This window comes from Melanotaenia boesemani, chromosome 10 (genome assembly GCF_017639745.1).
Source record: "Melanotaenia boesemani isolate fMelBoe1 chromosome 10, fMelBoe1.pri, whole genome shotgun sequence".
NCBI classification, from domain to species: Eukaryota; Metazoa; Chordata; class Actinopteri; order Atheriniformes; family Melanotaeniidae; genus Melanotaenia; species Melanotaenia boesemani.
The window spans coordinates 14,267,896-14,556,253 of NC_055691.1; the positions used below are offsets into that span (position 1 = coordinate 14,267,896).

Here is a 288,358-nt window from a genome sequence, read left to right on the forward strand (position 1 = left end):
ATATGTTTTTTAAGCAGTGTAGAATGACAAATCCAGTTTACTTTTAAAATGGAGGCCCATTTCTGCCTTTTGGACTAAGAGGGCGGTGTAAAAGGCACAAAATTCTGACACACACTACCCATCCACTTTATCAGGTCCTCCTATTCAACTGCTTGTTGAGAAAAATGTCTCGTCAGCCAGTCACGTGGCAGCAGCTCAGTGTAGAAACGGTCAACTTGCTGAAGTTCAAACTGAGCAGAAGAAAGAATAATAAAGTTAACTTTGAACGTGGCATGGTTGTTGGTCTGGGTATTTCAGAAACTGCTGATCTACTGGGATTTTCACACACAACCATCCAGTGGATCATCATGGATCTGGCCATCAAATCTGCAGCAACTGTGATGCTGTCATGTCAATAAGGAGCAAAATGTCAGAGGAGCGTTTCCAACACCTTGTTGAATCTGTGCCATGAAGATTTAAGGCCTGACATTAAGTCTTGAAGGAAAAAGGGGGTCCAACCTGTTACAAGGTGGACCTGATAAAGTGGCTGGTGTGTGTCTGTTAATGTAATCTGAAAATGAGACTCATTACTTTGATAGAATAAACCACCATCAGTCATTTTTACTTCATAGGGACACATTTTAGCCACAGTCTAGGATGTTATTTGATTTGCATCTCAAGTATCTGCTCAAATAGTAACTTTTCCCTTCTGACTTATACAAAAGGTAAAACTAGTGAGCAGGTTACTATGTTGAAATCTTGTTTCTGTAACAGACACCATAGCAGCTGCTGAAAAAACAGTCATGTTTAATGTGCTGAAGAGAGCACAGAGCACTCTAAATGTCCTTGTTGTTTTATGGTTTTCTTCCACGGGGATCATGGGAGAAATCCAATTTGCCCATTAATCTCTCCTGGCCAGGGTCTCCAGATACACCAGATCAAAGATGGAGGAAATGTCATGTGACAGTGCTACAGAGTTCCCCAAGGGACTTCAAAAAGATTACCATAGATGAGCCAACTGAAATGGACACATCACCTTTAGGTGCTGCTTTGAGAGAACCTGTCCACCCCACCAGCACCCACCCCTCCTTGAACCATCATTCCTGAGTTATGAGCGATGGTTTGTATAAGGTTGTAAAATAACAGTGTGTCATGCTTTGGGAATCGGGAATATTTTACACCTGTACGCCATGTCGTTACGGCGGTGCGCTCTCACCAAAAAGTTGTCTTTTATCAAAACGATTCACGCCAACAGTCTATTTTTAGAGCTGCAGTAGAAATGGTCTTTCTGTGATGCGTCTGATGAGCGTGCAGCACGTCAGATGTCAGTCTATTGCTTCTACAGTCTCCCTCTGCAGCCTTTACAGTTTCATTTCAGGACTCTGCTCTTTTAGTGTCACATCAGCCCTGATCCACATCAGTTTGCCTCATTTAGTCTGTAAAGCCTGAGTTGTTTTTCTTTTCATTGGAGCTGAGTGAGTGGCTCTTCTCCTGCACGCCCGCGCGCTGCTTGGGGCACATCTCCGCGCTGCGGAGCTCCAGTCTGGATCCGAGCCAAGCCTGTCTGGTGTCAAACCAGCCTGAACAGATACTCTCAGACATCTCATTTCTTCACCTCATTCCTGAAACGGCACTCTGCCCATCCTTCGTGTAAAGCAATTTGAACCTGATAGCACATCATCTGCCTATCCCCTCTAAGAATCTCTGCTGGACTATTAAGACCATCTCCGCGCGCTTCTTCCTCATAAGCGCTTTGCAACCAGAACCTGAGCCAGTCATGGCTTTTACGCGCAAATCGTTCGCCCTCCGACTCTTCTGCATACTTTACAGCTTGACTCGTTGATTCTGAGATCTGAAACTCTTTGTTTTATAACTTTAAACTATAAAAATGCTCCGCCCAGATCCATAAAGGACCGAAGTCTGGTTAATATGAACTTTTTGCCAAGTGGAATATGTTTTTATTTATCTGTAGCAATCTGCTGGCCGATGGCCAAGGTCCATGCATCCTGGTGGTAAGTAGTACTGTGTTGTATTTATTTTAACAGATGTAAGTGGAAAAGCTCCTGCATAACTTTACCTACTATGAAATATTTGTACCGGTTAAAATGTTATTGAAAATGCAGTATTTAAATATTTTTACTGAAAAAAAGAGAAAGAAAAGAAAGCAGAAGTTGTCTTTCTGTCTTTATTAATGATGAATTTCCCTCATACTAAATTCCCTCCATGACTTTCAGAAGTGTATTTTTGCAGCTTGTTGGAGACAGAATATTTGGATAGATAAGTTTTCAGACTGAAGTCATTTGATCCCGTTTAATATCTCTTTATTTGCTGACTTTCTCTTGAATCTTTAATTAATATTTGCAAAGGTCCCGTTTCAAAATTCCACGCTTCATATCATGATACTGAGGTTTCTATTGGTACAGATGATTTCTTTCTTTTTCTCTCTTTTCTTGTTGAGCTCTTTGCACATTCAGGTGGACTTCAAGTTGATGGGAGTCATATATATATATATATATATATATATATATATATATATATATATATATATATATATATATATATATATATATATATATATATATATGTATATATATATATATATATCCCTGGTTCTAGCCTTGGCCTGTGGGAGGTCCGAAGTGTGGCCTTTCTGTGTGGAGTTTGCTTGTTTTCCCTGTGTATGGGTTCTCTCCGGGTCCTCCAACTTCCTCCCATAGTCCAAAGACATGCATGTTAGGTTAACTGCTCACTTTAAAATCTCCTTAGAAGTGAGTGTGAGTGGTTTGTTTCTTTGTGTTGGCGACCTGTCCAGGCTGTACTCTGCCTCTCACCTGCAAATTGCTGGGATAGGCTCCATCTCCCCCGCAACCTTGAATTTATTTACCATTATATGTTGTCCCTTTACTCCCTCCTAAATAACTGAAAATCATCCCCAAACATTCACCTTCCTGCTTATTTCTCCTCCGTCCTGCAGGTACATGGGAACCCTGGGCTCCCAGGTGATGTGCGACAACATTCCCGGTCTGGTGAACAAGCAGCGCCAACTCTGTCGCCAGCACCCCAAAGTGATGCAGGCCATCGGTGCTGGGATGAAGGACTGGATCTCTGAGTGCCAGCACCAGTTCCGCAACCACCGCTGGAACTGCAACACGACAGCCAGGGACCACAACCTCTTTGGACGCCTGCTGCTCCGCAGTGAGTAAACCAGGATGGATTCACCAGGATGGGAAACACTGACCACGTTTACATGAGCGTTTTAATTCCGCTGTAATTCAAAATAAAATTAAATCGGCTTTAAAATAACCCTGTAAACACCTAATTCCGAAGGTGGGGAACCAGGATGATTTGATGTGCTGAAGTGTCTTTGAGCAAACCACAAATCCCGTGTAGTCAGCCTTGAAAGAGGCTGATAAAGAGTTAATAAACTTAACCCCCAACACGATGATCCATAATGTAAACACAAATAGAGTAAGGGTGTGTACAAGCACTGGTTTATGATAAAGGTACGTCAAAATGGTAGCCTCAGAATACACTAGGTTGTGTTACCAGGGGATTTTGTGCTTCTGGTTTCCTCTGGAAACAAATCGCTGCGTCGTCGTGTCAGTTTGCATCGACAAACATGTGCCTGAACGTAACGTGACAAATCCAAGCAAGTGCTTGGTTTTTCAAGTGTTGGGTAATTTTACTGACACATATAGTTCCGTCGCAGATACGTTGTTTTCTTTCCACAGAGGTTGGATCGCATTCCAGCCCTCTTCTCACTTTACAGCCGCGCATTCATCACGCCGGTGCGGCCGAGTGGTTCCCTGACAGCCCGGTCTGCTGTCGGGTTGCTGTAATTGTCTGACTCGGTAATTTGTTATGGTTGTTATGACGTTGCTGCTAAAACAGTTTTAGTGGTTGGATAAATTTAGATCATTAAGTGATTTATAAAAACAAAAATGATTAATATTTCCAGGTTTTAGATTTTGAATATTTACTAGAACATAGAAAAAAGAAACTTGTTTTGAAAATGGAATAAATAAGTAATATAATCAGTGGCTGAGCTTTAATCAGTGTTCTTTAGATCCACTTCGGCTACCGTCTCAGCTGGTTAATTACTCTCTGCTCAGCTCATTAAAATGAAAGATGGCGGACATTTAGACTTTTTCTAAGCAAAAGTAATCCCAGAACTTTGAAGAGTCGCGTCTGGTGATCAGCAGTGTTTATCTTCTCTAGTGATTTGTTGGAGAAGACACGTGATTTATGGACAGTCTGGAGAGGACAGAGATCTTTTTCTCTCTACCACATGGTGAGAATAAGTGTGTTGATGTGGTGGAGTGTGATCAGCATCATTAGGGGATGAAGGGAGTAATAAATTCCGTCTAACTGTGACAGATGTGATAACCTGTCAGTTTACAGGTGTGACTTCGGTCCGTCTCGCCTGTGGGGGCCCAGTCTTTTTTCTTTTTTCCCTCTCTGCCGCTGGAGGATCATCAGGACCTGGCGACCTGATGTTCCTCTCCCATGCCCTGAGATTTAACCTGCAAGGCAGATCCTTCGACTTAGTCTGTTTCATGTCGGGGGGCCTCTAATAAGCCGTGTGGTATTCGGACCTCCCAGCCCGCCCCCCTGCCGGCCGTGTCACGCTGCATTATCATGGCGCATCGAGGTCCCGGTAGAAGCTTCTTATTGTCAATGTCGGAGGACTAATTTCAAACAATTACACAGGAGTTTTTTTACTCCCTGATGTTCTGTCCTCTCAGCCTCCTCCTCATTAACCTCGTTAGGGGGTTAGCCACTGGACACACACACACCTTTGTTGCCTTGTGTGTGTGCCTTTGCCAGAGCTAAGTGAGATTTTATTTTATTTATTTTTATATTTGATATAAGTGACATGTTTTAAATTTAGTGTTGTATGGACTTTTAAAAACAAATATTTTAATTATTTATAGTTATTTTGCTTTAATTTATTTACTTCTGCATTTATTTATAATTCATATAGATCTTTAAAAAGCCAGTAACAACAGATTTAGAGAAAAATTGAAATAATAAAAGCTGAATGCATGCATGAAACCCTTTTAAAACATGAACTATTATAGATACCAAGGAGTATTGCCCTTTATCTAGAAACGCTCATTTAAAAAATAAAGTTCATCTTTACACAAGGGCTGTATGGATATTCTTGGTCTCAAAAGAAAACTGAGACATGTGAGATTAGTCCATAACTGTCAGAATCAAGATATGTGTTGCTGTGTCAGAGTAAACTCACCTGGGACACAGTAGAAAATGTAAATAGTTACCTCCTCCTAAAAGAAAACCACATTATTTTAATGAGACCTGAGGAGAGCAGTTCAATTCATCTAGGCATTAGTAAAGTCATGTCTAATGAGGAACTGAGCAAAAATAAAAGCTAAAAAAGTGAACCTGAGCATTTTTACTGATGTTTTAATAGAGGTGTTACTCAGGTAAATACAGTATCTCAGAAAGCCATCGGCCACTGGATCAGTGGTCAGAGTCAGCAGGGGGTAGCTCCGAAATTCACCTTAGAAACCCCACAAAGATCCAGAAAGAAGCAAAGCCCAAGATAGTATGTGATAGGAAGAGTGAAACTTCACTATAAAACCCCCTTCATCTTCATGGAAACTACCAGGACCTTCATGTTTCATTTCAAACAAAGGCAGAGTCAGAAGAGATTTCATTGACAGAAGTTTTTAGAGCTGGAATAAAACTATTCTCCACAAAACAGCAAAAATAAAACAAGTTATGATTTGACTGCTAGCTCAGAGATTTTTGTACATCTTTGTAATCATCAGTCTCTAGTGGACAGCACTGTTTTCATGTTTTTGTTACATTCCCATATCATTGCTTGTTGTTTGAACTGTGTTTGGGTTGGATGCCAGTGCTTGGTGGAGTATTTTAGCTGAGTTTCTCCCTGTGGTTTTTTTATGCAACATGTTGGGATTGCTGCTTCCGTGTATAGGGGGATCTTGTGATGAAGATGTTAACACAAAGGTGTCTGGAGTGAGAACATACAGTATATTCTGGTAATAAATTAATTTATCCTGATAAGGCTGTTCTCCTCCAAGATGTTATTATGCTTCACCCAGAGGGTCTGAGGAAACTCAGCCTACTATCTGCGTCATTACATTGAGTGATGAACATTATTATTTGCAGTCAGAAATCAGCCTGTATAAAGTGCTGTACGTGCATGAGCCTTGACTTGTGTCGTAGTTTTGTCTCAGAGGTTAGAAACGCAGGCACTCTTTCTTTTGATCTTACTCTGATCTCTTTGTTGTTGTGCATGTGGAGACGAGGGCTCTGCATCAGGGCATTGCTGGTAAGGTGTTTATTTTGGAGGTAGATGAAACTTCTTTTGTTTGTTTGATGTTTTTCTAATTTCATGCTTTGCAAGAAGCATGAAAGCTTCTGGCAGAAAACAACAAACATGGGTTCCACAGGTTGCAGTGGCAAGTTACTGTTTGTCATGGCTGCATTTTGACGTCAGCAGGCTGGTGTTGGGAAATGTGGAGAGACTTACCCGTAACAGTGCTGACTGTTTAATTTAGTAAATCAGAAGAGCGTGAAGTCCTGGTCAGAGGAAACGGCATCACTAACAGAATTTATAATGTGCTCAAAAAAGATGTTCAAATGTGTACTTCAATCATTTATAAGGATTCTTTCAGGATGAGGCAGGAAAAAAGGAAATCCGATAAGAAGTTTGCAGAGTTTTGTTTGGATTGCACAAACAAGACTGGGATTAAATCATGTGGATCCACCGCATATGGTCTCTGTGTGCAGTTTGTTATAAGGACAGTCTGTGTTTATAATGTTGGACATTAACATCAGCATTTTGCTGCAGGATAGTTGTTTTGCTGAGAGAGTACTGTTTCAGCACCGTAACACAACTTTAACACAAGAAACTGGAAAACTTCAGGACAAAAGTCAAACAGGTACATTTTCTGTGTTTTATATAAATGAACATTTACAGTCAATGTAATGGCTGATACACATGTCTTCTGATACGCGGGTTTATTCCTCAGTGTTTACACCATGTTGCTCTCTCTTTGCTGGTAGTGACTGAAGATGTGTAATTAAAACAAATAAGGTTGAACTGAATTAAAATCATGGTGGTTGGGTTATTTTTCCACAGATGAATAAATCACCTGTTGGTACGAACACTGTAATTCCTGCACCGTTGGCTGAGGTTGTATCCCATTTATGCCAGTGAGGAGGATTTTATTATTGACTGTTCTTCAATTAAAACTTTAATTCTCTAAATACATGCTAGAGGGTCATTCAGAAAAAAATTTAATTATTTTATTCGGATTTATGCACATTAAACTGAACACCATTTCTTCACAAGGACAAACGTCGTCCAAATAAAATGATAAGCTGTACCCATTTTCAAAAGAGAACTATTTACAAGTCAGCAAACATAAAGAAAAAATTAAAATGATCCATGACATTCTGTACATCCACATAAAGGCAGGATTAACCCAGCAGGTAAAAGAGATAAATAAAATACATATGTACATATATGCAAATACATACGTACAGACATGCATATATATATATATATATATATATATATATATATATATATATATATATATATACAGTACATACAATACATATAAAAAATACAACAAAAGATATATAAAAATATATATACAAAATAAAAATTATGTAAAAGGTAATAATTATATAATAATAATAATAATAAATAATAATAATAGTAAAATGATAAACTAAAGGAAAAGTACTATCTCATTCTGATATCCTAAAATAAATAATCACAGGAGCCCATCAGTTTATGAATAAGTCAGTTTTCAAATGAAGTTTTGCTTTTATTCTTTCCATCGAGAACACTGTCAACAGTCTGTCTTTCCACTGATGGAGGATGGATGTGGTTTAAGCCAGGACAAATTTATCATTTTCTGTGCTTCTAACAAAAGGTTGTTTACTAATTTTGCCTTTTTTCTTTCTATGCTTGCAGCTGGGATTGCTCCTAAAACAAGTACAGTGGGTCTAGTGGCAAATCAGTCTTCAGAATAGCAAACATTTCTGTACGAATCCCCTGCCAGTATGGTTTCAGTTTCGGGCAGTCCCAGAAGATGTGTGTGTGGCCTCCGATTCCTTTACAGTTCCTCCAACATAAATTAGTTTTACTTTAGTCAAAATTTCCTAACTGGAATGGAGTTTTTGAAAGTTTTTTAAAGCTAAGCTCCACTGTGTCACATCCTGAACTGGAAATATTTCTTTATGCTTCCTTTTTTATCACAAATGGATTATTGCAATGCACTATACACCTGCCTTAGCAACACCTGCCTTAGCAACACCTGCCTTAGCAACACCTCTCTTAGCAACACCTGCTTTAGCAACACCTGCCTTAGCAACACCTGTCTCAGCAACACCTGCCTTAGCTACACCTGCCTTAGCAACACCTGCCTTAGCTACACCTGCCTTAGCAGCACCTGTCTTAGCAACACCTACCTTAACAACACCTGCCTTAGCAACACTTGCCTTAGCAACACCTGCCTTAGCAGCACCTGTCTTAGCAGCACCTGTCTGAGCAACACCTGTCTTAGCAACACCTTTCTAAGCAACACCTGCCTTAGCAACACCTGCCTTAGCAACACTTGTCTTAGCAACACCTGTCTTAGCAACACCTGCCTTGGAAACACCTGCCTTAGCAACACCTGTCTTAGCAGCACCTGTCTTAGCAACACCTGTCTGAGCAACACCTTTCTAAGCAACACCTGCCTTAGCAACACCTGCCTTAGCAACACCTGCCTTAGCTACACCTGCCTTAGCAGCACCTGCCTTAGCAACACCTACCTTAACAACACCTGTCTTAGCAACACTTGCCTTAGCAACACCTGTCTTAGCAACACCTGTCTAAGCAACACCTGTCTTAGCAACACCTTTCTAAGCAACACCTGCCTTAGCAACACCTGCCTTAGTAACACTTGTCTTAGCAACACCTGTCTTAGCAACACCTGTCTAAGCAACACCTGTCTTAGCAACACCTGCCTTGGAAACACCTGTCTTAGCAACACCTGTCTTAGCAACACCTTTCTAAGCAACACCTGTCTAAGCAACACCTGCCTTAGCAACACCTGCCTTAGCAACACCTGTCTTAGCAACATCTGTCTAAGCAATACCTGTCTTAGCAACACCTGTCTAAGCAACACCTGCCTTAGCAACACCTGCCTTAGCAGCACCTGCCTTAGCAACACCTGTCTTAGCAACACCTTTCTAAGCAACAGCTGCCTTAGCAACACCTGCCTTAGCAACACTTGTCTTAGCAACACCTGTCTTAGCAACACCTGCCTTAGCAACACCTGCCTTAGCAGCACCTGTCTTAACAACACCTGTCTTAGCAACACCTTTCTAAGCAACACCTGCCTTAGCAACACTTGTCTTAGCAGCACCTGTCTTAGCAACACCTGTCTTAGCAACACCTGTCTAAGCAACACCTGCCTTAGCAACACCTTTCTTAGCAACACCTGTCTAAGCTACACCTGCCTTAGCAACACCTGCCTTAGCAACACCTGTCTTAGCAACACCTGTCTAAGCAACACCTGTCTTAACAACACCTGCCTTAGCAACACATGTCTAAGCAACACCTGCCTTAGCAACACCTGTCTAAGCAACACCTGCCTTAGCAACACCTGTCTAAGCAATACCTGCCTTAGCAACACCTGTCTTAGCAACACCTGCCTTAGCAACACCTGTCTTAGCAACACCTGCCTTAGTAATACCTGTCTTAGCAACACCTTCCTTAGCAACACCTGTCTAAGCAATACCTGCCTTAGCAACACCTGTCTTAGCAACACCTGCCTTAGCAACACCTGTCTTAGCAACACCTGTCTAAACAACACCTGCCTTAGCAACACCTGTCTAAGCAACACCTGCCTTAGCAACACCTGCCTTAGCAACACCTGTCTTAGCAACACCTGTCTAAGCAATACCTGCCTTAGCAACACCTGTCTTAGCAACACCTGTCTTAGCAACACCTGTCTAAACAACACCTGCCTTAGCAACACCTGTCTAAACAACACCTGCCTTAGCAACACCTGCCTTAGCAACACCTGCCTTAGCAACACCTGTCTAAGCAACACCTGTCTTAACAACACCTGCCTTAGCAACACATGTCTAAGCAACACCTGCCTTAGCAACACCTGTCTAAGCAACACCTGCCTTAGCAACACCTGTCTAAGCAATACCTGCCTTAGCAACACCTGTCTTAGCAACACCTGCCTTAGCAACACCTGTCTTAGCAACACCTGTCTAAACAACACCTGCCTTAGCAACACCTGTCTTAGCAACACCTGCCTTAGTAACACTTGTCTTAGCAATACCTGCCTTAGCAACACCTGTCTAAGCAACACCTGCCTTAGCAACACCTGTCTAAGCAACACCTGTCTGAGCAACACCTGTCTGAGCAACACCTGTCTGAGCAACACCTGCCTTAAAACGGTTGCATGTTGTTCAAAATGCTGCTACCAGGCTTCTGACGAAATCTGACTCGATGCAACTGCATTGGCTTCTGGTTTATTTTAGATTCTCCTGCTGACCTGGAGATCTCTAGAACGAACTGTTAGCTGGAAATGTGTTAAAGGATTTAGATCTTTATTCTTTCAGCAAGACAACTTGCCTAATTCATGTCGCTGTGATGCCACTGGCAAAGACAGACTTAAAAACTCTTTTCTCTCTGTGACCATTGGGCTTTTAAATAAGGTTGTGTGACTTTTTTTTATATAAATATATTTATTTTGTTAGTCTTGACTGTTTATTGTTGTGTTGTCGTCTGGTTGTCATTTGCTGCTGGCTGTAAAACCAATTGCCCCAAAGGGGATAATAAAGCTAACCTTGAGCCCTTGAACCTTGAAACACATCCAACACTGCAAAAATGTAGGAAAAGATTAGTAATTATTTCTGACCTAACTCCCACTGATGAACCTCAGGGTCAAGCTGGAATCTGCAGTTGCTAAAAAAGAAAACCCCTGCAGACTAAAAGAGCTTGAATTAGTAAAAATTTCATGTAATTCTTTGTTAGGTCCAGACCGATCCAGTCTCCGCATAAGGGAGGGCCAAGTGATGCTCTTTTTACTTGTTCCATGAATATGACTGTGTACAACTTGATCTCTTTAAGGTTGCACATATTCATTCTGTTGTTTTATGATTGTTTGGATGGACTCATGAGTTTGATAACAATATTAAATCAATTCAGTTTGCTGGTATTAATAAAAAATTTGCTATGATTTGATTAGGATCCAGTGATCATTCTGAGACAATACCACAGCTGATTTAACACAAATTCCTTCCATTAGCTCAGTCTGTTTGAAATGTACTTTTACTGATAAAACCAAGTAGTTTAAATAATCTAACTGCTATTTGATAAAAAAAAAAAAACATTACTAAATAAATCCCCTGGGGGAAATCTAAAGATGTCATTCTTTCATCTTAGGCAGCCGAGAAGTAGCCTTTGTCTACGCCATCTCTTCAGCTGGAGTTGTTTACACATTGGCGCGGGCCTGCAGCCAAGGCGAGCTAGACTCATGTTCCTGTGATCCCACCAAAAAGGGCTCATCACGAGACGACAAGGGCTCCTTCGACTGGGGAGGCTGCAGCGACCATGTAGAGCACGCCATGCGCTTCAGCCAAACCTTCGTGGACGCCAAGGAGAGGAAGGAGAGGGACGCCCAGGCACTGATGAACCTGCACAACAACAGAGCTGGCAGGAAGGTACGAACAGCTGAATGCCTGGGAATTACAGGAGAAAATCAGATTTATTCCTTCGGGTTTTTTTTTTTTTTTGTCCTAAATCAATTACATGCTCTCCTATCCAGGCAGTGAGGCGCTTCATGACTCTGGAGTGTAAATGCCACGGCGTCAGTGGGTCGTGCAGCGTCCGGACCTGCTGGCTGGCCATGGCCGACTTCAGACGCACTGGTGACCACCTGAGGAAGAGGTACAACAGCGCTGTCCAGGTTGCAGTAAACCAGTATGGCACTGGTTTCACAGCTGCTCACACACACTTCAAACGCCCCAGCAAGAACGACCTGGTCTACCTTGAAGACTCTCCAGATTACTGCATACGGGACCAGGAGTCAGGTAAACACCTCATCTGTAGCAAATTTAAAGTTTGAGGCATCAACTAAATACAGCGACACTGTGGTGGATTTCTACCTTTCTGCAGCTGAACTGTTCTTTGAAACATCCCATCAACTTATATGGATTATTTTACACATTTACATGTATCGGAGCAACTAGTGCAAAATCTCCTTATGTTTACAGAAGAACACGATTTATCACAAGTTGTTTTGATACTTTACTTCTAGTAACAAACACTAAATGCAAAGATTTTCTAGCAGGAAGTCTGCCAGCTGAACTAAACACTCTGCATGCTGATCTCCATTCTCTTCTTCCTCTTTGGTTTATGATGGAGCATCAGAAGTTGTTTAGATACATATTCACCACATAAGTTGGGATTTCCTTTCATGCACAAGTGGAGGATTTCCTTTATGGAGTCTAATAACTTTCAAATAAGATGAGTTTGTACAAGTAAAAATTGCAAATACAAAGTGTAACTTTATTGTTCTTGTTTATTCGTTATGAATATGGGTCGATATTTGTGATTTTACTGTAAAAAATGTCATATGGTCACATGCGTTAAAGTAGTGCTGGGCAACGATTCAAATTTTAATCTCGATTCATTCCATTAAATGTTACGATTAATCACAATTAATCACACTGTTACATGTAAAATGTGCTTTTCCTTTCAAAGAAGACTTACTGCTATGTGAAGAAAATGCTGTAAATTTTGGTTTATAAACACTAAATCAGGGGTCTGCAACCTTCGGAGCGGCAAGTGGCTCTCTGGTCCTTCCACAATGGCGATTAATTCATGGCTAAAAATGCTAAAGAACTAAGTAATCTTTTTAAATATAGATATAATAACAAATGCAGTCTGGTTTTATTTATTTATTTTAGCTATTTTTTCTTTTTTTATGGAATAATTGCATTGAATTTCCACTACATAATGACACTAAAAGTACCAGTAATATACATTTTTTTAAATCTTTTTTCTTGTCATTAGGTTGGAAACTATGGACTTTTGTTTCTTTCTTTCTTTTTTTTTACATAATTTTTCTACATCCCACAAAAGAAAAATCTGTCTATTATTTTAAAATAGTTCTTCAAAAGTGACAGCAAGTTGTCTTTTTAAAAAAAGTGTCGTAACATTTGAGGCTCTAAACGAGTTTTATTTAGCTGGCTGAGAGAAAAATGGCTCTTTGTAAAGGCTGCACTAAACAAACAGATTCATCAGCAGTTTTCTCTTTAAACAGCAACAGTTAAAATATTTCTTAATATATATAAAATCAAATATTTATGACAAAGAAGGCTGAAATGTTTAGGATTTACTAACTAAAAGGTAAAAACATTAAACAGGTAACATATCTGTATACAAGATTGGTAGTTTATGCAATACTCTGAGCCCTGTGCATACTTGTTTAGGCCAGCATTTACGTTGCACTTGAAAGTGACCATACTCCATATTCCTGACTCGCATTAGTTGACTCAACTCAATTTTTCTTCTCAACCAGAACCAGCAAACTGCTGCAACAAAACCAGTTTCCCAAAGTCTGAGACTTCAGGACGTCCTGATGTCGCTTCGCTCCAGTCAGCTGAGAATCAATCTAAAAGAATCTGATGTTGTACCATGAATGAGTAATCTACTGCTACATTCAGATGATAGGGTTAGCCTCTATCCTAATGGATAGTGAGTTAGCGTAATATTTATTCCATGCAGCTAATTTTTGTAAATCACAGCTGAAAACAGTTTACAATTATTCATTTGAAAATCTAGTTTTTGATTTTTCACATCTCTTGTGGGAAAACGTGTTAAAAGTCACAGCTTCGTAATCTGCGAGGCTCCCTGCTGGCTCACCAAGTACAGGAGTTTTTGGAATAATGTGATGAAGCTTCAAAATTTTAACTTTCTCGAACTGAAAACTGACTGCAGTTTTGGGAGTTGATTATTTATTTATTTGTTTATTTAATTTGTCCATCCCTAACCTACAAAATTAGGTCATCTGTCCATGAATCTAATGTTTTTTCATCTTTCTCTACTTTAGATATAAAACCTGGTCTTGCACAGTTAAATTCACAATAATATTACTTGGAAAATGCTGCTTATGTGGTCTGGAGAAAATGTGATGGAGAACTCTCGTTGAGGAGCTTTTACAAACTTTCTGCTTTTGTTTTCTTGGAGGAATCAAAATGAACATGATTGATGACAAGTGTGTGTGTGAGATTACAACATGAGCGTGAGTGTGAGAAAGAAAATGTTTGTGTATTAAAACCGGGTGAGAGAGCAAGAAGATGAAGAGAAGGGTCTTCCAGAGGAGGTGGATGCCTGTCAGGCAGCAGATGATCCGTGGAGATCGGGTGTCTGCCAGTTAAAGAGCCATTACACACTTCTGTGGGCTGAAACCTAAGAGCGCCACACACCAATATAAATCACCTCCACTAGAAACACACACACACACACTGCCTCAGGGCAACATTGGCCAGCCAAGAGAGGTATATTTCAGGAATTCATTGGCTCATATAAAACACTTATTTATATTTTTATATATTTCCTTCTGTGCTGCATCAACAAACAAAAAGTGGGAAACTGAAATGGTTTGATACTCGTCTGGCTCTCAGCTGCAGAACTGAGTCATATCTTTGCAGAAACTGTATTTCTCAATCACAGAAACATGCAGAGGCAAATCAGACCTGAAAATTGTCTGTTTTGGAACGATGTTTCATGTATGCTGTGGGCAGTCACCGTCACGGCCCTTCAGTTTACGACTTTTAAAGTCTGTTAAAGCTGAACCAACCTTTTATTTGTAGACACATGGTTTTTATTTAGGGACAAGACCCTTTTTTGCTGGAAATGAGAGCAGTAAAGGTTGGTCATCTTCAGATATATGCTGAAATTGTTAGTGCAATAGTGTTTTTATATGGACTAGAAAACTCAAACTGCAAATCATCCTGGAATGTCTAAAAAAAAAGTGGTAAAAATTCCCAGATTATTCCGAAATAATCAGACTATTAATAATATGAGCAAAGAGGTGACCATAAAAGCATATTGCAGGTAAAAAAAAAAAAAAAAAGTGGTGACGGGAAAACTAGAACATGGTAAATAGTTAGACTGGGGAGGAAAATAACTGGTTTTGTTGTTGCTGAACACTCCTGTGGGTGCAGTGTATAATTCACCTGGCAAAGCAGCCCATAAACGCAGCCAGACCACCGCTGTTAGCCGTTATAAACCTCGGTTGAGCTACACTCTCCCTTCTTGTTGCGGATATAGGATACCTGTCAATCAAAAGGACACGCCCCTAATTATGCAGAATTTCAAGATTAAATAACGTTTATTTCTGCTGCGAAGTTGGTCTTTTTAACCATAGACATAATAAAGATCAGAAGATAATAAAGATAAAAAATCTTTATTATGTCTATGTTTTTAACATGGGAGTCTATGGGGATTTGCTCTGTTTGGAGCCGCCCCTAGCGGATGAGGGGGGAACTGCAATTTTTTGCACTTTGCATAGACTTCACATTTTACTGGCGGATGTTGTAGCTCAATTGTGACGTAGAACTGAAATAAGCCAATCAAAGAGCGAGCTGACTTGAGTGCAAGGAAGTCCGTGTTCACGCTGTCTCCAGTCTTGGGCTGTGTCCGAATGTCCACCCTACTCCCTAACCCCTCGTTCACTACATAGGGCTGCACTACACAGCACACTACATAGTGCGCTTCTTATCTTGGTGATTTGGACACGAAGCAGCCTATTCTTTCCTCGCCGCAAACCACGTGACTACCGTCGTCACCATGGCAACCACAGCCTGCGTCAAGATGTCATTAAAAATCCAATCCAAAGTTGTGTGTAAATATTTTTCTTTTTATTCCTTATGTTATATTTTATTTTTGTTTGTTTCCTTATAGGTAATTTGCGCAGCTAAATTTTTTCACCTCCTTGCGGCATGTTGAGCTTCTGCCCGCAATGCATTGTGGTCTATATTGACCCGTCTAGTGACTGTCGTTGCTCACTAGTTTTCAAGATGCATTGTGGGTAATTTTGAGTGCCCTACTTTTTTCTCTCTGGACATTCGGACACTCCGAAAAAATGGCGTAACCCCTATATAGGGCACTATGTAGGGAGTAGGGTGCACTTTCGGACACAGCCATGTTTTTTTTTTTTCAGTTCTGGATTTTTCTGTTAACATTAAACCCAAGACCACTATCATATCTTCGTCACGCATGTCCTCTGCTACGCTGGGTGTTGTGTTTTCCAGTTGTTGCCATTGTTCTTCTTCTTCGTTTCTCCGGTTGTTTCTTCTTCTTTGGTTTTTTTAGATCACGTGTGATCACGCAAGATTTCTGGCCTTTATCTATGAGGTGGAAAAAAGGGATGATAAGGGTCACCAAGTCAGCCTTAACTATAAACTTTATCAAAAAAGGAAGTTTTGATCTTAAAGGTAGAGGATCTCTACTGGGAACTGGTTCCTTAGAGAGGAAATCAGAACTGAGAAAAGTAAATTTAAGCTTTTTTTTTGTTCGTAAACAGTATAAATTAACATCAACAATGTAACAAAAAATAAAATATTTGTTATTCCCTTTAATCACACGATTAAGAAAAATTAGGCCAACAGTGCAAATTAGCTAAACAAAAATAAAAACCTACTATTAGTTGGCTCTCATTCACATTCACAACTGCTCAAAAGCACTCAACACACTGAGAATCCACAACTGCTCTAACAACATTTATTAAGGGACCAAAGCTTCGTAATGATGTTATGACAATACTCAAAACAATAGGTGTGAAATGTAAAAGCAGCATCTATGAAAGAGTTAAAGGCTTTTTAACTTTGTTTCACCAGTGTGTTCTGAAAGTATTTGTACATATTTTATAATTAAATCGATATGTGAACATATCTGTATGCTATTATTTTCGATGTACAGTAAATATCGATTATATAGATTTTAAATATTTGTGAGCATTTGTCTTGTCAGCATTGGTCATGGAATGGATCAGTTTCCTCAGGCTTCTGGAGAAGTACAGATAAGTATCATCTGCATAGCAATGAAATTTTATACCATGCTGTCTAATATTACCTAAAGGAAGCGTGTGCACCATGAAAAGTATTGGTCCAAGTACAGAACCCTGAGGAGCTTCATGACTTACTCTGGTGTCTGAGCAAGACTCATCATTTGCATGAACAAACTGATATCTATCACATAAAAATGACTTAAACCAGCCCGATGCGCTCCTGTAATCCTACTAACATGTTCAAGCCTCTGTAACAGAACATTGTGAACGATGCTATTAAATGCAGCACTGAGACCTAACAGGACCAGTCCAGACAGGAGTCTGTTATCTGAGACCATGAGGAGATCTTTGGGAACTTTTACCACTGCCTTGTGCTTTGATGCATTAACAAGCATTATCTTTATAAATTTAACAAACTCTAGCCATCCTTTAATCTTTTATTAGAAATGAAGAGAGTGGACAGCAGACAGGAGCTGCTGGCCCAAAACATTTGTCAACGGATCATCATCAGCTCTATAAAAGCATATGTTTTGGATGTTTTCAGCCCTGCAGCCTTCAGGTGTGTGTGTGTGGAGTCATATGTGGGTTGTATTTACCTCATTTTAAGACCTGGTCATGATAAACATGAACATTGAAGGGTCTACTTTCTTTCCCACATCACAGTAAGCAGTCTTACAGCGGTTTTCCCTGGGAACTGGATGTGCTGTGATCCTCAGGGACACATGCATGTAAACTCAGTCATGACATGCACTGTAGTTGAATCATCTTCTCTTTGATTTGGACACACAACCATGAACTGCAATCAATCTTGAAAACACACATTTCATTTCAGTTTCCCTCCCATCACACACACACACACACACCACACACACAAAAAAAAACTTTGAGAGACATGCAAACTGGCCTTCAATCACTCTGGAAACTCACTGAATCCATTCTCATAGACGTTTAGAAAACCCACAGGCCCGAGCCCACAGAAACAGCGAGGCGGCCCCTCTGCGCCTCTTCAGAGTGTGAAATCAATTTCCCTCGGCCCCAGCGAGGCTCAGGTGCTAAACTCATCTCTCGGCGCCCCCTCATCTTAATTCAATAAGCAGACGCAGGGAGAGTGAGATCCTTGAGGAAGACTCTGGCCGTGATGTCACCCCTAGCAGTGCAGCATACCGCAGATGAAGGACGGGTGGGCCTGCTGCCAGGGTGGGGGCGGGGCTCGGGTCATGTCCAGACATATTACCTGAAGAGAGGAAGGTGCAGACGGCGAGCACCCAGAGCGAAGCAGAATGTAAACACCAGCAAATTCCACAATAATGTTGGAGACAGAGCTTTTCCAAACCTTAGTACGTACAGGAGGAGCTGAACAAACCTTTCCCTCAGTAACATCCAGCCACACCTGCACCAGCCAGCTCAGCCATGACTTTATTCACTTTATTCAGAGATTCACACGCCTTAATGCCTGTATTTTATTTATTTATTTTTGTCAGACAATAAGCAACTTTTCCCCAGTTTGTTCTTTAATCTTTCATTTTTACGTCTGTGTTCTGTTAATCATCACATCAACATTAACCCCTTAATGTCTGAATTTATTTACAATGAAATATAAATGAAAAAAAGAAACAGAGAAGAAAAACCATTAACATAAAGACTGAATAAAAGTAAAATACAATTAAATATGAAATAAATTAACGATTAATAATGCTAATAATAAATAAAGCATATAAAATAAATACGTACAACTAAATAAAAGCAAATAAATAAATAGATTAAAAGAAGTAAACAAAGGCCAGAAGTGGTTTCTTACAAATTTGCAACAACAGGCATCAACAGGGTTAAATCAACAGATCTGAGCTGTGGACGGTTTAAATGCTGCAAAATCAGAATTAATGTAAAATGTAAAACATGATATTGGCTGCTAATCTGGAAAAAATACAATCAAAGAAGAAGAGAATTTTCTTTCCTTGCTTTATTCCCTCTATAGTGGTGGCAAGTCTGGTTCTTTTAAAAGATTTGGCTTCCAAATGGCTCTTCATTTAGTGTAACTCAGAGCTTCTATTTTAGCCTAATTCATCAATTATGAATTTGTATGTTGGTATAATTTTCTATTTAGTTTCTTTTTATTTTATGCATTAAAAATGGTTACTATTGAATTTTTTTTACCAACCTTTAAATGAAAAACTGAACACAGAATAACAACAATCAAATAAATAAATAAAAGCCAAACTTTAAACATTTATACGCTTAAGAGTCACAGTGTTTTCCACTTTTTCTGTCTCTGCCACTCTGTTAACCTTACCTATACCATACAATCCATCCACGGAGACTGATCCTCCTTTTCTTTTTTCACAGGATGGTACGATCCTAGTCTTTCTTCACATGTGAATGGCTGCATGCTGTGCCCATCAAAATAAAGTCCCACTTCTTCTACAGATTCCCGATGAGATTTGGTTTCTTGTTCACTGCAAAGAATCTTGGAGTGAAGTCAACCCAGGCAACAGAGAGATGTGGGTTGACTTGTCCAGTCCTGATAAGCAGCACTAAAAAGCAAAGAAAATAGCCGACTCTGTTAATTCATAAATTCCAGAGATTTTACAACATTAATTAATCGGACAACATAAATGGACAGCACTCAATTTGACTTTACTTCGGCCCAGACGTTTCTGCAGAGCGCTTCCTTATGTCCTTCATATTTTTCATTTTTCGGTTCTTTTGAGGCTCAGCACCCTTGAGAGTGTTTTATGTTGGAATATTAATTTCTCACTATGACAGCACAAATTGGTTGGCCCATAAGTTGATAGCTCTGCAGTTCTGCCATGTGTGGGCCTTATTAACCTCATTATTTCTGATGCAACCCTTGTGGCGCTAAACAGACTTTGAAATAAGTCAAGAACAAGTACAAAAACATACTTTGCAGCGGGCGGTGACGAGGCTTTATTTCTTCACTCTGTTGGATAAAATCAGCGGAAATTATTTGATGTCGTTTGCAGCCCATCAGTTGACAAAAGTAGCGCAGTCCATCTGATGAAAATCTCTACCTTTCCTATAGGATGTCATCAGCGACATCAAAAGGATTGCAAGTATCCCTAAAAACTCTTTCTCCTAAGCGCTATATATATATATATATATATATATATATATATATATATATATATATATATATATATATATATATAACTGCCTTGCATTGAATCAGCCTATGTTGAGCACAAATCAAGGTCAGATGGGCAAGAAACAAAGAGTGGCTCAGGCGCTAGAGCAGGTCGTCCAATGACCGGAAGGTTGGTGGTTCGATTCTCGCAGTCAGCTGTCGTTGAGTCCTTGGGCAAGACACTTAACCCTCCTCTTCCAGTGTTATCACTGGTGAATGAATGTGGATGAATGTTCGGTGATGGCCGGAGAGGCCAAAGGCACGGATTGGCAGCCATATTTCCATCAGCCTGCCCCAGGGCAGCTGTGGCTACACAAGTAGCTTACCATCACCAGGTATGAGTGAGGAGTGAATGAATAAGCCGTCGGTCCTCGAGAGCCACAATCCTGCAGGTTTTCCAAATTTTCATGCTCCAACACACCTGACTTAATCTACTGAGTCATTCTGCAGGTCCTTATAGGCTTCTGGATCCATTTAATTTGAGTCAGGTGTGCTGAAGCAGGGAAATTTGGAAAACCTGCAGGATTGTGGCTCTCGAGGACTGACGTTGGCCACCCCTGGAATAAGGGATACACAATGTAAAGCTCTTTGGGTGCCTTGAAAAGTGCTATATAAATCTAATTCATTATTATTAAGAGTCCCACTGTATGCTTCAATCTGGAAAACCGAAACAGGTGCTGGTAAGGGAGGGTATTCGTGGAGCTGAGAAGGATAAAAAAATGTCATTGGTGTGCAGATCCTTGACTGATTTTATCCCGGCATTGTGCCAAACAGGGTATGTGGAATCAATAGAAAGTTTAAAGACATAAATTTTACAAATGGAAGTTAAAACAGAAGGTCCAGAAAGGCCTAGATGTTTTCAGATCCAACTAGATCCTAATATCGGTATTGAGACTCACAGCATTAACAGGAGCATATGAAAGCTGCAGGTGGTAAACTGTTAGATTCTGCTTCTTCATCTCCAGACACACCTAACTGTGTGTGTGTGTGTGTGCACATTTGCTTCTGGAGTTTGGAGAATGTGTGTGGGCGATGGACGTATCCTATTAAATGACCAGCTGATGAAGTGTGGGAGAGCGGGCTGATGGCTCCTATCATCAATCTCTCATCTCTGCCTCGTCCAGCCTTCATCATCTTACTCAGCCTCACCATCCTCCCCTGGCTCATCTTCACTGTCCTGGCACTGGAGTTATACTCCGTTCCCATTGGCTGTTGTGAATCTGTAAAACTGTTCTGATTGGCCGCATTGCTCAGTTGTTCTCTTTGATCCTTCAAACCTGAGGCTCCAGAAGTAAAGGTGGTAGGTTTTTAGCAGCTTTGAAATATCCAGAGTCGGGATAGTCGTTGCCTCTCCTCTCCTCAGGCTGGCCCAAGCCTTTTTTGGGCCCAGAGCCAAATTTGATTTGCCCCTAAATATTGAATTAGTGTCATTCCAGGTACAATTTTAACTTTACTGGGGTATAAAATTCAGAAAAACGGTCTAATATTGATGTTTAATATTCAGAATAATGCATGAGTGGGATATTAAATTAGGTTTTTATGTATTACCAAGTTTATTTTTGTTATCAAATATTTATTTATTTGTAATTATCAAGATACAGTATCTTGACATTTCAAGTTCGCTTATACCTCTAGGTGCCTCCATCGCCTCCTAACAGATAAAAAGGTAATAAACCCCGTTCAAGTCCAGAAACAAGAAGTAGATGTTTGACAGACTGTTTGCTTTGTCGCCCGGCAGGGTCGATGGGGACCGGAGGACGTCTCTGCAACCGGATGTCTCGCGGCATCGACGGCTGCGAGGTGATGTGCTGCGGCCGAGGCTACGACACGGCGCGCATCAGCCAGACCACCAAGTGTGAGTGCAAGTTCCACTGGTGCTGTGCCGTCCACTGCCGTGACTGCCACCAGCAGGTGGACGTGCACACCTGTAAAGGCCAGACGTGACCTCACCAGCCCCACCGCCAGTCGCACCACTGCTTCCCTGCTGAGCTATAGAGCTAACATCCTGATAAGACATTAAAATGGACATGTTTAGTGTTTCTGACCAGAGATCAGTTAGAGAGGCGTCTGTGGATGGAGGTTCCCTTAGAGGAGCTTCTAAACTGAACTGTCCATAAATGAGCGACAGTATCGAACTGCATTGGTCTAAATAAATAAAAGAAAATAAATAAAAAATCTGCTGGACCAACATCAGACATGCTGATAAAACTTAGATTTCTAAGGTGACCTTTAGCGTTTGATGAGGTCGAAACAATAACCACACCTAAAGGACTGCACACACATGCACTGAAAATATACACTGCCCATCCAAAAATAAAGTTACCTCCTAAGTTTAACTCAGCACATAGGTTAAAACCTCCCAATGGACAATTACTGCATGCATTATGTTTCAGCTGGCAACAAGTTATTTAACCCCAACTATGCAGTGAGTAGTTTCTCATTTCTTAAACAACCAAGTGGAAAGACACAACCTGTGGTCGTGGCAAAGATGTTGGTCTGTTTTAGAAGGGTCAAATTACTGGCATCACGCAGGGAAACATATAAGGAGATGCTGAAACTCCTAAAACTGGGTTAAGAACTGTCCACTGCATTATTAAATCCTTCCTGGAAGGATAGTGGGGAACCATCATCTTTCAGGAATGATGGTGATCAGTTAAATGTTTGATGAAATCAAATCATAAAACACACCAGTAGAACGCAGGGCTGTTTAAGGGTGAACATAAGAACATTTCCACACAAACTATGTGAAGGGAACTCAAGGGACTGGGACTAAACAGCTGTGTGTAGAAAACCACTTATCAGTGAGGCTAATCAATGGAAGAAGGTCATGTGGTCTGATTAGTCCAGATTCACCCCGTTCCAGAGTGATGGGAGCATGAGGGTAAGAAGAGAGGAAGATGAAGTGATGCAGCCATCATGCCTTGTGTCTACTGTACAAGCCTGTGGGGCCAGTCTATGATCTGGGTTTGCTGCAGCTGGTCAGGTCCAGGTTCAACACCGTTATGTGCCCAAACAATAAGGTCAGATGACACCTGAACATACTGAATGAGCAGGTTATTCCATCTTCCCTGATGGCACATCCATATTCCAACATGACAATGCCAGGATCATAAGGTTTATAATTTGAAAGAGAGAAATGGACATCATTTTTACACATGGATTGGCCACCACAGAGCCCAGACCTGAACCCCACTGAAAGTCTTTGGGATGTACTGGAGGTCCGACTCTCCCATCACAACAAGATCCTGGAGAAAAATTAATGCAACTCTGGTTGGAAATAAATATAACATTGCAGAAGTTTACTGAAACGATACCACAGTGAATGCTTGTCGTATTTAAACCTAAAGGCGGTCCAATTAAATCTTAGTGTGCTTTTTTCATTTGGATGGGCAGTATATATTAAATTATATGTACGATCTGTTACCATGGCGATCCCAGTAAGAAGGATGGAGCTGTTCTGAAAATCTAAAGTTTCAACAATCTGACAAACTTTATTCTGCAAACCTCAGATTTGGTTTAAAGTGCAGATGTGTCACCTTGTTGGCACATGGTGTTCTGACAGTTTTTAAATCAATAAATCTGCATTGCATCACAAAAATACCCGTCAGCTGGTCTCAGACGAGACGCTTTTGAATTTGAGGCGCTTCATTCAGAGCATTCAGCACCGATCCAGTAAAGATCAGGAAATGCTCCAGGTGAACAAGTCAAACATCTGGAGCAAAAATAGATGTTAAAATCTGCCTCTGCATCTTTTAAGATGTTGAATAAAAAATGAGTATTTCAGGTAGTTTTAATCAACCTCATGTTTCAAGCTTTGCAGTTTATCATTTATCATTTCAGCTCACCGTCTTCAGCGGTGCAAATGCTCCTTTTCATGCAGTTTTCTCAGTGGATGGAATTTGGGGAATAAATGACTCACACTGCGTTCAGCCTACGCCACGTTTAAACACTAAAGATGTTTTCTTATATCTAATCTGTTTCTTTGGAGTTTGTTGAAAATTTTGAATGGACTGATATTTCCATTTGTTTGTGGAAAAGTTTTAATGAAGCGGCTTCAAGTCATTCAGCTGTAAAACTGAATTTATCTGTGATGTCATACCAGGATTGTAAACCAGGGTTTACAGAGAATGGTCTGGAAAAGAGAAAACATCCAGTGATCAGCAGTTGCCTGGAGTAAAAGGTTCTGTTGATGTCAGAGGTCAGAGGAGAATGGGCAGACTGGTTGGAGTTGATAGAAAGGCAACAGGAAGTCAAATAACCACTAGCTCCAACCAAAGTATGCAGAATAGCATCTCTGAACACAACATGTCGAGCCTTGAAGCAGATGGGCCACATCAGCAGAAGACCACACCGGGTGTCTCCTGTCAGCTGAGAACAGGAAACAGACTCACCAAGACCGGAGTCACCTGATGATGTTCAGCCTTGTTTAGCTGAATTAAACAGCAGGAAGAAGCTGACTTGCAGCGATACACAAAAAGTCTTTTATTGTTTTCTATCTTTTTTTTTATGATGGCAACTGATCATCTTTTTTTGTACAACAAAAAAAGAAAAAAAAAAAACAAAAAAACGCAAAGATATCAAAGTCAGACATCAGGATGTCACTGTTCTGCCTTTTGTTTGTTCCCACCGTCTTCCTATGCTCTGGTTTGAACTCTGATCTTGGCACGAAGGTGTGTCAGTCTGGCCCAACGCAGCCTTCTGAGTTTCAGTTCAGATGGTTATGTCTGCATGGAGGTCTGCTCTTAGTGCTGGTCCTGGTTCAGGTTCTGGTCCATTTTGTTGGGGATCAGATGCGAGTGAGTTGGTGCCAGAGGCTGGACGGCAGGATGCTCTCCACCTTCTCCATGATGAAGTTCAGAGGCGCAAACAGCGTGCTGAGGAACTAAAGAAAAACAGAAAAACTTTACTAGAAAGTTCTGGATTTTGAGAACGTCTTTTACTCATGCATCAAATCCATCAATTACCAAAATCCACAACATGATTTAAGTGTTAACAGTGTGAGTTTATATGAATTATTTAATATCCCACTGACTCATATAGTGATAAAAATGCAGTTTGATAGGTTCAGTTTAGAAATCCCTGAAATCAGACTCACAGTCACCTTGTTCATGCCTTAAACTTCCACTATTTAACATTTTAGCCCTTCATACTGCTACTTAGTTCTGTTAGCTTCGTCCAGATTGGCAAATCTATCCGTTGTGTTTTTGTATGCAAGTCTTTTTCAGGAATGGGCAAATTTTTTAGCTTTTCAAACAGTAAATGAGACACTTCTTATTTTTTGTTTGCCCATTAGTTTGTTCTATTTAATGTTTTGCTAAAAAGAAGCAGCTTACATCTCTTCCTGTTGAAAGTAGAACTCTGTTAACCAAAGTGCTCTGAATGGACCTCAGTGTCTGACAGGATTCTCTGATAAAGGAAATTCTGCTCCAGACAGCAGGACACAGCGAAAACCTGAACTATTCCTGCAAGAGTGTTGTGTTGCCATTGATGCTGAACTAGAGCTGATAAATAACCTGATGATGTGAGAAACATGGATGAAGTTTCACAATAAAAATGTTGCAATGTGATTGTTTATCCTCACTAATTTAAGAGTTTTTCATGGTGCCCAAGCCAAATGAATGGGCGTCATCATATTCTACCAGTATAGGAGCAGCCTTTTAAGGCTGGATGCTAGTGGGTTTACACCTTGTACGCATGCACAGCACTAAGTTCACACCCACCTACCGGGTGGGCCCCATCTTGGCCTCGAGTATAAACTGGACTGAGACCGGGCAATCATCTCCCAAAAAACGCAGTTTTCTTCAGCCCTATATCCTTGGGAACTGCAGAGAGGGGTGGAGCCGTCCAACTCCTGCCTAGCATATAAAAGTGGATCCAGTGAGTGGGAAAAATGTCTTGGCTGCTACGGTGACGAGCTCCAATCAGCACTGCTTCTCCTCCAGAGGGAGCAGCTCCCAGAACGGGCAGGTTGCCTGAAGAGTCAGCGCCAGTGTGCTGCAGCCGTCAACCTTACCGGGCGGTTCGGAGCCGAGGATGTAGCAGGTCTGGAAGACCAGACACTGGCAGACATCTTCATTCGTGCTGGGTGTAGTTGATGGTCTTCTAGGTGCTGTACAGGCTAAAGAAAAATGGAAACCGATTGTCCGGTCTCAGTCCAATTTATACTCCAGGCCCACCCGATAGGGCTAAAGTTTACCAAGCTGTGCATGAAGGATGAAACCTCTGAGGATGGCCCTGAAGGGTGACGGCTGGAGTTGGATGAATTTTGACCTGTGAGCCCCGCCTGTGACGTCACCTGCACTGATGGAGATCAAGTCTCCTTCAGAAGTTAAGCAGTGAACAAGAAGCCGGAAAAAACAGATGTTGAAAATATTTTAAAAACTCAATGCTACGCAGTTCTAGGAAAGAAAAAAAAAAAAATCTGGTGAAGCATCAGGCGAAAATATACTGGATTACAGTATATTGGCACGTTGGCAGAAAAAGGAAAACCGCCACAATCAAACACACCCCGAGTGTTTGAGCTGGAGAAGATCCATAAAAATAACAATAGATTAACCGCTGTTGACAAAACTACTGATACAAAATAAAGACTAAACAAAAAACAAAAACCTGGATGTTACACCTCCTCAATGCAGCCCAGGTTCGAATCCCAGCCAAGGGCTCTTTAAAATAAAATAATTTGGATATTTTCCTACTAAACTGTTCAAATTTTATAAACCCATCACATGATTAGACACGTTCTCCTGAAAAATTAAGGTCACATTCACAGAGTTCAGGGGGAAAAATAAATCTGGACCAAATGTAAACAGATTTCAGGAAAGATTTTAGACCTTTTTTTCAGAGCGCTGCAGACTCATTTAATGCACGACTTAATGGCAGCACTTCAACACTGCACTTAAAAACCAAATGTTGGGAGATGTTTTAGTCTTTTTAACCAGCAAAAAAAGCAAAAACAGCAGAGGTAGCAGAGTCTAAGTCCAAGGCTAAAACAGAAGTAGAATCCAACATGAAGACCTTAAAGCAGGTCATAAAACTCACATCGCAGGAAGAACTATTATTTAAAGTTATGGAAACACAAACTCTCCATTTCATCTCTGAGCAGCTTGCAACAACCAGTAAGCAGAGGGTGGGGAGGAGGGGCAGCAGAGCGCCGATAGGGGATCCACCCGAGCAACCTGGAGGTCAGAGAGGTTCCAGCATCGTCAGATGGTGGGACCGGGTCGGTGGAGGGGCATGTACCTGCCTGGTAGCTGGCGGCTTGACATCTGTCTCACGCATCATATCACAACTCTGCGCTTCAAAGAGCACTTCAAAGAAAAGGTGTGTGTTCGGTGTTTGAACTGAAAAACCAGCCTGAGCTGCACCTTCATCTTCATCACTGTCTAACATCTACAGATATCAGGTCGCTTTATTTTAAATGATTCACATCATTTCCACTTGTTTAGATATGAGAGAAAAACTACACTGAAAGAAGATAAAAGACCAGACTTCTACTAAACCAGTAACCGGTGGAAAACATCAGAAATCCACCAGAAAGTTACTTTAACATAATGCATTAAAAAAAGGAGCTAATTTCAGCCAAGCATAAACCGCTGCAGATTTTATTAGTTAACTGTCCAGGGGCGGAGCTAGAGGGCTGGCAACATGTGGTTGGACACCTCAGGTGATTGACAAGTTACTGGAAGACCAACACTTCTCAGACCTGAATGGATAACCAGTGACACCACACCAGTTTGAAGTCAGTTTGAAAGTGGTTTCCTGATTAGTCATCCTAGAGATTTTGTCCCTGTGTAAGTACGACTACTAACATCATGAAAGACTACTGACTTCATGATGCTACACTGCATTGCTAATCTAGTTATAAGGTTGCACTAGTTTAGTTTTAGGATAATGTGGGGAAATTTATTTAGTTGTTAGTGGGTGTACTGGGGACTATATCCATCCCTGCTTTTAGGTCATCGGGTCAGATGTTGCCGCTGACCCCATATGTTTAAAACTCGGGTGTTTAAGCTTTCCAAACAGAAGATCCTCCATTTTCTTTACGCTGTACAGATGCCACCGACTTAAAAAAGCATCTGAAGACAATTAATGCTGACAAGCTTTTAACTCACTTATTGTTTCTGTTTTAATTTTTATGACTTGTTATATTTTACTCTGTCTTGCTGTAAAGCACTTTATGATTTTTATCTGTGAAAAGTGCTATACAAATACATTTTACTACATTCAACCGATCTGTAAATTTTACCTCATCAGCTCAAGTTATTAACATTTTCACATTGGAGCTGAAAATAAGCTATAAAGGTGCTCAAAGAGTACCTCAGTATGCACGTTACTTAGCGCTGACTTAGCTAGAGGTACATGATCCAGTTTAATTTAAACAGGGGGCTAGCTGTTGGTTAATGTAGGACAACTTGTTTCGAAAAGGCAAAGCTCATGATTTACAGGTTCCAACCCTCACTTTTGGTCAGAAGATTAAAAGGAGCGACTCAAAGAAACTAAAGAACACACTCATGTTTTGAAGACAAACATGATATCCGGTCGAAGCATTTCTTTATATATTTATAGAAGTTTTATATTCAAATTGCAAAAATCCTTAAACCTTCCAAACCTCACCAGCTTGGAAGAAAAAGCAAACTGCTGGTGCAAGATGATATCTAGCTTTTCTGCCGCAATTAGAGACAGTTCCCAAGCCTCTTCAGAAAATAAAAGGCAGGCATGGTGTGAAGACCTCAACAGTCAAATCTCTGTTGAGGACTGGCAGAGAGCATGCTTAGTAGCTCAGAAACATTCTTATTAACTCTCACTTCAAATTAATCCGATATAAATGGCTAATGAGAACCTATGTAGCACTACCTTGTTGAACAAATTTAATCCTAATAGCCCAGATTTGTGCATTAAATGTGGAGCTACAGGTGCATTAATCCACTATCCATGGAAATGAACCAAAACACAAACCTGTTAGAAGTGCTGAATGCCTTCATTCATAACAGGAGAGAAGATAAAGCGGTGCCTAATTTTTTTTTAAGGTCAGATTGGTAAGATCAAGACTCCAACTGAAGGGTCCCAAAAAGTAGGATGGCTTGGATCGGATACTCTTGCATACCCTTTCCAGTATTTGCCCATGGAAACAAAAAAAACTGTGTACCAGTCCATCCTGTACAGACCCAGACCTCTTGGTGGAAACGGGACTTTAGACCTTTAGTTGTGGATATTTGTGATTGTGTCATGTCTCAAGAAAGATTTTTCCAGTTACTGACCTCATCCTAGCCGAGTACTCTTAACTTGCTTTTTAAAAAATAGATACTGCCTATAAATCGGCATCGCTATAGAATGGCTTAAAAAACGGTCATTAATTTGATCAGCAGCTGTGTAGCGCTCGTTGAGGCATCGGAGAACGCGAATAAAAGCTCCAATATCATCTTCTGGTCATCATTTTAACATTTTCATTTCCTTCAAGTAAAAATACTTTTTGAATATAAAATACACTTCCTGTGTTAAGTTGACTGGACAGTTTATAGAGGTTCTCGGTAGCATCTAGTCCAAGATGATTACCAGCCTTCGTAAAGTGGTAAAGTCTGCCTCTAGTTGCAACCATTAATGTAAAAATGGCCAATTACGTAATTACTTTGGTCATTTAAATGTTTGCACTTAAACAATAAACATCTCTTTGACTTTTTTTATTTCCTAAAGACAATGAGAATCAGTGTTTATTAATGGTTGAGATAAAAATGAATAATGTACTAAAAATCGTTAAAGGATCAAAATTTGAAACTATAATGGCAAAACAAAAAATGTTTGGAAACCCAGTAGTAGCGATGACTCAGGCAGGTTCATTTCCACATTTCATTAAATTCATTAAAGGTCACTGAATACCTATTTTTCATGAGCAAATGGCCCAAAAACTGCAAATTTTTTATTTTTTTTTATTACATCATCTGCTGCAGTTATCACATTTGTAAAGGACTTTTTTTCCATGTTACCCCAGTTAACCAACCAGCAGCATAATAAGTTATTACATTATTGGCAGGTGTGACGGTAATTCTTGCTCCATCTCTGGATGCAGCCGTCTTCAGAGCGTCATTCTGCAGACGGCTGTTTTTGGACTTTGTCCTGCACCGAGACTTAAAACTTCCCTTCAAGCATTCGATGAATTTAGTGGCATTTCTACACTTTTCTTAAAGCTGGCAGGTACGTTCAGGACTGGTAAAAATGAGTGACTCCTCCGCTCTTGCCAGTCTGAAACCAGTCTACTGTGGGAGGGCAGGTGTGTGTGTGTGTGTGTGTGTGTGTGAGAGAGAGACTCCATCCTTTAGAAGGCAGATTTATCTGCTGATAGTACCACATCAGGGAGGAATGAGGAGCTCATACACACCAGGTTTACAGGGAAGCTCAGGAGGAACAGCACCTCCTACTGGAAATTAATGTTTCAAACTTTTAAAACCCAAAGAAAAGTAAGGAAGACTTTACTTACAGCCTTAGCAAACACTCCCATGAGTTCAGGGAACTGGTGTGTGAGCAGAGCCAGCATGGCGGTGAAGGAGCAGAGGCCGGCGGTGAAGAGGATGAAGAAGGGCAGCTCCTTCTTCGGGTAGACTGACACCTCATGAAACACTGCTTCCACGTGGGACACACAAACACACCACGTTAGCGCACAGCACAATGTCTTCATTACTCATCATCGTTTCTCAGCATCACCTCAACAGACACAATGTCCAGGATGATTCAGAGCAGAAGTTATTCTGTTTTTAAATTTCCCTCTTTATACAGAAACAGATCCCCACAATTCATAAAGAAATGTATTTATTCTTATATTTAATGAAAAATAGTCATCCACTACTTGAACTTTAGAGCTTAAATTTACATCAAGTAGATGAAACTAAGGTGTTGCTTTAACCTGTTGAAAGTCTTCATGAGTTCTTAAAGAGCTGATCCTGGGTCTAAGATTATTTCTAGATTGTACAAAAGTCTTCAGGAAGTCAAAATAACAAACACAGCCTTTATAAGGCATAAACAGGAGAAGGAATCCAACTTAAATAACAGAGGATCAGTGGACTAAATACTGAGAATCTCAATGGAAAAGTCAGAATTTAGCTGAAAGCATCTTTCAGGGCTTTAAATTTACCTGCCAAGCACAGCTTTTATTGTGCTTGACACAATAAACAAGATTATTTTCCAGGGAAAATAACCCAGATGTAAATGCAACTGAATGTCTTTAATCATACATTTTTCTTTAAATTTTTAAAGCTAATGTGGCATCCATCTTGCATCCTGTCTCTTCTCTGAGATCCCTCCCGCCAGTAAAAGTCAGTCCCATGTTGACTCTTTTTCACGCTTTCATTTCCTGTTTTCCTCCAATAATGTATTTTTGTGTTTCTTTGCTAAAATAGCCATGATTTGTATTCAAAACAGCCAGTGTGTTGATATCTAATTGATGGCATATAGTGAAATGCTGATGCAGCGACCTGGAAAATAACTGGTGAAGTGTGGTCTCTCAGCTCTGGGATGCTGCAGGACAACGACCGCTCAATGGATGTACATAATGAATGTCAGCGTACCATCAGAAAGAGTCATAAAAAGATATTTATAAGGTCAGAAAGTGACATAGTGCTACTTTAAAGCAACATTAGGTAAGTGTCTTACCTTAAACTGACTAATTTTAATGGTACACACAGCTTGTGACAGCTATGTTTCACTTCACAGCACCATGTCACACGCCAGCAACTGGATATCAACACTGGACATTTTGAAAGCGCAGCATGGCTGATTTATTAAAGAAAAACAAGGGAACGGTTCAGCTGCACTTTATTCAGGCAGCAGCTTGTAAATGTCACTAGCTTAAATAAAGAATCAGTCAATGGAGGTTTGACATGTCACAGAAGAGAATTTGTAGGAAATGTAATGAAATTACTGCCGGAAAAAAAAAAAACTTGGTTTCATTCATCACCTGTCACACTGGCCAGTATTTTTTCCATTTATACCCACCAAAATTAATTTTAATGTTAATCTGTCCAGGAATCACAGATTTCAGGCTTTTCTAGTTGCTAGTGAGACTTTCATTTTTTTCATTTTTGGGTCCATCCAAAAGCACTAACTTTTTAAAGAGATATTTATACAGAAGTAATAATTATATTCACGACAAAAATTTTATTTGGAAACTTTTCTTTGGGTTTTCATAGTCAGCATCTGGAAACAATAGCATAAATACCTGCAGTTAGGAAAGGAATAACAAACAGAGAATTTGTATGAAATGATTTATTAAATCTTTATTATACTTGAAAATAAGGAAGAAAAAGGGAAAATGAAGTTGCCGAATAAAGGAAACTTGTGAAGACAGAAGTGTGAAATAACCAGCTGTCTGATCAGGTTACTGCTAACTAACATCCCTGTACAGTCTGCACAGCAGGACGTCCCATCTACATGTAAATACCTTCATAACTGACTTTGTCACTTTCTTCTCATGAGACGGTTACAGTAAGATAAAACACACCTGTGTGTCTTGTGTGTCAGAAATAACGCTGAGTGTCCTGCTGCTAGTTGTGGCGAGAGGCCAACTTAATCAATTGAAAGCTTGTGCATGAGGACAGACGAGCAGACAGCAGGACGACACACTCCACATCAGCTCACCATCACACACACAGTGAGAATGCGTTTCCAGATTATTGTTTAACTTCTACAAACCAACTAAATGCCCCCCTGTTAAACCTGGAAGTGCATGGTGCTCCTGCTGCTAACATTACTGATTTCATTCAGATTATGGGAGCATCTAAAGCAGGCCTCATTAATATACAGTCTCTTGTGTGTGTATGCGTGTATTACTGTGTGTCAGGGCGTCTCTTACTGGGTAGCAGCTCTCTGTCGGCCGTCTCTGTGCAGATGGGGTAGGGATAAAACAGGTGACCCTTCTCCAGAGGATATGGGATCATTCTGAATGCTGCAAACACGCAAACAATATGATGCTAATTAGGTACAATTAGAAGAAACATACAGAAACAACCTTTCAAGAAAATAAACAAAAATTAGGTCTAGTTTGATCTCTGCAGGCAAAGCTAGCATATCATAAGTCTACCATGTAGGGATGGACCGATATGAAAATTTTGGACGATATCCGATATTAATATTGTTGTTAAGGCCGATAACCGATATTTATCGATGTCGATATATATATTTTGTTTTAAAAGGTTTAAGATTATCACATTCTGTACAAAGTGAAAATAAGGCAAACATAAGGAGCATTAGCTTCCCACCAGCGTTTGTAAAGTTCTGGATGGCAGTTTTTCGGATGACATATCAAATTTGTGGTGCTGAATGAGTTGACACGGCATCCTCCTCGCATTACTTCGACTTTGCAGATATTGCATACAGCTTTTCGAGTACCTTCTTTTTACACCGTGAAAAATTACCACACAGCTGAAATTGCTTCTTGCTTCAGTTACATCCCACAATGTAGTGCTGCATCGCTGTCACATGTCCAAACATGGCTGCATGGCCAAACCTCCCAACACACGTATACAAACAGCAATTTTACAAAAATAAATATCAGCTGTTAATATCGGCCCAGTTTTGCTTATCGGATCGATACCGATATGTTAAAAAACTAACATTGGCTGATACCGATATTAATGCCAATATATCGTGCATCCCTACTACCATGACTACAAACATTGATCTAAGAGCAAAACATCCACCAGACTCAGCAGTCAGTAACGGCTTTATCGCCAGATGAAGGTGGATGTTTTTATTGTTGGATGTGATGACAGCTGAACTTAGCAATTTTGATGGTTTTTGAGTTTTTGAGCTTGAGTTTCCAGCCTGAAGAAACTGTGTGATAATATGTAGGTGAGCCTTTTCATACTCTCAGACAACCAGCATGGTGCTGTAACAGTTTTACACTGAAAAGAAAAAAGTTGCTTCAGAACCTGAAAACTCGTTTTTCAACTGCGACATCTTCAGTGGGCAAAATGCTGAAATCACATCAACACCAGACAGCTGTTTTACTCATTTATAAATGCAGTTTAATAAAAACGAACGCAAAGGTCGGCTACTAAAGGCGAGTATAAATCTGCCTTGAGTGTGTGTGTGTGTGTTAGTGTGTACTTACTGCCCTCCCAGGTGCAGTGCAGCAAGTTGAGTGCACCCTCCACCCTTTTCCAGTGCTGCAGGTGAAAGAAGGCGTAGGCAATGGCTTCGCTGTCGCCTCTCTTCAGAATGTGTTCTGGAGGAAGAATCAGACTCTTCATCTCCAGCAGATACTGATGAAGATGAAGAGAAGAGAGACAAGAATGTGAGAGAGAGCCTCCGTTACTTCCCGATTCCAGTAAAGTCTGAATTATAAATCAGCTGTAAAACATCAGCTGCTTTTTGATAGTGTGGCTAGATTGAATAATTAGATTATCTGTCGTTCAGCAGAACATCCGGAGACGTCTGATCAGTTTTACATTTACTCTGCAGCAGGTCTGATCCGGTCCCACATCAGGGATCAATAAAACAAATCACATTTAATCAAAGTTAACCCAAAAAAATGATCAAAACTCTTCTGAAAACTGATGCCATGGTCATGTTTCACATGTCGCTACCCTGAGTGACAATGTTGGAGGTGTGTTTACAGCATTAGTCACACCAACCAGTCAACGTGTCTCAACTTTAGCTCTGAGTGTGTGGAGTCCATATGGGACTTACTTTGGGGACGTGAGGGTTGAACTCCACCGCTCTGTGGATGGCTTCTACTGCGTTCATCTCTGCTGTGCTCAGCCCTCTCCTGGACGCTGCTTCCGGAGAGAACCTAAACACATCAATAATGTCACTGCACATTTATTTATTTATAGGTTTAATTAAAATGGAAAATGCACATTGATAACATCAAGATGTACATGTGGCAGAATTAGCCAAATGACTATTTTTCATCTATTGTCAATTAACCAATCAGAGAATCCTGCACAGGTTAAAGTAGTACAAAAAAATAAATAAAATAGAGCCCGACCGATTGATCGGCCGGCTGATTAAATCAACTGATAAAAGCCCTTTTCAAAATAACCAGAAATTGGCCGCAGTTTTGCAGATTAAACGCAGATATTTTCTTAATTTTACATAAAACAGAGTCGTGCAGAATGACGTCACTGTGCAGTTTGTCCACAATATAAAGCTCTGACTCCTTTCAATCCTCAGACCTCACCTCCGTCAGTATTTATAGAAGCAGCCAGACGACACGACAGGGGTGGGCATAAACGAGATTGACTACAGATACGTTTATATGTGAAATTAAAATTGACCCAACATGTCTCCAGTTTAACTCTGTTTGCCATGTGTCATGATAGTGACCCGTGCTTCATTGTGTCAGTCATGCTTTTCTTTTATGTTGCAATGCTAACGTTGTGCTAACCTAGCTTAAGTTGCCCGTCTGTTTATGTTAGCAATAACATTGCTGTGGTTATGCCAGCCTAGCATAGCGTTAGCTAACAGCTTAAAAGTCAGTCAGTAACTGCAGAAATAACGCAAGTGTACAAAATATTAGAGAGTATAGAACGAGCGTTTATTACTCCATCAGCTGCATGTTGAGACGCATTTAAAGGAGTCATCACCCGGAAATTTTTCAAGTTAAAACATGTATATTGATGTTGGACCAAAGTGTTAACTTCCCTGAAAGCTTCTTATATACCCTATATATACGAATACTAGAACGTGACTCGAGATGTAACAGCAACTTACTGTGTGTGTTGTAACACAAGTACCAGACTATTTGTTAGCATTTATGTGTTAAAGATGAAACTCTACCGACATGTTTTGACATCTGAGAAAGTCGTGTCTGGTTTATATGTTGGTTTATAGGAGTCGTGGCTTCATGGCCAAGAAAATTATAGAGTAGAAAAAATGTGATCCTTCCGCTGTAGACGGTGGAAGGAAGGAATGTTGGGTTAGTTGGTCACTCTAAATTAAGGGTAAGTGTGAGTGGTTGTTTGTCTCTGTGCCAGTCCTGCAATGGACTGACAACCCGTCCAGGGTGTACCCTGCCTCTGGCCTGTTTGCTGGGATAGGCTCCAGCTTCCCCACAACCCTTAATTGGATTAAGTGGTACAGAAAATGAATGAATGTGTTATTTTTGTTGTTGGTGTTGTTATTTTACACTAAAAGACCTGTACCTGTATATCAAAGTACTGGCTTGGAAGATTTATTTTCATCTTAAAGGGTTCGAAATACATTTTGAATAAAGATGCACTGATGAACATGGCAAAAAAATTACTTGCACAAAAAAATTATTTAGGTGTACCACTCAAATTTGAGAAGTATTAAATTTCACCGTGTAAAATTTTATAATTACTTAGCTTTTTTAGTCTGGTTTGGTCTTTAAAGACTCACTCCATAATTTTCCAATCCTAAAGCTTCCCATTCCGGCACAGTGACATCTATTATGCACATTTCTTTAGCTGTCGCTGCCCAGCGACATCCCGAGGCTGAAAAACTGCACGATACTACTTTTCCATCATGGACGCTGCGTGACGTTGCAGTCGAGTTTCGCTTTATGCACCACGTCACATGCTAGCAAGCAGATATAAACACACTGGCTGATTTGAACATGCACTGTGGCTGTAAATGATATCAGAGAAAGAGAGGGAACAAAAGAGAGCCAGAGGCAGAGCAAGCGATAAGACAAGAGTCAAGATAAGATTGTTTCTACTGTCTGGAGAGAGCTCACAGTACAGGTAGGATGCAAGATGGATGCTGAATTAGCCGTCGATAAGCGGTGTGTCACTGAGAAAATGGAAAAGTTCTATAGTGCATCTTTAATAAAGAGTCTATAACATGTTAAAATAAAGCGTTGTTTATATGTTTTTGTTTGTTTCGGCCCATGACAAAAGCAAACTAAGCGGACGCTGGGGGCCCTCACGCCACCAGGACTCACCTTAGCGCACTTGATATCAGGGCTTGGTTTTAAAAAAAATCAATTCATCGATTTGAATAGATTCAAATTTATTTTTATCTGCTTTTGTTATTATTAACCAACCTGTTCTATCCAAACAGCAACCATGTGACTGTAGAATATATTTATACTCATAAATAATCCTGGATCTACCAGAGAGCTGGACTGAGACAGAAAAACTCTCTTCTCACAATACCAGCCATCTCTCCCTGAGTCAACTCTGAACCCTCGCTTAGTCCTGTTCTCTCATTCATACCGAACACTTCCCTGCACCTATTTCCAGCTCTGTCTTAAACCCTTAAACAGCAGAGTAGGAATGTCACGTCCCCAAACCTGCATGGCCGGCGATGAAAAGTAATACTCACTTGTCCGATACCGCCCTGGCTTTGAGCAAAGCTGCTGTGTAGCATATTGTTGCGGATTTGGGTAAGCTAATATCTGTGGTGGAGACAAAAAGCAGACAGACAGGACAGAAGGGAGGGTAGTGAAAAATAAAAATAAAGTCTGAAATTACATGTTGTAGTTAGAGAATGCAGCAGCCTCCCAGCAGTTTCTGTCAATGAAGATAATTCAGAGTTCAAGTTTCAGGGATTTGAGAGCGTTTCATTATCATATTGTATTTTCAGTTATCTAATAGTTGAGTGTGATCTGCCTCGTTTTACAAATACACCATGTTCACATCAACAGAATCACTTTTACTTAACAGCTTTTATCAACAACTAATGCTGATTAGAAAATAGTCAGCATTACATATGCTGATAATTCTCCTGATTCACTACTTGAGCCTTACAACAAAACAGACAAAACTAAATAAAAGAAAGTTTTGTGTTATCTGACCTAAACTTAAAAAACACATCTGTGTATGTATCTGCTGCTGAGATTTGGTACATCAATCTGAACCAAGTCTAACAAATGAAAACCTTTAAACATGAACTCATCCCAGGTTGCAGCAGATTTTTAAGGCCTAACACACTTTTTGCTACTTTGCTAGTTAATAAAATATGAAACGATAACGTTTCCTAGACAGTGACAAGTCTACAACTTTGAAGCATGGGAGCATAAAGTGAACCTTTGAGGCTCTGGATGCAAAAGTCAAAGACAATCTGTCTCAGTGAGTCTGGTTGGTTAATGTACACTCATCAGCTTCTTTATCAGGTCCACCTGTTTATCTGCTTGTTAACATAATATCTAATCAGCCAATCACATGGCAGCAACTCAGTGCACTTAGTCATGTAGACATGACCAAGACGACTTGCTGAAGTTCGATCCAAGCATCAGAATAAGTAAGAAAGAGGATTTAAGTGACAGACCAAAAAACCATGTTATGTTCAGAGTATTTCAGAAACTGCTGATCTACTGGGATTTTCACACACAAACATCACTAGGCTTTACAGAGAATGGTCTGAAGAAGGGGAAATATCCAGTGAGCAGCAGCTGTCTGGACTAAAATGTCTTATTTATATGTCAGAGGAGAATGGGCAGACTGTTTGGAGATGATAGAAAGGCAACAGTTATTTAAATAAGCACTGGTTCTAACCAAGGTACGCAGAATACCATCTCTGAACACACAACATGTCCACAACACCGTCTCTTCAACATAACAGTGAGTTCACTGGACTCCAACGGACCAGATCTCAATCCTATAGAGCACTTTCAGGACGTGGTGGAACGGGAGATTCTCATCATGGATGCAGCCGATGAATCTGCAGCAACTGTGTGATGCTGTCATTTCAATATGGAGCAAAATCTCTGAGAAACGTTTCCAACACCTTGTTGAATCGATGACACCAAGAATTAAGTCAGATCTGAAGGAAAACGGGGTTCCAACCTGGTACTGGCAAGGTGGACCTGATCAAGTGACTGGTGAGTGTGTTCTGCTGTTCTACTGCACCAGTGTATGTGTTGTGTGTGCAACCATGTCTGTGTGTGTGTGTTCCTCACCGTCGTACTTGGCCAGAACAGCCTGAACGTCGGCGTAGTTCTGGAGCTCTAGTAGTGACTCCAGCAGGTTTTCATGAATGTTGAACATACTGAGGAGAGGGAACTCCTTCATTAACTGGAAAACACACAACTGTTGTTACATGTAATACCGGGCAGGGGGCAACACAGTCAGGAGAGAAAAAACACTGAGTGTCACAGTTCTTAATGATGCAGTCAAACTGAGGCCTTTTCAGAAATGAAAATTCTGTGACTTTCATCTCTGCTGGCAGGTTGCGTACTTACATCTCTCATCATTTTTACTGCTTCTCGTGTTCGGCCAAGCTTTCTGGAGCACATGGCCAATCTCCTCTTTATATACACCAACACATTAGTGTCTCTTCCTGGTGGGCACAAACAAAAACATCCTTTACCACAACCTGGTTGTATAACTTAAAATCCTCGAGCTGCAAACTGGAATTTAAAATATGACTGTTGTTGCCTCAAAAGATGCGTTACAACACAGATCATACTTACTGTGCTGGGCTTCATACTGTGTACCATGATGCTGGAGCTGCTGGCTGCGGCGGTAACAACCCTCACCAGCTTTTAGTGCCTGTTTAAATAATCGCTCAGCTTCCATGATGGTGGTGGCCTCCTCCTCTGCCAGAAGGATGTATGCTGTTGCACAGCTGGAGACAGACAGGAGAGGAGGAAGATGGGGAATTAAATGCCATCACTCTCACATTGTGTCATACAGATTCCTTCTTTTTATTTACCAACTCTGAACACAGAGTTCCTTATTTGTCTGCACAGCGTGACGTCTCTGCACTATTAATAAACTCCTGTGCTTCATTTACGTTAAAGCAGCATCTGAGAGTGTTGATCAAACAACCTTTCCTCTATGTCAGCCTCTAGTTTTGTCCTTGATACGAGTTGAGATTAACATGTTATGCTTCCACTACTCCTCTGTGCCGGCTTTGTTGTCAGAGGCTTCTATAAAGGTCTATGATGAAGAAATCTAAAGAAAAGAATCTAATAAAAATGCAGTTAAGTGTATTTATTTATGCTTATTATTATTGTGATGGAGTGCAGATCAGCAGCAGTGACAGTAAAGAACACATTAAATATGACTTTTTTTTTTAACCAGGCAGAACGAAAGATCCACATGAGCGCCACAAGACTTCTCTCACCCGTCCAGTACCAACACAAATGTGGAATATGTTTACAAACTGTCTTTCTGTCCTGTAGTTATGCTGGTAAATACTGATCAAAAGACGCTCACTCGGTTGGATGAAAACAGGATGAACTGCATGCAGTCACATCAATAAATAGGCATTTATATTTGCAGCGTAAACTGACATCACAAAACTGAATAAATGACGATTATTTTGAATATTCTATTTAAGGCACATTTTTTCTCCTTTAACCCTTAAACAAATATAGCTAAAGTCATCACCTTTTGTTATATTTGCCTGGTTATTTTAATCTAAAAATGTGTGTAGAAGCTCAACTCTTTTATTCTAATTGTTTACCTACTATTCTTACAAATCCAACTCCGCTTGTTTTTGCCACCATGCATCAAAAAACATCTTCATGGCTTTATTCTAGTCAGAGGACTATTATTTTTCTTCTTTTCAGACTAACATAGAACTTTTTGCTTGCTCATAGATCTTTGGCTGCTCCTGATTGGAGATTACTGTGAATTTGAGCTCTCTGATTGGTGCATCTGTTAATCCAAAACACTTTAAACTTGGGCTTGAAGTGGATCTTCACGTTTCTATGACAACTACAGAAAGGAAAAGGACACAACTCACTCCTCCAGCTCCAGAGCTTCATGTGCAGCAGAGATGCGAGCCTGTGGGTTCCTTTCTCTCCACGCCTTCTGCATAACTGAACCCACACAAATACACAGCTGTTTATTAAATACAGCTCTACTGGACCATCTCACCAACTGCACACATGTAAAAAAAATAATAAAATTAGACTTTATGTACTGCACATAGGTTTTCTTACTGGCGTCGGCAGGCCGCAGGTGATCTGAATCGCAGGTAAAGAAGGTTTGATGATCTTGTGCTGACAAGTTCATGTCGTAGTATGTCAGCGGCTCTCGACCTGTTACCCATGTATAACTGGTTCAAAGACAAAATGAGAGGCATTAATTATTCCCAATAAGAAATAAAACAATGGGAGAGTAACAATCATGCATATGCTCTGAGATAATGAAAAGGTTGAGCTAGAGAGACAGACTTGAAGTTTGAAGCTCAGCATGAAGCAGACTGATGGAGAAAGATGGCACAATTAGCAGCTGACTACATAATCAGCATGAAAGATAAGGATGAGTCAACAGGAGGCAGACAAACGAGAGAAGCTCTGACTGATAGCAGCAACCGATGAGAACAAAGACAAGAAAACAAAGAGCAGATGGTGGAGTTTTAAGCAACAGCAAGAAAAATAGACAAAATTCTACTAAGCAGATAAAGACAAATAAGAAGCTGGAGAGTGAACATCAGAGAGAAAGATGGGGAAGCACACAGAGATGTAAAGCAAGTAAGACCAGCTTCGCTGCCAGTACTCACCGATTATATTCAGCTCCACGAAATAAATTCAGCGGATTTCTCCATACTTTACATTCTGCAGCAGGGAGATGGGGAGAGCACAACACTGGTGATGAGTGTCAAGGGCAAAGTCAACCCTGAGCTGCTCTGCTCACTTCAAAGGTTCGACCGTGGTTTCTGCCATCTACCCTGCAGCTCACACTGCAGCTCATCCATCTCTCTGAGCTGAGGGCCAGAAAGCCTTGAAGCTCCTTTATGACCCAACACTTCAGCACAAACTCACTGCTGTCGGTAAACCTTCACAACACTCTGTTTCAGTAACCAACACTGAAGTCCAGGCTCTTTATGATGTAGGTATTTTCATTTAATAATTATTCTCTTAGGATTCAGAGGTTGTCAGGTTTATGGAAGAGTGACTTAATCGCTACAAAATCCTCTAAATTCATGTGAGAAATCAGCAGGATAACAGCTGCGGAAATATGACCTTTGGATGGAGATAGTGCAGATAGCTACAGTGTGTAAGAATTACTGCCATCTAGTGGTAAAGATGGGCATAAATAATTACTTCAAATGCAAAGCAATGTTTTGAATAGTTATCACAATTATTATGCGTAAGTAAATTTCCAATTTAATGTATAAAATCACCTCATATGTCTATTAGTTTTGTTTGTTTATATCTTATCATGCCAAAACAACAACAAAAAACTTATTTAACAACAAAGTAAAGTAACTTAGAAGTCTCATTCCAGCTACATCTTGTCTTCTGTGTAAAGAATAAATAAATTCTACATAATGGCTGGATTTCTCTCAGATGGAAAGACTACAGGACCTCTACCTGGACGTGGGAGGCTTCTTTCTGTAAACCGCAGAATAGCTGCTGTTTGTTTGGGACATAAATAATACAATAGTGAAAAGAAATAAGACGTATATCTGGAATTAGATGCTGTTTATTCTATGGACTATGACTATTGCACACTGACAACTGAAAGCCGTGGACCTCATGCCAGGGCGATTATGTTTGAACAGCGAAACCATGCGTCACAAAAGATGTATTTAGTTTTTTTTTCTTATCTGTATAACATAACGTTCACTGAACGCGTCGCGTTATGCTGTAAGACCAACCCGAGTCGTACAAAATCACAAAATAGCAAATGACACGGTAACATTTCGTTTTATTAAGTTAGATAACCATTAGTGTGATTTAACCAAACTACTGTGCATTTACCTTTACAGCAGCATAAAAAGCTGCTGGTTATCCAGGTGGTGAAACACACTGGATGTCTTTCCTCCTTCTCTGCAACCTTTTACATCCTGCTTTACAGGCTGGTGAGCCGTCCTCCACAATGACACCTTGGCCATCTTTTTTTCTTTTTTAATTTGTTATTATACAAAAACAAAAACAAAATCTGACAAGCATGTCTTAATCTGTTTATTTGGAGGGAAAAACTCTTCCTCTGCCGTGGTGTCCCACTCAGGCTGCCTCTTCTGCAACCCTGACGGAACCAAAACAAAGCAAGACAAGCGGAAACGCGTGGAAGTGGTGGAACGTTTTTTTCGTTCCGTGTGGAACTTGCGCCAATCCGCTGATACAGTTCAAACAAACTATTTTATATAAAGTGACAATTTTAAAGGGTCTTTACGATTAATTAAACATAGCGTTAATTAACGCGATTAAAAGTAAAATTAAATAATTATGACATCCCTGGTTGTAAATGGATGGTGGCCGTCGGTGGCCAAAATTCTGGGTCAAAAGCTCATACTGCAGTTTTAAAGCTCAGAGTTCTCACTTCACACACAAAGTTGTTTGTCCATTCAGAGACACCGTAGTAGCAATGGTGGCACAAATATGGCAGTTGCCATGTATGTTGACCCACAGCAAGTAGATATCCTGTAAATGGCTCCTTCTAAAAGAATAGATAGTGATTAAATATAAACAGAAACACAGTTTTCAATAATATATTCAATTTTTCTGTCACTGACCTTTGATTTCATACACAGTACACCTTTAAAGACCGGATTACTGAGCAGTCAGCAGTAATCTAGGCGTGTCTAAAGTAGAACTATTGTCCACGTGTACACAGCTATTTCAGCAGATGCAAAGTTTACTTTGCTTTTTGTGTCTTAACCACATGCAAACATTGTTTTGTGCACTGAAAATTATCTTTTAGTAAAACACGCCAGAGTGGAGCTTTTTTACCGGCATGGATGTGCAGTTTGTGTGTGGACGGGATAAACAAGGTTTTTGGCTCGTAACATCACAATATGGCAACAGTCACACTGCAGGTCTTAATCATAAATTACGATTTTTTGCTGGGATCGGATTGTTGCTCATGTGGTTGTTATTACATCAATGGAGCCTCCATCACACTCCACTATGAACAGTCCACTGTCCTGAAGTGACCCCCGTGTGCAGATGATGCTGTGTTTACAGAGGTAAATATGGACGCTACACATCAGTGTGTATTTATCCATTCAAAGTTACTGTACTACCACAGCCAAGAACATGATATAATATTGTTCCATCCATGCTTGATGTGGTCACGTTGAGCCTCCTCTGGTGTAAAACTGTGATGTTTATCTCACTTCAGTGACATAACAGTCTAATAAAATGCGACTTGGTCGTTCAGACGGAGATCACTTTGAAGAGTGTCAGCATTGCTGTACAGTAATAGAGTTCATACATTTTCTATACTGTTTATTCCAATTCAGGAGTTATAGTTGTTTTGTAATAATCGAGATTTAAAAGTAAAAAATATTAATTAAAAAAACATTTTAAAAATTAAAAAGAAACTATCATATGAAAAACATTTGATACTATCTCTCAAGAGATAATTTGAACGCTGTCAGGTTTTATGGCTTTAACAGATCAACTGGTTATAACAAGCTAACATACCAACAGTTCTCTGTGACAAAAGGAAAAAAATCAATAAAGCAAAACTTCATTTCATCCTAGCACCTATTCCTTCAAAATAAAACATTTCATCCAAACTTGTCTTCAACGTCTGCTGCAACACACACATTAAACCTGCAAAAATCTCAGACTTAAATGGAGTTTCACACAGAGTTGATTCATTATCAGAAAATTAGAGGATTAGTACATTTGAAAAAATTAAACTGCCTTCCTTCTTTTGACCATGGCTTGTTCATTTTAATTCAGCACAATCTTAATTAAATTTTGTCAGACACACATACATAAAAACAAATAAATAAATAAAAGAAATCAGTGGCAGAATCCTCTGGAGGAAACTAGCAGAGATTAAAGTGAGTGGGTGGAGTTACTCATCACTGCAACTTTAAGCTGCTGCTGCTGCAGCATTCCCAAAACATCCAGTAAAACTTACTACTCCTAAGTCCGGATGAGTCACCTCATATAAACCGCAATTTGGAAAATTATGTAGGATTAATATTTTCTCATGTCATCCAAATTTTTTCCAGTGGAATTATTCATCAGTAAGACATTTATGCTTCTTAAATAACTGAATTCACGAGGAAGAGTGAGAGCATCCATCGGATTAACCACGATCAAAGCGTCACAATGTACAACGGACGCCGAGGTGACCGAAGGACACCAACCAAATTTTTTACAATCCCATCAAGAGTTTGACAGTTAGGTATGACTGCATATCAGGGTTGTCTTTTTTAATAGGAGTTTTCTTTTTATTTCCCTCTTTTAAAATAGAGAGTTTTTGGCGTGCAGTGAGGAGCTCCAGGCCAGGACTTGAACCCAGGCCAGCTGCACTGAGGAGCTAATATTAAGCTAAGATGAGCTAAATATCATTAAAATGATTTGTTCACCCTATTACAATCATTTGGCTCTGTAATGTAATGTTAATTCTTAAGCTAAGGATGATAAAACATTGATGTAAAGGTAACTTAGGAACATTTTTTATATCTGGCAATCATTTTACAAACTTTAACTAATTGTAATTTATTTACCTTACATTTTCTGTATTGCTGAATCCCCCCTTTTAATTTTTTTCTTGTTTTTATACTTAATTTTCCTTTATTATACTTTCATAATAATAATAATAATAATAATATTAAAGTTGCGAGCGACATCCATCGGGTCCGAGCCTCTTGACCCCGACACCCGTCTCATACACCTTTTCGTAGCATGTTAGGTAACCTGCTAACATCGTATGTGACATGGTAAAACGTGCAGCTGGGAATCTGAAATGTTGATATACCTAGTTAGCATTTTTTGCTAGCATGCTAACATGCTATGTTGCCATGGCAACAGGTGTTGTAATGTGTTAGGGACCCAAGAAGTATGAATACTGTCAACTTTCATGGCGAGAAGGCTTTTTTCCGTCGGTTGCCACGGTAACACGCTTTTTCCTATTAGAAAGATTTGAATAGCATTTGGTCCCCAACTTGTCAGGAAGCGTCCCACCAAGTTTGGAGTCACTCGCACGAATCCCCTCAGACTAGTTCGTTCAAATACGATGCGTGTAAACTGAAAAAAATGGAGAAAAAATGGCCGTAAACTCCAAGATGGCGGGTACCCCGTTGCCATGGCAACAGGTCTTCGATTGACTTTTTTGCTCAAGTCGGGGTGTTACACGTATGTGCCAAGTTTCGTCTTCCTACGTCGAAGTAGACGTTCAGGACCCCATTCATTTGGGGTTTTTAGTTTTTTCAAGGTGGCGCTGTTGAGCCATTTTTGCATTGAAGTGTATGCGGACCTTAGAATATTGCAATTTTCGCCGGGCTTGACGTGTGTGCCAAATTTCACAACTTTTCATGGGTGTTTAGGGGGTCATATTTGGCCTCAAAGCACTTAGAAGGAGGAGGAGGAGAATAAACATTTCAACAACAATAGGGTCCTTCCATACTTCCTATGGCTCGGACCCTAAATAATAATAATATTTATGACTTTCACACTTTTTTTCTTTATTGATCTGAGAAAAAAACAAAGAAAAAAATGAGGAACATTTAAACACAACCTGTTATATTAAGTAACTCTGAAAGGTTGTTTGTGACGGAGTCTGTGCTAGAGGCTTATTCTGGGATGTCCAATTCCAGTCCTTGAGGGCCACTATCCTGTAGGTATTAGATATTTTTAACAAACATGATTAAAAAGAAATGGTTCTCCAACATCATGTTGTCAGGCTCCATTAATCTGAATCAGATGTTGAAGCAGGAAAAGTTTAAAACCTGCAGGAAAGCAACAGCTGTTGACACCCAGAATTTGACACATCTGTTCTAGACTTAAGGCCACAAACGTGAGGGAAAATAACGAGTTAAGTAAATCTGATGCATCAGGCAGAGTAATATGTGTCATGTATCAGCTAATTGTGGAGCTGCTCTGCAGGCGTCAAGAATAAAGTGCATTTTATGGTTTGATAGAAGCATCAGTCTAATTTCTGCGCTCAGAAATAAACATGTAAACCAAAATTATTTTAGCAGAAGGTTTGTGCACCCCAACAGTCATGAAATGTGAAGATAGATGGTATAAATGTGTGAGATCTTACCAGACACACTTTGCCGATTAGAGTCAGCCTCCCCATTACTGGTGTTTGAGTTGCTGGGAGAGGTGCTGTCCACTCCACCCAGCAGGGGGCGCAAGTGGCTTACAGACACCTGCTCTATGAAGGAGGTCCCGTACTTCCTGAAATACCACCACTCAAAGATCTGAGAGGGGGAGCAGAGAAAGAAAGAGACTTCACTTTTAAAAACATGCTACTGGACTGAGCTGAGTTCAGTAAATACAGCAGCAGAAAAGATTAGTTTCACTGTTTTCAGAGCTGATTTAACTGGTTTGCAGGACACAAATACAAAGCTAAACACATCTGCAAACCTGTAGGTAACTGAGAAAACACCTCACCAACTTAACACCTTGAGCAGTGTTTAGTGACTCAATTCCTCATTTTCCCATCTTATAAAACACCAGATAAACACCATCTGCATGACCAATCAAGCTTATAATCTGAATACTTGTGTCCATAAACACATGGCTACTGTCTGTTTTCAATTCAGATCTTTGCTGCTGCTGCATTAAATCAGTGTAGATCCATGTATGGTTACACCCCCTAGAGTTTAATAACATTAAAAACAGTGCTGCTCTAAATACCATAAAGTTTTTCTTTGTTTTGTGATAACTGGACAGAAAACATTAAGTATTTACATGTATCTAGTTCTGATGACTGAATATGACACAAACATTGACGTTTATTCATGAGAACTATTTTCCTACAAACACAGGATGCTTTCTGGCCAAGCTTGAGGGAGGAAATTATTTAAAAATTTTCACAGAGTTGTTTAAGAGTCCTTGGGTGAAAATCCACCTAAATTCAGCATAAGCATCTATTCCAATTACAAAACAACGCACATCATCGCCTCAGAGAAACCAACTGGCTTCAACGTTTCTTCATGATTTCACAGAGCTTGTGCAAAGCTCAACACCATTTCCAAGCAACCCACGCAACTTGGCTAATAGCCCGGAGGGAAGAGAGAGAGAGAGAGAGAGAGAGAGAGAGAGTTAATTAAAAGAGGGGCTATTTTAAACTACAGACCAAACACTGCAGCAGAGTTTGTTACTGTGGGGAGACCTGAAAGCGATGTGGTAGTTGGATCCACTAGTGTTTAATGCACAACGATGAAGAGTCCTATTCAGATCTGTACCCCCATCCCACGCAAAACAGACCCAAATGTGTTCTCAGTAGTCTAAAAGGCAAATAAATTATAAAAGGTCTGCTGCATAGTGCAACAGGCTATTAGACAGTGTGAAAGGAGGGGGCGACTTTTTCCAGCTCATCTTATGAAAAACCATGAGTGCCGATTTCTTCTCATTACAAGTTCTGGTGGCCTCTGAACCTGTGATTAAAGTTCTAACAGATTACATCTTACTCTTCTAAAGTCACTGAGGGAGCCAATGGTGTCTAAACGAATTTTCCCTTTAACATGATGAATGAGAATGTCAACTAAATGCACAGTCATGAACCATAAAATGCCATTTTTGTCTCTGGGTATGGAAAGATATACCTCTCTTTTTAGGCAATATTTTTTTCCAAATCAGTAAATTATGGCCAGCTGAGTCATTAAAAGGCTACAAATAGGCAGATCTTACCAATATGAGTCCTGATATGAGGGACGAGGTGCCTGTTAGAGCCACGTAGAACTTGGGCGTCAGAGTGTTGAGAAACATGCTTACTGCAGAAAAGACAAAAAGAATAACGGTTAGTACTTAATATTCAGATAAAGTCTCTTGTCGATGCTAAACAGACACATTTTTGAAGATATACTGGTAGAGTCAAATGCAGAATCTCCATTTAGGAAAGAAATGGGTCAAGTCTGTAGAGAAGACTGTTTGAAAAACATCAAAAAGACCCAAGATTCAAGGACATTTGTGATTCTAGTGCATGAAATGATTCATGCAGAAAGACATCATTCACATGCAGTGTTTGGCATTTCCCAGAGAGCCCTGCTGCTCAGACGTGAAATTACACAACACCAGGGGACCAGGGTAGGCTTTAACTACAGAGTGAGGATGTACTGCAGATACAAAATCAGAGTGCAAACCAATCCTCACTCATCAGAGACCATATTCAAAAATAGATTTCCAAATTCTGCAAAGAAAATGGGACTTACAGCACAAAAAACACCATGCTGCAACATGAATGTTGAAATGATTATTAAAGTTAAATAAATAGTGTGTTTTTCCCAGCCAGGCTATAATTATCAGCTGAGTAAGCATCATTAAACTTTTCCTACAGAAGATTGCACTGACTTGATGTGAAACATCAACTTCTCTAAGCAGTTAGTTTAACTCAAATTTAATACTTTCATCTTTAGATGTGAGTAAGCGATCCTAAATGTAGGGCTATTTCTTGGTAACAACAGCCACAGCGTAATTAAAAACACTTTCTGGACATCCACCATCAGTGTTTCTAAGAAGGGGTGTGGGCAAATAATCAAGTTTCAGCAAACCAAATGAGCAAGATTCTGAGTGGATTTACAAATATGGAAAAACACGTTTTGAAACACAAATGGTTCTCTGAAGCATCTTTGGAGCTAAGATTGTGTCTCCAGTTATAATTTTTAGGTGAACAACATTTTCTGTGAACAGTTGTTTGGTCCAAAGCAAAGTCAGTGTCTGCAGTTAACAGATATGGCTCCTTTTTTCCTGTCATGTTCAACTTAAACATCTGCTACAGATTCACTTTCTCCGTCCATTTTTCACCATTTAACATCTCCAATATGACAGTTGCCCGGCTCGAAACGTGGCCTAGGCTATTTAAACCAGCACTGTGGTACAAAACAAACTCATATCAATACAAAAATAAAAAACAATTTCCAGTATGAACCCCATTTCTTGATTGAAATTCACAGTTGTGGCAGATATGTTTTGTTAGGCCACATCACACTGGGTATGCCTCATGAGCAAAGTCTTTTGTCCTTTATTACAAATAAGGGCGGGTCAACCAGACGGATAAAACTGTGTGTGAGCACAAAAGCAGAAATGTGCTACACATTCTTGTCAGATTTATAACACAGTGCAAACATCACAAGCCATGCTTCCACTCCCACTTTTTAGCCACAAATTGGATGCAGACAGTCCCCTAATTAATCATTTGAATATAAACAGTGTTTGTACTGCAACTATGACACGGAAAGCAACGACAAAGCAGCAGCAAGAAACTAATCAGTGAAATGTTTTATCTGGATGTCTCAGTTTTGAAATAAGAAACAAAACAAAAACTAGTGAAGAGTAACAGAAAGGTTTGGCTCTGTAAAGTCAGAGCAAAAGACCCGCAAAGATAAATAAGAAATGGTGCAATTATAATAAATAAAAACACACAGCTCACATTGAATCTGGGGATGTCATGATGATTTGATTCTACAATTAATCACAATATTAGGCATCATGAATAATTAACTGTAAAGATCCCTCAATGCTGTCACTTTCCAAAGAACAATATACCTCAATCATTGCTTTGTTTTCATTCCATGTGAGTTGCAGAAGAAACGAGCTGGAGTGGGATAGTAGAGGAAGAGTTATTCTCTCCAAAGAAATGGATTAAGTCATCCTTAAAAAACATGACCAAGCTGTCACTGTAGAGGATGCTTCAGCAGCCAGTAAGGCCACATCCTCAAAAAACAAAGCTATTAATTTCTTTTTAAATAAAAGGTTTTCATACAAAATGTTTTCCCAGAAAGGTGTACGTCCACACAATTCCAGGGAAAACGCTGTAGTATTAATGCCAGGCGCTGTGGTGCTGCCACAAATGCTGAGAAGAAGACATGAAGGATGAACACATGCAAAACAAAGGCAATAAAAAAGCAGCAGCAGCAGAAGAGGGAGGTCTGCGCTAGTGCTTTAACACAGACATGGTTCTGGTTCTAGTAACAGTTTTATTCTCAGGTCTCAGAAACTTGATGCTTTCTGGTGAACCAGCATTCGTTCATACCAGTTTAACCAGAACCAAAGTGGGCAGACTTTACTACGCAGGAGTAAACATAAACAGCTTGTAAATATTGTCCTGAAAATTGATGGTTAAGTTGTCAGGCTTCATTACAACCACTGGTTTCCCAAACAACAACACTAGTCTATGTTCAGACGACTGAGTAACTTTCATTAGATGTTAGATGTCAAGAAATCGGTGGAGCGGAGTGGAGTGGTACTTGGTCGGCTTTTTTGGTGGTTGCTGCTGCATCGGTTGTAGCTGGTCTTATTTCTGAAGGTTATTGATTATTTGGTCTGGAGTTCGTTGTTTTTTTAAAACTTTATTATAACAGGACTTGACAGCCAGTGCTGTGAAAGGGTTCTGGGACGATTGTGTCATTGAACCATAAAAATATGAGTCTACGTTGTTCATACAGAAACGAACAGACTGTTGTTTGCATAGCTATGCTCTTTGCGAACCGTTTCAGAATAGAAGCAGTTTCAGACTTCAGAAACGCCGGCTCTGTGTGGACGAAACATCCAAACAATAAACAACTGGAGCAGATTCATCTCAACTTGTCTGTGTTGATAATATTGTTATAAAAATGTTGCAGGAACGTGTTGAGCATGTTTCACCACCTGCAGGATAAGCACCAGCTTTGTAAATGTTCAGTACCGGGGTTAAATGACGTTAATGTTTAGCTAATGTGCTGTTTAAATTAAATATTGTATAATTTGTGATCTTATAATTGTGTACCAAAGTCCACTAGTGTTGCTTTATGCTGGCTCACCTCCTCCTCATTCTCTTCTACCTCCTTTCTTTTCTTTTAACCACTGTCAGACCACTGCCACATTTTTATTTATCTTTCTACACGGCACTTATTTTAATTTTATTTTATTCCTAATTCAGCTGCACTTTGTTCAGGCAGCAGCTTGCAACAACACCATATAAAGTAAGCACAAAGCCAATGGATGTACAGTACGTTATGGAATAGTGTTCATGGGAAATGTAGTGACAGCACTGCATGACAAAACTGAAATGATTTACTTTAGTCGTCACCTGCTTGACTGGACAGTAAGTATCCATTTATACCTGCCAGAATAAATTTTTTCTCATGTTTGGTGGATTGGCAGGTGTTTATTCAGAGCCCTGATTATCAGAATAATTACTAAAAATAATCAGAATTGTGTCAAATCATTGCAATCAGAGTATATTTTTAAAACTAACAAAGAGAAAAGCTAAGTACTACATATTATCTGTTCTTTCAACTGCTCGAAAACTATACTGTATGAAGATCATCTGAGGTTTACACATTCCATCTACACTTTTCTCAAATACCAGTCGTAGTGAAGGAGTCGGTTGCCACCCTTGTGTTTTTCAACTCATCTGCTCTGTAAATGTGAAGTTAACACAAACCAAATCGTAAACTGCATCTTATTAACAAAAGTCTGGTAGTCTGCCAAAGACTGGTCCAATTCTTTGCTGTAGAAAACTATGCTATATTTTAGTGGAGAGGGGGTTATGGTATGTTAATTCCTATTATCAGCCTCATGGAGGCTGGAAGGAGACAAAAGACGCCACACTCAGATGAAGCCCCGCCTCATAGACACACAGAAACACAGACACATGCACAAACTAAGTGCAGCTGGATAGCTATTCATTGCTGTGAAGTGGAGGCTCTCGTCCCAACAGAAAAGGTCTTTCAGATAAGCTTGTAGTGAAGCAGACCTTACAGCTGCCATCGGCCAGCACTCAAGAGGACACTGCTGCCTGGCTCACAATTAATTCTTCAACAAGTCAGTTTATCAGCCACGAATAACGTTTCACATTTGCTCATATTCACATAAACCAATCAGTGAGTCCAACTTGAGCGTCAAATACTTAACTTCCAAACCTCCAGCTGTGTCTGTCTCTTCTAACAGTTTCATTTTTTGCCTTTTATAGCTCTTTTTTTTTTATCAGTATGCAGGGACAGAAATCTAGACGGCCAACTAAATTATGCAAATCTTTAAATACAAGAGCTGTTTTGGTTTCTTCCCTTTTGTCTGACAACAGCGTTATTTGCCGGTGCACATTTAGAAAAAAAAAAACCTGTATAAATGAATAAAATACTGCCACAATACTATTCTGAATTGATTAAGGATCCATCGATTGACACGAGACAATTTCACAGCTGATTTAACACAATCATTTCTATTCATTTCAACTCACAAAAGGCAACTAAAATATCAACATATAAACATATTAACATGAATCTATTCTTTTAACAAAAACAGTAGTACGTCTACACAGGACTGCTGCATGGTTACATTTAATAATTAAGTTCAACTCAAGCTGCGTTTAATGTTTAAAAATGGGGAACACGTACAATTGACCCCAATTTTATATTTAGTTGGCAAAAAAGAACTTCAGGAAACCAAGCTCTTCCCCCCAATATCAATCATGTTCTCTTTTTATCCACACCGGACCAAATATCACTACCTGTTGCAGGTAGGCAACCATCATGTCAGAAAGCAGAACAGTTCTGCAGACTAAAGGCCTGTTTATGCTCGATGCAGAAGACAAATACACATGTAATTTGGTCCTTTTTCAGGGAGCTTAGCTATCCGTCACTTAACACAGAAGATGGAGAAATGCCACAGCAGTGCTGAGCAGAACAGCTGACATGCGAGCAGGGAAAGAAACAAACCAGAGAAGAAGAGGAGGACCAAGAAGGGAACAAAAAAACCAGACGGATGGAGAACAACTGTAGAAATTGAAGAAAGGCTACATGCGATATGTTTAAGGTGTGTTGGGCGCTTGGAAAAAACTTTATAGCGATGCATTACCGTCACCAAACGATGTCTGAAACTGACGCTGGCTCACAGGAGTGAACGTGGCGCTGGCCACTTGTGGAGGATTTGACTTGACAACCATGGCAACATCTGAAATGGACTTTGCCATTTACTCATGTAAGACAGCATAATTAGGCCTTAACAGTGTACTGGTCACCCTTATGGTTTTGTTTTACATACAAATTTGTAGATTTTCTTTAAATTTTCTCATTAATAACATGGCATCATTTTAGGTTATTTTTCTGTGACATAAATAATAAAAATGACTGACTCAGTGTTTTTAACAAACTATATTGAATTGAGGTGTGTATTAAACTGTAAATGTTGTGTACAATGCTCATGTATTTATGTAACATGCAAAGAGAAATGTGAAAAGAAAAAAACAACCCTTTCTCAGGTGACTTAAGCCATGTTTCTAGTTCTGCTCTAATTTTATTGCACAGTCACAAAAGACAAGACATTACTAGTTCAATGAACAAAATATCTGTAGGAATGCTGGGGTTAAATCACCCTTTGTGTATATCACAAGTTAACTTCGGCAACATTTCTTCCATCCATGCTCTGTGTTTCCCTACCATTATATCAGAGGTACCTGCGTCCCGTGCAGCTTGATCTCTTAACCAATTTTTTTTTCCTCCCCATCCACGTAACACCTAACTAAAGACATGTTGTTCCTTTCCCTTCAGTTCACTCTCTGTACCTAGCACAAACTACAGGATCACCACAGGGTTGTTCTCCTGTACTCTTGTCAGGAAATATGTAACCTAATATAAAAAAAATCAGCTCAATTAAAAAAACAAAAACAAAATAATGTGTGTTTAGGATCATTTCCCTTTGGCCTCTTTTGCAGCTGCTACTCCATTGAATTAAAGTATTTAAGCAGTTAAGCAGAAAGGTAGGAGAGCAGCATGATGAATTAAAGGGACAAATTGAATCAGACAGATTGAGGACTAAATGTCACTGGAGACAACAGGAGACATGACCTTTACTGAAAAGGGGACGGTGGGCATACTGCTGACCTGACTGCATTAATAAAGGACACACACTGAGACAACCCCTTGACCATGAACTGGTTCATGGACAAAGTGCAGTGCAGTTAAATCTGCAACACATATTTAGCCAAACTCTGACATGTGTCTCGATTTAATCGGTGTACCAGAACTTATGCACTGACAAACGTTCAGTGTTGTTTGGAAGGCAAACTGCGATGAAATGTGTTAACATTTTTTAACACATTCATTTTTTTTGTAATTATTAATATTAAAAGTCCCACCCCAATATATAAGAATATTTAAAAGATGCCTTTTAAAGATATCTTTATATGTACAGTTTTAACTTGCATCTTCATATTTCAAACTGTAACAAAATCTACAGGTACAAATTAAATCTACAAGCATGGATTAGTTCTGAAAATAATAGAAAATAAAATATTACTAGTCAGAGATTATAAGTATGTAAAAGTTATTTATATAGCACTTCTCACAGATAAACTGCAAAGTGCTTTACAACATATTCGTCGCACGTTTTACATGTTCACTCAAGGAACCAATCAGATTTCTGTAATCACTAACCAGTCACAGACAAGGGGGTTAAGATTCTTTGTCTACAATCAAACTTTACATAATATGGAAAAGTACCGCTAAGACCATCCGACTGATGTCAGCAACTGTTACAGCTCCCTAAAGCTGAATCGGTTTAGGTAAACTCAAAGGTTTCTTTCTGGAGATGAAAAACATGTCTCTATTATCAACTAATTCTTCTAAAGGTGCTTTCGATTTGTACTCAGAAGTCAGATTTTCTGAGTTCCCAGCTGGAAATACAACGCGAACACCCCTTGAAGTTGGATATCCAAGTGAGGGAAAACTCACCAACCCCGACTTCACCTAATAAAGATGGCTGCCCGACAAACCAGCGGTTTATACCTGCATAAATATGATCTACACTAAACATAAACAAGCTGCACACATGAGAAACTACACCAAAACAACCACTGTCCTTTCCATGAAGAAAATCTCGTTCACAATTTCTCTTACAGAATACAATTAATTCCTGGTTTACCTTCGGCGTCTTGTGGTAATTTCTACATACTGCCTCAATAATGTTCTGTAAAGAGAAAACGTGAGCAAAGCGAGCATATTGGTGGCATACATAGTGGTTTAGCTAATTTTCTGCAAGAATACTGTTAGCTAAGATGTGATGTCATTCCCAGATCCGACTTCCCAGTTCAGACAAATCATCAAATCAAAAGGGTTTTGTTTGTTTGTTTTTTTTTTAATCTATAAACCAACTTAACTTTTAGGAGCAGCAGTACTTTTCCACATGATGCAAAGTTTGGCTGTGGACACACAGGACCTCCACCCTCTTTTTGTCCATGATTGGTTTGGTTAGGGATTAGAGAAATCTGACTGGTTCTTGAATAGGAAAGAAAAATGTGGGACAAATGTTTTGTACTTGTAAAACTGACTTGTATTTTCAGTGTCACAGCTTAAACATTTACTTACCAGGTTATCAGAATAAAATTAAATCAGTTATACAAAACAAAAATACTATACACTCAACAAGTAAGTATCTAAAAAATAGGGAAAAAAAGTATTTACAATACACACACACACACACACACAAAAAAAAAAAAAACAGATAAAAATTTTGAAGCAAAATATAGAAAATAAAGGATTTGAGATGTAATGTCCCTACCCTAGCTTCATAAGACTCCAACTGGCAGACTACTGCTCATCAATAAGATTAATCCATTTAAATTATGTGTCCAATTACTTCTGACCAACTGCCAAAATTCTGTTTCTGTAATTTTGAATCAAGAAGAAATTTTTAAAATCAGAAACCCCAAAATCAGAATTAAATCTAAAAGTGTAAAATAAAAAAAAAGGTTCAGTACCCCTTATAACATTAATATTTATCTCAGTGTTTCTAGGCACAGGAGACATAAGCTTCTTTTCCATATTGATTGTGCCTTACAGGCTGGCTCAGAGGTGTATCGGTCGCCAATCAACTTCCACCCACCTCCATACTTTCACATATGACACGATACACAACAAAGGTGCATCAGTTCTGGGATTAAAAGATATACATGAAAGAGGCTCAAACAGAAAAAGACAAAGCTACACAAAAATGGATTAAGACCTGAATGTACGATGTACTGTAACACCAGTATTAAAATATTTAGTAGTTTAAACATACTGTTAATGAAACAGCTGCATTTACCTGCACAGCCATGTGTCTGGACTCCTTTTGAAATATAATGAAAGCAGTGATGCAGTGAAGAGTTTCACACTTCAAAGGAGCCACAGAGATACAGCAAGTCATCACCATGAAGTGTTGTAATACTCAGCAGCGCTGTAAACGCCATATTTATACACTTATGAGACGATTCCACCGTGTTTATGCTGACTTTATGTAAATGTGTTTAGCCTCTTAACAGCCTTTGTGGGTGTTAAGATTAATGAATGCATATTGAATTATACTGAATTATACTTTAATGACTGGAAATTAATCTAAAACATACAGGAGATGCAATCCTCAGGGGTGTGAACAGAAGGGAGACTGAATACTGATCAGATAACACTGCTATAAGAGTTAAATCAAGGTCAACATCAGCGGAAGGAATGTGTGAGTGGACGTGACACAAAGCTAGGAGTTCCTGTGGGCCACATGAGATGAAAGTCACTCCAGCTTTGTCATTCTTGCCTGAAATAGTGGTTGGCAGGGCCGATTAAGAGTGCCTAATAGCTTGGCTCATATGGCAAACTATGAGTGACTAGGCAGCTAGCAGAGCCTGTCTCAGTCTAACTACTGCTGCTGACCTTTAAGCAACAGCAATAGTTGCTAAGCTCATCTGTGTGCACCATAAAAGAACAAAAAGTATGTTTTGGAGCCATCATTTTGACATTTGTGCCCACACATAGTATTTCTTTAAAAAAAACGGAGCAAAAACAACAATTACTAACCCAAAAGTTTTCTTTACACGTCACATTACTGCATTTATTAGCATTAATGCAAAAATTATGTTCTTTAAATTCATCTTGAACACAATATAGTTTGTGTCTGTCAATCAAGGAAAAGGAAGGATAGAAAATCTCTATGGGTAACATTTACGAGGAAAATAAATTCCTGAAAGTCTGTCTGAAACACTTCTACACAAAGTGGTATTTTTGTCCTTAAGTATACAAATGCAAAGTGGTAAACGGTACCAGCTAGATAACACATACAGATAAGGACATATCTGCCCCCCCAAAAAACATAAAATTTCAGATTTTTTTTCATTCCAAACAAATTATTTAATCTATGATTTAATAAATGCTTAAAAACAAATTGCCAGGCTCAGTTATTGTAAACAACTTTACCACAGAATGAGTACAACTACTAGTTACAATGTCCAACTACCAGGGAGCTGGTTTCTAAGCTTTGAGAATAAATCTTTGAACATGTTTGACTTCACACTGCGTTATTTCAACTTAAAACATCAAGAAAAAAACAACACTTTTCCTTTCATAGTATTTGTACAAAAAATTTTTGAAAACACTGCATGACGTGAACATTTTGAACCACAAAAAGTTGGATTTTTCCAGCACAGCCTGTACCTTTAACTACGGGAGAATATTTTCTCCTAAAGCAAATGCTGGCTGTGCTTATTAAAGTAGGAAAAAAATAAATAAACTAAAAAAAAAAAAAAAAAAAATCATAAAAATAAATTGTTACAATGAACAATGAAATCATTTTATCACCCAGGCCTTCATTAAATCTGCAGAAAACTTTACATCTAAACAAATAAAGAAAAATAAGATATTCTCCTTAAGTTTAATTCAAATATTCCAAGACAAGTCCAAGAATTCCTGAATAAAATCCTGACTTAAAGAGGTTTGATTTTATGCCAAGGAAAAAGCAGAATAAAAAAAAAGGTTCCTTTTCCGGTTGTAACAACATTTCTGTCAAAGACGACGAAATGCAAAAGACAAACCTGAACGACTCTGACGATATGTTCACTCTATACCAATGAAGCGCCTGGAAACAGAAAAATAGTTTTTCTTTTCTTGCCAGTCGATGTTTGACAAAATCATGGCTGCAATGCCGAGAAGCGGGAGTTAAAACACTCAAAAGAGACTTGATTTTATTTTTTTCTTTCAACGCTGAATAAAAACCAAACAAAGAAAAACATCTAGGGCATCAACAAAAGATAAATACATGGCTTATTCGAGCTCTGCTCAACAAGCACCTATGTAAACACAGATATCAGTTACAGCTGGCATATCCCTCACACATACACACAAATACACAACTAAGACATTAAGCAGCAGCAACACACACACACAAACACACAGGATCAGCACGCCACTGCCCACGCACTGAGCAAACGGTCTACTTCATGAATATCAATAGAAAACGTACAGAACCACCTGCTGTATGCAGGATAATGGCCATTTTTTTCAGGGTACAAGATCAGAAACACAACTGCTTTACAATTCCTGACTATACACAGCTGCCCAACAAATGAAGCCAAACTACTTACCCTCCATCCCACTGAAACATCCACCAGAGCTACCAACACACTAACGTGGCTTTTCCAGCATGGGAAAAAGAAAAAAAGTCTAAAAAGAAGAGGTTTCCACCAAAAATCAAGACAATGTTTCCCCACCAGCTGCTCAGATCCATACAGAGAACTACACTGAAGCTAGTCGGCTTTCATAGAGCACATTTATTAGTGAGGGCCGCTGGTCTGGGCTCTTTTTCTTAACCGGCTGCTGTATGTGAGTGACAGGAGGCCAATTCAATTGTTAGCTAGCTCTGCCTCTCTCTCTCTTTCTCTCTCTCACTCACTCGCTCGAGTAACCCAGCTGAATATGTACATTGGGGGGGGGCATGTAGATACCAGTCCAGCCAATCAATAGCATGGATTTTAATGAAGTGGGATGGATGTGTGTGTGTCTTAGTCTCCTCCTGAAGAGGTAACCATGACAACTCTTAAATTACACTAAGGGAGAAAAGATGAAGGTGTCAGTACAATTTTGGAGATAAAAAAGACACTTTTTCAGTGCAATGATACCTGTAGTACAATTATTTTTATTTATCCTGAGAACCACATCACTACATTCACCCAGATAGCTTCAACAGAGATTAGGAAGAAAGAAAGAAAGTAAAGAAAGAAGTGATTAAATCTAATGAACTTCTGGAAATACAACACTTCTCTTTCTTGTATGACAATACCACGGAGGACGCCCAGGGAAATTAAAAGGCTGACAAGGTTAGCTGCAGCTCTACATTCGCATTTGAACGCAATGATGATAAATGCGGCTGTTGCCTCTATGAGATGCCACTGAGCCGATTCAATTAGCACTGTGTTTCCTTGCTGATTACTCTTCTTGGTAAATGTTCAAACAGCCTTAACTGACTGCCATGTACTAAACTCCTCTTCTGGAAGACATGAACGGTAATAATACTGAATTCTGAGGATATGAAAAGCACTCAGGAGTTAAAGAAGTCAGAAGTATAAGTCTAGTCATGACTGATTTTACCAAATAAAGCAAATTAAATTCGGATGTCGATGCTCCCAGCTATTCTCCAGCTTAAACATACACAACAATAGTGATGGAGTAAAAATAGCAGTCAAGATTTCCACATAATTTCTGTTATTTCTTTCTCTTTGAAACAAAGAAATGGCTTGTAAAATCTCAAGCTCTGCTTTTGTTGCAACTCTTCTAGGACCACTTTCATCCTCTCCACACAGCCAGGCCAATATCAGCTCGGTATCATAAAAATGGATTACTTATTTATGCTATTCATGTTTTACATGAAAATCATGATTGCCACAGAACCTAATTTTTAAGTAAATAACCTCAAACCAAATAATTTCTATTAAAAACAATTTTGTGAATTTTTTCCACAAAAGGACAGTGGCTGGTCATCCTGGACAATAAAACTTTGTTATTGCAGTGGCTTTCTGGCTTTCTGGCATTCTTTTGAGGTTTCCCTCACGTTTTTTAAAAGCATTTGCCAGTGTTTGTTGTTGCTGCAGTTTGTTGCACTTCTTTTTAAGGAAACAAACTCTTCATACGCTATTACATGATGGTTACCAAAAGGCTTTATAAGATTGCTGGGGTTATATTTGGCAGCATTTGTGCAACCTCTGAAACTTCAGTCCTGCATATTAGGCATATTGCTGTTTTACTAGCATGATCTTTTAACGAGTAATGACACCAAATTGCTAACATAATGCTAATGCTACATGTTAGCACAACAGTGACTAACATGCATTTGCTTCTCTGCCCTACTAACTCAAAACAAGATTGCATAAACCAGTGTGTCTGTGTGTGCGATTCCAATCCCCTTACTTTGGCAGGATTGGTGAGTTTTTTCTATGTTAATATCGGTATTGGCTCAACTCTACTTGAAACTAGTACTGATGGCCGAATCATTTAACAAAAAGCCTTAGATCTGTTTAAAGAATCTGAATACAAGTCTGTGGAGGGGAATACAGACCATTACGGACTACAAACCCCCACCGCAGACCTGTAATGGCAACACCTCGCTGTTGAATGAGCTGAACAACTTCTTTGCTTGCTTTGAGGCACACAACAGCACGCCTGCACACAAGACCCCACCCCCTCCTGTCCTCCCCCCCCTCCTTGGACCCCTTTCAGTTTGCATATCGGCCCAACCTCTCGTCTGATGATGCCATCTCCATTGCCCTGCACTCTACCCTCACTCACCTGGACTCAAAAAACTCATACGCCAGAATGCTGTTTATTGATTTTAGCTCAGCATTCAACACAATCATCCCCCAACAGCTCGTTCCAAAACTGGACAGGCTGGGGCTGAACACCTCGCTGTGCAACTGGGTGTTGGACTTCCTGACCGGGAGACGACAGGCAGTACGGGTCGGCTGCAACACATCCAGGACCATCACTCTGAACACGGGGGCCCCTCAAGGATGTGTGCCGAGCCCCCTCCTCTTCACCCTGCTGACCCACGACTGCACCCCTCTGCACAGCTCAAACCTCTTCATCAAGTTTGCGGACGACAAGACCGTTGTGGGTCTCATCAGTAATGGGGATGAGACAAACTACCAGGGCGAGGTGAACCGCTTGGCCTTGTGGTTCTCACCCAACAATCTCTCTCTGAAAGTTGAGAAGACAAAAGAGATTGTTGTGGACTTCAGGAGAGTCCACTCCCAACATGCTCCTCTGACCATCAACGGTGCTGCTGTGGAGAGGGTGAGCAGCACTAAATTCTTGGGTGTACACATGTCAGAGTACCTCTCCTGGACCAACAACACAACAGCACTGACCAAGAAAGCCCATCAACGCCTCTACTTCCTCCGCAAGCTGAGAAGAGCTAGAGCCCCGGCCCCCATCATGCAGACCTTCTACAGAGGTACTGTGGAGAGCATCCTGTCCAGCTCCATCACAGTGTGGTACGGCTTCTGCACCGCGTCCTGCCACAAGACCTCCAGCGCATTGTGAGAACAGCCAAAAAGATCATCGGTGCCCTTCTCCCCTCCCTCTACGACATCTACTGCACCCGCCTCACCCGCAAAGCTCTCGGCATCGCTGGTGACCCCACCCACCCGTCACACAGCCTCCTCAGTCTGCTGCCTTCAGGGAGGAGAATGCGGAGTCTCAGCGCCAGGACCAGCAGACTGAAGGACAGCTTCTTCCACCAGGCTGTCAGGATGCTAAACTCTCTGCATTATTGTCTGCACCTTGGGTCTGAGTGAAACGCAATTTCGATCCTCTGTATGTCTTGTACATATAGCAGATTTGACAAATAAAGTGACTTTGACTTTGAAATGAATGTCTATGAGAAAAAAAACAGCCTCTTTACACAGGTTATACAGCTGATAGTGAACACATTTCCTAATCTCAGTTTTAATTATTTTTGTTTTAAAATGTGTTGTACTGAACCAATACGGGTCCATGAGTAAAACTCTTAACCCCCAACTGCTCACCATGCGCTGGAATGTGGCAGCCCACTGCTCCTAGCAACTAGGATGGGTTAAATGCAGAGAAACAATTTCCCCACTGTGGGACTAATAAGGGATTATTATTATTATCATTATTACTAGGTACCATGGGTTTATGGTAAAGTCTTTCTGAATCTCCTGTGGATTTAGTATCACAGGTCAAGATCAAATAAATGAGATTAAAGTTTCTTTCATGGGATATGAGGCAACGTGCTTTACTGGAGATGTTTTATCTACAATGAGCCTCATTTTTTGGCTCACTCAAACCTCCAGCTCTATATGAGCTAAAAAGACAAAAATAGCAGAAGTCAGCAGTTACCACAGAAACCTGATCGCCCTGCCGTTTTGCAGTTCTTATGGGGGTTACCACAGCAACAGTGACAGCTGGTTGCCGCCAGAAAGCTTTCATCAAATGGCCATCTTCAGTGAGCACCTTATCCTACTCTTGTGGAGCAAACAAAGCCCATTAGGAGCTTATTGTTGCAAAGATGTGATCTCATCTGGCAAGAGGCTAAATAATATCCATCTTTAAACTTTTAAACTAACCATTATCACCACTGATTGAATAGCACATGATGTTGGAGAGATAATGAATAAGGTATGGCCCAAAGCAATCCTGCAATCACAACCTCCTTCTGTTTGCCAGCAATATTTTCCTGCACTCAGGCTTATCAGGATGCACGCTGTTCAAAGTGCAACCTGCTATATATTTAGTGACGTATGCAGAATGTGTGGATTAAACTATGTGGACCAGCTTCCCTCTTCATTTCACTGGAGGCACCTGTAGAATTTTAAAGGTCCCATATTATGCAAAATTCACTTTTTAATGGTTTTGGAACAGTCATACTGGTCCCCCCGCATGTGTAGGAGACCCGTAAGTGTGAAACTCTTTCAGGCGCTCTCTCTCCCCCCTGCTCCACCTCTAGGGAAGTAAGCGCTGAATTGAGCGAGTTTGAAAGCCTGTACGTTAAGACGTCATAAGGGACAATAACCACTCCCCACAGAGCGATGGACCCGTCTACCGGCTCTCAAAGCCCGCCCTCTAAAAATCACCTAGCGCCCAGTGTTTTTCCCTCTTCGGCAACCCTCGTTAGCGGACATGGCTAAGCGACAGAAGCACTGTTCTGTTTGTGGCTGCATAAATGAACACGAAAACGTTTTTTTACTTCCATCCACTGAACCCACGAGGACTGAGTGGATTAATTTTATTTTTGGAGGAAATGTACCCGGAAAACTTCCAAAGGTTTTGCATGTCTGTGGCCAGCATTTCAAAGAGGACTGTTTCCACAACATGGGGGCATGGAAAGCAGGCTTCGCCAACCGTTTGAAGCTGAAGCCAGGTTCAATACCAACTGTCCGTGACACAGCTGGAGAGGTAAGAGCTGGCAGTTATTTTATCGTTTCGGCCTTATTAGTCTGATAGCTTGAAAATATATTAGCACTGTTGTAAATGTAGCCAAGTCACTGTTTCTACTGTTTGTATCCGGTGCCATTGTGCATCAGATTGATGAGCGTAGCTAGCTGTGTTCTCCGTGCGTCGCGGTTTGGGTCGGTAATGGGGGCTTCAGGAATGGGTTCCGGTGTTCCGGCGTTTGTTTATCCTTCACTACGCTGTAATCAGCGTCTAGTTACCGCTAAGGCCTAACCTGTCAATCACCTCATGACGGGCGATGCGATGGGCGGAGCCAACAGCTGAGCTGCTCCACCAGGGTTCCGCCCACCATAAACGGCACATTTCTGAAGCTGCTAAAAAGAGGGAGGTGAAGAGAAGCCGCTGCACTCAAACTGAGGGTCGATTTGTCCATACCATGGCGGAAATATTTCATTTAGATATTAATGAATGGTCTCAGATTGGGAATAAAGTGTATAATATGGGACCTTTAAGATAAAAAAAAAAAAGAAAAATTACACACATACATATATATATATATATATATATATATATAAAGGGGTGGGACATTAACGTGTTAATTACAATTGATTAATTGATTACAAAAAAATTAATTGCAGTTTGCGTACCAGACAACGCGGAACATTTGTTAGTGTGTGGTTTCCGGTACGTCGATAACAGTGCCGCATAGGACTGGGCAATATGGCCTAAAAATAAAATCTTTTCTTTCTTTTCTTTTACAAAACATAAATAAACTTATTTAAAAGCATTTATTTGTTTATATAGATGAATGCCAGCAAAAGTAAAGTGTATAATGGCATAGCTTTTCCACCATATAAATGACTTCATATCTTACATAGAAATATGAGACACAATGCATCTGTTATCTCTTTCCATCTGGATCCTTATCATACAGGATCCACTGCAGAAATAATTCCCCTGATGAAGGTTGTCTCTTAACTTGGGTTTGTGGGTTAAGATGACTTCTGCATCTCAGAGAGCAGCATTTCACACTGCAGTTATACGCACAGTTAAATCCCAGGCCTGAGTGGTCACTTCACTGTAAATCTGTCAGACAAACACCGTTCTGGTGTGGAGGGAGGGCTAAGTCTGCTGCTAACTAACTAACTATGGAAAAAAATCCAGATTTTCATCACAATAAATCTCCAGAAATGGAAAATTCGATTTATCGATTAATCGCCCAGCCCTAGTGCCGCACCACGGTAGTGAGAACACACACAGACACATACGCACACACACAGTCATTTCCGTCTGAGGACAGAGTGCACATGTCGGAAAACACTTCAACCAAAAAATAGGAGACTTTTCTAAATTCTCTCAGGCGTTATTACGTAATAACGTATTAATTAATGCTATGGCCAGAAATTGAAGAAAACCTTTTATTTAATTTTTGTATTGATTTGATTTTCTCGTCATATTTATTTTAATTAAGGTATATTCAGCTTGTTATATTTTATCTTGTGATGACATGGCAGTGGCGTGGCGTGGCGTAGTGGTACAATGGTCGTCTTGTAACCTGAGGGTTGCCGGTTCGATCTTCAGCCCGGTGAACTCATGTCGAGGTGTCTCTGAGCAAAACATCTAACCCCAAATTGCTTCGGTTGTGTTTGAGCGCCTTGCATGGCAGCTTCTGTCATCAGTGTGTGAATGTGATGTGTATTGTGAAGTGCTTTTGTTAAAAGCGCTAAATAAATACAGACCGTATTTTTTACCACATTACCAGCTAATGCCATTACTGGTGATATCATCTATTTTTCGTTGTGATTGTTTAAAGTCAGAATTTAGTGCCGCAGCAGCAAATGCAGTGGATGCAACAAAGTTTGTTGCAATATATAAATATGTATCTGTTACTGACTTTTGTACAATTACGGCTCAGTTGCATTTCAGTCACAAGATCTTCAAAGGAAAAGGAAAAAAACGCATCCGATTAATTGATTGATTACATTGGCAGATAAATCAATAATTAAAATAATCGATAGCTGCAGCCCTACACTCAACTCACACTCAAACAAATGTCTGATAGAAGAGCAAAGTGGTTCCCAAAAGATCCATGATCAAAAGAAATGAACGAAATGATAATGGAAAGGACTGCTACAGATACCCTGCCCTTTGCAGTGGTGGAGGGTGAGGATTTTGAAAGATTACCAGCCAAGGCAGAAAACCAGTATACTTCTAAAAGCCAAAAGTCTCACTCAGCTGATGCATGAAATGTACTCACAAGTTGCAAGAAGAGTAAAGGAACTTCTGTCTGTGGAAAATGCAGGGAAAAGCATTGCCTTTACCACAGACTGTTGGTCTGGATCAACTGAGATTCTCATGAACTGCACATTTCATCGACAAGAGAGTCCAAATTGTGCTGAATGTAAAGGCCATGTTTGTGTCTTACACAGCGAAACCTTCCTGACCTTACTGAAAGAATGAAACACTGATAGCAGCACATTCACCTGGTGCTGAGGGACAGCGGTGCAAACATGATCAAAGGAATGAAACTTGCAGAGATGCCTGGCCTGAGCTGTACTGCACATACTCTTTAGCTAGTGAAGACTGATGACCTCACCTTCCAGAAGATGGTGGGGGACATACAGTGGTCCCTCGCTATAACGTGGCTCGTCAATTTTGCATGCTTTTTTTTTTTTTATTACAGCGCATTATGTTCTGCGTCCTGCAATTTCATTCTATTGTACTGGACTTATTTTTCTATGAAGGTTAAATCTTTAGGGTGTTTCAACATGAGAGAAAAGTGTGAAAATGTTAAGGTCTGTCTGAGAAAAGTGCATAAAGTGTGTAGTGAGGGGTTTTACAGCCTTTAAACATCTATAATAATTGTAAAAAATAAAGCGGACTACTTCGTGGATTTCGCCTATTGCGGGTTATTTTTAGAACGTAACTCCTGTGATTAACAAGGGACCACTGTACTGGCCAAAACCTTGACCACTCAGATGTAGCACAGCAGCGAATGATGGTTGGTGTTCCTCACCATTCCATCATCCAACCAGGTGGAATTCAACACTTCATATGCTTTCCAGGATAATGGATCAAAAGAGAGCACAAGCAGAGACAATACCAGCAGAAAGTGTTAGTGATAACAATGGTGAGGGAGACCTAAAAAAAAAACCAAGGGTGTAGGAGGACCATAGACTCTATATTAAAGGTGGACGGAGCCTCCATGACGTCAACCGTAGGTTTCTGAAGAGCTGAATTTAAGCTCATTGGGTGGTTCCCACCGTCGCCATCTTGGCAGCGTCACGCATGTTATCATTCCCGGGAAATCCAAAAATGGTGGAGCTGAAGGTGGGGTGGATGATTGACACCCATCAAACTTCACGCTGCCTGTAGCTAAGAGCTGACCAAGCTAACCAGGAGCTAACAGTAGCTAACCAGCTAACAGAGATAGGCGGGCTAAAGCTAAGGCGCACTGTTAGCCAGCTAAAAACCGCTGTTATGATGCACTCTTCCTTCTTGCCGCGGTTATTGGATACGTGTCAATCAAAAGGACACGCCCTAATTATGCCGAGTTTCAAGATTTAGTGTTTATGACACCAAGCTTGCTTCAACAAGCCAAAAAAGGCACATGAGGGGGTCCTTGAAGGGCTGGAGCAGTAGTTGAGGGAGGATATGATAGGAAGAAAAAAAGGAAACCCACTGGAGTGATTGAAGCTTAACGACAGTCGTTTCAATCGATTGTCAGGCCTGGCCAGGAAGTACCTCTGCTCTCCACCTTCCTCTGTGCCGAGTGAGAGGGTGTTCAGCCTTATTGCTAATATTTACAAGGAAAGGCGTAGCTCCCTCAAAGGAGAGAAGTTGTGCTTCTCTGCAATCTGCCTCTGTTGAAGCGGCTGTATTAAGAGTTTTCTCAAGAGTTTTATTTTAGAATTGTTCACATGTTGCTTTCCCCATACAAGTTACCTCGTGTTTACATTTTAAAGTTGTCCTGCTTGCCCTATAATCTATCCATTTGATTTGCAGCAATAAGGGTTAAGGCTAAAGGGCAAATGTTTCAAGATTTTTTTATTAACTTTTATAGATTTACACTTAGGTCAATTAAAAAAAAATAGTTATTTACTTTTTGATCAGAGATTTAATGCAACTTTGTACACAATTTTGTATTTGACAGTTTTTTCTTCTTGAAAATTGCACAAAAATACTACAGTACTAGTATTAAAATACTAATAGTAAAATAAGAATCTTATTTTACTATTGAAAATATGTTGATTTCCTCACACATATTACCTCATGTTTAAAACAAGTTAAAGTTGTTCCACCTGCACTAAAACTGATTGCACTAGGACTGAAAGGCAGATGTGACAAGACAGAGTTCATAATTCATCTATACATTTACATTTTAAATAAAGTTATTTTATTTTGCTGAAAACTACTGCAGATTTGCACATTACTTTGCACTTGAAAGTTGTAGAGAAGAATAAAAAGGCTTGTAAATAGAATGTTACCTTAAAGTGTTTTTGTTGATTTCCTCTTACAATTACCTGTTTAAAACTTTTTTTTTACAACTGTACTTTCACCTACCTCTAATTTGCAACAACAAAAGGTACAAGACTTATTTCACAACTCATTAATAGAATGACTATTGTTTTAAGCTTATATAAGTTTCCAGGTTTAATCATTGTGTTTTTGTACTTGAAAATTCCTCTCCGTTGTAAAGTTAAACAAATACTAAGGACAAAGTATTGTAAAACAGTCACATGTTCTGCCTGTCATTCATATCCTTGAATTATCACTAATTAAACTAATTTGGGTTTGGCTCATATTCAGTAGGGATGAGACTCGATTAAAAACGTTATCTACAAAAGCACAAGCACAAACACTGATGTAAGCGAAGGATAAGCAACCAAACCGTTCTCTAATGGTTTTACCTTTACCAGTTATACCAGTTTGTATAACTTTGAACTAAAAGATTAACCAACGATGATCTTTTAAAGGCCAATACAAAAAAAAAGAGTTCTGAGAAGTTAAAAACTGACAAGTAGTTAATCATCAAACATCAACAATATTCAACTGAAAACTCACGCTCCAATAAAAGTACACAGTTAAAACAAATGGGCTAATTTATTTATGATAAAACTGATACCTTGATGAGACCTCATCAAGTACACTTCCTCTTCTAAAACATGATGATAACATCCAACATGAAGGGGGCTATGGGACACTTTAACTGACCTTTCCATGAATTGAGTGCACTTTCTGTGTTGTGTGTAATTAGATGACTTACACTTCATGCTCTGTAAGTACGATATGGTGTGTGAAGAACAGTGAAAGTCATTCATCAACTAAATGTTTGTGCCAACTGTGCTGTTAGCCACATGAGGGCACAGCTTCATCTCTTCAAGTTGCAGTGACAAAAAGAACCGAGAAAAAGTTCAAGAAGCATTTTATCTGCAGCTGTACACAAAGAAATTCATGACACTGACAGTAAAACTAGCAAAAATGTCTGCATTTGCAAATAAGTGTGTTAAACAGTTGTTTAGGTTAGTAAGCATCCCAGCAAGCAAAGCAATTACAAAGAAACGGCTTATTCCAGAAGCACCAAGCAAATAATATATGAGTTTTTGCTATGGAAAGAAAAACCTTGCCTTTGAGCTTCAAGTAACAAAATTCAAAAGACTTTGGGAGAGGCAGGACATGTATATAGCACCAAGTGTCACTTTGTATATATATATTTTCTCTCTCTCTCTTTGCTTTGGTTGTTTTTGTAATTTCAGTCTTCTTCACCACTAACAGCCCTTGACCGCTCCCTGGTCGGTTCTATTGCAGTAAGCAAGTAAGTCGGTAAGTAAACAAATAAATAAATACTGCAAACAGGAATCACCAAGTTGTACTTGAGGAAAAACATCCTATATAAAATCGCAATGTGATTCTCAATAAATAAATTTATATTAAAAAACTAAACTAAACTTAAAGGGAAAGTACTGTGTGATAGTCCTACAGATCACAGATTTCTGCTCTTCTAAAAGAATTTGGCATCAATTGATCAACAGACCTGAGGCAGCAAAATGGACTGAAGTCAGAGGTGCATTTAATTTATCTGTCAGGCGCTGGTTTGAACCCAGCCAAGTTTCTGTAATAAGCTTTTCCTTCCCCTCTCCCCCACTGTCACTATTTGTTTTGTAGTAATGATAAGCTTTAAATTACTTTAAAAGTAAAAATCAATACACTCTCAAGCAGAAATAGAATGGTGTACCACAAGAAGAAAAACTGTGTTGATCAAATGTAGGATTATTGTGGAACTAGTGAACTGTCACATTCTTCCTCGTAGTCTTCATCAATGTGAGATGCATCACATATATGCATGGCTGGAAAAGAAATGTGAGTAAACAAAGTGTGTGTGTGAATCATTGAGTTTAGCTTTTAACAGAGCACCATCCAGCCTGCGGTAGATGAGTAAGAATGTGAAACAGATCTTCATATAAAAAGTGATGTTAAATATCAGCATGTGATTCAGCATACTGATTTGTAGCCGTATCAGCTCTAACTTCACTTTCATTTTCTCTTCCGGCTGACACAAAACTTCACTGTTCTACTGCAGACAGACAGGACTACCGTCCCTTTCCTCAGTGGCTGCGGAACAGTAGCTGGAACGAACTTATTCATTTAGAGCAACAACAAGGGGAACCAGTACAAATTGAGACTATGCAACAAATTATTTGCATGTGTTTGGTCACTTTACATTTTAGGAAACAGCGAGATGGAGCAAGAATCTCTGCCATATCATGCACATCTTGTGCAAGTGACCAATGGGAGAGTTTATTAGAGCTTTTCTCATATTACGACATGTTCATCATCTATGTTCAGGAAACAGTTTCTGTCATGTTAATTAACCTACGCTGTATTCACCAACACAAATGAGCATGGATAGTTTGCTGACTCAACCACGGATGAAGAGCAGCAGGTCTGATTGGCCTCAATCGGAATAAATTTTCTATCCAATCAAGAGGGGTGGTTTAAACCTTTTGAAGAAAAAGTTCAGCTCATAATCTCTGTCCAGACCTCCATCCGTCTGATCCCCCTTCAGCATGAAGCCGGTGATCTTTTTCATTCCTGACCACACATTCCTCACGTTGTTCCGCTGGAGCTGACTTCTCCTTCCCTGAAGGCTTTTTTTATGTTTAGCAGCTTTTTCAGGTCAATGGTGATCCAGGGTTTGTTGCTGGGGAAGCATCTCACTGTTCTTGTTGGGACGATGCTGTCCACACAGAAGTTGATATAATCTGTCACACACTCAGTCATGGCATTAATGTCATCTCCATGTGGCTCACGGAGGACATTCCAGTCTGTGGCCTCAAAGCACCCAATCAGAACATCCTCAGCTTCTCTAGACGAGGTTTTAATAGTCTGTGTGATGACTTGTAGGTGGAGGTGGCAAGAACCAGATAATGGCCTGATAATCCAAAAGAAGGTGGAGCAGATCACAAAGATGAACGTCACGGTGCCATCAAAACCAGTCAGGACAGAATTTTAAGGCTGGAAGTTTTTGCAGTGTTGTTTTACAGTCAGCCTCAGCACTGTGTCGTCTGCTTTGTGCTAATGCATAAAAAAAAAGTTTCAACTTTCAAAAAGTCAGTCGAGAGCTCCGTTTATTCAAAACATCTCATCCCTGTCAGTCATTTATCCCTCACTGTGTTAAAATGGTATGAGGTGCTTTGCTTGGTATGGAGATGGAAATTCTGGTATTGTGACAATCCCAGTCACAGTAAGAAAACTCAGTAACTCTTGGCTGACAACTTTGCATTAATGAGGTGTTCATCTCCATTTCTGAACTAACCCATTTCCATTTATATAAAAGTTTACTTCTAACCCACCTAAGGATTTAAGAGCAATCTGATCCCCTCATGGCTTCCCACTCACTACTGACTAGCAACCAAGTCATGCTCAGGTTATATCTATATATAAGAACTGTAGTAGAAGTATATGAACGGTCTATATCTTCAGACTACTTTTATGGGTCAGCAATACTTTGTTTTTTCTCTGTATGTACTGTAGAGGACATAAATGTGTTTCCTCTGGCTTTTTACTCCCACTCCCATCTGCCCATTAAGGAAAAAGAGGAATCGAGTCCAGCCAGTTTGGTGCCAGAAAGCAATTCAGAACATTTCAGTACAACCCTAAAAAATGAATCCCAACACAAAGGGGCTGAACTGAGGTGGCAAAAAGCTGCAATTTGTGTCTGCTTGTGCAGTATGGACTGCTAACAATAAGACATCTCAAATCATTATCATAAAATTCTTTTCTGGGTGAAGAAAACTCTTAATACAACTCATCTGTGTCTAGAACTGGGATGAGATAGGACATACATCAAAGTCTAGCATAAAAAATGCCTTCATGATTGCAAATGCACAAAGTTCATGTCAAGATGCAAACCACAACTGACACTACGAAACAAAAAAGCCTGATCAGCCTTTGATAGACCTAAGTTCTGAGACAGGACATTGTGTACACATCAAGTCAAGATTAGCCTTGATTACAGAGATGGGATAGAAGGTCTTTAGGAAGCATAACAATCTGTTAAACATTTTAAAGTCAGTGTTCGTGAACTAGTATCATTACTACACTTAACCAACAGCTGATTGAGGCGCTGAGATGGTAGGAAAATGTCATTCTGCCACAGACGAAGTTTCACGTTAAATATGAAATAACCAGGTCGCTAGTTCATTGCACATGAAGAAAGACTTACACCACCTCTCCCACCCTCCTCCACTCTGTCACCTCTTTTTACGTGAATCACAACATATGTCTCAGTACAATTTTTTGTCAAGTAACCCAAGAGACAGTTCTAATTTACAGCTCTGAGTGCTAACTGCACTTTTATTAAGGCTCAGCAGCACATGTGCATTAAAACAGTTGACTGAAATTAAAGTCGCTGGATATTAAATTAAATGCTTGTAAAACAAAATTAATGAAAAATACTTTTTAATGACCATAACAAAAATACAGTTGTGCAAAACGCAAAATGATACTTTTAACTGAAAACAATATCTTGATATTAGGGCTGCAACTAATGACTATTCTGATAGTCGATTAGTCACCGACTATTAAAACGACTAGTCGACCAATCGGATTATGTATCTCATGATTATTATATATGGATCTTATTTCACTTTCAGCTTTGAAATTTTGCATAAGGTTGCTAAGTCCGACGTGCCTCCTCTTTAAATGTTCGAGCATTGCAGACGTACTTCCGTGGTACACAAGGTTCGCTTTACAAATCTCACATGTATTTAATTTATTTTGTAAGTTTAACATTAAGTTTTCTCAGACTTTTGACGTCCTCTGCTATCGTTTTGTTCCCTGGTCGGTCGCCATATGTTCCTCCTGGCGGACTTTATTGTGCATGTGCAACTCTCAGCAGAGATAAGAAAACAAGACGATGTCACACTCTGTTTTTTTTTTTTGTTTGTTTGTTTTTCGCTGACAATAGTCGACGGGTAAATTCGTTGTCAACTATTTTATTTTAGACTATTTTCGACAATGTCAACTAATCGTTGCAGCCCTAGTTTATACCATATTTTACTAAAAACCAGACAGTCTGATGTTATTTATTCGATTTACATAATGGCATGTCATAGCTGCTCTCTGTGTTTGTGACAGATTTCCGCCTTGAAGCAACATGCATGGACATACAGGTGGTAAGACTTCCGTCAGAAGAGAGCCTGTCGGAAATACGTAACCAGCTAAATACCAGACAATTTACAAAAGGAGTTTTTTAAAGCTCCCAGGGAGGTGAAGATGGAAAAACACTCGCTCCAGCGAGGAGCAGCCGAAGTATTTCTCCTGCTCAGGTGTTAAACTGAAAACCTGATCACTGCAACACAGAGACCCGAACAAGTTGAATATACAATCATTGTATTCATTTTTGAGCCGTATTACGACTTAAAATGGGTCCATTATTCTTTGTAGGTTTTATTATCATCAACACATTATCTGAGATCTGAACTTAAAGAACATTTAGAGTGACTTCACTGAATGAAACAATTTTCATCCGGACATTTAAAAAATTTAACTTTTCTGTTCTGAGTACTTTTAATCACTGCATTTAGGTTATTTATGGAAAACTAGTCTGCTATTATGTTTGAAAATGTGACGTGACTTCACTGCTAAGTGTAGCTGTCCCATGATGTTTAAATTATTTAGTCATTATCACGTGTGTCATATTCACACTGTAATGGGTAGGTTACCTGTTACAGCTAGAGTTCATGAATACATGACTCAGGAGAGCTGACTTTAAGGTTGATATGTACATCCTGTCTATTTACCCTGTATTTAAGTTACACGTATTGAAAGTGATCAAATATTATTAATCTGCTTTGCTTTATCCATCCGTTCATGATAGTCTGATGGACTAAATTAATGGACTTCGTGGACGCGTGGGTTGCCTCCGCGTCGTCCATTAATTTATGATAATGGACACCTCGTCGAGCATTATCCCCAACATAAATGGTCACAAATAGTCTGGCACTTATGTTACTGTTACAGCCCGACTCACGTTCTAGTATTTTGTGACAAAGTAAGACTAGGACAGACAGGACATAATGACAGTTGCTGAAGACAGAGAGTAATGTTCATCATTTTAACTTTTAAGCTGTTAGCTAACGCTATGCTAAGTTGGTATAACCACGGCAATGTTATTACTAACATAGACAGGGGTTACTTAAACTAGGTTAGCACAACTTTAGCAATGCAATGTAAAAGAAAAGCATGACTGACAGAACAAAGCACGGTTCACTATCATACATGGCAAACCGAGTTAAACTGAAACTAAAGGCATGTTGAGTCAATTTCACAACTTTGTTATTAACGTATCTGTCGTCAAGTGCCGCTCTGCCCACAGCGGCATTGAGGATTGAATGGAGTCAGAGCTCCATCTAGTGGACAAATGGTGCAATTACATCATTCTGCACGACTCAAACACTTTAAATTTACTGTTTTATAACAAATTAAGAATATATCGGCGTTTAATCAGCAAAACTCTGGCCGATTATAAATATTTTAAAAGGGCTATAATCAGCCACTTTAATCAGCTGGCTGATCAATCGCTCGGGCTCTAACCACAACTATGAACATTTGAGAGCCAAGCAACCAACAAAAGGTCCATCAGCAAATCATCAGTCAATAGCCACGTTTAAATGGACACAAATATTCAGATTGAAAGCCTGATTACAAATAAAAACACATATGTAAACATACTAATCCAATCAGACTGATTTGGATAAAAAATTAATTCTGATCTAGACAGCTGGATTATGGTTGTTTTGACTAGCTTTGCCACCAAATGAAATAAGTTTGATGTTAGGTGTAAAGAGCAAATATGAGAGATTTAAATCCTATCAAGAAAAAGCATCAGGACAAGACTGAAGAAACTGATGATACTGAAGTATTGAAAAGCTAATCCTCACCACAGATCCATAAACATTGCTTACAAAGTTGTACGTAACTGGTATGTTATTACAAACTCAACTAAATAAAGCACAGAGATGCTCTGCAGATGTGAATGTTTTTATAGTTGTTTTTTTATGAAAATATGATAGGAGCAGTTGGCAGAGAAACAAACTGCTGAAAACTCTGTAAATGTGCTTTCCCATGGCTACTAATACTGACTTTTTTGTTCCAGCATATATATAAAAAAAAAACAATCAGAATTATTAATAAGTTAGTATGTTCAATTACTTTTGGTGTAATTTGTAAACACAATAACAGCTAATATCTACACTTGAGTTACGTTTGTTGTGGTATAAAAAAGCACAATAAAAGTGTCACTGTTCAAATACTCATGGTCCTGGTCATATATAAAACAGTTTACATTTAAGCTAAATGGAAAATTATAATATATAGACTAAACAGAGGCAATAAATAATCTCATGCTTCCATCTACTTGATAACATATTTCTCTTATCAAATTAGTCTAAGTTTAAGAAGTAATACACACCAGACACAGCTGCAGTACAGGTTGTGTGTCCTCCCCGTGGACATGCAATCTGCTCAGTGGTTGATGTCAAAAACCGGTGGACAATTACACAACCAAAAAGCTTTCCCTCAGAAAGCTGTACCAATGAAGCAGCCTATAAAAGAGGCTCCACTTGCATTTCAGTGAATTAAAAGAGGCTTAGAACACCTAGAAGAGCTCCAAGTCACCTAAGATCTTAACATTTATTTTTCATTTAAGGTGCCTTTAAAGATCATAGAATTGGTCCAAAACATGTCCTAAACTGTTGGAGTGATGCACTGTGAGGTTTTCATTGGTCCAACAGCCATGATGCTAACACACACCACAGTTTGTCCTGCTGCCAAGGTGCATGCGAGCTCTGATCTGACATCAAACAGAATAAGTTACTTCTGGCTCTGACTGTTAACCCACGACACAATCAATTACATCAGCCCCAAACTTCTTTAAAACATCAAGTTGGTATTGATCAGAGTCAGAGGGTTTAATGTGAGGCTGGGGTGGAGAGGAATTCAACTGAGGATATCAGCTCCCCTCCAGAGCAACTCTGAATCTTCTGATGGAGGTCAGGGGCTGGATTTACCCCCCCAGTAGACAAATGTGTGCACACATATGCAGCAATAGTGTGCTTTATTTGCTTCAGAGTGGGAATGTGAGGCTCGCGCTCTACAGCAATCTGACTGAGCTGGAAAAAGCGCACAGAAGAAGGCTGATGCTTCTGGAAATGTTGCAAAGCTGCCAAAAGCATCCATCTTCTGCCATGCTCACTATTGTAAACATGCACAAGAACAGAATCGCAAACTAAACACCCAAGCTTTCTGAAATTATTGCATATGCACGCTCAGACACATAATAAGACAGAGAGAGAGAACACAAGGCAGGCGGCAAGCTCAGCATGCCCAGCTAGCTTGTTGTGCCGACCCTCCGTGCTAAAATGGTAGATCCCAGATTTCTCCCAATGCAATCTGCCACCAGCAACCATGGAGGCAAAACAGGAAGAAAAGGCAAGCAGAGGAGAGATGGAGGAACAGAGGAAATCTAGCAATTTCCTTTCCCTCCCCCCCCCCTCTCTCTCCTTCTCTGAGAAAACATACACATTCATTTAAAGGTACACAAACATGTACAAACAGAGAGGAGATGGGAGGATGGTGGTGATACTTACATGAGGACTCTGTGCCGAACATGGCTGGGCCAGGAGCTGTGATGGAGAGAGGAGGAGGAGAAGGAGGAAAGAGAGGAGAGAGAAGGGGTTGGTAGGGGGAGGGAGAAAGAGAGAGAAAGAGAGGGGAGGTTGATGAGCAGGCAGCTACACAGCGGGGGTCATCAAACCAACACAATGCAGCCAGCCGGCCGTCGCTGCCTCCCAGACGGCCAGATGCCCCAGCTCCGTTATCCGTCACTGCTTTGAAAGCTCTCCTCTAAAAACGCTCAGCGAGTCCAGCCGCCAAATACAAGAGGCCTTTTGGAGAACTAGTTCAATAACTAAATAAAAAGCCAGTACAAATCCAGACATGTAGATGTGGTTGTGGCTAGCTACTGCATCTCTCTGCTTTCTGCGGTCTGTATTCTCCTACTCATCCTCTCCGCTCTGTCACTCCCTCACTTCTCATCCCACTGTAGAATTTACTAATGAAAACAGAGAGCGAAGGAGGGGGAGCGAGAGTCTTTACTGGAGACAGGAGAGGAATGGCGGTAGGCGGGGGGGGGGTTTGTGAAAAACCAAAAATCTGATGAGGAGCTACTGCCACTGCAGCCGCTATAAGACAATAGCTATGCAAGCAGTGAGTGACGTAAAGATTTGGGGGGGGGGGACCAGGGGAAAGAAGGGGTTAGAAAAGCAAAAGGCAGGGGACACATGAAGAAAGAGGTAGAGTAAGAGGTCAGAGAATGCCAAGAAGAGTTGGGGAAAAAAAGAGAGAGCAACATAGGGAAGAAGAGAAAGCAAAGGTGATTTAAAAAAAAAAAAAAGATGGTTTGATAGAGGGAGGGAAAACACACATAAATGCCCCTCCTCACCAGAAGAAGCTGTGAGGGGGGCAGGGGGCTGCAGTCTGTCAGTTCGACTGTGTGGAGCAGAGCGCTGGAGACTGCTGTGTTTACATGCTGTTAATACATCACACACATACACATACCTGGCCACCAGTGAGCCCAAAAACAACATGTCTGCCCTAAACACATTATCTTCATCAGAAAACATCACCTGACAATCAAAAATAAGGGGTCACTGTCACATTTACTCATCTAAACTTGTTCTTTTAGTAATGGTTTTACAGTACGCAAAGATTTAAATGTCACAAGAAAACGCATGAAACTGAGGTGTCATTTAAATCTGTTTTTAAAACAAAGGAAAACCGCATGAACATTTCCACCATGGGTTAAAGCTGCGTCATCAGAACGAGCACTACTGATTCAACATATGTATGGACTGCCATTTTATTTATAATTAAATATTTGTGTGATTTTTTATTATCACATTTATCTATTTATTCATTCATTTAACAACACTTAATTTATAATGGTATTTCTATGTATATGAAACTTTTATTTTTTAGTACCACATATTTTATTGGACTTTTATTTTGCAGTCCCATTTTCATTTAGCTTTATTTATTTGGGGTTCTTATATTCAAAGGAAGGGACGTGGCTATCGGTCTGGGTTTGGCTGCAGTGCAGTGAACTGTGAACCTGCACCCAGAGTCCTCAAGCCCGACTGACCAACACAGCAAAGTCTTCCTACAAGTAGACCCTCTTTGGTCCAATCGAGTGTCATCAAGAATCAACTGGGTTCCTGAGGGACGACAAACGATGCGTAAGGATGTAGCGGGCAGTGAGGAGGCCATTGGTAAAATCCAACAAATGGCAGCTGACCCCTTGGCATTTTGTTTGGTTTTAAATTTGTGTTAATTATGTACTTATTTTTGAGTGTTTGTACTTAATTTTCATTTGTCTTGTTATTTCTTATTCAAATAAGTTCTATAAATAAAACTTAAAATGATTAAACCGTCCTCTGCTTGTGGTGAACCCACAACAGTTAAATGAAATACTTGGTATGAAGCCTTAAATGCATTAACCTGTAATGCTGCACCTGTGCACACTTGTGCAAACTGAGCCCATTATGAGCCACCAAATGGAAACAGTCTGTACGACACCCTGTTAACCCAAGTTAAAAAATGGACAGTGCGCAAACAAATGTAACTACAAGTTTCTTATGACTATGTATACATATATGAGGTTGATGATCTTTTTTGTACTTTATATTTTACATCTGAGCTAAATTTCAATGGTTAGAATAGTTTATAACACGTTTATTTAAAAGCCTAACTAATTAACTGGTCATCAACTTCTAGCAAATAAATAAAAACACCAAACCGCACCTTGTATTCCGTTTGAGCTGGAAATTCACAATCTGTGTGTGAAGCTTCAGCCATCACATGCTTCACTGGGGCAGATGAAGAACAACCCAGTGAAAAGGCTGTTTAATCTAATTCATACATCTGAAGACATAAGTGGCAGCACAGCATTTTGATAGAAGTCTTCTTAGAGGTAACCTAATTTAGTAACTGAATAAACTCACTGGACATCTTGTGGCACAAAGTTCCCCATTCATTTTAAACGTTATACTTTGAGTCTATTTTCCAACATTTGAAATGTACAACTAGTACGCAAGTGTCTCCTGAGGACAGAAGATGCAGCTGCTAACGTACTGCCGGAGTGAGTCTTAAACGTAAAGAACATGTAATTAGCTAATTCAGACTCCTTTTTAAGTCAAAGCTTGTTATAGTCGCAAATGGCCGCTTGCTTGCCAAATTCTCTCTGCCACAAAGACAATTAGGATGTAAATCCACGGCCATAACAGCGATGAAGTCCCAAAGAATAGAGGTGTTAATTGAGTCTGATACTCTGAATTGAAACAATGGTGTCTTTCAATTAATGCTTCTCTAAAAACAGTGCTCCTTGTTGCCTTTCTTCTGGACAACTGCATTCAGGAGCAATTTATTCCTGAACAATGGACACCTCACCCCACCCCCGCTTCAATGCAAAGTACCACCCCAAAAAAGCATCTCTTCCTGGTTGCTAAGCAACTGAAAATAAGCAGGAGAGGAGTGTTGCCATCCTTTGGTAGGAAGGAAATAGAGGGACAAGCATAGGGAAGGATGAGGGTTTATCTTGGAAAGCCTAGCTGAGTTACTCCAGGACAGCTTTGAGTCTGGACAGGAGCAAAATATAACACAATCATGAAAAAAAGAAAAACATTTAGATCTGATGGCTGAAAATGTACATTTTTAAATATCTATGTGCCATTTTTAACTCATGTTAAATATTTATGTACACTTCTATGGTTTTGCAGAAATAAAATAAATAAATAAAATAAATCATTGAGTTCTTAAGTCTTCAACAAGGTAAATCCATCTTACGATTAACAATGACTTTCGTACTGCTTCTGCAGGAGTTAAGAGGGTAAGCAAATGTCAGGGGCCTCATTTATAAAGCTGGCGTACGTACAACATCCAGCGTACCCTAAATATAGCCCACTATTGGGATTTATAAAAACAAAACTCGGCCAAAGAATGTCCCTCCCTCCACGGTAACTCTGACCCTGCCGTATACACAAAATCTGGAAAAACGGGAATCTGCTACACCAACAGCACAAGAATAAAACCAAACAGATGATGTGAAATGGAATAGAACTTTATTGTCATTGCAACAAAAAAATACAAATGTGAGACATTGGTGCAAATTCAAATATTAGCTTTAATATACAACATGTAATGTTAAAGGTATTTGCAAAACCTAATAAAGAATCATATGTATATGATATTGATACTCCTAGGAGTCTACGTGCACTGCTCACACACACAAATCAGGATTTGCAAGAGAAACAGAGATGTACGTTATTAATAAAGAACCTCAACCACTAACACGTCATTGTGAAACAAAACTTACACGTTATAAAATCCATTCACACTAAATAATAAGGCAGACAGCAAAGATGTTTACAAGTCCTTTGTTGCAAATCCAAGTCAAGTCTCAAGTCTTTGACCTCAAGTCCAAGTCAAGTCGCAAGTCTTATGGCTCAAGTCCAAGTCACTTTTAGTTGGAACAAGTAATCTGCGATGCAACGCCTGTTGTCTGGTCTGTATACGAGGAGTTTAAAATCCGTACTCACCCTTTCTCTGCCAGCATTCAGTAACAGCACTGATCTGTAGCTTAAACTGACAAATACTCTGTCCCTCTCCTCGGGATGATTTCTTTGCTTTACTGAATTTGGAAAACCTGGAGATAAACATGGAAATTTATTTAGATTAGTAAATATGATCTAATATAACTTATCCAAGAATTATTAACCCATCAAAAATCCATCTGGACCCACAGACATTTGAAATACTAATACTACAATTCATAGCATTTTGTTTTTCCTGAATGTATGGAGGAGGGCCAATATGCTGGACTTTAGTGCAGGATCACCAACTGTCCTGCAGGTTTTAGACGTTTCCTTGCTGCAACACACTTGATCCACGTGACAGCTTGTTGTCAAGTTCTGCACAAACTAATAATAACTCATTAATCGTTTTACTGCAGCAGGTAAAAATGTAAAATCTGCAGAACAGTGACTTAAAAAAAAAAAAAAACATGACATGAGTACAGAAAATATTAATTTTAAACTTTTTAAAACTGAATAAAAATCTCAGTATTTAAAATATTTAGATCCAGTACTTGCTGACCCAATAAGTATTTCTTACATTCGTAAATCAGAAGCTGTGCTTTTCTAAAAAACATACCCAGCAAAAACCTCGTTGTTTACAGTCGGTCTGATCCCAGTTCAATGTGATCATGGTAAAGTCTGCTGTTTATGGAATCTGTTCAGTAAACGGCTCGTTCTTCTGAACACATTCTTCTTCTGACCGAGAGAAAGTGTAGAAATATGATACATATAGGACACATATGCAGTCCTTAGGTAATAAGGTGGTAATAAATTTATAAAATTAATAATAATAATAATAATAATAATAATCTACACCACCCAAGACCATTGGTGGCAGGTGGCAAGCCTGTTGAGTGCTAGTCCAAGTTGAGTCTCAAGTCATTATTCAGAAAATTGACTGATGTTTGGATATAAAAAGACGCACAATGGCTTATCTGGCACTGCTGGACGATATGGCACATGGGTGTCTCTGGAGTGAGTGGATTTTCAGAGACCAGTGAGAGGCTCACGAGGCGTTTCCGACTGCCATGTGCTGTGCTGTACAAAGACACACCAGCAGGAACCACGCCGTGCCAGTCCCTCTGCAAGTGCTGACAATACTGGGTTTTCCAGCAAGTGGCACCTTCCGGAGGAAATGACTGACAAGCCGGGGATATCACAGCCAACCTTCAGCCCTATTATGTCTGATGTGTTAGATGGCATCATTGTTTTGTCACAACGGTGTATTAACTGTCCTACACTGGGGGTAAACAGACAAGCAAAACAATGCAGTTTGTAGCAATGTCCAGTTTCCCCAATGTAATCAGCACGACTGAAAAGAAAATACTTTAGTTCCAGAGGGAAAGTGCAAATTGGAAAATAAATCTGCTGTCCAAAAGTATTTTTATTTTTTAAATGTCCAAATCAAGTGTGAGGCAAACATGTTGCTAACTGATGTAGTGGCTGGTTGGCCTGGGTCCACCCATGACTCATTTATTTTAAGACAGAGTGGGGCACAGACTTGAGGCTGGAGTATCTAGAAGTGATGCAGTTCTTATGAAATACACAAGTTTTTTTCTTTTTATGTTCCAATGTCCCAATTTCTGTCAAGATGGTCTTTTTTTTCCCCCTTCAACTCCATGACCACCTTGTTAACAACGTTGATTGTGTCTCTCTTTGCAGGACTTCCTCCGAGGACACAGCTGCTACGTTGCTGTGGGGTCTCTGCTTTCACCCTGTGCAGCACCGCTGACCCAGCTGGAAAACCCGGGAACTAAAAAGAGATATTATTTAACACTAAATAAATGGGTGCCAATCCCAGTTTTGTCTGTACATGTTCATTTTATAACTTAAAAGGAATGAATTACTTGCATTATCCGGTGCCTCTGACACGGCGTTGACAACATCTGTCACCTGCTGACATCCCTCTGCCTTTCTGGCACTGGTAATGCAGATGCTGTCCCACCAGATAAAACCTTTCAACATTTTGCAACGTGGTCTATCAGGATCTCAGTCTTGCATTCTGAAACAATCAGCTTCTTCACTCTTTTACCCTCCTGAACCATCATGGAAATGACATACAGTAGATGAATATTTATCAGAGGTGTTCACTTGAGCTTTTATAGCCGCCATATGGGCGAGGCATGGCGTTCCCTCACGTGAGCCGACTTCAGAGTTGATTCTGATTTATTAACGGAAACAGTCGTGGGACATGCGTGTGCACTCTTATAAATCTTGAAGTTTTCATGAGCCGCATTTCCTTTTTTCCCTACATAGACCACCTGTAGTCTGCTTTGCTACGCACAGAATTTGGGGTGGGAGGTATGGAATATAGTGGGGGAACAGACTTCACAGGGCTCAATAACAAGTTTGGCTTGATTAAAAGGGCTGACACATAGTTTAAGTTTGAAAAGTTGCATCTAAACAAGGAGCAAAACCTCTGGAATAATGTGTTTAAGACAGATGAAATTTTTGGAGATTTTAGCCATCATCCACAGCATGAGATTTAGAGAGCTACTAAAGCATATCTGCACAAACACCTCATAACAGCTGCGTAGTACGGTGGTGGGGGACTGATGATTTGGGCATGCTCTGCAGCCAAAGGATCTGGGCGTTTTTCAAGCTATAGAATTGTCCAGAAAATCCTCCCTTCACCAAAATATCCATAAGTCACATGCAAGTTATCTGTCCAAAAAATCTTGGCTGAAACTGGGATGTTCGATATGACAGAGATTCCAAGCCCAGCAACACATCTACAACAGAATGAATAAGAACAAGTAAAGTGTTGTAATGGTCCAGATCTTAACACAATTAAAATGCTGTAGTGGGAATCAGGAAAGAAAAGTCTCCATGGGTCGCAATGTCTAACCACTTTTGCAATTAGCCATTGCCTGTCTGAGCCAATCAGAATCCAGGAATAAACTAGAAGCACTCAGAGAGCACAGACCTCCTCCAAGCCATTGTAATGTTGATTTATTTATATTTTGCCAATGATTGTGAGCATTATTTATGAGTTAGAAGCTCTAATGGCAAAATTATCCCTATCTCGCCATAGAAAAGAATCCTTTAAAAAAATACCAGGATCCAGGTGGTGATCTGGATCACCCCTAAAATCTGATAACTTGTTCCTTATTCCATTTCTGAGATTTCCTGAAAATTTAATCAAAATCAGTCCATGACTATTTGAGTTATGTTGCTAACAGACAGACCAATGCCACCGAAAACATGGCTTCCATCTTGGCTGATGTAATAGTTACTGTATTTAAATATGGGCTGCTGGTCCACCAATGCTTCTTCAAGAGTTAAAAAGAAAATCACTGATGACAACCAATCTAAGCACTTAAAGCTAGTTAAATAAAAGATAAAAGAAAATGATTATGCCCTCAATACATTTTTATTAAACACCAACACAGATGGGCAGTCTTTTGACAACTAAACAATCATAATATCACCCCCACCCCCTTTTACAAGCAAATAATACCCTTTCAAAGGAATTAGACCATATCACAAAAGAAAGGATGGCAAGGTTTTGATTAGCGCCAGTGGGTCATGATTCAAAAGACAGGCCATCATTCAGTTAACTGGGACAAGACCATGGTGATTAAAGATGGAGGAATTGTAGTTTCCCAGCCTCCCAGAGCTGCTATTGGGAAACCAGACACACAAAGGATCAATGAGACAGCAATGAAACAAAAGTCTGCTGGACCTGACCATAAACTAAAAAACCTTCAAGTAAATTTTAAAATGACAAAACTGTTACAGACAGGAGGACACAACAGAACTAATCTGAATCCATCCAGACAAACGAAACGCTACAGGAGGGATTACGCACAGCTTCTCTAGAAGCCGTTTCATCATTCAGTGTTTTGATGATAGCGTTGGAACGTGCTGAGGACAACCTCAGCTGTCATATTATGAGGCTAAAATGATGTGAAATGAACATATCAGTAGATACAGCACCAAACAGGGCAACCAAAACAACAAAACATCTCATCTGCATATCATTCTCTCTCAAGTCTTGGTTTTCAGGAGAAAAAATATTGGCATTGAAACAAACAGAAACTATTTACATATTTAAACTTTTTCCATTCAGGTGTTTTTTTTTTTTAATTACTGTTCAGTGTTATTTATACTAATATTTATTGCTAAATTGACTCCAACTCATTATTGTCACTACTGTGGATCCAAAACATGTTCTTGGCATTATTCTAACCATAGAGGACTGTTTGTTTTTTTGCTTTTTGCACACTTGTTGATTTTTTGCTGCTCTTCATTGGACATCAATACCATTTTCAGCTATTCGATTGGAGGGAAGTTTGACAGGAAGTGGCATCATCATAATTTCCGGGACAAAATAGAAATCTATTAGCATAATAATAGCGATAGGGATCTGTTTTTATGACAAAAATGTGATAAATCATTGTTATTTTGGATCACTGATTGGGCACTACATTTTGCAGCTTAATTGCAAATCTCCTGGATGGGATATAAATGCCAAGAAAACTCCTGTAAATCCTTTAAAGAGTAAATTATTGATCACAATTTACCTCACACTTACACACTTTTGTTCCTGGGAAATTGTTGGCAATATAGTGCTCAGAGGAGTCAGCAATCTAGTGGAATTTAAAGGGTTAAAGAAAGAACTGAAACATTACCAACAGTAAAAAAGGACTCTGTGTTTCCCCAGCCATTTTATTAGAAGAGGCACCCCCCCAGCAACGGCAACCCACGCCCTGCCAAGAAGGTCAAGCTAGCTTTATTCTTTCCTCTGTATGTTGTGCATGGGGACTACCTCATCTGACCTCATCTGACAGCAGCCGCCGTGATTCAAGCACATCTTGCAAAACATTGTAGAGAAACAAACAAAAGAACATGATGAATGCTTTAGGACCTGTCGAATTTACACGCTCTTGTTAATTTCATCTCCCAGTTTGCATGGATTCAAATATGTGCAGGCAAATATAAACTGAATTTAAATAGAGGCCAGTGGACATGGCATTCATCAAACTGTGTTTGTATGTAAAGCAGAAAGACAGGATGAGGAAGGCGGGGTGAGGGAATAATTACCTGGCTCATGTAAGCGCTTACTGCAGCACTAAAAAACATTCTGTTAAAGTTACGACACGTTTGCTGATAGCTAGTGGCATATTACGTATGGTTTATTCAGAGATGGGGACTTTACTTTGGGATTTAGACTTAAGTCACACATAAGTCTAGGGCTGGGCGATATGAAAAAATCTTATATCTCAACATTTTTTACCTGAATCACGATATACGATATATATCTCAATATACTTTTTTTTTGTAAAGTAACCAAAGAGACAGTTCTAATTTACAGCCTTCAGGGGTAAATAGTAGGGCTGGGCAATTAATCGAATTTTAATCGCAATTACGATCTGGGTTTTCAACGATCATAAAAATGAAATGGTCCGATTATTCTTTGTCGTTCAATTTGTGCTGTTTTCAAATCGAGCGCAGCTGTCATTGCAGCGCTTTGCTGCAGACTCCTCCCACAGCCCCGACCGCTTTAGTTTCATTCAGAACGAGTTGCAGACACCTGGACACACGGGAGGCGGCGCCTTCTCCATCATTTTCTATGTAAACTTGCGTGAGGAAGCGAAAATCGCTGCCCTCCTCCAGCCAAGAGACAGTCGTGCATGTAAAATGTTGCGTTCGTGCACACAGACGTGCACACAGACGTGCACACAGGGGCTTGCGACACAACACAAAAAAATAGAAAAATGTTCAATTTTTGTGAGTCGCAACTAAATAATCCACCAGCTCCCAGAGTCACAGAGAGACAAACGTTATAAACAAACAGGACTTTTTTCTTAATTAACACAGTGAACAATCCGGGATTTAAGAAACTCATCAACACTTTGGACAAACGGCATCTCTGCCATCTCAACACCATGTTAGTGGACTGTCTCTTTCGTCCCTGTATGATGAGTGTAGTGAGGGTGTTGTGAAAGACGTGGTGACAGTCCGATGTTTCGCCACCGCTACGGACCTGTGGTAAAGCCGCACCAGAGCCGTATAGAAATGTCATTTTATTGACGCGGATTTCAACGTGAAAACGAAATGTCTCCAGACTATTTTTTTCCACATCACACCAGGCGGAACATAGCTGCTGGTCTGAGACAACCAATAGCTATGGGGACCTGGTGGAAAGAAACTAGTAACTTCATCACCACAGTAAACACTTAAAATGTCAAGCGCCCCCCCCAACCTCTTATCTATAATTGTGTTAAATAATCGAGATCTCAGTTTCAATCAAAATAATCGCGATTATCATTTTTCCCCATAATCGAGCAGTCCTAGTAAATATACTTTTATTAAGGATCAGCAGCACATGTGCATTAAAACAGCTGAATTAAATTAAATGCTCCTAAAACAAAATAAATAAAAAAATAAATTTCAATGACCATAAAAAAAATACAGTACACATCATTCTTCATTTGCTTGGAATCGGTGTTTTGGAAGCCCGAAAACACAAGCTTTGAACCATTTCATTAATGAAATATGTCTAAGAAATGCTGCACTGCAGATGATTCGTCCCCATTTTTTGTGGGTGGGGGTGTGTGTGTGAGGGGTTAGAGGGGTGAGCCTATATGTTGGTAATTACCTAACTTGGGTTTTATCAAAGGAAAGGAGCCAGCCAGGACTCATTTATGCTCAGAAGCAGAAAATGAAAGCATAACACCAAGCATGGTTTCAACATGGGGCGAGTAGGGGATCCACAGCCTTTTGTGAGTAGCATGAAGGGAGTCTTCAGAGAAAATAGGTTGGGAACCACTGCATCACGATATATATTTCAATGTTTTAAAATCACCTCTAAAACACGGGCCAGGTCTTTGACAACGTATTTTGTTACTGCAGCCATCGTCTCTTTCCATGTTGGACTTTTCTGTAGTATAGGCCTGATGCGGTTATTCTACAGGTGATGAAACATATTAGACGCATTTCATGCTTTCACTGCAACGTTTTCATTGATTGCATCAGCTGGGGTTAAATAACTTGTTGCCAGCTGAAACATAATCTCCTATGCAATAATTATCCAATAGGATAATACTAATAAGATAATAGGCTTATACTTATTTGTTTAGTTAAATCCAGGTGACAACCTTTTTTTTTTATTTTTTATTTAAATTTTTGGACAGGCAGTGCAGCTTGGTGCACGTACTTCTGCTGTCTTTACACTTCTTTCCTAAATCTTCACATACAACATGCAGGAGATTTTTCAGGATGGGCGGGGAAGAGTGCTGGGCTTAAAACCGAGGTTTGAGAATTTCTGCTTTATGTTTCAGGTACAACTATTTTATACAAAGAACCCAAAATACACTGATTGTATTTGATATACAGTCCACCGCTACTTGAGACGTGACTTGTATTTGCAATAAAAACAAAAAAAATCACTGGGTTTATTTCAAACATTTAAGTTTTGAAACTAAACCTAAAAACAATCTACTTTTTCATGATGGGTTTCAGACTATAATCCAGCTTCAAAAAAAGGAGCTGCTAAACTTCTTCTGATCGTCACAGCTGCTTCAGATCTTATGAGGTTAAAAAAATACTTAATAGTGAATTAAACCAGGATTTGTATAACTTCTTCACCTGCAGAAAGTATTTGGTATTTTGTTCACTCTGGGGGCCTTCACAGCAGCCATAACCTTTCCTTCACACGGCCAAGCGTTCACAGTCATGGTGGGTCAGATATTAAAGAGCCAGCTGTGAGGGCTGTGGAGTGTTTGCCTTAAATAACCTCTCTGGAAGGTGCGAAAGTCTAAAAGGGCTATCACAGGTGGGTGTTCTCAATGAGATTACTAAGTGAAAGCAGACAGAAAGGGGACTAAGCAGGGCAGGGCGGTCTGTTCCTTCAAAGGTAGAGAAAACATTTTTGGATGAGATCATGTTACCAACGCATTGCACATGTTCTAAAAAAAGCTTTCTGACCAGTCTGATCTGGCTTTGTGGTAAGCATGTGCTATGACCGTATGTGTCACGTCACTCAGCTGACTACAGAAGTTTCTTCATATTCTCCTGTTTTCAAAGTTTCCAAAACCAGCCTGTTGCTCTGCAGGTCGACTTTACATTGGACTGTAACCACGTCAGCGTTTGATGCTGTGTGGTGGCAATTATTCACACACTGCACTGGTACGCCATGAAAATGTGCATTTTATTAACCCAAGTCCAGACGATTCATTCATTCATTCATTCATTCATTCAGGCTAAGTTCAATCTTTCATGCAGTGAAATATCTGAACATTTTATTTCTGTTGTATGAATCTATTCTCTGAAGAGTCTGAAGCCTGGGAAAAATTCCCATCATTATGTCTGAAAACATATAATTTATCAAGCTATCAGTCTGCCAGCATTAAAAACAAAACTTCTTTAGCTACAGCATTGCTCCAACAGTCACTGAAGGCTACCAGCAACAGACGGCATGATTATAAATTTTCTTGCTACAATTATTGCCAGAGAAATAATCACGATATTGCGATTATCATGATTATTACGCATTTTAACACACTATAATTATGTAAAATCACATGATCACTCTGTATAGATCTTTAAGTTATTTTCTTTGTCCATCTTTTCATGCCAACAAGACTAAATAACACAAAGCTACAAAAATTCCCTCTGCTCTGTAAACAATAAATAAATAAATACTACATTAGGGCTGCAACAATTAGTGGACGTTGTCGACAATAGTCGACAATAAAAATAGTTGACAACGAATTTACCCGTCAACTATCGTCGGCAAAAAAAAATAAATAAAAAAACTACAGTGTGAGACGTCTTCTTTTCTATCTCTGCTGAGAGTTGCACATGGGCAACAAAGTCCGGGAGGGGAAACATATGCCGACCGACCAGGGAACAAAACGGCGGCAGAGGACGTCAAAAGTCTGAAATAACTTTACGTTAAAAAATGAAATACATGTGAGATTTGTAAAGCGGACCTTGCGTACCACTGAAGTACGTCTGCAATGCCTCGAACATTAAAAGAGGAGGCACGTCGGACTTGCATAACAACCTCATGCAAGATTTCAAAGCTGATAGTGAAATAAGAGCCATTTAATAATTATGAGATGCAGAATCTGATTGGTCGACTAGTCGTTTTAATAGTCGATGACTAATCAGCGATCAGAATAGTCATTAGTTGCAGCCCTATACTACATATTAAGTCTGGATTTCTCTTAGAGAAAACGGATGGAAAAGGCTACAGGACCTCTGCTGAGACTTGGGAGAGACTTGGCTTCTTTCTATAAACTACTTTATAAAAATGGTTTTAAACATTTCTTTCAAACCTGAAATGTTTCAAAATTAAGAAATACAAGAAAAAAACATCCAGCTAGCTTTAGGCCCCCATCTTTCCTTGAAGAATGGTAATAACATAATCCTATCTAATACTAATAATATTGCACACTGACAACTAAAAAAAAAGCGTCATGCTCACGCTGTCCTGTTTAAACAGCAAAACTATTCATCAAAAACACAGACATCTTGTTTTCCACCTTTATAACATAATGTTCAGTAAATGGGGCTTTACTCATATTTTAAAAAAAAAAAGAAAAAAAAAACTTTATGTTGCTCTGCATGCTGGACTATTTCAATGTTAGGTTAGGAAAACATCACCACAGCATTCAACTTACTTACAGTGAATTTAGCTTTACTTTAGCATAGAAAGCCCAGTGCTGGTTCCTACAGGAGGTGAAACAGATGCATTTCATCCTTTCACTGCAACATTTTCATTGCTTTAGGGGCAGGTGTCGCAGGGAGCTTGGTAATTATAAACAACAACAACAAAATAATCCCACACTGATGGCTTCATCTGTTTGTTTGGAGGGAATAATGGCGCGTTCCAGCTGTCCTCGGAACTCAGAATTCCGAGGAATTTTTGCTGAAAATGACGAAGTGATCTCATTGTTCTGAACGGTGAACGTTTCAGAGGACCCAGAGATACCAGATTTAAAGATGGCAACACCCTGTACCACCTGCAGTCCATTGTTGCCTTTAGTAAAATTCTTTATATTACGTTATGTTACGGCGGATTTGTTCGTGAAAAACCGTGTCAGTATGTGTAGTTTAATAATCATTATCAAAACTGGCTGTTTTCATGGTTCACATTTTCCACAATGGCCACGGTTACATGTGTTTCTAATTAAGAGTTAATTTTTCAGAATGAAATAATTCAGAATTTAAGTATTCTCCTTCGTGTTTCCATGCAAATAATAATTTCGAATTGAGTTTTACATAGAAAACACATTTAATCGCTTTTATTTAATTCTGCTTTAGATCTGGGGGCTGGGAAGGGTTGGGATTGGAGAGGGGGCGGATGTGACGTATTTACTTCCACCAGAAGTAAACATAAATACTTGTTTTGATTTGGATTATAGTTTTATAGCAGCAGCTCGACACCAGCATACTACTTCATTTTGGTCAGCTGAGAAGGGAGATAGAGAACCGTACAGGAAAAGAGAACGAGCATGCGCAGAACAAACACAATTAATTTAAAGTTGAATGAACGTATCGAGGAATTACTTAATTCAGATTTAAAACCAGAATAAACCAACCACTTACTTCGGATTTAAGTTTAATTTGGTATGGCCATTTTCATTCAGAATTAGGTGTTTACAAGGCCATCTTAAAGAGGATTTCATTTTTATTCTGAATGAAAGGGAATTAAAACTCATGTAAAAGTGGCCTGTGGGTTTATGATTTTCTAGTTTTATACGGCGTTTGTAGATGCTCTAAAATTGGTTGTTTTGGAGGCGTCCACTTTTTCCAAGTTGATGCAGCTGGAACGCCAACTACCTGGTAATGACATGACATATTCTCGGCCGCTCGGAGCAGACAACTGGAACGCGCCACACCTCTTCCTTTGCTACACTTTGTCATGTCTCTTCTATGCCAACACTGAACATGAACACAGCAACACAAGCGGTAACACGTGGATACCGTTTAACTTATTTCGTTCTGCGCATGAGTTGCACTGATCTGCCTGTATTGTGAAAAACGGCATTATTGAGAGCAGGGCTGCAACTAATGACTATTCTGATGGTCGATTAGTCACCGACTATTAAAACAACTAGTCGACTAATCGGATTATGTATCTCATGATTATTATATATGGATGTTATATCATTTTCAGCTTTGAAATTTTGCATGAGGTTGTTATGTAAGTCCGACGTACCTCCTCTTTAAATGTTCGAGCATTGCAGACATACTTTCGTGGTACACAAGGTCCGGTTTACAAATCTCACATGTATTTAATTTATTTGTATTTATAAGTTTAACGTGAAGTTATCCCAGACTTTTGACGTCCTCTGCCGCCGTTTTGTGCCCTAGTCCGCCACCATATTAATTGTGATACTTAAAATTTAGTAATCTTGACATCAACTCGTAGTACCAACTCGTCATCTGGCACTGTAAAGTGATAGAGTCCAATTTTTTCTCTTATGCTGACATTATCAATTATATAAAGATGCCTACACTGTCTCAGCCAGCTGTATCACAAACATCTTTTTACTGAATTTAGCCCTCTACACAGTAATGAAAGAATCTCTTTACGGATATTATCAAAACTTAAAAGTTCTCTTCATGTGACACAAATGAGGCGCAGATACTTGTGTGAGAAGCAGATATCAGCACTGTAAGCATACAGGATGTAGATGCAGAGTTGTACCCAAGCCATCTTACCAAGTTAGATGCAACAGATAATGCATCTCTTCACAAAGTGAGTTTCAAACTGCTGTTACTCTGGTGCAAATTTATTACAATAAAAAGATATCTGGAGCTTTATTTTTATGATTCTTTGAGTATATTAATATCCTATTAGGTGAGTAGGAATTATGCACATTTTTTTTAAGGCGGTACAGCAGTAACGTATAGTCCTTCAGTATATCTAATATTTTACAGATATTCAAACAAACTCTGGGGGGGTAAAAAAAAAACATTATGGGAGATACAGGGGTTTAAAAAATTAAGGGGAAAAAATGAATAAAAATCAGATTAGATAAGTTAATAAAATTATTTTTTGTTATCAAAATAAATAAAAAGCTTTTTAGGGGAATCCCAAAGGACCAAATTTCTAATCACAAAAAGTGGGGAGGGGAACTAAAGAAAACGGCCATGCTGTGATGTTAATGAGGAAGAGGAAGTGAAAGTATTTTACTAAAATACATTTTGGTTTGGGTCTTTTCTAGACATCAAACTCAACACATATTGTAAATACAGTGGTTAAAGTAAGCTGTGTCTTTAGCTTATGTCTGTTTTTCAGCACCAGATGTTTTCTGTATTCTTTCTTGTGTCTTTATTAAATCATTTCCCAGAGTAATTCTTTGTTTTTATTCTAGTTTAACCTTGCACTTAGTTCTAAGGACTGTAACATCAGGTAAGTCATAGTGCCAACAAACCACTCAACAGCATCATTTTCAGCAGCAGACGGGAACTGCCCAACCGCCATTAGTCAAATCTGATAAGGAGAGGCTGATAATGCAAAAAACAAAAGTCAAAAATCATGTTGCTTTCATGACACCACTAGACACAAAAAGCTTCCAATAAGGTGGTTCTGTAACCCCCTTACCCACAGACACAACAGTTTAGAAAGTGAGAAACTCAGCACATTAGCAGGACTAAAAAAAACCTGTGAAGCTGTTGTGTACACTGTAAACAATGGGGAGTTGGTTCTTAGACCTTTTAAGAAACACACACAAGGTCTACTTGCTTTCTAATTAATTTGCATGGGTTATGTTATACAACAAGCACAATGGAGGGGTTTGGATTTGATGCACTTACAATTCTAGCCAAAAAGTATTCATTTACATAACTCAATGTCAAAACAGACAGGGTAGAAGTTAATGTTTAAGCAAGGTTTATAATAATCTCCCATGGCTCTTCAGGGTTATCAAGAAAGACTGAGCTTTGTAAGACAATTCTAAAGTCAGCATTAACACCTCTCTGCTCTAGAAGTGACAAAGTAAAAGTCAGCAGCAGACACAACCACATTGCACCTCATCCTCCAGTGCCCATGCTTTCAGTCATTACTGTTGAGCTCCAGCACACATACTGGATAACTTTCTCAACCAGCCAATGTGTGCCTACACAACTCTCCAGCCCTCTCTTGCTCCAGACAGCTGGCTTTTTGAAAGACCACATTCTTCCATCTGCTGCTCAGCGCACAGTCACAGGAGACTCATCACTGGCTGCTGTGAGAGCAGGGAGGCTAATAATGCCAACTATACCACTGAGCCGGCGTTGAATGACCAGCACTTCAGATAAACACTGAAGGCTCCACAACACTAACAAGCAGGAGAAAATGTGACATTCAATGCCTAATTTAAATATCCTTTAAAGCCACTAAAATTTTGCTTTTGTGTTTTCTTATAAGAGATGCGTTTGCTTTGGAATAAACAGCAGCTAAATTAAATTACATCAGTATACTTTTGGCACTGAACACACTACAGACACTGCATTGACTCATGATGGAGACCATTTAAAAACAATGCAGCACTCAGCTGCCTCGACTTGGCTTTAAGTGCTTGGCAAGGAAAACTAATTATACAGTTGCAAGAAAAATCTTATTGATGCGCTTAACATATGCCAAGTAAGCTCTCCACTTATACTTGACTACGAGGTAGCCACTCACCCGGCTAGCTAACTGCTAACGAGAGCTGGATACTGTTTGCAAAACTTAAAAACCCCAAAAAGTGGAGGCACGGTGGGCGGCAGCGATAGAGTAGACCTTAACAGACACATGTGTGAGTGCTTACCTTAATTTATAAATGCCGGGAAGCTTATGAAATCTTTTCTCGTAGCTAGCATTTCTTCCAGCGCAACTTCAACGTGTGTCTGGACTGTGTGTATACGTGTCTACAGACTGAGCTAGACAGCTAACGAGAGCTAGCTCAGTCACCAGTTAGCCAACGGGCTCGCTAAGCTGGCTAATTACCCCCCAACTCACCGTCTCGAGGTGTCGCTAATGGTACCTTTTTTTTAAAAGCAGGGTCAACCAACAAACAAAAACAAATATTAGTACACAACAGTTTTACCTCACGATAAAAATGTGTAACTAATAATCAACTAAAACTTCGTTGTTTGGAAAATTCGATTGATTTATTCTTAATTTATTTTTTTTTTTAAAACCTTAATTATTGCTTTTCCATTCAATTAAAATCCCCAGGCATTCATTTGTCTTATTTTCATTTTTAGATAGTTAATATTTTCCATTCAATTTTGAAAATATATTGTTCACAATCTTTGTATAATTTTTTTTTTTAACTTTGGATCTTGTTAACTGGACTCTGCCTGACATTAGATATAGAAAAAATTCTAGGTTTATAAGAATAAACCTGAATTGATTTAGTCACTTAAATTTGACTAAATATTACTGATTTTATTTAAGCCAAAACAGTTTAAGTTTACAGTTCAAAGAGGGATCAGTTTAGTTTTAATAAGTCATGAGATTGAATTTATTAAAATTGTCCATTTACTTTTTCTTAAATGCCAAATAACTAGTTTGAGCACTATGTGTTATGAAATTTTCAGACTGCACAAAAATGTTTGAATGACTTTGAGAGCCTCCCCATTACTGTTTTAGTTTCACTGTTGATGCTTTTCCGTGAAGAGATGGACTGCGTTACATTAAAAGGTGTGCTAAAGATAGTGATTATGTATCCCTTAAAAAATATGCGATCTTTAGGACAAGTGCGCAGTCCAGAAAAGTGCAAAAAACATAATAAAAACGAGCCTGTAAAAGTCCAGTCTTTGAACAAAAAACTCAGTCAGTAAATAGAAAATTTGTCATTTAATGCAACATAATTGTGACTGAATTACAATTAATCTCATGGAAATAAATCACCAAACTGACAGACAGGATGTTTCATACAGGTATATATTACAATGTGCCTTGTTATATAATACAGTCAGGTTCTGTTTTCTTTTTAATAAAAATAAGCACTGGAGGAGAAAGTGATACTTCTTGATTTTATTGTAAATTGGACATTATGCACATTATTTAGCGACTCATGACTTGTTAATCAAGCTTGTTACGTGGTCACAGAACTCACCGCGCTGGAGGAGGGTTCAGACAAAGTCATGTCAATAAAAGGCAATTTTAGCCAGGAGCACTGCGAGCTTGAGATCTTACATACAGGACAGACGGTGAGGGAAGTACCAAAAAAATGAGGGAACAAGAACATTGAGTGGTTGACAGTGGTGGCTGCTTGTGCCAAAGATACCAGTCAATGAACACAAAACCTTCTTTATGTGTTTGGTTTTTTTCTTTTCATAATTGGCTGTATGGGACATTAACCTTGGAGTGGAGGGAGTCATTCGATTTAGTCGTTACATCTGAGCTTTTAGAAATGAAATTAAGACCCCCCTGCACTCCCCAAAAAAAGACAAAAAATCTTTTTTCAATAATTTCCAAATTTAAACCATTTTTCATGAGGACAAACTAAAGGCGTGGTCTCACCGACAAAATAAATATTGCACACATGATCCTGTACTTTATATCGGGTGTTTTTTTTGCATACAAGTGTTCCCCCTCTTTTCCTATGTCTTTCTATGACTCCTCAAGTTATATTTTCCCAAATACAATAACCTTTATCATCATAGATCCAAAATACAGAGGGGTCAACAGTTTGTGTAAGGAAAGGTGGTCATCCAATGTGTGAGGTGATGCCTGGCTGTGAGACCAAACCTTCCTTTGCCCGTTTTCTCTAATTTTTGTACAAAGACGATACAACTATCCAGTCATGCAACATTGTTTGGGAGGGGATGGGGGATCTGTCTATTATCTTCTGTGTTGCTTTTAAGCGTTCTGCATCTCTTTCCCAATCTTGTAGCTCAGGATCTTGTTCCAATCGATCTTGGTGCGTGTCACAGGAAGCTGGCGGCGTAAGGCTTTGAAGGTAGTGTCCGACATGGTCTGGTAATTCTCGCTGATGGCCGTCTGAAAGGAGCAAATGGGGGGGGGGGGAAGGAACAAAACCAAGAGAAGACAGAAGAAGATGTTAAAATTAATGAAAACTTGTACATAATCAGTGTTACAGGACGACAGAAACATGACTGTTTATCACCTAAAGGGAAATTATTTTTCAAAAGCCAAGATAAAAAAAACATTATTCATTTCAGGGTTTTCCACAAGCTTGACTGAGTAGATTTCTCGGTACCACTTCCTAATTCAAGCTTAATAATTATCTGGTAATCCCCTGGTAAAAACCACAACCCAGACTAAATATGTTGTAATTTATTTTCCTGGTGAAAGCTCGGTTTTACACCTCATCCACTGCACTTGATGACAGACCTGATAGTCGTTCTCTGCAGCCTCCATGACCTTAACAAACTCCTTAGCGGTCGAAGCCTCGTTCTGGAAGATGACAAGACATACTTTATTTACTTTAGAACAAGAGGGGAACAGATGAACAAATTCCAGTGTAAGAAATAAATCACTTCTACAATGCAAGGGTCGGAAATTTATCTATAAATGTAATTAATTCTTTACCAATCAAAACAGTCAACACTAGCATGAATCTCAAACACTTTAATAAAAAGGAGCAGAATAAAGAAACACATCACTAACACTTTTGTTCTGAATCTTGGTTGCTGTTTTTTTTTAATCTCACTTCTTTTAAAGTATAATGGATTTGTCTTTTTTTTATTTTAAATTGGTGCAAGGTGAGACTAGATTACAAAGCACAATTATCTTCACTATGTAAAACACAGAGTGAGAATTAATTTGCTTAATATGCAAAATAAGTGCAGCAAGGCCGCTGAGTATTACTTACAGAAATCGACATGGACTCCTGAACCTCTTTGTGGCTCACCAGCTGAACATTTCCATCCTCATAGTAATGAACCTGCAAAGATCAAAGTCCAAGTCGTTCATAAATGAAGCATTAAAAGACTAATTTCCAGCACATGTTATAGTTCAGACTGAGTTATTTGGTAGCAGATGCTGCCGTCTACCATGTGGTCCACATCATAAAACATCATTGCCAACTGTAACTTCTGTAGATGAGTGCAGCTCTACTGCATGGACCTCGTCTCACATAGAAATGATGGGTCTAGTGACCAGTACCAGCTCAGCTTGCTTGCAGACTGAATTTGTTTTTAATCCCCTCCTCCAACTGATATGTATTTCCTCACAGCATGAAAGATCAAAATACCTGGATTTTCATGATTCCTGCCACCTGAGTGGTGGAGGGGGAGATGGTGAATTTCCATTCTGACCTCCAGCGTCCGTTCCTGAATAGATTAAGCAAGAAAACAGACAGAAATCACTTATTACACCTCTTTCTTTTATGATGGGGCAATAAGCCTCCCAGCTTTACTGAGACATTTCATCAAACAAGACCACACTGAACCTGCAAGTGCACCGTCGCCTCTTCAGAGGGCAAAAAGTGTCACAATTAAATACATAAAGACAGTATTGAATGATTAAATGTGTCATTGGTTAAAATTGAAAATACATGAATATACAATTAAAAATTTATTTATTTAAATTTATTTAAAATATCATTTCATTGTATGTAAAAAGATATATACTTTTTTCATCATTTAATTATTTAATGGTCCCCACGGTGTAGTGTATCATGAATTAATTTTATCTGTGAGCCTTTCCCATCAGACCTGCCTGGTGGGGTGAACATTTAAAACAGGGCTGTTCTACCATGTTTTCCATACTGTAACATTACCTGCTGGTTTTAGTGCAAATAGGAAAAGTAAACATTCAGTTTCTGCTTTAAAAACTCTCAATATAGAATTATATACTTTACCTTTACTCACCATGTAGATTCTGAGATTACCCACAGCATTTTTTGATGTGTGCATACTTATTGGTGTAGATGTTAAATTTTATATTTTTGTTGTCAATCTCTTTTCCTTTGAATGCAACGTTTTTAAAAGAAGCTCTTTAACCTTCCACCAACAGCATGAACAGCAGTGCTGCGTAGCAAAATGTCCCAAAGTGGCACACTCACAGCTTAGTCATGGCTATTAAACTATTAACTTACTATTAATGGGTAGACGGGCCGTGAGCCGGTTCATATTGACCAGATTAAAGAATAGTGCTGCTTTAAAGAGTTAGCCGTAGCTTTGATTACTTTGGTATGAAGTAAAAGCTGCTGCTGAAAAGACTTTCTACTTCTTGATTTTTTTTTCTTTTTTAGCATCACAGTAACTAACGGATAAAGCCATCAAACGTATAAATTATGACTGTCTCTGTAGGATCTTTTATTTGGGATCAAACTGCAGTGACTTGCACAGCAGGGTCACCAATCACGTCACAATGTTGATGAAGACACATGAAATAAATAGTGACAATATATGTTTTTACACAAATTATTTAAAATGTATTTAAAATTTTTATTAACCATGAATATATTTACTATGCAATATTTAACTAATCATATATGTATTTATTGCCAATATTACTTAATTATACATTCAAGTAGTTATTAATAAATTTATCTTTCTTATGTGTTCATTTTACAATTTCAATAAAATAACAAATTTCAGTAGATATTGACAAATTAATGTGTTTATCATTTAATATAAGCTAAAATCATGTGATGATCCCAGTAAAAACAGTCAAGTTTAGTTCTGCTCAAATCTTATGGGACGAGTTAAAGAAAAAAAAAAGGTCTCCAGACAGGACAACTTCATACTCATGGGAGATTTTGGACAAACACTTTCACAATCTTCAAAACCACAAATGAAGAACATCCATGAGCCCAGCTTCCCTTTTTTCTTGTTCTACCTAAAGTAACGGAGGTATCATTTTCATTCCAAATAACCCAGCCATTGTTCAAAGACTCTGAAACCAGATGAAAACACTGAAGAGAAAAAACTATTTCATTTTCATAATCCCCCCCCCCCTCAACAGCTTCCTCATTACTGAAAAGAGGGCGGTGGACGGTAGCAGCTGCATACAGGAGATGTGGGATCATTACACCCAACAACTACTAAGCCAAGTAGCAAAGAGGATTGAAGCAGTTCTTATCCAATTAGATTAACCCGATCAGAAACAGCTCAGCGCTGCTCGTGTGGCCCTCCGGATTTCAGTCAGTTAAAGTAATGACAGGTCTTCTATACATATTAGACATTTGTGACTTTTTAAGTTTTACAGGTTTGCTACCAGTGTTTAATTAATTTAAACATTTAAACGTACCAGAAGTTTTTGGGTTGAAACTGATGGCACTCGATGCACACGATGATAGTTTGATGTCCGTCAATGGTTTTCCCGTAAATCTGATGGGAGAAAAGAAACAGTCCGGTTTAAAAATGGGATCATCTTTCATGTGGGAACAAGACAACAGCTCCTGGCTGACAGTTACAACACTACCACCACATGCTAAACTGTCACTGAGACGGTCATACACATTTATTGACAACACTACTGCGTAGATCAGTGAAGTTTGATAACCATTTCTAAAGCTGGCCTGCCATCACTTCCTGTTCTACATTCGGTGGGTTGAAAGACAAACTGGTTGTATTTGGATAAAACCATGTGGAGTATAGAGATGGAATACAGTGAAGCTCAACAGGTGAATGCAACGTTGTGTTTGTAACTGGTTTGACAAGTGTTTCCTGAGTCATCAGGTAATACTGTTTCCTAAAATGGTGTGGGATCATTCACATCTTAAGAGGCTTAGCTTCTCAACAGTGTATAAATATGTGTAGGCCCATAAAAAGGGGTGTCACTAACAACATATTGTACATCACACACAAGCCTCTGTTTTCCAACAATGCAACAATATTAGAATGCTTTCTAATTCCTTCTCTGTTAGAAAGACTGTGGTGGAAACGAGGATATAAAAACCGGTTTTAAGCAGCTAACAGGTCGGAAAACATTAAAATGAGCTTTTGGTGTGAGTAGCTGAAAGGAAACCAGCATGCTTGAGCGTACAGTGCAGACTCCACTGGGATAGTGCTCCTTGACGTATGCCCTCACAGCAGAGTCCACGGCACTCCTCCAACCTTCCAGGGAGCTGTCAACATCATGGGGCCGCGGGTCGCTGGCCTCCTTCCTCAGGTGGTCGAACTTGAAGGAGATCTTATTCTTAGGGTCCAACACCCGGCCGTTCCCGAGGTCACCGTGCTCTGTGATTAAGACCTGTTATGAAGAGTAGGAAGACAGAGTATGAAAAGAAAGGAGAATAAATAAAGAAATAAAGCATGCGAAAAATAAAAAGACCAAACAAGGAGAGAAAGCACAACAGTCTGAACTTTCCATCTACTGTCTACCAGCTCAGCCTGCTGGGTGTCAGACTGGGGAATTTCAGACAGTGATATAGGAACAGAGGGACATGATGACATCTTTACATAAGATACTGCAATCGTTACCAAGACCAACACAGACCCATTCATTTCCCGCTATGTTCAACCTTCTCAGACAGACAGCAAACACACAATTACACAAAGAATAAAACCACATTTATGCTTTTGCTTGAACATTTCATCCAATTCTAGTTAGAAAAACCCAGATCTGATGTCCCTCCTACTGGACAATGATTACTTTAATGACTTAAAAGGGCTTATTTTAATTAATGGGATATATGTGATTATTTAATACATACATATTGGATTTATGGATATTTCTTTCAATTTGTTCTGATGTGTGTCACCTATAGCAACTATGGGATTACCCTACCACTGGCATGACATGTTGGTTGGTATAATAACCACTGATGTAACTGGGAAAACTTGGGAGAAACTTAAATAAATGGACACATTCAGACCCATGTTGTCATTCTCTCCCTGATGTTTAGACTCAATGCTGTTGTGTGTTTAAACGAGTGAAACATGAGCTCACCTGTTCTTCATAGCCCTCGATTTTTACGGGGGTAAACTGGTCCAAGTTGTACTGTGCAAATGCACTGCAGAGAGAGACATGAAGTTACTACACACATTAGCAGTTTGACTGGACTTTGTTCTGATTAGGGTTTCACGGTTACCTGACTTTAAAATTAATGGCAGTATTAAATGCCACAATTATTTTATCATAAAAATCCCTCAATATCGTCACTTTCCAGAAAAGATTGTCTAAACCATTTTGGCAGATCAGTGTGACTCGTACGTGGAACTAAAACAGTCGCACAACATCCGCCACTTACCGCTTGCAGTGGAAGGACACATTACATCGAATATGTTTCACAGGATGACCACCAGCTTTGTCCGACAAAGGTAAAGGTAAATCTACAGCAGGGTTACTCAATCCGGTCCAACAAAAGCCGTAATCCAGCAGGTTTTCACACAAAATAATGAGTCATTGCCCAGAACTTAACAGACTGTTCGATCCATTTAATCTGATTCAGGTGCATTGAAGCAGGAATACACTGAAAACCTGCTGGATTCCAGCTAGTGTAGGACTGGACAGAGTAATGTACAGTAAAGGGGCTTAGTTACATTAACTTAATATAACACTCAAAGTAAACGTTATGTCATTTGTAAATTTGTAATTGTTTGACTTTGGTTGGACACTTTAAGGCCCATTTATGTTGCTCAGAAATCTGCCCTCTGGTGAATGTAACCGTTAACTATACCAACAGAGAGGATGCATGACATAGAGGCTGCATGGGAGCCGAACAGAAGATTCTTCTCATGGGGCCACGAGTGTGAAAGTTGCCACTTCCGTATTTCTGCTGATGTGAGGTTGAACGGATAATTTTAATGAACAGCTTATCGAGATGGTCAGGAAGTACAAAAATGTAAACAAGTGGCATGTAAAGACAGACCACCACATGCACCACCATGGACAAAACTTCTCATGAAGTATGAAATCACAGGGTCAATTGTTCACTGCACATAAAGACACTGACAGGATGTCGGGAATGTGCTGAAAAAAGTCTAAACTGTGGTGGCAGCATGCGAGGACCAACATAAATTCAGCAAAGGTGGTCCCACTGTGTTGGCTCATCAGTGTCTGTCGGCAGTGTTTGAGTCCCAAGATAACGCTGTAAAACTTCCACAATCTTAAAACAGCATGAGAGGAGACTTACTGTGCTGCACCCTCCCTGAGAAGATTGTCATTGTTGAGCAGCAATCGCACATCTGAGGAGAGGAAAAAGAGAAAACATTACTAGAAAGTAAACAGGAGTCAGAAAGAGAGGGAAGAAAATAAAGCCACAACAGATTACCGCAATGACACGATCACAAAAAAAATAAAATAAATAAAAATAAATAAATAAACGTTAACGCCAGGGGTGTAAAGCAGACATGGTAAATTAGCTCAGTGGAAATGGCTGAAAATCACAAAGAGATGAAAGGGGACCAAGCGGCAGGAGGGATTGTGTTTTAATGTGTGTGTGTCTGTCAGGCGGTGATAAGCAGCAGACAGAAATCCCCCCAGCGCTCCTCAGAGGTGACTGCATGTATGGCAGCAGGGCGAAGATTCAATGAAGCCAAAACACATCTATGTAAAGTCTCCTGAGGGGGCGCTGCTTTGACGGTGTGGCGTCAAAACGTCACAGTCTTGTTTTGATTTTTCAGAGGTGACCTTGGTCAAAGGAGCAAAATGTTTTCATCCAGATAAAATGCTCCACAACAGCAAGAAGTCTTTGTTCGTTCTTATGGGCTTATTTTATTTTAGTACAGTCTGAGCCATCCTATGTGTCAACAAATGGAATAATTTTATATATTTTCAAAAAGAAACAGGTTCAGCTTCAGCTCATAGTCAAAGTGGCAGTGGCGCCGCTTCATGCAGAGTGAGCTCACACTACAGAGACTTTCTCCCAGTGAAGAGTACCTGCAGAATCTCATGTTAAAAGAGTCCCGCTGACTCCGTTCTTCGGCTTAAAAACAGATGCTGTAAAAACTTCAGTCACCGTTATTACAGCAAAGACTCAGACTTCAAAACAAAATACAAAAAAGGTACGCAAGGTGGTTTCTTTAAGGCAACCAATAAAAATATAATGGCAATAACTTCCACTGGAATCTCTCTTGATGTGTTTGTTCAGGTAGAAAGCAAACAGCTACTTTACATCCACAGAGATGGGCCAGGAGGTTTGAGTTCATCTAAGGCTACAGCTGGGTTAGTCTTAGCTTATTTCCTGTAAACTGTTTGCTTATATTTGATTTGTAAATGTGCAGTGCAGAAAAATATGTTCATATTTGCTATCCTGACATGACCATAGTGTATTTAAACCCATTGTGGTCATTGTGGGAGGGAAAAAAGAAACATCTGCTTTGAGTCATGCTGACACAAACATGAAGAGCTGTCTGTTTTCTGCTACAAGTGCATAATAACTTAGCTTGTTCTGCATCAGCTGTGTGATGGAACACTTTCTGAAAATTAAAAAGGTTAAAAAAAAAACATAAATTTAGCATGAAAAAAAGGCGTTTATCTGAGTGTCTCATAGAGCTGTTACTCATTCAGTAAACAGTGGATGTCCTGTGTTGATCCTTGAGGATTGCTTTTCTGCAGGTTTCCCTGATCCAACACACTTAAAATGAAATGGATGTCTTAAATAGCTTGTTGACAAGTTCTGCCCAAGCCTGTTTAAGACCCATCAAGCTGAGTCAGGTGTCTGGTGTGAAGCAGGAAATATCTAAAACCAGCAGGACAGTGACCCTCGAGGACCAGAACTGGACATCTCTGTACAAAAAAAGCGTGACGTGATTTCAATTTGGGATGTTATTATGGGATTCCTCATTAAGTCATCCTTGTTGGATTTCTTTAGTGATAGAAAAATGACAGATGTCATTGTGGAGTACAGCTCACCAACCTGTACCGCACGACAAAAAAGTTGCAGTAAAAGGAGAAAAATAGGGCTAGGTTTGAAAAAAATCACTGATGTATCGATTTTAATCGATTCAAATTAAATTAATCCAATATTGATTCATAAAACTTGGAGATCGATTTTCTATTATGTCCTCTTTTTCAGTAACGTGACCCTGCTCTTGCGTGACTTACCGAAACTCGGCGAGATCTTAGCAGATATACACTAACTAAATTTAAAATCAGCTTCTCTTGTCGAGATAATGTCAAGTTCAGATGTTTTCATTCACCAGTGTGGATTACATTCACATCTAAAGTCTTTTGCAGCATATTACCACTCGCTTCAGCAGCCCGGGTCTCTGGACTGCCCTGGTCTGCCTCTGACCTCTGTAGAGGCGTGGGCGCATTTGCACGATCTCACTCAAATTTGTTCAGCACAATACAGCAACCAAATGATCATTTTGCTTGCTATGATGCTGGACAGGACAGGTTATATATATATATATATATATAAACTATAGGTGACGTCACGGAGGCTCTGTCCATCTTTTATATACAGTCTATGGTCAGAAGACAGAGTGCACGCGTCGGAAAACGTCAACCAGATGAAAATCAGACAAAAACATGAGCGTTTTCTAAATTCCTTCAGGCAGGTGAAGATGGAAGCATCTTGCTCCAGTGAAATGCTCAGGAAATTAAAAGACGATACTCAGTCCCAACATCAAGTGCATTTTACCACCTGCAGCATAACCACCAGCTCTGTATGACCAGATAAATAAATGTTCAGTAACTGAGCTGAATGACATTAATCTTTACCTAGCCTAACAATGAAATTTTATTGTGGTATTTGCAAACCATCATAAGATGGTGTACAAATCTGAATTTCCAGTACAAATGTGATGAGTTAAACAGCGTTCACTGAACTTCACATTCACATTATATGTATTTAAAAAATAAATAAATAAATAAAAAGTCTCAGTCTTCGATTGTTTCACTTTTAACGTGAGGCTCGTGTCTTTTTTTTTTTTTTTTTGTAGTCAGTGTGCAATGATCTGTAGAAGAAACCACACCTAATTTCAAATAAAATGTCTTGTTTCTTTATTTTCACTCTTTCAGTGTTATTTATGTCTCAAACAGCAGCTAATTTGCTGAAGGGCAGCTGGTAGTCAAAGCTAGCTAGATGATTATTTCCTGTGTTTCTAAATTTTCTACTCAGGTTCAAAAGAAATGTTCAATACCATTTTTATAGTGTAATTTACAGAGAGAAGGCTCTCAGGTCAGTTCATATGTAGGATTTATTTATTGTTTATAGAGCAGAGGGGATTTAGTTGGAACGATTTTTTTGGTGACTTTACGTTGTTGCTATAGTGTGTTTGTTGGCATCAAAAAACAGAAATAAAGACCTAGTGTTTAAGTGATGTTACACATTAATAGTGTTGTGAAGTTGATGTATACTTCTCATAATTGTGAGGTTGTTATTTCTCAGACAGAAGTCATACCAAGAAAATCTAAAATTGTGACTTCCCTTGTTTTAATGAGGAACACTTCCACTTGTCACCATGTTATCACAAAACACAATTATCTACTGACAAATGTGGGCTTTGTTCCCTTTAGGTTTTCTAGTTAGTTAATGAGCTAGCAGGTTAGCAGTACCAGTTACATCTGTGTTTGAAAGGTCAACCATATGTTCCCCTAATTAACTTGTTCTACTCAGGCTTATGGCTGCTCGACATATGCATGAATTATGTCTTTAACAAAGCTCATTACACCATTTATAAAACATTTAACACATTTTAATAAAAGAAATATTTTGAGTACTCACCATTAAAAACTTCGTTGAACTCTCCTGGTGGGGCATGGATAACGAAGTTAGCTGCTATGCGTACCTGTAAACACCCCAGATACAGGATAAGTTTAGGGTTCACTTAAAAGACGACATTAGTGCAACATTAAAACATGAATGATGTCAACGTCCACTGAGTTTGAGACACCGGGTGTCTCAACAGGTTGAGCAGGCAAGCTCCTTGATGCAGCTTTCAAATGAAGGGTGCTAATGCAAATACAGATAACACTAAATTATAATACTTGTTATTTAATGCTCATAAAGTTTAGAACAACCCAAAGAAATTAAGTTTATGACTTAATATGCACAGTGCCTCCAGTAGGGGGGGTTATGGGACTGAGGGTGGAGTAAGGCTATTCAGTGTCTCGGCCTGAAGAACAAACGAGCAATCATTTTTTTTCCTGTCTTTACTTCTCTTCTGCTGCACCGCACAGCACTTCCTGTTTCCAGGTCACATGTTAAATTGACAGCAAGTCGACAGCACCCCCCTCCCTGCTCAGTTTACAACCATATAAGGACATAAAAATGTGCTGAGGACCCTAGTACACGCTCCTGCCCTACCTCTAGATCGCTCTACCTCTCAGTATCATTGGCAGGGTGCTGTAGCTCAGCTCAGGTCCGTCTGCTCTCACAAGCTGCTGTTTCAGGGCAGGTGTTCGTATGTGTGTGTGTGTGTGTGTGGGCGTCTCATGGGCCCTTATTAGCATTGTGTATATACATGTGCTCTGGCACTCCACAGAGGTGCAGATAGATTCTTGCTAATGAGCAAGGCTAAGACAGAGGAAGGCGCTCACCAAGGAGTTCGTGCTCATGTTGTGTGTGCGTGCATCAAATAAACTGTGTGAATCAAAGTTTATTAGCATTAGTATAATCTCGACATGAAATCATCATGACCCCCTTTTAGTTAGCAATTTAAATTCAAAATAAAACAAAAGGTGTGTGTGCTTGAGTGCATGACTTCCACATTTTACTAAATAGCTGGTGGGTGTTATGACATGAAACCTCCGTGGGAAGAGTCATTTGCATTGTGTTTCTCTCATTACAGCTGACAGCACCTTAAAAATACTTTGCAATCCAGAAGCTTTGTCCACAGTTTGTGTTTGGAGCCTCTTTCAGACATGCAATCCCTTTTTATTAAACTACAGGTCACTTTTTGGTAAAGTCTTTGCTAGTTCAGTCACATTAAAGTAAAATACACACATGTAGGTATGGGTTTTAATTTAGATTATCATCTTTTTTTTTTTTTTTTTTCACCGGCATCCCTCAGATATTATGTGATAAATAAATGCAAGTCCTAACATCCTGGCTCTGTGGTTTTCCCCATTATTTTTCGATATGCTACTAATGCTACTAATATGCCATTTACGCATCTACTCAGCTGCACGGCCTGTTTTTTATCATCATCACCTTTTTTAACCAAAGTGGTAAACTGTGGTTTAAAATTAATCATCATATAAGAAGAGTGATACTTTGCTAAAATAAGTAACACTTATTCATCTCTCAGGTACTTTAAACTAGCTCAAAAAAGGCCCAAACAAAACAGTTTTAAAAGCCTTTGTTTTTTATTTGTCTTCAGGGTTATTTACATATCACATGATCCCCATTAACAGTGATAGCATAAAAATACGGTTGAACACCTCTACTTTTAAAGTCTTTCCTTTCTTGTCATGTATGGTAATGGATTGAGTATTTAAGCATTGTTCTAGTAATATGGAGACTGTAATATGCTGCTAGACAACAAGCCAGCACAAGCAGACAGCTTGATGTGGATAACAACAGCTGGAGTACTTAGACTACATTTAGACTGAATGATGTACAATAAAAACTGTTTTAAAGCCAGCTTAAGCGTGGGAACAACTGAAGAGGAGAAAACTGACTAAGACAAAAGTGACTCTGCAACACCATGCTAAAAGGGTGGTTTTTGTTTAATAATGGATTCATTTTAATGACCATGTTGGCTGTTTTTGCACTATTATACCACTAGAAATATCACTGGATTTGTGCCATAAAATGGCTTCAAGATTGACATATCAAACATATTAACTTCTACTACAATTATTTTTTGGGACTACATATTAGCATGATGCGCTGTGTCCAACCATCTAAAAAACATTTCTGTCTGTAAATATTTTATTTTCAGGCAGTTCCCCTCTAATTTGTGTCTGCATAAACTGCAACAAGCAGAATCTTTTTAGGGCCTTCGTGAGTTCCTTCTTCAGAGTTGGAGCATTAACGACAAAAGAGAAACTAAATTTGAGTCTTCATCTAGCAGATGGCACCACAAAACGTAACCCTTTTTTCGAGGAGGTTATTACAGCAACACTGCGCCTTTGAATGTGGAGCTTCGATGTCAAACGTTCCCTCAAACTGCTGCACTGGGACACGAGACTGCTGGGGCTCTGGAGCTCTGAGACCATTTTTCAGAGTTGAGCACTGCCACTGTGCCATGAAGGGGCTCAGCTTAAGTAAAAGAGTCTCAGCAGGGAGTAACACTTAAATAACTTAGTATTTGGTACAAGATACCATTAATTGTATTAAAACCTCTCACTAAATCATTCAAATTCTAATCTCTTATATTACAAGATTGTTCAAATTTTATTTTCATTGTACAAACACTTAAAACTGGAACTGCTACTAAGAAAGACAGAATAATAATAATAATAAGCTAATTGTAAAAATGTATGATTACAATGCATTTATTATAATAAATTAATTAGGTACCTGTTCCTGCTACCAATCTTAGTTACTTTTAGGCTGATTAAGAGTCTCAATCAGGTACGACAGCACACAAACAAGTATTTTAAAAGGTATTTAAATAACTGCTGTAGTAATGTTTGACACCTCAGTAGCTCTACATGCAGTAAGAAAAGCACAGTTTACTCACGCTGTTCTTTTGCTTTTGTTTTGTTTTTTTAATATCAATGTTGTAAAGAAAAAGTACTACTGTGTACATCTTTCTATAACTTTACATGTTTCTTCAATTATACTAGGATAATGTTTGCACATTGTCACAAACAAATTTTTTATTCACAGCTCGGGGAATGCTGTGTGGTATGTACTCTGGAAATGAAGTGTACAATGGCTCCAAATCCCAACAAACATCAGGATTCTCAATCATGAATATGGGCTGGTCATCCAACACAATGAATTTAATCCCTTCTCTGAAATTTTCATTCTTTTTGTAGTTATAGCAGTCCCTGGGGGGATTTTTCTATCCTCTTTCAAGTTTTCCTCCGCTGTGGGTTGATGATGGTGCAGACGTTCTTAGTTTCGGGTATTTTTCTGCTTTGAACAGTAAACCAGAATCAACATTGTGAGACAACAGATGACTGCAGACAATAAAGCAACACTACATAACTTTCTGACCTTAAAACTCTGACATCTGACTCATTGTAGTGGTACACTTACATTCATTATGCACATTCCTGCAGCTTTTATTGCCTTGCAGCATCCTGAGAATGAGAAACCACACTTCACAGCTTCTTTTTTCTTCCAGCCCGGCGCATCACATGACAGCTGTTTTGCTTTACGGCACCACATCACATGGTAGCAACTGCACTGGCCCTTTTTTGAATGCGTAAAACGGCTGATTCAACATTAGGACGTTAATGGAGGAAGTAAGGAAAATAGAGAAAGTGACAAAGACGAGTCAACATGGAGCTGACTTTTGTGCAATCATGTTGCTCAAAAAACGACTTTGACTGTTTTCATCACAGTTACTGCAAATAGACACCATGGATGATGTAAAACAACAAAGACCGCACTTTAAGCATACTCTTTGGCCCTGATACAAACTGATTAAAAACAAAAAAACACCTTGATGGGAGTTAATCTGAGGTGATTTTACAGCAGTTTGCACCTGCGTAAAACAAAAGAAAACACAACAAAAGATAAAACTGGGTGCAATACACCATCTTCAATGTATTAAGCAGCAGAGAAGATTCCCTTCTGTGCCACAGAAGGATCATTAACATTCCCTTTCCCAGGAGTGAGCTTATTTCCTCTCCCAGGACTGTTCTCTCCCACAGACTACTGCTGAAATCTTTCACGCAGCAGAACTGCAGCCTTTTCTCAAACAACCAGTCTAAACATGGAATGAACATGGGAGGCTGCACAGATGCTCCCACTCTATCCCAATCTGTCAGCAGGAGAGCAGGAAGACTGGTACACTGAGAGAGGATGGGCCAAATGCCCAGTTCCTCTTGATGCAGGATGGGAAGCAGAGGTGGGCCCAGCAGAAAGCACTGAGAGGATTTCTGCATAAGCAAAAAGGTGGTGGTTTCATTTCAGTCCAATCTCACAGCTGGAACAACTGTTATTTGGGTTACTTTTTAAAATCTTCCCACCTAATGATCCCTCTTTTTTTGTCCATCACACATTTCTCTCTGGATGCCTGAAAAAGAAAAATCAGTGTATCCTTGAGCCACTGATTGTGAGCACCACAACTCCAGGCAACAGAGGGTGCTGGCTACTGAGTGCTAAATATGACTCAGTGACTCACAGACACCTCGCCAACAAATCTTGGGACAAAATCTTTCTTTTGTGTGAAACAAGCTCTTTTCTTTCCACTTCAAGTTGCATCATTTTCTTGAGATATAAGAGGTGGGTGGAGTCTCAGTAACCAGAAATGCAGAAAGGAGCTACACAGAGTGCAGGAACAATACCTCTGAGCCATCAGACAAAGACACACAAAGAATAAAGAAGGTGGGACATAAGTCCCCCCCTCACCCCCAGAGCTGTTTTGCCCTAGACACCAGCTGGCCTCTATTCTCTCTACTCGCTCAGTCCTCATATTACCCAACAACCCCACCATTGTAACGTCACCATACACCTTCTTGGGAAGAACTCAGTTTTTAATCCCAAGAGGGCTGCAACGATGCATCCGCACAATCAGTTAAATCAGCTACATAGTTTTGCAGATTTTGTTTGATATTTGTCATCGAATGATTAGCAGTTGCCTAAAAACAACTAAACAAATAAAAACAAAGCTACATCAAGACTTTTCAAGCTACAGATGATTAACTGCATTTTAAAGTTGTCCTCAATCATTACATTTTTTAAGATACTCCGGCTCTCAATAAATGCTCCAATATTACTTTCTATGGAGAATTCAGTCAAGATATGCAGTATCACCTAAATGCCAAACTCACTCTGCCTGGAGTGGATGTTAAATTCTGCTCAAGTCAAATCAATCAAATCAAGTCAATCACTTGAGCTCAAGTGCTCAAGTGAAGGAAAGATAAAGTCTGCAAACAAGCTGTTTAGAATGAATAAAAGCCATAACTAGTTACAAAAACTTTCTTATTAGTAAAGAAGTGGTCCACTGGATCCCTTATAGCTTCTGTGCAGGTCCCTTGAGGCACATTATTAGTTCCAGTCGTCCTGTCTGCAACCACAGACTTTCTGTTTGGATAAAATTTAAAGACTGCAGCCTTAAAAGCCATCTTTGCACCACTTGCATTGGGCTAAATCTATGTTAAAGTAGAAATATGTAACTTTCTGACCTTAAAACTCTGTTTTAAACTCATTTTGAAGGCACAGTGATATTCGTAACTTTTTTTTTTCTCAACCTGAAACATCACGTTATAGCTGAGTTTCATCTTACAGCACCAGCATCACATGCCAGCGAGAGGATATCAACACACTGGTTGTTTTGGATGCGCACTATGGCGGATTCATCAAAGAAACGCAGGATAATAATAACAAAAAACATTAAGTCCAAAAGAAAATGGCAGACAGAAAAAAAGAGATATGAATAACTGTAAAGCTGCCTTAGACTGAATGTTGGAAATAATATTTACCAGGTTACTGCGAAAGCCGCTGTTTTTAGGGGAAACTATTACCTCTGTAAATAATGATGGCACTGAGCTGAACAGAGTAATGACCCTTTGTTCCCCATATTTTATACTCAGCCGGCTGACACAATCGAGCCACATGTTCATCTGTGTTTGCTGAGGGTAGTTATCCTACCAGCCATTCTGCCAGTTTCATCTTACTACTAATCAAAGGAACTGTGAGTGATGAACCGCAATAACAAAATATAAGCGCACAGAAGAATTCAATTCCTTCACGGGCAGTAATTCGTTTTAGTTATTCTCAGAAGGGCACTGTAGCAGCAACTTTCTTAAAAGCTGTTTGGTAATCCATCACAGAGAACATAAATTAAACAATTTCTGCTGGGTTATGCAACTGCAACACCGTCCAAATTCTCCTACAAAAGATTTAGAGTCTTTAATTCTTTAACTGTGTTGTTAGAAATCTCAAATGCATAAAAAGTAAAAAAAAAAAAAAAAAAAAGGACAGAGAAAACAGTTTTGGACTCTTTACAACTTATTAATCTGTCAATGAAAGGTTTATTTTTCATATAACTCACCCATATGAGTTACATTAAGGCTTTAAAATGATGCTTAAAGGAACATAAGGACAGCTCTGAGTTACAGGTGAGTTGTGGGGCTCTTGCATAAAGGATGCACATAATGTCAGGTTCTCAGTCAGATAAATATTTTGTGTGTCGTTTATGACTCCAAAAGCTAGATGAGGATAGCCAAATGAAAAACTTGGTGGATACATCAATTGGTTAATATTCACGCAATGGTTTGCACTGTCGTGAGCATTTTCAATTGTGACGTGGTGTGTTTGTGTCAGTTTGCAGATCAGGTAAAATTCCTTAAACTCTCACTGGCAACATGGTCTTAATGTGACTGTATGACTCAAACAATAGCAGCTGAAAGTAGCTAGACACACACAGACATACACAGAAACTAATCTGTGTATTTAAACCAAACTAACCTTGTCTCATTATAAACATTAGTAGGATGTCACTTCATGCCAGTCTTAACTTCTCCATTGATCTGTGTTCATCAAAAGGGGGGGTTAGATCATGTGCATTCAGTCTGCCATTTAAATGTATGCTTTATTTTTCATTTCAACTTCCCCATAGATGCAAAGTACAACTCAGGAAGATCTGACTGTTTCTTTAAGCCCTTACCACATTAGTAAAAAGCTGCAAGAAGAAGATGCCATAATGGTCGGATATTTATCAATACAGAAGCACTTTTTTGAGACGGTGTGGCTTTTCAGCCATGCCGCCTCATCCACCGCCTGTCACCCAATGCCAAAAACCTAGGGGTAACATTCTTTTCTGTGCCATATATAAAAACTATTATAAAATCTTTTTTATTTTTGGAATTTAATTACTACTTAACTGTCAGATGGATAAAAAAGGTTACAATGCAGACTGAGCAGCTTTAAATTGGGTAAAAAGTTTGAGAAAACTAAGATCATTAATATGTCCTCTTTCATTTCCTGTCAAATGAAAGCCTTTAGAACCAGCTATGTTTACTCTCAGTATGCAGAATATCTGCTGAGCTGAGACACATGAGCAGCAAACGGTCATTTCAGATGCAGAAGAGTGAGAACGTTATACGTTCTGCAGGGCTCCACGCTAACTTTTAGCATTGCTTACACTGGTGCGCTTAACTTTTTCATTTGGGTGTACAAGCAAAAAATTTAGGTGCACCCCAATTTTTACATCATTGGTTCTCAGCAGCTCACTTTATTACATTTTAAGGATTGTCTTTTGATTATTACACATGGACATGGTTGGTTATGTAAGTCACTGAACAATAAGAGTCTCAAGTTTTTACTGTAAAAGATTATCTAATATCTTTTCACTAATGTTAAAAACAAAAAGGTTGACAGGAAAAGTAATTAAAATGCTTGGTATTTGCCACGAGACATGGGCACAGACAAGGGAACCGATAGCAAACAGATTGAGTAATAAGCTTCCTGCAGTACTTGTGTGGCTTCTTTGCTGTAATCAGGAAGCTGACAGGCTGCTACCTAAATGACTCAAAAAGGATTTTTTTTTTTTTGCTATCTACAGCAGCAATAAAGCTCCACTTGGTGTTTAATCATTTAGAAATAGCAGAGCCTCTTTAGTTATTCCCAGTCAAGGAGCTTTTAGGTTTTTTTTTCTTCCTTTAATCTTAAAAAGAGGCTGACAGCTACAGCAACAGAAGACATTAATGAAGTATTTCTAAAAGAAAGTCTCTAACGTTCTGCCTATTTGTCACTGATTCTGTCTCAATATCAAAACGAAATGGCAAAAGTCTCACTGTTACTTCTTTAACATTGCAAATTACTGTTAACATCAGATAATAGAGTCTATATTCAGTGTGGGAAACTACCATCAAGGGGGATGCTGGGAGAATCTCTGCCTCTGCGATCTCAGAGATCTATTTTTAAATCTCCAAATCATTAACCTGAGCAGATGGTTTTGTTCCTACAGCTTTCTATGATTATTTCTGAAAACAAGAGCTACTTCAAAAGTATTGAATAAATAGATCAAACAGGTTATTGGATAAAACATATACCAAACGCATAGATGAATCAAGCAAAACCATATTCGGACCCGGTCAGTCTGGCAGGACAGACGGTCTTCATCGTGATCTAGCTATCTTACTGGGAAAACAAATCATCGGAAAATGAAACAACCTTCATGCCCTCCGCTTGCATTTTTGTACATTTTTCTCAATGAAAAGTGTGAAAAACGATTCTGACACAGCCAAAATTATCACTATTTTTATTTGGTGATCATTCTGGCTGTGTTAGGAATCAGTGCAAGGATTTTTACAAAGACCTCATCTTCTAAGTCTATTTGTTTAAAATTCTGTTTGCAACGTGGTAACCTCCACAGCAAAAATGTACACGCACAAAAAATGTACATAAAATTACACAAATATCTTTTCTGATTTTTTCATACATCTCTTAAAAAATGTATGACTCACTCGAAACTAAATCATTCCATCATTTTCATGATTTTAACCCTTTAAAATTTATTGGAATTATTATTTATTTAAAGGAAAATGTAATAATAAATTTCCATATAATACATATTAGGCTGATGGGGCTCTGATGATTAGCAACAACACTGATTTGATTGCATTAGCATCTATTAAATGGTATCAAACACTTCCTCTGGACTACATAAAGGCCAAAAATGCACCACTGACTTCCACTTTAGGTTTTACACTTGTATTAGGAAGCAATGTGACTAGCGGGAAACTCCAAAAGTGATTTGTTTATTTATGTGTGTGAAAAATAAGGTACAGGTAGTCACAAGGCTCCATAAAATAACTATCAAAAAGTACAATGATTTCATGCATCTGTCTGCAATAGGAAAACAGTTTAATCTGGTGGATTATTGTAAAAATGTCAGATATCAATACTTTTCTTACTATTAAAATGCTGATGTTACAGACTTTAATGGTTTTAAAATGTGATAACAGCAAGATTAAAATATGTAGTTTTGATGGAAGTCAATGAGGAACTTTTGGACCCGAAGTTATCAGGCATTGCATGAAAATACTAAAGCAATCATTTGGTTGATAATCGTTTACATAACTAAGACTCTAATCATGACCAAAGGCCCATCATCCTATTTACTGTGTAGGAAATAATAAATTGTACATATATATATATATATATATATATATCCATCCATCCATCCATTATCTTGACCGCTTATTCCATTTCGGGTCGCGGGTGAGCTGGAGCCTATCCCAGCATTTTAACAGGTATATATATATATATATATTTAATTAATTAAATTGGCATTTATAAAGTTAAAATCCTGAAAAGGATTGAATGTTTGGTAGTTTTGAGCAGGTGTGAAGTTGTTTAGGTGATCTATGAAAAAAGGAGAAAAATGTTGATGCTTGAAGATTTGAGTTTTTTCTGCATGCACATTATTGCCACCAAAGGTGAGAGTAGTAAATTTAAGGAGGCATGAGGGTTAAGATATACAGTTAGTTTAATAATTTCACAATAATCTCTTTAAAATGGTTGATTGCTCTTAAATAGATCTGACAGATTCATTTGAAATAGTAAATCTGCTTTTACAGTAGAACGGTGCATAAAAAAGCCACTTGGTACCACATTGCACATATTCAGAAAAGGAACTTAACAAGCTTCCTCACATTAACGTTGCATACCCCCTATTGTGTCTGATCCTCTGTTTTAGAAAAGCGTTGCACTTTAAATGTTGTAGTGAGGTCTTCACTATAAAATAATAAATAAAAAATAAAATTTTCTGAATTTCAGCACTTGCTCTGAACACCGGTGCAGTGGGTCTGGTTTCCTACATGTCAGCCTTAAAGAGGCCCAACAAGCGTCCTATGAGGTCAAAGAAATGAAACAGATGCAGTCGAAGTGGCTCAATGGTGGCTGAAACTAATGCAAATGAAACCATATTCTTTGCAACATCAATGTATAAAGTTGCTGACGATTCTACCTGCAGATTCATCAGTGCATGCATTTAAAATCCATTAAAAAAACTATTACAACTGACTTCATGCAACAAAAACAAAGTGCTTAGCTAACAGCTGATGCCTGTGTTGACGGGAATGACACAGCCACACAAGCTGGTCGACGAGCTGCCTGTGCTGCAAAAAACTTCTGACTCAGACTGATGTGGGGCAGAGAACAATAAAACGAAGCATTATGTTTACCCCAAATGGTGTATTACAGAACCTGCAGATGACCATAACTTACTAACAGGACAGCTCATGACTTTTTACACTGGAAGGGAATCAGGCATATATGGAGACATGCCTCCATATATTTAAACCTGAGAACAGTAATCCTTACATTTCATCAATAACCTTAATTTTTTTTTTAAGAAAGAAAAAAAGCAAGCAGATAACTATCAGAGCAATATGCTTCTCTCATCTCCTTTTCTGATATACATGATCAGAATCCAATGCAGCTTAACAACTATGAAAACGTGCAATAAAAATAGCTAAATAAAACGCATGCAGCTGCTTTGGCACCTTTAGTGACGCTTTCATATTGTCTCGGTTTGTGTGTGAGACTGTGTACAAGTTCTTTTAAGGAAATAAGAATCTGAACAGAGCTAACACTGTCAAACGCTTGAAGGGCTGTCATGGGGTGTGCACCCAGCTTACATTCCGAGCTTCATATATCAGTTTCCTGTTTCAAGTCGTAGATATGAGACTTAATTATACATATATTCACTATAAAATAGAAAGAGGTCATAATATTGCCACTATTTCATAAAACATATCTGGAATAACCACTAAGGAAACCATTATGGTTATTGCTTAACAAACTGACTTAAAGGAATGTACGTCCTGGTTCCCACATCTTTCAACGCTACTTGTCCGAGGTGTGGAAGTTAGCAAGTCGGTCTGTAAAATGCATGTGGTGGTTGTTATAAGGCTGTTTACAGTTTATTGTAAATAAAATAACCTGACAATCCCAAATAATTGTGCATAATCATTGAAAGGTGAAAATCAAAAAGCAAAAAGGGTGTGTTACTATGTGTGGCTATCCTTTAGCAGGCTGAAGCTATGCTAAACTAACTAACCTAGCTAGCGATCTTTGCTGTATGAAAACTTCCATAACAGAAGTAACCAGAGACACTGGAGTGTAATGACAAGTCCGCCGGACGAAAGGAGTGTCGCGGGGTAAGCTTAGGTGAATTAGAAATATGTTCAGGGATCCTATTTTGAGTCAGGACCGTACAAGGAGCCTCCGTTTGAGATTCGCAAATGAGCGGAAGTTGAGCTAAAAATAATAAGAGCAGAAGAAGCAGCGGTTGTGCCGAGGCCTGCCTTTTTCTACTAATTTCATTACGCCAACCGGCCCCAGGATGCACCGAAGAGCACAATCAAATACAACGTAAAGTTCGAGCGCCAGTCTTTCCCCATTGAGGTTTACCCTGTAATTAATCAGAATATTACCTTTTCCTCGTCGGATAGCTGCTCCTCATGATCCGCCATCTTTTCTTCCGGCACCACCAGCTTGTCAGAGCCCCGTGACGTCACCGTATGGGTGTATTCCCAGTTAGAGCCCAGCGCTCATCGCTTTGACAGATGCTCCTTCCCCGTTTGTCCCAGTCATGAACAAAGCTGTGGTAGTTTTATGCTACATTAAACTTACGTAACTGCTTAGTTTATTCCAACATTTGAAAAATGTCGATTAAATTAATGTGGGGTTTCCCTTATGCATTAAATACGTTTGGACATACATTTTATTGTATTTTATTGTGATGGAGGCCTCTCCCCCTTAAAACTTATTTTTAAAAATGTTGTTCATACATGCCCTAAAACGATTTTTATGTTAGTTTAGCTCTTTATTTTATTTAATGATTACTGCATTGCTCTTTATTAGTACTACTACTTAAAAAAGGTATTTCTTTTTTATATTGGCACCATTGTTGTTATTTCAAACATGTTTTTTTTTTTGTTTGTTTGTTTTTTTTTACATATCTGTGTCAAACTTTAATTTTCTATTAGGAAGGGATGCCGATCTTATTTTTGCCTAGACGTCCATGGCATTTAGGTTCAAAGTACTGTACAATTTGAACTTAAGTATCTTCATCAAAGGTACCTGGATTGACGGACATGAGGGGAAATTTGTCACTTGTTTGTATTACTGTTGGAGATTTTGTTTATTTAGGTAGACAATAAAGAGTTGAGATAGGAAGGTCCTTTGCTGGGTTAGATCTGTGGAGTAATGTGCAGAAGCAGTTATCTGACAAGGCTTAGGATTCTAGGCAAGGCAAATTTATTTGTATAGCACATTTCATGTACAAAACAATTCAAAGTGCTTTACATAAAACATTAAAAGCATTACAGCAGGGTGCAAGAAGCAATAACAAGTGCATTAAAAACAGACCTTAAAATAAATAAAAGAAATTAAATAAAAACAGAAAGAAAAAAATAGATAAAAAGCACAAAATAAAGTTCCACTGTGAGGAATTAACAATTGTTCTAAGAAAGGAAGCAAATAAAAAACTTTTTAACCCTGATTTAAAACTGCTGAGTTTCAGCAGACCTGCAGTACAGAAAACTCAAAGGTTTTCATTGTGGAATATTTATGATCTGTCATGTGCATGTTACACTTTTTACCACTAGATGGTGAGCTAAGACAGTTTTAAATGCTGCCTCTGTTCTTTTCATCCATTCTTTCCATTGTCAAACATCCTAATGAATGAATGAAGAAACAGATGGATGGTAACAAAGAGAGCTTTGCTCAAAATAATCAAAGATAATAGGGTTATTGTTAGATGTATGATGCCTAAGTAACTTGATATTATAAGAAATATTTTTAGTACTGTTTCTGACCTGAAGTCTTGTTTGGTTTTTTGCATCCTTTAATCCAGGGGTCTCCAACTCCGGTCCTCGTGAACTACTGTCCTGCAGGTTTTAGATGTCTCCTACTACAACACATCTGTGCACAAGGCTGTTAAGAACCCAGTGATTTGAGTCGGGTGTGTTGCATCAGGGTAGAATTCAAAACCTGCAGGACAGTAGCTCACAAGGACCAGAGTTGGACTTCCATTTATTTCCAAGAGGTCTGGCTAACCCTGTCTTTTCATTCTGACCCTAAATAAAAACTAAATGACAACAAAAAAATTGTCATAAGTCGTAACCAAAAAAAATGTACATTTTACAATGTGAGGGCCTGTTTATCTCCCTGGATGGATGGAAAGTGAGTCCCTGCTCTGCAACTGAAAGTGGTCCTATCCCCATGGTGTCATCTTACATATCTAAACATCATATGCAGCCATCATAACAGATGTACATTTAAATTCACAAAAATTGCTTGACAATAATTAGGTATTTTCAAAATTGCAACTATTAAAAGAGGTACTAATTTTGTTTTTCAGGGGTGTCAAACTCCGGTCCTGGAGGGCCACTGTCCTGCAGGTTTTAGATGTTTCGCTGCTTCAAGACTGTTCAATTAATGGGTCATTGTGTAGAGATTGAGACAAGCTGGTGGATACTCTTGATCTGAATCAGTTGTATTAGAGCAGCAAAGCACCAAAAACCCACAGGACAGTGGCACACAGGGAACAGAGTTTGAGATCACAGGTTTATATCCAGCTGCTGTCTTGTACTTCAGAAAGATAGTATTGATGAAAACACAGCTATAGTTGGAAATCCCATTAAACTGTTATAATACTTTTACTTTTGAACATAAACTGGGTCAAGAAAAGAGCTTGACTTCGTGATTTGCCAGACCTCACCATACAGGATGGCCGAGGCCGCCACTAAATCTTCAGGAGTGACCCATGTACTCCTAAAGATCTCAGCAGGAACAGTCTGCTCGGTCCTTTCCTGTAAAATGCGTTTGTGTTGTGTGACCAGTCCAGTTTATTATTCAGATGAACACCCAGGCACTTGTAGGATGTCACCATCTTAGTGTCAGCTCCCTGGATGTTCACCGTGTTTATCTCTATGTTTGTGAAGTAATTTTTAAACCTGAACCACAAACTAAACATACTGAGCTAAAATTCTGTTTCTCCATGATGCTTTGCCTGTTCCCGTCTAAAACTGTTTGTTTTTAAAAGACATTGTTCATGTGATGCCAACTCTCCAGGTTTGTGTTTGCGTGGGTGGGGTCACTTTGGTACTCACTAGCCCATCTCTGCTTATCTTCAACCATCATTTTATCCATAGCTTGTCTTTGAAAGAACAGTTTTTTTTATCTTTCATTATTGACATACAGTACTTAGTTCAACTCTTTATTTTTCCAGCTGTTTCTCTTAGTATATTTAATTTAATGCAAAATCCTCATTAATTACTTCAGTTTAATGACGTTGTCTTCCCTTTTTTCTAAAAAATAGAAATTTCTGTGATTACATTTTAAATTCTAGATGATCATTTTCATCACTTAGACAACATCACCCTCCTGTGGGTCCAAGCATCAATCAGCACAAGTGGTTGAATAATCATGCTACTATATTTTGGGGATGATGAGCCATGCAGGATCAAACCAAGGGATTTAAAAGAAAACCTATAATCTTCCTAGAACTTGAATGACCTGCAGTGCAGCTATTGTGTGGACACTGGAGCTACTCATTCCCTCTGGCTACCAAAGGAACCATTGAGATTGCAATTTCTCTGCATGAGAAAAAGGGCCGCTCTATGACTCACAGTCAGCTACTGGTTAGTCACCTCAGATACTCATTACACTGGTCTCACTTGGACAATTATCGCCCAGAAGACTCAAAAGAAACCAAACCGGTGAGGCATTATGTGTGCAGAATAATGAAATGTTATATAAAGGGTGGCATAATTTAGTGTGTATCATTTTGGTTATGCCATGCTGAGTGATTGTGTCTGTTCTTCAGCCCAATGAGTGAGAAATGTCCTCTTGGCAGTGCATGAAAGTCCAAAGCCAGGGACGGTATTTCCACACCTCCAGACAGTATCTGGTGCAGTCTTTATTTGTGCTAGTTCAATTGTGGCTGTGTTGAAAGCTGAAACGAGTGCAGCAACAACATTGTACATTATTTCTTTTACCCATATAAAATAACATTTTTAACCACTCCCTGATGGCTCATTAATGAAAATTTATGAATGTTAATAACTTTGGTGGTCTACTGACACATCTGCTTCACCTGATGCATTCAGGGATGGTATTCTGCATACCTTGGTTGGAACCAGGACTTATTTGACTTTCTGCTGTCTTTCTATCATCTCCATGCAGCCTATCCATTGTCATCTGACCTCTGACGCCAGCAAGACATATTCATCCAAACAAATGCTGCTCACTGGATATTTTCTCTTATTCAGACCTTCAAAGCCACTTAAACCCTCTTTCTTTCTCATTCTAATGCTCACTTTGAACTTCAGCAAGTTGTCTTGACCATGTCTACATGACTAAATACATTCAGTTGCTGCCATGTGATTGGCTATAAGCTGTTTATGTTAAGCAGTTAAACAGGTGGAACTGTGACTGTGTGTGTATTAAACGTGACAGCATTTTATTTGCTTTGAGATTGCTGTTGTCACACAGCATGTGCTGCTACAGCAGACTTAACTTTTTTCTTGCTGAAAATGTTGAGACTTGATGTTTCACAATAACACCACTTTCACCACTTAACCTCCACACAGCCTTCTGGGACTTTGGTGCCCCACTAAGCCACAGACATGAGTTTTCAACACCAGTCTAACTGTGATCACACTCCCCTAGAATTCCTTGGTATGCCAGCACTCCCAGTCCTGATTACTGGATCTTTTCACAGAGATTATAAATTTGTGTAAATTACTGCAGTGGTTTTTGAGGGGAGTCAATTAGAAAGTCCACATTCCCGTCCTGAGCCAAGATAAAATAACAGCTGAACTCCTCTTGTGTTCTTCTCTGTGTGTACGTCAGGATCCCGTCTAAAGGGAAATAAAAAAACTTTTAAAGATTTGAATCTGCAATTATGTAATTTACCGCAGTGTATTGAAAAGGAAAAAGCATGTATGATTTAAGAGTTAAACTGTTTATGCCTCAAAGGTTATTAATGTGGATCACAGTGTCACCTGCTGCACACATAATCAAGAAGTTAGAAATATAACCCTGTGACTCCAGATTTCACAGGAAATTGTTTTAGATAATCAGAGGTCCTAATGAGTATTAAAGATCATAATGGACATTTAAATTGATTTCAGTCTCCATACAAAATATATTATCCAGACATTATTAACTGAGGACATCTACATGGCTTCATTCCAGCGTGAGCCTGTCCCTAAATAGAGGCTGAGTCATCAGACTGTAATGTCTCATGGCTCCAGTTTTGGTGAACATTTCACATTCTTTGTCTCTGTGTGCTGTGCTTGGATAGAAGAGGTTCGAAAATTGCAGCAATGTCATAAAAATCAAACCAAGTGAAGCTCAAAATCCTACATTTTTCAAAGACATCATGGCTCCCAGAGGTGCTGATTCAATGTTATTGTTCCTGAGACTTCAGTGGGATTTAGAAAACAGTTTTGTTGAGTTTCTTTTACAGCATGACTCTGAGCTCTGAATTGCAATTGCTATTTCTTTCTTTTTATTCTGAATCTTTTTAAGTCTGGCAACCCTGGTTTAATTATAAAACACATGCTTGTTGTATCTTATGAGGGGGGAAAAAAATCTCCTTATTGCCTTCAATTAACCACACCAAAGCAGTTCTAGCATGGGTTTCTTTCTCTTCACCCATCTACACTGACTTATTTTTTGCCTTACTACTTTCTTATTTGTTGTTTTATGAACTCAGATATGGAGTCAGACACTAATAGTAACTTTTCATAACCTATAAATGCCTCGAGCAGAATGCCGGTCTATGACAAATACTTCAAAGTCAGCGTGTCTTTTTTATGTGCAGAACCAGAGCCCATGTGTGATGAAAGGTGTAGAAACAAGGTAGCATCAACAGGGGGAGCTCACAACTCAAGAACAAACCCACCTGATTCAAAAAGAAAGTTATACCCTGGTGTAAATTCAACAGTCTTAACAGTGTGATTTAGATCCCTCATAGAAACTGCTGAGGGTTGCTCTGTGTGTGCATGAGTGTGTTTGGAAGGCAGGTGGGTGTATGCTACCACCTGGTGCCATCCACCTCCCTGGTTTCACTCCAGCCAGAACCTATTAACAGTTTAATGAGAGTGAGTTGACTCAGCAGGTCAGAATGGCACTGAGTGAATTAGCTTAAAATGACGATAAGAATGTGTGTGAGCGAGTTCGGTGTTCATCCAAAACACATATCCCCTGTAGATATGAAAGGAGGTTGAATGAGCTTACACTTTCTTTTTTCAGAGCGAGCGGCAACAAGATTGGCTTTAATTTCTTGTCAGATCCGAGCGATTCTAATAGTGTTTGTGTGTGTCCTTGCATGCATGTAGGCGGAATCTGGGTAAAGTGAACGTGTTAGAGCTCAGTGATCCCTTTACATGCATGCCAATGCTGCTGACTCACTTGATGACTCCTGCTGATAACCTTGCACCCATTTTACTGTAACTTTTATCAACATTTGCACCTGTCCCCTGTTTGATGACTTGTGTGGCTGCGATTTCTTTTTTTTTTTTTTTTTGATATATCACTTACAGCAGGAGACAGGCCCAGGTACAGAGCAGTCTGGGGACGAAGAATTTTAGCCTGTTCTTGTTGACTTTAGTGGGGATTATTAAAAGGGAGTGGAGATTTTGACTTGCAAGTTTAGGTTGGTTACATTTTGTTAATACCCAGAATAGACCTACACTTAGTCTGCTAAGTAGAGTCTACTTAGACTATTTTGCAGAAATGCACGTTTCAGTGTTTTGTGCTTAGGCATTTGCAGCTGACATGCTTTGATCAGGCTTGTATTGTGTGCAAGTACAAGTTTAATCATAGAAGAGTGGTATCATAGGAGGCAGTACACTGAAAGACTGAGGGTGCAGCAGGATGAAAGACATGACAAGCCCCGTGTGGCAGGAGTGAGTTGAATGGTTAGAGTAAAATGCAAAGTCAGACATGCCTCACGCTCATGTTAGCTGGGGCTTAACATGGATTTTTGCAGCAATAGTTTAAGCCTTAAGACAAAGATAGTTCATCATGATGGTTAAGATACCTACCTCCCAGTGTTCTGGAAAGTTCCACCACTGCTGTCTTCTTTCTCCTGATATAGATTATGTGTGTTTGTTTTTTTTTTCACAAAGTTGATTTGCAGCAAAAACTTGATGCATGAGAAATACACTGTAATTTCAGTGTTGTCTTTTATTGTTAAAAGAATCATATCTTTGTTGTGGAGTTTTATAAGCTGTTTTCTTTTCCAAATTTTTCCAAAATCAACATGAGCTCCCATAAGCAGCATAACAGTGATGGGCCAGCATGACATCAAGAATCCAGTTTGATGATTTAGCTGTGGCTATCTTGCCACTTTGAAATCAGATGTTGGGAGCAGATAGATCAGACTGAGAGTCATGGGAACTCTGCATGTCCATATAACAGACTTTAAACTATAATTGAGACCACTAACTATCAAAAAATGCTTACTGAAGTAACAGATTAACCCATTAAGCCCTGGTTGTATTATCAGAAAAAAAAACTAAAAAGACAAACCCTCAAGTAAATTCAGAATTGCTCCACAATAACAAGGTTAATATGCATCTTGTTGGTATCTAAGGATGTCCCGGACCTTGGAGAATGTGTTCTTTTTTTCTGATCAAACACTTTTCTTAACCGTTTAAGGCCAATTTGACTAAGTATGTTAGTCACCATCATTTAACAGAAAATAACACCAAGCTAACAACAATTCCATGCACACAAATGCTATTTATCACCTTCAGCAACAAATTCATTTATAAACATGGAAGATTAGAGTCTAAACTTTGAGCAACAGTTAAAAAAAAAAAGAAAAAAAAAAGAAAAAGCACCATTTTCTTGTTTTATTATAATTATTTTCACAGTAGGTGATTATATCAGTAATTTTTTCAGCCCTCATAAAAACCTGATTTGCCTTAAAGCAGGCATGTCAAACTGGTCCAGCAAAGGGCCGTGTGGCTGCAGGTTTTTGTTCCAGCCAGCCAAGAGCACACAGTTTGACCAATCAGCTGTCTGAAGACTGAGATCAGTTGATTGAATCAGTCAAATCTGGTGTGCTGCTGCTTGGTTGGAACAAAAACCTGCAGCCACACGGCCCTTTGCTGGGCCAGTTTGACATGCCTGCCTTAAAGAGTCAGGAAAGGAGACTTGTTTAAGACTTTTGTAAAATCTTTCCTTTGCAACCATAGGAGTTGCCCTCAAACGCTTGTCAAGGGCACTTCTGCATTAACTTATTTTTTCCAAACACGGACTTATTCAGTCTTTGCTGAAAACTCCATGTGTGTGCTCCTGTTTGCTCACATTTGGGTGAGTTGTTGCTGCATAACTGGAAGTTTCTCAAAACTCTTTTACTCAACTCAAAGTGGAGTTGCAAAAGAATGGAGAACTGCTTCAAACAGAAACGTCATAAGTTTGTGTGTATGTACGCAACCTTTTGTCGTGGGTCTGAATAATTTAAAGTGTTTTACGTTAATTTAAAAGAGCTAGATCTAAGTGAACTTGGGAACCTAGCCAAATTAGGATAAATTTATTCAAGATGCTCCTAAGAACAAAAACAATATTCTGCTGATCATGGTGTACTTAATTAAAGCTACGGTAGGAAATAACTTTTTGGCATCGATTTGCAAAAATTCCATAACAACCTTTCAACATACTGTAATTCAGTTGGTTTAAGATGAAACCGGATCTCTGCACTTCATCTATGCCCAGCGTTCAGGCTTTAGAAATGCAACTCATGACAGCAGACCTCAGACAGTTTCTGGTCTTTTCTGATTATATCAGGTGAGGGAGTATAAAAGTTACCTTGAAAAGCAAGGTTTCAGACTCCAAGTTACCTATCTTTTTTATTTATTTATTTATTTTTTTGCAAGACCAATTTGCACTGACAAATGGTAGCTAAGAGGAGTTTTTAGATGTGACGGCAGTCAGTGATAGCTGCATGTAGGTTTCTAATCACCGGCTGAGTATCTTTGGAAAGTGCAAGCATTTTCAAATTTTAAAGCTTTTGCAAATATTTTCCATGGAGTGCTTTGATAGGTTTGTAAAACAAACCGTCTGACAAGTAAATTTATAAAATGCAGGCAAACTAAGGTTTGGGTGAGTTTCATGTTTCACATAGGGAAATCTTGGTGGCAGAGACTCAACAAAAAAACTTCCCTCAGAGATTTGCTTCATATTGACATGACATCACAGTTGCTGTAGATTTGTCAGCTGTACGTCCAGCTAATCTCCCGTTCCACCACATCCCAAAGCTAATCTATAGCAGTGGTTTTCAAACTTTTTGAGCCACGACATCCAAAATAACATACATTGGTGTTTGCGACCCCCACCCCCACATGCACTTAGTGATTAATTGTGTGACGTATCAAATGGGTCATCTTACAGCCATCTTCTAAATGTAAGGATGGAAAACTGTCAGAATCCTCATAAGGAAGATAAAAGGGTTTTTGGTGGGTCATTGCTTTGACAAGGCACCCACATGCCCTAAACCAACTTCTCTTGTGAAGATAATGTCAAATTTTGATTTTTAATTTGGCATGTGTACTAACTTTGTTGTTGAAAAAAAAAGGGGGCTAATTTCAAAGGTTTATCTCTTCATTAATGGTTTTATTTTGACAGCCCTGGTAATCCCTGATGTGGTCTTCTGCTACTGTAGCCCATCTACTTCAAGGCTGGACGTGTTGTGTGTTCAGAGATGCTATTATGCATACCTTGTTTGAAACCAGTGGTTAGTCCAGTTAGGTAGGCTGTGGTGTTTAAAACAGGCTCAGTTGGTACTAAGGTTCCTAAAATGTGCTATGAAACCATTACACCATATCCACCTGCCATCTAAATGTAGCCCATCTGCATCAAGGATGAATGTGTTGTGTTTAGAGATGGTATTCTGCATATCTTAGTTGGAAACAGTGGTTATTTGACTTTCTGTTGCCTTTCTATCATCTCAAACTAGTCTGCCCATTCTCCTCTGACATCAACAAGACATTTGCAGCTCACTGGATATTTTCTCTTTTCCAGGCCATTCTCTGTAAACCCTAGGATGGTTGTGTATGAAAATCCCAGTAGCTCAGCAGTTTCTGAAATACTGAAATTTGGATGCTCATGATGTAGCAAATCCACTGAACTCAGGTTGGGCAGGCAGTTGGTCCAAGAATGAAACTCAGAAATCCTACTACTTGACACTGTCCAGCTTTTTTTGTGCGATATACAGTATATATAATCCCTTCAGTGTGCTGGGCCCATAGTTAAGGGATGGGATTACGAAGGACCAGTAATTCAAGAGCTTTACCTTAAAGATCAGCTCTTTCTTCAGTGAAGCTGACTGATGCAACACCTGCATCCTTTGCTCCCTCACTCATGTACACTAAGGTGGGACGTCCAGTTTACTTAACCCTTTAATGTTCACAGTACGAAAAATAATAATACAGTAACAATAGTTAAATGTTCAGGACTTGAAACGGTAACGGGATAACAATGATGACTTTTGATCCATACTCCCTTTTGATCTTTTAGGGATCCACCATAGGTAATGAGTGAAGAGTTTAAACAGCTAAATTCATACAGTTAAAACAATTCAAATCCGACCCCTCCCCAGTTGCTACAGGTGTGGCCCACAGTCCCCAGTCTCCCCTTCCCCATAGGTTAAGAGCCTGGGTGTCATCTTCAACAGTATATTGTCATTTCAATCTCACATCAGTAACGTTACCAGATCTGCATATTTCCACCTACGAAACATCAATTTCGCCCCTCCCTCAACCCCCACGCTGCCGCTATCCTTGTTCACAGTCTTGTTACGTCCTGTATCAATTACTGCAACTCTCTCCTGTTTGGCCTTCCTCAAAAGTCTCTCCATAAGCTTTATCTGGTTCAAAACTCAGCTGCTCGGATCATCACTAAAACCCCCTCATATCACCATATCACACCCATCCTACAGCAACTCCACTGGCTTCCAGTATTTCACAGTGTCCAGTTCAAACTTCTCCTCTATACCTTTAAGGCCATCCATAACCTCACCCCTCCATATCTGTCCGTTAACCTCCACATTGCCACCCCATCTGTGCCCCCTGCCCGCCTCAGCACCACGGGGAGCTGAGCCTTCAGTTGCTCTGCTCCCCAGCTCTGGAACTCTGCTACCAGTCATCAGGAGCTCTGAAACTTACCATTTTCAAATCCAGGCTTAAAACTCACCTGTTCAAAACTGCTGTCTCATTGTACTATTCAAACTGCAAGTTTATTTTACCATTCATCCATTTCTGTATTTTTCTTACTTTCTCTTACTTCACTCCTTATGTTGTTTTTATTCCTGATTATCTTTTTAAAAACATTGTTATTTTATTGTTGTAAAGTGTCCTTGGGGGTCTTAAAAGGCGCTTTGAAATAAAATATATTATTATTATTATTATTATTATTATTATTATTATTAATTTTAAAAGGTCTAGGTGTAGCCACTAGCCTTGGAGAGTCTACTAGCTAATGCTGCATAAGTTCTGAGTCTGAACTGTCAATTAAAAAACTATTGTCCAATGGGAAATGACTTCTCAGAAGACCTCCCCATCCAAGAGGTTTGTGCCAGAAGCGCAAACAAAAAGTCAGGAAAAAAACTCTGATTAGAAATAATGAAACAGATGAAACTGATAAAATACATATTGTCAAACAAAAAAAAGACAAAGACTTTACACGACTGCTTTTTTCACTAATGTTTTTTTCTCTTAATTTCTTAATTTTTGTTCTTTCCTGATCCTTTTGGCACAAATCTAATCCTCTACAACACCTGCACTCTATTAACATGCTCAGATAATTTTGTGCTTCTTATCAGGAATCTTAGTAAATCAGTGCCCAAGAGTTTAGTATAAAAACACACACTTTACATCAACTGTTTCTTAATGTTTACTATGGAACACGTGCACTTTGGTTCAACTGCACAATACCCGTGTAGAAACCATTCATAATAATTCTACTTTTACAAAAAGTACATGAAGAAACAGGCATTAACTCTAGTAGTATAGCTTTATTACACTTACAAAATTAATTTGAAATGACATTAGAACATGTACCTTCAGGATTTTTTATAGACAACAAACACATACGCAGACAGAACAGACAGTGTTAAGCTTGACAAAGTGGTGGAGGATCACATGATCAATGTGACAGCAGTCTTTCAGTATCATGAGATGGCTCCAGTTTTTTTTTTAACATTCTTTACTGTTGACAAGAGGCTACATGAGCGTCCATAGTTTTTCACTGCGCTCCGATCTAAGTATTTACACAATGGCAGTGGTTAGTCTAGTGATGGGTTGTTTTGTGAGTCTTTGTGGCATGATTACCCACCACAGGTGCCCCGATGTCCCACGTTTTAAAGAAGAGGCTCATCATCAATACAAAAATATAACACAGCAATTTTCTTGTCATAGCAAACATTCATACCTGTCCATTAAGTGGCCCGATCACATCAACGGCCATTCAAATAAAAATAAAAAAAAAAAGAAAAGAAAAAAGAACAAGTGGTTTGCAAGTTTATGTCAAGTTAAAAAAAAAAAAACTGATCAAATGTAACCATTAAAAATCACTGAAATGATTCCAGGTAGTCATTCATTTCTATTTTTCCCAAGTCACTAAAGATAGCTGCTATTAAGCCACTCCTAAAGAAAAGGACTCTAGACGCCTCTATAATGAACAACTATAGACCTGTCTCTAACCTCTCTTTTATTTCCAAGATTATTGAAAAAGTTGTATTTCACCAGCTTCATGACTTTTTAAATGAAAGTGGAAATCTTGATAAATTTCAGTCCGGCTTCCGACCTCATCACAGCACTGAAACAGCTCTGGTCAAAGTGTTAAATGACATTAGGTTGAATACCGATTCTGGTCAAGTATCAGTCCTGGTTCTGTTGGATCTCAGTGCTGCGTTTGATACTGTAGATCACAGAATCCTGTTGCACAGGCTGGAAAACTGGGTTGGACTTTCTGGAGCGGTCCTTAACTGGTTCAGGTCCTATTTAGAAGGCCGGAGTTATTTTGTTACGATCGGCAGCTATGAATCCGAGCGAGTGGCCATGACTTGTGGAGTCCCCCAGGGGTCAGTCCTTGGACCTCTTCTGTTCAACTTGTATATGCTCCCTTTGGGTAAAATATTACAAAACTATAGCATTAGTTATCAAAGTTATGCAGATGATACACAACTTTATGTGTCTCTGTCACCAGATGACTGCAGTCCAATAGACTTAATGTGTCAGTGTCTGGAGCAAATAAACACCTGGATGAGGGAGAATTTCCTACAATTAAATGAAGACAAAACTGAGATTATTCTGTTTGGTAGCAAAGAGAAGAGGGTCAGCATTGGCAAACACCTGGAGACTCGGGCTCTTAAAATTACCAACCAAGTTCGTAACCTGGGAGTGTTGATAGACTCAGATCTGACTTTCAGCAGCCATATCAAAGCTGTCACTAAGACAGCTTTTTACCAGCTCAGAAACATCAACAGAATTAAAAGTTTAGTCTCCCAGAAAGACCAAGAGAAACTCATCCATGCATTCATCTCCAGTAGACTGGATTACTGTAATGGTCTTTTAACAGGACTTCCTAAAAAGAGCATTAAACATCTGCAGCTCATCCAGAACGCTGCTGCTAGAGTTTTAACCAGGACTAAGAGATCTGAACACATCACACCAGTTTTAAAATCTTTACACTGGCTTCCAGTCAGTCACAGAATAGATTTTAAAACCCTTCTGATCATTTACAAATCCCAGAATGGTTTAGGCCCAGAATACATCTGTGATATGTTCAGAGAATATAAACCTAGCAGAGCTCTTAGATCCAAAGACTCTGGTCAACTAGTCCAGGCCAGAGTCCAGACTAAACATGGAGAAGCAGCATTTAGCTGTTATGCTGCAAACAAATGGAACAAACTGCCAGTGGAGATTAAACTTTCCCCAAATGTAGATATTTTTAAATCCAGGTTAAAAACTTTTCTTTTCTCATGCGCCTATGCATGAAATCTGCACGGTAACTTTTTTTTAACTTATCTTGCTTTTAATCATTTTAATGTAATTTATTATTTTATTGTGATTATGTGTTGATTATGTGTTGATGCCTTTTACTATTCTAATATCTGTAATGTCTTTGTTTTATGTAAAGCACTTTGAATTGTCCTGTACATGAAATGTGCTATACAAATAAACTGCCTTGCCTTGCCTTCAATTCAGCATAGATTGAAAAATCAGAAATCCATCAAAGTATGACAGATCAAGAAAAATACATGCCAGTCTATAATTACATCCCCTCTTTAACTTGAAGTAAACTCTCATATGAGTTTTGAATAGTTAATGATATGTAACAGATGTATGACTGAATGCCTACAACAAGTTAACTCGAGACTGCTGCACTGCGCTGAAAGGAGTGGAAGCCAGCGGTTACCTTGGAAGTTCAGAAAATCTACATCTATATAAAAAGCTTTTGCAAACCCACCAGTATGGCCTTTGAACATCAAAATATTTCTTCATTGTGCCACAGTGGCCCCTTAATGCCATTATAATGCCATTACAGACCAAAGAAGAGAGGTGGCATAGTGTAGTCCCGGTGGGTGCTTCCAAACAGCATGCCAGCGTTGTAGGATCAGAGCTGAGACAACTCTGAACTCCCCTGTTACGTTTATGTACCTTCCAAACAGAACAATCCCACCTTAAACAGGCTTTGTTGAGATTTTAGCCACAAAAGTGACACAATTTATGAAGCCTTAATGAACCAAATGTGTGCTAAAAATCTTCTGGCTGCAAACTTTCCTCCCATTTCATTGCACACAGACAATAAAATGTAAGTCACTTTAAACAAATGCAGGTTAAATATACAGTAAGCAACTTGGGTTAATGCATTAACCAATAAAATCCTTAAAGATGGCTCTCATTTTGTTTTCCATCCGTCTCCCAAGAAACAGAAGCTTTCAAGTGTGAGAACTGTAGTTTTTTGTTTTTTTGCATGATTGAATAAGTTGAGAAACGTGGGGACTTTACACTGACACAGCGACGCGTTTTGTTTCAAGCACATCAAAGCGAACAGTCCCAAGATAATTATACACATACAGCTTCCAGTGATCTGCACACAGCAGCAGGCTTTTTCCTGCTTTCACACCTGCTTGCTGAAATCAACCCGAGGCAACAGATACATTTCAGGCCATTTCTAACAAATCCACATAACTGACAGTGTGTAATCTGCGTCTTAAAGGGTATGCCACCCTCCAGAAATGTGTGGGTGCAGTGGCTGATGAGCAGGAAGTCCGGCCTTGTGCTTTCCTGGGTCAGCAGGGAAAGGGAATGAAGTCGCCCTCATCATAAGGCCATGATTGAGATGATGAAAGGTCCACAATATATGTACAATGATGAACAGTCCAAGCTCTAAAAACTGTTTTTTTTTTCTCAGCATGCAGTGTCCAGTGTTTTGCAGGTACATACAGTAGTTCTCAAATCACCTCATGTTTTCTCTTCCTTTGCGTTTTCCTCTTTTTCTGAGTCTCTTCTCCTTCCTTCTCTCAGGTGCAGCAGTCTCGCTCCACATGGCACAAGAAAGGGGAGTGGCAGGGAAGGGAGGAGGAGGAGGAGGGCTCAGAGGAGGAGGAAGATGAGGAGGAAGAAGCCGTGGAGGCTAAGAGGGAGGGGTAAGGGCTCATTTTATCGATGTTGACATATGTGGTGTTGAGGAGGACGTAGTGCTCCCCACTGAAGCTGGAAAAGATGGTGGAGATGCGCGACACCAGCTCAGAGAAGGAGGGCCGCCGCTCCGGCTTCGGATGCCAGCATTCAATCATCACCGTGTATCTGAAGGAGGAGATGACACACATGACTATTTCAGAGTTCTGACAGGATTGTGTTATTCTGTTTTACCTTGTCAACGTTTGGATTTATTTTCCCAAAATGTTGCACTGTTAAATTGGACCAAAAACAAAAAAAGAAAACTAATTCTGGCTGCTGAGGTGCTGGAAAAAATACTGTGGGAAACATGGGATCTCTTGTTTTATTAAGGCTTTTGTGTTTAATGAAAGATATTAGAAATATAATAGGAGTTTAGCTCATTGCCAATCAAGGGACTTGAACTTGAGTCCTGCAAGCCCCAAGTCCACCTCTTCACCTCTAGGCCAATTATATAACAAAACACACACACACACAAACAACAAAAAACAAGCAAACAAACAAACAATAAAAACAAACAAAAAACCCCCAAAACAATACAAAAAAGCCCCCAACAAAAACAAACATTAATTAATTAATTAATTAATTAAAAATAATAATAATAAAAACCACTATTAAAAGTTGAATTTGTCATTAAAATGAAATTTTAGAAAAATTATAATAAATTTGAAAATGTATAAAAGTCTTTATGTGAAATGAAATTATATTTCCTTTTTTAATTTTTTTTAATTCGATGTACTTTTACATGTTATTACATGTTTTATGTAAATTTGTGACTATTTCTGTAATGTTATTGATATTTTTCCATATTTAAAATATCTGGGGAAAAACTTTGAATCTCTACAGAAAAACCTGTAATATTCCAGTATTCAGATAAATGTTAAAACTGAAAAATGCTACCTTTTGTGGGGGAGGGGGAAATGTGTGTTCATTGTGAACCATTACCCACTGTTGTTGCTGTAATATTTGTAGCATGGCCTTTTTTGTCAATGACTGGAGACAATGACTGGATGGCAGCACATGATGCTCTAAGCCTATAAGTGTAATTAATTATAGTATATTTTTAGAGAAAAATAAAGCCCCAATTAGAAAAAAAAGTGAAACTCTGTAAAATTATTGTCCTCTCATTTAGCATATTCAGAGCTAATTAGTAAATAGGCTAAAAATGATACTTTTCTAGCTGTTTTATCCACTCAAAGAACTTTTAAACTACAAACCACCTTCACCCATTTGTGCACACATTCAGTTATGATCTGTGATTTTTACCTATTACACAAATTCATGTAGCAACGAACACACTGGAGTGAACACAGGGTTCAGTATCTTGCCCAAAGACACTTCGACATGTGTTTTTGCTACTTTTTGTAAATATCAACATTAAAATGAGAGAATATTTCCCATGAAATAGTCAAATGTCTCAGTTTCAACATCTGATATGTTGTTTATGTTCTATTGGGAAGGAATACAATATGGATTTATAAGATTGGCTAATCATCTGATCCTGTTTTATTAACATTTTAAATGGTGCCCAGCCTTTATATGCTTATCTTTTTTAGCTCCATAACACAATAATTGGTGACAATAAGTGAAATTACAAATTCCTAGTTGTTTACAACCTGTTTACATCACAATGCTGAGACAGTAAAACGCAAAAGTGTTCTTGCATTTTGGCATCTTTACACGGTAACAGAGTTTTGAGTGGTAACTGCAAAGATTTGACAACGGCCTCCAGGGGGAAATTTTTAAGCAAGCAAGTAAACTGGAATCTTTTGACAGACATGACATCTTTCATATCATCTTGCACTCAGACCCTGCTTAACCTGCGAAAAACACAACAACAATGGCGGACCTGTTTCTGGTAGAGTATTTATGCCGTCAGCGAAGACGCAGAGGTTAAAAAACTAGCGGCTGACACGCAACACTTCTGTTGTTGTGTTTTCTGGTTTTATGGTGTGGTGCACACCTGGGTGTGCCATTGCAAAGTTTCACTGCCTACTAGAGGCCTGGCATGTGCACAACATTGTTTTTGGTCCTCTTTGCGTTGTCCCCTGCTCGGAGAAGGTTTTCATACCGCTGTTGTATGAAAGTTTGGTGGTTTGTGTGGAAACGTGTTGTAAACAAGGCCTTAGGCAGTAAACATTTTCTTCTATCTACTTCTCTGAGATCATGATATTTCTCAGTTTCTCACTTTCACTCTATAATGGAAGTTCGCTTGGACTGCCCTGGGTAGCCGGTCCCTGGCGGGGCCGGCGGCAGCTGATCTTGGCCCACTGGGGCCTGTGCCCCGGGACCGTGGGGGGCTCTTGCTGGGGCTCTCCTCTGCCGCCCTTCGGGTGGGGCTGGAGTCGTCTTTGTGGTGGGGTGGCTTGGTTTGGTGCTCCGGGTCTGCTGCTGAGGGCCCGGCCCAGGCCCTGGGCTGCCTCTGGCCTCTGTGGAGGCGTGGTCGCATTTGCATGATCTCACTCACCACTCTTCATCACTGATCACTCCTTGTTTCTCATGCTGACACAGTCACTGAGTTGTCTAGTGGGTTTTTAATACTAAGCGATAATTATTAAATTTTTTTTTTTGTATTTTTCCTGTGAGTTAGTATCTGGTCGCTGTTATGTCTTTTTGATTTGGTTATTATTTAAAAACTCTTAATCACTGGCAGCCCTGTTTTTTTTTTTTCTGTGTGTGTGTTTCTGCTTTTGTAAAAGTTGTAGGAAATTTTCTGGTGTGTTCATGTACAGGTGTAACAGTTTGTTTTCTGGTGATGGTGTGGATTGTAGGGTCGTTTCCTTCTGTCTGTGATCTTTTTGTCTCCTTGCTTCTTTCCCTTTTGCTCTCTTTGCTATTTTCCATCTTTTTCTGTCCCCTCCGATCAGGTCCAGCAAGATTACATAGATTCCGTGATTCAAAGTAAATAAATTAATCACATTATCAAGAGGAGCCTTACCCATAGGCCTCCCCTTGGCAGAGCAAATTTGTTCAGCACGATACAGCAACCAGATTATCATTTTGCTTGCTATGATGCTGGACAGGACAAGTTAAAAAAAAAAAAAAAAAGAGAATCAAGATAAAATAAGCCCAAAGCTTCACATGGCATCTGTCAGAGTTTGCTGTTAGCCAGAGCACCCTCAGAACTATCAGCAGTGAAGAACTGCGGGAATGTTTGCAGACGTATTTCACCATGTCTTAGTTTGGGCCTCTTGCCTCCCTCTCATTTGAACACTCCTACTCCTACTGTCAGTTTCACACACAGCACACACACAGTCATGTTGGGCACCTCAGAGCATTATCTGCTCTGAATGAGATCACTCATAGCGGGTGTTTCCCGGTACCAGCGGGTCGGAGTTTTAAGCGGATAAGGAAAAGTCAGATGTGTTAAGTGAGCTGATGTGAACGCTGTACTGATGTTGACATTTTTATTTAAGTCTGCTTCTTTCCATCACTTTCTCCAAACACAGCTTTCTCGTCTCACAGTGAGGTCGGACAGACTCTGAAAACTGTCTTTGTTTACTTGATTTGTCTGGTTTGTTAAACTTAGATGTGAATATGTCCAAAGAAAACTACAAAAACAAACAAAACAGACAGGTGACCTTAGCTAACATCGGTTTGACTGATGGCTGATCTTTAGGAATACTTAGTTGCCACAGTAACGAGCATGGAACAGAACAGAAATGCAATTCTTTTATTGGGTTTCCATTTTGACTTATGGTAAAGCAAGAAAAGTGACTCTTATTTGACCCACAGATGTGATGAGATGTAACTCTTGTTGAAGTTTGTTTGAGTCTCTCGCAGATGATGATGGATGACCTAAAGTTGGAAAGCTTTATATTTATGATTTCCATTGTTTATACAGCTCTTCTACTTTTACTATTTTCCCCTGCTGCTCTGTGCTGCTATCAGAGTCACTTTTCCTGATGTACTGAAGCGCAGCTCTACAGTATATCACTCATGCTAACTGAGCCGTGGAGCTGTGCTGACGGATGTGGATGGCAGCTACGTAGTGCATGTGTGAGAGCGTGCACACTCACAGAGAATCGGGGCAGAACTCGGGCTGTAGCAGCCTCCTCCCCTGCAGGAGGAAGACGGTGATGTCGAAGGAGTTCACATCAGAGTATGGCGGAGCGCCGCGGGTCATTAATTCCCATAGCAACACACCAAACGACCACTGTGGGAAAAGTGGTGAAAGTGATACAACTGAATAGAAGTGATGAATTAAATAAGTTTCCATTTCAGATGCAATTGAGTCCTCACCACGTCTGACTTGGTGGTGAACTTGTGCGTCTGCAGGCTCTCCAGAGCCATCCATTTGACGGGCAGCTTGACGCCACTCTTGTTGTGGACACTGTAATATTCCTTGTCATAAACATCTCGAGCCAGGCCAAAGTCTGCCACCTTCACCGTATAGCTCTCATCCAGCCTATTAGCGAAAAGAACAAGTTAGTTCCTGAGCCTTTTTTTGTTTGGGTTTGTCACTCATGTTTCACATGTGCGAAGCACAACATCACACTGAACTTAAATAAAAACTTTATAACATTTCAGAAAAAAAATAAATAAAAAGGAGAACGGCTACGCTTGCAATTATTCAATTTTGACATTATCTCAAAATCACTAAGTGTGTTTTCAAAATAAGTTTATTTATCTTTATATCTCAAGAAATTAACATTTCTCTTTGTTTTCTTAAGATAACCATCTAATGTAACTGGCTGTCTTATAGTTTCTGAGACCTATTGCATCACCATATGGTAAAAACTTTTCTCAAAACCTCTGGCCCAAGATAATCAATGTGAGGTTGAAAATGAAGAGTTATACATAATTCTGTTCAGAATCTATAAGTAAAGATGTGTTATTCTGTTTTCTTATAGGCTTTCCTGAATTCTGAATTTTCTTTGTTTCATCATAGCTATTAAAGCCCCTCTACTGAACTTTAGATTTATACAATTTGGTGCCCACCAATGACGGCTAATCCAGTATCTGTCTTCCTCCTGTCTTTTCTCTGAGCTTTCTCCAACCAGTAAAAGTCAGTCTGATGTTGACTCTTGTCGTACATCTTCTGATTTCCAGGTGTTATGTGTATCTATGTTTTGTGGTGCTATAATGCAAAACAGAGCATCTGATGCACCAGGGTGGAAGATGGGAGGTGTGGTTTCTTAGCTATGGGACAAAGCAGGGAAAGGACGGCTCCATGAATGCACATAATGAGCCATCAAAATGAGTCAGAAGTCACCAATGAGACAGGTCTCCAGTCCAGGACTGATTACAATTCAGTTCAATTCAACTTTACTTTTATAGCACCAAGTCATATCAAGGCACTTTTAAAGATGCAGTCCAATCCAGGTAGAATTAATTTCAATTCACTGTCCTACAATTACAATAAAATTAAAACAAATCTGTTATATGGTCCATATTGGTCCAATTTATGATAATTGTGTTCGTATAAAGCCAAGTTTTAAAATTAACTGCCTAGATAAGGAGGCCAATGGTTTACACTGACCCAGTTCTCCATCCTGCATATGCATGGGGCAATGGGTGTTAGTGGAGAGAAAAACTCTCTTTTAACAGGAAGAAAAACCTCCAGCAGAACCAGAACCAGGGATGTCAGACATTTGCCGGCTTACAGAATCAGGAGTAATTTAAATAAAAAGACCGTACTGATGTGTATTAAGGAATTTCTCAAATGTTATACTAGTTGTACATTTTGATTTATTTTCAGATCATTTACTTAATATAAAGTTTATACAAAATATGGTAATATCTGGTATAACCTTTCGCTGACATGCCTTATTACCTTACCATGTGTCTGTTTTGTCTGTGCTGTTGCACATGTATGAAAACACTAATTTGTTTCTGAATGAAAGAACGTGAGCTCACATGCAGTTCCTGGCAGCCAGGTCTCTGTGGACAAACTTCTTACTGGCTAGATACTTCATTCCTCTAGCCACCTGCAGCCCGAAGCCCATCAGGTCCTTCACCGTTGGGTTCTATAAGACACGTTTGCCATCAAACTTTTGCACATCAGCTATAAGCGATGCAACATCTGAACAAGTAGTCTTAAATGTTCACATCTCCCCTCCTGCAACTCCTTACATGTCCCTCGTTGCGGATGAAGTTGCGCAGGTCTCCATGCTTCATGTAGGGTAGAACAACCAGCGGCGAGCCCTCTGGTGGAAGGCAGATACCCAGCAGAGAGAGGACGTTGGGGTGACTGAAGTCCTTCATAATGATCCCCTCCTTTAGGAATTGGGACACCTCCTCCAAGTCTGTGATACCTTATAACAAAAATACAAATAACTTTTATTATTTTCTAATTATGTGCAAATTTCTAGTTAAAAGGCCTTGAACCAACAGCTGTAGAGCAGCAGGAACACTGACTGCTCGGGCTAGTGGAAGATAAGCAGTAACCCTGCTCTGCTGACATCAGCGGGAAGGTCATTCTTTAGATACCTTTGTGGAATGAAGACGATGATGGACATCCAACTAAAAAAAACAACCTTTCTCAATTCCCATTTGCCAAATGCATTCCTGCTTCTGGTGTCTTGCACTTTACCCTCTTTGACTTTGCTGTAATCTTTTTATGGATGGAAGCTCTTTAAAAGGATGATTAGCCTTCAGCTTAGGTCAGACCACAACACAAAGATGCCATTAAATTCCAGAGGCTTGGTTTGAAAAGCTTTAAAACACACAGAGAATAATAACTTTATCACAGTGAGGTGGATAAATATTATCTATGATACTTTCATCATCCTTATGATCCAAAATACGACTTCAGTCATTTTCCTTTCAACTGTCACATGTAGTTTGATTAGGATAAAAGCTTCATCTCAAACTCTCAAATACAAAAAAGCCCCAAAATGATAATACTATGCCCTGTGAGTTCACTGAAAATAATTAAAATGAAAAGGCTTCAAATCCCTGTGGGCCAGATCCCAGCAGGCGGAGCTCAGTCCGTCCTATTATGGCTGGGTCTTTCCTCCAAATCATCCCAGCATCAATCTCCCTGGTCCAGCTGACAGGTTACATGATTAGGTGGAACTGTAATGCCTTGCTCACCATCAGATGCTCATTCATCACCATCATCTCAAGCTGAAAAGGGTTCCGGGCTCTTCTGAGATGAGACCTGTAATGCTATTGGGGGCGCCGTGATATCATATACCATAATACCAGCAGATGTAGGATTGAGTAATTGTGGTTGGAACATGTTTGGAGTGTGCTTATTCATTGTATGTGCTAAATAGTTTGGTAGTTTTAGTTATGCAGTGTGACCAGTTCCAGTAAGCAAGTATTTAGTCATCAAATTCTATGAATAAATGCACGAAAATCAACATTATTATCCCAGTTTTAGCTATAATCCAGGTTCACAACCTGGTTGACATGATCATGCAGGTTTTTTATACTAATACAAATTTCTCATCATCTTAATGAGCTTTATTGAATGTGAGAAATCTAAATGAGGTGTTTAAAGGAAACATATAATAGAAAAAGAACTTTTTTATGCTTTGGACCATACATTTGGAGTTAAACAATTAACTAAATGCTCAAAAAAATGACCGTGTAACTTTTTGGGTTCTTAGGTCTGAAAATATCTCATCAGCTGTTCTAGTTGAATATAAACTCCATCCAACAATTACTTACATTTTCATACCCAAATTAACCTGTAGAAGTTGGGTTTGACAATCTTTATCTAAGAAAGGCCCAACCAGGAATATTGACTTCTTGTTGAGTTTTTTAAAAACCTTTTCCTAATCCTTTTGTAATTAAATATAACATTTATCAACATCTCTACAAAAAGAAACACTAAATAGCGTTAGCCTCTAAAACCTTAACTAACACTAAAGTTGACAAGTCAGTTAAGTCTATAAATGATGGAGGAATTATGGGATAATTTTAACTCATCTGTGGTTTGGTGTTTTGAGAACCAGGACCAGTTTGGTAAATGGATAGTGAGAAGACTGTACATATGGATCAGTACCAACTGGCTGAACTACAGATGAAGAAAATGTAAGAATTTGGGTCTGTTTGGTGTGTAGTAATGTCACTTTGGTTTGCTGTGTGTGCTAGTGTGAGCTTGACGACTCTCTCTTACAGTAACAACCTGCTTCAAGGACTTTGAATTGACTTTGTGTCCACAGTCAGATTTCAATATTAGCCAATAGCTATACCATCAATCTAAAATGAGACTGACTCAAGGAAAAAAGTTGGTGCTGGTCTCTGTTACTAGAAACAGCTGTTAATGTTAGACTCTGCAAACCAGAGCAACAACGAAGCTCACAGTTTATTAAGTTTATGATAGAGGAATTGCAACATGATTTTCAAATCACCTGTGGTGTGGTGTTTTAACAGGACTAGTTTGACACATGACTGGTAGTTAAAAGACAGACTGGCCAAAACACAGATGGGGAAAACTATCTAAAATGAAGTCAGTTTGGTGTGTGGTCGTGCCAGTCTGGTTTGCCGTGTGTGCTAGTGTGAACTCTGTGGCTCTCTCTTACATTAATAACCTGAAACTAGGGCTTTAAATAAATTTGTAGACACAATTAGATTTACATGGTGGCTCAAAGCTGAATCACCAATCTAAAATTTAGAAACCCTCAGGGTAAAGAGTTTAACTAGAGACATGCCCTAAAACCAGTGGCTGTAAAAACTAGCTGTAAAAGAAGCTGTTGTCATGTATCTCTGTGCTATTTAAGCATGTCACAGTCTTTTCATTAAGACCCCAGGACATTCAGCCAACTTGTGAATAAATGTCCTCTAGCATGACACAATACCCTTGCTTGATTGCAAAAAAATAAGGCACCTCAAAAAAAAAAAAAAAAAAAAAAATCATGCCCTGACTTCTTTGGGATGTGGCTGATCTACTGAAAATAAAGAGGGCTGTACTTACGGTTTAGGGACTTGACGGCGCAGTGCTGCTTCTGCCCGTCTGGCTCGAGCAGCGTTCCGTGAAATACACAGCCGAAGTGGCCTGCAGGTTACAACATGATGAACAGCATTAGTTAGAATCAGTCAGCATTAGGGAGTTCAAAAGCTCATAAAATGTACACTTCCATGTAACATTTTCTTTAGCACACTCAAGAAACCTGTTTGTGTTTTACATAATTTATGAGATACATTATTTTCTGTTTCATTCATGTCAAGACTGAATAGAAAGAGTTGATTTTTTGCCACGGCAGCACCATAAAACAACGACTTTATAAAAAGTCCAGCCAGAAGACAGTCGGACTGTCTGTTAAAGGCACATTTCTGCAGTGTGTCTGGGTGTGTGTGAGCACACTTGGCTTGTAAATTAGAGTGATTCTTATCATATCTTCTGCTTCATGGCTTGTTGCTTGATGTGCTCACAGATCCAGTCAGTGAAGCCCCAGTTTCTAAATGTTACCCATAAATGGACACAACTGTATGGCAGCATCTAAATCACCCACTCAGACTCGGTGCTGCTAGCATCTTTACATGTCTATCTTGACTTACGGAAGTCACGTTGTGATTACAGCATTTCCAGAAATCAGATAAAAATACTTCTGCCCTCTGCTTACATATAAACCATGTAATTTCTGGAGAAGAAGGATCAAGGTGTTCATAGTGGTTTATGCGTTTCACACCTTAAAACGCAAACTCTCTCATGTTACCGACGCATTAAATCTGCCCCCTCCAAGTTACTCAGTATAAGGTTTTATTCATTAATACCCCAAGTGTCAAACCTCCTTGAAGTATTGTGCATTTTATTGAATTATATCTACTCTTTTGGTCACGGGGGCTCGCCCCAAGACTGGGGGTTGCTGCAGGAGCGAAATGAGCGCAGCGCTCTCCTATCACGTCCTTGCAGATGGCCGAGGGTGTTGGGTTACACCTCCCAACAATGGACCCTGAGAACAAATCATCCTATGCCACTTTGAAAACACCAAGTGCAGCCTCTTTTCTTCAGGGGCTAATTTAGCTGGGGGGGGGGGATGGGTGCAGAGGTGCTGCTTTCTGGGGCATTTAAGGGGTTTGGGGGTCTTTCTCCTCTTGATATTGAATTCGATCAGTGTGCCGCCTACTTAAATGCAGCTACATGAGGTTATTTTGTGTCTGCATGTCAAGCTTGTGGGTTGATAAAGCAGGTGATTAAACTCTTTGGGGGCCACTTTAGGTTTTTATAGGGTTTAACATAAATCTAACACATTAAACTAAGCGGGCGATGATAGTATCACACAGCATCAGCTGCAATATCCATGAACTGTTTGTAGGGATATCGGATTTTTATTATGTCTCATTTAGAAGCTAAGGTTTAAGTTACAAACCCTGAAGATGCTGGATGGATTATGATGCCTGCAAGTTAATGGACCTCATCATATAGCAGGAATAGCAGTTTCTTACTGAAAAACTCCAAAAGGATGCATTCAGTTTAACATTTTCTCACTTAAAATGCAGATACAGACACTCTGTGACAAGATTATAAACAGTTGCATATGTTAATAACTGTTGCAATACCCATTGTGTACTATTGAGCTGTTTACACCTATACCATTCATTTATAGCTGCTCCAAAAAGCTCAAAATGAACAGTCATGTCACCACCATCATCATTATTTCACTGTCTCTTCCAATAATGAATGTGCAGCACTGCATCCCATCTTTATATTTACAAGGCTCTGACACAGCAGGTTGTATTGATTGGATCTCTGTTACATTTTCTGCTTTGCTAGTTTATTTGTGCATTAGTCATTAACCTTTATAACTCCAAGCCATTTTTGGTCTGCCTGTTTTCTATTAAATGTAAAAATGCACACAGAGCCTTAACTGTTTTAAGCACAGTCAATATACAGACATGTTTTTTTTTCATCATTATGAGGCTAAATTGATGGAAAATGAATGCATCAATAAGGTGCTTGTGATTTGCCAGAGTTTTAAGGGTTAATGCAGAAGACATAAACTTCTCCTAAAAACAGCATCATGAATGAAGATGTATAAAGATGCTGACTGACCTCTGCCGATGACCTGATTGATGTGAAGCAGCAGCTTTTCCCTGGCGATCACCACATGCTGCACCTCAGTCAACAGGTCTGGGTGAAGACAGGATGGGTCAATGTGGACCGGGGCCACCAGCAGGGGTGACACCAACTCGCCTTCCATCCCCAGACCCATCCCGACTCCCAGAGCTCCAAGTCTGGACGACAGCAGCTCCCCATTGCCCCCGTAGACGGGAGGAGCTGCCCGGCACGTCTCCGGCCTGTCGGCACCCTGATCTAGAGAGGCATAAAATAGGCAAAGAGGGAGGTTGGAAGTCAGCGACTGTATCAGCAGGGCCTCCAGAGGTCAAGGGTTGTTACATGATCAGAGGGGGGCGGCTACAAAGGCAGAGTGATTTGATACTGTGACGAGTCTGGCAGAGCTGGAAGGAAGAAGCCTCTGATCTCTTTTCTGATGCTGTTAGTAATAATTGCAAAGTTTTATCTGAAAAGAGCAGAAAAAGTTAAGCAAAGCTGACAGAGACAGCATTAGCTCCAATATGGACTCTCAGCAACTGATCCAACATGCCAGCTATCCCTGAAGGCAAGCATTAGCTCATTAGTAAGTCTGCCTTCTCAAATTTTAAGCCAGCACGAAAATTGCTTTACCCCTCGTGCTCAGGATCGGACTACAAGGAGCCTCTCCAAGGCCCTCAGGACCCAAAGGAACAAAAACTACACAGGACTTTAAAGAGTACATCAAAGTTAGCAAGTTTTCTTGATGAGGAGATTCCGAAATTGTCTGTGAGTGCTTCAGTTTAGTGTCAGAAACAATACAAATTTAGATTAAAACTGTGACATCTGATCCTCACTAGTGTCACTTTGCATCATGTCTGCATGTCTTTTATTAACAAATATTTCTAATACATGTTGCATTGGTGTTTTTTTGAGGAAAAATATATGCATTCATGAATTTAGGCTCAAACTGCAACAATTTTCCCAAATGGTAAATGAAGTTTCTGATGGCTTTTTATACGTTTATTTAAAGCACACAAAATTCATATTTTAATAATCTGATGAGGGCTGCTGGTGTTAGTTTAGGACATATTCATTAAAGCATGCACTGCTAACATAGCGCTCAGCACAACAGGGTTGGAAACAGGTAGATGGGATGGAAGTGGAGTGGGAGAATAGGGAGTCAGATGTAGATGGGGGTGGGGAGAGGCTTGACGTACCCTCAAGCAGGGTTGTTCTATAGTCCACTGACTCGTGGGAGACCATTTCATTAGTGGGGCTGACGCTCCTCGCGTTAGCCAGCCTGTCCAGATGCTGGATGTGACCCCGGCCATCATACCACACCTCAGACAGATCTAGGGACAAAGAGGGGGGAAAAAGAGGCAAGGGAGGAATAAAACAAGGAGAAATCAGGGTAGAGGTAAAGAGATGGGAAAAGTGGAGAAAGGGGAGATGAATTACTGAGGAAGGCAAAGCGTTTCCACCAGTGCGACCCACACACAAATCTCCTGTAAACCCACCAGACAAAACAAACCCAGCAGACACACATGCACATGAGTTAGAGACGATGCACCAACGAGCACACGCTTCAAATATTACTTTCAAAATCTTCACACACCCACACGTGAAAGAATTCAATTTGAGTGGATGATTTGATTTCCTTTGATTTGCACATATGACATATATCATTCTCTTACCATCGATGTGTTTGTTCCTCCTCCACATCAGCAGGGACCCCAGAAGCAGCAGCAGTAAGCTGACGCACACGCAGCCCACGACGAGAGCCGTGTAGTCCTGCTCCTGAGCCAGCGTCACCTTGCCCAGATGCCTGATGGAGTCTGCCTGGCGCCACTACACAAGGGGAAAGGATTTGAGGTGTTGAAGATCGAAAGAAGCGAATGTTTGTGCACTTTGTTACCACTATCCTCACATATGAATCTTTATTTTATCATTAAGCTGGACTTCAGCTTCCAGAGTTGCAGCAACTGATCTAAACTCACACTCATGTCAAGTATTGTCTGTCTGATTAAAGGCTTGAATCCTGAGTAGTTGGCGTATCTGCTGGGAGACACAGTGTTTCTGCCCCAAGAGCTTTATGGACCAAAGTAGATCAGCAAATTGCAAAAAAAAAAACTGTAATGGACGCTTGTAATGTTGGTGTTTCTTCACATAAAAGCTCTTTCTGGCATTGAGGACATCAAGTGGTGAAGCAAGTCACATGTTAATTGGCTCCATTCTGTGTAGCCCTAATCCTTTTAAAAGTGTGAAACAGTACAGGGTTTGTGGTTAGACTAGAGCATTTTTAATTTAAAAATTCTCCACACTCGCTACTGGGCGACAATGGATCACAAGTATCAATTCTCAAGAACTGAAGATTATCTTCCTGTCTTTGGTCCTGAAAGGCTCAGTCTGCCATGGTATTAAATAACCTAATTATTAGCCCCAAATTGGCCTTTTTTTTAAAATGAGACAAAACATGACATTTGTTGGGTTCATATTGTCTTTAGGTTGTAAGATTAAGTTTACCTGTAACATTTCCAAATACTCCTGTGTACTTATAGACACATTACACATTGTCATGTCATAGATGGCATACACAGAGTACACAAAAGCTATGTATGAGGTATTCAGACATATGATATGCTATAACCATGCAAACACACACACACACACAGTGTGTTTTGCCACAGTTAGGGGACAGATTACATCAGTGATATTGCCTCTGCCATTATTAGGTTTAGTGGAAATGAGGTTTCTACTGCAGCCTGCTGCAGATGGGACAATATGTGTGCATGTGTGTGTGTGTATGTGTGTGTAAATTAGGCTGTCTGGGTATGTCTGGAAGCAGGGGATATGTGGCTGACCCTCCCTTGAGATAAAGGCTTTCTTCTGAAGGCGAGTTCACAAGTCATCTAACTGATAGCTGCTGGTTTGGAGATGGTTATGGATATTATCTATGGGGAGTCTGGCTCAGCATTTAATGTTAGCTTGTATCGCAAATGTTGGATGTTTCAAAGCATACTTTATGTATTCTGATGTGTGGAAGGCTGTTCAAACAAGGATGTGAAAATTCATGACATTTTCCCAGACTGCAAAATACAAGTAGTATTTCACTATGTGGGTTTAAAATAAAATGAAAGTGATTTAACAGAACTACAGACCAGTTGCCCTAACATCTCACATCATGAAAGTCCTTTAGAGATTGTTATTGGTTCACCTAAGTATGCAGGTGAACACATTTCACGACCCATTATAGTTTGCATATCCTAATGAGCTTGGTGTTGCCCAGCCATCTGCTGGGGTAGCATCAGAGCGACATACTTAAATCTGACTGATCAAGAAGGCTGGCTAAAGGATGCATGATGAGCTCATCCAAGATTAATTATTTCTAAATGCTTTTATAAATGCGAGAAGTGACATTTAAATTTTTTAGGATTTAAATGTCTGTATTTCTTCAAATTTTCTGGGGGAAAAGGTAATCCAATAAGATTTGAATGCACAATACATGAAAATGTCAAAGTAGCATAGCAAGGTAAAAAAGAAACAGCACTCAATTGTTTCTTTACTAAGTGCCCCAAGGCAATATACTGGGGCCACTTGCTTTGCAATACACACCACCTCATTGGACCCTACCATCCACTCACATGGCCACTTTTACCACTGCTACAGTAACTCAGTTGCGTCCATCACTGCTGCCAGATGACCCTGAAGTTTTCAAACAACTCTCTGCTAGCCTCTTTGACATGTGAATGAATGCCACCTCCGACTAAGCATCCTGAAGACTGAGCTACTTGTTATATAATCAGTTATTCCACCCAAAATAATTTCAACATGAAAGCCAATTGTTTGAATAGCTATACAAGACTGCAAGGTACCTGGGTGCCATGAAAAATGATCAGTTCTCTTTCTCTGTTTTCTCTATGAATAATCAGGTCGTATCCAACTCAGTAATCTAGTCCATCTTGTTCTTGATGAAGACCCTGGTTATGGTTCTCTATTACTAGTGCAAAGCTGTTGTAGCAGGTATCCTTGTTTGCACAGTGAAACCCATGGTGATGGTGATCGGCCAACCAAAAAAAGACAAGTTATTGCGCTATTCATTTAGCTTCACTCGCTAACCGCAGCTGCCAGAATCAAAATCATGTCTTACCTACAGAGCGCATCTTAACTCAGTCATATGAGCTTCTGAACCTGGAATGCTGTTTTCCTCAAAGAAAAATAGATGCAACCCATCCATACACACAAAACAGTTTCATCTGGTTTCAGACTGGTTTCATTTATAGTCCCATGATGTGGAACTAGCTACCAAATGCTATCAAAGCAGAGACATTCCTCTCTACCTTCGAGAATCTCTAAAATTCTCATCCTTCCAACACCTCTAACACTACAACAAGCTTAAATTGCAGTTTACACATTTAGCATGGTGCATTTAAGTACATCCCTACATAACAGCAGCCAAGTGACTAAAATAAACAACATTTAATAGGATGTTTTTATATTTGATATTAATATCTTTCCTCACAGTTTGAGTATTACAGGACGTTTACTTGATAAGTCAGTGTTTGCTAGTCTGATGTATCATTAAGAAAAAAGATTATAGTGAAAGTGTTTGTATGTTTAGAGAGGTCCCAGTATATTTTAATATTATACACCCTTTTTTTGTAAGTTTAAAGTTGTTTGACTTACACTTAGGTGGCATATGACCAGCTGGTTGCGGAGCCCATTCACTAAAGCCATTGTGTAATAAACTGCTTTTTATGAAGGACTCCATAGGACAGGAGAGTCATTGAAGTTCCCTGTAAATGAGCTGGAACTCTGAAGGAATTTGGTGTTTTCCATAAATTTCCTAGAGTGCAAAATGAAGAGCACAGCATGTTCGGTGGCCTCCTGACAGATCATCCAGTGCAGTTTATTTTTAATCCGTTTTACTATCTCTGTCTTTATTATATCTAAATTTGCAGTCTAAGACTAAATAAGATAAAGTGAAAGAGACCCAAATTAAATGTTATTATTTACTAGCTTTTAATAAATGGAAATAAATATCCAAAATATGACAAAAAAGATGACATGAGGTGGCATTTTTTTTCAGTTTGTGTTTTTCTTATTGCTATGCAGCAGATCAGCCTCTATGTCCTGCAGAAACAGGTGCTATGATATGAAATGATGAGAGTTTTTATTGCAGAAATTCCTTCTGTGAGCCTGATAATACAAACACAAGGGAAATTTTCATATAAATGCCTTACTGGTGGCTTTATGGATTTTCTGCTGCCTCACAACCAGCAGATGTTTGATACACAATATCTGTTTCATCATCACATGTGTCTTGGCACAAATAAGGATTTGGACTCAGAGAACTAGGGTTATGATAATTAAAGGTTTATTTATTCCATTTATCACATTTTGCGAATATGTTTATCGGAAATTATTCTACAATATTCCAAAGGAATTTTCTGGTTGTGAATGAGACATGCAGTGGTTTAAAAGACATTTAATTAGATGTTTAATATAATTTTAAATCAGTACATAATTTCACGATCAAATTGGGATTTATTTTGAAGCCCAGAGTTTATGGAATCTATATGAAACATTTATTGTTCTATTTCTGAACCGTCTGTTACCCACCAGCTGAAAGTTATGTCACTGCAGCTTTTCTATCTGTGTGGTGTTGTAACAATTTTGTTCAGTTAAGCTCATGACACACAATGAAACTGAGCCTTAAAGAAGAACCAACAGTATGTGCCTGCACTGCACATGAAGAAAATGAAGGTATTTGAAAATAAATTTGCCAGTGAATCAGTTTGGTGTGTCATAGTGTGAGCTCTCATGCTGCAGATAATGCATACTTACATTTTACATTTGCATAACACAAAGCTGTATCACTAATCTTCACAGATGGCAACCTTGTGAAAAAGGTGGTTTAGCTGAGCGGTTTAAAGTACCCCCTAAACCAGCTTTTGTGGAAAGAGCAGTAAAGACATGGTTTAAATGGGTGCTGTTGTTCTGTGTGTCATGTCAAAGATAATTCAGGGGATTGTATAATCTTGTCATAACAAATAAATCATATCAATCAGAACAGGTTCAACATGTGGTCTCACACGGCCACGGACACACAGACACACAAACATACATACCCTGAACTTCCATCAACACATCACGCTTGAAAGAGGGTGTGCTTTTTCTTTTGAAACACTGGAACAAAACTTACACTGTCTTTACGAGTGCATGAGTGTTTCTGCAAAAGTGTGGTTGACGTGAGCATTTCGGTAAACACAAAGTCTGTCTTAGTTAAACTGTCATTGTTGATAGAGTGTTGCACAGGTGATGGAGAGGTGATGTGCCAGGAAGACAAACACTGCACATGCTGTGGTGTGTGTACAGTGCAGGTGTGCCTCACCTCAACCTGCAGCTCCTTCCCAGTGGTGGTTTGCAGCTCGGTGGGAACAGTGCACTTCAGAGTGTTTTCTACCAGAGTCAGATTCTCGCAGCTGTGGTTGGAGACTGTCAAGACCTGACACTTCATTGCCTCCGTGTCCATCCGATCACCCTGCAGCGGAGGGGACGAGGATGGAAGGCAGAGTGAGATGGAGAAAATAACACATAAAGAAGTACATAATAAATAAATAAACAAAATGGGGAAAGAAAAAGGGATTTGAGAGAGATAAAGGAAGAAGGGAGGAGGGCAGAGATGCAAGACTAAAAGCTGCCAATGTTTCTTATTTCTAACTCTAATGGTGCTTTTCTGTCCTAACTAGGTGATATCTGATACATGATATCTGGTATCTGATATGATGATATCTTATATCAGATACTTGATATGCAATATCTAAAACCTAATATTTGCCATTTGATACCTAATATCATAAGATTTTATACATGAATTCTTATACCTGATATCACAATACCTGATATGATATTTGATACCTGATATCTTAAATTTGATACTTAACATCTGATATTATGATACCTCATATTTGATACAAGATATGTGATCCCTGATATTACGATAACTAATTCCTGATGTCTGACATCTGATACTGATATCATGAGTTTCACTACATTGTTATCTTACCCAAAAAAACAATTATGATGTCATCATTATATTAAAAGAAAAATTAAAAAAATATATTTTGCAGTCTGATTCAGCTATAATTTAAGGTTGTTTGTTTTTCTTAATTAAATTACACTAGACAATTTTAGATTTTAGACAAGTTTAGATTTTATGTCACTATCAAATCATATTATCATGTTTGTGTGATCAACAATAACATACATCAATATTTTTTTCTTCTAAAATCTTTACATTAAGACAACCATATTCCTGCCCCTAACCACCGTGAGTAAGAGGGAGCAGAATGAATAAAAAGACTATAAAATGAACTGGGGTCTCTTGCATGGAAGCCCTCAAAGTAACGCCTTCCACTATCCCCCTCCAAACTCCTCATAAACACTGGTGGCTAAGGGAAAGTGTTGAATGAGATATGCAATGTGGATTTGATGACATATGCAGCAACACATGGAGTATCAAGCTCGTCATGTAGCATATTGTGTGATGGTGTAGAGACTCTGAACATCGATGTGACTGCATATCTAAACATAGGTCTGGAGGGAACTGAGTCATAGAAATGTGAGCCTTCATTATGAAACCTGCTGAAAACTATGAGATAATGCTCAAGTAAATAAGTTGCATCTTTTGTCTTGACTTTTTTGTGAGCAAACATCTCTTACGAGTTAAACAGAGCAGTTTATTTCCTGCTAGGTCGACAGCAGTGTTTTACACTACTTAATGGAAAGTTGTGAGAAAACGAGTGCAATTTGTTCTTCTTTCTCCACTCATGTGCTGCTCTCTGACTTTAATTTTTTTTTGTTTCTCTGATTCCACCTCTTTCTCTCAAACAAACACACACACTTACACACTTGTTTGAGCGTAGCAGAAGGCAATAAAGAGAATGATCACATTCCTTGCGTGACAGTTTGGGATTTTCCAATTTGACACAGAGTGTAGCCTCACACCTGTTCCTCTCACACAAACACACAGCATTTCTGGACTCTACACACACACACAGCAATACAACTCACTAATTCACTCACTTGTGCTTGCAATTAAGCTGCACAAGGAGACAAGTTCATCAAATACAATCATCATCTTGTGTGTTTTCAAGCAGTAGGCATGGCAGTTCTATACAGAGAGCAGGGAGGACATGAGCTTATTAGAAAGATGTCATATTAGTAACAACGCCTATGAATCAACTGTTAGGATTATAATTGCAAGTGAGTTTTTTCAGTCATCTGTATTTTGATTGGCAGCAATAATAGCCTGACTTTAAGCCAAAGAAAACAGCTTGGGTCCTTAATATGTCCACATACCGGTGCAGAACTGTCAGTTAGAAGTAAATATTCCTTTGTTTGTCTGTTTGGTTCAATTTGTAGGCTAGGCTTATCAGATGGCAGTAAATGAGCCCAGCGTTTGCTCTTTACTGGAGGCCGCAGTAAAGCTGGGTTATCAGATGGCGTTAAATGTGGCCTGTTTCGGGTGTGATGTCTCATACCAACCCCCTCTGGGTAAAAACAGAGGGGTTTGTCTGGGGCGAATGGAGGGATGAAGGGGGGATAGATGTTGGGCTGGTGGTGGGTTTAACATTGGGGCCAAGGTCATGCCTGTGAAAAGAGTAAAAAAAAAAAAAAAAAACCAGCCAGGATCCCTTGCGAGAGGTTCAGAACAGCTGCCACAAACTGCAACAGTCAAAAAAACAAAAAGAAGTGTAGAAGTATGTATTTCATTGTGTGCATTGTGGTGACTTGTTTGAAAAGCAGCATTAATATGTCAAGAGCTTTGACCTTAGCAAGAACAATACAAGTCAACAGAGAGTGCACACAGAGAGGTATAGCAGCGGAGGAGAGATGGTGAGGTCGGGGTGGAGGGTGTAAACGATGGGAAACAGACTCCACGTCCTGTTTTTCTTTCTGTATTGTTTCCTCCCCAGCCTGACCTGGACCCTGGATGACTGTACGTGTGAATGTGTGTGAGGGTAATGAGGTAAAGTGCACTGACCAGTGCACATGGACTTCAGCCTGGCTCCAAATTCCCAATATGGAGTTAAGTTAAAAAAAATCGAAAAACTGTTAACTGGTGTATGCATATCTTTTACACTGGGTTTCAGATTCTTGCTCTTGCTGTTCTGCCTGGCACTTCTTATGCTTTTATAATTTGCTACAGCTCATAAATAGAGATTTTCTTACTTAACATCCATAAACTGGATGATTTTCTATAACATTCTTGAATTTGCACCTGTTTCTGCCAGTGTTCCATCTGCAGCACAGCTGTAAAACAAAGGTTATGGCTCTGTTGCTGAACTATATTGTCTCAATCAAACTAAAGGAGGGAAAAAAAGGAAAGTAGCAGATATTAATATTTAAATGCACAAGCACCCTCACTTTGAGCTCCACAATGCTCTTGTTGTCCTTAGAGGTAAGCTTGGGGTCCTGAAAAAGTGGGTCCTCCACGTAGATAAGGTCCTTCTGATCTGTTGAGAAGCCGTCCAGGACAAACGCCACCTTGGTAACCACAGGGGGCTGCAGGGCCAGTTTAGCCAAGGAAGGCGTGGTACACTGGATGGAGGTCCGGTTTTCACCATACACACAGCTCTGAAGAAGAGACACAAACACAGACCAGTTAGAGAAACAGAACCTCTAGACTGTAAGTAAATGAACACAACAGCTGTAAGTCCACATAAAACAATAAAATAGCAGTAACTCCAAGTTTGGCAGCTTCTTTTATATTCAACACATTTCATAGGACAACGCCTGTTTTCAGTCACTGGTGTGTTTACACGTGTGGCCTGAGGGCACAACAGAGTTTTATCCCTTGCTGGCTTCAGCCAAGAGAGGCATTCCAGCTTTTGTGCTCGTTAAGACCCCCAAGCGAGACACAGACAACTTGCAAAATAGAAAACAGTGGTTTTATTGAGGTGTGGCAAAGTTATGTGCTGTGTGAAGCGACTTTAGGTGAGAATCTGATGTCTCCTGTGGTTATGAGTCAAAGATCTTAACCTCATGTATCTTTATACGCACAAAAATCCAAAAGTTAATTTAGTTTTTTTTTTGAGAAATGAGAAATATAACTTGATTTCCAAATAATATAATCAATTAATTAACTGTTTCTTTAAATTTTTTTACTATTTTTACTTTTTTTTTTACCTCTTAAAGGGGTAGTGCACCCAAAAATCTGTTTTTTTTTTGAGCTGTTAATTGTGATGAAAACCACATATCTACTGTTGATAAAATTTGTATTATTTTAAAAACATGATTTTGTGGGTAAAAATGGCTCATAATACCCTCTACAGGGTAAAACCAGATTATGTTTTTCGTGACATAGAGAGGTTATCTACGTCACGAGAAAATTTAAAAACCCCCACAGCCCCTCCTTCCAAATGCAGTTAGACGGGTCCACGCCTTGCAGGCATAGAAAACCACGCCCACCAACACATGTAAAGAGATGTGAGCTGAGCTGCTGTCTGTCAATCATTTCTGCCTATGCGTCCCGACCCGCCCACTCTCCACTCCCTGATCACCCCACACCTCTCCTCAAACCCTTGCAGTTTCAGGCATTTTTCAAATTTGGCAGTGGGTGGAGTACAGCAAAAAGTAGGGGGTGTAGTTACACTTTAATGTTTCAGCATAGCAAAAAGAAAAACAACTCCTGTTGTCAAATATCACAGCTTGTATTTAAGAGTCTTGTTGGTAGGAATTTTAATTAGATAAAACTTCTTCACAATGGCTTTTTATGAGTCTACACAAATATTAAAACAATTTAGGCCCTTTAGGTCTGTGGGAACACCTTCGGCTTGTTGTGGTAGTAAATTAACCTAATGTAGAAGATGCTCTTGTCCTCTTAATCCTGTTTAACAAAACACATGATGTTTGTTTCTATAAAGTGTAGATATCTAATTTAATCAATCCTTCCCTCTTAATACTGGAAAATATTCTTTGTGCTAGTAGCTACATCATGAGCCCAAAGCATGACTGTTCCACTCTCATACTTAATAGTTGGAGAGGTGTTCATGTAGGGCTTTCTCCATCCCTTTTTCTACAACTTACAGGACAAGCATACATTTTGAAGACATTTTCTTATTCAAAACTAAATGCTAAATAAATTAAATTAAATAAGCTAAATCTCTGTTTTTCTATCAATGACATAGGGGGTCTTGAAAAACTTTCTTCAAGACATTCCAAACCAGCCGGTTGCTTACCGATAATAGAGAAAAAGTCAGAAAGAGCTTTAGTTCAGACCAGCTACAACATCACAAAATCACAAAAAGTGGTGTTTTCCATAGCTGAACTGTACACAGCAGACCTAAGAGGGTGGACCATGCTGACACTCAGTCAGAAATGGCTGCAATAAATAAAGATGATAATACATAGTAATTATTCTATTATTTATTTTATTTATTTTTGTAAGTATGTATCATGTAAAACGAGACTCGTCCTGGTCATATCCCACAGTTTCACAAAGACACAGGTTTGTAAAATTGTCACAATAGTAGATGACAGGGTCACAGGAGTGGTTTTACAAACACAAAAAGGGAGCCATCAGTTCACATGCTGGTGTTAGTGGGATCCAAACATAGATATAATTAAATGGAAAAACCCTCTGTGAGATCACCCATAGATTTGTGGACAGGCATTTTAAAGCTTGAGGAATTCAGCATTCCACTATCAATGAACAACATGGAGGAGATGGAGAGTGATCTTTGACAGCTGACTGGTCAAAAGTGTGCTTCTTTTAGGACTTCTATCTATTAAAGTATGAAGTTATTTTCAGATGAGCCATCAGTGCACACGTTAGAGGGCGTATGTCCAGATAACAAGACTGCAATGACTCAAAATGTTTTTCTTAAAAACTTGAAAGGGGTGTTTTAAAGCCAGCACCTAGTGACCATTGGTGATACTGAAATTTATGGTACCTCTGCAGTGGCTTCGTCGATCATTTCTAGTGTATGGATTCAAATCTGCAGCAAAATTTCAAAGAGAATAGAACAGAATTTGAAATCTGTTGTTTATGGTGACTGCAAACAAGTCACAGCAATGTGAACAGTTAAGAGGACAAAGGTGTTAACTGACTGTGGTTTTAACATATATTACAAGGTCCTCCTAAACTACAGCACACACCTTCCTTGTTAGGTTTGTGTCTTTTTATGTTCAGATTTTATTGTTCTGATGAGGCAAAAAGTAAGCTATAAAAATTCAGGTTATTTCACAAAGAAAAGATCAACCCCCCCCCCCGACATAGATATCCAAAGGCTCACTGGGAATGTAGCCTATTTGTCTTTATGCTGAAACATCAATGCTGATATTCGCTCTGTGGTAGCAACTAATGATAGCCAGTGTTTATCTTCTGAGTTACAAACGTACACGTGTTCTTGAGTCAATATCCCACGAGGACATGGCATATTAAAAATGGTCCTGAAATCAATACGCCGTCTGTAACCTTTGAAACAGCCATTACGGCCTTTACACTGCTGCTTGGTGAAGGGATACTTTTCTGTGTGCAGCTAGAGAAGCTAGTAATGACTACAGCTTCTCCTGAATTAGTCTAAGTTATAATTTTCTGTGTGATCAAACTTCACTGACTCTCTTAGTAAACCCCTATTTCTAAAAAGAAATAACTTCTACTTTTAGATTGTTTCTATGGATATGGTTCTATGTAATGACATCAGTAATCTGGATCGACAGATGTAAACAAAGGAGTATTAAAAGGAAAATATGTTTTGGGTTCAGATCAGGACTTTGTGCGGAGTTTAGTGTTCACCTGCTAGTTCCAAAGTCAGTTTTGGTCAATACCAAACATGGTAATGGTGAAGGAGATCACAAAAACACACATTCTCAGAAAGAAACAAAGAAAAAAGAAAAAAGAGGCACTGCAGAAGACAGAAGAGGTCTGTTTGGCCATTAAATATGTTACAGCTACTTCTTCTTGCATCCTTTCATTGGCTGCATGAGAAGTATACTCTACAACACTGCTTCTACAGTTTCGGGTGGTGCTGCTTTGTTGGCTATCTCTGAATGGACTAAAATATGCACGAAAAGGTTGCAGAAGAAAAGACAGAAAGCCTGGTCAAAATAAGTATACATAGTTAGCATAGAGCATAAATGAGGCTTTAGTCTTGTGTACACATCGGTTAGTGTAGCTCTCAGCGTCCGCAAACTAAAGGATTCTGTGTTGTTTTTCACCACATATAGACAGAAAGCAAACTGATCAGACAGAGCTATCAGAAGAGACGTTATGCAATGATTGAATGTTGATTGACTGAACGTTGAGCAATAAATGATTTCCTAACAAACAGTGCCAGAAATGTCACCGTCGCTAGCTCAAAGGCATCGTCTGTAACAACGTGCTCTGCCAAGGATTCATAACTATAAATACTCAACTTAACAATGTGTACTTTCCTGACAAAAGTAAAGAACTCTTCAGGTTCAAGCTATTTCACAAGTTAGGGGCTGTGGAATGCTAAAAATAAAATCTCAATTTTTTTTCAAAATGATTTCTGATTTTAATGTTTTTTTTTTCTTTTTCTTTCTTAAAAACATATTAAACTTATTAAAAACAATATAAAACTTAAAGCTGGTCCATGCTGAATGTGTTTATTTATTTATTTATTTATACGAATGAAGGACAGCAAAGAAAGTAAATGACGTCAACTGCATCCGTAATCTCTTTCCATCTAGACCCTTATCATACGGGATCCACTACAGAAATAATTCCCCTGATGCTGGTTGTCTCTTAATGAGAGTTTGTGAGCTGAAGTCTTCTGCATCTCAAAGAGAGCAGCATTTCTCACTGCAGCTGCAGTGACGGATCACTTTATTTTATATCTGTTAGTACTTTCAGACAAACACTGTGCGGAAGAATAAATCCTGATTTTCATAAAAAAAAAAGAAAAAAAGATTTATTCATTTTATTGATTAATCACCCAGCCCTACTTTCGATGTCTATAGGATGCCACTGATATATGTATGTTAAATGAATATTGGTCAATAAAGTTCAAATTTGGCTTCTTATGCACCTGATTAAAATAAATTCAGCAGATTTATGCTGACTTGTGAGCAAAGATGCCATGTGAACATGCTGGAAATTCCTGAAACATGTAGTCTCTAGAGTTCATGTTCAAAAACATTTGACAAACTGGCTGAAGTGTGACTTCCAGCACTCTCGTTTTTATCTTACTCCCTGGAGAGTCACACCAACTGCATTGGCAGCGCCTCTGCTGAAGTGTGGCTGAAACTTCCTCATGCACTTGCTAATCTGACTCCCTGGTGAGCTGTATCAGCCCAGATGGACACACACAAACACACTCCCTAAGTTACATACATCTCCAAATGTTGAAATTCATTGCAAAGATATAACATCTTCAAAACTTGTACAAAATCTGCATCTGCGAGTGTGTGAGGGCAGTAGGTCACTTAACAAAAGTAGTCCAATTAACCCCTTCCAGCATATACCAATAAGGAAAAAACATACTGCAGAGTGAACCCTCCCCCCACAGAACCCTCCCACCCACACTACCTTCCCATGGGTGCAGCAAAAAGAAAAATGTCCAGTGAATTAAAGGAAGCCTCAGTCAGTTTCATTGTTCCGTCAATGTCTCCTCTCATTTAGGGAGAGGAGGTGAGGGGCTATAGGTGGGAGCAGCTGTAAATACAATCGCTGGGCGAGCGGGTCAGCCAGCAGGCCGGGAGCTTTACTGTGGGGTGATGAGAGAAGCAGCCATCCCCAAATCTCCACCATCCCTGAAGGGTCATTAGTGGCAACGGCCTGCGAAAAAAAGCCAAGTCATAACGCAGCTTCCACGTTCAAAAGTGCCTGTCAAATCTAGAGTGATTTATACCAGAGCGGTTTTCCTTTATTTCCTACCACATTGTGTTATGTGATCATTTATGTAGGATTTAAACTCTCTTCTCCAGCTGTGTGCTTTGTTTGGTTTTGGAGCAAATTAAAATATTTCTTCTTTTGTATGAGACAGTTCTGTACAGTGTGCGGGTGTAGTGAGTTTTGCAGTTGTTCTTTTTTTTTTAAATCAACACTTGGCTATATGTGATTCTCTTCTGGCTTTTTTTTTTTAATGTCGTTTGTCTGACTCAAACTTTTCTAACCTCTATAGAGTTTCACTGCCAAGAACATTTCCAGAGTTTAACTTTTCAGTGTGAGATCTCATGGATGTAGAATGAAACTACAGAGCACATGCCAAATTAGCTGCATTATTACCAAGTTAGACTTTTGTTTTAATATCTCTGGCAGAGAATAACCTGTGAAGTCAGAGTTGGAAAGTGTTTGGAAATGGTTAAAGACTTTCTAAAAATACTTTGCAGCTGATTCAACGAACCACCTGCCACCAAAAAGAAACTTCAAACAATCACATCACTCAACAAATTTAAGAAAAAAAAAACCAATATAAACATAATTTGCTCAAAGAAAAACCTATTTTTTTGGTCCAAACTATGGATCATTTGCAACAATCAAACAACTTGTAGTCTGGTTTGTGATTACATAATCACAATAACAAGATCAAAATGTTACTTTTTTGACGCTTAGTTATTTATAAAATGGAAAGAAAAAAGCACAAAATTAAAAGATAATGTACCTTGCTGTTCAGCCTCACCATCCCATCAACATTTAAAGCAACACTACATAAGTTTCTGACCTTATAACTCTAAGCTTCTCACTCATTTTGATGACATATTGGCATTTATTTTGCACATTCATGGAGCCATTGTTGCCCTGCAGCACCCTGAGGAAGAGAAACTACACTTCACAACTTCTTTTTCCAGCTGGGAGCATCACGGTCCAGCTGCATTTTGCACCTCATCACACGCTAGCAACTGGATATCAACACACTGGCTGTTTTGAATGGAAACCATGGCAGATTCAGCATAGGGATGTCAAAGGAAGTGAAGAAAAGAAAAAGAACGGGACAGAACAAGAGATGACAAGAGTCAACACTGGACTGACTTTCACTGACTGGAGAGAGCTCAGAGAAGAGACAAGATGAAAGACGGGTGCTGAATTCTTTGTTAGGGGGTGTCAGAGTGCGAAAATCTGCCAAAGTTAAGTAGTGCCCCAATAAATTAATCCTGCTGGTATAACTGTATAAACTTTTTGATCATTGCTTGAAAATTGAAGGGGATTGCGGTTTTGTCTCCCTTCCTGACATAACTGATGGTTCAGCATTTTCATATGTCAAAAGAGATCTTAAAGGATTTACCACAGTAGCTCACTTAGTCACTTAAATTTGATCAGATTCTGTAACTACTAGTATACAATGCTAACTGGTCTCGTTGCCATGAATACAAGCTTAAAACTCAAAAATCATGATTTTTCAATTGTATTTCCTATTTCTTGTAGGAATGGAAATTTGTTCAAGTTGTCGGCAAATGGGTTCACAAACCAGGCAAGTCACTTTTAACCCATTAAATGATATTAATCCTTAAACTAAGCCTAACCATAAAATCCATCCCAGTTTAATCTGTTTAAACAGCCCTAACTACCATGTTCGCCAATAGGAAATTTCCTGTTTTACATTGATGAAATAAGTTACTTTCAGCCTGCAAACCTCCAACCACAGTCAACCAACAAACAACTTCACATGAGACATTCAGAGCCTTGAAACACCTTGACTGCTGACCCATGGAAAAATGTTACTCATTCACCTTCATTCACTTCCTGCTCTTGAGCAACCCCCCCTCCTCAGCTGTGGGGGGCATGGGAAAGGAAAGAAGCTTCATGAGGCATTCAGGTGTCAGCTGGAAGGATTTAGTCTTCTGGGAGGAGATAGGAAGAGGAGACTGACACGAAACAGACCAATTTGTGAGTTCAGGCGACAGGTGTCTGGCTGCGGTGAAGTTTCTTGTTAAACTTAAATATCTGGAATGGTGCAACACTGCAAAGCAAAGCTGGCATGGTGAAATCCACTCCCTGAGCTTTGTGTTAGGACAGGACTTCTCTGCAGCAATGTGAAAATTCACAGATCACTTTTTTTCTTTTATTTTTTGTATATATATAGACTATATAGACTCGTCTGGCTTCTATGACCGTGCCAGCTTTTCACGACGGATCGTAACAAAGATCTCTTTCAAGTTTGTGGGAAAGCTGAGATTGGCTGAGACCAGGCTTTACTGGAGATCTAAGGGGCAGATATCAAGTCAACACTGGGTGTTTTTTTTATGCTCTGCTCCAGCTGAGACCCCTGAACCTCTGCTGGTATGTTTTAGTGGTTCTTGTTTCTTCTGTGCTTTGGTGTAAAGACTTCATAATTTCTCAGCTAATTCTAGGACACAAGCATTCTGCAAGGTTTCTGCATGGCCTTCATTTAGGTTCATGAACACCACCCTGGAGGGATGACAGTCTGGCTCACACTACCCAGTTTTCTATGGTTAGAAACCTCTGTGATGTGTATTTGTGAGAGATCCTTGCCTCTCTTTCGAAGGGTTAAGACAATAAGACACTTATGCTGTCCCTTCCCAGGCTGAGCCCTAACTCATCCCGTTTACTGGAAGGAATTTAACAAGCGACAGCTGGGGCCCTACGGGACATGATCCCTTCCTAAATCATTAGTAATGATGGACTTATTTTGCACAAGCCTTATACATCATGCCCTCTTCACAGACTGGTCTCTTGGTCAAGTTTAAAATTGTAAAAAAAAAAAAAACCCCACAAAAACAAAACACTTGAGGCAAATATCAACATTCACAATAACATGTGCTGCTGAATTGAAAGAGAACTCAACCCTGAAATCAGAGCTGTAAACATCCGAGTCCTTTTTAAAAATGCCGAATGACACTGTTAATCTAAGACTACAGGTGAAATTACACCCAGTATGTCAGCCTGGCTCACACTACCCAGTTTTCTAGGGATAGAAACCTCTGGGATGTGTATTTGTAATCTTCATGTACAGATCAGAACGAGAGCAGCATGAAACTTTAAGACTTTCTGCACCTATTTGATCACTCAGCCATGCCCAATGACTCTGTTAGAAATCTTTATGCTGATCCATCCATAACTTTAATAACTAACCCTGCAAACGAAAAGGTAACCTAACCAAGCCAGATTTAGGGCTCGAGGAGACTGATCTTTCCAGGCGTTGCTTCCAGACTATGTAATACTCTACTGCTAATTTTAATGTAGTTTGGACTTCAGGGATGTTTTTGTAAATTTTTATTTCAACAAGCTTCAAGTTAGACTGTATACAAAATGGTAAGTAACCGTAGCAACAATGCCTGTGCTTCCTTCAAGTTAGCCATTAACTTATAGCAGTAAAACAGACCAAATCATCAGTTAAATTGAAGGGATTTTGTGAAGTTGTTAAAAAAAATCCAAAACACTACCACATTTTAGGAGAGTCTGCTCTTATGGCACATTGATTATGTAAACAGTCTTTTATAGGCCTTAAAATCTGCACTTTGCTTCATCTATTTTTAGTCCATTGTCAGTGTTTTTATTAACACTTGTCTTTAGAGAGCTGCTCAAACACACCGCAAATGTTCCCATGTGGGCACTTCCAGGTGCAACAAGTGCTGGCGTCTCTCAGAATGGCTTTGTTGGAAAAGTTTAGAAATAATTTGTTTAAAGATGCATTGATAAAACCACCTGGATGGGGATAAGACTGGTTTCTTTGGACCATAAACTCGATTTCAGAGCCTTAAACCTCCGTCTGCTCTTTCTGTTTGTGTGTAAAGAAGCCTGAGCTCCCTTGAGTCCCATCAACCACTGACCTGAACACAGGTCAATGACCAGGGAAAGGGAAACTGAAAGATGAGACACTGCGGGGGGTGTTCTTTGTGTGTGTGTATGTTTTGTGCAAGAAGGATTAGAGTTTAAAGGGACATTCCCTCACTACCATTTGACACGGAAGTCTTATTGAGAATGTGTCCTGAAAGTGTGTATTTACTGAGTGTATTATTATTTCCCAACTGAACCTGCAGCAGCGTGTGTCTCAGCATGACAGATACCATCATTACAGCTTGTCCTCAAACTGCTTCCCCGAGGCAAAACATCAAACAAACAAAAGAATACCTTCCCCATGTGTATAAAAACCTGCTTGTTTATGACTCACCAGGAAATTTGTCACTTTTACTTGAAAAGAACAGGATCTAAAGAAACGTGTAAGCAACAGATGAAGAGTTGCTCCAGATGCTTCATTTGTCTAGTTTAGTACCTGCGATGGTGGAGCCAAGGGATAGTTTGTTGATGGGTAGTTTTGTGATCAGTATTATTACTTTGGGCTGTACCGAGTCCCTCCTGAACGTGAAAACTCTAAGAGGGCAAAAGATTGGCCAAAAGCTTAAATTAAAGGCAGGACAGTTATAATGAAGGACACATTAAAGTCTAATTCATACAGACGTGTTGGAACAAGAACTTAAAGATGACATTGTACAGCGTTCCCTCTGTCCATGCATCATCCTGCTCAGGTAATATAATACTGTATGCACAAGTCAGCTATAATGAGTCCAACCAAGCACAGTTGCCTTTGACTTATGACCTGGGTGACATTTTATGTGCATTTAAACACCTTTTTTTAATGCTTTTGTAATTGAGGTACATCAATTTCAGAGATTTTTAAAGGTCTGCAGACAGCACGGTGACAGCATGAGGCTGTATAATTTAAAATCGCTCTGGGCTGATTCCGTAAAGACCAGTCGGGTTGAGACACAAATGACGTCCTTCAGACGTGCATATGTGAGTGTGTAGTTTTGTTGCAATAAATAAAATACAGCCTGACGGAGGTGAGGAAAGCCAAAGCATCCTAAAGGCTCCACTGCTGCTACTGTACGTGAGTTGGAGGTGACAGCTGGGTCTTACACATCAGACTGTGGATTTTCCATTTCCTTTCCTCTCATGTCTGTCTGAAACTGTAGCTCTTTTTCATTGTCAGGAATTCTTTTTCTTCTGGATGCTTTCTGGAGAGTGTGCATGATGAGAATACCATCGATGTGACTTCGAGGTAATGAAATGTTTATTTTCCCACTTTGCCTGCCATGCAACACGTAATATCACTAATGTGTGTTTTCTTTCATTTTTAAACAGAGGCAGGATATAAAAGACCTCAGCTGAATACAGGAACTGAGTCAAGAATGAAAGTAAATTTGGAACATTGATGTTTGCATTTCAAACACCACAACAATTAAAACAATGGATCCATTGTGATGCAGCGTGATGTTTGAACAGCAACAAGATAGACAGGTTGGCAGAAAGATGCCTCCCCAAAGCACTAATGATCTGATTATCAGATCAGATTATTTTTTTTATTCTTCTCTCTTAAAAAAAAAGAAAAAACACACATTCATTGACGTCAGCATCTTTTTTTTTTTTTTTTTTTTTTATCAATGAGGCCTGCTCACTGCTGCAGTTTCAGGGTTCCCTGTATCCCTTGAACTCACCACATGGAAGACTGCAGCATCCTGACCAGTGGTGAGAACCATCTGGGGCTGGAGGCCAGACTGGAGATGGAAGCCGTGAGCCGACACTGTACAGCCTCCGCTACAGTGAGGGGGATGGCAACAGACATCAGCGTTAGGATCACATACAGACACAGGAGATTCCCACTGGGAGGGACCTGCTGTTAGCGTTAGCAGTTTAGTCACTCGTCACCTCCCACTCGTTTCCTACTGCTGTAAAACTACAGCATTAATCTGTCTTGGACAGACTCCCCAACGAACCTCCTGTGAGGCAAAGAAACATGGAAAAGCTCAAATTTGTCAGAAATTAGCTGAGGTGACATTTACAAACTGATGTTAAAACCTTTCCCAAAAAGACAAGTGTGATAGTATTTCTTGAAGGTCATCAGACTTTAAACACTGAAACTTCTAATCAAAGTGAAACCACTTCTAAGTGAACGTTAACCTCACCTCACAAAGGAACGTAAGGGCTGGATCCTGCTGATGACGGGGTCTTCGTTGTATCTGAATGGCATGGGAGCGAGGCGCTCAACAGAATCCACTGTCAGCTTTATGGGCTGCTCTGAGTGGGCGGCATTTGGAGGTGTCTTACAGGTCAGCATGGAAGACGACAAGCTGATGGTGGAGATGTGGATTGAGGTTAAAAAACACAGAGAATCTTGTTGTTTTGGGGTATTTAGGATCTGGCAGATATTGTCTAAGTCACTGTTCATGCAGTTGTATTTGTTTAGTCCGGCAGATGAAAAACAATAAGAAGAATATTAAAGTATCTCCAATAAAAATATTTTCTCTCCCAAAGAAAAGCATTGCTGCATCAGGAAGACAGAAAAAGGTTCATACTGACCTCTGGATCTTACAGATTGACTTCCCCACAGTCACCTCTTGCTTGTTTCCAGTGTCCAGGAAGGCTCCTCTGATAGTCAACATGGTGTTTCCAGACTTCGGGCCAAAAGTGGGAAAGATTTCTTTGATTATGGGGTCCTGGATGCAGAGACAAGATGAAGCTGTGAACAATGTAGCGTCTATTAAAGTGCAACTTTTCCAATTTCAAAATAAAGTTCTCATCATTTAGTATGAACAGCATGATGGAAAGTTTTCAGGCCCTTTTCAACATTTTGTTGTTCCAAACTCATCTTCCTGCCAATCCAACAATTAATGCATATTGATCAAAAACTACAGTTAGCTGTTTGTGTGAAACAGCCGTGTCAACGTTACCTGCTGCGATGAAAAGTAAAGTTTTGCTTAAATATCAGATGCTGAAGTTGTAGTAGAAGTAGTTTTGAAATGGAAAGGAAAACTGGAAAGATGCAGTAAGACTTAAAGACAAGCAATGAAAGAAGCTGCCACTTATGTTGGAACTGATAAGAGTCTATGTTCAAAATACAAAATAAAAGGCTGCCCAGCCTTAGAATATCTTTTAGTGTTGCCCTGCTATGTAGCTCTAGTAGGTGTGCCATGACTTCCTCGAACCATCTTTAATGAGTTGGCAGGATTGTCTTTATCCAGTCAAGTGAGATCAGTCTCCTTGCCAAGAATGAAGAGAATGCTATTGCTTCTGTTTGGGCAAATCTCAGTTGAGCGCCACACTGAAGATGGCTGTCAGAGGTCCGGGTTCTATATCTCTGTTGTAAATGGATGCAAAAGTTCTAAAAAATTTTGGCCCAGAACTCTTTCAGTTGAGGACAAGACCAGGACATGTGACATAAGTTGGCTGGCACTTGTTTCCATCCAGGGCAAGTCGAAACAGCCCCCTGGCATAAATTCTTGCTGGGTCACTCCAGCTTTGGATTGTCGTTTTGTTGTAACCGGAACCTTTACTCCAGCCTGAGATCTTAAGAAGTTCTTCAGTATATTTCTTTCTACCCTCACTAGAATCAAGTCTTCAGTCATCTGTGCAGTCCATCATCACCGGGTGGAGGTATGAGACTCTGTACAGGGTTTTCTTCACATATAGGTTTAAATTTGTGTTCAGTCTTGGTTTCATCATATGTACAAATTTGCTTCTAATGGTCTTAAGTTTTTTGGCTGCCTTTAGGTAAATTCCCAGGTGATTGTCATGATTACCAGGTGCTTCATTTATAATAGCCATTAGTTTGCTGTTTTTGTATCACACTAAAAATCTTTGTAAATTATTTAGTTTGATTTGGCAGTCAGATACAGGAAGTCTGCTGATGGCTCCAACCCCCCCCCACCTCCCCCCTTTAGAAACTTGCAGGCCTTTATTATCGTTATTGCTTCCAGAGATTTGTGTCTTAAACACATTCCTGTTTTACAGGCTTGCAGCTGTCTCTCCATTTTCTTATTATGTCTAATAACGTCAAGGAGACAAAGGTGGACAGAGATGGGCAGAAAGGTGAACAATTCAGGTGTAGAAGCATAGAAAAAAATGGAAAAAGTTTAATCAAATCCAATATGCCTTATACATAACAAAATGTAAAATATTTGGAGAGGTTTGAACACTTTCCATCATAATTTTTTTTTTTTTTTGGTGTACCAATATATGAAATTTCAAACTACCCAAAAACAAAACAAAACACTTCTTACCACAAACAAGAAACCTTCCTTCTCAGCTTCCTTGCTTCCACTGGTGACCTTCACGATGTTTCCTGACGGGGTGAAGTTCCCACTGAACACCGGGGAACACTGCATCTCAGTCCATCTACACCCGACCCCCCCAAACAACATACAAACCAGGCATTATACCCTGTTGCAGCTCCCAGCATTTAGCCTAATTCAATGATCCTGCAGTGCCCTGCAGGAATGCACAAGGACACAATCTTCATCTGAGATTGTGTGGGCAGTGTTTTTTTTTCCCTCCAATTTGTAATAAGGTTGTTTATAGCCAAAAAAAAGGGCTCTTGAATATAAATTGGCCCCAGTGGATTTGGGAGAGTGGAAAGTTTGGATTCAGCGATTTTTCCCAGCAATTTTTCAGTTAAGGCAGTCATGTGTTGAATGTGGCAGGCTGCAGCAAAAAAGAGATTCCTTAAACACAATAACCCTATTAAAGCTCCTCCCCTATAGGGCACTAGTGTAGGGACCTTTGTGTCCTAAAACACCCACCTCTTGTATCATACACCGAAACTCTCGGTCATGTTTCCCGATATTGTGCAGGAACTGCAGTTTTATGGGGTATCTCCCTATCTTTAATCAAGAGCACAATTTTTCGATTTGAAAGTAGGATTTCTTGTTTTCATGCTCAAATATCATATTGCTCTCTCTCTAAACTCTGCTCTCACACTCAAAAACTCCCCTCGTGCTCTCAAACAGATCGTTCTACTTTCAAAACTCTGCTCCTCTTCTCAAGTTTGGTGTTGCAGGTTCAAATCTCCTATGGTCAAGCTTGGTCTCTCTTGGTCTCAAAACTTCTGCTCTTGGATATTTTTTCCTCTCTCTAGGGTTGCTGAATGAGCTGTCTGTTAAACATCCTCCAGCCAATAGAATACTAGATAAATGCTGACTGAGCACATATTCACCGCCTTCTTCAGGGCACACTTGTTTTAACTTGACACAGTGCAGTAAAAAATTGGTACTTAACTGGGATCATCAGTAATTTTTTTTTTTTTTTTGCCTCATACAACAAAACACAAAAACAAAATCTTGCACTTTCACCAGAACTTACTAACAATTAATTTATAAAAGTTTTTAAAAAACACACTTAAGCACATACGTGTTGATCTGCTCTTGTCTAGGCATTTTGCATGGAGCTCCTGCCACTTTCACAGAAACCATCGAGGCCTTGAAGGTCTCCGTCTTGTCGAAGCCAAAGTTGCTTCCGCAAATTGTCACAGTTGTCGAGCCACGCACCGGTCCAGAGGCTGGAAAAACCTAACAAACACACAAGGAATAGAACTAACAGTTGTTTCCGAAAAGCATTTTAGACCTTTTTTAATATCGTTGCTGTCGGGCACAAACCTCCTATGACCAAAATTCGTGATTTCTTTTTTTTTTACCTTCATACACTACTGTTCAAAAGTTTGGGGTCACTTTGCCATGGGATTCAATAGGGAAGTGACCCCAAACATTTGAACGGTAGTGTAAATCAGTACTATTGGTCACCCTTTATGTCTGTCTGTAGTTATATAAGTATTTAACCAAAGATATATGATGTACAACATAATACCAAGTTTGATGACATTATGTTCAGTTATTAAAAAAACCATACAGTTTTATTAATTTCTTGAAAAATAACAGTTTTGAACATAGGAGGTTTGCACCCGACAGCAGCGATATACATAATATTCATTCATACCTGTTGATGGTAAGCTACATGTGTTGCCACAGCTGCCCTGGGCCAGACTGACACAGACGTGGCAGTCAACGCACGCAAACCGCCTCATCGACCACCACCAAAACATTTATACTCATTCATTCACCAGCAATGCTGACACTGGAGGCAAGGGGGGTGAAGTGCACTGCCCAACCTTCCAGTCACTGAACGACCTGCTCTAACGACCTGAGCCACTGCCGCCCGTATATGAGGTAGAAAAAGTAAACCACAACTCTTGGTTGAAATCCCCCAGAACCATCAATCACATCTTTTTAAAACTCTGCATGTAGAAACAAACTACTGAAATAGACAGACTGCAAACCTCGAAAAATAGCTGGGTGGGATGCGATTGTGTTGTTCCATGATACTACTGAAATAGTTGACATACAGGTCTACATATAAGATTAAGATTTTCTATAAATTTGGTCAACATTTTTACCTTATTTCTGCATTAGACTGGCAACCATTGTGTTGTGGGGCCTGGGTCACAGCTAGGAAACTGCATAAAGTGCTAGTGCAAGATTTTATTTGATTAAGAGTCACCTTAATTAGAATATAATGATATAAGGTAATTGATTCTGAACTGCACAGGAATGCAGGGCGTGTCTCTAATTGGGGTTATCTCCCTCTCCTTTTTTTTTATCTCCTTTCATTTTATACATCTTTATTGTTTTATTTAAAGTCTTTGGCTTGCTCTTAATATGTGACATGGCCACCCTTATTTCTTTTTTCCCTTCAATGTTAACAGTTTGTTTTTGTATTGGTTTATGTTTTAACTTGTGTAAGTGTGGATAATACTATACTTTAGTGGTGCACAAGCTGGGGAGCTGACCCCCCATGGGGGTTTCCAAAAAGGGGTCCACGAGGTTGTGACTGAACAGATCCTGTGTAAGTCTTTAAATTAAGGCTAATGTCCCAAAGTGAATAAATTGGGGTCATGAAAATCTGTTTTACAACGATATATTAAAACATACATCCTTTATCAAAGATAAAAATGCTACCTAATAAGTCACATCTTGTGTGTCCAATCAATTCTTGATTCTCCATGTACTGTGTGGTGTAGTGAGGTCAGTGAGCTGGTGGACCTATGGTAGCAGAGTAGTTCATATCTATCCTGGTAACCTGGATTTTTCCATCACAATTTTATTAATGAAATATGTCAGAGAAACAGCACAGTGCAGATAATCGCCCCTATTAAAAAGAAAAAAAAGAAAGAGAAGTTTGTAAGACTATACATTGATAGTTATATTAACTTTGATTTATCAAAGGACAGAAAGGGACCAGAATGCATCATTTGTGGCAAGGATCTAGCTAATGGAAGCATAAAGTCAGTGGGGACTGATTCATGGGGGTCCATGGCTTTTTTGGTAGTTAGATGAAGGGGGTCCTCAAGGAAAATAGGTTAGGAACCACTGCTTTACTTTATAAAGCAGGGGTGTCCATCTCTGGCCCTTGAGGGCCACAGTCCTGTAGGTTTTAGATGTTTCCCAGCTCCAACACAGCTGATTCAAATCAATGTCTCTACTCAACAGCTTGTTGCTGAGTTCCGCCCAAGCATGTTGACCCATTGATCCGATTCAGGTGTGCAGCTCCACGAAACATCCAAAACCTGCAGGACAGCGGCCCTCAAGGACTGACTTTGGACACCCCTGGTATAATTGGAAGGGCAATATGTTACACTGACAAGGGTTTCATCTCACACGCCGATATAGCTCTCCTGTCTGATCTGGTCTTTTGGATTGTAATGTTTTTAAAGTTGAATAAAATACAAAAAAAAAAAAAAAAAACTAACTTTTTTGTCTGTAAAACTTTTTTTTTCTGTAAAACGTCACCAGAGAAAGCAGTGTGTTTACAGGTTCTTGTGTCTTCTTAACGCTTTTTGTTGCATTTAGCACCATGGCGGTCGTTCGTTGTTTTTTTTTCTTATATGGAGACAGTCAAGCAGCATGGAGTGGAGCAATAAAGTCAGACAGAATGGAAACCAGCCACATTGTCTCAGTAAAGGCAGACATTATTGGAGGAGCGTAAGTAGGAAGTACAGCTGTAAAAAGTCTGCCTTTCAGGAAGAACCATAACAAAACATGTGAGCTGTTTTTGACGGGAGGACTGTCCAGCAGGGTGTGATCATTTGAGAAGTTTCCTAGTAGACTGAATCAGGAGGAAGTAACTTAAGTTTGCTTTTAGACCCATATTATTGGCAGTGTTTTTAGCTCTCATCCTCATCACCATGGAGACAGGTACCTTAGTGATGACAGGTGTGCAGTAGTCCTGAGTCCACTCCGAGGAAGAAGGACACTGATTCTTTCTGGTGCAGCGTCCGTCACACCAGCCACATTCGGTCACCCTCGATGACAGCAAACAGGACGTACAGGTGGTCAGCTGATCGCACCCGGGGCCAATCAGAGGGATCTTTGTGATCTGGGAGGTTGACAGAATTGAGGACATAAACCTCATTAAGACATATTAAGCACAAGAGAGGCATGCAGTGTTTTTTCTTATATATATATATATATTTATATAAAGCAACAATTGTTTGGATGAGGGAAAAAGCATTTATGAACATTAATCTTCTTTCTCTGCTGGTTTCGGCTGCATGCTCATTGTTGCCTGTTTGCATAAGTTTTTGTCATCATCTCACTAATGCAAGAAATCTGCAAGGATAATATTCCGCATGACAAAATCTGTCAAATCCCTTTATTGCTAATATGTTCTCAACATGCTCCGATTTCTACTCTTTATATTTTGAAAGTAAATATCCAGAAAAAGTGATTGCATTTCTGTCCATGTTTAGTAGCTGAGAGCCCACCTTGTTTCCTGTGGCCACTAGCAGAGCTCCATCTGACTGAGCATTATCCAGCAGCGCTACACTAACAGAGACTGGTCTTGGGTCCAGACGGATGTTCACATGAGGTGATTTAAATCGGGAGACCAGCACCTGGAAACAGAAGAAGATGTTTTAATAATATTGAAGGGACTTAAAAGAAAAATGTAATAATACTGAAAGAGCCTGGAAAACAAGGTGGATTTGTTCAAATAGAGCAAGGAGAAGAGATACTTAAACTCTAAGCAGATGTCAGTGAATGTGATTTTTTATGACAATTTTGGCATGTGTTTGTGCATGAAACCATACTTTGTCTGTAGGTAGAAAAAAAGCAGAACAATAAACAGAATAAAAGAGAAAGGAGCCACCAGATACCTGTCAGAGGTATTTAGTGTTTGCCTCTCACAACATTGTTATAGAGCAAAAAAAGGAGGTCAGATCAGGACAGCTAGTAAGGAGGTGGAGGCTTTGTTTACTTCATTGTTACTCTGGTATGCTGATAAAAATCCAAGAACTAAACAAGAGTGAAATATTATATGAAGTCTGGAAAATACAACAATGGAGAAGGTGAAAGACTTCAATAAGTTGTGGCCCGGTTCCATGACTCATTGATTGGGAGCTGGTAAAGAAAAATGATCCAGAATGTGTCATGTTTCTCTGTGTTAAACCAGCAGTTTGGCCCATGTTTTAAAAGCCTATAAGCAGAGCAAACAAAGAAATGGGTTTTTGGTGTTTAAATTCAATGTATAAACTAAAACAAGGGATTAAAAAGGGTATAAATAACCCAGTTCAACCAATAGTAAACACCAATATTGTGACTCTAAAATAAAAAACATAAAGTGCAAAAGGAAAGAGGCACAACTCAGTTAGTGAGTCTGTCATTGATCTACAGCTTCTGCTGGTCTGTATCATCTACCAGTAGGCCTGTCACGATAACAAATTTAGCTGTACGATAAATTTTCTCAGAAATTATCGCGATAAACGATAATATTGCGCAAAGCGCTAATGTGTCATTTTGAGACCATTCTCAACTAATACAATAATAATAATGCAAGTACACATTTTCAAAGATCAATAAACTAAATAAATAAAAGCGCCTTTTTCACATAAGCCGGGACGCCGGCCCAAAAGTAATGCAGCCCACTGGGAATCCTCCCAAACCTCTCGATTAGCCGGCATTGCTCTTAATGTGTATTTTGTCAAATACGCTAGTGTTAACCATTCCCGCTTCTTATCCGCCGATAGTAGTCGGAGGACACGGGGGAGATCCGTCCTCTCCAGGGCCGAAGTGGAGTTGGCTTCGGGGTTAACTCCCAATTACTCTCTTCTCTCGCCGCTCACGGCGTGGAGCACCATAAAAAAAAGGAAACAGCGGTTGTGCTGAGAAACGGCTTTATTATAACGCACCGTTATTGTTTTTCCTGACTGTTCTGCCTAACCGCTCCGTCTCTTCTCTTCACACCTTTTCTTCTTCTGCTACTCTCGTTCCTCATAAGCTCTTCTTCTCCTCCCTCTGCGCTCACGCTCACTCTCACGCGCACTGAGCTGCTGGATCGCACACACAAAGTTAGACACATCGCACAACACTAGTATATAGGCTGACTCTATTTGCGTAATGTGCCTGCGGATTACAGGGGTTATTACGGTAGACCAGGAAGTGGGGGCTTTGTACTGACGTCGTAAGCTAGATGTGTGTGTTCTGCTTACATGTGGGGAGCAGCGAAATGATAAAAGAGGAGGTGCTTGCATCTATTATTTCTCCATTCGACTTATTTACATATTTCAGCATGAGAATCGGAGGTTTAGCGCGAGAGCGTGAGAAGCCACTTAAATGCGCAAGTCTCACGGCCATTGCGTGTTGGCAGCCCTGCAAAACAAATGCGGCTTACCGGCTCGTGCTGCAACATGCTGCAGTCAAGTATGACACCAGAGAGATCACTCCGCAACAAACCAGAGCGTTGAGTCGAAATACGCCATAGTGAAACCTATTGTCATACACAGTTTATGGTAAAGGGGGGACTAATAAAAATTATCGGGGCCGGCAAACTTATCGTGCTCTTATTTTCTTATCGTTCAATTAATTGACTTATTGCTTATCGCGACAGGCCTATCTACCAGAGGAGAACTTTTCAAACAAATGGTGACCAGAGTAAGAGCAGTTCTTGATGATGTTTATTGTTCTTTTGTGATAGCATAACTTGGACATGCCCTCCAGGGGTGGCAGCTGGCAGATGATGAGCAGAAACAACTTTTTTGTTTGCTACTGCGAAGCCTGCATCTGTGCTGTTTGCTAGAAAGAAAGGAGCAGTTTCTTTCCCATGTTGTCGTCCCAGGAAACACTCACAAACACACACACACACACACATATATATATGCAGTTGATGCTGTTGTTTTCTATCTTTTATAACTTGTCTCCTTCTCTCAGGTCTAACAATATGTTATTCAGTGATAATGAAATAAAAAAAAATTAAAGGGGAACCTACTATCAACAAAGATTCATTCCATTTTTATTCATTACACTTCCCCTCAGTAAAGAAATTTGTTTGGCACAACATGGCAGTTGCACCATCCTTCTGCTTGCTATGATACTGAACAGGACAACAGGACAAGGTCAAAAAACAGAAACGTCCCAAAATAGAAAACAATGAAAGGATTAGGAAGCTAGTTTCCACCTTTCTCAGTCAAAAAGGGCTTTTCTATTTAACTGCACAAATCAAAGGAAATCAAACTGAGAATACCTGATTTATTTATTATTATTAATTATTTTTGTCAAGCTGTATTCTTATGATGAAGTCCATGAGTTCAAAACTCTTGATGTATATGTATTGGATGTATATGACAAAGCTTAGCTGATGGAAAGAGTTATTTGTGTCTTTTGGGTGATAGCAGCTACCTAATGCGAGTCCTTGACTATGATAGGGGTTTAGTTCTTGTAACATTCATAAAAATTTGATAATTTAAAAGAAAAAGTAGTACACAAAAATGACACAATTACACATTAAGGCAACTTAGAAATTAGAATGATTGTGCAAATATATTAAAACTAATGAAGGAATTTTAATTTTTCAATATGACTCATCATTTTTGCTTTTAAGAAAGTCCTGACTTGAAAATTTCCATTTTAGGGTTCAAAATATCACAAATACTCTGGAAAAAAACACTGTGTGGTTTTGCTGGTATGGTCATGCTGGACTTCCAAAAACCAATGGATGCTCTGAAATTGAGATTTAGAGCTACTTGAGCCCAATTTCTCCGAAGCAGCTGCTGGAAATTTTATATGTAACCTACAATGCTTGGCCTAAGTTTAACCGTTACTGTGCTGAGTGATAAGTTTAGTTTGTGTCACTAAAGGGGACGTTAAAGCAAACTGAGACAATATAAACAAGCATCCATATGTCTATTGTGTCATATTCAGATGCTACATGAAAACTGACATATGCTTTTAGGCTTAACACAATTTTTTATTTAATAATTCATACCATATTTCATGCATCTGCCTGTTTTGGAAGTCTGGCTGTCAGGTTTGCTGCACTCAAACACACACATACACAAACTCACACACATGCAATGACTGGAAAACACACAGAATTTCCCAAACACCCACACGCACATGCATTCACCACACCTGGAACAGTATTTATCACTTGTGGTTACGTTGCAATTACAGGCCTTGGAGCAAACAGAACAAAAAAAGGGTCTCTAATGGGGTGTATAGTTACTCCAGTTACATGAAACCTTCTAAATTATACACACACCCAAAAGCACTCACATTTTTTTAATGTCAAGATGGAACTTCAGTATAATTCATCAGAAAAAAAGCCATTGCCTGCAAAGCACAGAATAAGACATACCTGGCTGCTTGCTACACACTGTGAAGGTGCTGCAGAGATGGGAGTAGTTGTATGCATGTGATTTATTGCACACGTCAAAACACTACACAACACACTGACATGAATGACTGCTTTGTCTTCTTATTGTAAGTTACTATGCATTAGAACTTCCAGTAAATACCTGAAACACTCAACTTTGTTTAAAACCTAATGTAATACTGGCAGTTGGCTGAAACGCTGTGTGCCCTCAACATCACCATTGAAAAATGTCTTGTTTCCCAGCATCATTCCTCCCATTGCTTGAGCCTCATGATCAACGTCAGCTTTGTAACAGCAAGTATAATAGGTGGCTTTCTGCCGAGGACAGAGCCTCACAACAGGCATCTCTCTGGAGGTAATAGCGGTGTAAATTACAGCTTATTGTATTAAGCAGGCTGGGGGGAAGTTTGGCCTATAAACACGGACCCAGTGTTATTCCCACAGTGGCCTAACTGAAGTTGAGGGAAACACTTCCTGAGCCAGAATGGAATCCACTGAGGGGGGTTTGGCAAAGTTCTGTTTCAATCACTACTACTACTCCATGTCCCCTCTTGCTTCGTCTACTGGGACCGACAAGGAAACTAAAATGCATTTAAAGCTGACAGGTTCTTTTTATCGTATTAACAATGAAATGAGCTGCGGTGACAAAGACGAGTACCTCTCCATCAGATTGTTATTGTTGCTCCTGCTACAGCTTCTACTTGGACTGAGTCAGCAGGTGGCCGGAGGGTCACCAGTTCAAATACACGCCTTTGCAATGTATAGCTTAAAAAGTGCATGAAATGCGGCACATCTGGTTACACTCGGTAACAAACAGGCTTTGCGTTATAATCTGGGAACACTGCAAAACTTTTCCATGTTAATTCATAACAAAAAACAGTAGAGAAAATGCAGGTAGTAAATGACTTTTTTTTGGGAGATAATGGCAAAGTACACCCACATAAAATACCTTGCATTGATTAATTACATTTAGCCACTTTGTAAGGCCTCAGAAACTACTAGAGTAAACAGAAACCAGGGTTAGCTTTAACTAGGGGGAGTGGTGATTACAGAGGTGGACATGGGCTGGAAAACACAGGTTCAAAACCCTCGACTGGCAATGGAGATGAATCACTGGGGGCCCCTGAGCAAGGCCCTTAATGCCAACTGCTCCCAGAAAAAGGCAGCACACTGCTCCTTAAAAAATGTAGAGAAGGGATAAATGCAGAGGCTAATTTCCCAATTAGGATGAATAAAATACCTGTAACTAAAGGTGATTAAAATAAAAAAAGGATTAGGATTGCCAAAGTCAAGGTGCTACCTCTGCATTAGAAATGAACTCAAAATAATCCCATGTTGCAGTGTGGGTTTAAATAGATAATTGCAGTTTAAACTTGTAAAACATGACAATGAAGTCCTTTTGTATTTCTATTTCCAGCGTGTAAAAAAACTGGAATTATGTTCAGTGACTACCTGCCATGTTACAAACCTTTAAATGCAGTTAAGTCAGTTTTGTGTCATTTGTTTGCATCTTGTTAACTTTCGATGTAGGAGCCTCTGTGTAAAACATTACAGCTGTAACTGTGTGTTTCTGAGCTATGTCCACTCTTTCAGCCCTGAGTGCAGCGCCCTCATCTAAACTGTGAGTGTGCACCAGGGTATTATGTCTCAATCAATGCTAATCAGAGACAGAGCTTAAGAATAGCTGTGATTACCATATTAACACAGGACTGACTGCCATAAACAAATTCCCATTAAACTCAAAAGCCAGATGCTAAGCTAAGAGACGGGTTTTGGTGTATCAGCTTACCGTGCAGCTTTTCTATGGTTGGGAAGTTTGGTCCCATGGAACGAGTGTTTAGGGAGCCCGAAATATATTAATTTAAAATTAAACTTTTGGTTTTGCATTTAAAAGTCATAAACATCTTTCCTAAACCAATGATGCCACAGCTCTACTTTAACCCACATCCACAAAACCTGCCACCAACTACAACAATGGAGGAATGCAGTGTTGCGTTCATGCTGCAGAAGCTACTGAGCATGATTTAACTTTCACTGTAAAATCTTCTCCTCCAAATGTCTCTGTTTTAGCTGGATTCTCGCCATCATCTTCTTGATATGTTTGTTTATATCACATGAGTTTAAATGCATGCTCCATGTCTTTTTCTGTTTTTGGTGTACTTCTGTGGCGCTGTTACAACACCACTTACAAGCCTGGTAGATATTGTCGTGTTTTTAAGGTGTTTTGTGTGGACACATTTCTTGAAACAATTCTGTCTTTATGGAAAACTTTTTTAAAAACTAAATCAGCTCTGTCCAGCCTCAGAGATGACCCAAAGTTTTATTTAATTTCTTACTTTTACTCAATAAAATGAGCTTACGTTAGTCTCTTTAAAAGTAGTTTTATACCGCCTTCCCTGTTTTGTCTGTTTCCATTTTATTGCCTTTGATGCCTCCTTTCTGTCTATCTTTCTATTTCCTGTGTTTTCCATCAGTTCAAATTAGGCATACTCAACTATCAGGATAACTGCACTCCAATAAGGATTATGTTATTAAAACTGCCTATAATGTAGACAGCATTTACCCAACCATCCAACTGCTTTCACTGCTTTAGCAGCGCAGGGCAAAAGAGACCTGGAGCCTCTTCCAGCAGATATGATGGGAGAAGTGGGATGCATCCTAGAAGCGTTGCCATCAGCATTTGAGTATGTCTAAATGTTGATAAAAGCTTTGTTCTATTAATGCTACCACAAACTGCATTTTCTTTTACATTTTACAAGACGTCTCCGTAAAAGTAATTCATAAAAAGATCACTTTTCTAGAATCTTTTTATTTATTTTACAAAACTAGGTCAATTTCTTGAATGAAAAAAGAAATTAGGATTGAAGGACGGAGAGTTTTGCAGGACATCCATTAACAAAAAAATGTGAAAAATACTGAAAGACAGTCTGGGAGTGGAGAGGGGTGTTGGCTGATGTTATAGAAACACAGCAACAGCTGCACAGGACTCTCAGTGAGTAAAAATGCCGTGCGAGGGAACGTGTCCGCCGTTCACCATTAACGTGCCGTTCAGCTTGTAAGCCCCCTCGTGCCCCACTACCACCGTCTCTACCCTCCCTGCCTTTCCGTGCAGCTGTCAGGCCCTTTTTTGTTTTTTTCCTAGCTGCCTTTTTTCCTCCATGCATGTCTTTTCATTCTTGTGTTTCAAAAACACGTGAGGTAATTTAGCTTTTTACTTTATGTCTTTCATGCCGTTCGCCATAGATTCTTACTGATGCCCCAGTGCATCACGACTCATGGCGCTTCTTTCTGCAGCTGCAGCCTTCGCATGCATAGTGCTTCATTGTTAGGGTAAATGGGTGAAATAACTCAAATGCCACATAAAAAGACAAAGTAGCTGCAGGGACTCAGTCTGTACAGCAGCTACACAGCCTTGTCATATTGAATTCATTAAACTGGATGCCAAACTACAAAATTTTAGTCTAATGCAAAAAACAAACCACCAACAGGCCAAATCCTCATGTAAACTGCAGCTGCAGTGGTATAACAAACAAACAAACTTTTAATTAAGGTCTGAATTTGCGGGTGTATATCATTGATGGGGAGTCATATCATTTTAACCAAAGAAATAAAAAAACTGACCGTAGTGCAGAGAAACATCAAACTCTACCTGCATGTAGCGTCCATCTGCTGTTCCAATGTGGACCACAGTGCGACCGTGGACCAGAGTTGCAGTAACTGAGGTAACCAAGGTGTTCGACAAGTCTTTGTGCCAATACTCCAACCTTTGAACAAACTGGGTCACCTCCAAGCGGTACGTGCCCTCTTTCCCTTCATGTATTCCTTCGTGGGGATTGCAGTCATCTGAAGAACTCTGCAAAGAAACCACATGCATCAGTGAGAGGGCTTTCTGTTGTGGTTACAAGAACGATAGCGATATGACACAATATGCAGCCAAGAAATGTCAGCAGCATCAGTGTGGTTATGTTTGATAATAAAAACATCCTTTAGGACACGTGTACTTGAAATCTGCAAACTTGCATGGGTCACACAGAAGACTGTTGTTTACCAGAAAAATTTGAAACTAAGATTTGACTTCTTCATCCAGAGAGGTTCATTCGTTTGATTATATCTTGTTGAACTATCTACTTTCATATCTGACTCAATGGGGGAGGGTTAAAAGCCAAACCTGCTAAGCCCCCCTTAGCTACTCTTTCATCAGGCTGAGCTCGTAATGGAGGTCTTGGTATGATGGTACCTCTAGGGCAAAACACGGTTTGTGGAAAGAGGGTTGGGGACTGCGAGATTTCATGGGAAACAGCAAGCAGACTTTGATGCTGCTTTTCATTCCACCAACAGCCTTTTCGCTCTCCAAATGGGAAGCCATACTTTTTCTCTTTTTGTTTCCCACCCTTTCTTTCTGTGTATCTGCTTTCTCATATAAGTTTTGGACCCAAAGTTCGCCTCTTCAGTTTTCAAATCGCTGGGTCGTGCAGATTGTTGTGTCTGAAGCTTCTGGAGCATACAGTGAAAGCACAGACTGTGGCCAAAGTTGGATCCCGGGCATTTTTCTCTTTATCAATAACCCCCCCTCCTTCCTCTCTGCTACCCTTTCCCTTACTGCCCAGCCCTGCTTCTCAGTGCTCTGGTTCTTTCTGTGTTTAGTCATGGCCTCCTGTTCCAGCCTCAGGTTTCATTAATTATTAATGACCAGGAGGGTGACAGGCCTCTGATGGCTCTTAAGGTCCTTGACCTGGTGGGTTGACCAACCCTCAACTTTCTGTTGTTTTCTCTGCTTCAGTGGATGATGACCTCTTCACTGGAGTCAGGGGGGAGTAAGTACAGGTGGAATGATGTTTGCACTGCATTTGTGTACTAAAGGACAAAAAATGATCTTCCGGAAAACTTTATGAATTTTTTCTGCCTTCACACGGACATGCTGGGTCAAAAGGCCATTATATGTGGTTTGTGTGAACCTTGCTGCATCATTTGTTTAGACAAGCTTTGAAGTTGAGGGGAACAATGGTAGTGTAATAAATCAGGGCAGTTTATTATTATTTTTTATTTTTTCTTGGCGACGAGACTAACAGGACTTCATGACATGGAAAGACTGAGAAGACAGAGAAACCTGGCGAACTGACAAGGATACAGCCACAAGCCTTGGTTAAAGTAAATGTCCTTAGGGCCAGTGACAACAGTTTGAGGGACAAAAGCTCAGTCAAATCCAGAGTAAATGTGGGGGGAAAATGAAAACTGGCAGAAATATTGGATGTTTTGATGCCAAATACACAGCTGGTTAGTCATAAAGCCAGCTGATCTGTACTGAATTAGCCTGTTTTAGCCCAAACCTGATAAGAAATGACACTTTATGGCTGTGGTTGATTAAGAATTGGATGCTGATATGGACACGTAGTAAAGTCTAAGAAAAAAGGCAGAAGAAGCATCTCTTCATTGTATATAAAAGCAGCATGTTTGTTCTTTGGGGAAAAAAAAACTTTTACAGTGTCCACCTTTCTCAGAAAATTCTGCTGAAAATATGATACACTGCAACACCTGTTTGCACTTTTCATATACACTGAGCACATTAAGGAGAAACATGAGTATAAGCCAAAACTCTTCTGACTTCTTCAAAACGACAGCACAAAGAGACGTCATCGCTGCAAAGATTGTGCCACGCTGATAAAAAAAAAGAAAAAGAAAAGAAAAGAAAAACTGGCCCCAGGCTGATTATTTTCTGAGCAAACAAACAGGTCTTCGGTCTGTTTGCTGAAGCGGATCAAGGCAGTGAGCTGAAGACCTGAACAGTGGAGAGGCATTCCTCTGACTCTGCTAAGGTATTCCTGAAGATCAAGGCAATGAAATTGGACAGTGGAAAGGCTGTTTGGACAAGCCTTGTTTGAAGCTCTGCTGCTGTTTTTCTTTGGCTGTTTCTTGGTGTGGAGACAGAGTTTTGGAGGACGACACATTGCTGCATGCCACTGAGGAAAAAACGTTCCATGAAAGGGGCAGTTTTCATTGTAAGTTTGTTTAAAAACTAAATACATATACACTTAATTAAAGAAGAAAAAGATCCACCAATTAGATTGATAAAGTAGCTTACATTGGCCAAAGCCAGTTTTTATAATAAGCCATCCAACTAATTAGTCAAAATGTTTAGAGTAAAGAAGATAAATGTTGCACATCGTAATATTGTGGAGTCACCATCAGTGTCCCGTGTAACCGTGAGGACTTGCCCACTGACTTAATTTATGAAGATTTATGTACAATATCTTGTTTAGCTGATGCCAGTCTACTAGAATGATATCTGGGGGCCACAAACATGAACAATGTTTATTCTTTTCACCCCCAAAAAACACTACATTACATTACTCCAAAAAACAGGTATCTATAAGAATGAAAATTTTATTTTGTAAAATGTTGAAAATATTCAGACTATGTTTATGCATGTTCTTACACAAATTTGACCCTGCTACATATGTAATATGAAACAAAATTGACTAATTCATGAAACTGGTGCTGCCATCCATATTCATAGGGATGTTCTATTGTCTATCATATGACTTTTATGTTTCCTTTACCTCTGCAGGGTCCTTTCTTCTGCTTTTACAGAGTTGATCATTTCTTTTGCTTAATTCCATTTTGCCAGTTCCTTTTGTCGTTCCCAAAGTGCAAACTCCAGCTGTAAGACTCTGAATTGTGCTACTTCTTGACGGTTGCTTTTTGCCATTAAGGGAAAAGCTCAAGGAAGTGGTCGGAAGATCTGAACAAAAAATTTAAGTTAAATTTAGGACTGTAAAATTGTGCATTTGCATACAGTTTCAAGATTATTGATATTTATAGCAGAACCACATGTACGCACCACTTTGTAAATCAGGTGAAAATAATTTCGAAACAGTTTTATCCATCTGACCCCGTTTTGTGCTACTCACAGTAGTGTGTGAGCATGTGTAAGAATGTTTACAAAGAGAAAAATCCTCAGGTTGACTATTGTTAATTTTTTTCTGTTTTTATTCTTTTGCTAACTAATATGCATCGTAAAATGCAAGCAAATAAATCAGTTTTCACTAGATTTGGGTGGAAAAGATTTCTCTTATGGTAATCTTTTTGGAAGATTAATGGAGTTTGCAAGTGATTCTGACGTTCTACATCTTTCGGGCCATTTTGTAAATGTGTCTTTCAGCCACAGATCAAGCACCATGGGGCACATGCAGGAGATACTGTACACCTTTCGCCCCATACTTAACCAGGAGCCATTGTCCTCAGAACAACAGCACTGCGATAGGATTTCGATGTCGTGGAGCTGCAGAAGCCTGCAGCACTAATCAAAAGAGCCAAAAGAGAGGTGAAAGGTGATCCTTGTAGCTTAATGTCATTTACTTACTCTAGCTGTGGCCCCTGGGTCATGTGTGAATAAACACACTAATACCTGAATTATAAACCATGGAATGGGTTAAAGGCCAAAATGTCTTTGGATACAAATGCTGTTTCTGCACTGCTTAAGTAGAGTAAACGCAGACTCGCTAATGTCCAAAAATCCACTGCATGTTTTGGATTCTCTTTTTTGTCCTTGAGTTGAACACATGCAAAATCCCAGTCTGTCTCACTGTAGGCTGCTCAGCTGGCTCTCACTGGAATAACAGACCTTTGACCTGAGGACTGTTTGTGTAATGGTGCACTCCAGGCAGCAGAGGTTTGGTTGTCATTGGGGTGTGTGGAAATGCATTTTTGAGAGAAAGTGAAATGCACAAGAATGTGAAATGCACAAATGCTTGTGTGTGTTGGGGGAAGGGGGTTGCTGCAGTAATGTTGGAACACACATTACAGCACACCACCTGGACTCAGGGCGCACGGTTTTCTGCAACTTGACTCTCTGTAGTCTGTGTGTGTGTGTGTGTATGTCTAAACACACAAGTGGCTGGTGACAACAAGTGCGTGCTGCAATGTGTTAATGTGTTTTGGCATGTGTGTGTCATTGAGGACTGTCAGGGGTGTTGGGAGTGCGAAATGGTAACAATAAGGCAAGGACAGACCCTGGCGCAACCTGCGCAGCTGGCCTCGCCTTTCAGCATGGCACCCAGGATGCCTGAGGTGGTCACAGCCATGGGTAGAAAATGGCTTCACACATAAACAGGTCTCCCAGAAGACGACATGAATGTAATAAAGTTAATTCATTTTGTTATAAATGTTAGAGCATAGGCTTAAAAAATAGTGAGGACGTTATGGTAATCGTAGGAAATCTGAGAAATGTCTAAAAACTTTTAATGATTTACTACTAATAACACAGGTATCACAGTTTGCAGTCAGAGTTTTCACGTCAAGTGCTCATTCTAGACGATATGGACAAGAAAAGACAGTAGAACCTTGGGTGTCCAAGGTTTTCTTAAAATTTAACAAGGATTTTCCACATAAAAGGAATTTACTGGGAGAATTGAATTAATTTTTTTTTTTTTTTTGAATTGGGAGCCCATCAAGAAATGATTGTTATCTAGCTACTCTTTGATAAGCATATAGACATACAGAAACTTCTCTTCTCTTTCAAATAACACAGTTAATATGTCTTCTATGTCCATTGACTATGAAAAAAAAACCCAACTATATTCAAGCATGGTTTATGCCAATTTTATTTTCGCTTAATCTGATCTCTGTATCATCTCTGTCCCAAAATTGTAGAATGGCATGTCGATTCATTCCTGTCTGATCTTCTTAAACCTTGTAATCCATCCCATGCTCCCTGTTCTTAGGATACAGGGTCCTTTCTGTCTTTAAACTCTTTAAACAAAATCAGCAGACTGTCAGCACATTGCTGGAGTGTTCCTTTAATCGGAGACTTTGAAGCTACACAGTTAGTTGACCATCCAACAAAGACAATAACTACAGTGTTTACACTGAAATGATATATCGTGCATGTTTTGGAACTGTTTCCCATTAGGGAATAAGTGAGAAGGATGGCACAATTACTTTTTATTATCTTTCTAACAAATAACTTCCTATACAAGGCCCATCCTGACCAGACCAAAGATTCTCACGCAACACATGAAGATGAATATTTCCAGATACTGAAAATAAAATCTTATTGTTTCATTAAAAGGTTAAGAGGTCTTAAAGCCCGTCCGTCTCTCTCTGTTTCCTCTTGTCAGGCCTGAGTTAAATTTTACCCCTCATCCTCTTTCATTCTTCTCTTTACTAACCACCTTCCTTTCTTTTCTTTCCAGTTTCCTTCACCCTCCTCCGCACAAAAACATGTATACTCCATTCTGAATAATCCAATAGTGTTTGTGTGTGAGAGTTTGCAGGCTCCTGTCACAAAGGAACAAAACAGTTTCCAGCCTCTCAGCGTTACTTAATTAACGGTATGAAGATTTGGCAAAGTGAGTGATGATCCTGCATCCTCTGTCTCCTCCACATCCATTAAAACATTAAAATATCATCTCTGAGAACACATTTGGGGATGATTTTTCACCTCAGCCTGACATAGCAACTTCTGGTGGTGCATGAATCAACATATTTTTTTCATCTTTTCCTCAGAAATAGGGGATTTATGTGATCCAAAACAAAGTAAAAAATGATGGACTGCTGAGTTTGGTGATGGAGGCCAAAAGACACCGCAGCTGCTCTCTCAGACTCTCTTTGATTCCACTACTTTTAAGAAGTAGCAGCACATTCCACAGATGAGCTTTCCAGAGTTGTCCTGCTAATATACCTTTCGGTCAGACTGACACAGCAGCTGAAGTTACAGTCTGCAGATCAAAGGGAATTATCTGGGTCAACTCCTTAATTCATTCTTGCAAATTACAGTCAGGGAAGAGATATCAAAACACAATTTAAAAAAAAATGTTTTTAAGTTTCCAAAATAATTATCAGTCTTCTTTCTGATGGGTGATTTCTCAGTTGTTTGACTCGGAGTAACATGCAGCTTCTATCCTAGGTGTTTCATAAAAGCTTCAGACATATGAGACACATTACTCCATAAAAACCTGGGCTTGTCATGCATGGCTTGTACTTTCCACATGAGAAATACAGTAAAACACCCCTGCTGGACTCTTTTCTCCTTGAATTTTATTTGTTTAAATACTAAGGCCACATCAATATTTATTATTAGTATTAAGTATGTTAGTTTTAAACGTTGTCAAATATCACTTCCCACATAATCCCATGCATCTTTTATGTTGGCATCGTTGTTAGTTAATACATCCACTCAAGGGCAGTGCAGAGTTCAGTCTTCCCTTCTGAGTTCGGACATCAGTTTCAATAGCGATATAGCAAACGTGGCAGTGGTGGAGGAGATCATGCTAATGCATATTCTCACAAGGAGACATAACAGCGTAGTAAATGATGGTGGTCTTTGTGGCCATTAATTAGCTCTTTTCCCTGGTCGCATGTTAGCTTTACAGTACAACACTGCCACAACATGTACCAAGTGGCAACCTACGCTGGTAAAATGTGAAGTCTATGCGAAGTGCAAAAAATTGCAGCTCACCCCTCATCCGCTAGGGGCTGGCTCCAACACAGAGTCAATCCCCAGAGACTCCCATGTTAAAAAGACCAACTTCACAGCAGAAATAAACATGTTTAAAGTCTGGTACAAAAATCTATTTTAGGATTAATAGGTCAAGTTTACCTTCATGACAATTGTGAGGGGGCTAAATTTTTTTCTAACTTATCCATTTGGATGTTATTTAATCTTGAAATTCAGCATAATTAGGGGCTTGTCCTTTTGATTTACAGGTATCCAAGAATGGAGAGAGCAGCACAACCGTGGTTTTCAGCCAGCTAACAGTGCGCCTTAGCTTTAGCCAGCCCACCTTTGTTAGCTGTTTGGCTACTGTTAGCTCCGGGTTAGCTATTAGCTACAGGCAGCTCGGAGTTTGATGGGTGTCAATCATCCATCCCCACTTTCACAGTCTCCCTCTCAGCTCCACCTCTTTGCCCATTTTAGGATTTTCCGGGAACGACGACACTCATGACGCTGCCAAGATGGCGGCGGTGGGAACCGCCCAATGAGCTTAAATTCAGCTCTTCAGAAATCTACGGGTGACGTCATGGAGGCTCCATCCATCTTTTATATTCAGTCTATGGTATGTACTAAAAGCTTTCTGAAAAAAGACTGAAATGTGCACTTAATGAATGCAGAGGATTGAGAGAAGGCTCTGTCCATATGATATTGATAAATGAGCCCTTAAGCTAGTGCAGCCAAAGATTCAAGCAGCAAGCAGCAGAGAGAAAAAGTGCTAATTTGCTGATATCTGAGGTCTAAATGATTTGATGTAGTTACACCTAAAAGTTGTTTCACACAGTAGGTATTCATCTATTGCACTTTGTTAGCATAAATGACTAGTAGCATTTATTAGTTCTTACCCAAAATGGTTCTGTTTGTTTTTTTATTTTTTACTCTGCCAAGGCTGAGGTTATGTTTTCAGCCATGTTGTCTGTCTGTCTCTTAGCAACATAACTCAAAAAGTTATTTTTGATTTTGGTGAAATGTTCTGGAAATCTCAGAAATGGAATAAGGAACAAGTGATTAGATTTTGGGAGCGATTCAGATCATTGCCTGGATCCAGGAATTTTTAAGGATTCTTTACGATGGGGTAGTAGGGATAGTTTTGCCACAACTGGCATAAAAACAACACTTGAAACATGGCGCAGAGGGCAAGTATTTGAGGGGGCATCTTTTTCACTGCTGTACCCCTAAATAAGCATACAGTAGAACAGTTGAGATTGGAGCTGTTAAGCAGTGAAAATGGACAAAGAAAGTCCAGAAAATGGAGCTGATGCAAATGTTGAAGCAGAACATGCTGCAAACATGCTTTGGAGTAACAAGAATGTATGAAACCTTCCGCAACGTTCAGGTAAACTGAAAAGAGCTGGAATTCACTCAAGTAAGATGTCACTTGTAGACATGTTCGCTAGCGGTACTGAGGCAACAACAAAAAAACAGCAAGAGATGGATCGAGGTGGATCAACACCATACCAATACATACAGCCAAAGATGAAGAAAAAACAAACAAACAAACAAAAAAAATCTAACAAAAGGAAAACAACAGTTCAATGTGGAATAAGAAGTGGATTAACATGAAGTCCTTCAAAAGCCAACCAACACTTAAGCTGGATTTATAGTCACGCGGCATCTGCGTAAGGTCGTTCACGGCATCACAGGGGCTCAACATGCACCTCTTTCAAACCTAATGTTCACTCCTGCTTGCAGTGTGGTTATGTGGAATACTGCCTTGTGATTGGTCAGTTTGTGATTATGGACCAGTACGCAGACACCACACAAGCATAAATCCAGCTTTAGCCCTCAAAGACCCTAACCCTTCACAGAGTTTGAAAGTGATTGGCTAAAAGTTAGTTCAAACCAGGCGGACTGGGTAGGACAGAGAACAATCTCATAACAAAGAGCACAAAATGATAAAAAGAAGCAAAAAAAAACCTTGCACAGCATTTGCACAATTAGTTTAATTACAACATAAAACATATTTTTTATCCACTTTTAATTGTTTTCAGTTGCAGAAAAAAACCTAAAGCATCAACTACACCACCAATACAATGTAGGGTAGCCAACAGCTTAGACTCTTCCACATATTTGTGATACTGTCCCCTAGTGGTTTAGGTGGGTTTTGCAAACGTCTGTAGAAATTAACATGCTTGGACACTCGTGCCTCCAGCTTGTCCATGTTTTTTATTTGCACAGCATGCAACAGATTACAAAATCATAAAATGTATAATGAGTCAACAACACCAAAGTTCATAGTTCACCTTTTAGAATATGCTACCAGCCTCGAGGCAGACAACAGCAAACACAAACAATTCACTGGACTTGGGTGCAACTTAGTCTTTGCCTTTTTTAAAGAATTGTGTTTTTTTCTTTTGTTCTTTTTTGGATGAAGCTGAAGTCGCTTCTGGTGAAATGTTTTAGATTGGGTAGAACCATCTACAAAACCCTGTTCACCCACACTTTATTGGGCTCAGGTAGACGGTTAAAACATGTTCACACATGAACACTTGAGGATTTTAGGAGAAAATCTGCAGAAAATTTGGTCCAGACGTTTTACAGCACTGCTGTTCACACAAGCACATCTTAGCGTGAATCTTTCTGCTGAAAATTTGAAAAAGAGCTGCAGGGGAACAACTGGCTCTCTAAAAGATGCAGTGTGTGATGCTGAAATTATGCTCAATTCTCTTTATAACACATTAAGAATGGTCGATAAGGTCCTTGTTGGGAGTACTACATATATCTGTACATATCCACATGTGGAAAGGAGGACACAGGTCAGCAAAAAGGACAAATGCCAACCAACACACGCATAGCAAGAGCAAATCATCAGAAAATATGCTAACACGTTCATACACTGTCTCACCTATCGATGATCCAGAGATTTGACTGGGTGCCTAAACGGAAAATCTTGACAAAAAGCCGGGAGCTAATGTTGTGGACATTAGCATTTCAGAACTCTGGTGCACGTGTGAAAGCAGCTAAAGACAGATATTGCAAACTCAAGACGTACAAAGCCTAAGCTGTCAGTTAATAAGAAAATATGTTTGTAGAAATTTAAGAGAGTTTACATTTGCCTCAGATGAATGCGGCAGAGCCGAAAGTGCTTTTTTAAAAATAGTCCTCAGGAGTGAAAAGGACAAAGAAATGTAATGTGGTGTGGTTGCACTTAGACGCGAACAACTCCAAACATCCCATCCTAACACTTTCTGACTGCACTAACGCAGGGTAATTTTTCAGGGTGTAAATGTGCATCACATGGTGCATTGCTTTTTCAGCCTGCATATAACTTACACAGAAGGTTATTCTGAGGCATTAATGTCTTTCTGAGGTCACATCGATCAGGAATCTGACAGCAGAGTCGGGCAATCTGTTGTATTTACCAAAGCAGCTGCTTTTCTTACATGTGCTCTTAATTATAGTGACACATGAACGTAAAAGGGAGAGAGATTTAATATCCGGCTGCTTTGGGGAATTTGGAACCAAAGCAGCATATATATACATATATATATACATATACATATATATATATATATATATATATATATATGTATCTATATATATGATTTTATTAGCATTACCATAGTTCTATTCGATTGATTACTACAGTCAGAAAGTGCTGCCTTTGTGCCGTGGAAACAAACGGCTTCAATGAAAATGTCAAAATACTTTATTGCTCTTTATGCTGAGAAGGCCTTCGCTCATTTTTAACTGGGAATATGGACAGAAGTTTTAAAAAGGTATCCTGACATTTTTAGTTATTGAGCCAAATCTTTTTTTCTTTCTAATTCCTGCTTTCTAGCAGTCTGGAATAATCGAATCCATCAACCGGTGCAGACACTTGGCAGAATCTTCACAGTAAAGATTTCACTGTGAACAGAAACTGCCAAAAAAGTTCTGCAGGCCTTCACACTACCATTTAAAGCAGAGAGGATTCATGACTGTTTTCTACTGCTTCTTCTACTTCTTTTAGATATGAGAGAGAGGTGCTTGCTGATATGAGAGGTAAGGTGGGGAAAGAGCAGCTGGAGAGCCGTGGCTCAGCAGCAGCCGTTGAGGAGCAGCCAGATAACCTCAGGTTGTAAACAGCACCAGCCTGAGTGTCAGCAGCAAGGCAGCCTATCAACTGTAGGTCAACACACGGGCCTCTTCATATCATCACAGTCTGGATGAGATGAGCTCACTGGCAGGGATAGTGCTGGAAGCGCTCGCTTTCAGCTGAGCCAGAGGAGGAGCACCAAAGTAATGTGACTGAGGTGGAATCTGAAATGTGGCAGAAAAAGTGGGGAAAATGATCCTCATCAGGAGTGGGATTGCTTTTATTGCTCAGCTGCAAAGCCCTTTACATGTTTCTTTTCACCAAGTGCAAGTTGGATTTTCCAGCAGCTAAAAATAATGAAGAAAACCCGCTGCAACACAATCAAAACTAGGGATGGGAACAGAAAACATTCCAAAACATCTGAATAGTGTGCCACTGGGCTTTTCAATATCTGTATTGGTGCTGACAAGTGCTGGCCAGCTCACTGACTCCAAATAAACAATGTTGGACATGTCTGTCTGTTTGTTGCCAGAAGAGACAATCCAGAGCAGGGTTATGTGGGGTGTATTTTTCACCGTGTGCTCTATGTGTGCATCGGGCCTCTGCAGAGTTTTTATATTGATGTATTATTTTACCCTTTTCAGACCAGATCTGTAGTTTTGACATCTAAACTCAAAGTTAGACATGCTTTTTATAGATAATTGATAAAGACACGGCTCGATATGCAGAATTAATAATAGGAACGATATCAATGACATCTTATCACTTCCCATCCTTTGTTAAAAGCTCATCAGGACACTTCTGAAAACCCACATTTTTTGACAGCGTGTCATGACAGCTTGCAGGTGGCAAACAGTTGTGCAAGCCAACAAAAGACCACTGAGCATTGCTTCTGTCCTCACAGAACTGCTCGTGAATATATATATATATATATATATGTGTGTGTGTGTTGTAGCATTCACTCAGAAAATCTGCAGGACCTTAAGCCAGAATTTTAAATGCTCACAGCCGGAGGATCTCCATGTGCTGACTTTACTGTGAAGGCTTGCTTCCACATTTTACTTAAAAAAATAAAAAACTGGAAGGCTGAAAGGAGAGTGATGCTACCAAAGAATAACATATTTGTTTGACTTGAAAGAAAACCACCAATCAGACTTTCTCAAAAACAATAAAGCCAGCAATTTAGCAAAACATTGCAAACCCAGTGGCAGAATAACTCTGACTGCGCTCTTTTTGGGCAACTAATTTTCTATCTGTCTTTAAGACTTTTCAGACCACATCTTGGCAGACTCCCACTGCTGACAAATCCAGGCTTTCAACCGTAAAACACACAACTCATTTCCAAGAAAAGCTACTCAGCCCTCTCAGGTGTGAGCTTGCCTCCTTCCTGCAGTATGATTCAAGCCAGGATCACCAACCAGGATGATAAGATCAAAGCTTGTGGAAACAATATCTGCCGTGTCCCCGGGAATGACTTGATAGCCTCCATGGTTGTGGGGCATTGTTTGGGAGCACAGCAAGGTGATAAAAGCTGTAGAGGAGGGTTTGTTCCCCCATTTACCTCCATTACCTGAGTACACACTCAGACACAATGCCTCACTTGCATTGTGTGAGGATTACTGGGCGCATGGAATGCGGGGGAATTAGTCCTCATCTAAGGTGAAACCTTCCTGTGGAATGGTGTCCACTTTGGTTACATTCCTGGTTATATGTGTATTCAGTAAGTCTGTTGAAATTTCTGCTAAAAGCTGCAGCAAATCAATATAAGCTTCAGTCAAATGGAAAGAATCTTTTTGAGTTGTGGTATTTGAACTGTTTTCTCTTATCTGTAGTGGTATGCAAGATATTTTTGGTTCTGGTTATTCAGGTTTGGAGATGTTTGTCTGTGAGGTTTCAGTCTCAAACCATGAACAGGCACTTTGGTTTAAGAATAAAAAAAGTCAGCTCTCTTCTCCTTTGTTAAGACAAAGGGACAAAAAATCCAAAGCAGACTTATGAATCCAGCTATATAATGCATAGCTTGGCAGATATCAGGGAAAGGCCACAAATAAAATATTATTTGTGTGAATGAATGAAATAAGGGTTCAGTATTAAGCCTCACATAAAATAAAAAACATACCTAAACCCTGAAAACTCCATGGCTAAAAAGGTCTTTGTGGCTTTTTTCCAACCAGACCAGACCATTGTTTTTGTTCTTTTCAGACAGACATTTAACTTTCTGCTCACTTGTTGATCTTTGGCTGCTCCTGATTGGACATTAGTGTCAATTTAAACTCTCTGATTAGCCAAAAGTTTGAGAGCAAGTGGCTTCATCAGAATTTCCAGGTCAAAATCGATGCCTCTGATATCTTTTTTTTTTTTTTAATGAAAATGTGATAAATAATGGCATTACCATATAGAGTCTGAATAAACATTTTGCAGCTGGATTGTAAACCTCAAGCTGGATGGGATATAAATGCCTGGAAAACTTCCATAGATCACCTAAAGGGTATGTTATCAAGCACAACCTACCCCCGGAGTTACACACTAACACTCCTGAGAAACTGTTGACAAAAAAGTGACAGTGCTTTCTAAATTAAACTGGGAAAAATAATTAAAATAATTCATTTAAAATATTATTATTATTAATAATAAAACTAAATTAAGTGTGTGTGAGTCTATACTGCCCCAGTGATTGATGGACAGCTTGCATAAATGTCCCCACACGACAAACTGAACCCCAGGTCACTTGTGGCCAGACGAGCACCTCCTATTATCACTTCAGATCATCTGTTTTGAGTAAACACACATCTCCAAGACGAAGTAACTGCTTTCCATCTGTGCAGCTACTACAAGAAGTCCCACAGCCTCAATAATATGGAGATGAGCTCTCTGGCTGCAGGTCTGCTGAGATCATTTGCTGCTCCGGTGAACTTTGCGATCATGAGCTTTTCAATAGGGCAGACTCAGACTTTATGATGAAGCCTGAAGGAGTCAGAGCCAAGGAAATAAGAGCGATCAGAGGTCGAGGTGAGGCCGCTGCTCGGGACAGCAGGAGGAGAGGAGATTAGTTTTGGTTCTTCATTTGGAGCATCGGGGCTGACAGATAAGCATCCACATGCCTCATTTCAGTCGAGAGCAGGATATCAGCATGTGATGAAATAGAAGAGTAGGAGGCACACGGCTGATTAGGAAACAGCTTGGGGGCCTTGATTCATAAGTTCAGCAAAGCAAAGCTTCTCCATATTTGACACTAAACAAGTGTATCATGAATGGCTTCTGGCACTGTTGGCAAACAGCCCCATGCCAGTAAAGAAAGCATTTATAAAATCAAATCAAATCAGTCAGCAGGATGGTATTTAAGGAAAGTATCTCATTTGCAACTATGTCAAAACAGAGAGATGACACAACTCTGCCACAGTGATCACCAAAGCACTCTGTGAAATTGGCTGGAAACAGAGTATTTTTTTTTCTTGGAGTTATATCAGCCAACCACAGCAAAGGATGGAGGAAGGATTCATTACATGAAGTATACACTCTAACAACTTTAACAGATTCAACAAGGTCTTGGAAACGTTCGGAGGAGATTTTGCTTCATATTAACATGACAGCATCACACAGTTGCTGCAGATTTCTCGGCTGCATCCATGATAAGAATCTCTGGTTCCACCACATCCCAAAGCTGCTCTACTGGATTGACATCTGGTGACTGTTGAGGCCGTTTGAGTCCAGTGAATTCACTGTCATTTTAAAGAAACCAGTTGGAGATTATTTGAGTTTTGTGACATGGTGCATTATTGTGCTGGAAGTAGCCATCAGAAGATGGTACACTGTGGTCATGAAGGGATGGACATGGTCAGCAACTATACTCAGGTAGGCTGTGGTGGTTAAACCATGATAGGTTGGTACTAAGGAGCTCAATGTGTGCCAAGAAAACATCCCCCACACCATTACACCACCAACAGCAGCCTGAACTGTTGATCCAAAGCAAGATGGATCCATGTTTTCATGATGTTTCCACCAAATTCTGACACTAGAATCTGAATGTGGAGCTGAAATAGAGACTCATCAGACCAGGCAACATTTTTCCATCTTCTGTTGTCCAGTTTTGGCTAATCTGTGTGAACTGTAGCCTCAGTTTCCTGTTCTTAGCTGACAGGAGGCACCCAGCGTGGTCTTCTGCTGCTCTAGCCCATCTGCTTCAAGGTTGGACGTGTTGTGTGTTCGGAGATGCTATTCTGGTTGGATGCGTACCTTGGTTGGAATTAGTGCTTATTTGACTTCCTGTTGCCTTTTTATCATGTCCAACCAGTCTGCCCATTCTCCTCTGACCTCAACATCAACAAGACATTTTAGTCCAGACAACTGCTGCTCACTGGATTTTTCTCTCTTTCAGACCACCTAGAGAGGTGAAAATCACAGTAGATCAGCAGTTTCTGAAATACTTAGATCGACAATTTTGTGTGAGGAAATACTAGAGGCAGTTAAAAAGTTGCTAGATAATTAAGCTTTAAAAAACTTCTCTAGAGGATTTTACATGAGAAAATAAACAAAAATGTGAGTTAGCAACAGAATGAAACCAAACTAACAAGTAAAAGCAAAACATGGCAAACTCAAAGATGCATCCAGTGATATAAAACAGAAAGAAACAAAGCCTCCCAGATGGAAAGTAAAGAAAAAAAAACACAAAACAAATGCTAGTTGTTTATATGAGAGAGAAATAATGATAAGAATCTTAACAGCTGCATCCTGAACTGAACAGTTTTTGTGGCTCATGGTAATTTCCCGCTCAGCTTTTTTAAAGACAGCTTGCAGGCACTGACCGTTTGCATATTTACTACTCCACTCTTTATCTAAGGAACACAGATAAGATGTGCATACAAAAGCCCATGTAGAGATATTACACACACTTCCAGCTTTGAAGCAAAACAAGAAACTGAACACTCAACTTAATAATTAACTCTGCAGATTCAGAACTGAACAGTGCCATTGAGCTAATGTGAAATCATGTAGAAAACTGTCAGGAAATGCCTGCAGATCTGAAATGGTTCAACAGTGACATCAGTGTGTGTTATGTGTCACACTGTTCATTTGTCGTGACTGGTACAGATCAAAGTACATTAAGGTTATTTAGAGTTTTTGTAAATAGTGACAGCAGATACTGTAAATGTTTCTTCTTCGTTCCTGATGAACCATGCAGACGGATGTGGGTGCTGATGACCTGTCTAAACATGGCTGTTGGGTGATGCAACCTATATATATGTGGGCTAATGGCTGTGTGTGAATTTTTTAAAGATGTTGTAACACAGAAACAGAACTTTACAATGACTTTAACATTACTTTGTTTCAATTTGTTTTTCCTCAATTAACCATATGGTTAAAATCATTAACATTTAGAAATTACTACCCTCAAACTTCAGTCATTATGCCACTAGTCTGCCTAATAGCAGAAAGATTTCACCCATTTAACTGTCTTCATGAAGCATCTGCTTGACGTTAAGTCCTTGTAGGGACTTAACTTCAGTAACTTAGGTCACAAGTAGGATTAGCACTTTCAGGCTCAAATTTGAACAATTGTTATTTTTCCCTTTTTTACTTTTGATTCAATCTCAATACTCTTTTGTTTTTCATTTTTACTCACTGGTTATTTAGAGTTTAACAAAAGCTTTCACAAGATTAGTGGTAGGAGCCTAGTTAACATATGAACAAAAGAATTAATCTTAAGGAGCAGTCAACCCAGTAGGTACCTTCTGGGGGAAGACTTACACCCTACATTTATGCTCCCTTACGTACGTAAATAGCGACGTCTGTTTCAAACATCATACATTGCTGTCCTCATTCTTCCATGGGTGTTTTATGTTGCCATGGTTGTTAAAGTCAATTCTTCCACTAGTGGGCAGTGCTAGGTTCAGAGTTCACGCCCACGAGTCGACGTCAGCTTCAGACACCGTTTAGCAGCGGTAATGCAAGTTGTTTCCAACCGCCCAACACGCCCTAAACATGCGCATTTCTTCAAAAGTTCACACAATTTCTACAGCTTTTGTGTTCATCTTCATTTTACTTTTGCTTTTTTGTTCCCAACCTGATCCTCTTATTCTTCCCTGGTCACATGCCAGGTATTCTGCTCAGCACTGCCCCCGTGGTTTCCGGTGGTATTGCTCTGCCTTCTGCGTCATGCGGCGGATTGCTAAGCTCCTTGAAAACAGACCAAATTGCATGTGTAACCGACACAGGAAAGCACTAACACATTTTACTAATCACATATGAGCAAAGAAAATAACATAACTCACCATTTGTTTCGGGTCTCAGCTGAATCTAAACTCACATGACTGACTGGCATTTTCGGAGACATGATATCACAGATACGTCACAGAGATAAAATTCCTGGAGATGTTCTTGTGGATGTCCACCACAGTTTTTTTTTTTTCCAATTATAGGTCTGTACTGCCATGACCTGGCAACACAACACAGATACATTTATTTCTAATCAATCTAGTTAATGAAAATGTGCCAAGTTCACATTTAATTTAGCAGCCTTAAAAAAAATAATGCTTCAGATTTCTTCTTATATTTGTGGTTTAATCTAAGAATATCTAACCGATTGTCAATGTTTTGCTGCTTTACCACAGTTTCTAAATTGTTTAAAAAAATCTTTACATTTATGGAATATATGCTTCATTAAGCAGCAAATTTGCTTTTGTTTGTGCAAATTTTCAGCTATTGTGATCAGCTGATAACAAACATGTTTTTCTATCTTTGCTGCTTGTGTGTGCGTGTTTGCACGAGAAACAGAAGATGTGTGTTAGAAGCTACATGCATCACAAAAGCTCTAATCTCACGTTCATTATAAATGTGTTTTCTTTGTCCTCAAGGCAGGGGAGTAAGATGATGGGGACCTGACAAGAGTGTGTTGTTGTCTTGCTCACTGCAGGGTCCTGCACCCAGCTTAGTGATGGCATGGACAGGCTCGGGCATGTGGAACGCAATCTGTGGCATCTTTTGTAGCGGAGAGTTTATAAGGGATGGTGGTTCCTTGTGTCATGCTTTTTTAATTTCATTTGTATCTTTATGCACATCCTTTCATGCCGTTTCTTCATACTGCTCTGGTGATTTCTCCATGTAAACACCTGTTAACTTGTCCATCTGTTCTCAAAGTGAAATGGAAAATCCTTTGAGAGCTAAAAATCAGCCACAACATGTAAAGAAAACAGTAGATTCTAGCACGTTCTAGCAAATCTGGCTGTCAACAGTGGTAAGTTTTTGGTTTATTTCTTATTTTATTTTTTGTGATTTAAAGTTAGTTTTTAATGCACATGTTATTGGTTCCTACTTCCCGCTGTAATGCTTTTAATGTTTTATGTAAAGCACTTTGAATTGCCTTGTAAATGAAATGTGCTATACAAACAAACTTGCCTTGCCTAAATGTTATTTTTACTGTATTGTTCTAGTCTAGTGATACCTTCTATATAAAGAAGAATGGATGGGCAAGATGAGAGAGTTATATATATATATTATTATAGTAGTGTTTCTATGCAATGTTCTTTCTTTTTCCTTTTTTCATTGAATTGTGCCATACAAAAAAACTTGTCTTGCTTATATAAAGAAAATAAGTGAAAACCACAACTTATTCTTATACTTGTGTTATTAAGTTATATATTCTGGTCAAATGTTCACCACAGTGGTTAAACTGCACTCAGTAGCAGTCTCCTGCCCCCTCTCCAACCCCTCACCCCCATAATTTCTTTCATTTTCCTTGTGAATAAACACAGCCATGCCAAAAATATGCTGAACAGTAGCAGTAGAAGTAATTGCTTCTTTATGATGGAAGTGTTGATGCTTCTGTATGCGCCCCAGCCTCCATAAAACCTGTCGCTCTGCACATCTGGATCATGTTCAGGCAAACAAATACCAGCTCTGTGATGCCATGAGCAGGTTTGAGCATGTGGGGGGCTGAAAACCATGACATCTACAACACAACCCTCTGAATCAGCGAGACGGAGACATTTGCAGCATTAATTCCTATTGTCAGGCAGCTGTGGGTCTAAGTCACCAAAACCTTCCATTATATCAGTGGAAAAGTACAACACATGTAGGACAGCTCAGGAAAATGAGGACTGATTGATCGGTTTACTACTGTCGGATTACAGCACGTGGAATCACAGGAGACGATGTTGGTTTTATGCTTCAAGTGTGCAGTGTTTGAGAAAAGAACTGATGGAAACATTCATAATTGAGGGGCTAAATAATGATCGTTATATTGCATGTTCCACTTTTTCATTCATTTGAGCCTTTACGTAATAGAGAAGTACGATAGAAATAGTTTCCATGTTTATTATGTTTGGAAAATATAAATTAATAATTGGTTTGATGCTAGGAACAGCTGCTGGGGAAACGGCAATGCAAAGCAGAAAAGTTAATGAAACATCTGTAAGAGAACCACGGATCAGTTCCCATAAATATTTCTGAATGCCAAATTGCAAAGAGCAAAAGACCAGTGGTTATTTCAACACTTAGAGTGATAAACTGTATAAAAAGATTCAGGGGAAATCTCAGTGTGTGAAGGCCACGGCTGAAAATCCCTGTTTGATGCATGCAGAAACCATCAAACCATCATGAGCAATATAGCCACACAGGCTCAGAAGTGACTTAGAAAGCCACAGTTACTAAACACAGTCTGCTGCTAGATCAGTATGGAGATACCACAGATGCTGAGGCATATATTGGAATATTGGAAAGATGTATGCGTCCGTAAAGTAACATCTTTTGACAGGAAGTCTGAGCATATTTTAGACAATGTCAGACATAATTCTTCCTGTTTTACAACGGTACGTATTTGCCTGTGTGAGCGTGCAGTCTATAAGCCCATTTATGTACCTAAAAAGACGTTTTAAATGTTATCAAACATCACTGCCCCATTACGTTTATGCAACCTTGTTGTGAGGCAATGCATTCACCAGAGGGAAATACAGAGTTCAGAGTTCACCTCCGAATTCCAGCATCAGTTTCAAACAATAGTAAACGTGGCTACGGTGGAGGAGATCATAATAATGTAAATTCTCACAAAGAGACATAAAAAGAGGCAGCACAGAAGGCAGCGGTGGTCTGAGCAGACATTATTTGCATTGCGGATTCTCCTTTATTGTTCCTTTCACTGGTCACATGCCAGCTATAATGTATAACGCCAGAATTATACTGGGTGCGTGTGCGTCACGTTACAGCTGCGCCATGGTTTTGTTCCGACCTGCGTGGCGCGGAAACTTGTGATTCTCCACTTTCAGGATAAATGATGTAAAAAAAAAAAAAAAAAAAAAAACACTAATACCCCCTGACCAGTTAAAAACGTAATGTTTTCATGGTTCAGCAGGCTTTTATTTTGAAAAATACCAGAAGCTTTTACACTGCTCCCATGTCTGATTTCTTGTCTGCCCCTATCTGAACTGCGGAACTGATGCATTCTGGGTGCGTGAAGCGTCAAAAATAGACTCGGCGCGTAAATTTAGCGGAGCACTGCGACAACGTGCTTCTGGGACGCTTTTGATGCGTGCTGCGGCACACCCGGTGAAAAACAAACCATTGACTAAAATGGCTGTGAATAAAAGCGGAGGCCGCGGCGCAGCTGTAACGTGCCGCACACATACCCAGTATAATTCCACCTTTAACACTGCCCTCACAGTTTTTAGTGGTACTGCTCCATTTGCTACATGGACCAAATTATGTCTTTATAGGACGCGAGAGACATAAGGAGGCCCCGTCCACATGCTTATCTGTCTTGAACATTAATTGACCTTTAATCCAACTCTTTCTGAAAATGTATGGAACATCATGAAGAACTGACTCAGAAAATGACAAACACTGATTCAAACCTCATATTAAAGGTACGGTGTGTAAGAATTACTGATGCCCAGTGGTAACACTTAACACAGTTGTGAATGTATAGTGGTCGTCAGTGGCCAAAATTCTTCCAGATATTAACATGTTTTTCATCTGTGAGTGGATCCAGTGGCCTCAGGTACGGCGATGACTGCACTACAGGTAACAAATTTTGGTGCCTTATAAGGCGTTACTTATCGCTGACGGCGCTCTAGCACCTATCAAACAACTTTGGTACTGCAGTTTTATAGCTCGAAGGGTTCTCACTTCACACACCACAGTAACAGGGAGACAATAAGGTAAAAAGGAATAAAAGCAGAAGGTTTTAGATTATTAGAACACACCATTTACTCAGCTGACCTTTATTAAGTCTCTGGCTCAATGCTGTATGCAAATGTCTTGTTTATGAATCCAGTGAAATCAGACCACGTGTCTAGCTGGCAAAGCTAACCTCATCCTTGAATTTGCATACATTGACATTTTTACCTATTTTATAATCATAAACATAACATAAATCTATACGTCTCTGTAGTGGATTGTTTGGCTCTTTTTCTAAGCCAGTATTTTAAACTTGTTCATTAAACAAGCAGCATGATTAAAATGACTGTCTGTCAAAAGCGTCTCCCACTGGAATTACATTACACACACACTATAATCAATCAGGCTGAAGATTCAATTTAAAAGCAATCAGCATTTGGTGGGTTTTCTCCAATCAATGGTAATCGGATGATAATTTTGACCCCCAAGCATTGCTATTCTTTATTTCTGCTCTCAAGTGCTTCTGCTCCCTTAAAGGAGTGATGGGAATGGGTACAGAGCGGGTTGGGACGGCTCTAGATTCCAGCCATGGCTCTGCACACTACAGTGGCTGAGAAAATGACTTTACACATTTGTTTTGAAATCGATACTGCTTGGTCGAAGCGCTTCCTGCGGCTTGGATCGATTACATAAAATGTGCTTTCGATATCTGTGAATTTCTGTGAGAGGTGGAGAGCTCCTGAAAAATTTGGTCAAGTTAACCGCTTTTAGCCTTCTGTCAACTTAATTCTAGCATATGTACATGGAAAAGCCAGCTCATTTAAGAAATAAAATACAATTTCATTCAATAGCTGCTATAAATCTTCTGGTGAAGGTAAGACGTCTTATCCTCAGTTTCAAGCCTGAAGGCAGAGACAAGACGGCCCCAAAGAAACTACAAGAAACGCAGATTTGTTCTGTCACACAGACAGCTGAAAAGAGAGCCACTCATCATTACAACATTCATCAAATCTTACTGCCTAAACTAGAGTTAAGAGGCACGTCGAAGCTGACAGCCACCACTTAAAAACATCAAACATGCTCTTATGCTGAGCTTTCAACTCCATCCAGATCCCTTGTGGGAGTTTTCCATGAGAAACACGCAGTTTGGTGAGACGAACAACAAAAATAACCTGCTATGCTCCTGTGCTTAAGTATGTATCCTTCAAGCAAACTGTTATGAATTTACGACTGTGCTTATCTTCTCCAAACTGCACAAAAACAAAATGTCTACCTGCCATATGCCAATGGATACAAGTCATAAATCTATTAGCTGGAGCGATGATTAGATAATTCCACTCCACGCTTACAGCGCGAGCATCAGGTGGTCCTTCTTTCAATGGTCTTTTGTGATGGAGTGTGCTTCTTTGCATGGCAGCTGAGGACAAGAGGCTACAAGCAAGACGTGCAGCAATAAAAGATAAATTCTGACCCATTGTGACTGCAGATGTGCAGTTTTAAACCATGCAATGGAGATGTTTTCAAAACACCAAAGAGGGACCACCAAGTGTATTGTCGGAGCTGCAAACAAATCAACTTTTAATCATATTGTTTGCAGATAAATCAAAACTACGAGGACTTCTCTGATAATTATATGGCATTGGGATGCTCCAGCAAAACTGATGTCACCCCATAATCAAATGAGTAAGGAGGAAAGAATGTCTAATAATGAAACTGTATACTCTCAATCCAAGTGATCAAAACAGCAGTTTTTATGTGACCGATCACTGTCAAGAAGTGGAGACAGACAATTAGTGTTTGGGGCTTCAGGTTTACTGGCCATGTGTCACATGCTACAATACTGCTCCTGTTAAATAGTTTGGACCCAAAGTACCGAGAGGCATGAGTTGTCTGATTTGTTAAAGGATGGATTTTGCTTTGATCCTGTGCAGAAAGCTTAGGCCTCTTTAGTTATCAGTTTACAGCAGAGCTACACTTCAGAGTTTAGCCCTTCTAAATTTGTTCACAATTAAGCAATATTAACACATGTCTTTATAAAAAAACAAATAAAACAAACAAAAACAAAACCTAAATATTTCTGCACAAGTCCTTAAAGACAATTATGAATTGTAGCGTCAACCCATATTAAAAGGCTTCACGTCGATGCCACCTCCACTTTCCCACAGGTGCTGGTAACAGGTGGAGGTCCAGAGGAGCGGGGTCCAGAGGTCTCGCCATAGTGGCCGGCTGCCACGCGGGTCGGGAGGATCATCTTCCGCCCAGCTGCTGATGCCCTGTTATCCCAGAGCCATTCATCACGGCTCGCTGAGAGTCAGATATGCACTGCCGCCAACCCCGATCCAGCTCCCAGCATTCCTCACTTTCCCCCTGTGGATCACCGCTGCTGATAGCTATCAAGACAGCACTGACAGATCCAAAGAAGTGCCCGGCGTGTTTTTGCATGCATTTAAATCTGTTGTAAGAGCTTAGTCACATTTCACCCATCAGTTCAATTTTATTTAAATATTCATTCATTTTTTATACCACCTATTCCAGTTTAGGGTCAAATGGAAGCTGGAGCCTATCCCATCAACCAGCAGGCGAGAGGAAGAGTACACCCTGGACAGGTCACTAGTCCATCGCAGGATCAAGACACAGAGACAAACAACCACACACACTCACTCCTAGGGAGAAGTTAAAGTGACCAATTAACCTGACATGCATGTCTTTGGATGGTAGGAGTAAACCAAAGTACCTGGAGAGAACCCACATATACACAGGGAGAACATGCAAACTCTCCAGTGTTGAAGTAGTTACCTGTAGTGCAGGCATCACTACATCTGAGGCCAATGGATCCACTCGCAGATGAAAACATGTTTATGTCTGGAAGAATTTAGGCCACAGTCCATTCACAACTGTGCTTGGCATTTGAACTATTTTGTATGTCCATCATTACCACTAGATGTCAGTAATTATACTGTAACTTTAAGACCCTGGAACAGACTGGCGACCTGTCCAGGATGTACCCTGCCACTCGCCAGCTAATTGGTGGGATAGGCTCCAGCTTCCCCATGACCCTGAAATGGACTAAGTGGTATAGAAAATGAATGAATGAATGAATGAAACTTAAGTTTCTAAGGTGCTTCTTAATAATATCTGGCCACTAGAGGCTCTATGGAGCAATACTTTGTTGAGCAGATCCTTATTTTCTATTTTATAACTGTTGCTCAAAATGTATGTTATCCAGATCAGTAGACAGACGATGTCCTTCCACTCAGACTATTCAACAATAAGGAAAAACTCTGATTAGAAATCAAAATTTTTGACTGAGAAAAATATTAAATATTAACTGAAATTTCTAAACGTGTTTCCTCATCGTGCAACAAATTAATTTAAAGGGTGCACAGTTTGTAAGAAATTAGTGTAGAAAATTGCCACTTTGAACGCTTTTGCCCACGGCTACAATTGGTTCATAATACAAAAGAAAAAAAGAAAAAAAAGGCCTCCCTAGTAACACACACAGAGCTAATGTTTTGACAGGAGTTTTCCTCAGAAGTGTGCTGGGTGTTTCCACATGACTCTTGTATGTGCTTGCCCTCAGACAACCTATTCATTCTGAAATATATCGAGGCCGAGGTAATCTTATGCCTGACTGATGATTTACTGTAGAGCTGAGACTGACACAGAGGTTAAGTAAAGATGAAGTCACAGAGGAGGAGGAGGAGAAAGGGGGGGGGGGGGGGGGGGGCTCCAGCACATATATTGGCAGACCCTTTGCAGAATTGACAGCTAACTTCATGTCATTATTGATCAGGTAATACAGCCAACTGATGGAACAATTGTCTGATGGATTGGAGGAAAGAGGCAAGAAAGAACAGCCGAGTCCGAACTGTTTTCAGCAGAATGAGTGGGGGACATAAACTTAGAAGCACATTAGATTAAAAGATTAAACCATAACTACAAAAGTAAGGCGCTGAATTTCAGCTTCAGTTTTCAAAAGGTCAAAATATTTTGTAGGAATCAAATAAAACTGGGAGAAAGCAACTGAATCTAGTCTTTGATTGTATGAGTCTGCTTGAGAGGTTGACATGCATGTATACAGATAACCGCAGGGGTTAGAGGTCAGAGGTCAGAGTCAGGAGGAGGTCATGCTTCAGCCTGTTGCTCAAGGGGACTTAAACTGGGACAAAGTAGATATAGCATAAACCATGCACCTGAGACCACCCAATTTCTGAGTCAGTTTCTCCAGCCAATAAACCCGACTGCCTCAATCAGATACACAGCCAAGGTCTATAACTCCTAACAATAAAAACTAAGTCATGCATACACAACAGATGACTGATAGAGGCTTAATTCATGTGTCTTAAATACATTGTAAAACTGAATCGCAGTGATACTTGGCATCACCAGAAGAAATCTCCTTAAAGAGCTATAAAAGTGCACGTGAGAACAGCAGGAGCCACTGCACAAGTCTAAGCCGCAGGAGATTGACATTTATTTAATCTCCAAAACTTCTACACTCAAAGTATTTTAAAATTGAATAAACTGAAACCTGATTTGGAAGACAAAAAATATTGTCTTATATATGTATATATTTTAAGAGAAATAAGTAACATTTTTCCTTTCAGAAAATCAATATGCTTGTTGGGAGTTTTACAATGGCTCTGCCCCCTCATAGTGAACCCCGCCCCCTCCCATTTCTTACCACGTTGTAGCAAGACTTCTTGTCTGATCCTGTGAAGTGATACGGGTCAGTCGTGCTGCACCTCTCCATGTACATCTTGAACATGGAGTTGATGTGTTTCAGGGACATGATGCAGACGGCAGAGTGAGGGGTCGGCTCTGGAGAGTTGGGCTTTCCTCGAGCGAAGGCGGCATACAGCACATCATCATCTTCGTCCACTTTCAGCAGCTTCTGCAGCTCCACATCATTGCCCACCTTGGTGACATGAGCGGCCTGGAGGATGTTAAACACTTTCACTACTTCGGCAGAGGAGCGTCGCCGCCTCTTGTCAGTGCTGATGCATTCCAGGGGCATTTCCACATAGCGGCGGATGATAAGGTCCGAGGAGCACATACGGACTATGCGGCTGTGGTAGCCCTGGGTGTCTCTGCTCACCTGCTGCACAGTGAGGAAGTAGGTGAAGGGCCCGCTATGGAAGGAGTAAAGGTAGCGCAGGTAGTAGTTTCCACGAAAAGATGGAATCAGGTCCATGTAAGCTAAATTGGAAAAGAAAGTAAAGCCATCTTGACTCGCCTTCATCTTCCTCTGAGAGATGGTGTGGGGATGAGTCGCACTGCCTGGTGCCTTTTCTGTGCCTGGAATCTCTGAGTTTCCAACAAAAAACTTAATAATGTTGCTCTCCACATTGAGCACCTGAGAACCAGATGGGCTCACTACAACATCTGCATCACTGGGTTGACCCTCACCTGCCCTCACCTTTCCAGCAAAGCAGTAGACATCTTCATCAACTGTTTTTAGCCCAAAGTCTTCATCCAGGACATGACGGCGGCACACGCCATTATCTGCTGAACCACAGCTGTACAGCCCCTTGTCATAAATGTTCTCCACCACTAAAGCGATGTTGTGGTTGTCAACCCTTCGGCCATTGCCTGTTCTCGACTGCGACTGTCCGCAGGTCTCGTTGGCGAGCAGCGGCCCCGTGTGGTACTCCGACAACTTGGTAAGGTTCGGGGCCAAAGCATAGATTCTGTTAACAGCCCCGACGTAGATGATCCCATCCAGTACCACCATGTTCTGGACCGGGAAGTCTGCGGTGAAGTTTGGAAGCTCGTAGGTGACCGAAAGGTTGAGTTTGTTCGTCTCTGATGATTTGTCACACAGGCTCTGCATGCTGGGGCATGAGGCCCACAGCAAGAGGGCGGCATGAAGCAAATGCAGATTCATCCTGTTTGAGAAACAAAGACATGAGAGATGAGTTAATCAAACATCTTGACATTCATCACAGACAACTCTGAAATCTGGCCTCGATTGCTTGAAGTGTGAACTTTTGGAAAAAGCCACAAACTGTGCTGATTATGAGCTCCAGAGGAGAAACAAGTAGAACACTGAAATCCCTTTCAGACTCAGAAATAGAACTGTGTCACAGAGCAAAGCCAGGGTTTACTCACTTCCCCGCAATGAGTTAATATGCTCATGCTTGAGTGACTGGAGGCCTTAATGGCCACACAGAGCTTTTATATCAGCCTCCCTATCATGGCGACTTTTACGTGTGACAGCACTGACCCCGTACAGAGTAGCAGGAATTGGGTGAGCACCTCTGTGGTTCTCAGCTCCGTTCCCAAGTGACCACAGCGCAAGGCAGAGCAGTGAATCACCCAGAGAGGAGCTCCCTCCGCAAGGGAAAGCAACCACGGGCCTAAGTTTAGACAGCAAGAGCCCAAGGGAGGGGAGATAAACTCAATTAAAACAAAAGAGGCGGGAGGGGGAAAGCAAGGGGGACAGTCCAGCCAAATGATTAATAACCCCACTGACTAAATGGTAATCCACGGGGAGATGTTTTTAAGTGAAAGGAGCAAGAGCGCGCCGGGGGGGGGGGGGGGGGGGGTGGGGGGGGGGGGGGGGGGCACAACACAGTATTTGCAAAATGTGCATTTGCATGCTCCATATGTGGATGTGGTTTTAACAGGATTCCCAGATGTAACCCAAAACAGGGTAATAGCATCCAGCACAGTAAGTTTAGGTTTTATATTCATGCCCACAGCTATGCATGAATTTATTGGGATTCCCTGCGTACACATTTTGCTTGATTCATGCCTGATGTCTCGCTGTTAGCAGCTCTTTTAACAGCAAAAGTGAGGGAAACATCTCAGTTTTCCACAAAGCTACAACATGCAGTGTTTTATTTAGACAAATAAAAAACAGGTACAAAGTTGCCAAAATACATGGAATAAAACTTGGGGAGGATGGACAGCATATGAAGACTTTTAAAAAGAGGAAAATAATAGAGGTTTGTTCTCAAGAGGAGGGGTGTGTTACGACGTAACTTGTTGTTCTAAAATTATGAGTAATAGGGGGCACATTACTGCGCACCTGCACCGAAAACACAGACCCACAAATGTTTCGCGTGGTCGTTTTTTTTTTTTTTTTTTTTTTTTGTAAAAAGACAAAAGGCGAGAGGAAAACAATCAAAATGTTTTCAGTGTGAAAGGAAAGTGACTCACGACAAAAAGGCTTCAGAAAACACGTATGGGAAGTTAGTGGCATTAAGCCCCGAGCCAGAAAAAACATTTCATAACGGCTTGTAATATCCAGAGGAGGAAAGTCTAGAGTTACAAGATCAGGGACCATCTCTGCGTTTCTTCGTATAAAATGAAAGTTTGGGTAAAAGGAGGCTGGGGGTTAAAAGAACTGGAGACGTACTCACCTGTTAAGTGCGCAACTGTGCTGTCTGTCTCTGTGGTTCAAATCATATTCCGCTGATCTCTCCCTCAAACAACGGGACTTCTTGACTTTTTCATGCAATCCAAAGAGGCCGCGTCTTTTGGATCACCAGGGAGTAAAAAAAAAACTATTAAAAATATACATAAATCCAACAAAGCACCTTTTCTCTGAATTGTTCCTCAGTTTTCCAGTAGTCACAGACTGCAGCGGCTCTCGCGCAGAAACGCGTGGGACTCCACTCTGACTGACTGACTGCATCCACTAGAGACCCACTGCTGCGCTCGCATCTCTGCTTCTCTCGTGGCGCGCGAAGCCCCGCCTCCTGTAGCGCACCCGTGACGCGTCCAGGTGCAGCAGAGGCTCCTTGGTTTGTGGAGGCCGGGAGAGACACGCTCTCAGGTAACATTTGTTTGTTTTTTTTTATCAGCGTTTATTTAAGGTCTTCACCACAGCATGATTTGTTTTTAATGATCTGATCCAGTTTAAAAAGCAATAAATAAATAAATGAAAGAAGGAAAGAAAAAAAGAAAAAGCAGACCTTCTGATGAGGTCTTTTCTCCTTCAGCGCCTGTCTGAGTCAGACTGCTGCTCCTCATGTTAAAGCGTCTCACTCAGCCAGAAATAATGAGCCACGTTTTAAAGGCTAAACCAACTCTTTCTGTCTGTGTGTGTGTGTGTGTGCCAGCAATGAATCACAGCGGGCAGCACAAAAAAATTCCTTTGTCCCACTTCCTGAAAAGAGGGCACTTGGAGTGAGGACTGCAAGGCCTGGCAACCTAGTGTGGAGGCAGGAATAACAGGAGCGGCGTGGTGGCGGTTTGTGCTCACCGTCTGACAGATACAGTGACATGTGAGGGTTCAGAGAGGCAGACAGAGTGAGGATGAGCGTGTTTCAGTGAGAAAATGAGTGATCTGATGATCTTAACATCACCTTTAGCGTCAAACACACTCTCAGTCATGTAAAGGGTCATTACAGTGAGATACTTACCTCTCTCCTCCTACTTTTCCAAATTTTAACAAGGAAATTGATCCACTGGCTGTAAAATGTCTGATACATTCATCTTCAGAGGCTTTCCAATTCCTTGATATCCCAGTGGACCACCAGTCATCAACCTGTCGCTGTGTGCATCGTTAAGCTTTATTTCACCTCAGAGGAGCACCGAAGAACAACTCTCATTTAGAATGATGTGGAGGCAAAACGAGTAGCAAATAAAACAATAAAAGAGTTAAAAAAAAGGGAAAATAAGGCAAATTTGTATAGAAAACATAATCACAAGAGCAGTCTATTACCTAGTTTGACTTATGACAGCAGAGACTCACGAACTTTAAGCATGATTAGCATCAGATCAGCTCGGACATCCAGCTGTTTTACTGGATGATGATGCTGACAGTGTGTGGTTGGAAAAAACAATGAAAAGGTTTCACATCAAACTGCCTCACTCTGTGTGTTCACTGCTTTTCCTCAAAAGGAACTATGTTTTGCCATACCTCAGGGCATAGCTGATGCATTTGCCAAGGGGTGTGTCTAAGTCACAGGGTGTGTGAGTGAGTGTATACTCGTGGGGTGTGTCTCTGTGGCTCCTGTAGTGGTTAACTCAGTTTTGGCACAGGCTCCTGACTTGTTGGGAAGCAGCAGTGGCAGGAGAGGAGGAAGGAAAAAAATGGAAAATATTAGGGCTGTGGTGAACCTAAGAGCGATGGTAACCTCTAAGTATGACACATGCTGCAGGAATGATTTGCATCCCACAACCACAACACCTGCAACACAACTATATTTTGTTTGTTTTGTCTTTATTTCTCTTTATTTGATGGAGGCTGTGCAGCAGGTAGAATGGCAACGGATGGGTGCTGGTATGATCCCCAGCCTCCTCATGTCCTATTGCCCCTTATTATTTTGAACTATTTTGTATTAAAGTAAATGAATGAAATATCATTAAAGATGTGAAAAGGAAGGAAATCTGCTTCTTTTTTGTGCTCAATGTAATAAAAAGATTCAGTTATTGAAATAAACGAATGACGCAACTAGATTTTTAATACTTTTATCTAATTAAATTAAACAGCATTAATGTGCATAATCTGTACCTATTAATAATTCTCTGGTACACAAAAGATATTTTCTTTCTTTTTTATGTCACAAATATTACTGAAAGGCACTATTTTTTTTAAATAACCTTTAATAATCAGTAGTTAAACATGGCTATAATGTTTCATGCTTTTTACTCGCTTGTGGCCAGATCTTCAAACCTGAACAAAAAAAGCTAATAAATACATAAATACTCCACAGGAGCTGATTTACCCAAACAAAATGAGAAAATATCTCTTTTTAAAACAAACAAACAAACAAACAAACAAAAAAAAGAAAACCCCAATAAACTGTGACTTATCATGGCGCCATCTGCTGGTGCTTGAAGTGAAGAGCCTTTATTAGTCCCTTGAGACACACTGAGGGCGCCTTCAGTCAGGGTCTTTTACAGCTTAATGAATGGAAAGTGAAGAGACTAATCTCACTGACAAAAGTGAGGCATTATCAGGGAGACGCAAGGCTGCACTCAGTCTTGATTTAACTGTTTCTGTTAACCATGCTTGTGTACCTCGGAGTGGTTCTGTGGAGGTTATTTATCACCTGCCTGGGTCAATACGAGCCCTGCATCTCCTCTGATCAGGACAGTAAACTCTGATTGATGCTGTTGACCCACCAAAGGCCCTGGTTCGTCCATCCTGCAGATGAACTCTGGTAGTTCTTTTAGTCTGTGGACTGAGAGGTGATTTAGTGTGTCACATGCAGCCTCAGAGAGAGGCTTCTTCAGCAGGATTGTGACAGATAATGACACAACAGTTCATAAAAGGTTGTATGAAAACCTCAAAAATATGAGAGTGTACTCTCATATTTAGCCTTTAAAACCTAATTTTCCAGGAAGTTTTTTAAAAAGACTGAATGTCGCTGGAAATAGAAGATATCATTTACCACCATTTTTCCCAAATAACTGCATGTCTTGCTCACTGATGGCCACACCATCTCTTGCCTCAGCTGAACTTTTTCCTCATCTTTTAGTTACTGTGTGCTCTCACCAGTCACGCCGAGCCAGACGGCAGGTTTTCATTTAAAAAAAAAGAGACAGATCAGCGCTCTCATCTTCTCTTTCTTAGACACAAGAACTCCTGATGAAAAAGGAAATCAAGAGACTGAAATCTGATTCATCACAGGAAATGGCTACTGCAGAAGACGCAGATGAGAAAACCGTCAGTCAATAAGCTGTGCACTGCATCAGTATCTGATGATCAGTCCTGAATGGAGTCACAACATATTAAGACCCACTGAAGGCCATCAGAGGTGTTCTAAACATGATAAAGAAGAGATGGTTTCAGTTCAGGAGGAGGCACGTCATATTATACGTACGTTTCAGTCTAACAAGACTGTTGCAGTTTTAAACACATCTAAAGGTCTCAAAATGAATCCTACATAAATACGCACATTTAATAAGACCTCTGTTTTGTTCATAAACTAGAAAATAATCCTTTTCTTCATTCTGCTAAATCAGTTTTAATATCATGACACTGAGTGACAAAATATAAAAGTCAGGACTCTTTAACTGGCATCTCTCTCTGCTGTGTCAGTCTTATTAAACTGTTTATGGAAACAGCCTTCGTTCCCTGTTAAACTCAGTCGCAAGCTTTGACTAAAATAAACCATTTAAGTGAAATAGCAGTGCAACATCAAAGGTTTATACTGCATATACATTTGGTGTTTCCATTTACTTGAGCTTACTTTCTTTTCCCCTTTTTTGGGAAAATGTGTTCGGTTGCTTGCATACGAGATGCTCTAGAGTTTATTCAGGAATCTTCGAATTAAGAAAAGCTACTTATATCAGTGCACCTGTATTAGAACAACTAATCAAAGCAGCAGTCACACTGTCTTTGAGAAGAGTGTTTTTCATGGCCATCAATGTGATCTGCCTGCAGTCAAAAAAAAAAAAATCTTGGATGAAACATATAGTCCCTACAAAGACTATGAGCAAAATCTCATGAAAGAAATCCTGTTTTTGTTGGCGCCACAGCCCAAAAGGCTGTGGTTTAAAAACAGAGCATCAGAGCAATGTCACAATTATTGTGATTTCTTCACTCATTTTGCAACAAAGATGCAGCTTTTGTCTTTATATGTTTTTGTGCCAGAGATAAAAGTCTCCAAATGCATTGCTATATACTGCATGTCATCATGTCCAGTTCCCATGTCTTGTTATACATTTGTCACTGTGAGATGTGGAAGATCTAAAACGTACAAACACTTGGTGGTGGAAGGAAAAGGTGGTGGAAGGTCTATCAATACTTTTAAGAGTTAAGAATGGTTAAGGCTTACATGTTTTATTTCAAGTCAAAAATGACTTTTTTAATACTTGTTCTTTGGTGATACTGTTATGTATTGTCATGGGTTGCCATAAGCTGCAGGACGTCCCATGATGCAATGAGCACCTCCCTACAGTTTTCTCACTTCGCTCTTTACTCTCATGCAGACGTCTATGATGTTATTATCGTCATAAACTTGTGATTCTCTTTTGCTTTCTCAGCAGGTTATGGTGTTTGTTGATCCTTCTTTCTTGTCCTCTCCACCCGAACTGACAGAGGAAGTCCAGACATCATGGTTCTGGTTCTGATGGAGGTTTTCCTCCCTGTTAAAAGGGATTTTTCTGTTTCCACTGTCAGGATGGAAGATTGAATTGTTGAATAAATCTATTGGTTCCCTTACCTTGATAGTTACGCTTTATGAATTGGCTTATATGAATACAGTTATTATAAATTGGATTAATATGAATCATTTAATGAGTTTGCTTTAATTGGATTGTAATTGGACTACAATAAGTTAAATTCAGTTGGACTGCGATGAGATTAGCTGACTCTGTTGTGAAGAAGCGTTTTACAAATATAGCAGAATTGAACTAAATGATCTAGTTCTTGAAAGCTCTCTTGTATGATGACAACGGTGGTTTATAATTTAAAACAAAAACAGAGATAAATAAATCCAGGAAACTAAAATTAGTATCCAACAGCAGTGGACCTGATTTGCAGATTCTTTTTCTTATTAACTTATTTCCTCAGTTGGCAGCAGTGTTTTGGGAACAAGAACCTCCTGTACCTTTACTGTCAGAACACCCTCTTCTTTAAACACATTTTTATCCATTAGACAATAAGCAACACAGCTTAAAGTCCACACTAAAATTATTTTCTCCCACACAAGTCAATGCCCCTAAACTGTCACAAACTCATTTCAAATGATTTTTTTAAACTCTTAGTTACAGTAACTTAGTTACTGTTTCTATATTCCCATGAAAACCATTTGTTTAATACCTATGCGTCTAGTTTGATGGATATACTGTATTTTCAAGTATGAGCATCTCACTTTCAGTCCTCCATCCACATCTAAAACCTGCAGGACAGCCGCTCTCCAGGACCAACACTGGATGACCCTGTTTTAGACAGAAGGTGATAAGACATGCTAAATAAGCAGTCTGATAAAATTTATGTTTTTGGTTCATGAAATCAGGTCAACCTTTTGGCAGATCCCATCAAAAATACACTACTTTATAAGGTACACCAGTTTAATTGCTAATAATTGTTTGCAACACAAATACCTGATCAGCCAATCACATGACATCAACTTAAACCATTTAGTTATGTAGACATAGTCAAAACGACTTGATTAAGTTCAAACTGAGTATCAGAATGAGGAAGAACGAAAGGAACAAAGCTGTTGGAACCAAACAGGCTGGTTCTTAGTGTTTCTGAGGATAGAGATAATTGACAGGCATCAGGAACTCAAATGAGCACTGCTTTTAACCAAAGTCTGCAGAATACCATCTATGGAACTAGTGTTGTGAAAAAAAATCAACCCTCAGATACTAATTGATTCTAAAATTTAGTATCTAGTTAGATATTATTTAGCACAGATATTGATACTTAAAGGCCACTTTGGTGTTCATGGAAAAAAACAGTGCAACAGGCACTGCAGCGTGACCTTGTAAGGTAGGATCGGCTGAAGGACGGACACAAACGCAACACTAACTAACACTAACGCAATAATACAGCTTTTTCTGAGTAAAGTAGGTAGTTCAAAGTAGCTACAAGACAATACAAAGAACTGAGGTGAACTGGAGGCTTAAGTAGAGGCGAGAACAGGTGTGGCTTGTCAGGCTGATGAGGAGAAGAGACAGGTGAAGTCCAATGAGATGGAAACAAAGGAATTCTGGGTAATGTAGTCGTAGAACTGCTCATCAGTAGGCTGGTGAAGAGGAGCGTACTGGTGCAGGTGGAGCAGGCATGACAAACCTGCTGTGGGCTGCTGTGTTGCCAATTTAGCAACTTGTCACTATAATTAGCGAGTTTTTAGACTTCTCTAGCAACACTTAAAAAAGAATAAATAAATAAATAAAGCAACTAGTGACAAATTTAGTGACTTTTTCTGGTGTTAGTGGTGAATTTGAGACTGACATGAAAACACTTATTCTGTATTCTTTACAATGAGTCGCAGATGCTACCGCAGAGCCCTCCCTCATGTAGGAGCGCTCACAAGAGGCTCATGCTTAAAATAATAATCTAATAATAATAATCTAATCTAAAAAAAATAAAATAAAAAAAAATCTAACCTTTAAAATCATTTTTATTTAATTTATTTTTAAAAAGTAGATAATGTTAACTAGTTTGTTCTATTGTTTACTTGAGCTCATCTCAAGTATTGTGAGCAAAAGGACACTTATGTAAATAAGTACACTATTGGTTGAAGTTTTTTTTAGTTTTGCATTTTTGCACCACTGTGAGCAAATTGTCTGAATCTACCCTGCCTTGTATCAGTGGTTGAGTGGTGGTGTAATGTGAGGGAATTATTTACTTGGCACACTTCAGGCTCCTATATAACATGGTTTAAACACCACAGCCTATCTGAGTATAATTGCTGATCATGTCCATCCCTTTTGGGTGGGAGTGGCTCAGGTGGTAGAACAATCTGTCCAATAACTGGAACCTTGGCAGTTTGAATCCAGTTTTATCGCAGTCAATCTATCTTTGTGGGTTAGGTTGATTGTGTCCTTGGGCAGTAGACTTTACTTTCCTTCCCTTCAGTGTCAGCATTGCTGTTGTATGACTGTTTGGTAGTTATGGGAGAGGACATTGGTGCAGATTAGCTGCCTTGTTTTCATCAGTCTTCCCCAAGGCAGCTGTGATTACACATGAAACTTACCATCACCAAGTGTGGATGTGGTGTGAATGAATAATGGATTCACTGTAATGTACTTTGGGTGGCTTGAAAAAACTATATAAATCTAAGCCATTATTATTATGACCACAGTGTAGCATCTTCTGATGGCTACTTCCAGCAGGATAATGCACCATGTCACAAAGCTCAAGTCAACTCCAACTGTTTTCCTGAACCTCACAATGAGTTCACTGTACTCCAGTGGCCTCCACAGTCACCAGATCTCAATCCACTAGAGTATCTTTGGGATGTGGTGGAACAGGAGATTCTCCTCCTGGATGTGCAACCGACAAATCTGCAGCAACTGTGTGATGCTGTCATGTCAATATGAAGCAAAATCTCAGAGGAGCATTTTCAACACCTTGTTGAATCTATGACCCCAAGAATTAAGGCAGATCTGGATAAAATAGGGGGTCCAACCTTGTAGTGCAGAGTGCACCTAATAAAGTGGCCACTGAGTGAATTTATGAATGAGCATGATATAATTAAATTCCACTCGTTAAAAGCAAAATGGATCAAGATTGTGTTGGCAGTTAGTCGACAAAACAGCCAAAGTAGTTTCATGTTTATGGTGCTGAGCTGTTTGTCATATGTCTTTTCCAAAGGGTGTAGTCGGTGACTGAGAACCAGGTGTGCTTGAGGCAAGAACATCTGTAAAGAGGCTTGTGTGGCAGACACTGAGCCAGAGGTGGTGGATCTGTGCCAGCCTTCCTGCTGCTTGATGTCATCCTCTTCATCAGTCTTTGCATTCACTGCTGCAACAGCTGAAAAAGTTTGATGCCAAAAACCACTCTGACTGATACTCTGAAATGGTGGACGTGGTTTTTGTGTGAGTGTGTGAAGCTTAGTTTTTATTTCATTCCTGCTTACAAAGAGGTCTCTGTAAACTTGTCAATAACCACAGAAGAAAAAAAGACACTGGGGGGCAATAGTAAAAAATTATTACAAAGATAGAAAAAAAGTACAATAGATGTTTTTGTCGGGAGCACAGAAGTTCCCGAAGATGCCGAAAACAACCTCACGCAAATTACAGAACCATGACCTAATTCAGTTATCTTTTATGAAGTTAAAGTTCATTTTGAGTAAATGACTCATGTGGTCTGTGTATAAAAAGCCAGCCAAAAGGCTATGACATGTGCAGGTGGTACCAATTTTAAACCGAAATAGAACAATGATGAATTTTAAGTTAAGTTTGGTATCTTGGACTAAAAAAAGTAAAAAAAAAAAAAAACTGAAACCAAGCCCTACAGGCCTGAGAATTTGTTGCGTGTGGGCTTGGGACAAAGCTGGCCAACAGCAGCTTCCCTATGGGTTTGTTTGTTGAAAGCACATGAGGAGAACACAGAGGGTATTGTGTATGATAGGACTTGAGAAACTTGCTTTATGAAAACCCTCAGATGTTTCAGCTGCAGATGTCTGTCAACATCGCAGAATGGCTTGAGATCTCCCAGACTGGGCCTCACACATGTGCAGTCAGTCAGCGCCCACCGATGGTCAACCTTCAGGAGCAGGCAGCAAAATATAGTCCGCTGCTACAAACAAGGAAATTATTGTGCATTAAAAAAAGAAAGGAATTTTGATTGGAGAAAACGACTGGAAAGGGATTTTTAATATTTGTAGCTTCAGGCTGGTAAGACTTCACAGTGAAGAATAAAAGAGTGTGAAATGTTCTTTAAGTTTATAGCTGTAACGTAACATTTTCTTATAGACACGTCTGTGTATGCACTTAATCATTCAAAAATATTTACTTTAATCACATAGCAGACGTAATATACACACAGTCCTGCACAGGTCAGAACAGTTATCTTTTACTTGGATTCTGGTTTGATTGAAGGATTATTTAAAGGACTTTTTGAGACCATGTGATCTTGTGGATTTGCAGTTGTAGAAATTATCTCACATTTTATGAGAAAGGTAAGAGATGAATGACCTCTCTAGTTGGAAGAGACAAAATATTGATGTACAGTTACCATTGGGGTAGACAGTGGTGGGCTTTGGGAACTAGACATCTGATGATGGTGGACTGCAGAAGAAGGAACATGACAGCAGAAGCAAAACTTGAAAAGAATCTGAAACAGAATGATTGCAAAGGAACAAAGGAAGTAGAGAGACCACCAGACCAGAGCAGTGATGAAATTACTCATGTGGAATATTTAACAGCGTGGGAAAAGAGGAAGCTGCAGAGTAGATTAAGAAAATCCCAAGTAACGAGAAAGAGTGAACGTGGTGGATCAGATCACTCTTTTAATAGTCACAAAATGCAAGTATACACCAATCTGTCACTTGTGAAGTCATTTGAAGTCCTTTCCAGTTGTCATTTTCTGATAATCTCCTTCATGATGCTCCACACATTTTATCTAGGAGACAGATGTGGACTGCAGGCAGGCCAGTTAAGCACAGACACTGTATTTATGATGATGCACGGCTGTAAGACGAGAAGAATGAGGTTTGATTCCTGCTGAAACAACCATATACCTTCTGGGAAAAGATACCACCTTTATGGTAAAATATATGGAAATGGCTATTTTCTTCATATGTAACACATTTCATTCATGTAGACCTAATGTGCTGAAGCAGAAAGTAAAACAAACAACATATAATAATTTCAAACAAAAACACAGACAAACACAATTATATGCATATGTACACTCATCAGCCACTTGATTAGGTCCACCTTTCCAATACTGGGTTGGACTTGCTTCTGTCTTCTGAATTGTTGATATAAGGCAAGATGGATCCATGTTTTTATGTTATTTCCACCAAATTTTGATCCTACCATCTGAATGTGGAACTGAAATGGAGACTCATCGGACTAAGCAATGTTTTTCCTTTTATCTTCCATTGTCCAGTTTTGGTGAGTCTGTGTAAACTGTAGCCTCAGTTTTCTGTTCTTAGCTGACAGGAGTTGCACCTGGTGTGGTCTTCAGCTGCTGTAGCCCATCTGCTTCAAGGTTGGATGTGTTGGGTGTTCACATATGATATTCTTCATTCTTTGGTTTGAACCAATGGTTATTTGAGTTTCTGTTGCCTTTTTATAATCTCCAGTCTGCCCATTCTCCTCTGACCTCTGACACAAACAACACATTTTAGTCCAGACAACTGCTGCTCACAGGATATTTTTTCTTTTTTGGATCATTCTCTGTAAACTCTAGGCATGGTTGTGAGTGAAAAGTCCAGTAGATCAGCAGTTTCTGAAATACTTAGACTAGCCCGTCTGGTACCAACAAACAAAACAGAAATATTTAAATGACTTGCAGCCTAACCCTCACAAAACCAGACATGAAAGTGCATTTAAAGTTTGCATGTAGCTACTGTGTATTTCTCTGTTTAGTTTTTAATGCAGACATAGTAGTAATGGTCCTCATGTCAGAAGACAGTTAATTGCAGGGATATTTAATTCTGAGAACAACAAAATACTTGCCTAAATCATTATTGAAGTTTAGCAGTTTATGAACAGAAGTCAAATTTTTGTGAAGGCAGCGTGACTCAATGGGTAGAGTCGAGCTCATGTCGAGGTGTCCCTGAGCAAGACACCAAACCCCAAATTGCTCCTGATGGGTCGTGGTTAATGCCTTGCATGGCAGCTTCTGCCATCAGTGTGTGTGAATGGGTGAATGTGATGTATAATCACATCATTCAGGTATAGAAAAGCGCTATATAAATACAGACCATTTACCATCAGATGAACATGGGAAGTACAACTGTGTGTCATCAGCATAATGTAGGTTATACTGTTATTCTTTGTATTACTAGGTCGTAGCATTTGAAGGTTAGAGAAGAGACATCACAAAAGAAAATCCTATTATTCAGTGGTACCTTCATACATGAAATATGTGAAAGTGTTGTCATGTTGAACCTGACATCAGTTTTATTTAGTTTTTTTTTTTCCCCTGAAAGAAAATTAAATGTGGATGCAACTATGTTTACTTGTTTGTTTCTTTCAGCAGTCTGGATTTTGTTTTGAGGCTTTCGTGTTAAAACATTCTGTTTGCTTGTCGTAGTAGTGATCTTGTTATTTGGTTTTCTATCTTGTATATTCTTATGGGTTCAGGAATGAGATTTTTCTATTACCTGTCTGTGTCATTAGTTGTCTTCAGTTCCCCTTCTCCAGATTACCATCTGTTCTCTATTCCTTGTTTACTCACCTGGAGTCACTAATTCTGTAACCCCTCCCAGCATACAATATTTACCCCTTGACTTTCTTGGTTCTCTTCCAGATCCTCTGTTGACATCCTGTTAATGTTTGTAACATTTTCTGTTTGTTCTTTTGTTAGTTAGTTATGCATCTTTCACCACCTGCATCTGTCGGACTGGATTCTCAACAGATCACAAACTGTGGCGTCCTCTTTGTTTTACCTTTTAAGCTGTAATTTAGATATAAAGTCATGAATGACAGAGAACTTCTAACAGCTTCTAACAGACAAAACTGAAGTTTTAATTATCAGCCCTAAAGGCAAGAGAGAGATCATCTTACTAAAATTACAAAAGTTTAAACCTTCTTATTGTGTGAAAAATCTGGGTGTCCTTTTCGACTAGTGAATGGGGACAGCTTGCGGCTTGTTCTCAATGCATCAGCCGAGCAAAACTTTCTTCTTGTGGGGCTCCGAGAGATATTGTGTGATTGGTCAGTCATTTGAGGTGGGCGTGGTTAACGCAGAACAGCGTGAAGCAAAAAGTTGTCACTTCTGCATTTCTGATGATGCAAGGCTGAACAGATAGTTTTAATTAACTGCTGATCAAGATCGTGAGAAAGTATTAAAATTATTACAACACACATGGTAAATAAAGACATGGACACCACTGCGTGCACAACTCCACCCTGTCACGACAAAGTATCTCATTAAGAATGAAATCACTGGATCAATTGTTCATTGCACATAAACACACAGACATGCCCCTTCAGTAATCCCACCCTGCTGTGAACAAAGCTTCTTGTGGAGTATATAACAGGCTTAACTCAATAGATAATGCCCAGAATCACTGCCAAAAACAAATAAAATAAAAAATCAAAAATGTACATGCGAGGTGTGTACATGCACTTTGTGTGTGTCTGTGAGTGTGCATGTGTGATTGTGTGTGAAAGAAACTATAATGAGGTGTGTATTTTTAAATTCTTGTTGTATACTCTGTTGTGTGAAGGCTTTTTAAAATCTTGTTTTTGATATGCATTGGTTTTAAAGGAACTCCCGAGCCCATGTGGCTTTAATAATCATGACAGTATGGCAGTGATTCTTAAGGGTTCAAAAGTCAGTGCATCCTTTCATGACTTTGCTTTTTTCCACTTAGACTCCTGAATCTATTTCAATATTAGAATAGAATAGAATAGAATGCCTTTTATTGTCGTTATACACATGTACAACGAGATTGAGCCATCCCCAGTGTCAGTGCAAAGAGAGCAGTATAGAATAAATAATAAATGAAAGATCTAAGGTATAAAATATTTACAGAAATAAAACAGATGTGCACACTCTAGTTATTTGCAGATATAAGTATGATGTCTATGTCTGAAAGAAAATATATTGCACGTTCAAAGTATTATTGCACGGATCATGATATGTTGTACATGTCATGTGACAGAATGTATTGCACATATGTCGTTAGTGTCCAGAGTATTTCAGATTTGAAGTCCTACAGGAGTTCAGGGCAGTTATTGCTTTTGGAAAGAAACTGTTTTTGAGTCTGTTTGTTTTAGTCCTGATGCACCTGTAGCGCCTCCCAGAGGGCAGCAGGGCAAACAGATCAGAGCCAGGGTGGGAGCTGTCATTTATGATGTTTCTAGCTCTGCTGAGGCAGCGGGAGGTGTAAATGTCCGTCAGGGAGGGGAGAGGGCAGCCAGTGATCTTCTGTGCTGTCCTTACCACTCTCTGTAGCCTCTCCTTGTCTGCTACAGTGCAGCTGCCGTACCATACTGTGATGCAGTATGTCAGCAGGCTCTCAATGGATGAGCGGTAGAAGGTCAGCAGCAGGTTGGAGTTCAGTTGGTGCCTCCTGAGGACTCTCAGGAAGTGTAGCCGCTGCTGAGCCTTCTTGGTGATTGACGTGATGTTCTCTGACCAGGAGATGTCGGCCGAGATGATGACGCCAAGAAACCTGATGGTGTGGACCCTCTCCACACACTCGCCATTTATGTAGAGGGGGGCTGGGTCTGTGCTGAACCTCCTGAAGTCGATGATGATCTCCCTGGTTTTCTTGGTATTGAGAGCGAGGTTGTTCTCAGAACACCAAGCAGCCAGCTTCAGGATCTCCTCCCTGTAGGCAGCCTCATCACCCCCGGAGATGAGTCCGACCACTGTAGTGTCGTCAGCGAACTTGACGATGAGGTTGTCATTGTGGGCCGGCCTGCAGTCATGGGTGTAGAGGCAGTACAGGAGGGGGCTCAGCACACAGCCCTGTGGGGAGCCGATGCTCAGCATGCGGGTGGAGGAGACGTGGGGACCTAGTCTCACAGTCTGGGGTCGGTCTGTTAGGAAGTCCTTTATCCAGGCACATGTGAGAGGGGGGAGGCCAACAGTGTCCAGTTTTGTGCATAATCTGTCCGGGATTATTGTGTTGAACGCAGAACTGTAATCCACAAAGAGCATCCGGACGTAGCTCTGCTGCTGCTCCAGGTGGTTCAGCGCAGAGTGAAGAGCTACAGCTATGGCGTCCTCAGTGGATCTGTTTGCGCGGTATGCGAACTGGTGGGAGTCGAAGTCTGGGGGGAGATGGTCCTTGATGTGCTGAAGAACAAGTCTCTCAAAGCACTTCATGATTACCGGAGTGAGGGCCACCGGTCGGTAATCGTTCAGGCTGGTGATGGGAGATTTCTTCGGCACCGGGACAATTGTGGAGGATTTGAGGCAGTGTGGGATGACTGCCTGATCCAGGGAGAGGTTGAAGATCCTGGTAAAGGTGGGGGCGAGCTGGTGGGCGCACGCTCTGAGCACCTTGCCAGGTACTCCGTCTGGGCCAGTAGCCTTCTTGGTGTTCACCGCCAGGAGCACCCGTCTGACATCGTGCTCCTGGATGGTGAGTGGGGTGGTGCGGGAGCCAGATGGGGGTGTCGGTGTGGGTGGGGGTGGGGGCATGGTTGGAGCAGATGCATGCTGCTGAGAGTCGAACCGGGCAAAGAAGCAGTTTAGCTCCTCTGCCAGTGTTGCACTCTGATCTGCTGTCGACACATCACAACCTCTGAAGTTGGTGATGTCCTGTATGCCCCGCCACACCTCCCGAGTGTTGTTGCTGGACAGGTGGGACTCTATGCGCATCCTGTGGTCCGCCTTTGCTCTTTTTATGCCTCTTTTCAGGTCAGCACGAGCAGCACTATACAGTGCTCTGTCCCCTGACCTGAAGGCAGCGTCCCGGGCTCTGAGGAGTGCGCGGACCTGGCTGGTCATCCAGGGTTTCTGGTTAGGGAAAGCCCTGATGGTTTTGTCCACAGTCACATTCCCTATACAGAACTGAATATAGTCCAGTACCGTTCCTGTGAGTGTCTCCAGCTCCTGTTGTTCAAAGATGTCCCAGTCTGTCTGTTGGAAACAGTCTTGGAGTTCGGCGAGGGCATCTTCAGGCCAGGTTGTTACAGTTTTTGTGGTGGGCCTGTTCCTACGTCTGAGGGGGGTGTAGGCTGGGGGAAGCAGGAGGGAAAGATGGTCTGACTGTCCGAGGTGGGGGAGGGGTACGGCCCTGTATGCATGCTTGATGTTAGTGTAGACATGATCCAGGGTGTTCTCCCCCCTTGTAGCACACTTAACATGCTGGTAGAACTTCGGGAGTACAGTCTTTAAGTTGGCCTTATTGAAGTCCCCCGCAATAATGTGAACGCCGTTGGGATGAGCCCGCTGTTGTTCGTTTATGGCGTTCAGCAGGAGAGAGAGCGCCGTGTTTACACTGGCGTCGGGTGGCACATACGCCGCTGTGACGATAACAACAGACAGCTCTCTCGGCAGAAAAAAAGGCCGACATCTAACAGACATGTACTCTATGTCCGGACAACAGTGTTGGTCTATGATTGTCCCGTTGTTACACCAGTTATCGTGCACATAGATACAGAGCCCCCCTCCTCTGCTCTTACCGGAGTCCTCAGTCCTGTCCCAGCGTAGCAGAGTTCGGCCTGCTAGCTGCACGCTAGCATCGGGTATGTCCGGGTGAAGCCAGGTTTCAGTGATGATCAGTACACAACAGTCCCGGACGTAGCGGTTTCCAGCGAGTAGTAATTCCAGGTCGTCCGTTTTATGTACCAGGGATCTGGCGTTGGACAGGTACAGGCTCGGAAGAGGTGGCTTGTGAGGTTGTTTTCTTAGCCGTAGCATAACGCCGGACCTGCAGCCCCGCTTCTGCTTCCTCTCCCTCCTCCGTCTGCGCCGCCTTCCAGACCCGATAACAATCCATGGAGAGTCCGGTGGTCTCGCTATGTCGTCTGGGATGTTGTGCGTGTGGTGGAAGTCACTCGAAATAGATATCTGGTGTTGGTATCCGATATCCAAAAACATCTGACGGGTGTACGGGGTGTTCGCACGGCCAGTCGTGCACAAAAGACAGAAAAACGACAGAAAAAGAAAGAGAAAAGAGCACTGGAATGGGGAGCCGTAAGCCGCTGCATCCATGCGCGCCGCCATCTTGGTTCATTGTAGATGTTGGAAAGACCAAAACTTAAAGTAACTGAGGATTTTAAATTAGTTTTAAATAGAAATCATAAATAGTCCAACAGATATTATATATGAGAGTTGAAGTTCTTTTTCTGCATTGTGATGACAGTTGGCATCTATGACTTCCTCTCCTGTTTACTGTTGTAGTAGACCTGAAGAAACCTCTGACTGATCACTGTTGTTTACTCAGTGTGTTTTGTAGAGGGCCTGCAGAAATATCCATTATGCTCTGCAAGTTGTGTTATATTCTTCTGTGGACAATCAGCTCAGGAGCTCTAGATCACTCCCCAACGAAGAACAAGCCTTCTTGATCAGTTTGTTCAGTTTCTTTAAGTCTCTGTCTTAGATTCTGCTGCCCCAACACATGGCTGCAAATCAGATTTTCCATATGACCAGTGTGGGAAAGGGAATAAGTATGAGCAGGAAACCATCACTTTCTGTCAACAGGCACATGATATAAAAATAACAAAACACCTTATATTTGCCTTTGCCTTTTTTTATATTTGATTGAATAGCCAGCAGAGTGGATGACTGAAATAGTCTAAACAAAATCTGCTAAATTAAACAAGTTTGTTGCAATTTAGCACTGAAAATGAGTGATTTTTGCAAAAGGTGCCAAGGCTTATCATCCTTGCTAAAAAAAAAAAGACTAAGCAGCTGGTAGATCCTCTTTTATACCTAATGTGGGCACCCTCACCCATCAATATTTTCAACACATTTTTAAATCCATAACACCAGCTTTTAATATTATTTGTATGAAGATATTGTAGTGCAGGGTTAATTTATGGGGCTGGTAGGGGTGTGGGTGGGGGGGTTAAATTAAACATCATTTTCAGCAACATTAAGAAATACCCTACATTTTTCTATAGGCATTTGTATTGATTGTCCTCAAATACAAAATTGTGACATTTATAAATAGTTAATAAAATTTTACCATTAGAAATAATATATCCTTTTTTTTTTTCTTGGTGGTTGTGTGGCAGTAGAAGTTTATTTGAGCAGTTCACATTTTAATCCTTTACAAAATTCACATCATTAAACAATAACTGATGCTCAAAAGGAGTAGGCCCAAGCAAGAAAGCTTATGTGTGCCTACCCTGATATGCAATCTAAATTCATGCATTTCACAATAATGTAATATCCACAACTATTAAAAAATTCAAAACTAAGCATTCTATTCTTTGAGTGAAAAAGTGTCCTCAGAATAGCATCCACATCAGGAAAAATGACATGACTGAAACACATTTAAACAAGTGTATCCACTCCTCATAGGGAGTAAAACTAATAGCAGTAGTAACAGCACTCATCTTCACAGAATTTCACATTACATTGACGTTAGACACTAACATTATTCCTTTCTGAATTTTCTGGGTACAAAACGTATACACTACTATGTGTTGTGTAAAATGATTGTGTCATACCCAGGCACATACACGCACCTGTATGTGAGTGCCCATCTATGAACATGTAATGCAAAAATATCCATAACCAGCCCATGAACAGCCACTGCCGGCATGGGGCTGTTATCAAGTAACAAAATAATAAAACATACTGTTTTATTTGAATGAATGTTTTTTGTTTATTATTGTGGATCCCTATTAGCTACAGCTTATTGCTGCTGCTATTCTTCCTGAGGTCCAAGCCAATACCCCCTGGATCTGTATCTCCCCTCTTTATTTGTGAACCTTTGATCGATGCTGCTAGGAAGCTGGTTATTTCTAGCTTTATATACTGTATAATAACAACAAGGAGCTTGTTTACTAATCAAGTTTCAAAGGGTTTGTTTTCAAGAACAGTGCATTTGTATGATCCCTGTAACCACAACCCTAAAAGCCTTCTTTTGAAGTCTTTATAAAATTTGTAGCTATTATAGGTATTTCCCCAGACCTCCAAACAATAAGGTAGAATAAGAGAGAAATACAGGATGAAGAGAACCTTTTGGTCCAGTAAATATCTACACTTGCACATTATAGCAACATTTTTGCCACTTTACAGCAGATGTTTTATTTTTTGTGGTCTCCAGCTAACATTTTGGCAGAGGTTCACACCAAGAAATTTATACTCTTTTACTCTTTCTATTTGAACATTATTGAACAACTGAAAAATACATCAACTTGAATAAATGGCAAATACAAGCCAAAAAGAACAGAAAGACAAAAGAAAAAATCTTTACATTTGTCTCTTGATTAAATAACCTGCAGTATGGATGAGTAAAGCAAGCAGAGTGGAGAGAAAGCTGAAATGTATTACATTAAAAACTCCCAGCTGATTCCAGCCAGGTCTGGAAAGATTTTTACCAAAACAAAGTCTACAGAGCTGAAGTGCAGTAGATGTGAAAGTAAACTCTTAAATATCAACTTGAGAGAGGAAGGAAGGAGATGTCTTCTTGATCTATTTTGACAGCAATAAATCACACGGGATCTCTGAGGATGTTTCCTGCTCTGAGAGGAAACAGCTGCTGATCCCACAGTCCTCCTTTCACAGGTGTTGAAAGCTGTGATGTTTATGTCACCTAGCCTCAGCCTTTCCACTGACAAACACCTCTGACGCTGACTTAGTCATTATGAGCTCAGGTGGGCAGATCAGACTGAACATGATGTCTACCTCATAGCTGATACATCTGTTAACGTGGTTGCCTCCTTCCCTCTTTGACCACAGCTTGCTCATGCAGCTGGAAAATAAACAAAACCAAAACATGGTTTATGGTTTGATGTTATCTGGAATGATGTTGGATTTCCCTGCAGCCCCTCTGTGAATGTGCATCAATCATTAATACGACCTCAATGAAAATAAATAATAGATATTACTCAAAGTATTCTTCAGGCTGAATGTAGGGCTTTCTAATATTGAGAAATTGCTGGCAGACAATAATAGTCTAGATTGCTGTGGAAGAAGTTTGGGAACCAAATATAAGTCTTTGCTCAGTTTTGTGCACTACTGCAACCACCATGCAGCAGCAGCAAGGACGACTGTGAGACCAGCCTTCTACATGCACATCTGGTCCATTAGTCTTTATTTTTTTCATAGCATCTTTCATACTTATTAGCTATGTAGTTCATAACTATGAACTAGCTCCACCGAGAAAGGCCTGAGCTGACCTGCAGTGAGGTGACAGTGATGTCCGCTACCACTCCACTGTAGCACCCAAAGGCTCAACTTGAGCATTGCTACCATCAGCCTGTCAAAGAATTATTTTGCTGATATGTTTTTAGTTAATCTATACAAAAATGTCAACAATAACACAGTTTGACAGACAGAAATTTTATTTTCATCAACAAGATGATTCCCAAAGAATCATTGGTTGAAAACTTTGGGTGTCATATTTAAATTGCTTAAAGAAACTGAACAAAAGTGTCATTTTGTTTCTGCTCATTTAAGTAAAGTGTTGCACTTAATTCCACTCTCTCTATAAATAAAGAATTTACTCTTGCATTTGTCATAAACTATAACAAAATAATAAATCTCATATTTTTGACCACTTAACACTGATGTACTTCTCAGTTTACGCCACTAGAGTGTAATGTTGTGTTGTAAAAGCAGAGGTCAGACTCAGAGACATGAACAATAACAGCAAAATTCTTTGAAACTGATCATCACATGAAACATAAATTTGATTTTTATGTAACCTTTTAAGTAACCATTCCCAGCATGCACTGGATAGAATGTAGAACAGCATATAAAACAGTCTGTAGCTCCAACCTAAAGCTCTGAAAGCCAAACCCGACCTCCAAGACACCACCATCTCATCTGTACTGAGGTAACAGAGCCATGTTTATGTTTCTTACTTCTTCTCTCCTTAAGTCAGCTTTGGTCCTGGACTGCGAGGAACAAAAATGAGCTGGTTTCACTCTGCCAGGAAACATGGCATCATCTTGTTCTCTGTCACGAGTCCAGAGGTTACAGTTGTTCCTGTAATGATGCAACTATTTTAACAAAATCTTTTTACCCAGGTATTTCTGTTCTTTAACTGTAACTAGACTGTAATGCTGAGAATGAAGCTGACCCTTGTCCCAGACATCGTTTGTGACAACAATGTCTTATTACACTGAATTAATTATGAGGATTATGACAGCATTTCTAGAATTTTCTGCCCAGCAAGAAAAGATTCTGACCAATAACATGATAACAGCCCACTTCTGTCCCATAGGTAATCTGTGGGTAGTGAAGACACACATCAGCTGAAATGGGCTCCATCCCCCCTCTGAATTGGATTATATATAGCTGTAGATTACACAAAGATTATTTTAAAACTTTTTAAATTAGATAACACTCTGTAAAAGTTAATAGAAAACTCATAGATTGTAATTAGCTTTATTGTTTTCAAGGTTTCTTGCTTTTAGTCTTAATTTCTTAACTCATTTTGGCAAAAATAACAACCAGATTTGTGATGTTGCTTTTGGGTTTTTACCTGAGTCTGAAAAAGAGCTCGACCTCTTAAACAAATGATTCCACAGTTTGGTGTAGAAAAGAAATGACTGACTTATAAAAACAAACCCAGACTTTATGAAGTGGAACAGGAGCCAGTGCTGGACTTTATTAAAACTGCTCTGGCTGAATGAGATCCAGTAAGAAGGATTGTACGCCCCTCAAAGCTTTAGATGAACTCAGTTTGTTCTCATATGGCTGTTTTCTGTCTACATGTAGCCATCAGGCTAGGCTAATACCCACAATGGGTGATCCACAAGCTGAAAAGCAATCCTGGTGGATGCACTAAACAGTCCTGTATAAATTCTTCATAAGTTTCTGTTGAAATATACAAATTAACACCAGAATCAAGATTTATTCTTGAGATAAATAATTATGTGTCTGCTTTTGGTGTAAACCAACCAGAGTACATTTAACTTGCTGCCACCCTCATGAGCATTGCTGAGCACTTTTATTTGTTTCTTTAGTAACCATGGAAACCTAGTGCCAGGCTTGGAAAAATAAAAGCCTTTGTACTGCATGAGCAGGACTGCAGGGCTTAGTGAAACAAACTCAGATACAAATGCTGCTGACGGGCTGCAGGCCGCCACTGCTGGAAATTATTTTTCAGTTGCTTCATCCTCATACTTGTGTAATTTTTTCTTTCCATAAAGCAGCTTCATCTGGCTGGTTGCTGCAGTGCACATGAATGAAAGCAGTCACCACATGTATCTACTGTGAATCATCACACAATTAGATTTGCTATGACTCAATATCACAAGTAAAAGAACAGAAACACTACTGTTAAGTTTCAACATTCTCAGAGAGGCACATGCTAGTGATCACTTTATCCTTGGTGGTGATTAAAGTGTGAAGAGCAAAAAAAGAAATAAATGCACACTGGATTATATTAAATTTTAATATGCACAGCATGATATTCTACAGTAAAAGCAAGAAAGGGAAAAAATATATAATTTCTTACAAAAAATCACCTCCAGAGATTAAAAACCTCATTTCAAGAAAGAAAAGGCGCTGTGATATTATCATTCCTGTGAAAAAGCAGCAGGAAGGTGGCAGGACAGTCAAAACGAGCTTTGTGTCTCAGTAAAAACATAGCACCACCCAACCCTGGATTCACCCAAAAACTTGGAGGCGGGAGGCGCCGCTTTGATGCTTCTTCGCATCACATCCACAGTCAAGAAGCAGGGCAGAGCAAAACTTGAGAGGTGCAATATTATGTCCAAGCAACAAAGAAAAATTGATCCAAAAATCACATATTCCACCTCACATTGAATTAATTCCAATGCATTAACCTGTGTAAGTACCACAGTGCACAAAAAATCCCCACACAAGCTCATAACTGCACAAACAGTGCAAAGTTTACAAAGTAACCGCCAGTACTCTGCTGCCTTTGCAAATATATATATAAAAAATATATATAAAAGGAGATTTAAATCTTTTAATTCACTAACAATACTTCCCCATAGATTAGTGCACTGGAATGAGGCCACTGCTTTCTGTATAAACACCCACACAGTACATACAGGATATAAAAACAATGGCATTAAAACCAACTCCAAGTTCTTCATATTCACAGAGTAGAAAAATAGTCAACTGTGGAGCTTTGATGATGTGAAGAACAAAAAGCTTTAAGTTTGTCTATAAAACTCAGGATGGAGTTAAAGAAAAACACAAGTTGAAGAGGTTTTTGTTAAAGTGAAGTATTAACATTCTCTGTCACACAATCCTGTAGTTGATGAAGGTGATGCTAAGAAAGGCGGAGTGAAGTAAGAAAGGCGGCGCGGAGCATTAGTGATCAGAGGAAACTGGTTTCTGCACCAGCATGGCAGGTGTGGTGGTGGGTAGGTGGGGGGGGGGGGGGATGTGCATGCAAGCGAGAGGATTCAGTGTGTCAGACTGCTGTAAAGCAGGGGGAGGGGGAGATGAAGGGAGGGAGGCTGCATTTTGTTGGGTTGGGGGGTCATAAAGGGGCAGAGAGTGAGAGAGGTGTTGTCACTTTATGTTTCGCTGAGTCAGACAGAACAAGGCAGCATTCGCTTTTTGTCTCCAGTTTAACTCTAACACCCCCCCCCCCCCCCCCCCCCCAAAAAAAAATGAAACAAACACAAACAAAGATAAACGTGGTAGAGCCTGACATCCCCTCTTCACACAGATTAATCAATGGTTGGGTTTCCACAGAAGCAGTACAAATGGAATTAATGATGGAAGGAATCTACATGATGTGGTAATATCAAGAAGATATGAAAACTGAGTGCCTGCTTGGTAAAGGTTACAGTGAGAAAAAAAAACAAAAACAAAACAAAAAAACTAAACTACCCTGACAACAAAGAGAAAGAAACAGCTGGTGAGAAGGCGGGATCAGGTGCCATCCCCCAACCTGGAACAGTCCCCCCCCCCCTTTTTTGTTTTTTTTTTATTTCCAGAGATCTATATTTTTCTTTCTCCAACTTTTCCCTCCATTTACGTTGCTCCAAACCTCCCGTCCTCCCTCCCAATTTTTGTTTAATTCTCCTCCTATCATCTGACGCTACACCCCTTTGCTCGTGCGGATTCGGATGTTGCTGAGGCATCTGCCCATGGCCTCGAAAAACGGGTCGCAGAAGGTGTGCATGCAGATGGAGTACACACGACTGATGCAGTGGATCTCGATCATGTAGCTTTTGATGCACGGCACCACAGCCCAGATGTGCAGGAAGGACAGGATGGCGAAGAAGATTCCCCAGATCACTGCCAGGGGGATGCCGACGAGCGCCGTCAGCAGCCGGTAGCACCAGTACTTGGTGACGGTGAATGTTGTGAAACTGGCTTTCCACACACTGTCAAAGCTGTAGGTCCCACCAGGCTCTGCAATGATATCCTCAAAGTCCACCTGAAGCAGAAGATAGAAGGGTGGAAATGTTGGTGAACACAATAATGCAACTGACTCAGAAAGACTCTGAAAACCAGGGATGTGGCCCGTAAGCACTTCATTATTAGACAAAACAAGAAATCTACATATTATGTTAAACAACTTTCCATAATTTCAAGTCAACGGTTGTGTGGCTCTGGTGCTCATGAGATGTTACAGTCAACAAAACCAAATAAATCTAGACATACATTCTTATAAAAGTAGATTTAAATATCAAGAAATACTTTTGTGTTTGTTTCTTTGCTCTTTTATCAGCCACAAATGTTGAATTTATGACTTAAAATGAATTAAAAGGTGTGGAAGTGCTCTTTTTTATTGGGATATCAGGCTACATAAAGTTTAAATGAATTAGTAATAAAGTTCATAAGATGCCCACATGTAAAGACGGCTGCTAAAGACAACAATGGCTGTTCAAATAAAGCTCAAATGGTAACCTAGTGTGGTTGAAGCAGCCTGTTTTATCTACAAGCAGTGTGATGTCAGAGTAAAAGGATGTCTGGACATGCTTTAAAGTTGGGGTTGTGTACAGTACAGTACTTATGAATAATCAGTGTCAACCTGCAGGGGACAGCTTTTAGAGCACTCTGTTTGGAGATGGGAAAGCTCAAGTGAAAAGCAACTCAGAAGGTTAACCACCTAAACTCCAGAAATAAATGTCTAAATACAGTGGAAGCATGTGCTGTTTAGTTTGTGATCATTTCTAGTAGTTCAGAAAAGTATTTGTGAAAAAAACAATCCAAGATTTAGATATGTTGCTTTTTCTTAATGGGATAATGTGGTTTGAGTGATTGTGTGAGGTATATACGAGTGGTAAGTCTGTGCACTCTCAGTTGAGAAAATCAGAAAAAGATTTATAGTCTGTGAGCTAAGCTTGCAGCTAATCACAACAGAGCCGTCAGTGAAGCAAATTAAAACTGCTCTAACATCAAAAACTTATTGTAGTTTAAGGAAACAACATATAGTGGATCAGACATCTGTTTATCTACTTAGTAACTAGACTACAATGTGAAAATTTTAAGGTTATAAACATTTTGTGCTTTTCTGGTGGGCCTGTAGTCAGCAGCTGTTAGTTTCACTGACGGCTTATAAATCCTTCCTAATTCTCCAAACTGAGAGTGCACTGATTTCTATCTAAAGCAAGACCTCTCATTCACACCACCCAACAAGCCCCTTGAAGACCAAAGTAACATCTGTCAGGTAATCTGAAGCTTAGATTTGCTGTTTGTGTATTTCCAATCGGCAAGATTTGGCTGAACTGGTCCTTTAACTACCAAGCCTAAAACAGCAGATTCAGCTCCCTCTCATCATTATGACTTGTCAGATGTCTTCGTCCTCTGAGAAAAGAGTTTCACAAGAGTCCTGATATGGTGCAAATGAAACCAACACATAGGCCTGATAGTCTGAACTCATTATTTCCACATAAATCAGCTGCTTCACTCCCTGTTAACGTGTCAGATTGCTGAATATGAGGGTGGGATCCCTGACAAGATTTATCTCTTCTTGCTGTGGCTGGTACACAGTCCAACATCTGCCCAGCCCAAAATACTGATTTCTACACACACATGCTCTAATTTGCTTTCTGCAAATCAGCTCCAGGATTTGTGTCTCCAGATCCTCCTGAAGATTAAATGACTGTGAACAATCAGCAGAAAGAATGAATCCAGCCGTGTCAGACTGGCAGGTGATCCCTCCCCTCCACCTCCCATGTAGGAAAACAGTATGGCGTGCTCCTCCTCACTGTGAACACATCTCTCAGGCCTTTAATGGGAGGCTTTCTGCAAGTGTCCACCACCTGACCTGAGCTGTTTAAGGAATGAAAAGTGGTATTGCGGCGCTCACTCTCCCTCCCTCTCTGTCTCTCATCCTCTTCACAGACTACTGAGTGTAGAGTCAGTGTTTATTTTGCAGTTCCTTGGAGACTGGTTCTTGTCAAACAGAGCAGTGGGACTACTGAGACCTAATGGCAGCAATATCAATAAGTCATGTAGATAATATCCAGTGTTGCAGTGACAGTGAAATGGAAAAGTAAAGTGCTTCATGCCCATTTACAATGTCTGTCTGATGACATAAATGATAAAGGCCTCAAGGTTCACTGACTATTTTTGGATCCCTGAAAAAGACCTCTATAATCTATTGTCCTTTGATATTCTCAATATTTAAATAGTTTAGAGTATAGAGTGTACTAAAAATATATATTCAGTGCTTAAAATGGTGTCATTTTATATTTTATTTGACCTACTCAAAAATTCAGATGACTTCATTCAATTCTGTTTATTTCTACTCTTATGGTGTCAGTTTAAAAAGAAGTCACCATCCAGCACCTTACACTACAGAGGCAGTAAAATTTTAATTCAAGTCAAAGTATGATCCATTTTGTGTAAATTTAATTCAGTTTGTTAGAATTCAATTTAGTCCAAGTCATTCAGTTAAATGACATACAGCCTGATTCAGAATAAACAGTATTAATAAAATGTCAACTCTTACAAAATGGTCTTGTTAAGGGCTCTATTGTATCAAATCTTCAGTCTGGTTCAGTCTCTCATGCTGAGCATGTGCAGGCTGGTGACCACACATGACTTAGTTTTACAATATGAAATAGTTAAATTTATTACACACTGGCTGCTGCAGAAGCCTTTTTAATATATAACAGACTGACATGGAGGAGGCACAGATTTTCTCATTTGAATCCCACACGTATCTTGTATTTAAGACATTTCAGTAAATGCAGTATCTTTAACTCAAGTCTTGCAGGAGTTCCTGAAACTGTCATGGATCATAATCCACTGATGTGTGTCCTGGCTAAGGTTCTCTCTTCTGATACAAAGATAACCGCTTTAGGAAGAGGAATAAAAGCTGATAATGACTCTCAGCTTTGACAGGTGAAGGAGTCCATGCCTGAAGGATTTATTGATGGAATTGCAGAAGAAAATATCAAACAATAAAACAATAAGATGGAGTTTCAGACAACAATGTATGGAAGTCTGACATCTAGTGGTCAAGTTGGGGATAGCAACCATCTTAAATGCCATTCACACATTCTTTGGCAACGTTAAATCCATCTATAGGCTCAGTTACTTGTTAAGGATTAAACAAAGGGACATTTTGCTTCACTTCATTGGTGGAAAAGCTATAAAATTGTTCATTCTTAATTTCTCTTTTTGCTGATCTCAAATTTGCTTCTGCTTTTTCCATGTTTTTGCTTTTTTGCTGAGGCCACAGAAAATAAACTAAGCACACAAGATAAAAGTGTGTCTTTGTAAAGAGTAATTGTCTGATTTCTTTCCAGTCCGTGATAACCTGCTTTGTTCCAGTAAGCTTAACCTTCTCCCGGCGGTGCCACTTTTCTTGTCTTGAAACGGCAGCTTGTGAGTGCTTCGTTTCCGAGCAGCAGCAGCATAGAGCCTCCCTCACAGTGCAGCCACAAAACCAGCTCGCCATCCATTTCATTTTTCCACAGCCACAAATTTTAAAGTGGACCGAGTCTGTGCCAGTTTCCAGCTCTCTGATTGAAACTAAATGAGAGGCCTTCTGCAGAGAGTCAGAAACACAGCAACATCAGGGAGGTGGAGCGTTTTAACTTCATAAGGTGAAGCTGTTCATCTGTTGTTGCTTATGTTGTTTGTTATGAGAAAAATCCTCGTCATTAAGCCAGAACTGTCAGTGACTAAATCATCTCTTAAAGTGGATCTTTTTCAGTCTCTCAGAATTTTGGAAAGAATACAAATGTAAATGCTGATGATGACTTTTGTTGAAAAATAAGAGTAAATCCTACAATATTCCCCAGCAGCCAAGAGCTTTGCAGTGATAGGGGATCAACAGATATTGAATGAAAGGTCTAACTTCAATAATCATCATTATCAAGCTATATATAAAAAAGAAAAAGACATTAAAACATCATGTTTTTTCTTGTGTGTGCAGCAGCTGATTCAGTGTGGACCTCAGTAGTCCAGTGGGAAGTTTGATATGAAACAATGCAGTCTTGGGGTCAGCATGTGACCAGTTGGCAAGGCAACTGTATTATTGAGTAAATAGGGCCGTGTGCTATTTCCTGAGCTCTATTTTCGGGCAATCATCTACGTTTAACTAGACAAAAGTGGGTCCCTGGGGTAGACTGTCATTGTGTGGTGCTTCACTAGACTCTGGCTGGTTAAAGGGCTTTATCAGTCAAGGAGAAATAAATATTTGGTTTGTTTTAGGACACAGATTACCATGATTGACAGTGGAGTCAAACTGTGTGCAAAAGTTGTGGATTTGATTACCAGATTTCTTGTTAAATTACTGTGTATTAAAAAAACATGTTCATGAAAAGCAATGCATGTTTCCTTGTGTCTATCTTTAAAATAAATGGAGCACTTTTTATTTAATTTGTACAGAGGCAATTCCACCTTCTCTGAGTCTGTAGGGAGTCTCAAAAGAGTTTGTAGTCCTTCAGTTAAGATAAAAGTAAAGAACTCCTCAGAGCTGGTGATGAAGTGTTTTCACACAGCAGCGTTAATAACACTTTTCATGCATTTCAGTTTGGACTTCTGCTGCTGGAGTTCAAACTTCTCACAGCTCTTTCTCAAAAATATTCTCCAATGTGGGGACTCTCACTCCACTTACTGCTGGACTGAAGCCCCTCCTTTCTGCTATAAAAAGACCAACAGCTTCTCCAGAGGAAAAAAGAAAAAAAAAAGAAAGAAAAAAGCTCTCTTTGCACAGCAATCTCCATATGCATGGCAGTGATGGAAGCTGTTTGATGTGGTCAGGTGATTGAGGCCAGCTGCTGCAGAGAACAATGTGTATTCCTTAAGATTGTCAGAATGCTGCATGTGTGTGTCTTTTGCATCCGTGCACTGAGTGTGTGCTGCACATATTTACATATCAGGTCTGCGAGAGTAGATGTGTGTGTGCGCAGTCACGGCGGACTGTGGGTTGGTGGAAGGGAATCCCTGCTAGCGCTTTTTACAGCAGTGCACCAAACACACACTTCCACTTGGAAGAGCTGTTCCATGACCTCAGAGTACCTCAGAGCTGCTGTAAAATCTAAAAGAGCTCATTCTGAAATGCAGGGGGCGGCAGTGAGCACCTTTTGGTTTTCTGACATAGCGATGTCAAGATCCGTGATTGCAAACTGTGTGATGGTAAAGCCGCCCTATACAGCTTTTTGTAGGGAACCCCCAAACTATGAGGACTAAAATGTGTAACTCTGCGCTGTATATTTTTCTGAAATAACCCAAAACCATTTGAGAGTCAGAGAGAAGCAGAAGGTTTGCAAACTGAGAACAGAATGGGTCAAAATGAGTCAACGGCCGAGCGACCACCCTTATCCACCCCACCTCAGCACTTGTGGCCAAATGTCCAAGATGAAAATCTTCATGAAGCCATACCTCAGATGCAGAAACTCTGACAAACACAGTGAAACATAATGAGATAACTGCATGTGTGTATTTAGAAAGGGAAATGGGTAATGAAAATCTATATGTTCTAAAATTTTGTACCAGTGTAGCTATTACACCCCTTTTTCCAAGCAAATAAAACCTCTCCATTACAAAAAAAAAGTATTATCCCAAAATTTACTTGAAGAATTAGAAGCAAAAAGCAGCAAAACAGAAGGAATGACTCCAAACTTCACTTTGCCTGTGTACTCACTTACTTTCCACCACTGAGTAAAAGCCTTCATTACGATTTGTTGGGATTTTTGTATTTTTTTACAGTTTATGCACATGTGATGTGAGATGGTATCACCAGGGGTCCGCTGACTTGACCAGAGTGGGGTAGGACAATCATAAAGTTCTATTTCAAGACTGGAGGGAGAGTCTGACTCACTGTCACAATGGAGAAGAGTTGGAAGGGAGAGAAAGCAGAGAGCGAAGGAAGGAGTGGAGACCAAACTTATCTAAACTCTCCTCTGTGAAACTGGAAACAGTTACATGCACTACGCATGGGTCTTTTCCCTCACATTGACGTAAATGTGAAGCACATTTCATGAAAAATAGCATGTCACAGATCATTATTATGATGTTTCTTTGTTTTTTTGCTATACTATAGTAGTCTAAAGACAGATGGAATAAAATTTCATACACAATGAGCTCTTCAGACATCATACAGTATAAGTGGAATTTGAACAATTTACTCATTCTGAAACTTTCTCACATTTCCCAAGAATATCATTTTGGAATCGAATTGTTGAGCCATTATGTCTTTATTAGTAAGAACTTACAGGGTGAAGATTCTTACAGCAATTTGTAAAATATGTGACAGAAGCCAATAAAACGTAACTAACATACAAAGAGGGAAAGGAGGAGAACAGAGGAGCAGAATGGGAGGAAAGTAGGATGGGGAGTGGTGAGGGTTCCCCTCAGCCTAACCAGCTACTTGAGCGTTTCCCTGTTTTCACAAGGCAGAGTTCAGGCATTTCAAAGTTCCGATCCCTCCTGCCTGTGGAGAGCTGTTTGACCCCATTCTGATGTGAAAACTCGCTACATACGGAGAGGAGGGCGCCCGGGCGCAGACAGCTGCTGCTTCCTTGCAACATACAGACGCGTCAGGTGGCTTCCACCGCGCCACTCCTCTGCTGTTTCATCGCTCCCCTCCCCTTCAAACCGCTTTTAACAAAATAAACTCAGTATGGTTGTTCTCTTATGGAAAGAATTCTATTTTCCGAACTGCAAGGCGTGTGCAACAACGACTGTGGGAAATCTAAGTTCCAACAACAGGAAATTCGCAATATTTCCTCTGGAGCAGTGGGTCGGGGGTGGTCACGTTTTACGCACAGATGAATACTGCGTGACATTGTATCACCTCAGGTTCACTCTGTTTGCAAAGCGTCTTCCTAATAGGGGCAACATGGCTGGGATGGTTGCGCGCAGCAGCAAGGAACTGAGTGCGCCGAGACGCACAGCCGCGTAAAATGGTAGTTTGACAGCTCATAAACTTCGGCACACTTCTTTGAGATTATTCAGGTTTACTGTAAATTCAGTCAGCAGCTGAAAATCTCTACACCATGTATTCTTCTTCGACTATCCCAAAAAAAGACTATAAGACCCAATTTTACACATTGTCTTTCAAAGCTTAGAAGCTTAGAGCCCTCCAGGTCTGACTCACCTTGACAACATCGTCGTTTATGTGCTTGGGATCCCGGTTAACCAAGTCTATCTCTTTGGTGTGGACATCATCCATCGTCTTCTCGTTCAGACTTTCGTTGTCCATGTCTTTGTTGTTTGGTTTGTATATGTTCCCTTGTTTTCGGATGAAAGGCGAATGCAGAAACTCCTGTAAGGGTCCGGAAGAGACAGGGAAAATGAGAAGCGTGAAGAGGAGGAGGATTAGTGCGCAGCGCACCGACGGGGAGCGAGACTGGAGCAGCAAGTTACCAGCCTGCCCCACGAACAGGGATGGGTTTAAATAAAAAGAAAGTGAAGCACCACACCCCTGCGCTCAGCCGCAAGGGGTCCTCACCACCCAGACAGAAATACAGCATGACCTGTCATTCAGCTGCTGCAGTATTTACCTGTTAAAGCACGGCGACATTATCCAGAAATGCGTAAAAGCGCGCATTCCAATAATATCCAACTACATAAAAATACTTTCCTGAAACGTATTTTTGTATATTATAGCACACACAAGTTAACAAATTAAACATGAATTGTGGAAACACATGTTGGATTTTCGTTTAATCTGCTTTGGAAATGGAATGCTTAAAGTCTCTACTATGCCACATTGTCCGTGAATGCGTCAGATCCCCCTTTATACAAAAGTTTTAAGTAGTGTTGAAAGTGCTGATAATATATTTTTAAATCGACATATCAAGACCATTTTGTTTTCCGGCAGACACGTCAAGTTTTAAAATGATGCCTAAAACTATAGTCAGTGGTCTCCTAATGAGGGTTTAAGCGCATAAAATCCCACGCCAACAAGCTGATGTAAACTCTATGGACTTTCAAATCCCCGTAGCGTAAGTCAGAGGATCATCCAGGACTTTGTGGCAAAGAGGGGGAAAAAAGAAAGCAACAGACCACGCGGAAAATGGAATTTTTACTCCTGAATGCAAATAAAACGTATAAATGTCACTTTTTTTGTGAGAAGGCATCTTTGTCAAAAAACAAAAATACACATTTGTACCATCAGTAAGCCGAGAGCCATACTGTACCTCGTCAGTCTCGCCGTCCTTCAGTTCTCCTGTCATTCTGTCCTCAAGTCTGTGGGTGTTCCTCGCGTTGAAACAGACAACGCGACAATATAGGAAGCGGAGTGGGAGGCGTGGAGGAGAACTGAGAGGTCCGGGGCTCCTCTCAGAGACCCTGACAGAGAACTAAATCCTGCCCTTAAGCGCTGAACGTGACTGACATGCAATGCCAGAGTATCCGAGGGGGAAACCTCCGGCGTTTTTTCGGACCCAGAGACCTCGGGAGGGAGTCACCTGCGGGCGCGCAGACACAAGAGCTACCAAGCAACCTGCCCGGCTGGAGGAGAGAGCCTGACACTGTGATCTGACACTGAAGGACTGTTGTAGCTGCCGTGGAATGACTTTATTTAGGAATCAAGGCAGAGTAAAAGAACGTCTTTGTTCCGTGAAATGTGGGCGTTAATTGGGGATGGCAAGGTGTGGATGCTTGCCATACCTCAGCCCTGAGTTGAATCATTTGCAAGTTATAACGTGTGTCCAAAAGAACGTATAAAGAATATAACTTAACAAAGACAACAATTGAGTAAATAAAACTAAAAATAATCTAAAATAAAACACTAATTCAGAAAATAGGACGAACAAAAACTAGTTAGATTACAAGTGTTTTCTGGCCACTCTGGTCTGGTAACATTTTTATTTCCCCTTCACTTGGACTTACACCAGCTGACAAACTCAGCTGGTGAAAGACAGGTGTTTGTTTATGCGTCTGACGAATGTTCCAGCAGAAGTTATTATGAAGTTATTTTCACATCTTTCAGAGCTCTCATTTGGTTTCTGTCGCTAAGCAACAATGTGCGCAGACTCAGTGGTGATCACAGATCAAGGAGGAGGAGTGATGTTTAAACTTCCCTCATGTGAGAGTATTTTGTTGTGGGTTGTCATGGCAATGGGTTTACAAAGAATTTGCAACTTCATTATTTTTATTATTATTATTACCATTGTTACTATAAAAATGTTGCGTGCAAAACATTTAAATAATTCTCTTTTTACATTATCATAAATACTGGAAATAGGTGGTTTTTTTAAACATGTGCAAACCCAAATATATGTATATGCTATTTAGTAAAAAGTTAAGACAACTAAAACAGAGATTGTACAGTTCTAACAAGCTTTAATCTGAACAGCTATATTCTTCATCAAAGCACAAACCCAACGATAAATGGACTTGTACTTATATATCTCTATCAGATGGTTGTAATTTCTTTATGTAATCTTTAGGAATAGTTCTCCAGGCTGTATATGAAGGACTTTTCTGAGCTCTTCTTTGGATGTTAGCTTCCTTTTGCTCTCTGTCCAGATGATCCCACATGGCTTCAGTATTGTTGATATCCAGGCTCTGGGTGCGTGCATCACTCTATCACACTCTCACTGATTTCAATTTCACAGATTTTTCAGCCTGTCTGGTGTCATTTGTCACCACAGTCCTTCCTCTCTGTTTCCCTTCTTTAAGAATGCTGCAGCTTATCTTTTATCTCTGAACTCTTCACCCAGTAATAGTTCAGTTTGACTCTTGTCCTATCTCCTATTCAGTTAGTTCTCTTTGCCTTCTCTCTCTCTTTTTTTCCTTCAGTAATTGCATAACCCTTTTGGGCTTCTTAGATGAATCATCCATGATAGACAGTGTGTTGATATCCAGTTGCTAGCTTGTGATGTGGTGCAGTGAAGCAAAACACAGTTTGGAAAATAGCTCTGAAGTGTGGTTTCTCAGACTGAAGACACTGCAGTAGTGAGTATAATCAATGTCAATGTGCCAACAAAACATGTCAGAATCACATAGTTTTAGGGTCAGAAAGTTTTATAGTGTTGCTTTATAAAGGCTTATTGACAGGTACACGTCCTCAGAGACCATCTCTGATGAGGCTTCAGTGAACATACTGAACAAATGAAGATCCAGATGCACAGTTTGGGTAATTTTTGGACTTCATCTGTTGTCTACACCAGTTTCCTGTATTTTCTTAAGAACACACTACACACCATATGCTGACATATGCATAAAAGTGACTAATATTTCTTTTGAAATCACTTTGTTGATGCATAAATATTAATTCCTATAAAACATCCCTTGACTTAAATACATTTTTTATGCTTGAATAATTCATAGGGAATTATTAAATGGTTTAACAAACAAAAACACATTCCTTTCAAAGTTTTAACGTACAAGGACCAAATTGAAAATGAGTGAAAAAGCACTAAAAAGATAAACTGAAAGAGACTAAGAAAACCTGGATAACTGTTACTAAAGACCACTTCATAAGACTACAGGAGAGTCGAGCTGCTTGGAAGCAGAATATAAAAAAATTCTTTGGAGCTACTTAGCACTTTTGTAAACTACTGCTAACATTTCATTTTGGCGATAAATTTGTTGTTGACCATCACTGCAGCACCTTGAAGGTTTTTACATCCTGGAAGATGAAACAGCCAGACTTTTACAGTGAAGCCCCAAATCATTCAGACATGTGCCAGATTCATATTCGTAGTCAGCTTTTATTTAGCCATCAGGTTTTTTTTAGTCTAGAAATGAAATAAAAAGTAACATGATATGATAAGAAATATTCCTCCAGAATCTTACTGTAGTTCTCTTTTCAGAGCTTTCGATCTTGATCAAGGACATCCTGGTGAATCAGGGCAATTCTGTTACCAAAGCCAGGACATCAACAAGCTAAACACACAAAAGGATAAACAGCCGTTGGATAAATGCTACGTGTTTTTGTGGAATCTCAGAAATACAAAATAGTTCAGACACAGGGGTGTTGTCTCTGCGTGGTGAAAGAAAAAAGTGAGATTCATACCAAAGAACAGCATGAAAGTTCTTTTTTCATCAGCCAGTGGGAAAGGCAACCTTATCAAAGTAAATGACATCATGAGAGAAGCTGACTTCGTTAGATTCTGGAGGAAAAACATCAGGCAGTCTGGATAAAACCTGACTTTGGACGCTTCAACAAAACATGCAGACAAAGAGAAAATGATCAATATTTTGAAGCCAAACAGACTCCAGAAGTTAATCTTTTCTGAAATTTGCAGAGGGAAATTGAGAGACTGAGATTGTCAAGAATGAGGAATGGTTTCAGTTGGATCACTTATTAGTTTTGGGAACTCTTTTGCTTCTGTTGTCACATTGCTGAGAAAAGCTCCATTAATTATTTCTTTCCCATGTCTTTTCCTGTTAAATACTTTTGTGGCAAGAGATCAAAATATGCACATGAGCACCTGTTTCAAATAAAGATGTAATTCAGTTGTAGCCTTAAGGAGGACGCTCCGTTCACTCGTTCAGAGTGGAGACGTTCTGCAGCATTAGAACCGATTTGCTTTTACACAAGCTTGAACTGCTGATAATTATTCCAACTTAAAAACTTTAAAAGTTCAATATTCTGTGGCTGAGTGCTGCACAGTGCAGAAAACATAAAAGGTGTTAGCGTGTAACTTCTCCTGGGGGCTTATAACTTCACTGTACGATGACAGTTCATGATCTGTGGGAACTCTGAGCTGCTTCAGTCTAGGTTTATGACCGGACATGTAAATGTCACTCAGAGTACTGACAGAACTGGTTCTGCTGATCTCGCCCAGAACCCGCGGTGATAATCTGAGTGATCACACAGAATATATAGCAGTGATCCTATTTATTTATACAGCACATTTTATTTGATGAAAGCTTAATGTATTTAACACAGAATGACTAAACATGACAAAATGAGCAATGCTTATATAAAAGATGTACATCTATACACACATATCCATACACACACATCTATGTGCTCACACAGACTTTGGTTACACAAACCTAAAATAAGCACAATATTATACAATATTTCAAATGAAAATGCATAAACCCGGTGTAGGAATAACAAATTGTGCAGGACAAGGACTCACAAGTTCGCATACACACACACTCTCTCTTACACAAACACACACAGATTTGTTGGTCATCGACCTGTGAGAATAGGAAAGTTTGAGTTTGTTTCTGAATGCAGACACTGTTGTAACAGACCTCACACGAGGTTTGATGACCTGATCGAGTTACAGACAGAAAACAAGTCAACAAATTGAGTCCTTCTCAGAGAAGTGAGAGGATTTGAAGGTGAATGTCTGTGAGAGCTAGGGCCAGTTAGAGGACTTCAGCATTGGAGTATTTTCATTCTTGTGTTCTTGTAAAAACTTGAAAGCTGTCCTATTGATTGTTTTTAATAAGCCTGTAAAGTCTGACTTGTGCCATAGGGAATGTTTGGACTCATTTCTCAGAGTCATTCTGAGATATAATAGCACCAAGCAGCAGCATGTGTCAGTGAAACAGTAATGGACACACGTGGAACCCCAGACAGGTTTTATTTTTCTGCTGATTTAATGTGAAAGCTTAAGGTTAGGGGGGTTTAGGGCCTGAAGCAAATGCAATCCTGTGGCACTCCACTCTCCTTTTTTTTAAATTTTTCATCACTTTAAATTTTCATTTATCTAATAGCATTTTTGCTTTCTTTCTTTTTTCTTTTCTTTTCTTTCTTTTTTAGCTTATTCTTTTCAGGGGTCTTCACTCAGCCAGACTCAAACAATCTGTTAGAGCTGCCATCAAATGTAAGATTAAAGTATGTTAGATGGGTCCCGATTACCTTTAAAAGTCCCACAATATGCAAAATTCCCTTTCTAAATGTTTTCGAACAGTCATACATGTTTTCATAGCCTGTGTATGAAGCCCCAAAATGAGAAAATTCTGTCTTCTCTCTCACTTGCTTGCTCCACTTTTTAGCGAATGTTTGCTCAAACGGGTGAGGATGGGAAATCACCAGCGAAAGCCGGATGCTTTCCCAGAGAGGGGCGTGGAGTGGGCGTGGACAGGCACCACTCAGGAACATTTAAAGGTTCAGACACAGAAACAGCTCGTTCTCAGTAGAACTCACTAGAGCCACATTTAGAATGGCGGAAATTAAGGACCAAGGCTGAATTTGGGGTAATACACTTTGAAAACAATGTTGTTGGACTTCTGACACCCATATGAAATTGTCGAAATAATATAAGATCTTTAAATTCATCAGCATTTCTTTCTAGTTTTTATCCAGAAGATCTTCACTTTGTCTGTAGCTCTGGATATCTGTAGCTTCTCTGACAGACTGCAGCAGTTATCCATGTCAGTCAAGTGTGAAGTGAAAGGGTTTTCCAGTTATTGAACCCATTCCCACTTAGCTGAGTCCTCATTTCTCAGTTTTTAATTGCCAGTTAACAAAATCACATAATAACAGTCTTTATTTATTCACATATTGTTCCAGGGACATCTGTGTGTATGGACATATGAACCCGGATCTGTCAGTTTCTTTTTGCACCCTTCAAAAGTCCCTTCAAATGTCAATGTGCCTTTCTTGGTTTTATTTCTTTAATTGTCATTGACTTGAACAGGTCATTCATGAAACTTCAGCATTATCTTTTGTTCATCATCTAAACAAGTAAAAAATGAAAAAATACAATCTTGCAGTAAATTCGACATTTTTGATTTGTTGGTTTCTCTATCAAAATGGGGGGAAAAAATAATATGTAATATTTTTATCAGCTGGAAAATGAATCAATAGTTTTTATACCTGAGTACATTTTTACTGAACTCAAGATCTTGCAAATGATTTTTTTTTCTCATTTTTTTCAGCTCTCTGGCAGACTCTTCTGCTGTCTTACTTCTCTACTGCTTCTCCAGGCAACTTTATTACCACTTTTTTCCAGAACTGTGATCGATAATTGATAAATGAAAACAAAAGAAGGTCCTTTCTGACCAGTTGATTGTGTAACTTTGACTAGTTTGCACACAATAGAAGGCGTGTGATCTGTTGTCAGGTGAGCATTTGTACACACACGAGATTAGATGTAATTATCACTGCTGCTGTGTTTTGTACATTGAGACTGATAAGAATTCTTCACTGTCACACAGGGACTGATAGAAATGTAAGCAACACTTAAGAGAGGGGAACAGCCAACTGCAATGGCATGCAGGACAACAGGTAAATATTTTAGAAGTGATTTGGAGCAACCATATGCACTCTCTGCATCACAGTTCCAGCAGCAGAGGCACCTGCAGGGATACAGTGGAAGCAAAAACAATGCATGAATGAGCAGCACATCTTCCCCACATTAGATTTAAAGGCAGAAAATCAAATCTTGAGACTTAAAAACATTGTTTCTTGAACAGTTTGAGCAACTATGTTGCATCACCTCATTTTCCACATGTTTTTTTCAAGACCAGTTGCTGTTGTTTTGACATTTTCATTTTAGATGTGGTATTATTATATATTTTATGTTGCACCTCTTCTCAAAAAGCCAGATCCGGCTTTGTGTCAGCAGTAGAGAATGATCATCATTCTGTGAGTTGTTTGTGTTTCCCTAAACCAATCACAGCTGTCAATATTGCCCTTACAGAGCGTAGATACTGTTAAAGAATAGTTTCATAAAATCTAACTGGGCTGAAATGGTAAAAAGAACAACAAAAAACACACCTTTAGCACAGTGCACCTTGTTTTATGGCTCAGTTTTTCATCAAAACTTGACATTTTTCAGCATTTAGTTTGGAGGTTGTCGTAGACCTGTGGGGCTTCAGAAAAAACTAGCTTTATTAAGGGAGGAAAGAGTTCCCTTAATAACCTTGTAACCCCTGCAAACAACATGTTACAGTTGCAAATAAACTTTCTTTAAAGGCTTTCCTTTAAACTAATGTTGATAGATTGCAGCAAATCATACGACACTGCCAAACCTGTTGAAATTCTTCAGACATAATGGTGTCTTTACAGATATGCTGGCTACACATGCTATATTCATTAACAGGCCCCATTTGAACCCCTCGCACCATGGATCATGGTGTTTCAGCTATGCATGCATAGTAAACAGGATCATCCCTCTGTTTATTGGCCCAGAGGGTCTAGCCTCCATGATTTCTAGAGAGAATGACACATTCTGAGTCATCAGACCAGGGAAAAGTTTTCTACCCCATGCTCCATTGTAGTTTAGCTCATGCCCAGATATGATTCTGGATTTTGTTGTGTTGTCTTTACATCTCCAAATTCTTTGCATCTTTCCAGTCAACCTGAAGAAGAAGAAAATTAGCCATCCTGTCCTCACCTTTACTTCTTAGCTTGTCTGGGGTGAAATGCAGAATCAGAATAAACGTGTTTTCTCAAGGAATTTTTTTTAGACTTTCCATTTAATGTCAGACTTTTTTGTGTCACTTTTAATTTTTTTGTCACTTTTAATTTAAGATGGCATTTTACAAAGAGCTGTCTGTTATTCAGCTTTTACACTGTGACAAAATATTGTTGCGTACATATATATATATATATATATATATATATATATATATATATATATATATATATATATATATATATATATATATACATATATATACATATATATATATATATATGTATGTATACAGGATCTTAAATGATAGAACTCTTCTGCTGCAGTGACAGAGGTGGAAGCATCACCAGCCACAAGCAAGGCTCTAAATGAACTTTTGTTTGGTAGATTTTTAAAGTTACCAACCAATCAGAAGTTCCTCTCGGCCAAATTTTTTAGGGGGCAAATAATGCAGATTTAAAGCGCAACTGAATGTGTTTAATAATACATGTTTCTTCAAATTGTTTTTATTGATGTTTCAGTCATGAAAATGCTAAATAACAACATTCTTGTTTTTTTCAGCAAAGAACAAAGTTACTTTTACTCTGAACACATTTAAAATGATTTAAAAACAAAACAAAAGAAAACAAACAAACAAAAAAAAAACAAAACAAACAAAAAAAAAACCCTACTTACATAAAAGAAGAATTTTGTCTTTCCAACATTTTGGAACATTTGAACAGAATGCAAAACAAATAAAAAAAATACAGTCATCTTAACTACATAGTCATCCTAAATACTGCCGTAATGGACATGTAATCAGATATTTTCAGACACCTTCTCAATCTGTGCCGTTCTGGATATTCTCAGGTTCTCTACTTTGATGTTTGTGTTTGTCCATGAACTCTGGTCTGTGTGAGCAGAAACTATCTGCTTCCCAGATCTTGTTTGCTTTATCCTGCTGTTTCATCATTGATATACCTTCTTTCTGTTCTTGTAACCAGCATATACTGTCCAGTTACTGCCACATTTTTTCTCCTACTACTTGTCACTCTGTTTCAGTTCCTCTCCTCATTCAGCTGCACTTTTTTCAGGCAGTAGCTCATAAACAACACTCTGCATGCTAAACTTAGCAGGAAGTTAATGGATGTACGGCCCATCGTGGAAAAGTGTTCATGGGAAATGTAGTGAAAACACAGCAAGATAAATAACTGAAAGGATTTGCTTAATTCATCACCATGAACTGGTCAGTAAGTTTTCATTAATTCCCACTAAATTTAACCTTAATCTGCATTTAGTATGTAGATGGGTGTTAACTTAGGACCATATAGTGTTAGCTCTGGGTAGCAGTTTGCTTTCGACCTAATTTATGATGCATTGCTGCAACAGCACAGAGTCAGCTGCTGATAACTTTATGAACCATTGTTTCCAAATGCTGCACCATCAGGGTATCCAGTGGTTACAGTGAATAATTGTGTCATTTTAAAATTGCAGCAACATGTTTGGGCACTTTTTCTTTTTTTCCCCAAATGCATACCAGACCACAGCTGAGTGCAAAAGGTTAGGGTGTGCATCAAACTCTTTGACACTCCTTGCATATTTTTTTTGTGAATGGAACACATCACAGTGTAGCGTCGATGCATTCACACATCTGTTGAATTTTCTTGAAAAGAACAAAATGCTTTGTTTCAGAGAGCTGTGTTGGGCACACTGACTATTTTCCAGGCACATGCAACAATGCAAGATGGAGCAGCTGAACTTCACATGACATAAAAACTGCAGTGACATTAGTTATCCCTTTTAACCAGTGCATCCTCCCTATACGTAGTGCATCCTGCAACTTCTGTATTTATGGCTGTTGGATTGATTTTGTTCACTTAGAAAATGCCTAAGAAGTAAAGCTGATCATTGAGAGATATAACAGTTGGGATTTCTGCAAATGAACTATAGAACATCACAAAAATCCTGCTTCTGAGAAAACGTTCTCAGCAGCAGCCTGCTTTAAGTGGAGTGCAAACACTGTGCAGGCCTGCAGGTCTAACAGTGAAGCCTCAGGTGATGTTCCATCAACCCACACCTCATCTATTTGTAGGAAAATGTCTTATGCAACCTCAGCAGTGATTTACGAGACCTTTCTGGCACTAAGCTGCAAATCACAACCACACCAATCTCCGGTGACAGAACGAAGAAACCACACACAGAAGAATTACCTTGAGGAGAAAACATCTTTATTTTGGTCGTAAAACACAGATTTGGCCTACTGAAGTATGAGTTCCTCGTCAGAAACCTTTCAGAAAACAAAATCCAAGTTGGTTAAAATATTTTTAACTCATAGATGGATGTCATATCATCTTTTCTAAAATCTAAATATATGCATGACATTTGAGGAATGAGTAGTTGGGCAGATCTGAGGTCGATAAGTGCTACATAAAAAAATATCTCTTCACACATTTGTCTTCCTGTATTGCATAACCCTGTCTTTAATTTATCCAAACAGCTATAAACTGAACGTAAAGCAAAGCATCATCTCATGCACTGTCCAAATACAGTTTTATTTAGAAGTTCTATTGCTTACAGTAACTCAAAGTGCAAGTTTAAGTAACAATGAATACAAAGACAGCATGGCTGGATGTGCATCCTCTTTCTATGATCCGCTGCAGAGAGTTAACAGTAAGAGACATATTAGCTCATATACTGGACCCTTTGTACACCCTGTCTGCTCAGTGTTGATTCACAAACAGACCAATCTAGCAGCTTGTTGCTAATGACAGAAACATCTGGTAACTGAAAAGCTTTATGCTCCTGTTTGGAGCGGAGTCTTTTTACAGGAGCTAAGAGGAAGATGGAAGCATATATCCACTGACGTCACCAGTCTTCTGGATGCGGCTGTTGTTTGCAATACTGAGGCCTTCTAGTGTTTTAGCTTTTTGTTGACCTAAATTAGGAAAAGAAAAATCCAACGTCAACACGATTGTCTAATTTTAACTGAGTCTAAGGTGGGTTTGTTCTTGTGATGACAGAAGAACAAAGAAAAAGCTGTATACCATGACTGTGCAGGCAAAACCAAACTCTCAAAAACCCACTGCAAAAAGGATACAGCACCCCTTCCCCAATCAACTGTAATGCTGTTTCTTCTCACATACTTAAATAATAACTCCATATAAAAGAAAATAGCTGACATCGTTCTAAGATCAACACATCACCTACAGTGACACAAGCCTGCAAATGTGCAACAAGCTACAACTCAGCATTTAATATTAAAATAAAATTCTTTCTAATAGCTAACTATAACTCAGCTTATTACATTCAGCTTCTAGCTGAATGTTAAACAACATATGTTCATGAAGCAGGAATATTACATCTGTCAGCATATCAGCAGTACGATAGCCTCAACAATAACTGATTCAGTAACTCAGCCACACAGTAACGGAATGACAGCATTATTTTTGGTCATAAACAGCAAAAAAAACATTCTGGTTATGCACATGAGCTCTTCTTAAACCTTTAAACAGCAACTAAAAGCCTATTTTTGTTTATTTACAGGTGATTTTTACTGTATATGTAGTCCCCAGTAAATACAGGCTAAAATAAATCAAATGAAATGTAAAATCATTCACTTTTTCACCTCATTTGGTCCAGATGGAATCACAACCCGCAGTAGCAACATGTAACCTTGAAGCCATGACATGACCAAATGTCATATTTGACTTTAATAAAAGCTTTTGTTCCACTGGAATAATTATAACTTTCTTTCCATGGACTCCACTCTATCCTGCAGCTCCTCCACCTCTTCCTAGAAGATAGATAGGTCCGTGTCAGTTTTCCGTAGTTTGCACTCGAATGGAGGACAGGCACTTCCCCATGCTGTAGAAGAGCGGCGTTACAAGCATGTCTGTCAGACTCCTCCATATTGTCTGCACTGACGGTAAGAACATCATCACACTCTGGATGACGGGCATCACCACCCTGCAGAGACAAGGCCAACACATGCAGGATATTAAGTTTCATGTTGGTAGTAAGAGGGCTTTTTAGTTGTTTTTTGTTGCACTATATGGAGGGGAGTAAGCTATTCTAAACAGGTGAGTCTTGAGTCTGGACTCAGTAATTGACGGTGACTGGGCTGTGAACAAGTATGGAGGTGGTATGAGAGATGAGGAAGTGGTGGCTATTCATTTTGTTGTAGATGGATGCAGACCAAGTGATGTTATTCATTTGGGATTTGAATGACATTAGGCCATCAAAGATGACACCCTGACACTCTTGACCTGATGGGTGGGGGGAACAGAGGAGAGAAAACTGTCAGTTTTGAATAGTGTAGATCTGGTTCCAATCAGATGAAATTTGGTTCTATTGTTGTTCAGTTTAAGAAAATTTGAAGAAAAAGTCATTTGCAGTGAAATGTAAATTGTAGTTATAAAAAAAATATTACCAAGAAGAAAGAGGCAAAACTGAAAAGAAGGAGAACCAGGACAGATCACTGGGACACACGAGTGATAAAGGGGAGCGATGAGAAGTGAAGGATTTGAGTTGGATAAACTGTGTTTTTCTTAAAAACGGCAACATTTAATACTTTAATGAACAAATTACACCAATCAACTGTCTTCTTAGGTTTAAATCAGCAGATTACAACAAGGAGGCCTTTTAAAGTCATTAAATACTTCTTGCATTATATTACACAGTCACACAGTCTCGACTGCATGATTTCTTCATTTTCAAGGCTTCAGAAATGTCACATGTTGAAAGTTTCCTTTGCAGATTGCAAAATTGTCCAAAAATAATGTTGATGTTGCTTTAAGACGTGGCTGTTTAGAGCTAGTTGAAAACAACATGCATGTAGGTTTAAATATTAATAAATCCATTATTATAGTTTCATATCACATCACATGAATGTTGTCCTTCACATAACTAACAATGTTTGCACTTTTAATGTTACCCTAACAACGGGACACCTGCGAGCTAGTTCAGGCGGGCAACTTGAGCTGTCCTGCTGGTTTCCATGGGATCTGCCTCATATGTTACCTGCCACATATCAAACATACCTATCCACTGGTGGTCTGCTTAAGCTCACACTTCCTGTCTTCCTTTCTGCCTTATACTTGCTACTGTTGATGTTACTTTGCAACACAATAAGCTGCCTGCTTTTCATGCAACTATTACTGCTGACAATAAAATATATGCTGTTTGCTTTTGTGTCCCTCCACCACCCCAACATCCTCCTGTAGGCTCCAGAGGGGGTTTTATTGTCACTCTAATTTCAAATTGATTAAATATGTGCACAATGTGTGACAGGATTGGAGCCTAAAGCTAAGCCTGATTCACATTCTTCCATAAACATTCATAAACACTCACAATTATTTTAGTTCTTATCAAACTGACATTAAACAGATTGCTCAAACACTACACAGCTTCATTTGGTGGAGTTACCATTGTACAACTAAACAGGTCTGCACACACAATCTCATCTGAGAATGTAAATCACTTATAGAGTGATATCAAGAATTAGGGTGAAGGGAATTTTAAACCCTCAATATGCAGTAAACTCCTCCTGCAGTATTATTTACCATTGAAACAAACCATGTTAACAGAGATGCTGTACAGCACAACTTTTAGGTGAGTTAAAGCCACAGAAAAACACTTTAGTTCTGACCATTCAAATACTTCATGGTGGAAGCTTTTTGCTTGTTAATGAAACTGTTCTTTTATTATGTTTAAACACTAACTTCTTATTTTCTCATGTGTGAGGCAGCCCAACTACAAAGACTTTCATTGTACAGTACAGACTCCTGCAGCTTATTCAAGTGTATTTTAGGACTCTGAAAGCTCCTTTGAAGCAGCGTCTCCCGGTGTGATCTTCCACCCTGACATTCCAGATAAATTGACCAGCTCTGTGTCCCAGCTCAGCTCTTTATTGATGAATACCTGCAACTTGACTTAACATCCAACTTATCTTGTGTCCTCAGCTAAGTGAAAGGTCACACAAAACGTTTCCATGCATACTCCATGCACATCTAAAAAATGTCCCACTCTGGTCTGAAAATAGGCTTTATACTGCTTTCTGTCTGGCAAAGCTAGAGAGCCGTTTTTCCCTCACACTACCAGCGGAACTCGACATTCCTCCCAACTTTCCATACAGCGCTTACATGCAGGCTTTAAAATGTTCTTTCATTAAGTTAATGGACTCTTTGGGCTGTGGTCAGGAACGTATGCACATGATTTGCTCAAACACCTGGAAGCACCTGGTTGAGACATAAGTTGACATAAGTGTGACATAATCACCCAAATATAAAGTATAAAAACAAAATGTAGAGGGAATGTTTTGGTGCTGTGCTGCATGTGATGTAAGCTGCAAAAATAACTTCAGTGTTTACTTAAAGAACCAGAGAAAGTGTGTTAGTCATGAGCAGAGGTCTACGATAGAAAGGAATTCAAATGAACTTTTACTTATAAGGTCATAAAATCATTAGAAGTAAATAATTAGTTTATTGTGGATTTTTCTCTGGTTTTAAAATATGTTTTATGACATCGCTGTTATTGCTTTGAGATGAAACCCAGTCAGAAACAGCACCAAATAGGAGCCTGCAGGCTGGTTAGATTTTCTTCTTACCAAATATGAACGCAGCTGAGCAGTCCAAAGACCAGTCCAAGGATGAAGGCCATGGGGACAGCCAGCAATGTGGTCAGCAGGCGGTAAAAGATGAATTTGACTAGCTCAAAAGCGGCGTGACTTCCTATCCACACCCTGTCAAAGCTATGTGTGGAAACAGGCTCTCCGATGACATCTTCAAATCCCACCTGTCGGATCACAAAAGTCAGGGGCCAAACAATTAACTTCAGAAACGACCGAAACAGCAGCACAGGCAGGAAATGGTTAGAGGTGCTGGATTTTACGCACCCCGTGACTTCCAGGTATTCATGCCACCGATTACCAGCTTTTTTACACGATAACAAAAGTGTTACAATAGATGTCTAAAGTAAATGATAATTCACTTTCAAAATACCGCCCACCACACACACACACACACACACACACACACACACACACTAGACTTTTGTACCTTGAGATGCACGTTGATATTGTTTGGATCCCGATCCGAAGCCGCTGCGTACACCTTCCCCTTTTTCAACAGAATCGGCTCTATCGATCTGTTAAATTCGTCTTCGTCCATAATTATGCTCGTGTCCAATTTTTCCTTCTCCAGCCCCATGTTGTGTTGTCGCAGCCGGGCAGAGAGCGAGGACAGAAGCTGTGCGCCGGTGCGCAGTGCGCCGGACTGAGCGACACCCCGCCCCGTGTGGAAAGCTGCGCAGCGTGGAGCCGAGGAGACACAACAAAGTTCTCAGTCACTTCCCACAATTACTTTAGCAGCTTCGTGATGAGAGACTCTACTGTACATGGCGTTGGCCTGCAGTCACGGAGCCATCGCAGCCCACCAGCCCTCAGGCGTTAACTGCTGAATATTCAGTCATGTGATAAAATGATCATCCTGCAGGATTGTTTTTATTTAGAAACATTTAGATGTTTTTTCTCTTCGTTTTTCCTTTGAAAAAATGTAGCTGCTTTTCTCTAACAGGAAATGTCACTTAATACTTTAATAATGGTTCTTTTTTTGGGTGAAAATGTCAGAAAATACCTTAATGTTTTTTTCCTTCACATGGTGAAACCACAAAAGCCTGGTTTATTGCTTTAGCTGGAGGAAAACACACTGCCACACCTGCTGCCTTGATTTATTACACATTCTCTTTCGGTTTTTGGTCCAAGTGCTTCGTGCTTTGATCTCACCAATCGGACAACATTGTTAGAATAACTTCAGACACCTAAACGGGAACCACAACAAGAAGGCGTTTTCCTCCTACTGCTGATGTCTCACATGGAGACGGATACGTTTCTAAAACAAGGCTCTCTGACATGTGACTGTCTCTGCAAGACGTGTTTATAATGCATGTATAGACAGTAAATTAGAATATGCGTTGAAATTGGTAAAGTACAGTTACAAAGTCAACATAAAGTTATTTTTTAGAAGGTCTGGGTGGCATTCTTATTGGTGTCATTTGGGTTTAGGTTATTTTAGACATCTCTAAGGGTATTTGCTTTAAAGGTCTAATTTCAAACGTTTTTTGAATTTAACTGAAGCAGTGTTTAGCTGTCCCAATTCACTCAGGAGTTTGGGTCTGAGTTTGAAGAAACACGGTTACATCTGTCCTGTATTATTCATTTATAATTATTTTATTTTCTTCTACGTTTAGGTACTAAAATTACTCAGAAAGCCAAAAACAACTGACCCTAACCCCAACCTGTTTTGACACCAACAAATGCTTAAAATAATATTGCCTTTTCTCTAGTGATGTAGAGAGTTGCTGTCTGATGTTCATACTTGACAGAGGAGACAACAACAATCACACTGTTAATGAATTGGACCATAAATTCTTTTGGATGTTTTGGTGTACACTGCAGATATTGGGAAATATTACATTAAGCTTTAACCATCCCATTGTTCCTCTTAGACAAAAGCTATGGAAAGATGTTTCTTTGGGTCAATAAAAATAATAATTTTATTATTATTATTATTATTATTATTATTATTATTATTATTATTAATACTACTACTACTACTACTACTACTAATAATAATAATAATAATAATAAATTTGACAAAAGATTGATATCATATGGCTAATTTTCTTGGAGACAAGTGATCAAGACTAATCAGGAATATGTCTTTATTTGCCAGATTTAGTGGAAATATGGAGCTATATTTGAAAATTCATCACTAAACGTTTGACTGATTTTATGTTTTATTTGTTTATATCTATTGAATTTTACTCTGTTTTATAAATGGTGTATTTGTTCTTCTGTAAAACACTGGTTAACAGTGGTTATTTTTAAAGCGCTTTATAAATAAAGTTTAATTGTATTGGATAAAATAGATTGTTAGAGATACCGCTTAGCTAGGGTTTGGTGACGGGGGCTGACTTAACAACCATGGCCATGTAAAACACGCATGGAAGTATGAGAATGGTGATGTATGGCAACATTTGCTGGCTCCTCTTGATGTGGAGGAGCAGCAACTTTACTCTGAGCCCCTCCCGGTTCACTATGCTTCTCACCCTATCTCTAAGGGAGAGCCTGGCCACCCTGCAGAAAAAAACAATTTTGGCCCCTTGTATTTGTGATCTAGTTCCTTCAGTGACTACCCACAGGTCATGGCCATAGGTGAGGGTAGGAACGTAGATCGACTGGTAAATCCAGAGCTTCACCTTCTGAGTCAGCTCCTTCTTCACCACGACAGATCGATGCCGAGTCCGCATCACTGCAGACAGCGCATGGATCTGCCTGTCGATCTCCTGCTGCATCCCTCCCTCACTCGTGAACAAGACCCCGAGCTACCTGAAGTCCTCCACTTGGGGAAGGACCTCATTCCTAACCCAAAGAGAACACTCAACCCTTTTCTGACTGAGGACAATGGTCTCAGATTTGGTGGTGCTGATTCTCATCTGAACCGCTTCACACTCGCTGGGAATTGAATCAGTGAGAGCTGGAGATCAAGGCTTGATAAAGCCAACAGAACCACATCTTCTGCAAAAAGCTCTGGCATCGCTCGTACAGGGACCGGACAGCTCATAGGGTCCGGTATGCTATACAATGATACGACTACATCATTCATCGAAATGTGGCCTAGAGTATCCTGGTGCCAAGTGCACATGTGGACACTCTTATGCCTGAAAATGGTGTTTAGGAGCTATGTTGTAGGTCACCTGGTAGGGTCACCCATTGCAAGCAGGTTTCTACAGGAGAGACCAGAACAAGCATGGTGCTGTCATAAAAAAAACAAAAAACAAAACAAAAAACAAAAAAAAACAAAACAAACAAAACAAAAAACAACACCTATATGGCTTAATTGATGTGGAGTGTAATGGTAATGTAACCAGTGTAGTTAAAAGCATAACCTGCTACATTATGGGTAAGACTCAGCATGGACACAGCGGTAGGACACACAGCTCATAAAATGTTATTCTGCATGGTTCAAAAAGGGGCAGTGGTAATTGTCCATTATTGATTTTATGATCAATGTTAATGATATATCTTTCTTGGACATTTCAACACATTTTGTGATTTAATTGACAAATTTTGTGTCTATGGTGATAACATGTTTGGTAGTATTTCAATGGTGGACACTATCATGAGGGCCAAAAGGAACTGAATGATTATTTTAACCTAAATGTCCTTTATTTATTAATTGAGTTGATTTTATATGACATGGGATATTTCATGTCTGCATTTCGATAGTAAACAAACAAACAAACAAAAAAAGAAAACATAGAGACTTGTGGCAACATGATGGATCAATTGTATTCGTGGAAGAGCATTCATCCTGCAACAGAATAATAAACTAAAACTTACCTCAGACTTTTGAAGAGCTTTTTGAAGATGTTTGAAGTGCTGAGCATCACAGACATTCCTTCACAGCAACGCGACCTTATCTCCAATAAACATTTATTTATAGGACATTTAAAACTTCATGACATCACAGGAAGCTATTGAAAATGTTGTCAGATCAGGTTGGGAAAACATTAATTAACAGACCTAAACAAACTTGTTGACTCCATGCAACTTGAACATGGGTGGAAAGGAAAAACAACAGTGACTGACAGCTGAGGAAATTAAAAAAAAAATTCAAAAGTTTTGTATAAGCATACCAATAAAAAGTTCTATAAACAGTAGACAGAGACTAAGAAATTGAATTGAATTAAATTAAATTGAATTTCATTAATGTGCAGTCTTGCTAAAAGATCGTGAAACTAAAAGTACATTTTATGTTTTTATTAATTTAATAATCAGTTAAATGAACCAAAATACCCCCACTTCCCTCCAAAAAGTTATTCTTTCCCCCACTAAGACATCAGAAAATTCTGAGCTCTTTAATTTGCGTCATGTGAAATGTACTTCCACTTGAGAACAGGCCTCTGTCACCACTAAATCTTTTCCTTAACAAATACCGACCTGCTAGTTTGCATCTCATTTGTTGATGCTGCAGATTCAGCATCACGTCCATGAATGGGCAGAATGTAAACAAAACACTCTTTTGTTCAGACACGGGGGCCTGGAAATGACCCAAAGTTGGCCACATAAGTGAGAGACAGCAATTCAGAAACACAGTAAATAGAACTGAGGGATGCTGAGCATTGGGGGCAATCAGAGTGATCCCTGGCCCTGAGTGTGGTGACCATACAAAACCACAATCCTCCTGGATTAACGCACAGTGGCCGATTCTGACAGACAAGCATTCAGCAAAGTGGGTGCTGTGGGCTGGGGTGGAGTGCCTGGCTTGCAGGTGGGGCAGGGTGGCAGGGTGATGTTGACATGATAGTATGTGCATGTGTGAGAAAGAGCAGCAGAGGAAATTATTGCCTCTGTTGTTTGTTGCAGTTTTGTTACCAATGGTGTGATGAAATGAGAACAAGATCTCTGTGCACCCAGCAGCAAAGCTTAAAGAGGCTGCTGGTTGGAACAAGAGCAAGAAACTAAAGTAAAATACTGAATTTAACCTGAAGATTTTGCTGACCCTCTAACATTTTTACATTATTTTTAGTCTTTGCTTTACATTAATGGGGATATCTTAGATTTACACTTAAACAGAATTAACTTCTTCTATTTTGACCACTTCATGAATTTTCCATTAACCGTCTTATCAACACAAGAGATATTTTACCGTTATCGTGAGACGCAATGCAGCTTCCCATCACTTGGTGGTGGTAATGTGCCAGTTAGTTGTTCAACAAACACCAATTAGCAAAAGAAGACTCAGCTAGCTGCTAGCCTGTGGCGAAAGTTATGAAGAAGTATATGAAATGAAAAAAACAGGTGGAAGTCCCCTGATTTTGTTCCATAAATTGTTATCCTACTGGGCATCTTGTTTTATCTGCAGTTTCATGCACATGTGATATATAAATGTCCTTGCAATGATCTCATTGTATCGTGTCATATATATTGTTTATATATATTATCATGTCATATTTCATAAGGTTTTAGCTGTTAAACTGTTGTTTCCTACTTTGCTGCTGTACAGACGCTTCCTGCTTTTGCTCGCCCTTCTGCTGCATTCTTCTCTTTTTATTTTGATTTGTACACTGATTTTTCCTCTTTTTTACCTACAAACCCACCCACAGTTGTTTTTTGATACCTATAAGTTGCTGGGACTAAAGAATTTTTACCAGAAACCGTAACATTTTTCATAGCTCTTTTAACTGCAGCGCTCCGTGTGCGTGGCCTACACACAGCTGAAGCCTACACGTAGCACTCAGCTGAAGTTAAGTAGCTTGGAAAGGTGCTAACGCTAGGCTAACAAGCAGCAAGATGCCTTCCATCTCCACAGATGACTACCAAGACTTATTTAAGAAAATAACAGCGCTGGAGGCGAAGGTTTGCCACCTTGAGGTCAATATTGAAGTAAATGGACTGCATGGAAATGAAACAACCTTGTCATTGACCCACAACAGTGGAGGTGAGCAAGCTAACAGATGGCTAAAAAGCACAGATAATACTACGAAAAAAGAAGCTGCCTCTGTGAATTACAATAAATCATCGGGTAAAAATCCTCCCTGGAACTGTCTTGGTGCAAAGCCAAAAAGTAAATCATGCCTTCTGGAAAAGGGAGGACAACGTGTCACAGGCCGGGCACAGCCAGCTGAAGTCTATGATGAGACTGACTGGCCTCCGCTCCCTACAAAACAAAGGACCACTTTTACCCCTCTACATGGTAGGAAACAGGACTGGACAACCCAGACTGGAAAGGTTAACAACAAACCTCCAAAGTGCCTGAATGTGGAACTACAGTTATTCGCTATTGTCGACAGATTAACAAATCCTCCTGTGTCAGCAGCACCTGAACTCTGTTCCACCAAGGCCTGCAATGAGTTCGCCAAATTCTTCACAGAAAAAATCCAGAATATCAGACAAGCCGTTTGTTCATCAGCAGCAACAGGTTCAATAAATATACTGTGTCCATTGAAAACCAGCTTAAACACCATGACACAGTTTAGTCCCATTAGCGGCAAAGATCTAGGCGATATCATAAGTGAGTTGAACTCCTCCTCTTGCTGCTTGGACATCCTGCCCACAGGCCTTTTCAAAAAGGTCTTAAGAACTCTGGAGCCAGATCTGCTACAGATTGTGAACTTGTCTTTAATTTCCGGCGTCTTCCCAGAACTTCTAAAAACAGCTGTAATCAAACCTCTGCTAAAAAGGGACAATCTAGACAAGACACAAATGAGCAACTACAGGCTGATCTCAAATCTTCCTCTTCTAAGTAAGATAATTGAAAAAGCCTTTTTTCATCAACTACAGTAAATGACTTTTTAACACAAAACAACTGCTGTGATGTCTTCCAGTCAGGTTTTAGACAGCACCACAGCACTGAGACTTCTCTGACCAAAGTCATTAATGACATATGTTTGAACACAGATGATGGAAAAATGTCAGTCTTTGTCTTACTGGACCTCAGTGCTGCATTTGATACAGTCGACCACAATATATTACTTAAAAGACTGGAAAACTGGGTGGGCCTCTCTGGTACTGCACTACACTGGTTTAAATCTTATTTAGAGAATAGAAAGTTCTTTGTGTCAATAGGTAATTTTACATCTGAGCAGACAAGAATTACATGTGGAGTTCCCCAAGGTTCCATCCTGGGGCCTCTTTTGTTTAACATCTACATGCTCCCACTGGCACAGATTATAAAGAAAAACAAAATTATTTACCATAGCTACGCAGATGACACACAGATATATATTACAATGTCACCAGGAGATTGAGGCCCTGTACAGGCTCTTGGGAAATGCATTGAGGATATTAATGACTGGATGTGTCTGAACTTTCTCCAGTTAAACAAAAACTAAATTGAGGTGATGGTTTTTGGAGCCAAAGAGAAACGATTAAGTGTCACCACAGAGCTCCAGTCTATACACCTAAAAACCACCAATCAGGCCAGAAATCTGGGTGTTGTGATGGACTCAGACCTTAACTTTGAGAAACACATTAAGGGAATTACAAAGTCAGCCTACCATCACCTTAAGAACATATCAAGGGTAAAAGATCTGATGTCTCAGCAGGACCTGGAAAAACTAGTCCATGCTTTCATCTTTAGTCGTCTTGATTATTGTAACACTGTTTTTACAGGTCTACCTAAAAAATCAATTAGACACCTGCAGCTTATTCAGAACTCGGCTCGAGTCCTCACTAAGACTAAGAGAGTGGACCACATCAGTCCAGCTCTGAGGTCTTTACACTGGCTGCCTATGCGTCAGAGGATAGATTTTAAAGTTCTGCTGCTGGTCTATAAAGCTCTGAATGGTTTAGGACCAAAATACATCAGAGACCTCTTGACCCAGTATGAACCTGCCAGAACCCTCAGGTCATCTGGATCCAGTTTCTTATCAGTTCCCAGAGTCAAAACCAGACATGGAGAAGCTGCATTCAGCTTCTATACTCCACATGTCTGGAACAAACTCCCAGAAATCCTCAAATCAGCTGAAACACTTAGTTTATTTAAATCCAGGTTAAAGACCCACCTGTTCTCTGCTGTATTTCATTAGTTTTTATTTAGAAATCCTGATCTGCATTTGATTCTTTTACGTTGAAACCTTAACTTTATTTCGTTATCTGAGCTTTTTCCTGCTGTTTTATGTAATCAATTTTTATCTTTTTTAATCTTTTTTTTTTTTTCTTTCCCTGCACCTTGATGTAATGTTTTTATGTTTTATGTAAAACACTTTGAATTTTCTTGTACATGAAATGTGCTATACAAATAAATTTGCCTTGCCTTGCCTAAACTGGAAGTGGATTTGGTTTAGTTGCTAAATACTAATTAAACCAAGTTTGAGATCAATTAAACCAGAATAGTGTTAATATCTGAATGGATCCTGGACAGTTTTGTACTGGAGAAGTTGAGACTAATTCTAAAACAAGTTAAGAACCCCTGCTCTAGATAAGGTAAGTATTCCTACAGATTAATTTAATGTGTGTGAATAAAACTGAACTGTAGGAGCATTTAGAAATATGTTGTTTAGTTTTTTAAATACACTTTTAAAATACTTCAGTTCAATGACTCCTAAGTTGTTGCTGCTGGAACTTAAGGTAAAAAAAAACCCCAAAAAACCCCAAAAAACCCCCAAAAAAACAAACAAACAAAAAAAAAAAACAATGTGGGCATTTTTTACATTTTTTGTTTTTGTGGGCACCACAGTTGAGGTTCGCCTAGGCCTCCACATTACCTTTGACCGGCACTGCAGCTTGGTGACAACTCCTGCACAATGATCCATTCATTTAAACCAGGTCTGCTGCAACAGGGAAACATCTAAAACAGGGATCCTCAACCCTGGTCCTTGAGGGCCGGAGTCCTGCAGGTTTTAAAAGTTTATCTGCTGCAACACACCTGACTCAGACTCAGATTTACGCATCTGATAGGTCCAGTGGTTGAGGGGTTTGCTAGCTAAATAGACAGATATGGAAGCTGATAACCTCCTGCTATTATCTATGATTACTTAGTGTATTAGGCTACAGTTGCTGCTTTATGTCCACAATCAAGCAGATAAACTGATTCCATAAATGTCCAAATACATGAAACAAATCCGCATTACAAACTGCCTCTTAATCACTTGTTACTTTATTTCTGTTTCAACAGTACAATTACAGTAGTTTTAGGCTGCAGATGTTGAACATTGCTTCAGCTTTAGTCCAGCCAACTGACCTCCCTCTGCGAGCCTCTTGATCCTGCAGGTTAATATTTAATGAATGCACCAAACAGCCACAGGACATCCAGGCCAACATTCCCTAGAGATCTTGACGCTGAGTGGTGTGGAATACTTCCAATGACTTCATAAGGAACAAATGCTTATTTGTCCAGGAGTTTCCAGAGGGAACAATGATATCAGCACACCCGTAGCACACAGGGATTTCCTGTTACACCCAAAGGACTCTCATCTCAGGAGTCTGAAACACACATTACCTTAAGTACAACCAGGTGAAAGGAGTGTGCTCATTTACTTATATGAATACCATCTGGGCTTGTGTTTGCATTCAAGCACGGACACATGTTTATGTATATGTTTCTGCTTTCCGCTGCTTAGATTCATTAAAAATATTCTGTCTTTATCTCAGATCGTATCAAACAACAGCCCCAAGAAGAAAGAAACAAACAAATGTACACATAAAGCCAAAAACTTCTACCACTTTCCAAATTTAATCTTCAGTAGGCTATTTAGGAGGCTATATTTGATGAAACAGGGTTATTTTGCAGAGTAGCAAGAGGATATGAACACAGATATGCTTATATTTGAGCGAGAGCACACACAACTTATATGTGCTCTGGGGTATATTTATCTTTATCCACAGAGTGTTTGTGTGAGGTTGTCTGTTTAATGTAAAGTCTGCCACGATTCTGTTTGTAAATGCCTTAAGAACGGTATGCATGTGTTCTCTGTGTATTTATTTTTCTAAGTTCAAGCTTATGTAGACTTTTCTGGTAGCTGATGATCCCAGTGAGAACAGGTTGGACTATCCCACAGCCTCAGGGTCACATGGTTCACAGCTCTCTTGGCAAGCTGCCTTAGATGAAACAGGATTTTGTGACACAACGCACCAGCCTGCTGTCAGGTAGAGCCAACAAGTCACTGATGAATATTTTTTTTGACAGGAACAATGAATATTGCTTCCAGGCTGGCACAGTAAAGAATGTGGTCAGTAAATGAGATAACATTACCATGTCTAAAAGAGAAGAACTTAAAACTCATGGGCACTTGAATCTCATTGAAAAATATTGGAAATGTACAATACCAGACAAAAGTTTGGACACTTCACCATTGAATCTAATGGCAAAATGTGATGAGCTGGAAAAGGTGATGAGCTGGTAACTCATTAGACCTGGCTATGTTTTTCCATCTTCTATTGTCCAACTTTGGTGAGCCTGTGTGAATTGTAGCCTCAGTTTCCTGTTCTTAGCTAACAGGAGAGGCAAGCTGTCGTGGTGTAGCCCATGCCTTCTAATGAGTACTTTAACTACAATGGTGAGTGTCCAAACGCCTTTATAGAGTAGTAGGAAGGCATGTATCATGTGTCAATCGTGTTGTTGTGGTTATTTGAGTTCCTATTGCTTTTTTTATCATCAACAACCAGCATTCCCATTCTTCTCTGACATCAACGAGGCATTTCGGTCCAGACAACTGCTGCTCACTGGGTAGTTCCTCCTTTTTGAACCATTCCCAGTAAAACTCTGTAATTTGTACAGTTCTAACATTGAAAGTCAAATTTTGGTCAGACTGCCTTTATTCTCCATGTCCAAAATAGTCTGAACCCTCTTAGACAAGATGTTTTTTTAAGTAGTCTTCAGATATACTTCTCCAGGTGTCTTGAATAATATTCCAAAAATTTTCTTTGGTCAATTCTGTTTTAAGATGTTTTTAAGGAGATCCCATACTGTTCTGGCTTTAGGGAGGCCAATCTTGTCAATCACGGTTAGTCATGGCCAATAATGATTGACAGTGTTCTGGATGTAGTGTTCAGTGTTTGATGTATATAGAATTATTATTAAAAAAATAAAGTTGCTGCCAGTTTGAAGCTTTGCAGATGGTACTGAAAGGTGAATGTGTCTCTCAGGTCCCAGGTCTCATGTCTTTGCAGGAGACTTTGCCATTTATTAAGAATTTTGCTTTCAGATAGTTTTCATCTGCTATAGTTTTATTTTTATTATGTTTCTGATTTTGTCTTTTCCATTTTTCTCAGATTTTTTAAGAACACTGTGCACCACGGCAATATGGGCTGAGCGGCTCATCCTTTGAGTTACATGCCTTTATTATATTTATTATTATATTATATACAAGATATGGACTGGAAAGAGGAGAAATGGTCCCATATTTTCTTTTCCTAAGCTCTTTACCTTATAATGATTTATAGAAGTGGTAGAAGAGATTTGGAAAGACTCAGGGAAAGATGACAACTCTGCACACTAAATTGTGATATGGGTCTGTAACACCAATAACAAAGGAAACAATAAAAGTATTGCCAGATCGCCTTTCTTTTATATGTGGAGAATTTAACAGCTCTTATCATTGCTGCTGCTTTAATTTTTAAGGTTAGGGAGGAAGACAGACCGGATCCAGGAAGGAGCAGGCAGCAGATCGGTAAAGGAACAGCTGTTTATTTGATAAACCAAGGATCCAGGATTAACAAAAAATTCTGAGGCAGAGGTGGTGGCAGTACAGCAGAGGCCAACAGAGGCTTGGAGAGGGTTTATCAGCCCAGAAATGGGATCAGTCTGAAAAATGGATATTCACACACAAAACAGGAATGTTAAAATCTAAAAGTAATACTTTAACATAACAATCTGTAAATACAAACAGAAATGCTATTCCTGACATTAATACTTTCAGGTCATTTCACTCAGTTTGGAAGCATCTTAATGGCCGGAGGGTGTCTCTCTCTTGGTCACTACATGGCACTGTGCCAGTATTGTCAACCACCTTAATTAGTAGGAGGTACAGTGTGTCTTTTAAAAGCGGATGTTTTTTGCCAGCTCGGCTGTCTCTCTTCCATCTCCTGTGGTTGCTGTGGTTTGGTGTGGCCAAGTCTTTTGTCTTGGTGTGCCACCAGTAAAGTGCCAGTCTTCTATGTGAAGCATAGCTGGCTGCTGGGACCGTGGAAACTGACTGCTCTGCTGGATGGTGTGTGCACTGCTAAATGCTCGCTCCGGTGTGTTGTTTGCTGGTTTTTTTTTTTGCTTTTTGCTCAGCTTCCAGTTGTAGATCATGGCACAATTTTGCTGCAGTGTTTGAGGCTCTCCTCTTCACACTTTCCAGGGGTGTGCCCATACCAACAAAGTGGTATATATGAACTGATTTCCTAGTTTAAAGTTTTAATTAATTCCTTCTTAAATAAATCTCTCTGCCTCTTTCAGAGGTGCAAGATCTTGAGCCGCTTTCGGCCATCACTCCTAGGAGGAATACTGTTGTTTTGGCTCTTTACAGTGAGATATCCAAGTAGAGGTATTCTATAAGGCACACAGGTTTTACCATATAAAGCTTTTGGGGGCCTTAAAACTAGACTCAGCACAGATGTCATATGTAAACATGTGTGTTTCTCCAGGATTGGTCAACTCAGGACTTAAGGAATGTCTTTGTTTGAAAGGTATGTAAGGATGACACACACGTCTTTTTAGGTTTTCACATTGATTTTGAGACCCATCCCCGGACCCCGGTCGATCTACGTTCCTACCCTCACCTATGGTCATGAGCTGTGGGTAATGACCGAAAGAACGAGATCTTGAATACAAGCGGCCGAAATGAGTTTCCTCCGCAGGGTGGCCGGGCTCTCCCTTAGAGATAGGGTGAGAAGCTCGGTGATCCGGGAGGGGCTCAGAGTAGAGCTGCTTCTCCTCCACATCGAGAGGAGCCAGATGAGGTGGCTCGGGCATCTGGTTAGGATGCCTCCTGGACACCTCCCTGGTGAGGTGTTCCGGGCACGTCCCACCGGAAAGAGGCCCTGGGGCAGACCCAGGACACGCTGGACGGACTACATCTCTCGGCTGACCTGGGAACGCCTCGGGATCCCTTCGGATGAGCTGGTGAATGTGGCCGGGGAGAGGGAAGTCTGGGTTTCCCTGCTTAGGCAGCTGCCCCCGCGACCTGACTCCGAATAAGCGGAAGAAAATGGATGGATGGATGGATGGATTTTGAGACCCACAGATTTTCTGCAGAAATCTGTTTTTCATGCCTGTCTTTTTGTAATAAATCTTTTTATTATATATGAAGCTGAGACATTTTTTTCCTGAGTAATTTTTCCACCTCACCTGACCCAAGATACATCAATAGCTTCCTGCTCTGTCGGTTCAGCCTGTACACTGCTTGCTCTGGCTCTGACATGGGCTTGTTGGCCGAATGGACTGCTGCATGAGCAGCATCAACTTTACTTTATTGCCTAGCATCTGATCAACTAATCTTAAAGAGAGAGGCGTGGCAAGTAGTGTAGCACTACCTGGACACAAGCTGGGGCCTGATCAACCCTGACTGGGTTGCCTAGGGGAGGGGGTCTTATTGTTGAAAGACCCGAAACCCCCTGTGATCCCAGGTTACATCACTGATGGTGTGTCCAGGGGCACCATAAGATATATCTAAGAACTGTTCTACTGGAACCACCAGTGACTACCAGGAACAGTCTGGTTGAGAACCAAGTACAAATTGGTGACAGCTGGAGAGACAGCAGACAGCTTGGAAAGATAGCACTGGAGCAGTGAGGGGTAGCATCCCAAGCTGAATCTTCTGAGAGGAAGAAACCCATAACAACCTACAGATCAACCTACAGGAACAATATCCCCAGGGATTCCTGAGAGGAGGCTGCGGAAGAGAATCCCACCAGATGGACCAAAGGATGACGATACATGGAAATGGAAACAAGACGATGACTATGACTACCGACATGGTCTGCGGATCCACCAGGCCAAGTGTGTGCAGAAGGTTCTAGAGTCACAGCGCGCAGGAACTATGCCTGGTGAGACGAAGGTGGAGTCTGGCCCGGAGTCACCCCACAGTGCCTGGAGCCTCCAGGTGACACAAGCACCAGATGCACAAAGGACATCAGAACACCGTCGGGTGAAGTGGCCCCAAGCTAATAAGGAAAAGGAGTGGCTCCAATTCAGTGAAGATGCCGACACCTTTCTGGAAGCAACCACCAATGGGGAAGCTGATCACTGCCTCAAGACGATGACCATGATCATCATCAGCCTAGCCGCAGAGAGGTTTGGGTTAGAGGAGAGGCGTACAACAAAGCCACCCTACACCATGAACAACAGAGCTAGTAAAATCCATCAGCTCTGACAGGCGCTGAAGAGCTTGAAGCAGCAGTTCAAGGCGGGGAATGAAGAGGAGAGGGGTCCTCTGGCAAAGCTACGCACCATGATCCGCAAGAGGCTGATGACACTGTACACATTCACCGTGTACTACTATATTAAGCAGACTATTCAACAGCAGCATAGGTTTATTTCTTAAATAGACTTCCATTTACCTTAGTAGTATCTCCCATACAATTCTAAGCTCACAGGATGCCAAGAAACAAGGGAACAGTACTTACTGCATTTGATGAGGATATTCATTTGGTGGATTTATACTAGCCTTGAGAATTGTACTTTTAGTTGAAGCTGCTCATAATAATGCACAATATTATTACAGAGGTAATAAACAGATCCAGTTTTCCTTCCTTTCATTCAATCATGTCACATTAGAGAGATGCAATTCAATAGATGATGAAAAATACCACATAAATATGTTTTAAAATAAATGGCTCCACTCCATAAAGTACAGTCTGAAGCCCAATTTATCTGGAGCAAATACCTACAAAAGTGTACAACATTCAGTCTATGCCCCTACAGTAGAAATGGGTTTTAATCAGCGCCAGCTTAATTTGCTTTCAATGGAAACATAATATTTGTATAAGGCAATTTTCAGTGAAGATGCTGACAGCAACAAAATTGGGCACAGCTTACTTTCTTTTTTATTTCTTTATTTATGTTGTTCAAAACAGCTGGGAGATTATTCCTGGTCCTGCTGAGGGGGACAGAGGTTCACAGTCAGAAGCAGTATACCCCTAAGCTTTATCTAGATGATAAATTAATCACTTTAAGCGATAAGAAAGGCTTGTTTTAGCTGGTGTACTCATATTTAAAAAGAACTAAACTTGCTACTCTTGGTGTAAAAAAATACACAAGTGACAAATGGGGAGAGTTAACAGTTTGATTAAAACCTTACTTTCTAGGCCCAAGTTAGTCGTAGAAACCACTAATTGGAACCAAATTTCTGTTTTTGATAGAGGCAAAATTTATGTGGTATATTAATCAAATTTGCGTAATATTTCATAAGATATAATGCAGCACTGCTGTGTGCATGTTGAAATGTGAATGAGTTTAATAGAACCCAGACACTGAACATTTTCACTGCAGTAGAGTAAGAAGAAGAATTCCAAGAAGCATTTCAGTCTGATGGTAACAGCAACTGCAACTTGGAAATCTGTATAACTCTGTAATGTGTTTTGTCTTCTATTTGGCAACATCCAGATATTCACTATATAATAAATTTGGTGACCGACAGTCCTGGTAATTTCAGTCAGGTAACGACTGTAATGAATCAGTCAGAAATATAAGAAAAGACGTGCAGATTCAGTATCAAAAATAGACACAGATGTGCTTTTTTTTTTTTTTTTTTATGCACATCTATTCCTGTTGAGCCTTCAGATGTGGTGGATGGATGGGGAGATAAGAGGGGATAGAGGGAGGATATCAGTTGTGGAGGGAGAAATGTCCTGACAGGCCCCAGCATACTGAAGCACTGACTGTCACATTTCTTCTAAGCAGTGGAAACATTTCATAACAAGCTCAAAAGGCCCTCAAACCATTTTCCAAAATAGCCTAAATCTTTCTTGCAATGTGTTGGATGGCATCTGTAAATTTAAATAGTGCCACCTGTCCCACAAAATCTTCTAGATGTATGGATAAAAACAGGGTTTTCTGTTTTTTTCATCTTTTTATTTGATAGAAATATGCAAATAAAATCACCTTATAAATTTAGGAGGTGAACACATTAATAAATTATATGAAACATACTTGACATTCGTGTCCTTTGAGGGATTTTCTCCCAGAATCCCTGAAATGGAGGCAAAGGTGCAGGTGTTTACTTAAAGAAACATTGTTCCACATGTTCATTTCTCTTTACCATCCAAAGGCTTTGGTATATCCACTTATAAATTAGAAATCCACAACCTTGCTCATAGCTTAATCTTCAAAACTGCTGCAGATGTTAACCAGGCACCTATCAATATTATTCAGTCATTCAGCTTTGAACTTAGATAAATTTAATTTTTCATTTATTTGTCATTTTCATTAGATTGATTACAAATTTGTGACAGATTTTGAACAATAATCCTTATAAGATAATGTTTTGTATTGACCAGCTTTGACTCTCACAGTGATCACATTTCCTGCTGTTTTGACACCATCTGCTGTCATGGCGAGTGCAAAACCATCATCATAAAAACTGATGGGTGCAATTTTTTGGAAGCAGTATACCTTGATAAAGCTGCATGTCTGTACCTGTGGAAAATGACTGAGTGGTTTATTGATATGCTCATGTAAACCAAAAGTTATTCATTAGTAACTTTCGGTATGCCACAAGTTGACAGTTGCATTCAAAAGTACCTGCATCTGATTAAAAGACAAAAAACAGGGCTTAGAGTTCTTGTTTGGGTAGAACAGAGAGGGAGGAAGAAGTATGGGAAATTGAGGGAGCAGTTCTTCTGTGTGTTTGTGTGTGTATGCATTTGTGACTGTATGGAAGAGAAACTAGAATATTTTGAAACTTCTTTGTTATACTTTTTTGTGAAAAGGCTTGTTTTATTTTATCATGCATATATTGTTTTTATTATGTAAAGCACTTTGTGTTACTTTTTGGCATGAAAAGTGCTTTATAAATAAAATTTGAGATGTCAGTTACAACATGGTAATAAACATATTGTGCTGTCTATCACCTAAGAATTAGTCTACATGGCTTGTCAGCATTAATACAACATGTAACTGTGGATATAAAGTACTTCTGCATTACAACCCAAAATACATCATCAGACATCTACTCCCTACCCACATTTGAATGCTTTATATAGAGGGTGAGTGGCTAAATTAGTGGATGTTTTGAACACAGCCAGTGTCTTTGTCTGTAAACTGAACAAACTAGGATAAGACTTTTCTTGGACAAGCAGAGATTCACAGGTTTGCCTGTTTTAGTATTTTGGGCCACTGGAATTTTCCAGTAAGCTCTATAATAACATACCCACTGAACTCAAGAGCATTAAATGCTCATTTCAATTTGTGGGCTTAATCAGGTACTTATATATTTAAGCAAACACATGTTTTTAATGTTCTACATAAAACAGGTGGTATAAATGGAAGGAGCAGAGGCATGCACAGAAATGGGAGAAGACTAACTCTATTAGAGCGACATCCATAAACTGCGTCTGCTAAATGACTGTAGAATAGAATAGAATATAACTGCTATTTCACTTTGTTTTCATGTTATAAAGCAAATTCCTCAGGATTATGCACTATTTACATTTACATGAGCTACAGTTCTTTATTTGTCGTGACAGTGTTTACTTTTCAAGTTGACAAAGTAGGTATTGTTCATTCAAAATATTGTGTGGAGCTGTGAATGAAACCATCCACCAAGCAGCACTACAGAAAAGTCAGCCTCATAGCTTTGATCCACCAGGAATTTAATATTTCAAGGAAAACATCTGAATAGCTCTTTCACCTGTTTGTAACACGTCTCTTTATTTATCCTCTTAAGATGGTTAAAAATGGAAAATATTACCTCACACTCAACAGGAGAATTCTGAGCAACCGTCACTGCTTTTTCTCCTCATCTAAAATATAAACACTGGTAACAGCAAAGTCCTTTAGGGGAAGACAAGAGCTCATGTCTGTGGTTGGGTGTTTTAATATGCTCGCATTTAGTGAAACTACAAAGTCACTAAGGCAAAGAGAAAATTGCAACAACATCACTTAAGCTGTATTCCTTCAAATCTTTTCTGTAACACCCTGTCATCCCAGGGCTGAAAAAGATTTCACGCCTTCTGCGAAAGGGATGTAATTTCCTCTCACGGATGGCAGACAGTGAATTACACTCTTAAGTGATGAGTGTTTGCCACAGCCAGGTGGAAGATGCCGAGGTTTTCTCCCTACATGAAAGTGAGTTTGTGGTTGCAGATGACATGAACATGGAGGATGACAACACTGGAAGGTATGCAGAGCAGCTGTTGGATCATGCACTCCAACACACTGGTACACGGTTTTTAGTGAGTCAGTCAGAACTGATAGACAAATGGCAAAACTTTTAGATGATTTTGTGAACAGGAACAAGCATAGTGAATAGCCAGGGTGTATTTATAGGAACCTCCGCTTTAACTCTGATATATCACATATATCTTAGAGGTTTGAGATTTGATAGTGTGAACAGAATGCTTTCACACTGAATCCCACCAAAACACAGTAGGTCATCTTTTGGGACCACACAGCATTCACCAGCTCCTGTCATGATACACAACAAACCCATAAAACAATTTGCATCCTTCAAATAATTGGGAGTATATGTGGACATTGTCCTTTCATCATGTGGATTACATTTGCAGCAAAATACAGCAGATTTGTTTTCTGAGGATACGCAGGCCTTTTGGAGCCAGCAAAGATCCTTCACAGTTTCGTCATAGCAACCATATTAAGTATCCTGCAATATGAAGGTCCGGGTTGACTCTGAGACCTCTTTGTCCAGCTGATACTGAAACAGCTGAACAACTGCTCCATGATAGTGGGTCTACTTGTGGAGAGCTGTTTCATTAATGGCTGGTCTGCACACACCCTTAGACTGGAAATTAAGATAGCAGCAGATCCCTTTCATACCCTCTACGATGAGCATCAGCGCCTCCCATTGGGTAGACGATTCAGGGTGTTTTTCTGCAGGACGAAAACATATAAACATTAATTTATTCCACACTCCATCACACTGCTCAATCATTAGTATTGTGCTGTTTTGATTAGTACACATCTCAATCATTGTATGATGCATAAACAATATATTCATTCCTTAAGTATCAAAAGCACTTGGGAAATCAAAGAACATTCAATACACTTCAAATCAAATCAAATTAAACTTTACTTATAAAGTGCTTTTCATGCTGAACACACAAAATGTTTTACATGATAAAAAAGCAATTCATGCATATTAAAATAAAACAAGCGTTACACACCAAAATAGATAACAGCAACTAAAAAAAAAAAAGAAAAAAAAGAAAAACACTTATTATAGTTTCTTTCATACACAATTGCAGCACCCAATCAGAGCATCTTAAGCATCATAAGACCAGTTTTTTAATTGGTTGGCTGGTGGAGGTGAGGAAAACCAGATTATAGTCTGATCTTTCTAAAGGTGGCAGACCAAAAAGCATAAATGATATTTTGATTGTTTTTAAACATTGAATAATATTCTTCTAAGTTATTGCTTGATTTTAATAGAAAATATACTTAAGTGTCAAACTTAAGCTCCAGACAGTCAAACCTTTGAACAAAGTGACTCATAGGGGAAATTGTTTATGAAATCTCTCAGTACTGCAGCTGCAGATTTTCACAATACCTTGTGTGATGCCAACTTTTCTCACTCTTGTTCTGTATTACTTATTTACTCAACTGTTGCCAAAATATACCTCCATAAGCTTGACTGCCCCCTCATTTGTCCTCATGTCACACAAACATTCTTTGTATTAGGTAATGTAAATTAAGACAATTAAGTCATTCAGTGGGCATGTTAGCTCTAGACTGCATTTAGCTTTAAGACTGGAGCTACACTGACTGACACTGGCACTAAAATAACAACATTTTGTTCTTCGCTGTACACACCCAGCAGACATCAACACCTATACTGCAAGCAGCATTTAATCACGTTTGTGACGTCTATGTACGGATGTCCACAGACTATATTTGATTAAAAAGTAAAAGGTGTAAAGACATCTTTTTCATGATGTAGAAAAGACATTTATATATAAAAAAGGGAAGGACAAAGAGGGACAATAAAACTTCACAACCCTCAATAAATCCAGAAACACACACAACCCAGCCTAGATCTGAACCCGGGACTCTCTAACTATGTGATAACTGCACTAGCCACTGCACCACTATGCAGCCAGGTTGAAATGTGAAATGTATTTTTCACAAATAAGAAATTATTTACTCTTAAGACTGTTTCAGAAAATAAGCAGCTGACAAAATATAGTACATATGAAATACTTCAGAACATTTTATACCATGACTTATCATGACAAACTTCAATTTGTTCCACATGGTGATATCTTAACTGCCAAAAAAAACAAGATAACTGAGTTTGTATGAAGTAAAAAAAAAAAAAAAGGATTATTTGCAACATAGCCACCACCTCCAGACCATCCAGGGCAATGTTTGAGGCAACGAGCCATGACAATTCAACATAATTGTTGGTGGTCCTACCTCCTTACTGCTGCTGCAGTGACAAAGAGAAAACCAATGTTTTAATTAAATGTGTTAGTGTTTATCTAAACAATTCCACTATGATATCCTGGTGTATTCTAAAAAGTGAGTTCACTCCTTTAAGACATCTAAAAACACTAGAATGAGCAATAATTACAAAATACAAAAAAGTTGCCCAAAATGCCCTTTCATAGCCGGTCTGTATCTGGAAGTCCTACAGGATCTTAGCCCTCTCATTCTCCACCACCTTGGGAGGTGTTTCCCATTGTGACCTAGGGGTCTCCAGTCCATGTTTTACACAAATCTTTCTGAGCAGTACTACTTGGTTATACATTCCATGTATTCTTTGCCTGCCAGTGTCTTGCACCCTGCTGTTAAGGTCTGGGTGGTTTCAGGGGCATATTAGCAAAGTCTGCACCTGGGGTCCTGCTTGGTGTGGTAGATCTGGGCCTCAATTGACCTGGTACTTAAGGTCTGCTCCTATGCTGCCATTATTGGCGCCTCTGTGCTGTCCTACAGTCCAGCCCTTTCTAGCCAGATGTTTCTTGGATAATGGTCCTGATACTCACTAGTCTTCGCCCTCACTCTTTGCACAAAGCATGGAGTCTCTGGACACTGGATTTGGGGTGAAACCCTCCATGCACGATAAGCAGCTTTTGTGTTTTAACATCTGTGGTCTGGACTTCCTCCTTTGGCCAGCTTTTTATACCTGATCACTGGCAGACATAGCTGTTAATTCACTCTTCACTCTTCAGCTCTTCAATATCTACTTTTATGCCCTCTGGGGTTGTAATGTCCTCAGTATAGACTACCTTCCCTCTCTCTTCAGCTGCATTTCTCCAGATGACGTTCTGATGTTCCTGCTGTATTTCCTGGTGGTGAGGATTGGTGAGTCGATGTCTCACTTGCTCTTAAGGTGGATTTATGCTCGTGCAACGTCCGTGTGCGGTCGTTTGTAGCGTAGCTGATGCTGGTGAGTTTGCTTTCGCACTTGAGTGTAGGGGGTGCGCGTCGTTTTGGTGTCATGTTGCTGTTTCTCCTCCTAATCTGAAGGTGGCAGCAGGGGTGGTATTGGCCAGTAAACTCACCAGGTCGGAGTTCTTTTGATGGTTCACTTCAGTTTGATAGGTGTTTTCTGTTTTAAAACAACAATGGCGTCCAGTATGGTTCAGTGTCTTTATTAGCCTGTGGAAGATAACGATGAAATAATTCGATCAGCCTCTCATCAACTTAATCCACTGGTTATTGTTTTAAAAACGATGATTACCACACAAATTCAGATATCCGGCAACACGTGATCCCAAACTGACCAGTCACAAGGGAGCACCTCCGCATACCCGTCTGCAAAGCAGGGGTGCACTTCAGGTCTGGAAGAGGTGCGCATCGAGCCTCTGCAGTGCTATGCTGAGTCTACAGCGGTTACGCAGACACAGACGGAGCGCGACCATAAATCCGCCTTTAGTGTACAGCTTGATATCTATCAAGTGCTGGTGCTGTACAAAAACGGTAGGGTTTAGGGGGTGAGATTGAGTTTGTTTTCTAGAGAAAAATCTAAATATTCATTTTGAAATAAATAAATAAACTAAAATAGATCTGTAATAGGATTATCCTGAAACACACTTAATTCTTTATTTCACATTTTTTTCCCCCACAACATTATTTGACACCCATTTACCTTTAGAAAATATTCATCAACTTTTCCATTCTCCGTTTTAAAATGATAATTCAACTTTATCTAAGTGGGGTTTTATGTGATCATAATGAGGAATTAGTATGTTACATGCAACAGAGTATTTAAACCACATTGATCAGGGTTTACTTAAAAGTCATTAATTGTGTCTAGCTCAGATTAACTTTGGGCTAAATTTGGTCCATTCCAGACATCTAAACAAGGCCGAGATTTTAACGTCTCTGTTTAGGCTAATTCTGGACTGTGTTGGACACCTAAACACGGCTCAAATTTCAACGTCTTTTTTAGGTCTTTGACAGACCAATCTGATTTAGCCATAAAAACAATGACTGGTGTTTGGTAGGATATTTCATCTTAAGATATTAAGACATTCACGTCTTTTTGTTTGGTGTATTCTTTTTTTTTTTTTAACTTTGTCTTCTCAACTTATTCTTATTGTGGTTTAAATCTGTTGTCGGTTTTAATATCCCCCTTTTTTTTACTGGTAGTTGTTATGCATTAGTGTCAGTTTGTTGTAGTGCTTACATTTGCAGTCTTATAGGCTTATTAGTTACCCATAAAACACCTATAAAGTGTGCAAAATGGTAACCCAATTAGTCATCATTCACTTAGCTGCCTGTTGTTTTCTTTATCCTTAGACCAATAAATCCTCCAATTTAAATGGTCCTATATGCTTTGTTAAGTACAATTAATTTTGTCCTGCAAATTACAGTTTCTTCTAATAAGCTACATGAGGGAAATGCACCTCACATAAGTGTTTCCACATTGGCATTGCCAATCTTACCAATTAACAAGCCACTACTGTAAGTCTTCGTGTAGAAGAAGGAGTGTTTGGATGGAGCAGCTTAGTGCTGTGCTTTCAAGTTTGTGCTTTTGTGAGATCTGAGTTTAAGACTAACACAACTTGTGTTCCATCAGTGGCACAATAACACTTTACTAAAAACATTTGTCTCACTTCCTGACTGGGTTTTAACAAAATGATTACTTTGGTTGAACTGGAAAACAGTTATGGTTTGAACTTAAATACATTCTTTTTGCAATGCAATCATTATATAAACCATTTTACAGGTTGTCTTAAATTTGTGTTACATTGATTAGTCTATGAAATCAAAAGTATTTGGTTATGGTTGAAAAATGATCATGGTAAGAACTAAAATAAATTCATTCAACACAGTCACTGTCATTGACATCATTAAACTTTTCGCATGGAGTTACTCTCAAAAATACCAAAGGTCAAATGTTTCTTTAACATCAGTACAGTTTGTATCTACCTGCATATGCATATGCCACATAAACAGCTTTTGTCAAGGACCGTCTCCTCCTTATACAATATTTAACTTATGGTGATGGTGTCCACAATGAGACTTAATAAAGGTTAAAGATGCTCTTTCCAGGGTAATGTTTAGTATTTGTGACTTCAGACTCTTTGTTTTTGTTTGCTGTTCTTTGTTTAGATAATACACTGAAGCATAGGGGCAGACAGGAGAACATTTGTAGTGCACCTGGATTATTGAAGGAGGATTTATTTGAAATAAAAGCAGTGACATGATACATAAAATCTGTGTCCCTTTACAGCACACACATATTTAAAAGAATATCATAATATGAAATTTCTACATGTACAATGCATGACAATGTGATGAAGTGCACATTTTCCAGAAATAAGTCTTAAATTAACTTTGCTTTCAAGAAGTTCCCGCTTCTTCCAACCCTAAAGTCTTACTCATGCTTTCAACCCTGACATACATATAGGCTGGGCTGACACACCCAGCTCCTACACAAGAAGCAGCACATCCTCCTCAGTGTTTACACATACACATCTGCACCGGCCCACGAACTTTATCCCTAACCACAGCAGTAGAAGCAACTGGAAGCAGTGAATAACTGTTTAAAGATGTCTGGGTTTTCTTATTTTAGTGCTGCATTATCCATCACCCTCCATCAGCCAGAGGAATGTGGTTTGGGTTTTACTTGGCAAAAACAAAATTTGTGAAACAACGCAACTCAACAATCTAGCATTTACTCCCAAATTATTTTCCTGACACATTTGATGTAATTTTACATCAAATGTGTCATTTTCTTCATATGCAATGATGGCAAGAAATCAAAATACTGAGGAAAAGATAAGAAAAGCACAGTAAACTTTTTATACTCTGTCTTTTTGTGGAGGGTGTGACGCCCCCCGGGTTTAGACTGTGTATTAATCTATTCTCTGTTTATAAGTTAGTGTGCCAAATGGGCAGCTCCTCTTATTTAGAGCACCTTGATGCATCTGGCTATAAAAGCTGCAGTCTCCAGTTTCTCTCTCTCTCCCTCCTCCTGTTTAGTTTTTTCCACCACACTCACTTGCAACCACATTACAGCACTGACCGTCCACTTTTCCATGCTGCACACACTTTCAATAGAGCTAATTTTTAATTTTAGAACTATAATAATAATAATAATAATAATAATAGTTGTTGTCGTTGTTGTTGTTGTTATCATCTCACTCAATGGACGATAGTTTAGTTTATACCAAAGACCACTAACAAGTGGACTGCGGTCCAGATCTGGACCCAGAACCTGTCCCATATGGACCCGGAGTTAAAATATAGAATATGACGGGTGCTTTCATTTTACAGTTACTTACTTATGTTACTAATGTGGGCTTGTCTTGCTCCTGCCCCTTTAAATTTTAGTTTAATACCCCTGGTTATACTAAGGGGCTCTTAGCATAAACAGCCGGAAAAATGTGAAAAGGCGAAAAGGGGCAGACTGGTGCTGTTCGTAAACAATAAATGGTGCCTTTCCGGTCACATTACTGTGAAGGAGAGGATTTGCTGTTGGCATGTGGAGGTGCTAGATGTTAGCTTAAGATCTTACTATGTGCCACTGGGTTTTCTCGCACATCGTGGCCATTTTTGTTTACATTCCACCACGTACAAACCCCTCTGCAGCGTATGGCGTAATTCAGGACACAGTAGGAAGAATCCAGTCCCAAAACTTGGATTTCAGTCATGTGGACATTAGGTCTCATTTAGGAGGCTTTACCCACTATGTCAACTGTCCCACGAGGCACAACAATACTTTAGATCTTTGCTATATTTATGTGAAAGATGCTTACATTGTATTGGCCCTATACCCACTTGGCAAGTCCAACCACAGTTTAATCCACCTCAAGACATCCTACAGACCTTGTATAGTAAAACGTCCTGCCACCATCAGGCCTAACAGTGGACTCTGGAGGCAACTGCTTGCAGTTCACTGACTGGAGCGTACTTCTGGACACTCTCAGGTCTGACAATAACAATGATGGGTCATTGGACTGTGTCACTGACTATATAAATTTTTTCAAGGATGTGGTGGCCCTCTTTAAATGATGTTTTTCAAATAAGAAGTCCTGGATCATGAGCAGCATGAAGCATCTCCTAAACCGGAAGAAAGAGTCCTTCCAAACTAGGGGCCGAGACAGGATCAGGTCTTCCCAAAGTGGCTTGAAAAAGGGCACGTCCACCCAGCAACTGTTTCACCTCGGCTGCAATCTCCTGTCATTCTCCATCCACATTCTCCATCCAGCGGCTGCTCCATCTCTGCTGCTGCCTCCTGTCCTGCTCCACCCTGTGGCTGTTCCACCTCTGCTGGCGGGGCACCATGCGGTGATCTTTTCACTGTGGATGAGGTGAGGGCGGAGCTGAGAAGGGTGCATCTGGCAAGTCAGCTGGACCTGATGGAATAACTCAAAGGCTTCTGAAGGACTTAAGTGCAGAACTAGATCCCTTACAGTTTGCGTATCGAGACAACATGGGGGTGGACGATGCCATCTTGTACACGTTTTACTGGGCCCTCTCCTTTCTCAATAGCTCTGGGGGATATGTAAGGCTTCAGTACTATCCAGCCTCAGATCCTGAGAGGCACACTTGAGAATCTGTGCATGGAGCCTGCCTTCTTTGAGTGGATCAGTAACCTGACGGAGAGGCCACAATATGTCAAACTGGGGAATTCAATTGCAGAGATAGTGAACACTATCATTGGAGTCCACAAGGGAACTGTCCCCTTTTCTCTTCACCCTGTATACATCAGACTTTGCCCACAAGTCTTCATCATGTCACATACAGAAGTACTCAAATGATATGGCTGTAGTAGCTTGCGTGAAGGGAGGGGACGAGGGAGAATACAGGAGGGTCATCTCGGACTTTTCAAACTGGTGCAGGTGCAGTGGACTAATCCTAAATACATCTAAGACCAAAGAGATGAAGGTGGATTTTCGGAGGTGGCAGGCACATCACCTAACTGTGATAAGTGAGGGAGAGGACATCGAGGTGGTCCAGTCTTATAAATATCTGGATGTTGATGCATTCAGATCCAGCATACAAGAAATTGACAAACATACTCTTCTTTCTCAGGAAGCTGAAATCCTTTAAGGTCTGCAACTAAATGCTGTACCTCTTCAATTAGTCAGTCATCGCCAACGCAGTAGTTTTTGCTGTTGTGTGGTGGGGGGACTGTATGGTGGCCAGAGAGGGGAAACAGCTCGACAAACTGGTCAGGAAGTGTGTGTCAGTAATGGGGAGGGGGCGGACTCTGTTGGATAACTTGTGGAGAAGCACATTAGGAGCAACATGCAGGCCATCTTCAGGAACATCAGTCACCCCCTGCATGCCACTGTGGTCGCCCAGAGAAGCAGCAGCAGTGACTCCTCTCCTGAGGAGCAGGACTGAGAGGCTCAGGAGGTCGTTTATCCCAGCCACTATAAGACTCCACAATAAATCATGTTAATCTGCACTTTATTACTATTGATAGTAGTTTTTAACTTATTTTATTTAATGTTGTCATGGTGTCATAATGTTCTCCTGTTGTGGTTTTGTATGGTAATGAGAGTGCTTGATTTAGGCAAACATTGAATGCAGCTGGACATGTAAATTTTTCCAGTTAAGGATAACTAATATAGGTTTCATCTCATCTCATCTTATCTCATCTCATCTCATCTCATCTCATCTCATCTCATCTTAAAGTGCACAATTCAGTGCTACTGTGTCTTCCAAAGACCCGACATTGTGTCTCCAATCTGATCACAAACATTATCCCCAATGTTTTAGTCGTTTTTTAACCCTTAATCCTCCTCAAACCTTTACAGAATGACCCATCTCTGCTAAACAAGTATGTACAAAAGAGAAGGCTTCAAGTGAATGAAGCTATAAGTACTGTGAAATTTCCAAATGCCATCACAAACTATCATCCTGTGGTTATTGTTCATAGCAGACAAAAGGCTCGTTATCTACTCTGTTAGCTTAGTTAGGTGACAGAAAATTCCAACAATTTGATCCCGTCTTTTTGCCTAGTTGCTGATGACACAAGCACATCTTTTCTGCGGGTAGCATAGCTGGAAATGTGAGAACTGCTGTCTCGAGTGCCATCAGACAGCAGGTCATGCAGAAACTATACTGTATAAATGACTGTGTTGGTAAGTAGTTTACTATATCTGCACACCTCCACAATAGCAACGAGTGAGTGGACAGAATGTTACCAGCACACAGGCATGCTCACATGCACAGCAGCTGTAAATGAGCCGAACTGTCAGGTTTGTACATTGTCTCACCCATTGATGGTCAAGAGACTTTACCATGAGTTATGCTGAAAAGAACTTTGCAAAAAGTCTGAAGTTGTTCTTGTGGAGAAGCTACTGCTTCAGAATTGATTTCTGTGCACACATGAAAGCAAGATTAGTTTGTCAACTCCTCCAAATACTGGCCTTAGGATAGTAATCTGAGTCTTTAGTTCAAAGTAAAGAAGAAAAACCTTTAAAGCCTTTCTTTTGATGTTGTTATGAAACAGCTCTGTACCTCAGTCAGTAACTCCATAAAACGTTTACACTGTTCTACCATGCAGCCAAAAGATACCTAGAAACGTGTGTTGTTTACTCTGTAACCAGCACTAATGATAATGGCTGAACCAGCGTAGCAGAGTGGGTCAGTAATGCTTACAATAAACCTTTAAAAACACATACTTTACTGAGTATGTAAGGCTCCCTGCTCCCACTCTGCTGATACTCTCATTCCTGAGGTACATCCACACCTGACACACATATGGAGGGTGTGGCAAACTGAGAAGCCAGGAGTCAATAGACATGTTGGCTCGCTCACACACACACACACAAACACACAGACCCTCCGGTAGTTTTCCACAGAAATCTAACCCTGGGATGTGAATGATGCCTTCACATAAAATGGCCCCCGCTGGACAGCTTTCAAAACAGCACAAAGATTTCCTTTAACACGGAGGGGGAAATCTCCAGTTTTAGTGATGCTACTTTGTAGCAGGGTTTCCCCCTTAAAAACAGAGCATGTGGCCCAGGCCGTTTTTACAGGAACAACACTGCATTGTCTTCAACTGTCTATACACACTTTTAAATCTTGAGACTCATCCGGTTAATCCATGTATGAGGATTATTTTTCCTTTGGTGGCAGTGATCCAAAGGCATATTTCAAAGGGCTTTCAGTTCACTGATGACATGGTAAGAGAGGTTAGACTATGAAAACTGATGACAATATGTGGATGTGGTGAAAAACCAAGGATATTCAAGTTTATATAAATGCCTATATCTAGTATACCGCCCCCCTGTATAATCCTTTTTCATCTAGTCTTAATTTATAATTGAGAAAAACAAAACAAAATTTGATAAATTGTATGTATATATATATATATATATATATACATACATATCCATTACAGTCCTTTTTTTTCTGTCCCCTCAGGTCAGGTTCAACAAGATTACATAATACCAAATAAATAAGATAACACAATATATTTAAACAAATAAAGAAATTAAAAAATGAGATTATCAAGAGGATCCTTATACCCATAAAGCTCTTCTTGGCAAAGCAAATTTGTTTGGCACAACACACACACACACATTATATATGTTATGTAGTATTTTCCCAACTTTATGTGTGACCGTGCATTTGTAATTTAATATGCAGCACCAAAATTATCTTGTTGGCTAATAGTAGAAGTAGATACAAGCTCTTTTCATTGACTACAAAGCTGAAAAACTGACCATTGAGGGTCAAATGTGTACAGTGCACAACTCTCAAATGTTTTACCTGCAATAAATACAACCTGTAGATACCCATCAGTGTGAAAAAAATTCACATAAAATAAAAAGATATAGCAGCTATTTACCTTTCTTTAAGGTTCATGAGTGCTAAATAAGCTCTGATCCAGTGTGCTTACACTGCATATAAAATGTCTTTAGTGAGTTTTATAGAATTGGAGCTTCAGCACAAACATTCAAAGTTGCATCTAGAACTGGTCCATTTCTGACTTGATGTTGTGATGATGACTTATCATGTTTAGTTCTGTTTTGCTTTCTGTTTCCTGTCATTAGTGCACCTGGTTTGATATGGCTAGCTCACTTCACCTGTTTCTTGTTAGCTCTCCCTCGTATGTATACCTCTTTGATTTCATATATTCCTTGACAGTCTATTGTAGTGTTTATATCTTGTTTTGACCAAATACACTTTAGACCTTGTAGTCTTCATGTCCTGTTACAGTAATGTGTTTGTTTTTAATTCATGTAATTAAAACCTTTATTCTGCACCCATCTGCCTCCCTCTTTATCAGCCTGCGTTTGGGACCTTGGCTCCGCCTACACTCATGACTAACTTTTTCTCATAATGTGGCTCGTTACATGGTCAAAAACTTAAATTGATTCAGAGTTCTATGATTTCTCAAGTTACAAAAAGAGACAGTAAGGTAAGTAAGAAACAAGCTATTTACACATGCACAGCAAACTTTTCACAGCATTACAACCTGTCTTATATGAAGAAATGATTGTACTTTAGAGCAGGCCCAATAGCAAAAGGCAAAAGAAATGACTTAACTGCTGAACAGAATAAAATATCTTGAATGTGTACCTACAGTGAAATGGGACTGTATGGTTTTATATTAAAGTAATTTCATAAGGCTTGGTAGTTGAGTTCATTGCCTGGAAGATGCTGAAAATAAAGGTGAGAATCTGGTTTCTATTTAATCCAAATGCTATGCTGAGCTGAGGAATGTCTGTATGGTGGAGTCCTGGAAGGAGTTGCTGTGCTGCAAACAGTTGCCATGTTGAGAAACAATCACAGGGCCAATCAGACAAACAGCCCTCCTCTGAGTCACAGGCTACCCTTCCTCTGCCAAGCTCTTCCTCCTCCCACCAATCCATGGAGTTCCCATGCTAAAATCGTCTTGACTCATCTGTAATTATGCTTGCTTTTCAGTTCCTCTTTAATTCTCTTGGTGTTTCTCTCTTCAGCCAGATTATCCTGTCCCAGACACTTCAGACTCTGTTACCTCTCCTCTCTAGCTGCTCCCTCCACTTGTGGACAATAAGGCAGTTTTGACTTAACAAAAACAAAAACAAAACACTCCTAGGAAATTTTCCCCCTCCCATTTTATTTCCATCTTGTTCCACACACAAGAGCTTTACTCCTTTTCTGAAAGAGGAAATTTTGATTTGCTCATTATGGCCTCATCTGGCTTGCACTGCTCACCCTCCTGACTGAGTGCAGCTTTTTATTTTGTCATCCGTTACTTTATTTGTTAAAAAAAATGACAAGATAAGGACCAGCTCAGAGCAGTGGGTGACCGTGTTTCAAGAGAATCCTTTACATTTCCACTGAATAATCATCCTATATTAAGGTTGCCATTTTAGGATGAGCAAAATGTGAGGAGTGTAAAAGTCAAAAGCTTCTTGGAAAAGATGCATGGGAGTATAGGTAATGGGATTCTACTAAAATAAAAACGTTAGTCAAGGATTTGTTAAAAGAACTTTAAATGCTGACTGGCAACCTTTTTCAGGAACCAGGTTCCTGGTATGAGATAGGTTTTGTTCATCTTTCTTATTGAAACACTTGTAATAACTGACCAGTAGAACTATGGCCTGGTTATAACCAAATAGCCAGTCCTGATCAGTTTTTTTCTCCAGATTGTTTCCAGATTAATTTCAGAAAATTTGGACAGCAAAAGACAGGTGAAGACAGCGTGGGGCGCTGAGACACTGGAGCAGACCTCAGAGCCGGCGTGGGGCACTGAAGCGCTGGAGCTGGAGGTGACACTGGAGACGTAGGCCTGGGAGCTGGTGGCGACGCCGGAGACATGGACCTCAGAGCTGGTGGTGACACCAGAGACTTTGGCTTTGGAGCCGGTGGCAACACTCATGACATGGATTGTGGAGCTGGTGGGGTCACCCGAGACATGAAACTTGGAGCCGGTGGCGACAACCGTGATGTGAGGCATGGAGCTGGCAGGGACTCTGGAGACGTGAGGCGGGGAGCCGGCGGATGGAGTTCAGTCCTTGCCTTTTGAACAGCTGCCTCTAACCCTAGGTCAGCTGCTCTAGGAAAGGTGAGGTACTCGGTCCATAAATTCACCAACCTGGTAGCAGTTGCCACCTGTACAAAGGGTGGATAAGGCCCCGCCAGACTACTGAGGTAGGAGTCCCTGGCCAGGAATAAACAGTCCTCCAAATGGTCACGCTCTGAGAGTTCCTTATATGGTCAGCTCATTCTGCCCGCTGGGTCCGGTTCTGGTCAAATCCTTCTGTCAAGAATTGCGGTGGAGGTGAGGACCCAATTGCAGGCAGTCAAGGCAGGAGGCAGAATCGGTGCAAGTGACAAGGTTTAATTTTCCAAAACTCAAGACAGGGAACCACACACAACAGGGAAAACCATACAATATATAAGGATCTGACGAGGAGTAACTGAAAACCAAGGGCATATATACACTGAGGGAGTAATGAGAAACAGGTGAAGTGGATGAATAATTAGACCAGGTGTTCTAACAAGCCAGAAACAGAAATCGCAGAGCGCACAAGGGAAAAACTAACTTAACATAACAAAACCAAAAACCCAAACCATGATCTTGAAGCAGAAACTAATCATGACAAAAACTATAACCCAAAACCATAACTAAAAAACGACATACATGATCCATACACAGCCCATGATCATGACAGAATGAGAAAGAGTGCTGCTGCTGCTGTTTTCAAGAAGGTGTGCAAATTGTTTGGAGACAGAAGCTTTGCTTACAACAGAAGTCAGAAATGTTAGAGGAGCAAAAGTATTCTGATACTTTGTTTGAATTTTGGATTTTTTTTTTTTTTTTGCATTTTACATTTTTAGAATAAGTTCTGAAATAATGTCAATTAATACCAAGTTTGTTTGTTTTTTTTGTTGTTTTTCTGCAGTTGGTTAATGGCATTTAAGTGAAATAATGATGCAGTTGTTGAGTCTTTTTAATGGAAAAACTGTCTAAAGCATAAAGACAGAAATGTGCTGATAAGCTGAAGGAAGCTCCTTTAAATATGGATATGGAGAGCAGGGTGGGGTCATTTGCATCGGCAATCTTTGTGGAGCACAACTGTACCAACCAGAGGCAGATATTTGCATGTAATTTAAAGTGTTTTTGTAGATGTATAAAGATAAATTCTAGAAATTATTCACACTACAACTATTAATCAGCATTACTTAAAGTTATAAAATGAAAGTTGTAGAAAAAGAGCCTCAAAAAGGAGATTAAAATGTACACGTTGGATGCTTGGGTTTTTTTTTTTTTTTTGTTTTTTTTTTTTGTTTGTTTGTTTTTTCCTGTAAAATATTGCTTTTGAATTTATTAAAAGAAAAAAAAGGAGAAAAGGAGAAAGGGCTTAAAGAAGAGATGTAACAATTTTTGCCTTTTGTTTTTCCCACTGAAATGTTACCTTGAAAGTTGTGCAGTGTTACAAACATAATTTATGTACATCTACACCACATGCAAAGTAATACCATTAGGCTGTTTTTATGTCACAATATCACCTTCTACCCTGAGACAATGAATCTGACATGGTTTTTTGGTATTTATTAAATGATGTAGGTAATGCTTTTTCTACCTTGAATTTGCAACCACTTTCTGTTTGACTCACACACATGGTTCCCTTATTCTGTTTAGCTTGAGAGGTGCAGCATTGCCTCTCTGTGCAGCATCGCTGACGCCTGGATGCTGTCAAACTGATTAGATGTAACCATTTCGTCTAGACATGAGTAGCTCCTTAATTTGCATCAGTGTGTTTGTGCTTGTTGACAATGAGTATGCGAATGTTACTATGTCTTGTGAGTTTGCATGACAACAGTAAGAGTTTTCAAAAATCTCTTGAAGCCTGCTTCGGTTTCAGTTTTCACATTAATCCTTCCAAGATTTCAATGCCTTATGTTTTTTGTGATTGTGACATAAAACCAAAATTTCCAGATTTTTAAGGCAGCTTATGTGAAAATTTACAACAAAAGTTTTAGAGTTTTTTTCAAGGGTTTGTCTTTACTTTCTAAAACCTTGTATATTTATGTGTTTTTTTTTTTTTTTACTGGAGCTGTTTGTTTTATGCTGTTTGTTTCTTTCTGATGTTTTCATCATTGCACTGATGTTAACTGATGTCCTAGTAATGCACTTTATGGTCTTTTTTCATTCCATTCATTTACTTATACGGTTAATTAATATCTTCAAGATATCCATATTCAGCTGTGTAATAACACCTCACCACTGCACATCAAACTGGGTAAGGCTGTGTATATAAATACTGTTTCTTTCTTTTTCTTTTCCATAATTATTATTACTGTTTTTGTGTCTTTATCTTTTAATTTGTCTATTATTTCATGTCTCTTTGTGTTTTAACTGTTGTAACAGTGAAATTTCCCCACCATGGGATCAGTAAAGGATCTTTATCTTATCTTATCTTAACTGTGCAGCAGAGTAACAGGATGCAGCGAGGTATCTAGCATGTTGTGTTATAGCACGTCCTACATCACTTCCTCTCTTTAGTTCACTGGATGGTGCATTTGCTTTCCCACTATAAACTAACTGCACCAGGGTACACTTTTGATGAACAGAAATCCCAGTTTTCAAGTGGACCAGAGTTCACTTCTTTAATCCACACTCTAGTGCAGGTGTCTCCAACTCCGGTCCTCGTGAGCTACTGTTCTGGAGGTTTTATATGTCTCCTACTACAACACACCTCTGCACAAGCCTGTTAATGACCCAGTGATTTGAGTCAGGTGTGTTGCATCAGGGTAGAATCCAAAACCTGCAGGACAGTAGCTCACAAGGACCGGAGTTGGAGATCCCTGCTCTAGTGTGAATGAGCTTTTGCACTACTTCAGAAAAACAGTACTATCTGTGGAAGTGGATCAGGGTTTGTTTGACACTGTTTGGTCCACTTTAGTGAATGCATAATAAGTTTGCAGCTTTGCAAAAGCATCTGTAGCTCACAATTTAATAATAGCTTTTGCATGTTTAGCATGCTAAAAAATAAGAAAAAAATGAAAGAAATTTCTTATGACCTGATTTCTTATAAACACATTTTTGTGCTTAGGGTGCAAAAGGGGAGTATTTGACACTGAACAAAATATAATAATTCATATAAATTAATGTTGCAGCTAACTTTTAATATATACCAAGCTGCAGTAATTAAACCATCAATAATAATCAAGGTTACATAAAGCATGTTGAAAATGGAGTTACACCATGACCAAAACTTGGCAATTTAGGGTACAAAAGTAAACAATCCATTAATACTTGGTTTACATGCTACAGACTGATGCTGGTTTGAAGAATAAAAAAGTAAAGAAATAAAGAAATAAAACAGAGAAAGAAAAAATAATCAAACTTTCTCTTTTTTTTACTAACACATGCTTGTGCTTAGTGTACAAAAGGGGAGTATTTGACATTGAGCACAATATAGTAATGCATTTAAATTAATGTTGCTGCAAACTTTTAGTATATACCAGACTGCAATAATCAAACCACTAACAATCCAGTTTTTAAAGAATACTGAAAATTACTTCGTTTTTGTGTTTCTAGTGCTATAAAATGTAGTTGCATCATGACCAAAGCTTG

At 39.7% G+C, this 288,358-nt stretch overlaps 6 protein-coding genes across 14 annotated transcripts; 1 reads left to right on the forward strand and 5 right to left on the reverse strand.

The window, feature by feature from the left end:
• Positions 1-1,452: 1,452 nt before the first annotated feature.
• wnt2 (wingless-type MMTV integration site family member 2) lies at positions 1,453-23,048 on the forward strand. The gene is made up of 5 exons (XM_041997083.1): positions 1,453-1,991; positions 2,954-3,174; positions 11,435-11,712; positions 11,817-12,081; positions 21,947-23,048. The coding sequence occupies exons 1-5, from the start codon at positions 1,909-1,911 to the stop codon at positions 22,150-22,152; spliced, it is 1,053 nt and encodes a 350-aa protein (XP_041853017.1). The 5' UTR covers positions 1,453-1,908; the 3' UTR covers positions 22,153-23,048.
• Positions 23,049-24,675: 1,627 nt separating this feature from the next.
• Positions 24,676-95,251, reverse strand: LOC121647553 (suppressor of tumorigenicity 7 protein homolog). Of its 7 annotated transcripts, XM_041997077.1 has the most exons (17): positions 95,102-95,250; positions 81,315-81,421; positions 77,310-77,345; positions 48,665-48,747; positions 47,070-47,229; positions 41,617-41,671; positions 41,054-41,169; positions 40,855-40,930; positions 39,575-39,729; positions 39,344-39,441; positions 39,062-39,191; positions 37,486-37,558; positions 34,885-34,987; positions 34,307-34,457; positions 33,047-33,139; positions 30,680-30,822; positions 24,676-25,090 (listed from the first exon to the last, which is right to left on the reverse strand). In XM_041997077.1, exons 3-17 carry the CDS (start codon positions 77,329-77,331, stop codon positions 24,995-24,997), a joined length of 1,554 nt encoding a protein of 517 aa, XP_041853011.1. In that variant the 5' UTR covers positions 77,332-77,345; positions 81,315-81,421; positions 95,102-95,250; the 3' UTR covers positions 24,676-24,994. The 7 variants fall into 7 exon arrangements, with proteins under 7 accessions (XP_041853011.1, XP_041853012.1, XP_041853010.1 ...); XM_041997078.1 differs by lacking the exon at positions 81,315-81,421 and having other exon boundaries at positions 30,680-30,819; positions 95,102-95,251; XM_041997076.1 differs by lacking the exon at positions 81,315-81,421.
• A 1,628-nt stretch (positions 95,252-96,879) lies between these two features.
• Positions 96,880-118,791, reverse strand: LOC121647748 (F-actin-capping protein subunit alpha-2). Its single transcript, XM_041997419.1, has 10 exons — positions 118,660-118,791; positions 106,874-106,937; positions 103,334-103,385; positions 102,148-102,211; positions 101,242-101,448; positions 100,504-100,583; positions 98,501-98,579; positions 98,120-98,191; positions 97,639-97,701; positions 96,880-97,284 (listed from the first exon to the last, which is right to left on the reverse strand). The coding sequence occupies exons 1-10, from the start codon at positions 118,696-118,698 to the stop codon at positions 97,144-97,146; spliced, it is 861 nt and encodes a 286-aa protein (XP_041853353.1). The 5' UTR covers positions 118,699-118,791; the 3' UTR covers positions 96,880-97,143.
• Positions 118,792-133,627: 14,836 nt separating this feature from the next.
• Positions 133,628-208,532, reverse strand: met (MET proto-oncogene, receptor tyrosine kinase). 3 transcript variants are annotated; one of them, XM_041996560.1, is made up of 21 exons: positions 208,243-208,531; positions 205,560-206,763; positions 179,911-180,114; positions 172,378-172,506; positions 171,813-171,989; positions 168,972-169,129; positions 167,846-167,960; positions 166,146-166,282; positions 165,752-165,916; positions 165,284-165,383; positions 154,289-154,498; positions 151,251-151,400; positions 146,554-146,707; positions 146,077-146,211; positions 144,878-145,138; positions 142,799-142,879; positions 140,005-140,186; positions 139,789-139,898; positions 138,172-138,337; positions 137,949-138,085; positions 133,628-134,058 (listed from the first exon to the last, which is right to left on the reverse strand). In XM_041996560.1, the coding sequence occupies exons 2-21, from the start codon at positions 206,760-206,762 to the stop codon at positions 133,773-133,775; spliced, it is 4,260 nt and encodes a 1,419-aa protein (XP_041852494.1). In that variant the 5' UTR covers position 206,763; positions 208,243-208,531; the 3' UTR covers positions 133,628-133,772. The 3 variants fall into 3 exon arrangements, with proteins under 3 accessions (XP_041852494.1, XP_041852493.1, XP_041852495.1); XM_041996559.1 differs by having other exon boundaries at positions 154,283-154,498; XM_041996561.1 differs by lacking the exon at positions 146,077-146,211 and having other exon boundaries at positions 154,283-154,498; positions 208,243-208,532.
• Positions 208,533-229,431: 20,899 nt separating this feature from the next.
• cav1 (caveolin 1) lies at positions 229,432-239,944 on the reverse strand. Its single transcript, XM_041997986.1, has 3 exons — positions 239,591-239,944; positions 238,546-238,713; positions 229,432-231,420 (listed from the first exon to the last, which is right to left on the reverse strand). Exons 1-3 carry the CDS (start codon positions 239,624-239,626, stop codon positions 231,079-231,081), a joined length of 546 nt encoding a protein of 181 aa, XP_041853920.1. The 5' UTR covers positions 239,627-239,944; the 3' UTR covers positions 229,432-231,078.
• Positions 239,945-248,922: 8,978 nt separating this feature from the next.
• cav2 (caveolin 2) lies at positions 248,923-254,041 on the reverse strand. The gene is made up of 3 exons (XM_041998009.1): positions 253,762-254,041; positions 253,311-253,498; positions 248,923-250,672 (listed from the first exon to the last, which is right to left on the reverse strand). The coding sequence occupies exons 1-3, from the start codon at positions 253,909-253,911 to the stop codon at positions 250,522-250,524; spliced, it is 489 nt and encodes a 162-aa protein (XP_041853943.1). The 5' UTR covers positions 253,912-254,041; the 3' UTR covers positions 248,923-250,521.
• Between the last annotated feature and the right edge of the window lie 34,317 nt (positions 254,042-288,358).

Bases quoted from the DNA above. Each gene is read 5' to 3' on its own strand.
- wnt2 (XM_041997083.1), top strand. From the start codon at position 1,909: ATGAACTTTTTGCCAAGTGGAATATGTTTTTATTTATCTGTAGCAATC. The intron at 11,713-11,816 runs GTACGAACAGCT...TCTCCTATCCAG, and splicing joins ACAACAGAGCTGGCAGGAAG to GCAGTGAGGCGCTTCATGAC. The intron at 12,082-21,946 runs GTAAACACCTCA...GTCGCCCGGCAG, and splicing joins CATACGGGACCAGGAGTCAG to GGTCGATGGGGACCGGAGGA.
- LOC121647553 (XM_041997076.1), bottom strand. From the start codon at position 77,331: ATGTTCGGCACAGAGTCCTCAT. The intron at 39,442-39,574 runs GTAAGTATGATC...TGTGCCCACCAG, and splicing joins ACAGTATGAAGCCCAGCACA to GAAGAGACACTAATGTGTTG. The intron at 37,559-39,061 runs GTGAGGAACACA...TCTCCACCACAG, and splicing joins TGTTCTGGCCAAGTACGACG to ATATTAGCTTACCCAAATCC.
- LOC121647748 (XM_041997419.1), bottom strand. From the start codon at position 118,698: ATGGCGGATCATGAGGAGCAGCTATCCGACGAGGAAAAG. The intron at 106,938-118,659 runs GTAATATTCTGA...GGGTGTTTACAG, and splicing joins AGCTATCCGACGAGGAAAAG to GTACGCATAGCAGCTAACTT. The intron at 103,386-106,873 runs GTGAGTACTCAA...TCCTCTCCTCAG, and splicing joins GTTCAACGAAGTTTTTAATG to ATGTGCGATTGCTGCTCAAC.
- met (XM_041996559.1), bottom strand. From the start codon at position 206,762: ATGAATCTGCATTTGCTTCATGCCGCCCTCTTGCTGTGGGCCTCATGC. The intron at 171,990-172,377 runs GTGGGCTCTCAG...TCAACCTCCCAG, and splicing joins TAGTGGCCACAGGAAACAAG to ATCACAAAGATCCCTCTGAT. The intron at 140,187-142,798 runs GTAAGTACAGCC...TTTTGTTATAAG, and splicing joins CGCCGTCAAGTCCCTAAACC to GTATCACAGACTTGGAGGAG.
- cav1 (XM_041997986.1), bottom strand. From the start codon at position 239,626: ATGACAGGAGAACTGAAGGACGGCGAGACTGACGAG. The intron at 238,714-239,590 runs GTACAGTATGGC...GGACCCTTACAG, and splicing joins AGGACGGCGAGACTGACGAG to GAGTTTCTGCATTCGCCTTT. The intron at 231,421-238,545 runs GTGAGTCAGACC...CTTCTGCTTCAG, and splicing joins TAAACGACGATGTTGTCAAG to GTGGACTTTGAGGATATCAT.
- cav2 (XM_041998009.1), bottom strand. From the start codon at position 253,911: ATGGGGCTGGAGAAGGAAAAATTGGACACGAGCATAATTATGGACGAA. The intron at 253,499-253,761 runs GTACAAAAGTCT...GTGATCCGACAG, and splicing joins ATATCAACGTGCATCTCAAG to GTGGGATTTGAAGATGTCAT. The intron at 250,673-253,310 runs GTAAGAAGAAAA...TTGTCTCTGCAG, and splicing joins CTCAGCTGCGTTCATATTTG to GGTGGTGATGCCCGTCATCC.